Raw genomic sequence first — 238,491 nt, 5'->3', positions numbered from 1 at the left:
GGTGGGGGAGTGGACGGGGCCCCAGAAGATGGCCTTCTTCCTCTTTTTCTCCCCCCTGGGGCTGGGGGGAGGGCTTGGGGAGAGGATAGAGTGGAGCTGGGTGTGCGGGGAAGCCGCGGATGGGGGGGGGGAGGGGGGAGGCTACAACGCTTGGGATTGGGTGAGATTGGAGCCCAGGTCAAGGGGGTGGAGCTAAATGGAGGCCCTCTGGGGCCTAGCGCTTGGAAGAATGGTGGGGGTGGGGGAGGGGAGCGAGGGTGGGATTAGGATTTAGAGGCTGACCCCAGGGGTTGGGGGATAAAGTCTAAATATGATGGGGTGGGCTAGGCCCAAGGGGTAGGGCTAAGGGCAGGATTAGGAATTTAAATAGGTCGTCTTCAGCCAGACCACCCTGAGCGCGCCCTATCTCGTCTGATCGCGGAAGCTAAGCAGGGTCGGGCCTGGTTAGTACTTGGATGGGAGGAATTTAAATAGGTCAAAAGTAAGAATGGAAGGGGGGGGGGGTCTAAGCGAGTAGAGGAAATCAGAATCGAAATGCATTTCCCGTTAGAATGTTGGGCCCAACCACCTCCATCAGTGCGAGCGGGTTGGGAACCATGGTGGACCTCCCCAGGCGTGACATTAGAGTTTGGGGGGCAGAGCGAAGGAAGATCTGGTTAGAACTCAGGTGGGCAAGGGCAAAGGGGGGCAGGGGCAAGAGGGCGGGCACTCTTGGGGCTAGTTTAGGTCCGTGGGGGACTGGGCGGGGGTGGGGGAGGCTGGAGTCTGAGAGGACAGTTTAGGATGGTCGGCGAGGGCAGGGTGTCCAGGCGTTTCTCGTCTTCGTCTTTGGGCCCTTTGCTGGCCAAGTGACTGTGATCTTGCTGTACCAGATAGCTTCCTCGATTGTAAATAGGGTTCTGCTGGGGTGCATGCAGTTTGTGGGGCCCCCTGCGAGGATTAAAGGGAGTCCGAGGCCCATAAACCATTTAGCGCAGGGCGACTGAAGCTAGGCTCAGTTGGGATCAGAGACGGAACCAGACGGGTGGAGGGTGGGGGAAACTGTTCCCTCCGCTGACTGCCCCTTCTCTCCCCCAGAGGCGGGCACTGAGGGTCAGGAGACCGCGGAGATCACCGACTTCCAGAGGGTGCGTTTCTGCAAGGTGGTGGCGGCCGCTCCGCCACCGGGGGCCGCCCGCTGACCGCGCCTGCAGACTGCGGCCTCCGCGTTCTGCACTAACCTCCTGCCGCCTTGCTCCTCTGTCCTCTGCTTCCGTCACGCTCCAGCCAGGAGAGGGTTAAATGTAAGGGGGGCGGAGTCAGGGCCAGTGAACGGGGTGGGACCAGGGCAATAGGCAAGTCTCACGAATGGGGGGCGCCGTGGCACCGGGAGGGTTGAGACGCCCCCGAGTTACCCACCTAATGGCAGCCATGGGGGGCTAGGTGCCGGTCCCCGGATCTAGATTCCCGCCTCCTGGAGTTTCCATCTGAGGCATGGCAAATAGCCGGTGACTCTCCCGCAGGACTTGGAATTACTAGGCCACCGGCCTTCTCTCATTAAACGCAGTGCTTCCGCTAACCTTTGAACTGTGTTTCTGGAGGGCAGGCTGGGTTGCTGTGCTTGGCGGGCTTTTCCATGGCGGAAGAGGCGGGAGGAAGGGGTCTTCCTTCCTCCACTCCCCTGATACGTCTTCCCTCCCCCCCCTCTCGCAGGCCTCCCCGAATTCCTGAAGACGCTGCTGGGAGGGGACTGAAGCTTCCCCGCCTTGATGGGGAGGGGGCGGCAGGAGGGGGTTAGTCTGGATTTCCAGGCTGCGCTCTCTCCTCCCCGGAGACTGCTCTGGATCCCATGACTTTAGGGAGAGGGAGAAACTGAGGGTGGTGGGGAGGCGTTGGGGAAGGGGCGTGACTGGCTTATGGGGCAGAGCTGGAGCTTCGGGGCGTTGAATTTAGATCTCTGGACGCGAAGTAAGGATGAGGTGCCGTGAGGGGCGTGGCTAGGGTGCCTGGGCGGGGCCACAACTTGTGGGTGAGGTGAGGTTGGGACATAGGCGGGCCTTAGATGTGGTGTGGGGCCGCGACAGCAGGTTTAGATGCGAGTTCTTAACGCGGCTGTGGGGGGGGCAGTCCTCGGTGGAGGGCGTGGCCAATGCGGGGCTAGAACCAATGGGCTGAGGCGGCGGAAAGTTGCGGAGCCTGGACTAGAGAGTGTGAATCCAAGGAGAGGAGAGGGTGGCTTCGAGTGCTAGAATCGAGTGTGATTCAGAGAAAGGCAAGTTAGAAGCAGGGAGGACCTGCGGCTAAGGTGGGGCGGGGTTTGTGAGGCTTGAACCTCGTAAGGGCTTGGGGCTCGGAGGCTGGGCTTAGATGCCCGGGAGAAGTCTGTGTCCCGAAAGGGGACGGCGTTGGGGCGCGGGGAGGAGGCCAGAAGGAGGAGGGCGGGGCTAAGTGCTGGGCGGGTTCGCATTTAAGAGGTGTGGGCGTCACACCGAAGCCTGGCAGTAGTTGCCAGCTGCGTTTGCGGGCCTGGGGCGGGGTCAGAGCCAAGTGGGGGTGGGGTCAGGGCGCTAGTTAAGTCTTAGCTTGATAATGGTTGGCTGGAGTCTGGGGAGGGGGTGGGTCCAGGATGCGGAGGAGACCAGCCCGCGCGGGGGCGTGATCATCCTGGCGGGGGCGGGGTTGGATCAAGGAGATGCAGAGCGCGGGGGCGGGCCCGGGGAGGGGGCGGGCCCAGGGCGCGGGGGCGGGGCCTGTGCGGGCCGCTGCGCCGGGCGGAGTGGGCTGCGGGGATGCGGGGCACGAGCTGCGTGGGCGGCGGCGGCGAGAGCCCGGGTGGCGCCGGGCTGAGCGAGGGCCCGCGGGGCCGCTGGCTGCGCCTGGCCCCCGTCTGCGCCTACTTCCTCTGCGTCTCGTTGGCCGCCGTGCTGCTCGCCGTCTACTACGGTCTCATCTGGGTTCCCACGCGGCCCCCCGCGGGCCCCGCCGGCCCGCCGCCCAGCGCGCCGTCTCCTCCGTGCGCCGCCCGCCCGGGCGCGCCGCCTGCCCCGGCGCCTGCCGCTGCCTCGATCTCCTGCCTCCTGGGAGCCCCCGGCGGGCCGCGACCCCAGCTCGAGCTGCCGCGCAGCCGCCGCCGCCGCCACAGCGACCACAGCCGCCGCCCGAACCACCGCCAGACACCCAGAGAGAGGCCGGAGGCCGCGGGGGGGCGAGGACCCGGGTAGCCGTCCCTTCCACCCCCTGCTGGATCTCCGGCCCTCGAGAGGCCGGCGCCCCCGCGGCGGATGCTCCGTACCCGGTCGGGCCCGGGCTCCGTCTTCACGACACCGCCCAGCGTCTCCGGAGTCGTCATCCTGAAGAATGGGGAGCGAAGGGGAGCTGGCTTGGGGCCTCGCTCCTCTGCCGTCAGGCTTCTCCGCCATCAGGCTCCTCTGCCATCAGACCGGGGTCCTCCACCATCTGGCAGACCCTCTCCTGACCTCTGCCTTCTGACCCCCTCCATGGGATTCTGAGCACAGAGCCCACAACCCGCCCTCCTCCTCTCTGAATCTCCGTGTCCGTATGTCCCCCCTGCAATAAACTCCAGCCCCAAGTGCCTGGTGCTGTGTTTGTTGTATTGTTTTCGAGATGTCTCTCTTTTCAAGTTTGTAAGGGGAAGGCCTTCCCGGCGTCTGATCCTCGTGTCTTTTGCCCTGGGTGGCTCGGGTGGGCTCTCCCTTGACCTGGGCGGGCGTGTTTTTCTTTTCTCATCGCCAACACTTAGCCTTTGGGGTGGGGAGAAGAGGCTTATCTGCAACAGAGCAGTTGAAGGTCAGACAGCGTGAAGGACTTCGCAGTTTTGTGTCCGCTTGGGGCAGAAGACAAGTGCCTCTGGAGAGAAGCAGACAGTCCGCCCTCTTGTTCCAGCACAGATGAGGGGAGAGGTGGGATGGTTTCGCACAAGCATTGGGGTCTTCAGGGATTGGGATTAGTGTGATTATAGCGTCAGGCAGAGAGGCTGAGTCCCCCTGAGATGTCAGGATTGCTGCTGGGAGGGAGTGAGGCCTTCTTCCCCGGGTCTGAGAGCTGAGGGTGGACAGGGGTGTGCTGGGGCTGTGCCTCCCTGGAAATCACAGAGGAAGTTGGCCAGTACTGTGCTGCCTTTAAAGATTCGTACAACCTCTCTGGTCTGCAGTGCTGCTGGTGGACCGAGGCAGAGAAACTCCAGGCCTGCCGAAAGAGTCTGAAGTGGTTGAATGTATCCCCTCCCCGCAGAGGACTGAGGCCTGGCTCTGGGCAGGGCATTGGACCCTATACGCAGGTAGCGGTTTTCTCGTCTAGCCTCCTCCTTTGCACTGGAGACTTTCCCAGGGGAGTGAAACTGAACCTCCTCCCTCAGGCTGGGACATCAGTGGATATGGACTGGGCTGAGAATGTCAGTCATTCTGTGTCCCTCGTTCCCTCCCTTCTATCCGTCCAGCACCACTTCCCAGAGGGTGTCTCCAAACCGAAGGGGAACTCAGGGACCCGGCACCCCTTTATGGTTAGCATAGGGCACTGACCGTGGAGCCAAGATGCCCAGATCCAAATTCCAGCTCTTCCTCTCCCTAGCTGTGTGACCTTGGGCAGGTTACTCAACCTTCCTGGTCCTGTGAAACGAAGATGATGATCGTACTTCCAGAGTAAATTAGTGATCCAAAGCCTTTCAAACGGCATCACACGTTCCTTCTCTCCACCCGCCTCTGTCCCTCAGGGATTTAAAAAAAACCACAGCTTGGATCCCGAGGGATGTCAAGTCGGCCCAGAGCTCTGGACACCAGCAAGTGGTGAGTTGGAGGTGGGGACCCTCTGCATCTCTGAACCCTCTCGGCTCTCTAGCTTCCTGCTCTCTTCTCCCAGCTCCGTTGCTCCCCATTCCTCGGTTTCTCTTCCTGTCTCTGTGTCTCCCTCGCCACCCTGCTCTCTCCCCCTTCCGTCCCTGCCTCTCTGTCTCTCCCTGCCATCTTTCAGTGTTGTCTCTGCCTCTGTCCCTCACTCGGTGCTCTCTCTGACTCACTCTCTTGAGTCTCTGTCGCTTTCCGCCCCAGCTCTCTCTCTGTGTCTCCTCCCTCCCTCCCCTTGCTTCCCCCCTCCCCGTCCTGCCCCAACACCCCCCCTCCCTCTTCCCCCCCTTCTCGGTTCTTCCCCAGCTCAGTCCCCCGGTGCCCTATCTCCTCTCCCATCTTTGGCTGTCTTCCTTATCTCTCAGTCTCTCTTTTGGTCACTGCCTCTTAATTTTGCACTTAACAAACACTTACTGAGCATTTACTCTGTGCCAGGCCTTATTCTAGGCACCTGGGTCACAGCGGTGAACAAAACAGGCAAAGCTTCCTGCTTTCGAGGGAGCTGACCTATTGCTGGAGAGACAGACAAGAAGCATGATGAGTGACTTAAATACATGTTATGTCTGTTAACAAGAAGCACAACGGACGAAGATAATCAGGGTGACAGGGAGTAATGGAGTTGCTGGTTCCTGGGCAGATGCCAAAGAGGTAAGGGCCGGGCATACAGATCTCTGGCGGGAAGAGTGTTCCAGGACGTGGGAACAACAAGTGCGATAGCCCTGAGGCTCAGGTGCTTGGCCGGTTCAAGGAACCATGAAGAAGCCAGGGAGTGAGCAGAGTGAGTGAAGGAGAGAGCAGAAAGGGAGGCAAGAGTAAGAGAGAGAGAGAGAGAATAGGGGCAGATTGTACAGAACCTCAAAGACCCACCGTGAGGTCTTTGGCTTTTACTTTGAATGAAGTAGAACCATGGAAAGTTCTTGAGCTGAGGAGGGACAGAGCCCGCTTAGGTGTTAACGGGACCCTCTGATTGCCGCGTGGGAATAAACTGTAGGGAGCGCGAGGGTGGAAGCTGGGGCCCAGGGAGGAGGCCACGGCCATGGTTCAGGTGAGAGACAGTGGCTAGAACAAGGTAGTGGCCTGGAGGACACGTGGGTGGTCAAAATCTTAGTGTGTGTGTGAAATACACATAGCATAAAAGTTACCACTTGAGCCATTTTATTTTAAAATTGTGTTGTTGTTTTTTTAATAGCGTGAGCAGGGGAGGGGCGGAGAGAGAGGGAGACACAGAATCCGAAGCAGGCTCCAGGCTCCGAGCTGTCAGCACAGAGCCCGATGTGAGGCTCGAACTCACAAACCGCGAGATCATGACCTGAGCCGAAGTCGGACGCTTCACCGACTGAGCCACCCAGGCGCCCTTTTGTTCAGCTTCTTAGGCAAATCACTGAAATTTCTCTGGTCTACAAGTTTCCTTCCTTCCTTCCTTCCTTCCTTCCTTCCTTCTTTCTTTCTTTCCTTCTGTTCAAAAAAATTTTAATTTATTTTAGAGAGCACGAGCCAAAGGGAGGGGGGTGGAGAGAGAGAGAGAATCTTACGCTGGTTCCCGAACTGTCGGTGCAGAGCCTCGTATGACGTTCAATCTCACAAACTGTGAGGTCATGACCTGAGCCGAAATCAAGTCGGACACCTAACTGACTGAGCCACCCGGGCCTCCAGAGCATATATTTTGAAGTTTATTTTTGAGAAAGAGAAAGAGCGGGGAAGGGGCAGAGAGAGAGAGAGGGAGCGAGAGAACCCCAGGCAGGTTCCCATACTGTCAGCCCAGAGCCCGACGTGGGGACTCAATCTCAGGAACCGCAAGATCATGACCTGAGCCGGAATCAAGAGCGTTGGTGCTTAACCAGCTGAGCCACCCAGGCGCCTCGAACCGTTTAAAAGTGTAAAGTTCAGGGCATGAAGTTCGGTGTTGTGCGGTCATTACCACCTCCATTGATCTGATCGCTGTGAAAAGGAGGGGAGGAGGGACTGGACTAGAGGGAGAAAGTCTGGGGGCAGGCGGGGGGGGGGGGGTTGAGGAGGTGGGGGAGGTGTGAGCATGCACGCACATGCGTGGGGAGAGGCAGAGAGAGAAGGGGACAGAGGACCCGAAGCAGGCTCTGCACCGACAGCAGAGAGCCGGATGCGAGGCTCGAACTCCCGAACTGCGAGGTCAGGACCTGGGCGGAAGTCGGACACTCAACCGACTGAGCCACCCAGGCGCCCCCGCAGCAGGGTCTCTTAAAGGGAGAGCCGAGCAGCACCCTTGGGTGGCCACCACAGGGCCCTACAGTGTTTCTAGTTCTTTCGGGGCTTAGGGGCAGCCTCACCCCCAAGGCGCTTTGCCGGGTGCCCACGGACGGAGGCACCTGGGAACTCATTCCCATCCCTGGGAGAGAGGGAGGCCTCGCCCCTCCTGGTGGGCTGAAGGGCTTTTTTTCAACTTGGTGGGATCAGTGCAGGTCACATGACAAACCTGGACCCCCGTGCCTGTGCCAGGGGCCGTCAGGTGCGGTTGGTTGAGGCCTGGATTCCATCACGCCCTGGCGCGAGAAGGCGGGATTACTCTAAACGGTTCGGCCAATCGCGACCCACCGCTGGATCAAGCCCAAGGCCGTAGACCTCCCCGCTGCAGCCCAACCGCAAGGGCTGGAACTTCCAGGAGGGGGCGCCAAAGCGTCGCCGTCCTCCCGGAAGCCTACCCTGGCCGGGATCCAAGATTCACAATCACGGCAGAAACATTTGTACGTGCACGTTCCAGGGGCCTGCTAGGAGGGTCCCGTGTCCCGAATTCCCAAAAGCCGTGACAACCAAAACAGGTTCTTTGGGGGGGGGTAGTTTGGGCTCAGTCTCACATGGTGGCAAATCAACTGATAAGAGTTATTTACTTTTTTTTTTTTTTTAAATTCTGGACTGGCGCTAATTCGTAAGTTTGTTGAAGGGAAAGATGATCTTTCCACACCGCTTTGGGGTTAAACTTTCTATTATTTACACCCTTTATTTATCTCCGTTGGTGTGAACTTCCACGGGCGTTGCTGCAAATATACTAACATGTCTGGTGGGGAGGGGGCTGCCTCAGACCCCTGGGAGTGTTACATAAAATGTGGCATTTGCTCAGAATCGCCTTTCTAAAATTGGAACACTTCTGAGTTCCGAAAGGCATCTGTCCCCAAGGACTTCAGCTAAGGGATTGTGGACCTCAAGTCGGGCATGCTGCCCAACCGAGATTCATCTTAATTACTTGTTCAACGTTTATTTAATGGCTTTGGGAAGAAACTCATTTTCCATTACGATTTTTTTAAAAATAGAGAACGGCGCTGGTCTACTAAGTCCCCTTTGTTAATCATACGCTGTTTTCAGTGTCGTGTGTGTAAGCGACTGTCCGTGTGTCCCTGTCTCCTTGTTTTTGTTGTTTGTTTGTTTGTTTTTCTTAGTAGGCTTTATGCCCAGGGCAGGGCTTGAACTCATGGCCCTCAGATCAAGACCTGAGCTGAAATCAAGAGTCGGGAAGTTTAGCTGACTGAGCCACCCAGGCGCCCCTGTGTCCCTCTGTGTGTGTACCTATGTGGGTCTTTGGGAGAGTTTTTCGTATGTGTGATCGTGTCTGTGTGCGTTTGCAAGGGTCTCGTTGTGCCTGTAATTGTGTGTGCGCGCGTGCGTGTGTGTGAGTGAATGTGCACGACAAGAGGCATAGTTCAGGGTTTAAAGTTGATCTGCTGTGGGGCGCCTGGGTGGCTCGGTCGGTTAAGCGTCCGACTTCGGCTCAGGTCACGATCTCTCGGTCCGTGAGTTCGAGCCCCGCGTGGGGCTCTGTGCTGACAGCTCAGAGCCTGGGGCCTGTTTCAGATTCTGTGTCTCCCTCTCTCTCTGCCCCTCCCCTGTTCATGCTCTGTCTCTCTCTGTCTCAAAAATAAATAAACGTTAAAAAAAATAAAAAAAATAAAAATAAAAAAAAATAAAGTTGATCTGCTGAAATAAAGTCCTCATATCAGCTGCCTCATATCTGCCTCCGTCTTCAGAGTTGAAAATTCCGGAGAAATTTTGCGCGGCCAACCGATACCCTGTACTTCCACCAGAGGGCGCCCACCTGCTTTGGCCAGAAGAAATGTAAAAAGTACATTTTGGGGGGCCATTTCTTTATTTTTATTTAAAAAATTTTTTTTAAATTTTTCATTTCTTAAAATTTGCATCCAAGTTCGTTAGCATATGGTGCAAACAATGATTTCAGGACATAAAATGTGCCATGTCCTATATTTTAGGTGTGCAGTTGGTGGCATGAAATACATTCACCTTGTTGTGGGACCGTCACTGCCACGGGGTTTCCAGAATGTTTTCATTTCCCCAAACTGAAACTTTGTATCCCTCAAACAATACTCTCCATCTCCCCACCTCCCCCACTCCAGGCAACCTCTATTTTACTTTCTGTCTCTGTGAATCCCTCTTCTCTGTGCCTCATTTAAGTGCAGTCGAACAATATTTGCCCTTTCGTGCCTGTCTCATTTCACTTAGCATCAAGTTGTCAAGTTTCATCCACGTTGTATTGTGTATCAGAATTTCCATCCTTTTTTTGTTTATTATTATTTTTTATTTTAACGTCTATTTATCTTTGAGACAGAGACAGAGAGAGACAGAGCATGAACGGGGAAGGGGCAGAGAGAGAGGGAGACACAGAATCGGAAACAGGCTCCAGGCTCCGAGCCATCAGCCCAGAGCCCGACGCGGGGCTCGAACTCACGGACCGCGAGATCGCGACCTGAGCTGAAGTCGGACACTTCACCAGCTGAGCCACCCAGGCGCCCCAACATAAATAACATTTCGAATGAAAAATGCTGTATTTTCCAAAAAAAAAAAAAAAATGTAATGAGAAGAGTGACATCACTTTACATTTCTGAGAATATTTAACGTCTGGCTCAATAGAAGACAACTGGGTTCTTATAGTTGCTTCTGCATTTGTTCTGTTGCAATGTTACAAGTCAGCTAGCCTCTGGAAAAAAAAAAAGTTTGGTGAACTCCAGCCAAGTCATGGAAAGTCCCGAGCATGAGCCTTTTATTTATTTATTTATTTTTAAATTTTTTTTTCAACGTTTTTTATTTATTTTTGAGACAGAGAGAGACAGAGCATGAACGGGGGGAGGGGCAGAGAGAGAGGGAGACACAGAATCGGAAACAGGCTCCAGGCTCCGAGCCATCAGCCCAGAGCCCGACGCGGGGCTCGAACTCACGGACCGCGAGATCGTGACCTGGCTGAAGTCGGACGCTTAACCGACTGCGCCACCCAGGAGCCCCCCGAGCATGAGCCTTTTAAACCCACTCCCCCTCCAGCTACATCATCCTGAATATCAAAAAAAAAAAAAAAAAAAAAATATATATATATATATATATATATACACACATATATTTATTTATTTAGAGAGAAAGTGTGAGAGCATGTGAGTGGGGGGGGGAAGGGCAGAGAGAGAGAGAGAGGGAGAGAGAATCCCAAGCAGGCTCCACACTGTCAGTGCAGAGCCCGATGTGAACCTGGAGACGGTGACCTGAAGTCAGATGCTTAACCGACGGGGCCCCGCAGGCGCCCCCCGGGGCATGTACATTTCACATGTGGTTCTGGGTACAATTCTTTATCACTTAGTCACACTGCAACCATGTAGTGATGATGGACTCACGGCTATACTGCTGCTAATGTATCGGTTTACTCTGGTCCGAGAATAACCCAAATCTGCGTGTGATGTACACACACGGATGTTTATGTAGCGGGTGCATCCGGGGGTCAGCTGATCGTGGCCGGAAGGCTCTGCTGATCCTAGCTGACTTCTCCTGTACGACCGACCGGGGTCCCATGGAGCTGGACTGCCTGGGGCTGCGCGTGGTTGGATGGCTTGCTGATCTTGGCTGGGCTCCCTCAGCTGCTTGTGGCTGGGCTGATCCTGGCAGGTGCATCCACCTGGCAGGTGCTTGGGACCAACGGCCTATCCCAGGAATATCCTTCTCGTAGTAATGGCAGAGGTGTGAGCCCAACTGCCATGGTGCATCTCAAGCCTCTGTGGTCTGTGTGCCTTCATCCCACTGGCCAAGCAAGTTGCACAGCCTCTTGCTATAAAGGGATGGGAGACACATTCCTTCCAAGGAGATGAGGCGGACGGAACGAAGGCTTGTGAAGGGTTACCGGATCTGCACGGGTGGTCATGTCCCATGTCCCACGTCGCCATAGGATGAGGGGGTGGACGGGGGGGTGGGTGACCTGGGCGCTGGGCTCAAACCTGAAACTGGGAATCAAAGGATGGCCATGCGGGCAGGGAGGGTATAAAAGGCATAAATGTTCACATTGTGCCCTAGAGGCTGAGGAGTAATTTACAGAGCAACAACTGTGTGTGTTGGGGGGGGGGGTGTGTAGGTGGGAAGCTGAAAGCCATGTGATCTGACTCTAACCTGCGCCCCATGTCACTGCTGGCTTTGCTTCTCAGCCCAAACCATATGGAGAGCCCGCGCGTAGGCTGTCTGGTTGAAAATCCCAGCTATGCCCCCACTCGACGGCCAGAATCGACGGCCAACCATGTGAGCGGGTCACCTGGCACGTCCGGCCCGGTTGGGCCTTCAGATGAGCACGGCTCCAGCCGACCTCAAGAGGCTCCAAGTGAGAAGTGCCCGGAAGTCCATCCACAGGACCATGAGAGAGGATACCGATTGGAGGCCAATTTTTTGTTTGTTTGTTTTACTTGTGACACTAAAGGACAACTGTGAGCCTATTCTTTTATTATGATGATGATTATTAAAAACATTTTTTTTAATGTTTACTTATTTTTGAGAGACAGAGAGATAGAGCATGAGTCGGGGAGGGGCGGAGAGAGAGAGGGAGACCCAGAATCCGAAGCAGGTTCCGGGCTCCGAGCCATCAGCACAGAGCCCGACGCGGGGCTTGAACCCACGAACCGCGAGCTCATGACCTGAGCCGAAGTCGGACGCTCAACCCACTGAGCTCCCTAGGGGTCCCAACCCCTTCTCTTTCAGAGCAATGCTCAGAGCCTGAGAGAGCTCTTTGTTGCCTGTCCCCGCTGCCCCAGGAGGCCTGGGGCTCAGGACTGGGGGGGACTGAAAAGTGTCCTTGCTGGCAGGGGACAGAAGCAGCGTAGAACACTTAGGAAGTGCTTGCCCTGAGCCTGATAAGGACCGAGAGGAGAGTGTTTCATGTTCTCTGTTTTCTGTTTGATTACGTGCTGACGCCCGCACTTCGCTGTGATAAAAATAAACAAATGTGGTGGGTTTTTTTGTTTTTTTTTTTTTAATTTTTTTTTCAACGTTTTTTATTTATTTTTGGGACAGAGAGAGACAGAGCATGAACGGGGGAGGGGCAGAGAGAGAGGGAGACACAGAATCCAAAGCAGGCTCCAGGCTCCGAGCTGTCAGAGCAGAGCCCGACGCGGTGCTCGAACCCACGAACCGCGAGATCGTGACCTGAGCCGACTCTTGATCTCGGCTCAGGTTCTGACGAATCTCATGGTTCATGGGATCGAGCCCCATGTTGGGCTCCACACTGACAGCACGGAGCCTGGTTGGGATTCTCTCTCTCTGTCTCTCTCTCTGCCCCTCCCCCACTCTCTAAAAATAGATAAATAAACATTAAAAAAATAAGGAGGCAGGACCGATGACCCATCTGAAGAGATGAAGTTGAAGGGCTTGAGTTACCTTGAAAGCATCTCAGAGACACCGAGAGAGAGAAGGACAGAGGGGGTGGAGAGTCCCCCAAAGGCTGGGTGATGGGGGGACAGAGAGAGATGGGGAGGAGCCACACTGACAGGCCATGGCACCGAGCGGGGAAGACGGGGACACAGTGGACGCGGGGATGGAGAGAAGGAAACGCTGAAGTTCGGGGTGACTGAAGGAGGAGGAAACGCAACAAGAAGAGAGCGGATAAAGATTCTTTGCTTTGTTTAAATTTTAGAGAGAGAGTGAGTGTGAGCGGGGGAGGGGCAGAGGGCAGAGAGAGGGAGAGAGAGCATTCCAAGCGGGCTCCACGCTCCGCACGGAGCCTGCCATGGGGCTCGATCCCACAACCCCGGGATCACGACCTGAGTCAAAAATCAAGAGTCGGGCGCTCAACCCAGTGAGCCACCCAGGCGCCCCAAGAGGGGACAACGTTTCTGAGAAAGGGACAGGAAGGTGGTGTGCAATTAGATAGGGGGAGAGGCAAACTGAAAACTGGGAAGCGTGGGGTGTGGTCATCAAACGGACAGCTGGAGGCGGGTGGTATCTGGGTTTGGGAAGTGGAAAGAAAGCCAAAGATGGAAACCAATGGACCCTCTGGAAAATTCCGAGAGGCACGGTTGCTGAGAAGCACCCAGACAGGTGCGTCTGTCGCACGTCCCCAAGACGACTTTCATGTTTCGCGACTCACCAGAAGGGCTCACGGAACCCAGAAGAGCTGTTAGAATCACACTTGTGATTTATCGGGGCGAAAGGAGAGAGATTAACGTCAGCCGAGAGGAAAGGTGGGCACGCGGCCTCCGGGAGAGACCAGGCCTGAGCTTCCGGTTGTCTGTCCCCACGGAGTCGTATGGAGAGCGGTCGCTTTTCCTAGCGAGGTCACGCGGCCGCACACCTGGAGCCTTTGCCAACCAGGGAGGCTCCCCTGAGCCTTGGTGTCCAGGGTTTTTGTTGGAGGGGGTCAGTTACAGGGGCATGGAGACCCCGGGGCATTTTTCTGCCTCTCCCACCCAACAGTGGGATACAGCTTTGCAAGAAAAAGGAATTGGATACGGAACATTACACCGCGTGAAAGACACGGGGCAAGGGAAAGCACCTCCTACCTTACCCTTCCACTTATGCGAAATTCTAGGAAATTCAAACCGATCTGTTACGACAGAAGGCAGATCAGTGGTTTCCTGAGGGCAGAGGGTAGAGGGAGGGCTCGGTTACAAAGAACCGCAAAGAACCTTCTGGGCACTATGGAAGTGTTTGCTAACTTGCTTGTGGCGGGGGTGTCACCTTCCTACCTCGTTCTCGATACGTGCTGCGTGTGGCACATCGATTACACTTTAATAAAGTCGTGAAAAATAGCACATAGGAACTCAGTGGTACACGTACTGGATTTAACAGGAGACTCGGTGTCTTCAGTTTTGCATCCTAAGCTTCACTCAGTTGCCACAAGCATTATAGTCATTTCAAAAGCTTTATTATGGGGGCCCCTGGGCGGCTCAGTCGGTTGAGCGTCCGACTTCGGCTCAGGTCCCGGAGCTCATTGCTCGTGAGTTCGAGCCCCGCGTCGGGCTCTCTGCTCACCGCTCGGAGCCTGGAGCCTGCTTCGGGTTCTGTCTCTATCTCTCTGCCCCTCCCCTGCTCGCTGTCTCTCAAATATAAAATAAAACATTTAAGATTTTCTTTGTCTCCCTCTGCCCTTCTCCCCCGCGCACACACTCTCTCTCTAAAAAAAATAAGAATAATAAAAAGCTTTATTCTACTAAGGCGTTTTCCATTCGGTCATGATATTTTGACAACAACCCTGCGCACTAAACATTCTTCCCCTCGTTTTACAGAAGTGGATGGGATGGGGGCGGGGAGGTCAGAAACATGGCCAGTCACATACAAAGGTTTATCTGACTGCAAAGACCTCCATGAATTCTGAATTCTTTAAAAAAAATTTATTATTTTTTATTTGGTTTTGATGTTGCTTTATTTTTGAGAGAGAGAGAGAGACAGAGCAGGACTGGGGGAGGGGCAGAGAAAGAGGGAGACCCAGAATCCGAAGCAGGCTCCAGGCCCCGAGCGGTCAGCCCAGAGCCCGACGCGGGGCTTGAACCCATGAACCATGAGATCATGACCCGAGCCAAAGTCAGATGCTCAACCGACTGAGCCGGCCAGGTGCCCCTCGAACTGTTACTTATATCCATATAGACCTTAGTTTTTTCCTTAGGGTTTCTCTCTCTCTGTCCCACATGGAGGCCTTTGGGGACAGCATTTTCAGCTCGCTCACTCATTCTTTAGCTGTATCCGTTCGGCCATTCAACTCACCTATTAAGTTCTTTATTTCAGTAATTATATCGTTCATGTCCCTTGTCTTCAGTTAGGTTCTACTTCATAACTTCCTCGTCTTGCTTCCGATTTTCAATCTCCTCTCTTGGTTCTCCACGGATATTTAGGATGCATGTTTTACATGCCTTATTAGGTCCACTTCATTGGGTAGAGTTTCTTCCAAGCCTGACCGACAGGTTGGAGCCTCCTGGGGATGCCGACAATTTTGCGCTTCAGAAAAGGTAACAATTCAGCGCTCTTTAAACCTGATGGTTTTACACTAGTTTCCTTTGAGCATTGATTTAGAGCTGAGGCAGAGAAACTGATTTCTGTTCGTCAGAAAAAAAACCAAAAAAAAAAAAAAAAAAAAACAAACAAAACCAAAAAAAACCGCGGACAGAAAGTGAATTACAGCGTCTGGCCAGAGCAGAGACAATTTCCTGGTTAAAAAAGAAATTGTCAAGGGGCATCCGGGGGGGAGGAGACAGCGCAGGTGCCTCTCCCCGCCTGGGTTCACCCACAGGGGCTGACAGTTTCCGGCACCTGGTCAGCCTCTCAGCTTGGCACGGAGGTGTCTCCTTGTGGCTTTTTTCTGGCATCGCTGGACTGATTTGGACCCCAGGTGCAGCCCCCGAGGTGGGAGGGGTTGGGGCGACCCCGCCTCAAAGGGGGCAGCGAGTGATGACATCAATGCGCACCCCGCCCCCCCCTTCGGTGGGAAGATCCCGAGGTCTGTTCTGCCTGGTTCCTCACAGGGTCCCCAGCAGGATCAAGCCCCGATTGCCCCCAACCGGTGGGCGTTAACACACCCTTTAATGGCCTTTCTCCCTTCTCTGGTCTCTGTTCTGTACTTCCTCACTCCTGCTGCCCGTGATCAACCCCCGCGTAAACTACCTGTCAAATCACCGCTTTGGGGGAAACTCAGGCAAAATTGCGATCGTCTCCAGATCTTGTCCTATTTTCATTTTATTCATATATATATTTAATTTTTTTTTAATTTTTAAATGTTTTTTTTTTTTTTTTTTTTTTCTTGAGAGAGAGAGAGAGAGATAAAGAACAAATGGGAGAGGGACAGAGAGGGAGGGAGACAGAGAATCCGAAGCCGGCTTCAGGCTCCGAGGTGTCAGCACGGAGCCCGATGTGGGGCTCGAACCCATGAACCGGGTGATCATGACCTGAGCCGAAGTCGGATGCTTAACCCACCGAGCCACCCAGGCGCCCCTATTTTTTTCCCCTTCTTCAGACTTAGTCTTTTTTTGTGGGTGTGTGTGTGGGGGGGGGCAGGTGCACGGGAAACAGTTTACAATTAGAGAATAATATCAGTTGTTTATTGCCAGGAAAACAGCTCCGCCTTCATATCAGATTTTCAGCTGATTGCAAATGTGTGCCCCCCCCCCCCCCCAGCCCCCACCTTCCCACAAGGGGCACCTGGCTGGCTGGGTTGGAGGAGTGGGCGATTCTTGATCTCAGGGTTGTGAGATCGAGTCTCATGTCGAGTGGAGAGGTTACTTAAAAATAAACAAACTTAAGACAAAGCGCGTGCACCCGTGACGGAACACAGACCCGACAAAGGGCAAGGCTTAAAACACCTCCACAGGGCGACGGCCCGGCCGGACCGACTTCGGCTCAGGTCATGATCTCGGTCGTGCGTTCGAGCCCCGCGTTGGGCTCTGGGCTCTGGGCCGGGAGCCTGCCCGCGATTCTCTCTCTCTGCCCCTCCCCTGCGCACACCCTCTCTCGCTCTCTCTCAAAATAAATAAATAAACATTAACAAAAGACAGGGAGACAAAAGAAGAGAAGAGAGGCCAGGTGAAGACAGAGGCCGAGGCTGGACGCGGCCACAAGAGCCAGGAGTATCTGGAGCCTCCAGAAGCTACAGGAGGCAGGGGTGAATCCTCTCCTGCCCCTACGGGAGGCGAGGCCCTGCCCTGCCCTCACCTCGATTTCAGGCTTCTGACTTCCATGCCAGGGAGACAATAAACTGTTGTCGCTTTAAGCCACCCAGTTGGCGGTCGTTCGTGGCAACAGAAAATGAATGCAGCGGGTTTCTTATAAAATTGAAACACACAGGGGCGCCTGGGTGGCTCAGTTGGTTGGGCAACCGACTTCGGCTCAGGTCATGATCTCACGGTTTGTGGGTTCGAGCCCCACATCGGGCTCTGTGCCGACAGCTCAGAGCCTGGAGCCTGCTTCGGATTCCGTGTCTCCCCCTCTGTCTACCCCTCCCCTGCTCATGCTCTGTGTCTCTCTGTCTCTCAATAATAAATAAACGTTAAAAAATTAAAAATAAAATAAAATAAAATCAAAACACACATTAACCACATCACCCAGCAGTCCGGCTCCTAGCTTCCCGGACACCCTGCAGCAGTGAAACCTTTTAAAGATTTTATTTGTCCTCAGTCTCTCCGCCCCACGCGGGGCTCGAACTCACCACCCTGAGATCAAGAGTCGTGGGAGGATGGAGTGCCACTCAGCAATTAAAGGGGACTTCTGCGACCCACACAGCGACAGGGATGAATTGTAAACGTATGAGGCTGAGGGGGAGAAGTCAGATTCAGAAAGCTGCCTATAGTATGATTCCGTTTATAGGACATTCTGGAAAAGGCCAATCTGGCCACGAGACTAGCGCGGCGGTTGCCAGGGGTTACAGGTGGGGGAGGGGCTGGCTGCAAAGAGGCCCCTGAGGGAATTTTCTGGGGTGGGGGGCGGGGGACGAGACTGTTCCGGGTCTCATTTGCGGTGGTGGTTACCCCACCGGGTGTTTTTTGTCAACACTCGCAGGATGGCACGCCCCCAAAAATGGGTTTTGTCCTATTGGGTTCAAAATAAATTAATGAACAATTTAAAAAATCTTAAAACCGGAATTTTAGGATCAGAGATACCCATTCGCTTTGTATCCGTGCATTTTTATTAAAAAATATTTTCTGGGGCGCCTGGGTGGCGCAGTCGGTTAAGCGTCCGACTTCAGCCAGGTCACCATCTCGCGGTCCGTGAGTTCGAGCCCCGCGTCAGGCTCTGGGCTGATGGCTCGGAGCCTGGAGCCTGTTTCCGATTCTGTGTCTCCCTCTCTCTCTGCCCCTCCCCCGTTCATGCTCTGTCTCTCTCTGTCCCAAAAATAAATAAAAAAAAAAACGTTGAAAAAAAAATTTAAAAAAAAAAAAATAAAAAATATTTTCTAATGTTTATTAATTTTTGAGAGAGAGAGAGAGAGAGTGTGAGTGGGGGAGGGGCAGAGAGAGAAGGAGACGCAGAATCCGAAGCAGGTTCCAGGCTCTGAGCCGTTAGCACAGGGCCCCACGCCGGGCTCGAACTCGCGAACCGCGAGATCATGACCTGAGCCCCCCCCAGGCGCCCCTGTTGTTGTTCTTGCTGGTGTTTTCCACCGAGAAGAGGCCTTCTGCCTGATGTGCCCTCCAGCTGCTTTCTCCCAGCTTCCCCTTGGTACTTCCTGTCACCATCTGGTTTCCAGGTTCAGCCGGGGCTGGAAGTTCCCGAAGTCCGTCTGACCAGGGTTAGAAGGTTGTGTGGGCCCAACCACTGCTGGGGCTGGGCCCCCCACATCCTGCCTCAGAAGATCCTGTGGCCACCGCTGAGGACCCCCAGTACACAAGGCCAGCATCTGTCTGGCTCTGGGCTTCCTGTGACAGCTAGCAGGGTGGTGGCTGGCCACCAGTGGCTGTTGTCCGTGGTGTGGTGGCTGCAGCCCCATGCTCGGCCCGGCCAGCTTCAGATGGGTAGCAGGAAATGCGGATTCAAAGTAACATGGGATTTAAAAATTGTTTTAAAGATTTTATTTTATTTTTTTATTAACAAAAACAATTTTTTTTAAACATTTCTTTATTTTTGAGAGACAGAGAGCAGGCAGGGGAGGGGCAGAGAGAGAGGGAGACACAGAATCCCAAGCAGGCTCCAGGCTCTGAGCCCAGACGCACAGAGCCCGACGCGGGACTCAAACCCACAAACTGTGAGATCGTGACCTGAGCTGAAGTCGGATCCTTAACTGACTAAGCCACCCAGGCACCCTGGCCCATTTTTCTATTGGGTTGTGTTTTTTGTGTTTTTTTTGTTTTTTTATTATTATGTCTGAGGGTGCTCACTGTGGTCTGAACAAAAGCGTCAGAAACCACCTAATCCCAATAGGCAAATGATTAAGTAAACAGATTTCAAGCCAAGAATGGATTTATTAAGCTGTTGAAAGGGGGGGAAATAGGTGCTTTCAATGTAGTCACAGAAACATTATTCAGAAAGCAAAAGTGATGGGGCGCCTCAGGTCATGATCTCACAGTCATGGGATCAAGCCCCGCGCGCTCCGCTCGGCCTGCTTGGGATTTTCTCTCTCCCTCTCTCTCTGCCCCTCTCCTGCTCACTTTCTCTCTCTCAAAATAAATAAAAGAAAAAATTGCGACAAAAGCACTTTATTGGAACAGTTGGTGACATTTGAACATGAACTGCAGATTACATCAGTACTATATTTCCTACTCGCTCTGTGGTAAAGAGGCATGGGGTTTCTAGCTCACTCTCTAGTGACTCAGAGAAAAGTGCTAAGATATATATCTATATATATCTGTATCTACACACACACACAGAACCTTTGTATCAGGTTCCCATGGCTTGCCAGCTCCCACAATTCCAGGAACCAATTTCTTTTTTATTTTATTTTATTTTTTTACATTTTTATTTCTTTTTGAGAGACACAGAGAGACAGAGAGACAGAACACAAGTGGGGGAGGGGCAGAGAGAGAACGAGATACAGAATCCGAAGCAGGCCCCAGGCTCTGAGCTGTCAGCCCGGGGCCTGACGTGGGGCTTGAACCCACAAACCGCGAGCTCGTGACCTGAACGGAAGTCAGATGCTCAACCCACTGGGCCACCAGGCGCTCCTCCAGGAACTAATTTCTTAAGACAAATATCCTTTTCCTCCTCCTTCCTTGCCTCACTCTCTCTCTCCCTCCCCTCCCCCCTGTTTCTTTATCCTGTTTTAAAAAATTTATTCCGAGAGAGAGAGAGAGTGGGGGAGGGGCAGAGACAGAGAGACAGAGAGAGAGAGAGAGAGAGAGAGAGAATCCTAAGCAGGCTCCTCACTGCCGGCGCGGAGCCGGATGCGGGGCTCGAACTCGTGAACCGGTGGGATCACCACCTGAGTCAAAATCAAGAGTCAGACGCTTCACCCACGGAGCCCCCCCAGGCGCTCCTATCCTATTCTTTTGGAAGATTTTATTCTTTTTTTTTTTAAGCCATCTGTACACCCAACATGGGCTCAAGCTTACAACCCCGAGGTCAAGAGTCATATGCTCTAGTGACTGAGCCAGCCAGGCGCCCCCTCTTTGTCCTATTGGTCCTATTTTTCTAGAGAACCCTGATTGATTACCTGCGGCCCCCCCCCCGCCCCAGGCATATAGTGGGCGCATATTAAAGAAAGCACAGCACAGGGGGCAAACGCAACGGTGCGTGAATCTGGGCGAAAGCCACACGGGAGTTACTTGTATTCTCCTTGCCACTTCCACTTAAGTAGGAAATTACATCAAAATCAGCAGTTGCAAAAAAAAAAAAAAAAAAAAAAAATTCTGAGAAGTTCATAACTTCACCAAGGGTCTAGGGCACAGAACCCACGGGTGCGCCTGGGTGGTCCATCCGTTGAGCAGCCGACTTCCGCTCTGACCTGATCTCCCTGGTTGGTTCCTGGGGTCCAGCCCCGCCTCAGGCTCCGTGCTGACTGTGCAGAGCCTGCTTGGGACTGTCTTGCTCTCTGCCCCTCCCCCGCTCCCTCTCGCTCTCAAAAAAAAACAAACATAAAAAAAAAAAAAGAAAAGAAAAAGACAGAAAACGTTAAGAACTCGTGCTTTAAGGCAATACGCAGTTTTGGTCCAAAATTCTAAAAAAAAAAAAAAAAAAAAAGGGGGCGTGGCCTGGCTTTCGGAGTCTCTCCCAGCTCAAGCGCCCCCTTGAGGTCAGGGTCAGTATGACAGCACCTCCTCCCTACCTGCGCCAAATCCTCAGAAAGCGACTGTCCAAGTCCTTGCTGAGCGCCCCTGGACCACACCCGTGGCTTCGTGTAGCGACACTAAAACCCGACATCGTGCACCCTCGTGTGGGTCCCCAAACACAAATACCACACTTGTAACAGCCTGGGGGGACGCACTCCGAACTCTGTAGGGGCTTCGGCAGCATGGCGGTGGAGATGGGTCAAAAAAAATCTTTTTTTTTTTTCCGATTTTTCTTTTGGTAGGGGTGGTGCATTTCTGTTTAACTGTCTTTAATTTTGAGAGAGAGAGAGAGAGCGAGTGGGGGAGGGACAGAGAGAGAGGGAGACAGAAATGGAAGCAGGCTCCAGGCTGTGAGCGGTCAGCACAGAGCCCCACGCGGGGCTCGAACCTACGAGCCTGCGAGATCATGACCTGAGCTGAAGTCCCGGCTGCTTAACCGACTGAGCCACCCAGGCGCCCCTCCTTTCTTTTCTAAGTAACCTCTGTCTAACCTGGGGCTCAAATTCACAACCCTGAGATCTAAACTCATGGGCTCTCCCCACCGAGCCAGCCAGGCGCCCCCATTTCTGTGGTTCTAAGCCGCTCAGTTTCTGGCATTTTGTTACAGCAGCCACAAGAGACCAACTAGGGTCCTTCCTCACCCCAGGCTCCCACGTGTCTCTGGGAGAACCCAGAAAGAAGCCGGAAACGATGGCTGTGCTCAGGGGGTGCCAACTTCAAAAGGCCAGGCAGGAGGGTTTAACAGCCGGGCCACCTCCACGGACCTCTCTGGGCCTCAAAGCAACCTGGCTGGGAGGCTGGGGCTCACTCACGATCCCTGCTCCCCAGGATCCCAGGGGATTTGATCCAGTTGGATCTCTGAGCTTTTCTGCACCTTCCCCGAGGCCCTAGAAGGTCCCACATGGGGAAACCAAGGCCAAGAGAGGGGCTGAGCCTAGATCTGGGTGGAGGGTGGAGGGGTCTCTTCTCTCTGGGTTCCACCCTCGTCAGGCCAGGAATTTCCTCAGTTTTGTGAGCCCAGCCTCCCTCCTCTGGCTGGAAGGAGGTGTTCAGAGCTCTCTGGGTAATGCCCCACGGAAGCTGCCCCAGTTGGGGTGCCCAGTGCGCAGACCAATGAGAACCCCAGAGGGGAAAGACTGGTCATTTCCTTTCTGCTGTTTGCACCCTCCCTTGGGGCTTAAAAACCACAGTCTGTGGGCAGGACGCACCTTCGATCAGCGGGGAACCCCGGGAGACCCGAATATGGTGAGTCCCCCCCAGCAGGATCATGGGGTTCAGGAACCGTCTCCCTTCTCTGTCTCCTTGCTGGGTCTCTCTCTCTCTCCCCACCTCTCCCCTTCTCGCTGCCTCTGCCTCTCTCTGTTCTCAGTCTCCTCCCTTCTCCCCTGACCTGCATCTCAAGACTCTCCAGGGCTGGGAAACAGCTAAAAAGTAAGATCATCAAGGGATTATCCCCGGGTCCTCGGGGCTGGGATCAGAAAGGTCCCTGGGGCAGGAAATCCGAGTGTTGGATCTGGCTAGATGACATCTTCCTCAAGTGGAGAGATCCAGGAGGGGTCTTTCTGGCGGCGGGAATGGCAGGAGCAAACCCTGGGAGGCTGCAAAGAACCAGCTCGGAAGCAAGGTAGTTACTCACCCGGACTTTCAGATGTTCTGAATTGTAGAGGCGGGGAAACTGAGGCCCAGGCAGGAGCAGAGATGGCCCGGGTGCTTCATGGGTGGGTGGCAGACCCAGGCTGTCCCATGGGTTCTGTGAGTGTCAAAGGAAGCCGGTCTCCAGGCTCTGGGAGGGCTCCCGCCTCCCCTGCCCCCCACCCCCCTGTGCCCCCAGGGCTGGGTCTCCAGAGAGGCAGGGCTGTGATTTAGTACCTGCCTTGGTAGAGGTTCTGGTCTTGCTTCATCTGGGTGAAAGAGGAAACGGAAGACACATTCGCTGACCAAGGAGGGGCTTGGCATTGCCTCACCCCACTTTTGAGACCTGGCTGGGGCCAACAGGACTTTGCGAAGCGGACCGACCTTTGGCTTCGGCTTCTTCTTGCCGCAAAAAGGTCCCAAATACCAAAGCGCATTCAGTGAAAAGTCACTCTGCCCGCCCAGCCCAGAGCCTCAGACTCCTTGTCACGCTGTGTTGGATCCTTCCAGAAACAGTCTACAGGTGCTCAAGAACAGAGGTGTAGGGAATAGAGTAGGGGGTAGTTTGACATGGGGGTCGAGTTGAAATAAGCTTCACGTTCTGTCTCTTCTGTGTAATAGACGAGGAGACTCCTCTTTCTTGGGCTTCCTTCTCTTTACCTTGAAGATGGGGAGAACAATCCGACGATCCTACAGAACTAGAACCTACGCCACAGGATCACTGAAAGAACTAAATGATACACGGAAAGCTTTTACGTGCATGGTATACAGTAGGCGCTCACTGCATGTGGCACGTCTGTCGTTCCTTCCCCCTGCAAACAGACGTACGTTCTGCGCATTGGCCTACAGCTTGCTTTTTTCCCCTAGAGTAACGTATAGTATTAGTAACCGGTATTTATTGAGCGCTTACTGTATGCCAGGCCCTGTGCTATGCACTTTACATTTACATCGAGGAGGAAGATACAGTTATCATCCGTGTATATTTCAAGGGGATTCGTCCTTTCCTTTTGTCAGCTGTGTGATAGTCTCCTGGGAGGGTCTCTCCCCTGTCAATAGAGATTTAGGTTGTTTCCCATGTTTTGTCTTTATGTTTTTTTAATTAAGTTTATTTATTTATTTTGAGAGAGAGAGGGAGAGAGAGAGAGAGAGAGAGGCAGGAAAGAGCAGAGAGAAAGGGAGGGAGAGAGAATCCCAAGCAGGCTCCACACTGTCAGCACGGAGCCCGATGTGGGGCTTGAACTCATGAACCGTGAGACAATGACCCGAGCCCAGATCAAGAGTCAGTCGCTTAACTGACTGAGTCACCCAGGCGCCCGTGTCTTTATTTTTTAAATTCAATGTTATTAAAAAAAATTATTTAGGGGCGCCTGGGTGGCTCGGTCGGTTGAGCGTCTGACTTTGGCTCAGGTCATGGTCTCACGGTTCGTGGGTTCGAGCCCCGCGGGGGGCTCTGTGCTGACCGCTCAGAGCCTGGAGCCTGCTTCGGCTTCTGGGGTCCCCCTCTCTCTCTGCCCCTCCCCTGCTCACGCTCTGTGTCTCTCTGTCTCTCAAAAATGAATACACGTTAATAATTTTTAAAAAATAAATGAAATTTTTTTTTTATTGCAATCTCCACCCCCAACGCGGGGCTTGAACTCACGACCCCGTGATCAAGAGTCGCACACCCTACCGACTGAGCCAGCCAGACACCCCCGCTATGTTTTGTCTTTGAAACCAAAGTTACATCTTTGGACCCAAGTCTGGGTGTCCAGAACTGCAGATGCTAAGTCCGTGGGCAATTTCTCTTTTAAGAGACATTGCCAAAAGGCACACCAACCTAGACTTTCCCTCTGCCGTGCATCAGAGCGTCTTTCTTCCTGCCCCAGCGCCCTCTGCCCCCCCATCTGCACGGTTGCATCAGACTTTCTTTTATGTGTGCGTGTGTTCCACATTTAAAAAAAATTTTTTTTAATTTAATTTTTAATTTTTAAAAATGTACATCCAAATTAGTTAGCATAGAGTGCAACATTGATTTCGGGAGTAGGTTCCTTAATGCCCCTCCCCCATTTAGCCCCTCCCCCCTCCCCAACCCCTCCCGGAACCCTCGGTTTGTTCTCCAGATTTATGAGTCTCTTCTGTTTGGTCCCCCTCCCTGTTTTTATATTATTTTTGCTCCCCTTCCCTTATGTTCATCTGTCTTGTCTCTTAAAGTCCTCATAGGAGTGAAGTCATGATATTTGTCTCTCTCTGACTAATTTCACTTAGCATGATACCTTCCAGTTCCATCCACGTAGTTGCCAATGGCAAGATTTCATTCTTTTTGATTGCCGAGTAATACTCCATTGCATATATATCCCGCATCTTCTTTATCCGTTCATCCATCGAGGGACATCTGGGCTCTTTCCAGACTTTGGCTCTTGTCGATAGCGCTGCTATAAACACGGGGGTGCGTGTGTCCCTTGGAAACGGCACCCCTGTATCCCTTGGATAAATGCCTAGTCGTGCAATGGCTGGGTCGTAGGGTCGTTCTATTTTTAGTTTTTTGAGGAGCCTCCGTACTGTTTTCCAGAGTGGCTGCACCAGCTTGCATTCCCAGAGAAGATTTTTGTATTTTTTTTTTAATTTTGTTTTTAATGTTTACTTATTTTTGAGAGAGAGAGAGAGAAAGCCAGAGCACGAGCAGGGAGGGGCAGAGAGAGAGGGAGGCCCAGAATCCGAAGCGGCTTCCAGGCTCTGAGCTGTCAGCACAGGGCCTGACGCGGGGCTCAAACCCACAAACCGCGCAGGATCATGACCTGAGCCGAAGTCGGACGCTTAACCGACTGAGCCACCCAGGCGCCCCCATATTTTTAAGCAATCTCTACACCCAACGTGGGGCTTGAACCCACGACCCCGAGATCAAGAGGTGCAGGCTCCATCAACTGAGCCAGCCAGGCGCCTCCGGTCCCGGGTTTTACACATCACCCTAGCTCTAGGAGCGCCTTCCACATCAGAGCATAAACTCCTCATTCTTTGGGAGAGTGGCCCAGATGTGTTCTGTGGGCCGGGATGCGCCATCATTAACCCAGCCCCTTCCCTCTTGCTGGACCCTCTGGTGACTTCCCATCTTTGTAGGGGTGCTGCAGGGGCAAAGCTTTTCCCAGCCACTGGTCCTGGCAGGGTCCTGGAAGCCACAGGGTGTTCGAATCAGCACTTTCTTTTTTTTTTTTTCCCCTGGCCTTATGAAATCAGCAAAAGGAAAAGGGCCCCCGGTGAGCTCACGTCTGTCATGGCCATCCGGAAGGCACTTTGTCAGCTGAGGAGCAGGGAGTGGGGGCGTGTAGGGACGCTCCCTTTTCGGAGTCTGAGTCACTGTGTAGCCAAGGAGGCCTGGGAGCTGTGGAACCAGAAGCACAAAAGCTACTAGCTTTGAATGCTGCATCCAAAGGGAACACTCACAACGAGTTTAACCACCTGCTAAAGGTGCCCTACAGCCTCCTGCTGGGCCTGGCATTAACCCTTTAGTTAAACTGGAGCTTGGGGATAGGGGTGGGGGAGTGGAGGGAGGAGGGGGCTGGGTGGGTCCCAGAAGGAAATGGGAAGAAGGGGTGTGGGAGGGGGGGATGGTAAGGGGAAGGCTCCCGCAGGGGCTATTTACCAATAGAAATATTGCAACAAGTTGAGCTTTCTATTTTGAAATGTTTTCACGCTTACGGAAAAACGGTAAGAGCGATACAAAGAACTCCCATAATGCTCTTCACCCAGATTCTCCGGATTTGCTTTATCAGTCAATCATCTGTCTATCATCTGTCTATCTATCATCTTTTTCCCCCCTGAACATTTGAGAGTAAGTTGTAGGCATCACACCCTTTGGCTCTTAAATACCTCGGTGTTTATTTCTTCTTCTTCTTTTTATTATTATTATTATTATTTTCTTAATGTTTTTATTTATATTTGAGAGAGAGACAGAGCGCGGCAAGCACGGGAGGGGCAGAGAGAGAGGGAGACACAGAATCCGAAACAGGCTCCAGGCTCCGAGCTGTCAGCACAGAGCCCCACGCGGGGCTCGAGCACACAGACAGTGAGATCATGACCTGAGCCCAAGTCGGATGCTCAACTGACCCAGCCACCCAGGCGCCCCTCCCCCTCGGTTTTTAAAAACATAAACACAATACCACATCAGCCTCAATAAAATTAGCACCGATTCCTTACTATGGTCAAACACTCCATTTTTACATTTCCCACATTATCTCAAAAATGTCTGATTTTCCGCTTGATTATTCCACTTCAAATCCAAACAATGTCTCCATATTACCTTTGCTTGAGATGCCTCTAAATCTCCTTTAATCCATGACATTTCTTCGTCTTCTCTCTCTGTCTTTTTTTTCTTTTTTACAGTGTCATTTATTTGTGGGAGGAAGCAGACCGTACCATTTGTCCTGTAGAGTTTTCTGCGGTCTCCTTGGGCTGATCTTGTCCCTGTGGCGTTATCATGTTCCTCCGTCCCCTGCTTTTCCTGTGGACTGGTCGTTCTTGATCTAGAACCTTGATTGGAGCCCCATTCATTTATTGGGCCAGAATCACTTCACAGGCGGTGCTGTGTCCTTTCTAATGCGTCACATCAGATAGAACAGGATGTCCAATTGTCTGTCTTCTCTGGATGAGCCACCCAGGCGCCCCTCTTAGATTTTTTTTCCTAAAGGAAGACTTTGCTACATCAACTCTTTATTTCCCTGAAATATATATACCCTGTGCAGAAATGGCAGGATAAGTGCTTGATTTGTTTCTTTTCCAGAATAAAAAGGTGACCAATGGGTTTGCTTGGGTTTTGTTTTTTTTAATGTTTATTTATTTATTTTGAGAGAGAGAGAGAGACAGAGAGAGAGTGGGGGAGGGGTAGAGAGAGAAAGGGAGAGAGACCATCCCAAGCAGGCTTTGCGTCATCAGCACAGAGCTCAGTGGGGGGGTTGATCCTTCCAACTACAAGATCATGACCTGAACTAAAACCAAGAGTCGGACACTTAACTGACTGAGCCACCCAGGTGCCCCTGGGTTTGCTTGTTTTTACTGTCATTTCGAGCTCACAGATCTTTACATATGAATGTGTTTCATTCCATAGCAATTATTATTAGATACTCAAATTGGCTCATCTTTGTTTTTAATGTTTAGTCATTTTTGAGAGAGAGAGAGAGGGAGAGAGTGCATGAGCAGGGGAGGGGCAGAGAGAGAGAGGAGGACAGAGGATTTGCCGTGGGCTCTTCGCCGACAGCAGAGAGGCCGATGTGGGGCTTGAACTCACAAACCTTGAGCTCATGACCTGAGTGGAAGTTGGACGCTTAACTGACTGAGCCCCCCGGGCGCCCCAAGCCTGGGCCCTTTGAACGGCAGAGGGTCATTAGAGACCATAATCTGGGTGCTAAGGCGCTCTGTGTTCTTGGACACCTATATCTTTCTCTATATCCTTCTGTCCTTCCTCTTGCAAGGCAAAAATCTGTATCTTATTCCTATTTTTTATGCTTCATCTTGCCACCCCCCCCCCCCAATATTTTCTCTCTGTTCTGACCCTGAGGTTTTGAAACGACTTAAGCTAATGGTGATAGAAGAGTACGGGTCAACCAGGAAAGAAACCGAGGCACGGAGCAGTAAGGGAACTTCCAAGGGCCCAGGCAGGCTTCAAGCAGGACAGTCGGGATCTGGCCCCTAAGTGCCGTGCTGAGCTAGCCGGGAACCCGGAGCGAAAGGACACATGTGTGCCCCTCTACCCTTCGCAAAATACCCTCCGGTAGTTTGAACCGAGTAGGACAAATAAATAAAGCTCTGCCCAAATCCCCCCGCCCCCGCCCCACAACAGAAACCACCTCATAAGCCCCAGCAGCGTGACTGTCCATAAAACCCCGGAATTGCCCGATACGTTTACACACCAGTGTCCATTTGCAGACACCCACCTGTCTGGGAAAGCAAACTGTGGTCTGATTGGACGGTTCCCAAGGCACAATCGTGCAAGGGCAGGAAACAAACAAAGACGGCAGCCTGTCTTTATTTACAGTTTGGATGTTTTGCCCCCCCCACGCCCCATGGATTTGAGGGGGAGGGGCGGGCATTGATTTTGATTCTTTAAAACATCGCATCAACATATTTACCTGGATGACTGAGCGTTGTTTTTTGTTTTGTTTTGTTTTGGGTTTTTTTTTTGTTTTTTTTTTTGATTCCCCCTTTCTCCTTGCTTAAATACCAGGCCAAATCCCTGCCTTCTGGGGGGGGGGGGGGGGGGAGCCACTCGGAGACAGAGCACGGAGCTGTCTTAGTGGGTGAGAGGCAGCAAAAGGGGGTGATGGGCGGCAGTGGGGTAGCCACCTGGGGATATCATCTCAGTTTGTTGACTGCGTTAAAAAAGAGCTAAAGGGGCGCCTGGGTGGCGCAGTCGTTAAGCGTCCGACTTCAGCCAGGTCACGATCTCGCGGTCCGTGAGTTCGAGCCCCGCGTCGGGCTCTGGGCTGATGGCTCGGAGCCTGGAGCCTGTTTCCGATTCTGTGTCTCCCTCTCTCTGACCCTCCCCCGTTCATGCTCTGTCTCTCTCTGTCCCAAAAATAAAAAATAAAAAACGTTGAAAAAAAAAAAAATAAAAAAAATAAAAAAAAAAAAAAAAAGAGCTAAGGAGCCGCGGGGCGCCCGCGGGGGTGGGGCTCGGTGGGTTGAGCTTCCGACTTCGGCTCAGGTCACGATCTCGTGGTCCGTGAGTTCGAGCCCAGCGTGGGCTCTGTGCCGAAGGCTCGGAGCCTGGAGCCCGCTTCGGATTCTGTGCCTCCCTCTCTCTGACCCTCCCCCGTTCATGCTCTGTCTCTCTCTGTCTCAAAAATAAATAAACATTAAAAAAAATCAATAAAAAAAAATTCAAAAAAGAGCGAACCAGCTGTGTGTCATGGGGTACAGTCCCGTCAGAACGGACAGTGAGCACAACGTTGGCAGCAGGACTAGGTTTTGCCCGCTCGGTTGCCGGATCCTGGGGATGTCCAGGGATTTTAGCAGGAGGCGGCAGGGCGGCAGGTGTAACCCTGTCGCTGGGTCTAGGCCCTCCACATCCCCGTTTCCCTGGGGAGAAACCTGGGGCTCCAAGAAGAGGTGTGATGGGCTCCTGGCCGCCTAGCTCTCATGGGCCCTTCTTGCCTCTCTCATCCCACCCAGGACTCCCTGAATTACAGCACCCCTGAGTATCCTGATTATGGCTGGACCGTGGACCCGTACATGCCAGTGGACAAGTCTTCTAGAACCCCCACCCTGTCTGCTCCGAATGTGATTGCCCTGGTAATCTTCGCGGTGGTCTTCCTGGTGGGCGTCCCGGGCAACAGCCTGGTGGTGTGGGTGACAGGCTTCGAGGTCCGGCGAAACATCAACGCCATCTGGTTTCTCAACCTGGCGGTGGCCGACCTCCTCTCCTGCCTGGCGCTGCCCATCTTGTTCACATCCATCGTCCAGCACAGCCACTGGCCCTATGGCGACGTGGCCTGCCGCGTCCTGCCCTCCCTCATCCTGCTCAACATGTACGCCAGCATCTTGCTCCTGGCCACCATCAGCGCCGACCGCTTCCTGCTGGTGTTTAACCCCATCTGGTGCCAGAACTACCGAGGGGCCCACTTGGCCTGGGCGGCCTGCGGCGTGGCCTGGGGCTTGGCCCTGTTGCTGACCATCCCGTCCTTCATGTATCGCGTGGTGCAGGTGGAGGCCTTTCCGTTCAAGATGCAGTGCGGCGTGGACTACGGGAGGGACGGTTTCGTCACCGAGAGGGTCGTGGCCATCCTGCGGCTGGTGGTGGGCTTCCTGTGGCCGCTGGTCACGCTCGGAATCTGTTACACGTTCCTCCTGATTCGGACGTGGAGTCGCAGCGCCACGCGCTCCGCCAAGACGGTCAAGGTGGTGGCGGCGGTGGTGACCAGCTTCTTTGTGTTCTGGCTGCCCTACCAGGTGACGGGGATAATGCTGGCCCTGTTCCACCCGCACTCGAGAACCTTCAAGAACGTGTCGGCTTTGGACGCCCTGTGCATCGCCTTCGCTTACGTCAACTGCTGCATAAATCCCGTCATCTACGTGGCGGCGGCTCGGGGCTTGCACGCCCGCTTCCTCAAGTCCCTCCCCGCCAGGCTCCGGAACGTGTTGACCGAGGAGTCCGTGTCCCGGGACAGCAAGTCCTACACCCTCTCCACGGCGGACACCCCAGCCCAGAAGAGCCAGGCGGTGTGAGGGGCGCGCTCCCGGCCGCCCTCTGCTCGGCGCCCCCCCGCCTTCCCACCCGTGCGGTGTCTCTGGGCTCACGGTAACCGTGACCTTGGTGAAACCGTGTTCCCGGGAGCAACCCTGCCCCCTCCCGCCAAACAGCTCTCTGTCTGCGCGTGCGCGTGGAGCTTGTGACTAGGACACATTCGATACACAGAAGACAGATGGGAACGTCTCAGCCTTTGCAGAAGAGTGAAGGGCGCCTGCGCGGCTCAGTCGCTTGAGCGTCCGACTTCGGCTCAGGGTCACGAGCTCCCGGTTCGTGAGTTCGAGCCCCGCGTCGGGCTCTGGGCGGACAGCTCGGAGCCTGGAGCCTGTTTCGGATTCGGTGTCTCCCTCTCTCCCTGCCCCTCCCCTGCTCACGCTCTTTCCCTCTTTCCCCCCCAAATAAAATAAACATAAAAAAAAAAGCCCAACTAAGTGTGTTTAAAGTACAGTAGGTTAAAATGTTACTCAATTGGGTTTTTTTTTTTTTTTTTTTTTTAAATGCCTTAAGTAAAAAAGAGGTTAGATGGTCCCGGTCAGAAGCAAGTGTGTGGGAAGCTTGCCGTAAGGGGAGGTTAAGAAACATGGGTTGGGCACCTCCAGGGGGGAAGGAGGTCACGCGGGAATTTGACGTTTTACTTTGTAAACTGCTGTTTGGATTGCATTTCTCAAAATAAATAAAAGAAAAAGAAAAAAAGAAAAAAAAACTCAAGAAACTTTAAATTTTGGTTATCACTGCGGACTCACGTGTAGCTGGCTGTGAGTGATAATATAGAGGGATCTTCTGTGCCCTTGACCTATTTCGCTATGGGAACACCTTGCAAAACATTACAAGATCACGACCAGGATGTCGACACCGATATACTCGAGGTGCAGGATATTTTCGTCACCACCGGATCCCCCATGATGCCCTTTTCCAGCCCCCACCCCCCACCGACTGCCCTCCACCCTCCCAGCGGGGTCTCCGGCCCCTGGCCACCACGGTTTTTCACTCTCATCTTCAATTCGGTCCTTTCCAGGAACGTTATATCAATGGACTCATTCAGCGTGTAACCTTTTTTTTTTTTTTTTTTTTTTTTTTTTTTTTTTTAAATTTTTTTTTTTTTTTTTTTTTAACGTTTATTTTTGAGACAGAGAGAGACAGAGCATGAACGGGGGAGGGGCAGAGAGAGAGGGAGACACAGAATCGGAAGCAGGCTCCAGGCTCTGAGCTGTCAGCACAGAGCCCGACGCGGGGCTCGAACTCACGGACCGCGAGATCATGACCTGAGCCGAAGTCGGACACCCAACCGACTGAGCCACCCAGGCGCCCCTCAGCGTGTAACCTTTTGACTTTTGAAAAAACTAGTCTGCTGCGCTTGAATGATGAACATAGGGGCGCCTGGGTGGCTCCGTGGGTTAAGCGTCTGACTTCCGCTCAGGTCATGATCTCCTAGTTTGTGAGTTCAAGCCCCGCGTCGGGCTCTGTGCTGACAGCTGGGAGCCTGGAACCTGCTTCGGATTCTGTGCCTCCCTCTCTCTGTGCCCCTCCCCCGCTCACGCTCTGTCTTTCTCTCTCTAAAAAATAAATAAACATTAAAAAAATTTTTCTTTGAATAATGAAAATAAAAAACAATAAATGTTGAAACGCTGTGCTACTTATAATTGACTGCAAAACAGTTCTGTTTAGTGTTTTGTGTGCGTGCGTGCGTGTGTGCAGATGGGCTAGAAATATCGTATAGACCAGCGCCATTCAACAGAAACATGCTGTGAATCTCACAGGTAGTTTCCAGTTTTCTGGTTGCCACACTAAAAAATTGAGAAGAAACGGGGGCACCTGGCTGGCTCAGCTGGGAGGGTGTGTGGCTCTTGATCTCAGAGTCGTGAATTTGCACCCCATGTTGGGGGTAGAACTTACATAAATAAATACATACACTTAAAAAATAAAAAAGAAATGGATGAAATAATAGTAATATATTTAAATTTTTTTTAACGTTTATTTATTTTTGAGACAGAGAGAGACAGAGCATGAACGGGGGAGGGTCAGAGAGAGGGAGACACAGAATCCGAATCAGGCTCCAGGCCCTGAGCTGTCAGTACAGAGCCCGACGCGGGGCTCGAACTCACGGACCGTGAGCCGAAGCCGGCCGCTCAACCGACTGAGCCACCCAGGCGCCCCTATATTTTATAATTATATTAACAACAATGACATGAGTAGCATAGTAATGTTGAATATAATATATTCATGAACATTATACAATTATGTATTATATGAATATCAATATGTTATATAGTAATTGTGTGTATATATATATTTCAAAGATTTTATTTTAGTTATTTATTTTTTAAAATGTTTATTTATTTATTTTTGAGGGGAGGGGCAGAGAGAAGGAGAGAGAAAGAGAGTTACCCAAGCAGACTCTGTGCTGTCAGCTCAAACTCATGAACCAACGAGATCATGACTGTAGCGGAAATCAAGAGCCCGATGCTAACCGACTGAGCCACCCAGACGCCCCAAAGATTTTATTTATTTTTTATTTAATTTTTTTAACGTTTATTTATTTTTTTGAGACAGAGAGAGACAGAGCATGAACCGGGGAGGAGCAGAGAGAGAGGGAGACACAGAATCTGAAACAGGCTCCAGGCTCTGAGCCGTCAGCCCAGAGCCCGACGCGGGGCTCAAACTCACGGACCGTGAGATCACGACCTGAGCCGAAGTCAGACGCTTAACCCACCGAGCCACCCAGGCGCCCCAGCAAAGATTTTATTTTTAAGCAATCTCTACACCCAGCGTGGGGCTTGAGCTCACAACTCTGAGATCCTGACTGAGACAGCCAGGTGCCCCTATTAATAATTACATTTATAATCAGATAAAATCAAAATGTATAACTATGTTACATAATGTAGAACATATATAACACATATTAACATTATATGAATGTATATAATTGACATCAATGTATTATAGTGATAGTAATACTATCAATATATTTATTACATTGTAATATACAATGATATTTCATATATAAAATATATTCATGCAGCCAATGCTATATTTCGCCTAACAATATATCCAAGATATTTCTTTTATAATTTTCTTCCCCATTTCCCTCCTGTAACTGTGTGTTTAATTTGAGAGACAGAACGAGCAAGAGTAGAGGAGGGGCGGAGAGAGAGAGAGAGAGAGAGAGAGAGAGAGAGAGAGAGAATCTTAAGCAGGTTGCACGCTCAGTGTGGAGCCTCACGTGGGGCTTAATCCCACGACTCTGGGATCACGACCTGAGTCCAAATCAAGAGTCGGACACTCAACTCACCGAGCCACCCAGGCGCTCCCAGCATATTTCTTTTTATTAATTTTTTAAAAATGTTTATTTATCCTTGAGACAATGCGAGAGGCAGAGTGCAAGCCTCGGAGGGGCAGACAGAGGGGAGACACAGAATCTGAAGCAGGTTCCAGGCTCTGAGCTGTCGGCACAGAGCCCGATGTGGGGCTCCAGCCCGTGAACTGTGGCATCATGACCTGAGCCAAAGTCAGATGCTTAACCCGCGGAGCCACCCAGGCGCCCCAACCGGCCTGTTTTTAAAAGATCGTCCCGTTCGGCACCTGGGTGGTTCGGTCGATTAGGCACCGGACTCTGGATTTGAGCTCGGATCATGAGCACGGCCAGCTTTCCCCGGGGGTGGGGAGTGGGCTGCAGACGGCGAGGTCTTTCCCTCACTCCGATCTGGGAGGGAGACGTTGTCCCAAGAGCTGGCGCCCCGCAATGGTCTTCTGGAAACACTCTGAGGTCACCGCGTGGGATCCAGGTGGCTTCTCCGAGGTGGTGAGCCGCCCCGCCCGGGGGAGAGGGAAGTGGGCTGAAGGGCCCGGCCGTTGCCACATCTGGGGTTTGGGGGCATCTGCTGGCTCAACAAGTTCTGAGGAGGAAGTGGGGGAGAAAGAAAGTGGATGATTGGGTTTGGCTGAGCCGGCTGTGTCCGTCCCCCGCCCCCTGCCTACCACCGCCACCAAGTGCCCCGACACCCACCCACCTATTCCTCAGACCTGGCTCCCCCAGGCCCCCGGGGCAAAGCCTCGTCCCTGCACCTGTGCCGTGTGACCTCCCCGAACACCACACCTCTAACCCCCGGGTAGGTACCGTTCTGGATCAGCACGGTCTCATGGGAGGCACAATGCAAGCCACGCATGAGACGGTCCGTTTTCCGGCGGCCGGGTAAGAGGCAAGCAAAGCGAAGCAGAGAGAATCAGACACAATTAATTTGGGTGTTAGTTATACTTTTAAACGTTTGTTTATGTGTTTTGAGAGAGAGAGAGAGAGACAGAGAGAGAGAGAGCGCGCGCGCTTGTGTGTGAGCGGGGGAGGGGCGGAGAGAGAGAGGGAGAGAGAGAATTCCGAGCAGGCCCTGTGCTGACAGCAAACTCGGGGCTCGATCCGGTGAACCGTGGGGTCGTGACCTGAGCCGAAATCAAGAGTCAGACACTTACCCGACTGAGCCACCCAGGCTCTGTACTTCTGGAGCTCTATGTGTCTAACGCGCCCGGGTTCTAGGGTGACATTCTACAATCGTGTGATTCAAATAGTCTGTGACTAACACTGTAAGATCCCTTGGGTCAAATAGCCATTCACCCTTTCAGGCTTCGAGAGTTTTGTTAGGGTGGGGGCAGCTGCCCTGCTCAGTCGGTAGGGCGTGCGACTCTTGACCTCGGGGTTGCGGGTTCGAGCCCCAGGTTGGGGATAGAAATTACTTAAAAAATAGAATCTTTAGGGGCGCCTGGATGGCGCAGTTGGTTAAGCGTCCGACTTCAGCCAGGTCACAATCTCGCACGGTCCGTGAGTTCGAGCCCCGCGTCAGGCTCTGGGCTGATGGCTCGGAGCCTGGAGCCTGTTTCCGATTCTGTGTCTCCCTCTCTCTTTGCCCCTCCCCCGTTCATGCTCTGTCTCTCTCTGTCCCAAAAATAAATAAAAAACGTTGAAAAAAAAATTTAAAAAATAGAATCTTTAAAGAAAATAAGTGAATCTACAAAATTACGTTCGGGTGAACCCTGTGAAATTGCCAAACTTCATCCCATTGTGGGGTGAGGAGGTGTAATGGCTTATTGTTTATTATTTAAAAAAATTGTAAAATACAAGTCACGAAAAAAGTCACCATTAATGGCATTTAGTACATTCCCAGTGGGGTGCAGCTGTCACCACGGTCTGGTTCCGGAACATTCCCGTCACCCCAAAAGACACCCCTCCCTGCCCCCCAGCTCCTGGCAACCACTTACCTGCTTTCTCGTCAGACATTTGTCGGAATACGACCTATTTGCACCCACAACATGGCAATTTCCTATGTCAACTTAACCTTTTTTTTTTTTTTTAAGTTTATTTATTTTGAGAGAGAGAGAGGCAGAAAGAGTGGGAGAGAGAGAGCGAATCCCAAGCAGGGGATGCTCCAGGATCCACGGCAGAGCTCGACGCGGGGCTCGGACTCACAAACCGTGAGATCATGACCTGAGCTGAAATCAAGAGTCTGACGCTTAACCAACGGAGCCACCCAGGCGCCCCTGTCATCTGAACCTTCTAAAGTGTTCTCCTTCGGGGCACCTGGGTGGCTCGGTCGGTTAAGCGTCCGACTTCGGCTCAGGTCATGATCTCGTGGTCCGTGAGTTCGAGCCCTGCATCGGGCTCTGTGCTGATGGCTCGGAGCCTGGAGCCCGCTTCGGATTCTGTGTCTCCCCCCTCCCCCCCCCCCCACTCGTGCTCTGTCTCTCTCTCTGTCAAAAATAAATAAAAACATTAAAAAAACTTTAAAGTGTTCTCCTTCTAGATTCCCTGTGTTGAGGGGCTGGGACTTGGCATCTCGTGGGATGGCTGTAAAGGAATCCCACCCCCTGATTGGCCCCTCACTTTTTATAAATCTGTGATCCCCACCCCCTCATCCCTCGCCCCTGGCCTCTGCAGCCCGTAGAGACACCGTCCTCAACCCACAGCATCCCCCAGGCCCCCAGCGCCAGGGACACCGGAAAACCTCGGCCTCCCAGAATCCGAGAAACGTGCACCCCGAGACTCAGGGGCTGAGTTTTATGAAGATCTAACGATTTGAGCAGTTTTAGCCCAATCTGTAAACTCCGGATGAGACTGAGGACGGACAGTCCCCGGGTCTTTTCGGACCAGGACGGGTTCCCATAGGGTGTGGGAGATGAAGGGGTCTCCCGGAGCAAGGCAGGGACGGAGGGGACAATTGTCTCCTCGGGGAGGTCTGGGGCCATGACAAGGTTCAGCCAAGACGCGGTCACCCAGGGAGGGGGAGACGCCCCAAGTCGCGCAGTGAGTTCCATCCAGTTTGTTGACTCAGAACAACTTCCTCTAACAACATGATTGTACTCTGTACACAACAACAAAAGAAACATTGTAAATACGTCCCCTCAGCCCCTGAAGCACACACAGAGAGAAGTACAAACACAGAAAACTGCTGAATAGGGGCTCTGGGATCAGAGAGTCACTTCCTCTTGCTAAGCCTGCGTTCTTTTTTTTTTTTTTTTTTTTTTTGGTCATGTTTACTTATTTTCGAGAAAGAGAGAGACAGAGCGTGAGAGGGGGAGGAATAGAGAGAGAAGGAGACACAGAATCCGAAGCAGGCTCCAGGCTCCGAGCTGTCAGCCCAGAGCCCGACGCGGGGCTTGAACCCACGAACCGTGAGATCATGAGCTGGGCCCAAGTCAGACGCTTAACTGACGGAGCCCTCCCGGGGCGCCCCAAAGCCTGCGTTCTTAAAATGTAAATTTTAAGAGTTTCTGTTACAGTCTTTCTGCTGTGGATTTAGCACAGGGGAAGCCACCTCCGACGTGCCGGGCACTGTCGTATTCGTATGTGTGTTTTCAATCTCTTTACCGTTTTTTTTTTTTTTTTTTTTCCTGCTGCTGCAGAAAGTCCACCGCACAGGAGAGGAAACTGAGGCTCAGAGAGGCGGAGACTCCCCCCTCCCCCCCACCCAAACTCCTCAGCGGGGGACCTGAAATATGAGTCCTTCTGGTTCTCACGCCCCCGTTCTCAGCCTCTGCGGCTGTGCTGGGAGGGAGGTTAAGGACCTCGAAGGTCAACATCTTCCCATTCTAAAGATGGGAAACTGAGGCTCACAGGAGGGATAGGATTTGTTTGCGTTTTGTCGGCTCTGAGGCCTCAGGCCCTGTGTTTGGTGGCCTTGGGCTTTTTGTGGGGACCGTGACCCTGAGCCGTCTCCCTCAGCGCATGGAAGGCGGGAGGCGTGTTTATCTGCCCTTGGGGCTCTGCGGAGGGAAGAGAGAGAGGGGCTGGGCACGCGGCTGGAGGCTGGGAGGCAGGGAGAGGGCAGCGAGCGCTTGGTGAGGGTGACCTCAGAGGGTCCCATGGGAGAGTGAGTCTAAGCCCAGATTTCCGCCCCCCCAGGTCTTGAAGGTCAAACAGCACGCAGGTGTGGCTTCCAAGAATCGGTGACTGGTGACATTGATCCTGGGGTTGGTGACACAGGGTCAGCCCTCCACCCACCCGAGCCGTCTCTGGCTTCATGTGCTGCCCAGTAATTTTGGGATATGTGAGTCATGGGAAGAGTACAAGACAAACACACCCCGGGGCGTAGGACAAGGCCACTCCTGTTTTTCCTGGCTGTGGAGATCTGCTGGGGCCCGTGAGTCGGCGGTGCCCAGCGGCGTCCCGTGGGAGCCCTCGGCCAAGGGGACGGGCTTCCAGGAATCCCCCCCCGGCTGCCAGACGCCCGGAGAGACCTCAGACCTCCTGGGTCCCGGCTGTGAGCCCGGCTCGTGCTTCAGGTGGCATTGGGTCAAGATGAGGATCCTCTTACAAGACACAGTAAGGATGGAGGGAAGGGCGGGAGGGAGGCGTCGCACCAGCTTGGCCTTTCAGACGAATGATTGTCAGAAGCTGGGACTCAGTCCTGGGACTTGAGAGATGGAACCCTCTCACCATTCCGCTGGGATTCCAGACCCGTGGAATTTACTCGGGCAGCCCGGCAGAAAAGCTTGGGGCAAAGGACCCACGTAGCCCTCCCACCCAGGTGGAGAGGAAACGGTCAGTCTTCAACCTCCAGGATCTCGGGCAGTTTCTGGAGACCCCAGCAAATGGCAACGCGTCCCGTGACCTAGCCCTTCGACTCAGTCATCCCGCTCCTTAAGACTTTGACTTTATTTTCATGTGTAACATACACACAGAAAAGTGGGCTCGTCAGAACCAGGAAACTCCGCATATCTCCACGAGCCGAGCTTGCACAGGCAGTGAGCACCCCGGCCAAGAAATAGCACAATCCGGGGGCGCCTGGGTGGCTCAGTCGGTTGAGCGTCAGACTCTCGATCTCGGCTCAGGCGGTGATCTCCCCGTTTGTGAGATCGGGCCCCGCGTTGGGCTCCTCGCCGAGCGTGAAGCCTGCTTAAGATTCTCTCTCTCCCTCTCTCTCTCTCTGCCTCTCCCCGCTCTCAAAATTTAAAAAAAAATTTTTTTTAAGGTTTATTTATTTATTTGGAGAGAGACAGAGACAACGTGAGCGGGGGGAGCGGCAGAGGGAGAAGGAGACAGAGTATCCCAAGCAGGTTCCGCGCGGTCAGCACAGAGCCCGATACGGGGCTCGAACTCATGAAAATGCAAGATCGTGACCTGAGCCGACACCAAGAGTCGGACGCTTCACCGACTGAGCTACCCAGATGCCCCTCAACATACATAAATATTAAAAATAAAAGGAATAGCACAACCCTGGTCCCAAAGTGCCCTCCCGTTCCCCCAGTTACTAACCCCCCCCCAGATAATTCTTCTCGTTTTTTTTTTCTTTTTAAATTTTTTTAACGTTTATTTACTTTTGAGACAGAGAGAGACAGAGTATGAACGGGGGAGGGTCAGAGAGAGAAAGGGAGAGACAGAATCTGAAACAGGCTCCAGGCTCTGAGCGGTCAGTACAGAGCCCGACGCGGGGCTCGCACTCATGAACTGCGAGACCATGACCTGAGCCGAAGTCGGACGCTTAACTGACTGAGCCACCCAGGCGCCCCTCTTCTGCTCGTTTTTGAACTTGATGAGAATGATACTACTCAGTCAACCCTCCCGCGTGTCTGTCTGGATCTCTCCCCTCAGCAGTGTATATGTGAGATCTATCCACCTTCGCGTGTGTGGTTTGTTTATTCTCATTGTTGTAGAACATTCCACCGCAGGAATATACCCTGCTCTGTTTATTCGTTCCCCTGTGGGTGACTATTTGGGTGGTTTCCCAACATGGGCTGCTGTGAACGTGACTCTTCTGGCAAAGGTCTTTTGATGAGCATATGTATGCTTCTCTGGGAGGTCGCGGTGAGGTATCCCATGTTGGGTTCAAGTCCATTCTGCTCCACGGTTCCCCCGGGCCCCAGGGGCTCCAACACGACAGGCTGATTTACAGACACACGTGTGCCAAGAGCACTCACACGGGTGCTTGGGATCTCAAGGAACCGAAAGAAGCCGAAGTCACCCGTTTGTTTCTCGGTGCCTCAGTTTCCCTCTTCATTCGTTTACTCGCCAAACATCCCCTAAGCACCCGCTGCGGGCCGGGTGCCCTTCTAGATGCCGGGGACACAGTGGAGCCAGAAGTAGCCAACAGTTTGGGAAATGGGGCATAACAATGGCACGTACCTCATAGCGTTGTCATAAGGGTTATGCCTGGTACATAGTAGGTGCTCAATAAATGTCACCTGCTCTCTTCGTTGTTATAAAGTAATAATAATAGTTATTTTGGTAATTATGTTTTACATGTAGATATAGTTATATGAATATAGTTTATTGCATAAAAGGTGATAACATAATTAAGCTGCTCGTGACCATTATTAAAACTGTCCTTTATTGGGGCGCCTGGGTGGCTCCGTCGGTGAAGCGTCCGACTCTTGGTTTCAGCTCAGGTCATGATCTCGGGGCTTTGCTGGTAGCGCAGAGCCCGCTTTTGATTCTCTCTCTTTCTCTCTGCCCCTCCCCTGCTCACGCTGTCTCTCTCTCAAATAAATAACCTTAAAAAAAATTTTTTTTTTCAACGTCCTTTATTTAGTCTAAGGCTGGTTAATGAGCACGACCCGTCCAGCCAGGGGGCCGATTCTGAACCGTAAGAAAAGGGTGGATGTGTGTGCAGATAGGGAAACAGATCGAAAACACATTGCGTGGAAAAGGCTAAGAGATGACCCAGGGGGTGCTGGAATGTTCCATCCCTGTCTGACATCTGAAAAGGGAAATTCCACAGACTGGTTGAGCTGCCAACACGCGGAATGCTTTCCAGACTTTAGCCAGTAAAAGCTGGGCAGGGCGGGGGTCTTAGGGTGGGAGAGAGGGTACGTGTAGCAGCACGTGACACATGTCACGTGCTCACTGTGGACCAGGCACTGGGTTCGGCTTGTCGCCCCGATTCACTTACTGAATGCTCGCGACACCTCTAAGGGAGGAATATCATTATCCTCGTATCACAGACGGGGAAGCTGAGGAACAGAGAGGTTCAGTGACCCGCCCAAGGCCACACGGCTGGTGAGTGTTTGAATTTAAAATTTTTTTTTAATTTTTTTTTTTTTATTTTTGAGACAGAGAGAGACAGAGCATGAACAGGGGAGGGGCAGAGAGAGAGGGAGACACAGAATCGGAAGCAGGCTCCAGGCTCTGAGCCATCAGCACAGAGCCCGACGCGGGGCTCGAATCCACGGACAGCGTGATCTTAACCTGGGCCGAGGTCGGATGCTTCACCGACTGAGCCACCCAGGCGCCCCTGAATTTTTAAAGCCTGCACACACACACACACATACACACACACACACACACACAGTGGCCGGGCCTCTTAGCAGCTGGTTGGCAGCTAGTTGGCAGGGTGGAGGGGGCAGAAGGTGTCCCAACTTCCCCTCTGCTCTTCCTCTTGTGTCAATGCCAGACAGGGCTCTGGGTAGGGCCAGCCAGCCCATGAAGAGTCAGCAGACAGCCACAGGGTCAGGTCACTCTGACATTGTGGGGGATCGTCTACGGTCTACCTGAGCCCTTGGTCTGTGCCACGTGATTTACACACACCAACTCCTCAAGGCCTCCTTCCCCTCCGCCCCAAACCGATGAGGTAGGTCCACCTCCGTGACTCATTTCTCAGATGAGGAAACCGAGAGAGAGCCAACTGAAACTCAGTTACAGAGCCCGGGTCTGCTCCGGGCCACGGGCTGTCCTGCCTTCTGAATCTAAGATTTCGGGGTGAATATATTCCAGGGCCCGGAGGTCCGGGTGGGGCCAACCCAGTTCAAAACTCGGCTCTGTTACTTGCTTAGCTGGATGGTCGTAGGGAGGTTATTTCTCTGTGCCTGTTTTCTCGTCTGCAGAATGGGTGCAATAGCAGTGTTAGAATCAGAGGGTTGTTATAGGGATCGAATGATTCACTGTTCCTTGAACGTGACCGGCCATGTTCTCACCTCAGGACCTTTGCACTGGCTGTTCCCTCTGCCTGGAACTCTCTTCTCTCAGATCCCCACACGGCTCATCCCTCTCACCTCCTTTATGGCTTTGTTCAAATGTCACCTTCTCAGAGAGGCCGTCTTTGACCACTTATTTAAAATTCCCTGTGTGATTTTTTTTTTTTTTTTGCCATAGCATTTATCACCTTCTAAGATACTGTATTTTGCTTCTTTATTCCTTGTGTGACTTATTCCTTCCTCATCTGCCTCCATCCACCTAGAATGTCACCCCGTTGTGAATTCAGTGCCTGGAACAGACAGGGTACTCAGGTGCTAACTTGAATGAATGAATGAATGAATGAATCTCCTAATGGAGAATTCGAGATTTTATTTTTCCTGTTTTCCTGACACTATCACGACTTTACAAAATTGCTCTTAGTAGAGGGCGCCTGGGTGGCTCAGTCGGTTGAGCGTCTGACTTCGGCTCAGGTCACAGTCTCGCTGTTCGTGAGTTCGAGCCCCGCGTCGGGCTCACTGCTATTAGCGCGGAGCCCGCTTCGGATCCTCTGTCCCCCTCTGTCTCTGCCCCTCCCCTGCTTCCTCTCTCCCTCAAAAAATAAATAAGACACATTTTTAAAAATTTTTATTTATTTTTGAGACAGAGAGAGACAGAGCATGAGTGGGGGAAGGGCAGAGAGAGAGAGGGTGACACCGAATCCGAAGCAGGCTCCAGGCTCTGAGCCATCAGCACAGAGCCCCATGCGGGGCTCGAACCCACCAACCGTGAGATCATGACCTGAGCTGATGTGGGACACTCAACCGACTGAGCCCCCCCAGGCGCCCCCATAGAGGACATTTCCATGAACACACAGCGCTGCTCTGGAAATTCCAAATAATAATTGGCTAGGGTCCTAATATAATATTTGGGGATTCCAAAAAATTTTTTATCACGATCATTTTTTTATATAAAAATATTTTTTAAATGTTTATTTATTTTTGAGACACAGAGGCAGAGCACGAGCGGGGGAGGGGCGGAGAGAGAGAGAAAGAGAGGGAGACACAGAATCCCAAGCAGGCTCCAGGCTCCGAGCTGTCGGCACGCAGCCCCACGCTGGGCTCGAACTCACGAACCATGAGATCACGACCTGAGCGGAGACCAAGAGTCTGTCGCTTCACCCCCTAGGCCACCCAGGCGCCCCGATGGTGATCATGTCGTGACGCTGTAGCGTTCCGGAATTCCCAGATGCTAAGAAGCCTGGGTTGTAACACTGGGACATTCTAGAATTCCGGCATGCTCTGGAGCTAGTTCTGGAATTCCAGGATTCCAACGGGGGGGGGAGGGTGGGGGGGAGGCGGGTGTGCTGACGTGGCATCGTCTTCGAAGTCCAAGTCGCTCCCCAGCTAGTCGCAAGACCGGAACGCGCTGCGGTTCGGAGGCTGTCACAGCGTCTAGTCTCCAAGCCGCTAATGGGGCTCCCACCCCCTAGGATTCCGGGGACCCGGTGGGGGGGGGGTTTCCTCCTCACTTTCCACGCCTTTCTCCCCGGTTCAGGTGTCTGGGGCCTGGATGGAGAACACGTCGGTCAGCTACGAGTATGGGGATTACGACGGGATTCCGGACCTCCCCGTGGACTGCATGGACGGCACCTGTGTCTCCAGCGACCCGCTGGGCGCCGCCCCGTTCCTGCTCTACGGGGCGGTCTTCCTGCTGGGCGTGCCGGGCAATGCCGTGGTGGCCTGGGTGTCCAGGAAAGAGGCCCGCCACCGGGTCGGTGCCAGCTGGTTCCTCCACCTGGCCGTGGCGGATCTGCTCTGCTGTTTGTCGCTCCCCATGCTGGCGGTGCCCCTCGCCCTCGGGGGCCACTGGCCGTACGGGGCGGTGGGCTGTCGGGCCCTGTCCTCGGCCATCCTGCTGTCCATGTACGCCAGCGTGCTTCTCCTGGCCGCTCTGAGCGCGGACCTCTGCCTGCTGGCCCTCAGGCCCGGCTGGGGGGCCGCCGCCGGGCGGGCTCGTAGGGTGCAGGCAGCCCGCGCGGTCGCCTGGACGGTGGCCCTGCTGCTCACCGTGCCTTCGGCCATCTATCGCCGGCTGCACCAGGAGCATTTCCCTCGACGCCTGGAATGCGTAGTGGACTATGGTGGGTCCGCGGCCGCCGAGAACACCGTGACCGCCACCCGCTTCGTCTTCGGCTTCCTGGGCCCCCTGGCGGTCGTGGCCGGCTGCCACGGTGCCCTTCTGTGCCGCGCGGCCCGACGCCGCTGGCCACTGGGCGCGGCTGTGGTGGTGGGCTTCTTTGTGTGCTGGGCCCCCTACCACGTGCTGGGGCTGGTGCTCACCGTGGCCGCCCCGCACTCCGCGCTCCTGGCCCGGGCCCTGCGGGCCGAACCCCTGGTCAGCAGCCTGGCTCTGGCTCACAGCTGCCTCAACCCCATGCTCTTCCTGTATTTCGGGAGGACACAACTGCGCAGGTCACTGCCGGCCGCGTGTCACTGGGCCTTGAAGGAGTCGCAGAGCAAGGATGAAAGTGTGGGCAGCAAGAAATCCACCAGCCACGACCTCGTGTCGGAGATGGAGGTGTAGGCTAGAAGGAGGCTGGTCTGTGTTCTTCTGTCTGATTTCGCAAAGCTGGCTTCAGGCACGGCTGGATCCAGGGGCTCAATGATATCATCACTGATTTCTCTATCCGTTCAACATCCACTCGTTATGCACCTGCTATGTGTAAGGCCCTATTATAGGCACCGAGGAAGTGGCAGTGACCAAAACAGACACAAACCCCTGCCCTCGGGGAGCTGGCATTCTAGTGGACGAAGACAGACAATATTCTCGTGGACGAAGACTGACAGAAAGCAAAGGAAAAGTGAATATGGAATACATCAAGTGGTGATAAGTGTTAAGAAATCTAAACGGGACGAAAAGGGCTGAGTGAGGCAGGGATATCGATCAGTCAGGCAAGGCTCATCGGGTAAGGTGATATTTTAGCCAAGACCCGAGGAAGGGAGGGAGAGGTCATGCTTAAAGTATGTTAAACACGGGGCTCAGCAAGTACAAAGGCCCTGAGGCACAATGTGCTTGGCATATTCCAGGAAGAGTGAAAAGGCCAGTGTGGAGGGAGCAAGAGGGAAAGTGGGGTGAGAAAGGGAGATAGATAGTGGGGGACCAGATTCGAAAGCCTCTCAGGCCATAGCAAGTGTCTGGAGATCCATGGGAGTGTTCTGAGCTACTCTTATCAGTTAAAATACACAAGACGCAGTAAATTTGAGTTTCAGGTAAATAGCAAGGAAAAGGTTTAAACATTTTTTTATTTTAATATTTTATTTATTCTTGAGAGAGAAAGAGAGAGAGAGAGAGAGAGAGAGAGAGAGAGAGAATGAGTGAAGGAGGGGCAGAGCAAGAGAGGGACGCAGAATCCAAAGCAGGCTCCAAGCTCTGAGCTGTCAGCACAGAGCCCGACATGGGGCTCGAACTCACAAGCCATGAGATCATGACCTGAGCCGAAACCAAGAGCCAGATCCTCGACCGACTGGGCCACCCAGGCATCCCTGTAATTTTTTTTTTTTTTTCTAATCTACATCAGGCGACCCTTTTCTGAGCAGAAAGAGGTCTTGATCTGACTTAGATTTTAATAGGGTCCTTCTAGTTGCTGGTGGAGACGAGTCTATGGGGGTGGGGGGAAGGGACACGAGGAGCAATTGCAACAGCGAAGAGACTACTGCAATAGTCTGAACAAAAAGTGATGGTGACTCGAGTCAGGGTAAGAGCAGAGGTAGTGAGAAGGTGACAGATTACGAGTGTATTTGGAAGGAAAGCCTACGTCCTAGCTCCTTAGCTTGGTATTTGAGGCTTCTCTCCACTACTGGAAACGTTTATATTCTAGTATATTCTTGTGGCAGGCAGAATAATGGCCCCTAATGAGGTCCACATCCTAATCCCCTGAGCCTGTGACTATGTGACCTACCATGGCAAAGGGAACTTTGCAGATGTGATTAAGGATCTTGGGGGTGGGGAGAGTATCTTAGATGATCTGCATGGGCCCAAGGGAATCACAAGGGTCCTTATCAGTCAGAGTCAGTAGCAGATGTAACAACAGAAGCAGATGTCAGCGACTGGAGACAGAATGCGGCCCCAGAAGGGGCTTACCGACACCTTGCTTTGAGACTTCCGACCCCCAAAACTTACAGAATAAATTTGCATTGTTTTAAGTCACTACATTTGTGGTTACTTCTTAATTGGCAGCCCCAGGAAACTCACACGGACCCTCTGAGCTGGATTAGTTCATGCTTCTGGGCCGTTTCCCCAAGCTGGTGCCGTTGCCCAGAATGCCCTTTGGATCTGTGCTGCCCAATCTTACTCAAATTCAAATGAATTCAAATGCAACATTTAGTTTATCAGTTGCACCAGCTTCGATAGATAGCCACGTGTCGCTGGTGGCTACCATATCGGGTCGTGCAGATATAGAACCTTTCCACCACTGCAGAAAGTTCTATTGGGAAGGGCCCCTGGAGAATCTCACCTGCTCACATCTTTTATTTTTTTATTTTTATTTATTTATTTTTTTTAACGTTTTATTTATTTTTGAGACGGAGAGAGACAGAGCATGAACGGGGGAGGGGCAGAGAGAGAGGGAGACACAGAATCGGAAGCAGGCTCCAGGCTCTGAGCCAACAGCCCAGAGCCCGACGCGGGGCTCGAACTCACGGACCGCGAGATCGTGACCTGAGCTGAAGTCGGACGCCTAACCGACTGAGCCACCCAGGCGCCCCGCAGAGTGTACCTTTAAAAAGTAAAACATAAAGAGGGGTGCCTGGATATAGAGTCTTTACAGGGCAGCATCTTACACATAGTTTCTCCTTTAGGGTAATTCCATCAACAACACAGGGAAGGAACGAGAGATGCTTCATTTTATAAGATGAGGCTCAGGGAGCGGAGGTCGTTTGCCCAACGTCACACGGCAAGGAAATTACAGAGCTGAGATTTGACCCCACGTTCCCTTGACTCCAGTGCCCATGCTCAGAAATTTTCCTTCCAATGACACTCTCTCTGGGGAACCCTCTCTGATCCATTCCCCTCCAACGGAGGGCATAGTGTTCTCTTCTCTGACTTGAGTTTCTAGAACCCAAGTTCTCAGGTAAACCGTCAATTCCCCACGGGCAACCAGTGCGCTATTTTTATTCCTGTCTCTCCTCCCCCCATCCCAGGTCTTAGAAACATCAAAACGATCTTTGTCTACACCCTGTTTTCCAACTAGACCCTGAGCTCCTCAATGCGATGAGGTTCTCTTTCTTGCTATCTTTTTTCTCTATCTGCTACAGGGATACACAGTAGGTCCTCAACAATACATATTTTATTCCTGGCGTTTCATTCAGAATTGACATGCATGAGTTATTAAGACCAATATTCCCTCGTAGAATGAATTATGTCCTGAGACAATTTATAGAGCGTCATGAAAAGTCAGGGGAAACCCTGCTGTCAGTCCACTGGGACCAGGTGCCATTTAGGAGAGCTTTTCTTTGGTATGTTTATCAAAAGACTTTTGTGGCTTTTGAAATTTATTGTCTTTTATTACTGCATCAGCCTTACTTTTTTTTGAAAGAAGAATAAACTTCATGTAAGCCTTCTTACATGTTAAGAAGGCGGGTCGTTAAAAGTAATCTCGCTTTTTGTTTGTTGTAACTTCCCCTTTTCTGTTCTTAATTTTGTTTGTTCTTGGAACGTGTTGATTTCCTTGTTTCTGATGAGCCGGATCCTAACAGAACTCGTTTCAAGTTTTCTACTCATTCCTAATGTTGGTAGTTTGTGACTTACATCTTGACTTTGTATTTTTACTCCCTCCCATTTTTCTTTAAAAATAAATTGTTCTCTTTTGCAAATTTCAAGAAGTGCTTAGTCAGTTTCTTCCCCTTCTTTTGATAATGACAGATGAATGGGCCTCTCTGTGTTCACATTGTTTTCGGAAGGTTTGTATTTGTAATGACATCCAACTTCCCTCTTGACGTACCACCTTGGTGTCCAACCCGTAACTGACTAATTCATTCACAGTGAAACTCTGGGGTTTTCTCTCTGAGCCCTCCCCTCCTATTTTCCTGATCTCAGTTGATGGCAACTCCATATTTGCAGGCACTCAAGCCAAAAACGTTGGAGTCATCCTTGACGCCTTGTTCCACCTTAAGATATCCACAGAATGCGATTACTTCTTGCCATCTTCTCTGCCATCATCCTGGTCCACAATCTCTCCCTTGATTGTATCAGTGGCCTGCCCGGTCCTCTTTCCTCATCTGGGTACCCTGTAGTCTGTTTCTCACACACTGAGCCAGAGGATTCAATTAAAACCTAAGTCAGATCATGCCTCAGGTCCCTCCTCTGCTCAAACTCCTCCCATGGCTCCCATCTCACTCAGATGAGAAGCCAAAATCCTCACCGTAGTGTATCTGATCTATCTGCCTTCTTTCCTCACCTCATTCCCTGCTATTTCCCCCTCCACACAGGCCTGCTTGCTGACCTTGGAACCACCCTTTTCGTTGCCATGGAAGTCTCTGCGGTTTCTATTTCCTTTACCTCCAGGGGGCTCCGTGGCTTGCTGCCTCACGTATTTCGACTCTCTGCTCAAATGCTCCTTCCTTGGAGCTGTCCTCTTTGATCATGCTACTTAAAATGAGAGCACTCCTTGCTCCTTTTCTGCTTTGTTTTTCTCCAAAGAGCGTGACAGTACCTCTTGGCAATTCTTTTTACTTATGTGTCTGTTTCCCCTACTGAAACCAGAGTTCCGGGGGAGGAGGGACTTTATCTGTCTCGTTCGCTGCCGTATGCTCAGTGCCTAGAACTGGGTCTAGAACTGAAGGCCGTAGCTTCTCAATGGCAATATCATCTTAAGGAAAAAGGGGAATGAGGAGAATACAATAAAAATGAAAGCTCTAACATTTATTGAATGCCTACTATGTACAGTAGGAAAAAAACCCAATGTATTACCTTATGTATACACTTTCGCTTACTTTCCCCAACGGTCTTGAAAAGGAGATATTATCCTCATGTTATAAATAGGGAAACTGAGGCTCAGACCCGCAATGACTGGGGCACCTAGGACTAGTCAACAAACATTTACCGACTCTCTGATCCTTGTGGTGGACGCTGGAGGACATGGGACCTCCACGGCTGGAACGGCCCCTGCCTTCAAGAGGCTGGGGAGTGGAGTTGCATTATTAGTGAATTGCTAGGGTGAATTTTACGTTAATAGAATCTTGCATTAATAACTATGAATCGTAGTGACTAAATCACGGGAGCGGTTTCATAGCGTCTGGGCTCCTGCTAGCATTCTCCCCGGGCGTCGGGGCGGCCCGGGCGCAAGTGACAGTCAGGGGGAGGGTAGCGTACGCCGGAGAAAAGGCGCTTCCGAGTTTCCGCCGCAGTGCTGCCCCCCGTCCCTAGAGGGCGCAGCGTCACTCCCGGCTCCGCTTGCAGAGAGGCGGAGCCCGCGCGTGCTGTGCGCAGGCGCAGAGTGGGTTTTCGGACGCCCCCAGTGGCGCGCTGGCTCCTCGGCCCGCGGCGGGGTGGGGCCGGGCCGCGAGGCGTGGCGTGCGCAGGCGCAGAACCGGTTTTGGGCGCGTGCGGGGCGCTGGGGACCGGAAGTTGGAGCGGCTGCGGCGGTTGTGAGGTGAGGGGGGTGGGGCGGCGGCGGTGGCGCGGGTCGGAGCGGGTTGGGGAGCTGGGGAGCGAGCCGAGGGGTCGGGAGGGAAATCCCAAGATGAGGAAGTGTGTTGGAGGAGCCAGAGAGGCCGGGAGAAGCGGACGGAGATGGAGCCTGCGCGCCCCGGCAGTGCCTGGGCCCCGGAGAGGCGCGAGACTGGAAGAAATGGGAGTCGCGAAAAGAAGCTTGGAGAAGCTGAGGGACCGAGAGACGGGGAGGTTGAGAGAGGACGGAAGCCGGAAACTGGAGAAATGGCGGCGGGGGGGGGGGGGCGCGAGGAGCTGACGGGGTCCCCCAGAGCGCCTCGCGGAGACTGCAGAGAAAATGTGGTGGCACCGTGAACTTGGGGTGGGGGGGCGGGAGGTGGGGGAAGAGTAGGAAGATGGGCGTGGAAATTGGCGAACAGAGGCTCGGGAGGCGGGCAGTTCCCACGGAGGAGCAAGACACTTGTTGGCCTTCAAAATAAAAGTTCTCTTAGCAGCCAAGGTGGGTTTTACTTGGGGATAATGGACAGTTGCAATTTGGGACAGGCCGGCTGTAGCAAAAACCATGGAGAAGAGGGGCAAAGTGGGGAGGGGTGGTTTTGAATGAAAGTCCTTTGCTTTGGAGAAAGCAAGAATTCAGGGCGATGATGATTTCTCGCTGAGTTGCTGTGGTGGTGGATTTCTTTTTAAAAACGTTTTAAAGCATTAAGAAAATTCGAGAGAGCGAGAGCGGAAGCGGGGAGGGGACAGAGGGAGAGAGAGAGAGACTCATGGGGCTCTATCCCTTGACCCTGCGATCATGACCTGAGTGGAAATCAAGAGTCGGTGGCTCAACCCTCTGAGCCACCCGGGTGCCGGTGCGGCGGTGGATTTCTTGAAGGAGATGCCACTGACCCTGAACCTCCTCCCCCGTGGCGGCCGGTATTTGATGATTCTTTGCTATCAACAATTCTCTCGGAGCCCATACTTGACAATTCTTCCAAGTGATGGAGCCTATACTTGACAATTCTTCCAAGTGATTGACCTCGCGTGGTACCACCGGAGAGCTCCCCCCTTCTTGGGGCCTCCCAGCTCCATCGTAGTGAGATGTCTCTTCATTAATTCACAAGACTGCGTCATGGGGAGAGACTGATACAGAGATGGAGGCAGTGGAAATAGAAACTGGCAAGAGCTGGCAGAGGGACTGAGAGAGGGGAAGAGGCAGCTGACGGAAAGAGCCGGAGGTGGGAAGTGAGTGAGACGGCCGCCCTAATGAGGGCAGACCCTCAAAGGGAGCCATCTGGGGGGGTGGAGAAATGGGACGCGATGGAGAACTGGTTCCGCTGGAAGACTAGAGTGCGAACAGAACTGGAACGACCGCGTCATGTTTGAAAATGGAGACATAAAGCCAGATGATGGAGAATCACACCGAGGAGACGAAGAGGAGTAAATGGGAGCCTGACTCCCTAGATTGGAATTCCCCGTCGCACCACGTACTTAACCATCTTTGGTTCAGCACAACAGGGAGTGGCGATAGCACCTTCTTAACGTTGTGAGGGAAGTGTAGGTGCGCAGATGCTTGTCGTTGCACGTGTACGTGTACGTAGGTGATTTCGAATGGAACCTGATACGGGAACGAGTGCTAACTTGTCAAAGCGCCAGACAACTGGGAGGCAAAATATTAGGTGGAGAAATGGAGATGAAGAGAGAGTCGTGATGGAGGGAGAGACAGTGGTGGGAAGTGGAGAGAGACAAAAACGGAGCATCAGAGCTGACGACAAGGAGCAAACGAGAAAGGCAGATGGAGGTAAATGGAGAGGCTCAAATGGAGAAAGACGGTTGGGGAGAATGTCAGACCAGAAAATCAGAGAAACGAGAGACGGGACCAGACTTTGAAACAGAGGAAGAGGGTGCCTGGGTGGCTCAGTTGGTTGAGCGTCAGACTTCGGGTCACGTCATGATCTCACAGTTCGCGAGTTCAAGCCCCACATCGGGCTCTGTGCTGACAGCTTGGAGCCTGGAATCTGCTTTGGATTCTGTGTCTCCCTCTCTCTGCCCCTCCCCCACTCGCACTCTGTCTCTCTCAAAAATAAAACTTTAAAAATTTTTTTTAATTATTTTTTTTACGTTTATTTATTTTTGAGACAGAGACAGAGCATGAACGGGGGAGGGTCAGAGAGAGAGAGGGAGACACAGAATCTGAAACAGGCTCCAGGCTCTGAGCTGTCAGCACAGAGCCCGACGCGGGGCTTGAACTCATGAACTGCAAGATCATGACCTGAGCCGAAGTTGGACGCTTAACCGACTGAGCCACCCAGGCGCCCCTAAAAAATTATTAAAAAAAAAAAAGAAACGGAGGAAGAGGGCTGAGCATGGTGAGCTGGAAGAGACAGGCTGAGACATGAGGATGGACAGCCAGAGAGGGGAGAACGAGGGAAGCAGAGAAGGCCCCTGAAAGCCATTGTCAAGAGGCCCAGAGATGGTCAGAGACACAGTTAAGAGCAGCCAGAGGATCCGAGAAATCTACAAGCTAGCCTAAGATTCCTTTGTTTTTTTTAAGATACTATTTTTAAGCAATCTCTCCACCCAATGTGGGGCTTGAACTCACAACCCCGAAATCAAGAGTCACCTGCTCCATCAGCTGAGAAGAGACTGGGGCGGTGGATTTCTTGAGAAGAGACTGCTTGAGAGCCATGGTTTGCGCTCTGTTGGGCCCATGTGCACACAGGCGGTTTGCAGCCTCGGGGGAATGCGCTCCATTTCATTCCCTGTCCTTTTTTGAGGATCATGGGCTCAGTGTCAGCAGCCTTCCAAGGCCTTTTCCTCTGACTACCTCCCCTACAACTTGCATTCCCACTCTAGCACCACCCAGCCCAGGTATTTACCAGAAAACAGGGTGCACAGGCTCCTGTTCCCGCGGGAAACCACTCTGCCAGCTCACAAGTGCTTCCTCAGTGGAAACCCCTTTCTGGCTCTAATAACTCCCATGGATGACCTAAGTGCCCCACGAGACTGCGGAGGTGGAATCTATTCCATGATGGCCCCAAGAGACTGAAGAGTAGGTGAAGGCATTGCTAATTCCATACGAAGGTGGGATGTGGCCTCGAGTGTAGTTTTCCAGGTTATAGGCCCCTGGTTGTTGCCGTTTTACCCTTGTTAGTCATCACGGGGAGAAAGACTGGACTCGAATTCTAGTTACTGTTTTGCTCCTCCGTGCCTGGCTTGGCAATCAGTGCTACGATGTTGGGAAGACGGCATTATCCTCATTTTATAGACGAAGAAAACAGCCTCACAAGTTAATTTACCAGTGGTCACACATCTAATGATGCAGCAGAGATTCAAACCCGGGTCTGCCTGACTCCAAAGCCTGTACCTAGGAGGCTTCAGAGCCTCTGAATCCATTGAAGGTCATAAACGATAAGAATCTGAGGGATGGACTTCAGAATATTGTACATACGAGGATATGCTGTGTATTATTAGGACTTAGGCAGCTGAGAGTCAGAAAACCAACTTGGAGCGAAGACATTTTCTTGTGTAGCTGGGAACTAGGTCTCCAGCACTAAATGATGCTGCCAACCTTCTCCCCTCTCCCTCTTCCACCTCTGTTTTGGTAGCTGCTCAGTGGCCATCCTGGTGCGTGCTTTGCCCACGTGCAGGCTTTTCTCTAGGATGGATTTCTGGGAAAGCAGATAGATAACATGAGGGCTTTTCTCTCCTGGCAGCCTAGTGTAAATTCCAGAGAAAGGCCGTGATTGGCTCTCCCCGGGCGACATGTCCACACCTCGCACCAATCAACGGGCAAAGGATGAGTAGGGGCCCATGATTGGCCAGACCTTTGTTGCTTGCGCAGTCAGTAGGGGTTCTCAGAGCTCTTGCCTAGGGGCGCCTGGGTGGCTCAGTCAGTTGAGCTTCCGACTTCAGCTCAGGTTATGATCTCATGGTTGGTGAGTTCGAGCCCCACATCAGGCTGGCTGCTGTCAGCACAGAGCCTCCTTCAGATCCTCTCTGTCCCCCTCTTTCTCTGCCCCTCCCCCCTCAGGCTCACACTCTCTCCTTCTCGCCCCCCACAAGATAAATACTAAGAAAAGAAGTCTTGTCATGCTGTTTCCATTATACCCCAGCTTTCTTGTGTTACTGCCTCTCGTGACGGTCCCATGGCCTACAGTCCTTCAGATTTCAGGCCAGACGTCTCTGGGGACCCTTCCCTGACTCCCAGGCATGGTCAGGCAGCTCCTTTGGGCTCCCACAGCCCAGTCACTGGATTGTCTGGTGAAATGCCTGCCGTATGTGACCGTGACCACGTGTGAGGGCTCAGGGTGACCTTACTCCTTACCATCCATCCTCCTCGTCCCGTGCTTACAAAACCGCAGCCTTTCAGGAATTACTTCGAAAGACGAACGAGTCTTCTGTTCTCTCCTCCAGGTGCTCAGTGCCTGGAAGACCCAGAATGGACTTGTGTCTGTCGCACAGATCACCGCAGGAGTCGTGAGGTGCCCTGTGTGTCACCAGTTTGACCCGGGGCCCATCGCCTGTCATCGTCCTGTGCCACAGTGAGGAGCAAAATTGGCTTTTTGGAGAGAAGGTGGTTCCTCCTCGCGGGCACTGGGCTCTCACTGCCGCTTCGAGACCGCGTCGCGACTGCCCGCCACATGCCTCCTCCCAGAACGAAGGAGGGCGGGGATGACCGAGGCCGACACTGGGATCCCAGTGAGGAGGACGCCCCTGAGAAATGGGACTGGAATTGTCCGGAGACCCGTCGCCTCTTCGAGGATGCCTTTTTCCGTGATGAGGATTATATACCCCAGGGTTCTGAGGAGCGCGAGAAGTTCTGGACCTTCTTTGAACGCTTACAGAGATTCCAGAACCTCAAGAGCACCAGGAAGGGGGACAAGGACCCTGGGCGTCCCAAGCACAGCATCCCGGCGCTGGCCGACCTGCCTCGCGCTTACGACCCCCGTTACCGCATCAACCTCTCGGTCCGGGGCCCCGACGCCCGGGGCTCTCGGGGGCTGGACGGACAGCCCCCGGAGAGGGTGTCCGAGTTCCGCCGAGCCCTTCTGCACTACCTGGACTTTGGCCAGAAGCAGGCGTTTGGACGACTGGCCAGACTGCAGAGGGAACGGGCGGCCCTCCCCATCGCCCAGTACGGGACCCGCATCCTGCAGACACTGAAGGAACACCAGGTGGTGGTGGTGGCGGGTGACACGGGCTGTGGCAAGTCCACCCAGGTGCCCCAGTACCTGCTGGCCGCCGGCTTCAGTCACGTGGCGTGCACCCAGCCCCGGCGTATCGCCTGCATTTCCCTGGCCAAGCGCGTCAGCTTCGAGAGCCTCAGTCAGTATGGCTCACGGGTGAGTGGGGCTTAAGCAGCTCTCCGGCCTTTCCAGTGTGATCCAGAGGTGCAGGGTGTTGCCCATAGGGCAGTAGTGGTAAAAGTTCCCAGAGCACTTAGCAATGATACCCTCTGACTTAGCGGTGATTCTTCTAGAAATTGATCTACGGATGGACCCGAGCGTGGTTCAAATGAGAAAGTCACCAGCATTCCCCAGTGTCACCCTTTAACAGTAAAAAATTGGAACTATCCTAAAAAAAAAGAATGAGGATACTCCTTTTTTTTTTTTAAACGTTTGTTCATTTTTGAGAGAGAGAGACAGAGACAGAGCAGGAGTGGGGGAAGGGCAGAGAGAGGGAGACACGGAATCCGAAGCAGGTTCCAGGCTCTGAGCTGTCAGCACAGAGCCCAACGCGGGGCTCGAACCTACGAACCGTGAGATCATGACCTGAGCCGAGATCAGGCATCGGACGCTTAACCGACTGAGCCACCCAGGCGCCCTGAAGACACTTCTTTACTAATGATTTCTAGGGTTCCAGTCCAGGCCGTACCACTTAAAAATTGTCATTGCAATTATAATACTCTGAACAGAAGAATGTACGTACTCTAAGTATGTAGCTCAGTGAATTTTCACAGACTGAATTCATTTATGTAACCAGCACCCCGATTAAAAAAAAAAAAAAATCCAGTCCACACTCCGACCAGGGCCATGTTCCACACTGTCACCAACACTCGTTATGGTTAATGTTTCTCCTGTTAGCTTTTCTAGAGTGGGCGGATAGTGATACCACATTTTAATTTGTATTGTTGATTTTATTTTTTTTAATTATTTATTTATTTTTTTAGTTTATTTATTCACTTCGAGAGAGACAGCGAGAGCAAGCAGGGGCGGGGCAGAGAGCTAGGGGGAGAGAGGGAAGCCCAAGCAGGCTCTGCACTGTCAGCACAGAGCCCGCGTTGTTGATTTTAATTTGCGTTTCCCCGACAACTAAGGATTGAACGCCTTTTCACATATTTATTGGCCGTTTGGAGATCCTCTTTTCTGAAGTGTCTGTTCAAGTCTTTTTCCCTATTTGTCTTTTGTGTTGTCTTTTTGTTCTCGGTTTATCAGGTTTTATAGATTCTGGATACAAGTCCTTTGTAGGATTTATGTATTGCAAATCTCGTTGCCTACCCTGCCTGTGAGTTGTCTTTCATTTTCTGAATGTTGTCTTTTGATGACAGTGTCTTTTCATTTAAATATTATCCAGTCTGTAATTTTTTTTTTATGTTTATTTTTTTGAGAGACAGACAGAATACAAGCAGGGAGGGGCAGAGAGAGGGAGACACAGAACCCAAAGCAGGCTCTGTGCGGTCAGTGTAGAGCCCAGTGCGGGGCCTGAACTCATGAACCGCGAGGTCATGACCTGAACGGAAGTCAGATGCTTAACCGACTTAGCCACCCAGGTGCCTTGTCATATTTTTTTAGAAGTGGTTTTTTTAAAAAATGTTTATTGGGGCGCCTGGGTGGCTCGGTCGGTTAAGCGTCTGACTTCGGCTCAGGTCATGATCTCACGGTCTGTGAGTTCGAGCCCCGCGTCAGGCTCTGTGCTGACAGCTCAGAGCCTGGAGCCTGTTTCAGATTCTGTGTCTCCCTCTCTCTCTGCCCCTTCCCCTGTTCATGCTCTGTCTCTCTCTGTCTCAAAAATAAATAAACGTTAAAAAAAAAAAATTAAAAAAAAAAAATGTTTATTTATTTTGAGAGAGAGAGAGAGCACAGGTGTGAGTGTGTGTGAGTGGGGGAGGGGCAGAGAGAGAGCATCCCCAGCAGGCTCTGTGCCACCAGCACAGAGCCTAATGTGGGGTTTGAACCCATAGGCTGCAAGATCATGACCTGATCCGAAACCAAATCAAATGCTCAACTGACTGAGCCACCTAGGCGTCTCTGTCATTTTTATTTTTATTTTTTAAGCAGGCCCCACACACCCAGCCTGGGGCTTGAACTCACAGCCCCAAGATCAAGAGTCACATTCTCTATCAACTGAGGCAGCCAGGCACCCCTGTCCTTTTCTTTTTGTGGTTGGCACTCTTTGGGTTCTGTTTTAGGAACATTACTACTTTAAGGCCAGAAAGACATCCTATATTTGTACTTAAAGATGTTTACATTTAAAACCGTAACTTATCGGAAATTGATTGTGTGTGTGTTATGCGCATGCACGTGGAGGTGTGTGATGTGAGGTAGGGGCTAAGATCATTTCCTCTTAAGGGGCGCCTGGGTGGCTCAGTGGTTAAGTGTCCGACTTTGGCTCAGGTCATGATCTCACGGTTTGTGGGTTCGAGCCCGGAGTCGGGCTCGTTGCTGACGGCTCCGAGCCTGGAGCCCATTTTGGATTCTGTGTCTCCCCCCCTCTCTCTGCCCCTCCCCTGCTCGCACTGTCTCTCAAAAAAAAAAAAATATTAAAACACACACATACACACAAAGATCATTTCCCCTCAGTACCGCTTTTTAACTGTGTTTTGCCTTGGATGCGTGACCTCAGTTTCCCCATCGGTGAGGTGAGAAGAGTGGGTCTTGCTGCTTGTGGTGGCTGTGTGAAACACGTCCGGCGTTTCAAGTAGTTCCGGGCAGAGTAAGGACTCCTTGAAAGGTGAACTGTCACCATTCCAATCGACCAGTGAGTTGTACACCCGGCTGTGTGCCAAATATGTGCATAGCACATACTGTTCTCGCAGCATCTCGGGGACAAAATGTCTCTGAGGGACGGAACTGCGCTCTCAAGGTCGGTGGCGCTAAGTGGCAGAGGTGGGATCCAAACCCCAGCGTGCTGGGCTCCAGGGTCGGATCGGGGGCGGGTGTAAGCCGGCGAGGGGCTGGTCCCCAGGTCTGGGCTCCTCTCCTGACCACCGCTCCCGCCCCCAGGTCGGCTACCAGATCCGCTTTGAGAGCACACGGACGGCAGCCACCAAGATCGTGTTCCTGACGGTGGGGCTGCTCCTGAGGCAGATCCAGCGGGAGCCCCGCCTGCCCCAGTACCAGGTCCTGATCGTGGACGAAGTCCACGAACGCCACCTGCACAACGACTTCCTGCTGGGCGTTCTCCGGCGCCTGCTGCCTGAGCGGCCTGACCTCAAGGTCATCCTCATGTCGGCCACCATCAACATCTCGCTCTTCTCCAGCTACTTCGGCGGGGCCCCCGTGGTGCAGGTGCCCGGGAGGCTGTTCCCCATCACGGTCAGTGCTGCCCCCACACCCCCCGGGCCTCCCACCTGGTCTCTGGCCAAGTCGACACGTCCCTTCTCCCCTGGCCTGCGCAGACTCCCATCTCTCAGATAAGGATGGTCTGGCTCGCCCTCTCCCTTAAAGCTCCTACTTTCTGAGCACTTCCAATGTGCTGTGTAGGTGCTCAGGGCTTTGCTGCAGGAGACCCGGAAGTGTAAAGATCAGTGTTCATTCCTCTCCTGTGACAGTCCTGCTGGTCCAGGCCGGCGGGCAGCTCTGTTCCATGCGGTCATGTGGGGACCGGGGCTCCTCTCTCCTCCTGCCCTGCCATCTCACGGCCGGATTTTCTCCATCTCCCGGTAGCAACTTCCGCCCTGAACTTTGACCCCTTGGCTCAGCCTGTTGGCTGGGGCTCGCGGACGGGTGTCATGGGCAGTCATAGGGAAGATGGTCACAGCTGACGTGGGTTGAGTGTGGGTCGTCCCCACGGCCCCAGGGGCCCCTAATCACAGCCCCGGGAGTCCTGCGCCAGGGGCTTCTGCCCGTGAGGGTAGAACCGAGGCTCAGAGACGGGGAGCGTGCTCACAGACGCAGACAGCCTCTGTTAGCTCTTCCAGATCCCTTTTCCCTTCCCGCCTTTCTGCCCAGAAGGGGACCCGTGTGGGTGGCACTCAGGGAACGCCTCCCTTCTGGCATCCGGCTTCCCGTCGGCCCTTCAAAATGGTCTGCACCCGCTGTCTGTTTCGTGCTTTGGTAGTCACTCCTTCCTCTTGCACCGCTGGCCAAGAATTAGCGAGAGCTCTAGAGTTCTTAGCACAAGGACACTGTGGTTTCGGGTTCTAAATGCCCATCTGTCTGTCTTCCCAGCAGCCATAAAAATAGAGTGAGGATGCTCTCCAGGAAGTGATTTTTCTAGTTTTTTAAAATTTTTTAGTGTTTATTTTTTGAGAGAGAGAGAGAGAGAGAGCACAAGGGGGAGGGGGCAGAGAGAGGGAGACGCACAGAATCGGAAGCAGGCTCCAGGCTCTGAGCTGTCGGCACAGAGACCGACCCGGGGCTCGAACCCGCAGACCATGAGATCATGACCTGAGCTGAAGTTGGACGCTTCACCGACTGAGCCACCCAGGCGCCCCCCCTTTGAAATTCTGATGCTGTCGAAGTTGCTCTCCAGACACAGTACGTACACACCATGCGTAAAGCTCAGTTGATTTTCCCAAACCAGGTAGCGTGGATGTCATGACCAGCACCCAGAAGCTTTCCGGTTACCTTGGTACTTTGTCCTTTTATGGCATCCTCAAACTGACCCGTTTGAGGGTGCGGCCTGCCCCCCGACCGATCCACGCCTTCCCCGGCGGCCCACGGTCGGCCCTTACCGTGCGGGTGACCGGGTGCCCCCCTGCCCGGGGCCGTCTCCCTGCAGGTCGTGTACCAGCCACAGGAGGCCGAGCCGCCGGCGTCCAAGTCGGAGAAGCTGGACCCTCGGCCTTTCCTGAGGGTGCTGGAGGCCATCGACACTAAGTACCCGCCGGAGGAGCGGGGCGACCTCCTGGTCTTCCTGAGCGGCATGGCGGAGATCAGCGCGGTGCTCGAGGCGGCCCAGGCCTATGCCAGCCGCACCCAGCGCTGGGTGGTTCTGCCGCTGCACAGCGCCCTCTCTGTGGCCGACCAGGACAAGGTACCCCGTGTGGCCGGGCCGGGTGGGGTCTGACTCTGGAGGGGGGCGGGGAGGAGGAGGGTGTCGGGGATGTGATTCCACCATTGCAGGGCTGCGGGCCGCAGAGGGCGCTGCTCGCGTCTTTCGTGGGGGCGGGCGGGGAGTATGTGCCAGGGTGAGCTTCCGCGGGAGGCACCGGAGCTGAGCTTTGGAAGACCGGGAGGATTTTGGGTAGAAGAGGGAGGAAGACAGTCTGGGGCGGGGGCGGGGGTGGACCAGGGCGTAGAGTTTCATCTCTGGCACAGACACTCAGTTGCACCCCTAGAGTAGGAAAGCAGCCGTAGACTGACAGGCGAGGCTGTGCTGTGTTAACACTTGACTTACAAAAACAGGCAGGAGGCTGGATCTGGCCCCGAGGCCTACCTAGTTGCTGACCTCTCTTGACTACTGTGCTTGATTGACTGTCCCTTGGGCCCAAGAGAAGGGCTTGTGCAAAGGGCCTGTGGTGGGTGAGGGAAAGGCAGGGCTGCTGCGAGACCACCTGCAGGGTGGCCGGGGTCCAGGCTGTGATGGGGAAGGCAGGCTGGTTGGGACTGAGATGCGGGCAGGCCTAGACCCCAGGGCCCGGAAGACCCAGCGTGGTGCCTGGGCTTTGCCCTGAGTGCACCCGGGAGCCATGGGAGGGTTCTGAGCAAGGTGGGGAGCAACGCCAGTTTGCTTTAGCAGATCCTTCTGTTCTATATGATCAGAGACCGGGGAGGAGGCCGGAGCAGGACCTGGGTGGGAAAGAAGGGCCTGGGCCAGGGCAGTGCTGCGGGTTTGGGGAGAGGGGATTGGAATACAGAAATGTTGGACATGTTCAGGTGTGGCTGGAGGGGGGATAGGAGAAGGGGAGCCAGGACAGCCTCGGTTTCTGACCCACGTGGGCGGTGGGGACTCAGGGAGGAGGGAGGCCTTCCCTGCTTCCGAGGCTACTTTGGATGTTGTAGGTGGGTGTGAAGTGCCCGTGGGCCCAACCAGGAGGTGTCAAGAGGCCCCCGGACACACGGGTCAGGAAGGGCTGAGCCGGTCTGGGATGTCACCTCCTCGCCTTTCCCGCAGGTGTTCGATGTGGCCCCCCCTGGGGTTCGGAAATGCATCCTCTCCACCAACATCGCTGAGACCTCAGTCACCATTGATGGGATCCGCTTCGTAGTAGATTCTGGTAAGGGCTGCTCCCTGCCACCGTCCCTGGGCCCTGGAGAGAAGTGTGGGGTTTGGAGACGTGCAGAGGTGGTGAGGGACCTCCAGACCAAAGCAGGGAGTGGGCTGTGGGGCAGTGGCAACATCGTAATCTTCTCAGACGTTCCAAACTTGTCCCTGCCTCGGGGCCTTTGCACTTACTGTCGTCTCTGCCGAGAGCCATCTTTCTCCACATATCTGCAAGGCTCACTTCCTCCTCATTGCAGGGCCTGCGTGAATGTCTCCCCATCAGAGAGGCTCACCTTGTCCACTTCTGTGATCTCCCTCTCCTCCTGCCGCTGTTGCTTCCCCTACAAGGCCTTGATTTTCTTTACAAGGGCATTTATATTTTATGCCTGTTGATCTATTTATTTTCTGTCTTCCCAACTGCACTGTTCTCTGGGAAGTCAGAGTAGCATAGCAGTGAGGAGACACTGAAGCCAGCCTGGCTGTGTGACCAAGGTCGTGTCACTGACACTAAGTCAGTTTGCTTGTTTGTAAAATATGCAATAATAGCAGAGCCTCCTTCGGGTTGTAAGGATTAGAATTTAAACATTTAAAAACATTTTTCAACGTTTATTTATTCTTGAGAAAGACTGCTCGAGTGCGAGCAGGGGAGGGGCAGAGAGAGAGGCAGAGAGAGAGAATCCCAAGCGGGCTCTGTGCCGTCAGCACAGAGCCCGGTGCTGGGCTCGAACCCACGAACCGTGAGATCATGACCTGAGCCGAAATCAAGAGTCGGACGCTCAACTGGCTGAGCCACCCAGGCGCCCCTAAAAACGTTGTCCGTGAAACATTGACGTGCCGTTGCTTTTAAGGTGCGTCCCACTTTCAGAGACAGAGAAAGTGGGAAAAGTCGGTCTTCGAATTGATGAACTATGTCCTGTTCGGCCCCGTGAGCCCAGGGACTTTGCTCACAGCTGCGCCCAGTACAGTGCCCGGCTCGTAGCAGGAGCTTAATAATAACGGTTGGATGGCCGGGCTCCCGAGCACACAGAGGCTGCGAAAGTTAAGAGATGTGTGAACGAGGACACGAAGGAACAGATCAACAAGACGTCAGGGTCAAGGCCAGAATGAGCTCCTGGTTGGCGTTAATGGAATAAAGGAGGAAGCCGGGGTGTCCGGGAGCGAGCGGCGAGGCGGCGGGCCCGCGTGGCCGCTGCCCACGGTGTCCCGTCTGTCCCCGCCCAGGGAAGGTGAAGGAGATGGGCTATGACCCACAGGCCAAGTTGCAGCGGCTGCAGGAATTCTGGATCAGCCAGGCCAGTGCCGAGCAGCGGAAGGGCCGGGCGGGCCGCACGGGCCCCGGCGTCTGCTTCCGCCTCTACGCTGAGTCGGACTACGATGCCTTCGCCCCCTACCCCGTCCCGGAGATTCGGAGGGTGGCCCTCGACGCGCTGGTGCTGCAGGTGAGGCGTGGTGCCGGGAGGAGCCCGGGAGGACCTGGGACAGGACCAGTCCCAGGAAGGGCAGAGCAGGGCAGGGCCGGCCTGGCCGGGCCACAGAGGGGAGCTCATCCTTCCCAAGTGTCAGATTCCACGTCGGGGGGACGGTTGTTCCCCAGATCCACAGGCTCGTGGGAGAAGCCTCGTGACTCCATCAGAATGCTTTCAGCTGCAACAGAAAACCCATTGAGAGGTGGCTTTTAAAACTGGGGTTTCTCCGGATATCTTGTCCCGACTCTTACCTCATCAGCTAGCTTTGACTGGATTAGGCTGCTGGGCCCAACAGGCCCACTCACGGAGCGGCCAGTGCCGCAGAGCCGGCGAGGGAGCGCGGGAGGGTTTGAGGGCCAGGTCCCTCCACCCGCCTTGCCCTGGTTAGCGCTCTGTCCTGTGGCCACACCTCCCCCCAGCGGAGCCTGGCCAGTGTGGGCTCTGTGGTCCGGCAGAAGAGGAAAAGCCGAGCGAGCTGGGGAGGGCGGATGGCTTCCCCAGCAGGCCCCCCGGGCGGGAGTGGCCAGTGGCACAGACCAGCCCCCTTTCCTATGCATAATGCACTCTGATAGTCTCTTTTTGATTTCATTTTTAAAATTTTATCATTTATTTTTGAGAAAGAGACGGTGTGAGCAGGGCAGGGGCAGAGAGAGAGAGGGAGAATCTCAAACAGGATCCACACTGTCAACACAGAGCCCGACGCGGGGCTCAAACCCATGGAACTGTGAGACCGCGACCTGAGCCGAAGTCGGAAGCTTAACCAACTGAGCCACCTAAGCACACTGTGGGTCTCATTTAAACAAAAAAAAAAAAATTTTTTTTTAACATTTATTCATTTTTGAGAGGGAGAGAGACAGGGCACGAGCAGGGGAGGGGCCGAGAGAGAGGGAGACACAGAATCCAAAGCAGGTTCCAAGCTCCGAGCTGTCAGCACAGAGCCCGACGTGGGGCTCGAACCCACGAGCCGTGAGATCATGACCTGAGCTGAAGTCAGACACTTAGCCAACTGAGCCCCCCAGACGCCCCTGATTTAGGGGATTTTTAAATGAGCATTGGGTGTTCTCCCAGGCATGATCAAGGTTTCAAGAGCAGGGAGGGAGGGGGGCCGGCTGGTTGCCGAGTGGAAGAGGCCCAGGAGAGTAGGTCACCTCTCGGTGAGGCTGGCCAAGCCCCCGGGCCCTCTGAGCTTTCCCCGTGCTCTCTCGCGGCCACGTGAGCCCCCCACGCCAGCCTTTCCTTCATCTGCTCCGGGGAGTAGCTGATTGTTTATACCTCGCCAGACCCGGCGACGGGTGGGTGTTGTGCTTCAGTCTCTGGGTCACTGAATTAGTCAGGGTTCTTTGGTCCCAAGTGAGAGAAACCCAGCTCAAACTACCAGAAGCAGGAAAGGGGATTTCACGAGGTGGTGTGTCCATCGTGGGGGGCGGTCTGGCTTAGGAACGATTAAGGACTCCTCTACCCGCTGTCTCGGGCTCGTCTCCAGGGAAAAATGGTCCAGCAGCTCTGGGCTTCCACACCGGCCCCTCACAACCAGAGAGGATGCCCCGACTTCTGTCTCCCAGCGTCGGATGGCAGAATCCCAGGGCGGATCCTGATAGGGCCTGCTCAGATCACGTCCTCCTTCCTTCGTTGGTTGCCATGTCGAGGGGCTGAGAAACCAAGAGGGGCCTAGCTTAGGTCATGTGGCTTGCTCCGTGGCCGGGGTCTGGGAGAAGAGGTGCTGGGTAGACAGACAGACAGACAGACAGTGGTCCTTCTCCCCTGCTTCTGTGTGATGGGCCTTGACATTAGGAGTTTTAAGGTATTAGGAGCTTGTGATCCGTGAGCCCCCTGCCGGTGCTCCATAGCGGCTCCCGAATTCCCCATTCCTGGTCGACTCGATTGTCATTCCAGATGAAAAGCATGTGCGTGGGGGACCCGCGAACCTTCCCCTTCATCGAGCCTCCGCCACCAGCCAGCCTGGAAACGGCCATCCTCTACCTCCGGGACCAGGGGGCCCTGGACAGCTCAGAGGCCCTCACCCCTATCGGCTCTCTGCTGGCCCAGCTTCCGGTGGACGTGGTGATCGGTGAGGACTTCCTTTAGGGGTGATCACACGGGGCCCCGGGAGTGGCTGCGGGGACCATTCACTCTCTGGGTGACTCATAGGCAAATCCGTTCTTTCACTGGGCCCCGTCCATTCATTCACAAGTCTCCCTGCTGGGGACCGTTCTGGGCGCTGGGGGTACAGCAGTCAAGAGACAGGCACCTCTCCTCCGCACAGCCTGTCCCCAGCTCCACCCTGCCCCCCCCCCCCCCCCCCCCCCCCGGTGTCGTAAGGATGTCAAAATCTTCTGCCTCTTCTTGCTCATTCCTGAGTCATCCCTGCCCTTTCTGAGAAGCTCACTGACCGAGGTGCGTTCTGGTCTGATTCTCCCGACTCAAGACTTTCTAGATGATCTGTGTGGCCCACAGAATATTCCCAGCTGAGCACGACTGTTTGTGGCACCATTTCCAGGCCCGATGCCCAACAGAACTCTCTGCCTGTGTTAATGTCGTTAAAATCCCCACCAGTACCACACCCTGGAGCCGCGGTGGGGATGGCAGGCTGCGTGCCACCGACCCCGAGGACCCCTTGTGGTTGGGAAGGTGGTTCTTTTTATTTGTTGTAGAAGGAGACAGGGCGAGAGCAGGGAGAACCAAATCTGAGAAGAAAAAGAACATTCTGTGAGCATTGGCTGTATGTCAGTGAAAGGCTTTACGGGCCTTCTGTCATTTCATGCTCACCTGGTGAAGGGAGGGCCTCCGGTCACCCCCTCTGTACAGAGGAGGAAGTTGACGCTTGGCCAGGGACAGAGATAGACGCCCCGGGGCCCGGAACAGGCAAACGATAGAGCCTGGATTTGATCACTCGCTCACCCAGGGTCACGCAGTTGGCAGAGCTGGGAGGCGCTCCCCAGCCAAGCTGACACTGTCGGTCCCCAAGCCCTGTGGGGCAGGAGGCGCCGATGACCCGGTGCTGGGCGGTCCCGGCCCCGACGGCTCAGTCACCGTTGTCACTCTGTGCCGGTCGGAGCCCCGCGTGTTTCACAGGAAAAGCACATTACATCCTCCCAGCAGGCAGGGGGGCTAGGCCCATTTCCCAGACAGGGAAACGGAGGCACAGAGAAGTAGAGGGACTCATCTGAGGGACAGAGCTACAGAGTTCTGGGGCAGCCTCGTCCTATTGCCCAACTTCAGTTTACGAGGCTAGACGTACAACAGGAACTTTCCAGAAAGGCAGCCAAGGAGAATGGTGACGATGAGTCAGACGCATGATACGCAGGCCGCTGACTGTGGGGCCAGACCGGGGAAGGGCTCGGTTCCTGCTGAGGAGCGCTGGCCGATAGGAATGGCTTCTCACCTCGTTGGAGTCACGTTCTAGAGAGAGGAGAGGGATACCGTGGCGGGGCACGGGGAGTGCCGGGAAGGAAAATAAAGCCAGGAAGGGGGGTGGGGAGTCCGCTGTAGGGAGGAGAGCCGGGCAGGCGGTGGCACTAACAGCAGCCACCCCTTCGTGCCCGCCTCGTGCCCCGGGAGGCGGGAATTGGGTTACCTCCAACCTACAGATGGGGAAACTGAGGCCTTGCCCAAGCTCATGTGACCGTGGAGTGCAGCGTGTGGACTTGATTCTGTCTGTCTGGCCCCCAAGGCCCTTTGTGGGCAAGGTGGAGGGAAGCTGGGGCAGGGTGTCCCGGGGCCCAGGAGGCTCAGCCTCAGGGTCCCTCCCACCTCCCACCCCCGGCCCCCCAGGGAAGATGCTGATCCTTGGTTCCATGTTCCACCTGGCGGAGCCCGTGCTCACCATCGCGGCTGCCCTCAGTGTCCAGTCGCCCTTCACCCGCAGCGCCCAGAGCAACCCCGAGAGTGCGGCCGCGCGGCGGCCCCTGGACAGTGACCACGGTGACCCCTTCACGCTCTTTAATGTCTTCAACACCTGGGTGCAGGTGCGGCCGGGGGTGGGGTCACCCCTGTCTGTGTCATTCTGCACGGAGTCGGGGGAGGCCCTCCACGCCAGGGAGGGCCACGGAGCCCTCTGCAGACTGGACGGGCCCCCGTGTCCGCCATTCATTCCGTGGGCGTGGGGCCCGGCCTTGAGGGGAGGCTGGGGTTTCTAAAACACTGAACAGACCCACTGCTGACTGGAGAAAGTCCACACCCTTGGGTGGCACCTGTATATCCAGCACGTGCTCCCCAAGCCCCTGTTCTGGGCCTGGCCCTGTGCTGGGCAGTGCTGGGGACCCAGCGGTGGCTAAAACCGCCTGGCCCTGCCCTCCTGGGTCTCACAGGTCAGCGCAGGGAGGCAGACCTGGCCCCAGACAGTGACCACTCAGAATGGGCCGTGATGGGGAGTCCAAAGGGCCGAGAGAGCCCAGAGGGGATGTCTGACCCGGTGTGGTCTGGGAGGGCTTCCTGTAGGAGGGGGCAGGGGGGCTGAGAGTGGAAGAAGGAGAGCAGGTGTCCTTGAGGGAGGCCTGACAGATCTCCACCTGCCTCATACTCTCCCAGGGGGCTGGTGTCTGGGCCCGTGCCGGGGGCGTCTGGGCGGTGGGTCAGCCCCTGCACCCTCCCCCAGCTGGATGGGCCCGGACGCCCTGGTTTCTGATCCGCACCAGGTGAAATCCGAACGGAGCAGGAGCTCACGCAAGTGGTGCCGCCACCGGTGCATAGAGGAGCATCGGCTGTACGAGATGGCCAACGTACGGCGCCAGTTCAAGGTGAGGCTCAGGACCGGGGGAGGGTTGGGTGGGGGCCAGCAACACACCTGGCGGGGCCGGGGGAAGGGTGCAGAGTGAGCGCGTGTGAGCATGCTCCGCGGCACGGCCTCTCTTCTCTGACCGAGCGGAGTCCCGCCCTGCACCCCGCCCCCACCTCCCCCGCCATCGGACACTCAGATGTGGGGTGGCCTGGGCGGGTCTAAGGGGTAGAAATCCTGGAGGGCTTCCTGGAGGAGTGGCCAGGGTCGGCGGTCACACGCTCCCTCCTCGTGAGGAACTTGGCCATCTAGAGCGGGGGGGGGGTGGAGGGGGGGGAGCTGGCCACGCAGGCTGAGCTCTGGGAGTCCGCGTGGGGGGTTGGGCGGGGCACTAGCTCCGGCGTGGACGTCCCGGCGGCAGACCCCGGTGCCACGCGGCTCAGGGCCTCCACTGTCGTGAGGAAAGGGGGACAATGACAGCCGTCCTGTGAGGATTAAGTGGGTTAAGACGCGTAGAGCGTTTAGAACAGGGCCTGGCGCACAGGTGCCATGCGAGCCTTTGCCACGTTTACTCCGTGGTCCCGCGGCCTGCCTGTGTCGCGACTGTTCCACGGGCACCTCGCCGTGCCTTTCGGTGGGCGTGCAGGTGCCGCGGGGGAAAGTCAAGTAAGACTCGCCGGCGTGATGCGCTCCTTGCGGTTGAGCTTGGGCACGTCGAGGCCCGGAGAGAGTAGCAGAGGGCGGGGGTCCTCGTCTCTCTCTGTCACACGTGCACACGACGTCCGCGTCCTCCGAAACAGAGGGGCCGGCGAGTGGCGGGCCCCAGGCCGGAACCCGCGTCTGGGTCCAGCGCCCACCGCCCACCCCGCGTCGCTCACCCGGGCCCCGCCGCCCCCAGGAGCTGCTGGAGGACCACGGGCTGCTGGCCAGGGCCCGGGCCCCGAAGCCGGGGGACAGCTACAGCCGGCTGCGGCAGCGCCGGGAGCGCCGGGCACTGTACCAGCTGAAGCGCCGGCACGAGGAGGGCGGGGGACACAGGCGCAAGGTGCTGCGGCTGCAGGAGGACCCGGGCGGCTGCTCCAGCGAAGAGGACCCGGGGGCCGGCGACAGCGTGGACATCCAGGTGGGGCCTGTTCTGGAGCCTGGGGCGGCAGGCAGGGCGGACTCGAGCAGAGGGGGGCCCTGCCCTCCCCTCCGGAGCCAGGGTCTCGCGGACGGGAGCGGGCCACCGCCATCCGCGGGACCCTCGGGTCCACGTATCCTTGTACGAGCCGCGTGGGTATCGGGATGGGGCCCCCAGGAACCCGCCTTCCCCCGTGTTTCCTCCAGGATGTGAAGTTTAAGCTGCGGCACAGCCTGGATCAGCTGCAGGCGGCCACCACCTCGGCCCAGGACCTGACGCGGGACCAGGTAGCCCTGCTCAAGCTGGTGCTGGGCCGGGGCCTCTACCCCCAGCTTGCGGTCCCGGACCCGTTCAACAGCAGCCGCAAGGACTCGGACCAGGTAGGCCTCCGCTGGCTCGCCGGCCCCGCGTGGGTTTTGTCATTCAGCAGGCCCTCCCTGCCCCGCTCCGTGCCGGGGACTCAGAGGTACGGAAACGGTCCCGGCCCTGCCCTCATGGGCTCCAGGCCAGCGTGTGGGGGCAGATCTGTGCCTGGACGCGTGACCCAGGGTGCTTGTGGTCGGGATCGGGGGACACGGGGGGTGGTATCTGGCCAGCCTGGGCTGCAGTCAGGGAAAGCTGCCTGGAGGAGGGGACTTCGAGGGGAGACACGGATGGGGGAATCTGGCAAAGAGCTGGAGAAAGAAGGGTTCTGGGCGGTGGAGAGTAGGTCCGAGGGCCTCTGTCACCTGGCGTCTGCCTTTGTTCCTCCAGATTTTCCACACCCAGTCCAAGCAGGGCACCGTGCCGCACCCCACTTCTGTCTTTGCCAGCAGCCCGGAGGTTCTGCACGCGCAGGAGCAAGAGGCCGGGGGCGGTGAAGGGAGCCGAGGTACCGGGAGTCTGGGCAGGGAGGGGGAAACCCTTTGGGATGTGAGGAGCGGAGATGGTGACGTCAGGGTGCCCCTCACTATTCGGGGTTACCCCCTTCTCCCCCGACATTCTGCCTTCGCTGGGGCTGTTGTCACAGGACCTGCAGGCATGGAGGTCCCAAGAGCCAGACCTCGCTGGGTGACCTTGGCGAGTCCGCTGCCACACTGAGCCCCGCCCTCCCCACGGAGGGGTGGGGTGGGGGGTGGCCGATGGGGGTCTGAGGCCACTCCCCAGGCCAGAGCTTTTAGCGAGTAGGCGGCACCTGTCCTCTGAGCTCTGTGTTCTCCCGGCTCAGTCCTGCCCAGGGGTTTCCCTCGGGCCCTGTGGGCACAGGGGCAGCATTCTGGCATTCAGCCCCAGGAGCCGCCTCAGCGAGGCTTCAGCCAGGCCGGGCGGGGGCCCTCCAGAATGTTCGGCGTGGAACGTGTGCTCTCCCGATGGCCGCGGTATAGCCGCGCACTCTGTGTGATCTCTGGGGCACAACCCATCTCTCTCCTTGTCTGTGAAGAAAGTACCATACGGTATCCCAACATGCTAACCTGGAAAGGTCAGGGTTAGAACGGGACGCATCTAAGGTAGAATTTGCAACTTGTCTCTTAAGCCTTTAACTGCTTGTAAATCCCTGGTCCCTTAGCCCTCTTCCTGCTCCATTGTTGTTCTCCTTTGATTTTTAATTTTGAAAATCCAGATGTCACACAGGTAGAGGAGGACGAGCCCTCAGTACCTTCATCCAGCCTCTGTAGCCGCCGTCTGGCCACCTGTGTCTACACCACCTCACTTTTTTCTTTTCTTTTTAAAAAAATTTTAAAAATGTTTATTTATTTTTGAGACAGAGAGAGACAGAGCCTGAGCAGGGGAGGGGCAGAGAGAGAGGGAGACACAGAATCCGAAGCAAGCTCCAGGCTCTGAGCTGTCAGCACAGAGCCCGACGCGGGGCTCGAACCCACGGACCGTGAGATCAGGACCTGAGCTGAAGTCGGACACTTAACCGACTGAGCCACCCAGGTGCCCCTCACTTTTTTCTTTTCGCTGGAGCATTGTACAGCAGATCCCAGACATCATATCATTTAGAAATGATTAAAATAATGACTGATTTTTTGCAGTATTACGATGCCACTGTCACTCCTAATGAAATTAACGGTATTTCTTTAAAAAACAAAAACAAAAAAACCCTAGTATTTCTTAACATCGAATAACGCATAGTGAAAGTCGTATTCATTACGACAAAGTATTTGCCGATAAGTCACAGACACTTTATACCATGAGCATATATATTTTTTTAAAGAGTTTATTTTTGGGTCTCCTGGGTGGCTCAGTCAGTTAAGCATCCAACCCTTGGTTTTGGCTCAGGTCATGAGCTCACGGTTCGTGGGTTCAAGTCCCGCACTGGGCTCTGCGCTGACGGCACGGAGCCTGCTTGGGATTCTCTCTCCCCTCTTGTCTCTGCCCCTCCCCGCCCGGGCTCTCTTTCTCTCCTTCTCTAAATAAATAAATAAACTTTTTTTTTTTTTTAAAGTTTGTTTATTTTTGAGAGACAGAGCAGGAGAGGGGAGAGAAACAGGGAGACAGAGAATCCCAAGCGGGCTCCACACTGTCACCACAGGGCCCGACGCGGGGCTCGATCCCACGAACCGTGCGATCATGACTGAGCCAAGGTCCAGAGTCGGACGCTTAACCGGCTGAGCCCCCAGGCGCCCTGCGTGAATGTGTGTTTTATACGGGTGTGTAAATGCCCCGGTGGGACCGGCAGCCCCTGGGGAAAGGGCCAGTGCAGGGGTGGGGGGCTGTGGGTGGGACATCCGGTGGCAGGGGCGCCCTGAGCTGTCGTCCTGACCGTTCCAGACGACAGGGACAAGCTGAGCAGCAGGCACCAGCTCCTCACCTTCGTCTCCCTGCTGGAGACCAACAAGGCCTACCTGGTGAACTGCGTCCGCATCCCCGCGCTCCAGGTGCGTCCCGGCCCCATGCGCCCCAGCTCCCGGGTTCGATGACCGTGTCCCCAGGGCGGGAGGCCGGGATGGGCCTGCAGAGCCGCCTTCCCCCCGCTGGCTCTGCATTCCCGTGCCGGGTAAATACTTGCCGAGCGCCTGCTGTGTGTCGGGAGCCGTCGGAGGCACTGGCATGACGGCGGTGAACAAGACGAGCCCAGTCCTTGCTCTCCCAGAGCGCACACCCGGCAGGGCAGGGTGGCAGTAAGGACTGTAAAGCATTGCATGCTGTTAGCGGGTGAGAAGTACTTGGGGAAAATGAGAAGAATGGGGTAAGGGGATTGGGGAGGGGCGGGGTGAGGGTGGGGGGCAGGCTGTTGTATGAAAAAAGGTGAGCAGGGTGGGCCTCGCTGAGAAGGTGCTATTGCACCAAGACCTGGAAGAAGGGAGGGAAGGCGCCACGGGATGCTTCGGGAGAAGAGTGTCTTACAGGGAACAGCGAGTGCAAAGGCCCTGAGGCCCACACATACCCGCCAGGCCCAGGGAACAGCTGGACCAGCGTTGGTGAAGGGGAGAATGGCTGGAGATGGGATCAGAGAGAGGAGGTCAGAGAAGTAGGAGAGACTGGAGCCCCCACCCCGGGGGAAGGTTCAGACAGAGCTGGATCAGAGTCTGCCGGGCAGAAGCGGGGAGCCCAGCAGGGGGTGACTGCAGTCAGCCAGGCGGGAGAGGGTGGCTGCGGAGGACATGCTTAGGTTGCAGATAGGTTCGTGCGTGTGCGCGTCTGCGGCCAGGAAGCGAGAGTCCTGCCAGCCTTAGCGGCCACGCCTCGTGAGTTCTGCGTGCCACCCTGTGGTTCTAGGCCAGCCGTGCTTCTCACTTTATGGGGGAGATGAGGCTCAGGGGGCGAGGGGGGCATGTCGCTTGCCTGAGCCACGCAGCGAGCAGGCGGCCGAGCCAGAGCTCCAGGGCCGCGCGACGATGCCTCCCGTGCACCCCAGATGGGCGTCCCCGTTTCCAGGACCCCCTCGCTTCGATCCCGGGGAATGTAGAGGGAAGAGAGAAACCCTTCAGGCTCCCCGAGCCTCAGGGGGTTTTGTGGGCACTGCGATTTCCACCCACCCCGTGAGAGCTGACTCTGACCTGCCCAGTTGTGTATTCGCTCAGACGTTTCTTGAGCGAGTGCCTCGCACCAGGCTCCGATTACTGTTCTAGGTGCTGGGGGTTCACTCGTGATCAGAATCCGCAAAACTTTCTGTGTCCATGGGGGGCCTGTGTGAGTGGGGGAGGCAGACAACAAACAGAAACACAAATAAATAGAAACCATAACACCAGATTCTCCTATCCGCGCCAGAAAGAACGAACAAAGCGGTAAGGGGACAGAGTGGTGGCAGTTAGCGGACTTCTGGGAGGAAGCAAACATTCACTGGCTGCGATGCTGCCTGGCCGTTGTCTCTCCTCTGTACGATTGGTTTCTTTCTTTCTTCCTTTTTTTCTTTCTTCCTTCCTTCCTTCCTTCCTTCCTCTTTCTTTCTTTCTTTCTTCTTTCCTTCCTTCCTTCCTTCCTCTTTCTTTCTTCTTTCCTTCCTTCCTTCCTCTTTCTTCTTTCCTTCCTTCCTTCCTTTCTTAATGCTAATTTATTTTTGAGAGAGCGAGCATGAGTGGGGGAGGGCAGAGAGATTGGGGTCAGAGGATCCAAAACAGGCTCTGTGCTGACAGCAGAGAGCCCGACCGCGGGGCTCGAACTCACAGACCGCGAGATCATGACCTGAGCCGAAGTCGAGCGCTTAACCGACTGAGCCACCCAGCCGCCCCTGTTTATACGTTTTGAGGATAAAGCTCATGTAGAATGACACGTGCACACGGCAGGTACGCCGATGAGCGTGGACAGAGGCATCCACGCGTGTAAGCTCAGCCCAGCGGAGACGCGCTTTCCCTCCGCCGTCTGCCTCCGACGCAGGATGGCAGTCCTGACTCCTTAGAACGAATGGCAGTTTCCTCTTTGGTCTTGGTGCGGCGGTTTTTCCAAGCAGACCGGCTGCTCCGTGGGGGCGGGGACTCTTGTCTCACTCGCGGCCGAACCCGGAAGGGGGCCTGGCACAGAGTAGGCGAGCGGTATGTGTTTGCTGCGAGGGTGGACGCCCACTGTCTGTCTTCCGGTCCTCTCGCTTCCAGTCTCTCTTGCTGTTCAGCCGGTCCCTGGACACCAACGGTGACTGCTCGCGCCTGGTGGCTGACGGCTGGCTGGAGCTCCAGCTTGCGGACAGTGAGAGTGCCGTCCGGCTTCTGGCGGCTTCCGTGCGGCTCCGCGCCCGCTGGGAAAGCGCCCTGGACCGGCAGCTGGTGCGTCAGGCCCAGCAGCGGCGGCCGGAGGTGGACCAAGAAGAGGAGGAGGAGGAGGACCCGGTCGCCCGCAAGGAGGTGGCCGACCTGAGCAGGGAGCTGCTGAAGTTCACGGCCTCCAAGGTACCTGCCCCTCCCACCCCCGGGTGGCCACGCCCCACCTTGGCCAGAGGGGTGCCCGCGGCAGGGATCCGGAGTCCAGAAGGCCTGGCTTCTGGCTCGCTAAGGGGTCGCACATTTGCGGGTTTCCAAACCAGACAGGTTGAGGAGGAGCCCAAGGTCACACAGCTGGTAAGGGGTGGGGCCCGGATTTGACCCCAGGAGCCTGGCTCCGCTGTTCACCCCTGCAGGTCCCTCCCTCCCAATTCATCAACACGCTCTGTGTGTTGCCCCTCGTTAGCGGTTAAGGGTGTGCAGGACGTGCCAGGGAAGCTGTCCGTAGCTGTCCGTCCACAGAGGAGCGTGGGAAGAATCGGGCGGAGCGGATTTGAGTTCAGTTCCCCACCCCTTAAGCCGGGAGTTGCGAATCGCTCCTGAGTCTACCCTGAGTGGATGGGGTGGAGACGACGGTGTGAACCAGGGTGACTTCCTGGACGCGCCGCAGGCCCAGTGAGCCAGGGCGAGGGGAACAGACCGACGTGCCGGCGAGGACGGGCAAGGTGGCCGGATGGAAGGTCTGGCTGTGGTCCCACAAGTGACAGGGAGCACAGGAGGGGCCCGGGGCATCGGGGCATGTTTTAGACAAGCCCCTGGTCCAGAGTGTCTGAGACGCTGTTGTGATTGGGCTAAGCAGTTGGCCCCGTAACTGAACCGTCCAGGGTCAGATTTCAGGTACGGCTGGATCCAGGTGCCCTAACAATGTCTCCCTGGGTCTGTCACCCCTCTGTCCTGTCTTTCCTTCCCCAGGTCCCCTACAGCCTCAGGCGGCTCACGGGGCTGGAAGTCCAGAACCTCTATGTGGGACCCCAGACCATCACAGCCATGCCCAGTCTTCCTGGCCTCTTCGGTAGCTCTGCCTTGTCCCCTCACCCCACCAAAGGGGGCTACGCAGTCACTGACTTCCTCACCTACAACTGCCTCACGGTAAGCGTGGACCCCACCTTGGCCCCTCACCGCCCCACCCCCCAGCCCCCGAAGATGGGATTCAAGGGAGTCCCTGCCTCCCCACCAGCCACGCCCCCACTTGGTGCAAGGATGTGCTTTCAGGACGAGGCCTGCCAACCCCGGGGTGGGGGCGAGGGTTCTGGGACGGGTCCCAGGCTGGTGGCGGCCAGCTGGGCAAGGGGCCGAGTCCCGACGCAGCCTTCCTGCCTCAGAGCGACACGGACCTGTACAGCGACTGTCTCCGCACCTTCTGGACCTGCCCCCACTGCGGCCTGCACGTGCCCCTGACGCCCTTGGAGCGCATTGCGCACGAGAACACTTGCCCCGAGGCCCCACAGGACGGTCCCCCAGGTGAGGATGGGGGGGGGCCGGGACACCCATCCACCCGCCCCACGGCCGTTTCCCGTGAGCCCAGGCGTTCGTTCACTGGACATCTGGGGACCGGTGACTGTGGTCCTGGTCGGTGCCACATACAGGCTTTGTCCCAGAGACCCCGAGCCCGGGACGGGGAGGGTCTGGAACGCTCTTCCTCATTTCTTTGTGTCCGTCTCTTTTCAGTCCCTGTGGTGCTGACCCTGGTCTGCCTCTTTCTGTTCCTCTGTCTCTCGCCACTGTGTCCCTTGTCCTTTTCTCTGTCCAGCTGTCTCTGTCTCGGCCACACCCACCCTGTTGTCACCCCAGGGGATGCCACAGCGGGCGGACCCCGACACTGTGTCTGCCGCATGCACCACAACGGGGCTGGTCGGGGAGACGGCGGAGGGGCCCCATGGTCACCACCCCAGGGCTCTGTCTGTCTGTCTGTCTCAGTCACTCACCCCATGGGACACAGAGTTCAGGCTTGCCTGTGTGTGTACTAATTGAGGAAGGCTTCCCGCAGGAGGCAGAGCCAGATTCCCCAGAGGCTGGGATGGTGGGGGGGGGGGGCAGCCTGAGCCCTGCGGGTGCCTGGGATTTGGGTGGGGAGCGCTCGGCAGAGCACCCCCCCCCACAGCCTCCCTCCCCCTCTCTCTCAGGGGCTGAGGAGGCCGCCCCCGAGCCCCTCCAGAAGGCGTCCGTCCTGCAGAAGCCCTACCACTGCGCGGCCTGCCAGAAGGACTTCCTGTTCACACCCACGGAGGTTCTGCGGCACCGGCGGCAGCACGTGTGAGCCTGGGACCCCAGGGACCCTGGGACTCCCGCCCGAACCCGCGGCCTCGGCTCCGAGCCGCAGGGTCTGGCCCAGCCCGGCCAGGAGGGGTGCGCATACGTGAATAAAGTCTCCTGTGCTGACTCTGACCTTGGAGCCTGCTCCTGCCCGTCTGGAAAGTGGCAGCTGCCCCCGGTCGTCCCCTGCGTCGCTCTGGCTCTCCTCCCTCCCGCTGCCTCGGGCCCTCTGAGGCATCCTGGGGCAGGTGCGGGCGGGTCAGACCCAGCAGGGCCTCCGGATCCCAGGTGGAGGACCTTGGCCTCCCCACGGCTGCTGCTCTCCCCTGGCCCCACGGCCTGGCTTTTTCTCAGACCAGGGAGGCCTGCGTGTCCGTCCGCACATCCGTCGCTTTGACAGCTGGGCCGGGGGTGGGGGTGTCGGTGTTGACGTGGGCCCGCGCGTCCCGCACGGTCACTGGGGCCATTCCTGCTGCAGGGTCCATGGCCGTTCTCCCTCGTCCCCTGGGGCCCCCAGCCCCACCCCGCCACACACATGAGAAGGATTGGGAAATGCAGTGAACCACTTGATGCTGGTAAATCCCGTGGCTCCGTTGAAAGGGAGAAACGTCTTGAAGGGCGCAGACTGCCGGGGTGCCTGGGGGCTCAGCCGGTTGAGCGTCGGACTTTGGCTCAGGTCATGATCTTGCGGTCCTTGAGTTCGGGCCCTGCATTAGGCTCTGTGCTGACAGCTCAGAGCCTGGAGCCTGCTTCAGATTCTGTGTCTCCTTCTCTGCCCCCAACTCCTCTCTCTCTCTCTCTCTCTCTCTCAAAAATAAATAGTAAAAAAAATTTATAAAAAGAAAAGCAAACTAGGGTATCCTGTACAAACACAGCCACCAAATCCTCGGTAAAAGTTTAGCGACTCCTACTCAGCGGTTTATAGAAAGCACAGTAAAGCACATCCTGGCCAAATGGGGTTTGTTCTAGGAATGCAGCGTCGATTTAACACTTGAAAAACAATCAGTGTGATTCACCATGGTAGCAAACAAGTGCATGGGACAAATTTCAGCACCCTGTGCCCTCGGCCCACCCCCGAGTGTAAGAGCAATGCACGAGCAATGCACGCTTGTGGGGCGCAGGGGTCAGAGCCTAAACAGAAGCCGCTGCAGGTGTTTTAAGCAGGAAGAGATTTAACACGGTGGTGGGGAGGATCGGGTATTTATAACACCGTGGGAGGCTGGAGCGCGGATCTGGGCCACGTGCTCCGGAGTGACACCCAGGACGACAGCACAGAACCCTCCGAGGCCGCTGCCAGGACCGATGGGTTCGAGGACGCCCAGTCCTGGCCGTGGCCCCGGGGGTCTCCTCTGCCGCCCACGGGTCTGGAGGGAGTCCACCCGCGGGAGCCTGCCCTCTCCAGGAGGCGGCTGCGGGGGCGGCCGGGAGACCAGTCGCTGCCTCCAGCCTCTGCTGCCAGGGGTGCAGAGGTCGGTCGGGCCCACCCGGTGTCCCCTGCAGCGAGGAGCCCGGGAGGACCCGGAGAAGGTACAGAAAAGCGATGCAGGGAAGGAGGTAAGAATCCACCGTGGTTCACCTTCAGGGGCACAATCTCCACGCGCCTTTCTCTGTGCAGGTGTCTCCAGACGTCTTCACGCTGGTCAAGGTGCTACTGTGCCCTTGGCCCATTTAGCAGTTCTGAGACAGATCATCAGTATTTCCCCAGCTCATTAAAAATTTGTCCAAAAGCTGCCTTTTAAAGATGGCGGTGAAACCTCCCAAGCGTAGACACACTACCTGTAAAAACCCGTTTCCTACTGTTCTGTATTTGGATGATTTCTGCGTCTCTTAATCAAGTAGAGCCAACAGCACACAGCTTCCTATGTATGGAGGATTCTTTGTCCGCATCTGAATTCCTTTTTTGCTTTTGCTTTTAAGTAGGCTTCACATCCAGGGCGGAGCCCAGGGCAGAGCCTGAGCTCCCAACCCTAGGATCAAAACCGGAGCCAAGATCCAGAGTGGACGCTTAACCAATCGGGGAAACCGCTCTGGGGCCTCACGAATTCCTATTTTTAAAAAGGCTTTCTCCACGATAGAAGATTCGGGGAGGCTGGAAAAAGGTGGTGGCAAGGAGAGAGCACCCCCCGGAGTCCCCGCGCCCGCGGGACCGGGCGCTGGGGCGGGGACGGCGGCAGATCCCGTTTGCGTCTTTGCACAAAGCGGCTGACGTAAACGCGTCCCGGTCGTTACTCGTGCGCCCGACCCCTCGGGGAGCGGCCGCGGAGGCTTCCTCCCGGAGCGGCCGGGCCTGCCCACGTCCATTACCGCCTTTCCGTCCATTCTGCGCAGCACTCGGGCCAACCTGCCTCGGCGTCGGGCCTCCCCCCAGACTTCCGGCCTTTGCTTAGGGCACGTTCCCAGGAGTGCGATCAGGGGTCAGAAGGGAAAGAGCATCTGCGAGGGGTCCCTGGCACAGACTGCAAGGTTCCACTCCTTTTTAACCATCTACATTTCTGTCCATTTCTGTCATCTTTCCAGAGAAAGTGCATGCATTGTGCCAGAGTAGCAAACGCTCAATGGTCCCTACTATGTGCCAGGCACTGTTCTAGGAGATGGTTTTGTGTTGATACAGAGCCGGCTGACTTGTTTTGCCTGGCTGTCTACTGGCCCGTTACATGGATGTGCCAAACATTTATCTAACCAGGCCTATATGGAGAGACATTTAAGCTGTTCTCAATCTTTTGCTCCTATAAAAAGCTGTCACGAATATTCTTGTATGTGTGTCATTTCCAGATACATGAGCATCTGTAGGATACATTCTTAGAGGTAGAATCACTGGTCCAAGAGAAGGTACAGTTTTTAAATGATTTATTTTTATTTTAGAGTATAAGCGGGAGGGAGGGGCAGAGGGAGAGACAGAGAGAGAGAATCTTAAGCATACTTAGCACAGAGCCCAATGCGGGACTCGATCCCACGACCCTGGGATCATGACCTGAGCTGAAATCAAGAGTCAGGTGTTCAGTTGACTGAGCCACACAGGTTCCCCCAGAAAGTACGTTTTTATAGGTCATTTGATAGATTCTCCTACCTGTCCTTCCATACATGCTGTACTGGCTTACATTATTTTTATTCCCCCGATTGCAAGTGAGCCCAAGCATCTGAGCCATTTGTATTTTCTCTTCTGTGCTGGTTCAAATCCTAAACTCTTTGTCATTTTGTTATTGGTTTGTTGTAGCTCTTTATATATGTTGGGTCTTAAGCATTATTGATGTTACAAACATTTCTCTCAGTCTGCTGCTTGTCTTTTGGCTTTATCTATGGTGGCTTTACTCAACTTTTTTTCAGTTTTTGGTGGTCAAAGCTCTCTTGCTGTTATGGCCCCTGAGAATACCTTCCCTGACACAAGGTGTTAAAAATGGGAAGATAAATGGTTATGGGAGAAACTAACGTCAGAGCTTTTCCCACCCACTGGACAGCCAAATGTCCCCAGAACATTACAGCTTGTCAGGATTGTTTCTGCTTTTCCTCCTTGTTTCATATTAAAACATAAAATTAATGTCCTATTGGCAAGAAACAGAGTTCTTTTTATGTGTGTGTGTGTGTGTGTGTGTGTGTGTAGTGGGGAGGGGGGTGCACTGCTAAAAATGGAAGCCACCCAATGTCTGCCAAAAAGACTTAAGCATCCCCTGGGCTCTGACCCAATAAAACCGTTCTACGGGGTGAGGGAACCTGCTGGAAGAAGGGAAAAGACTCTTAATACCCAGATATGGCCACCAGGGCATTTGTCTGAATTGAAGAGCCAGGGGTCACAGCCCCTTAAGGGTGAATTTGATGACCTTGAACAGAAGTTCTTATCACCCCTTAACCTGGGGAGTTAGGTCTGTTCCAAAATGCGCACAAAAGCTCCAGGTGGGGGGCTGTGGCTTGGACATTCTCAAAACCGCAGGAAATAAAGCTCACGGAGACACCGCTTTGCACCCACCAGATTGGCCCAGATTAAAAAGATTGACGATGCTCACTGCTGGCTAGGATGTGCGCGAACAGGAACTTGCAGCCGCCTTGGGGGGAATTCATACAACCTCCATCTCGCAGCATCTTTCAAAATGCAAGGTGGGTGTGCACTCACTCAACGACCTTTTAAAACTTTCCCTTGAAGCATAACATACAGAAAAGCGCTCAAGTCGTAAGTGAACAGCTTGGTGAAATTCCCCAGGAAGCGAAACATGTCTGTGTCACCATCCAGAGAACCAGACCGTGACCAGCCCCCCCACCCCGGCAGCTGGCTTGCGCTCCCCGCCCCAGCGCAGGCCCCCGGGGTGACCAGCGCTCTGACCTCTAACATCATCACCTAGTGTTGCCCGTTCTAGAACCTCATAACAATGGACCCTCCTGTGTCTGGCTTCTTTGGCTGCCATTATGTTGTATGGGGCTGTGGTGTATTCACTCTGTTGTACGAATTCATCACGCTTTGTTTAATTTATTCTTTTGTTGATGGCCAGTTGGCCGGGGTCCAGTTACAGCTAATGCTGCTACGACCACACGGTCCGTGTGGCTTTTGGTGAACACACGTGTGCAGTTCTGTGCAGGACGCGCCCAGGAGTGGAGTCACTGGGTCCCGCGACGCACATGGGTTCAGTTTTAGTAGGTTCTTTGCAGTTGTCTTCCAAAGCTGTCTTGCCAACGTGTGCGCCTCCCGGCCATGTATGAGAGCTTTCATCAGCCAGGCTAATGGTAATTATTGCGATATTTATTGCGATTGTAATTACAGTTCCATGATGGCTGATGATGTTGAGTATCTTTTCGCAGGCTTAGTAGCCGTTTGTTGGTCTACTTTTTGTAATTTATATTCAGTATTTTGACTCTTTTTAAAAAATGTATATTTATTTATTTTGAGAGAGCGAGAGAGAGCTCAAGCAGGGGAGGGACATAGAGAGAGGGAGACAGAGAATCCCAAGCAGGCTCTCCACTGCCAGTGCAGAGCCCAGTGCGGGGCTCGAACCCATGAACCGTGAGATCATGACCTGAGCCGAAACCGAGAGTCTGATGCTTAACTGACTGAGCCACCCAGGAGCCTCCGGTATTTTGACTCTTAAAAAGGAATCATCGGGGCGCCTGGGTGGCTCAGTTGGTTAAGCGCCGACTTCAGCTCAGGCCACGATCTCGTGGTCTGTGAGTTCGAGCCCCACATCAGGCTCTGGGCTGATGGCTCGGAGCCTGGAGCCTGCTTCCGGTTCTGTGTCTCCCTCTCTCTCTGCCCCTCCCCGTTCATGCTCTGTGTCTCTCTGTCTCAAAAATAAATAAACGTTAAAAAAAAAAAATAAAAAAAAAAAAAAAAAAAGGAATCATCTTCTTGACTTGAAAGAGTTATTTATATTATGTATATAGTTTATAGGGGTGCCTGGCTGCCTCAGTTGGTAGAGCGTGTGGCTTTTGATCTGGGGGTTGTGAGTTCGAGCCCCACATGGGGTGGTTTACTTAATAAAAATTTTTTTAATATATGGTTGATATATTTATGTAATATACATAGTCCTTTATATAATATATGTCACATATATATATTTGTCACAATATTTCCCCCAAGTCAAGCCTTTTCATTTTCTCCCACCCTATGACTTCATCTTAACTGGGTCATATCTGCCAAGACTCTGTTTCCAAATAAGGTCACATTCACAGGTCCTGGAATTAAGACTTCACTGTATCTTTTTCGGGGGACTCGACCCAACTCTTATCGCCCCCCCCCCACCCCCAGCCCAGGCAAAGCACAAACCCGATTCTGTCCTTTCTGTGCTCAAAATCCTTCCAAGACAGGGGCGCCTGGGTGGCTCAGTCAGTTAAGCGCCAGGCTCTTGACTTCAGCTCAGGTCATGATCTCACGGTTTGTGGGCTCGAGTCCCACATCGGCCTCCGTGCTGACAGTGTGGAGCCTGCTTGGGATTCTTTCTCCCTCCCTCTCCCCCTCGGCCCACTCATGTGCTCTGTTTCTCTCTGTCTCTCAAAATAAATAAACTTAAAAAATAGGTTAATAACCGCATTTCAATTAAAAAAAAAAAAAATCCTTCCAAGACAATGGAATAATATTCAGCCATGAAAAGGAACAAAGCACTGAGTCACGCTACAACATAGATGAGCCCGAAAACACGATCTCGAGTGACAGAAGCCAGACACCAAAGACCATATACTGTATGATTTCATTTATCTGAAATGCCCGGAACGGACAAACCCATCAGAGCCAGAGAGTGGATTGGGAGTTAGGGCGGAGGGGTGCGGCTGATAAGGGGTAGAAGGTTTCTTTTGGGGATTAATGCAAATGTTGCCCAGTTGATTACGGTGATGGCTGCACAACTCTGTGAATTTACGAAAGCCATCGAACCCCACGCTTTAAATGGAAGGGTTTTATGGCCCTGAATTTTATTCCAATAAAGCGGTTCCAAACAAACAGCTTTCCGTGGCTCCCCGGCGCCCTCTGGAGGGAGCCCAGCCTCACTGCCTGCCCCACATTCACGGGGACCCGAGCGGGATGACCCAGAGTCCTGCTGTCCTGGACACACAGCTCACAAGAGGCTACAAAGCCACACACACGGAGACACCGCCACGGACTCCTACGAAGCGCCCCCCGGTTATAAAGAAGACCCGCTTTGCCACACAATCCCGCCGAGACTCGGGTAGCGACGCCCCGCGTCTTGTAACCCCGATCGCGCGACGGCCCCCGAGGCCCAGCGTGACAGACACAGCCAGGGACCCAGCCGTTCCTCAGGGACACGCGCGCGCCGCGCGGTGACAGGCTCAGCCGCGGACACGCGCCGTGCCGACCGCCCTCCCCCAGCCGCACGCGCCCGAGCCCCGCCACCCGGCGGCACGCGGGGTCCCCACCTCCCGGGGCCCGTCCCACTCCCGACGCCCGCCCGGCCCCAACCCCCCCAACCCCGGGCGGCGGCCGCTGCCTCCTCGCCCCAGGAAACGAGGGAGGTATTTTTAGTTACAATTAACCTCCCGCCCAGTTTCCCTCGTCCCCGGTGGCACATCCAATTGGTTTAATTAGAGAGGATTCAGCGAGAGGCATTTCCAGCCGCCCAGCAGGTGGAGGAGGGGGAGGGGGGCTGCCCCTCCCCCACCCGCCTGCGTCCCCAGTTCCCCCATCGCCCCCCGAAGGCCTCCCCTTGCAGCCGACCTCAGGCCTTGGCCCGGCCCCGCCTCCTCCCCCCACTGCCCTCAAAGGAGGGCCGGGAAGTCCTTCCTGCTGTCTGTCCCTCACCCGTCCCACTTCAGTCCTGGGGAGTTTGGGGAGGATAAACACTAATCTTAATGGCCCAAATAATATCTAACAAAGAGAATAGTTCATATTAGCCCCTTTAAAAATCATAGACTCTTAGAATTATATATGTATGTGTGTGTGTGTGTGTGTGTGTGTGTATACACACACATATATATTTTAAGTTTATTTATTTTGAGAGAGAGAGAAAGAGCGCAAGCAGGGAAGGAGCAGAGAGAGTGAGGGAGAGAGAGAAAACCCCAAGCGGGCCGTGCGTCGTCAGCGCTTGACGTCATGGGGCTCAAACCCCTGAACCCTGAGACCGTGACCCGAGCGGAAATCAAGAGCGGGACGTTCTACCCACTGAGCCACCCAGGTGCCCCCTGAATTAGATTTTTCAAAATGAGAGGCGGTGGGGGCGTAGGTAGAGCACAGGCTTCAGAGCTTCTAGGCCTCCGGTTGGAACGGAGATCCACAGTCCCCAGCCGTGTGACGGCACCTCTCTGGGCCTCACTTTCCTCATCTGGGAAATGGGGGCAGTGATCGCACTTCCTTCGCGGTGAGGGTCTGCCAGGTTGGCAGGCATGAAGCTTCTAGAACAGAGCCTGGCACCCGGCTCGCAGCAGGTAACTCCCCACCCCCACCCTGCTCTACTGTGTCCAACCTCCTGTCATGTGCTCATTTGCTCAACCCTTTGGGGGTCCCCCACCCCAGGACACCAGCCCCTGAAGACGGCGGTCCCTCTGATGGGCCCGGAGAGCAGGGCCGTGCACCCAGGAGACCCCGGTGGCCTGAGTCAATGAGGGTGGAGGCAGCTGAGTCTCCAAGGCACTGCTGGTTCTCCCCACCTGTTCCCCGGGCACTCGCTGTGAGGTGGCACCGGGTGAACGGGCGAGTGACGGGGAGAATTCCAGGGAGGGGACAGGAGGAGGAAACAAAATGGTTTGGCCTCTCCTGCATCTTTGCCCAGGTGACTCAGCCGGAGAAGGTGGAGAAGGGGATCCGGGGCAAAGGGAGGAGCCAGGACAGAGGCCCGGAAGGGGCACTGAGCTATTTTCCACAAACAAGGGTCTAAACCCAAGCAACTTCCAATTTGCCACTGAGCCCCATGGCGTCTTGGGAACGGATCGGCGGGATCGGCAGATCCTGGACTTGACGGCAGCTGAGATTCCCATGAGGGATATTTGATCCCTTGAGCACCTGGTCGGGGCTCAAGGCCTCTGTGGGTCAAAGCCTAACACGGCCTGAGACAGAACAGGCTTGGGGGCCCTGGGCCTCAGTTTCCCTGCTTGCATCACAAGGGTCCAGAGGCTGCTGCATCGTAGAAGATGAGTATTGATGGGGCGCCTGGGTAGCTCAGTTGGTGAAGCATCTGACTCTTGGTTTCCGCTCAGGTCATGATCTCCCGGTTGGTGAGTTCGAGCCCTGCATGGGGCTCTGCGCTGACAGCGGGGAGCCTGCCTGGGATTCTCTGTCTCCCTCTGTCTCTCTCTGCCCCTCCCCTGCTCACACACGTGAGCGCGCGCGTGCACACACACACACACACACACGCACACTCTGTCTCTCTCAAAATAAATACATAAGGGGGCGCCTGAGTGGCTTAGTCAGTTAAGTGTCCAACTTCTGCTCAGGTCATGATCTCACGGACCATGAGTTCGAGCCCCGCGTCGGGCTCTGTGCTGACAGCTCGGAGCCTGGAGCCTGCTTCCCATCCTGTGTCTCCCTCTCTCTCTCTCTGCCCCTCCCCTGCTCTCACTCTGTCTCTCTGTCTCTCAAAATTCAATAAAAATGTTTTTAAAAATTAAAAAAAAATAAACTTAAGAAAAAAAAAAAAGATGAGTATTGAGTGACTGGTGGTTTGAGATGGCCTCTGAGGGCCTCATGTTTCCAAGCTCAGGTCTGTGTGTTCCAAGTGAGTATCATGGGGCTGGTAAGGGGCAGAGCAGGGATTTGAACCCAGGCACGTTGGGCTGGAGTCTGGTCTGTTGGCCACACATACATGTTTCCAAGGACCACTCTGGGTAACTGCATTTATCTCCCATGGGACAGACGAAGAAAAGTCATCTGTGAGCCACAGTGTGGGAGAGGGATGCAAAAGCGGCCATAATTCTTCATTCCTCCCCATCGCTTGTGCTGTGAGTTCGCAGCCCCCCTTCCCCGCCCTGTAAGGGGTGGAAGCTGCTTCTCCTCCCTTGAATCCGGGCCGGTCTTGAGACCTGTGGCCAAGATAACCAGGTATCAGACACAAGCCAGGGCCTCAGGAGGCCTTGGGCCCTTCTGTTCTCTCTTGGGGTCCAGTTAACCAGACCGCCTTGTCATCAATGTCATCGTGAGGTCCAGTCACTCCTGTGGCCTCGCTGCCAGCCAGCGGAGCCCCCTTGCTGACCTGTCGCCAGCCATGCTACACAGGAGAGCCCTGTTTTGAAATCCCAAGAACCGCCCAGCAGAGTGTAGTATACCGACCTATAGAATAATGAGCTAAAAAAGAAGTTGGTGTTTTAAACCACAAAGCCACGGGTGGGAGCACCGGAGGAGAGCGCGGAGAGAGCGGGAGGGGGCGGGGAGGGAGAGAGAGTATCAATTATTATTATAGTCACTCAGGTGCTTCAAATTGATGAGTATTTGAATCTCAAAAGAGACACAAGAACTCAGATCGGTGGCTTTTTGTTTTTAAGACTTTATCATTAAAAAAAAAAAAAAGTAGAAGACATCAGTGAAGGGAGGTAGGGGAGAGAAGGGGAGGGAGTGGGCTGGAGGGTGAGGGGGCCTCTCCCAAATGTCGGATCCAGCTGACCCTCCTTCCCTGACAGCCCCAGCCCACCTCCAGTCCCTTCTCTAGCCTGGAGGCAGGGGGATCCCCAACCACCACCTTCTGAAGACCCAGGCCCAGGATCTCAGCTTGGGTTCGAGGCAGAGGTGAGGGCAGATGTGGGGCGCGGGGCCTGGAGGCCTTGTCTTTGTCCTTGAGAGCCCCTCGAGTGGGCGCTCAGGCCCCCATGTCCCGGCGGGGCCCCAGGGAGGTAGGCATTGCGTTGGGGGCCTTAGGAGGTGGGGTCCTGAAGTCAGGGGGCCAGGCAGGGACCGGGACCAGGTGTGAGCCTGGCGGTCACAGTCCGGAGGCTGGGGTCTGTGAACAGGGGACAAGAGGCCAAGTCAGGAAGTGGGGAGGGGTCTGGCTCCACATCAGCCCCTCTGTGCAGCCCCCATCAGCCCCATAGCAAGAGAAATGCAGAGGGAGGGAGGGAGGGAGGGAAGCAGAACAGAAATGGAAAAGGGAGACATAGAGACAGAGATGTAAAAAGAGACAAGAAGACAATTAAGACCAAGAAAGAGAAAGGAAGACAGGGAGAGAGACGGACCAAGACCCCTCACCTCCCCGAGGTTCTCCTGACATTCAGACCAGGCCACACCTGTCCTCCGTTGGTCAGGGCAGAGCTGAGACCCCCACTGACCTCCCACTGCCAGTCCCTGAACAAACCTGTCCCTCTTTCCTTCCCGGGCTCCAGTCCCCATGCCCCTCCATGCCTAAGTCCTCCTAGGTCTCCACTCCCATCTCCCAGCCTTCCTGTTGGACCTGAGTTCATTACTCATCCACCCAGCTTGCCAGTGCAAGCCTAGCCCAGTCCTCCCTTCCCCTCATGGCTGTGACTGGGTGGGGGGAGCAGGGTGCTATCTCATAGCTGTGAGCCTTCTAAGTGCCCTGGGCCTTTGCATATGCTGTTCTCTCCTTTCCTGCCTCGCTCCTTCCATTCTCCTGGTCTCAGCTCCAAGTCCCCTCTTCCAGGAAGTCTTCCCTGAACCCCCCAGCCTGGGTTTGATGCCCCCTCTGGGCTCCTTCAGTTCTTGGGTTCCGTCACTCCAGCCCTGCCCACTCTGGGACATCACTGTCTGAAGACAGGTCTGTCTCCCCCACTGGACAGTGAGCCCTATGGGGGCAGGGTACAGAAATGCTCAGAGAATGTGCATTAAATGAATGAGTGAATGAATGAATGAATGAATGAAGCAGTGCTAAAGACTCTGGCTTTCAGAGTCTTAATACAGAGAGAGTCAAGATCTGATTTGTGTTTTAGAAATTCCAGGAAGCCTCTCAACCCTGGGGCTTTGCACATGCTGTTCCCTTTGCTTTTCTGAGCCAAGTGAACCTGCCCAAGTGACCTCTTCTTAGCATCACTTTTCTCCTCTGTAACATGGAAATAAGAATAATTTTTCGCCCCCAAATTTGGGGTTTTTATGAAGACTAAGTGGGAAGATGCTGTAAGGTCTTAAGACCTGGGAGCATAAAAGAATGCACCCTACTACCTTGCCCCCCTTTCCTCCCCATTGGATCCCTATTCATCCTTCAATGCCCTACCCACAAGTCACTTCCTCTATAAAATATTTCCTAATATCTCAGGGATGAGTGATGTCTCCCTCCTCTGAGCAAGCTGTGTTATATTGTTTTCGCTGTTGTTCTGGACTGTCATTCGTTTCTGATGTCCACTTCCTCACAAGCCCAGAATCTTCTCAAGAGCAGGATTCTACCGGAGGCTGGTCAGGATGTGGAACGAGGGTTTAACATATTTTGGAGGCGTATAAATGGATAGGTGGGCAGATGAATGGGGGAGAAGGTAGGTGGGTGAATGCATTCTAGGTGGATATGCGAGTGGGTGGACCAATGGGGAGGTGGGTGGATGAGTGGGTAGATGTATTTTCTGATGAAGACAGGTAGTAGTTGCCTGCGTAGATGGATCACGGGGAGGTAGGTAGCTGAGCGAATGCATGGATAAGTGGGCGCATGTGTGGTTGGATGGATAGGGAGTGGATATATTTTGGATGGATAGTGTGTAGGTGGGTGATTGATGGATGGATAAATACAGAGACGGGTGAATGAGTTGATGGATGGATGGATGGACAGATGAATCATCTTCCCACTAAGCCTTGGGGAACCCTCAGTTCAGGGACCCCTGCTGACCCTGCTCTGGGTTGGAGGAATATTGGAATCTGGAGTTCTTACCAAGGTTTGAGAGCCACACAACCCCCAACCCAGTGCCCCTAGACATTGGACACTTACACTTGTCCTGAATCTATAGATAATGCCACTCTCCTTCTAAGTTCAGACTCATCCCCATCGGCCCTGGAAGACAAAAGAGGAGGGTTAGTGGTTCTTCACCAGACATCTCCATATGCCCCTAAATCCTTCCTGCCTGCTCCTTCCCCAGGGGATCCATCTATCGAGACCGACTGAGTCATCATTTAAGAAAGGACTGGTCCTTTGAGGAAAAGTAGAGCCTTCCAATGGATGGGCAGAGCCTGGAAGAAGCGAATTCGGCTAAGAAAAGGTGGGCATCTGGAAATCTACAATTGTCTCCCCAGCTCCACTGTTATGCGAATGAAGTACTATTCCTGAAGTTAATCCCAAGAGGTGGGGCATCATCATTTAGAGGAGGGGCCTGGTGTGCTGGGGGCGTGGCCTGGTTAAGGGGCGGAGCCTTACCTGGAGGCCTGACTGTCATGTGTGGCTGAGCTTCCGTATAGCTCCCCATGGGCTGGCCCTCTGGGCTGAAGGCTGCACTCTGCCCTGCGAGGGAGGTTGAGGGGTGCAGGCTGAGCCCCAGGGTGTGCGGGTCCCAGCCTTGACACTCCCCGGGGAACACTAGACCCTCTCTCCCCGCCTTCTCCCTGTACCTGTGCGGTTGGATTGATCTATCATCGGCTGCACGATGCGTCTCCGGGCGTTAATGAACCTGGGAGGGGGTCATGGAAACAGAGGGAGGTGTAAAGAGGGAATAGGAGGGAGGCAGCAATGAACACCCGAGACAGAGCTGGAAAAGAGGAAGGGGACAGGCGAGGGGAGACGAGAGGCTCCCAGGGGCTTCGCGGCCTCCGTCAGCACCGCGGACAGCGCCCGGCCTCCCACCCCGGGCGGGCCCACGGACCGCGCAGGCCTCCTAGGTCACTCACCAGTTGTTGACTTGCAGGATGGTGAGCCCCGTGTCCTGCGCCAGCTGTTTCTTCTGCTCCTCCGAGGGGTACGGGTGCTGTGGCCACCAGCAAGAGTCACCCTGCCTGCCCAGCTGCCATCTGACCCCCCAAGGCCTGGCCCCATGGGGATGGGGAGCCCAGGCTGGGGCAGGGCCAGGAGAAAGCTCGTCTGAGCTGGTCCACGCTCCCCCCAAGGCCCAGTGGAAGGAAGCGGAGAAGCCAAGCTTCGGGCAATTATGCCCGTGAGCGCCCCCGCCTCTTCCAGCAATTACAGGCTAATTGGCCAGCTTTCATTAGGGAGACCGAAGCTGGGGGTTCCAGCACCGGAAAGGAGGCAGAGCCCAGCACCAGCCCTCTCGGAGTTTCTGTCACGGGTTCCTGTGTGTGTCCTTCCCTGTCCCAATCCCTCTCCCTCTCTCAGTCCCCCTGTGACTCTCTCCCTGTGTCTACCCTGCTCTGATCCAGTCCACCCCACATCTCTCCATTTCTCTCTTTGTTTCAGCCTCTCCCTGACTCTCTTCCTGTCTCTATTCCCTTCCCCCCCAGCTCTCCCCACGAGACAGTGCGGCGCACCGGTTAAGGCCAAACCACCTGCTTCCGAACCCACTTCTGGCTGGAAGACCTTTGCACAATGGAGCCACCCACAGCCCTATCCTCGCAGGCTTTGTTTTGGCCGGATGGTGATGACCGATGGGGGGAGGGGAGTGGGGGGAACAGACGGGTGGGGGGTTGAGGTCAGGACTGAATGAGTTCGGAGCCCTTAGCAGCAAGCACCTGGCATACAGGGAGCGCTCATGGATGCTTGATCCTGCCAGTCCCCCTCCCCTTGAGGTTCGCCCTCAACATTTCCCCTGGGCCTGGATCTCCCATCTCGGGGTCTCTCTCGGGGCCTCAGTCTCCACACGGCCATCCGCCTTCCCTCTCTACGCCCACGCTGCCCCTGGGCCCGGGGCTCTCACCGAGAGGTGCTGAAACAACCAGGCCCTCATGATGTTGGTGGCCACCTTGGGGAAGATTCCCCTCTTCTTATTGTGCCGCCGCTCCTGGTCCAGCTCCTCGTCCTCTCCCCCAGAACTTGGAGAGGCCATGCTTGTGTCTAGTCCGTCTCCTGGGGAGGACAGGCATGCCGTGCTTGTGGGCAGTGGGGGGGGGGGTACCAGAGAGACCCAGAACCCTCACCCATGAGACTGCTCCACACCCCAGTCGTCCTTGTGCCCGTGGAAGTCCTACTTGCTGTCTAACTCCAATCTTCAGACTGACTCCCACACTTGTCCTCCACCTGCCAGGCTTCTTACCTTGGTCACTGGAGTTGTCCCCACTCTGGGAGGCCAGGCCCCCACTGGAGGGACCCGGGGTCCCCAAATGTACGGACCCGCTGTCCTCATGGTCTCTAATCCAAGTATTATTCTGGAAAACAAGAGTTGGAGGTCAGCGCCAATGTAGCACAGTGGCTGAGACCAGGGGCTCTGGAGCTGGGACCCCTGAGTGTAAATAGAGCCTGTTCCTGCCTTTTTCCTGGCTGTGTGACCTTGGGCAAGTCGCTTCACCTCTCTGTGCCTCTGTGTCTTCAAGGGAAGACAATAAACTCTCCCCACCTCGCAGAGCAGGGTGAGGACTCAAGGAGTTAATTTACATAAAGACACATAGCAATCACCCGGTGAAGAGGCGTTTATACAGATCTAGGGCACCTTATCTGAAATCCTCGGGGGCCAGCAGTGTTTCAGAATTCAGAGTGTTTCACATTTTTATTTATTTTTATAATTTTTTTTTAATGTTTATTTTTGAGAGAGACGGAGACAGAGCGTGAGTGGGGGAGGGGCAGAGAGAGAGGGCAGCACAGAATCCGAAGCGGGCTCCAGGCTCTGAGCCATCAGCACAGACCCCGACGCGGGGCTCGAACCCACGGACAGCGAGATCATAACCTGAGCCGAGGTCGGACGCTCAACCAGTTGAGCCACCCAGGTGCCCCTTATTTATTCATTTTTAAAAGTAATCTCCAACTCACCACCCCGAGATCGAGAGTCGCGTATACTGTACCGACTGAACCAGCCAGGCGCCCCAGAACTCTTCACGTTTTTAGACAGTAAATCCGTGCACACACTGCGTATTTCATAACACCCCTAGGGTCTGGGACTTCACCTCGTCATCAAACTCATTAACATTTCTGCAGCAAAACGGATGAATATTTAACGAAGTGGAATAAATAAAGGCTATAAATAGCCCCTCGTTAGTTCAGGTCAGATTTTGCTGTGAAATGAGTTTGCGCTAAACTTACGGGGGATAAAAAAAAACCAAAAAACCAACTTCCAGTTTTCAGAGATTGAGGGGGGCGGTTCTCTGAGTTGCCCATCAGGGAAATTCTGGGTTGTGCTTCCTCTGTCCTAACTCCGACACATTTGGAGGGACTTGAGAATGCCTTGGATGCACCCTCACCACCCCCACCGCCACTCTGCGTCCCAGGAGGCGGACCCACCCACACAGACCGAATCAAGACCTCTTTGGCATTTGGTTTGAGGGATCAGTTCAATTGTTGGGAGGCAGGTTGGGTGGGTTCAGCTCTTGTTGAACCCCCAGGGTACCCCCACCTGCCCCACCGACTGCCCTTGACCCCGCTCGCTGCTTTGTAAACAGTCCCTCCCCAAACGGCCCAGTGTGGGCGCGTCCTCTGTGTCCTGCGGGGGCTGAGCTGGGGACGCCGCCGCTCAGAGAAGGTTTCTGAGGGTTTGGTATGTCTGCGTTTGGAATTGTGCGTTCGAGCGCACTGCGGGCGGGCATGCAAACTGGAGAATCATCAGTCTGAAGGCTTTTGAGCGCGGCTCCAGGGGTAGCCCCAGATCTGATGGGATGCTGGGGTGAGCACCCACATCGGTGTGCCTGAAGCGGTCCTGAAACTGTGGTGTGGCACGCGTCAGTGTGCTCGCGTCCCTGCCCGAGATGGGACGGTTGACCCCGGAGAGGGGGCGGCTGTGGCGTGGCTGCGAGTTACATGGGCACAGCTGGGACACGCGACAGGATGGGAGCATGGCTGCATTACTCTTTGAGACGGCCAGCTGGCTGTGTGTGACTATCACAGGGCCCCAGTGTTCTAAGTTTGTGGATGTTGTTCGAGCGGCCGGTTGTCCCGTCTGCGAGACAGCGTGTGTGGATTACGACACGGGCGGCTTTGCGACTCTGTGGGGCCGGATGATCGGCCTGGGTGTGCATCGGAGGCTGTGCGAAGACGCGGGACATGGCTGGGTCTCTGAATGGGTTGTAACTGGCCCCGCAGCCGTGGGGCTCTTGCTCAGCAGGTGCAGATTAGGAGTTGTGGGGCAGAGGGTCCTCGGGGCCCGTCTGTGTCTGCTGCGTGCGGCACGCCTGGGTCTGTGTCATTGTGCTGTGGCCGGGTGCCTGTATCCGGGTGCAAGTATCATGTGGTATAACCGTCGCGGGTGTTGGTAGGGTGTGTGGGTGTCGCCGAGTCTATGGGTGGTCTGTTGGCGCGAGTGTGTGCCTGTGCGTGTGTGCGCGCGCATGCACCGTCGTCCGGCCGGGTCCCGGTCTGTGTAGCCGCCGCGCCGGGGGGCACGAGCCCTGTGGTCCCGCGTGTCTGACTGTGGCTGAGTCTGGGTGGTGTGCACGCCCCCACGCTGTAGCCCAGCTGTGCCTGCTCACGGCTTTGGTCGCGGGGTGACGCCTGGTGCCCCATCCCCGGCCCACCTGATCTGGGAGGCTGGGGCAGGAGGCCGGGTAGTCCTCGAGATCTTCCCTGCAGCCGCCATCCCGATCCTCGATGACCAAGTCGATGGGCATCTTTCCCTTGAGGCAGGTGATGTAGCGGTGACAGAAGTTGTCGCACAGGTCGTGGACCTGGGGGGGCACCGGGGTACTGGGGGGGCCACCCGGGGGCCAGGGCTGGGGTGTACAGGGACGGGGGCAGCATTCGCCTCCAACTCCAGTGGGCAGAGAGCCTGAAGGAGGGGTGGAGGGGGCGAGAAGAGCAGGGATGGGGGGGGGGGGGACAAGCGAGGGTGTGAGGGGAGTGGGAAGCACTCACCTTCTCCAGCTCCAGCAGGTGGAACCGGAGCACCTGAATGGCCTGTATCATCTGTAGAAGGAGACAGGAAGGGACGGGGAGGGGGGAGAGGGAGGGAAGGAGCAGGGGAAGAAAGAGAGAGAAGGAGGGAGAAGGACGAGAGGAGGAGGAGGAGGAGAAAGGAGAGAAAAGGAGATAGAGGAACGGGAAGAATGAGATAGAATGACAGAGACAGAGGACAGGGAGACAGAGAGAGACAGAACCACAGGGGCAGAGAGCAACAGAGACAGAGACCCAGAATTACGGGAAGATGGAATGTTAGAGAGTCAGAGACAAAGGAAGAGAAGCAAGAGGAGCAGAGACAGGAAAGGATCCATCAGAAGAGGAGAGAAGGAACGTACGCTATAATGGAAATACCCCATCTTGTCCCCTGCTCTACGTCCCACCCTTTGCCTGCGAACTACATTTCCCAGACTCCTTTGCCAAAGGGTTCGGCCAATAGGAAGCCCCGGCGGGAGCTGGAAACCAAAAGGAAGAGAGAGGCCAGGGTATTTCTCCTTCCCTCTCCCTCTCCTTTCTCTCCTCTCTCCTCTCCCCTTCGCAGCCAAGTCCCTGCCCTCATTTTGGGGTAGGTTCTCATCCTGACTGATAGAACAGCCAATGCCTATTGAGTCTCTGTTCAGTGCCAGGCACTGATCTAAGTGCTTGACTCTTTTTAGCTCATTATACCCTCACAACAGCCCTACAAGATAGAAATTGCTACTAGCTAGGAAACTGAGGCACAAGGAGACGCAGCTACTTGCCCTGGTTCACAGAACTAGTGAGTGGCAGAGCTTGGACTTGAACCCAGGCCATCGGTCCCCATTCTCAAACTCTTGGCTATAGTCATTGTGAACGGGCAACAATGATCACTATTTGGGAAAGGGGGTCAGGTGATCTCCTCTCCGCTCCCACAACGAACCCCAGGGCTGTGGAGGGAGGGACAGGAGACCCCTATGGAGGAGGGAGCGTTGGGGAGGGCCTAGATCTCACCAGATTGTCCAGCTCCGGGTTGGAGGAGAAGAGGGGCCTCTCGGAGCGGACCTGGAAGGAAGAGAGAAGCCAGAGAGGGTGCGTCCTGTCTCCAGCCCTCCTCTCCTCACTGGCTCTCCTGGCCCAGAGCAGACGGGGTGCCTACCTGCTTAGCAAAGGCAGCGATGTCCTCGTTGAAGGAGTCAGAGGAGCAGACGTCACCGCCTGGAGGTGTGCCCAGCCCAGCCCCGGCCCCGTCTCGGGGCGAGCACGTGGCCAATTCACATTTCTCAAAGACCAGGGCCAGCAGCGGGAAGAGCGGGTGTCTAGGGGAAGCAGGAGAGAAGGCTCATGAGGGGAGGCCAGGGGCCTGCGGAGGACAGAGCACCTGGGAGAAGGACAGGAGACCCAGGGGAAGAGATGGAGAGATCAAGACAGCGCGAGAGAGTCAGAGACACGGAAGAGGGGGCCCGCATCTCGAGAGCTGTCCCCACTCACCCATAGATCTCGTCCTTTTCCCTCCTCAGGCCATCACTGTCCAAGCCCGGGGGCTGGGGTTGGGGAGGCCGGTGTGGGCCATAGGGCCCGGGGGCTCTCGGTGCCGCGGCCACTGCCTCTGCGAAGCCAGCCAGGGTTGCAGTGCCGTCCACGATGCCTGGGTAGTGAGGCAGCTCATCGTACTGGGGGGAGGTGAGAGGGAGAGAGCCCCAGGGAGGCATCAGGAAACCTCCCTACCCTGGCACCCAGGAGATGCTCTCCCTGCCCTCAGGAACCAGCCCTTTCTTTCCCTGTGTCTGAGCCCAGCCGCCTTGGGCCCCGGATGTCCCACGGGGCTGTCTCTTTGGGACTGAGAGCCCTGTCCCAGGGTCTTCCCTTATACCCCTGGTCTGTGAGAATGTCCCGTCAGAGATTCTTGGTGTGTGGGCAGGAGGGTCCAGAGGAGAGAGACTGACCCAGGTCTCGGGTCTGAGGGTGAGGGTGGGGGTCAGGGATCAGCTGGCTGGTAACTGTCAGCTCCTCCCAGAGCAGGGACAGGAGGGAGGAGGGGAGAGAGCCGTGGAGAGATCCCGAGAGAGAGTCTGGGGGCAGGATGCAAGACAGAGACAGAGGTGAGGAAAGAGGGATGGAGGGGAGGAGATACAGGAGGGAGAGGGAGAGAGAGAGAGAGAGAGAGAGAGAGAGAGGCTCACTCCGGGACCCTTCGCATAAAAGCAGCACATCATTTATGCATGTATACACAGTTGTCAAATATGCACATCTGAGTGTCCCTTAACAACGTGTCACACCCCACCCCGCCTATGAACCTACCCCCTCCCGCCAAGGCCCAGGACTGAGTGGGTGAGCGAATGAATGAGCGACCGAGACATTCCGCGCATGCGTGCATGGGCGACGGAGGCACGGAGCACAGCGCCAGGCACACGTTCCGTAAACACTTGTTGAACCGAGTGTAACCCCGCGCAACCGCGGCAAACCCACCGGTGCCACCCGCCGCAAGGAGAACGACTGTCATTACAGAAGCGCGCGCGCGCACACACACACACGCGCGCGCGCGCGCGCGCGCGGCGGGGGCCAGAGGGACCTTAAGCCACTCAGGCCAAACCCTCTCCTTGGGCAGGAGGAGACTGAGGCTCAAAGAGGCCAAGAGACTCAGAGGCGCGCGAGCGTTCCTGCCGTGGGGCGCCCTGGCCCCTGCGGGATGCCAGGCTCTGCGTGCGTGGGTCCCTCTCTCCGTCTTTCTCTTCGTCGTCCTCTCCTAACTTCTCCTGAGCCCCAAAGTTGAATCCCGACTGTTCCCCGCGGTTCCTCGCGCATCCTAAGATGTGCAGTAAGGGTCTTCCGTCCTGCGTGTTCCCACCCCCTCCGCCCCCAAAGGTGCGTACTCACCTCCTCGCCCGTCTCCTCTGATCTCCCCATCCCCAGGACCACGGACCATGGAAGCCCGGCCTGGCCAGACCCCCCGCCCCCACCCCTTCTCCCAGCACTGTCCCCACCCCGACCCCTCAGGAGGACTTGGAACAAAAGTAGACCTCGGGGAAGGATTGGGGGGGGGGGGGCAGAAGAGGAAGGAAGGGGTAGGATAAAGGACCTGAGATAGAGCGGGAGACCCGGGGGCGGAGAGAGGGGAGAGCCGGGGCAGACAGGAGACAGGAGGAGACCCGGGGCACAGGCAGGGGAGGCAGAGAAAGAGGTGGAGGAGAGGGCGGGATGGGCCGACGGGGGCCGGAGCGCCGGGGCGGGGGCGGTGCAGGGCTGGGGTGCGCGGCGGGGCTGGGGCGCCGGGCGCCCGCCCTCAGACCTACCCTCCGGGCCATGGGCTGACGCCGGCGGCGGCTCCCGGGTCCCTCCAGGGCCTGGCCGGCGGGGCGGGCGCAGCCCGGGGCAGCGGCCCCCGACGGGCCGCGGTGCCGACGCCAGGGGGTGGGGCAGGAGGCTGGGGGCCCGGCCCCCCCACCCCCACCGTCGTCAGTGGCCGGCGCCGGGCAGCGCGGAGGCTGCGAGCATGGACCCCGGGCGCCCTCCCCACCGCGGGGGTCACGGCGAGGGGCTCATGCCGGCGAGGGAAGGGGTGAGTGGGGCGGGGGGGCGGTCGCCCGAGGCCCCTTCCCCGGGCCCCCAGTTCCCTCCGCCGGGGCCCGGGAGGATCGGCAGGGCTGGCGGAGGGGGGGGGGGGAATGCCGAGGGGGGAGCGGGGGTGGGGGGCGCGCGGGGGTGGGGCGGGGAGGGGGCCCCGGGCGGGGGAGGGGGCGGCGGGCCGGGGGAGGGGAGGGTGATGCTGGCGGCGGGGCCGCTCGGTCTCTCCCCGTCTCCCGGTCTCTCCCGGTCTCTCCCTCTCTCTGCGGTCACATCCGGAAGTTCCACATCGAGATGCTTAACCCGCTGTCCGCCGGTGGCTGGGCCGCGGGCGGGGCGGGCGGGGGCGGCCGGGCCCCTCCCCCCGCGCCGCCGCCGCCGCTCCCGGGGCCGCCTTTGTGTCGGGGTCTCCCCGGGTCGCCGGTCCCCCGGCCCGCCCCACTCCGCGGCGCCCTCTCCCCCCCCACCCACCCCTGCCCGGGCCTCCTCCGCCTCCCGCCCGGCGGCCGCCACAGGTCTCTGTCCGTCGGCCGGTTCCCTGCGCTCCCCGCCCTTCCCCGCTCCGGCCCGGGGGGGGGGGGGCCGGCGCCGCGCTCCCCCCGCGTCCGCCCGCCGCTCTCGCTTTCTCCCCATGTCCTTCCCTCTTTGTCTCTCTGTCTCTTTGTCTCTGCCTCTCTTTGTCTCTGTCCGTCTGCCTGCCTCTCTCTCTCTCTCTCTCTCTCTAGCAGACAGATCAGACCGAGGAGAGGACCCCATATTTTAGTTTCTCTTCTTGCTCTGGGCCCCCTAACTTCCCTCCCCTGGGAGACAGGGATGCTCATGTGCCCGGGTGTGAGGCCATCTGCGTGTGCGTGTGTGTGTGTGTGTGTGTGCGCGCTTGCGCGTGTCCCCGGCTGTGTCTGTGTGTCTGGTTGTGGGCCCATGCCTGGGGATGCGGGTGTGTTTAAGATTTCCAAGTGCTGTTTCTGTCTCTGAATATGGTGAGTCTCGGGGTTGTGGGTCCGCGGGACTTTGTACACACCGAGGCTGGGCCTTGGACCATCAGAGGGTCAGCCCGGGCACCGGGTGTGTGCAGGCCTGGGGGTATCCCTCTGTCCCCCCCCCCCCGCCCATTTTCGACCCCTGCCTTTTACAGGACGGCCCCCCCCACCCCCACCCCCACCCCCGCTCTCAGTTTGTGGATTCTCCAGAGTTAAGGCTAAATCATGTGCTGCTCACATATCTCGGAGAGCAGGCCCGCAGTTTTTATCGGATTCCTGGAGGATCCGGGACCCCGACAGCCTTTGCAACTAGTGTTCTAATGAGATATAGCAGGTTTCTGCGACCGAAATTAATACCGAGCCCCGACTGTGTGCTGGGTGGTTTTCTGGAGACATAACAGGGGGAAAAGACAAACTTCCTGGCTTCCTGGAGCTCCCGTTCTATCGGCGATGGCGAGGGAGAGAGAGAACAGACCAGTAAGTAGATGCCTAAGTGTAGAATAATGCCCGGAGGTGACAAGTGTTCTGAGAGAAAGCAGGACAGAGGAGATTGTGTAAGCTGGACGGGGAGGGCCTCAGAGGGGGTGACATCTGGGCAGAGACCTGAAGAAGGTGACGGCGGGAGGCGTGTGCACCTCGGAGGGAAGATCACCCCAAGCAGAGGAACAGCAGGTGCAAAGGGCCTGGGGCAGGAATGTGCCTGGCGTGGCGGAGGAAGTGAGGAGGCCAGGGAGGGCAGGAGAGAGACACCTGGGATTCATTGTCTCGCTGGCTTGGTTGTCCTCAGATTCCCCGGGGGATGAACGAATGGGTGTCAGGAGGCCCGTGAACTCCCTGAAATTGTCAACGGTGGGGCTCGGGCCTGTGTGCTCCTTTCCCAGGGAAACGGCCCCGTTGTTTTCCTCCTGTTGTCACAAAGGGGGATACTAGACCCCCAAAAGTTACCAACCGTCACTCCCGAGAGACAGCACGAGGGAGAAACGAGATGACATGAGATCCAGGCAGAAGGGGCAGAAACTTGGGGGCAGGGGACAGAGATCCAGGGAGGGGGGGCCTGGGAAAGGGTTGGAGGCAGCACCCCCGCTGGGCTCGCTAAGGATATTTTTATGACCCTCATAAACAGCTCTGCTCTGCCGCAGTCCGCTTCTCCGTCCTCCTGGCTGGTGGAAATGAAACCAAACCACCCAGGCCGCGGGCAGGGGCGAGACAGCTGGAGTTACAGCAGGAGAAATCGGGGCAGAACTTCCCAGCCGGAGGGCTTTGAGGAGGGCGAGGACCATGGCCCGGGCCCCCTCGCCCCTGGGAAGGTCCCCTCCTCTCCCCCCACTGCCCCAGGGCCCAGCTGCAACCCAGAACCCTCCATCACTCTCTCCCGAGCCCTCACTCTCTCTGTCCTACACGGGATCTCTGACCCTGTCTGTCTCTGGGTCCCTGACTTGTCCTTGGACCCCTCTCGGCACGCCACGGCCCTCCCGCCTGGCCACCTCTGGTCTCCTCCAGGAAACCTGGGGTCCAGAGCCACCTCCGACCCTTCTCTCTTGAAGCCTCAGTCTCCCCATCTGCTGGGTGGGCAACGGGCTTGGGGGGGAAAGGATGCAAGCGAAATGGTTAAACCAGGGAGAGCCGAGCCCCCCGGGGCGTTGGCTGAACCTGGGGTCCCCTGTGCCAGGGGTCCCCTGTGCCAGGCTCACTGCCCTTGAAGCTGCCCCTCGCAACTTCCCTTGGGTGACGCTGGCCCTTTAAGGGAGGCGGAAGCCAAGGGGCCCAAAGGCTTTTAATCACTGCCACACACCCCGCCCCCCAGATAGGGTTTTGGAGCAGAAAATTAATTTAAATCACTTTTTAATTAAAGATGCAAAGCTCTTCTGTCTGTCCGCCTCCCTCCCCTGCCTTCAGCTGAGGTTCAGGGGTCGGGGAGCCAGGCAGGGGTCTGGGCTCCCAGCCTCGCCTTGCTCCTGGGGAGGCGGGAGGCCGAGGTCTCCTCCCCAGGCTGATCCTGAAAACAAAAAGAGTGACCTGATGTGACAGCCCCAGTGGGGAGTGCGTCCTAACTGGGGCGGGGTGTCCCTGTGAGGCCAGTGAGGGGTGTGACTTGGCCCGAAACAGCCCCGGAAAGAGACGGGAGCGAGTGGGGGAGGGGGGGTGCCCGGACTGAGCTACAGACAGGGGTGGGGGTCCCAGGCGGGGACAGAGAACGGAGAGGGGACAGAGACAAGAGCCATTTTTTCCATTCCTCTGAGCTCAGGGACGCTCCAGTCCCACAAACGAGGAAGAGGGTCTTTGACTCTTGGGCAAAAATCTTTTTAATTAAAGAGAGGGGGAAGATGTTGGCAGGAGGAGAGAGGAGTGTTTGCCGTCATCTCACTGCCCTGCCCCCGGCCTGTCCGTCTGTCTGTCTGTCTGTCTCTCTCTCTCTCTCTCACACACACACACACACACACACTCCAGTCCCATCGCCCTCTGACCTCAGGCCCCGTGGGCTGCACCTCCGAGGGCGACATCTGGACCCCCCAGGGAGCGTGCAGGTCTGGGTGCTTGCATCTCAGGGTGGGCACGGACCCCCCACGTGAGCCCCGAGCCCTGGGAGGACCCTCCCCCTCGGCTCGGTCCTCTCTGGGGGCTTTGCCCACAGGCGGCTGGGATCCCCAGGGGCCCCCAGCCATCCCCACGATCAGCTCCGAATCGAGGGAGGGCCCCTCTGTCTTCTGTTGTGGTCCTACAAGCTCTCTGCCTCAGTTTCCCCTCCGGCAACAGCTCAGCGTCTGTCTCTCCCGCTCTCTCCCTCCTTCCTCGCTCTCGGACGCTCTGCAAGGATCTGTGTCCTTGCTCAGGGCGGGGTTGAAGGGATCCTACAAGAAGGTTCTCTGGGTCTCCGCTTCTGTCTTGGGCGCGGGTCAGATGTCTCTCCCTCCATCTTTTCGTCTCTGCGGCCCCCTGTCTCTGGATGGTCTCTCTGTCTCCCCCTGTGCCCTCTCTCTCTGTCTCTGGGGACTGCTGTCCTCTCGGCCTTTGTGTCCTCACCTCTCTCTTTTCCTGTCCTCCTGCGCCCCCCGCCCCCCCCCCGCGGCCCTGGGTTTTCTGCCTTCCTCTGTGTCTCCCTCACCCCCGCCCCCCCTTCCTCCCGGGCCCTTCACCGATGCATCGCCCGAATCCCCAGAGCCTCCCCTGCGTGGCTCCGGGAGAGGGAAACATTTATCTTGGCTGCAGGCCCCCCTCCCCGCGCCCACCCCCTCCGCCCGCCTCCCGGGCCCATCCATCACTGGAGCTGGCGACTCGGGCGGCTCATTTGTCACTGACGCCTGCCGCCCCGCCAAGCAATCATACCATTAGCCATGGCTTGGCAGAGGCCACCGGAGGACCAGCCTGACCCAGGCGGGGGAGGGGCGCTGGCCACGACTCCCGCCCCCCCCCCACCCCACTCCTGTCTTTCCGTCCCTTCCCCTTCCCTCCTTTTCCTTCCAATCGGCTTTTCTCTGCCAGCTTCTCTCTGTGTCTAAGTGTCCGCTTTCTGGGTCTCGTCCCTGCCCTTCTCCTCCCCCTCCCCCCCTCCCTCCTCCTCTCCCTCTGCCCCCCCCCCCCCCCCCCCCCCCCCGGCTCCCTCTCTTTCACCACACGCCTCCCTGTCTTGAGTGTGTGTGTGTGTGTCTGTCTGTCCGTTTGGCCGTCTTGGGTGTCTCTCCCTCCAGCCTTTCCTTTCTCTCTCTGTCTCTCTTTGTCCGGACGATCTCTCTGTCTCCCTGTCCCCATCTCTCTCTGTCTCTCATCCTTACTCTCCCTCTCAGTCTCTCCCCCCCGTCTCTGTCTCTGTGGCTCCCTCACCCCGACCTGCCCCCCCCCCCACCTCCCTCAGCGCTGCATTTTAAAGTCTCCGGGATCCCCCCTCTCCCAGCCCACTTTCCCGTCGCCTTCTGTCTTTGTCTCTGCTTTGTCCGTGGCCCCCTCCTCTTTTCTGTTCCCCTTCCCTTCCAGCCCTGTGGTCCCTCTTCTACTGACCTCACCTGGCCCTTTCAATCCATCATCCTTGACATTGCTTTCCCTCTGCCTCCTGGGAGAAAATTGCGGGGAGAAGGCAGCACAGAAGGGGGGCCAGCAGTGGGGGGCGGGGGGAGCAAGGGAGAAGGCGCCTTGGGAGACAGTGAGGCCCAGGAAGGCCACCCCTTCTCTCCCCCCAGCCTCGAGGGCCCGGAAGGTCTCCCCGACTTCAGTCCTCAGGGGGACAGCAGGGGCCGAGGAGGGGCCTGGAGGGATGGTCATGTCTCCCCTCTGGGTGCCCATGCATTTCCCCACTGGACGAGGGAAGGCGGAAGGCCCCGTGGCTGTGCTGTGACCCAACAGCTGTCCCCACGCTGCCACCTGCAGCCCGCAATGAGTGCAGTCTCTGGCCAAGGCAAGAGGAGCCGGGGGCCAAGTCCCGGAAGAAGCCCAGAGTTAGGAGATAAACACCCCCACTTTCCTCACCCTGAGGCTGGGCACCCCAGAGAGCATTCCACACCCTTCCTGAGTGGTCCCAGCAGGATTAAGACCCTGTGTGCCCACAGGGGGAGACGTGCCCATCAACACACCCTTCACGATTTCCTTCCCTCCAGTGTCTCCTGGAATCACCTCCCGGATAAGCCCCTCGCCTCTCCTCCTTGACTTGGGCCGGCTTCTGTGGAGCCCAGCCTCAGACAGCGGCCAGGCAGGGACGTGGGGGGTGGGCCCAGAGGGTGGGCGAGGGAAGAGAGAGATCCCCTGTGAATTACATCTGCCCACTTGGCCAGCTGTGGTGCCTGAGCTGTTTGGTCCAAACACTGGCTGCGAAAGGTGTTTTTTCCGATGAGATTAGCATTTAAGTCAGTTGACTTGAAGTAAAGCAGAGTGTCGGCCATAATGTGGGTGGGCCTCGCCCCATCAGTTGAAGGCCTCACGAGAGAAAGACCGAAGGCCCCCCCGGAGGAGGTGGGAAATCTGCTTCCAGACTGCCCCCCAGCTTGAGCTGCAATGTCACTGCTTCCCTGGGTCTCCAGCCTTCTGACTTGCCCTGCAGACTTTGGACTTGCCACCCCTCCCAATCACATGGGCCAATTCTTTTCTTTTTTATGTTTATTTTTAATTTTTTTTTTTACTTTTCATCTTTTAATTAATTAATTAATTAATTAATTTATTTATTTTTATTTTTTTCAGTTCACATATATACATGTGACTTTAACTTGTTTTATTTTTTTATTTTTTTTAAATTTACATCCAAGTTCGTTAGCGTATAGAGCAACAGTGATTTCGGAAGTAGGTTCCTTCATGCCCCTTCCCCAGTTAGCCCATCCCCCCCCCCCCCCAACCCCGCCAGTTCTTTCAAATAAACCTATCAGGGCGCCCTGGCTGGCTCCCGCTGGTGCAGTGAGCGACTCTTGCTCCCCGGGGTTGTGAGTTCGAGCCCCACGTTGGGTGCAGAGATTCCTTAAAAAGGAAATCTTTAAAACAAGCCTATCTCTGTGTCTGCATATAGATGGTTCCGTTTGGAACCTGTCGGTCCCATTTCTCGGGAGGACCCCCCGCGAGGAGACCTCCCCAGCCTCCAGCGCTGCGAGCGTGGGAGCCATGGCCAAGAAACAAACAGCAACAAAAAAAAAAAAGAGTTCAAGACGTGGCACCCATCAGCTGATGAACGGATAACCACAACGCGGTGTGTTCGTGCCACGGAAGAGTATTTACCCATAAAAACGAATGAAGTTCTACTGGCGCCTGCCACCACGTGGATGGATCCCCCAAAACCCCATGCCTTTTATCCGAAATCTCCAGAAGAGCCAAATCCACAGAGACAGGAAGTGGATTCGAGTCGACGGCGCCTGGGTGGCTCGGTCGGTTGAGCGTCCGACTTCGGCTCAGGCCACGATCTTGCGGTTCACCAGTTCGAGCCCCACATCAAGCGCAGAGCCCGCTTCGGATCCTCTGTCCCCCTCTCTCTGCCCCTCCCCCACCCGCTGGCGCACGCGCGCGCCTCTCTCTCTCTCTCTCTCTCAAAAATAGTTCTGGAAGCAGGTAGTGGTGAATGCACCAAGTGTCGCTGAATTGTGCGCTTGCAAATGGTTCAGACGGTAAACGTTCGTGCGTTTTTATCGCAATCCAAAAGCAATGCGTTCGAGGTGTAGAGATACACAGACCACAAGGACAAGGGGCGCTGGTGAATTAGCTGGAGAGATGGCCCGTCAGCTTCCTGCAGCGGCCGTCACCAAATAGCACCCCCTGGGGGCTTACACCAGCACGGCTTTGTCCTCTCACAGTTCTGGAAGCCGAGAATTCCCAGATGGGTCTCTGAGCCAAAACCAAGGGGGCGGCGGGACCGCGTCCCCGCCGGAGGCTCGAGGGGAGAATCCCGTTCCTTGGCTCTTCCAGCTTCTGGAGGCTTCCGGGGTTCTTTGGCTTGTGGCCCCATCACCCCGATCTTGAAGGCCGGCGTCCGCAAATCTCTCCCGCCCCCCCCCCCCCCCCCCCCCCCCCCCCCCCCCCCCCCGTCTCCGCTTGCCCACCTCCTCCGTGTGTCGTCTAAGCTCCCTCTGCTTGTCTCTTACAAGGAGGTCGTGACTGCGTTTAGGGTTCACTTGGATCATCCAGGGTGATCTCCCCGTCTCAAGACCTTGTATTTGTTTGTTTGTTTGTCTATTTTTGGGAGAGTGCAAACAGGGGAGGGACAGAGAGAGGGGGAGACAGAGAACCCCAAGCAGGCTCTGCCCCGTCAGCGTGGAGCCCGATGCGGGGCTCGACCTCGAGAGCCCACAAGATCATGACCTGAGCCTAAGTCAGATGCTTAACCGGCTGAGCCCCCCCAGGAGCCCTCCCCGCCCCCCCCCCCCATCCTTTTACTGAGTCACACCGGCAAAATCCTTCTCTGTCCTATAAGGTGACATTCATGGAGTCGGGACGCGGCTCTCTTTGGGGGACAGTATTCAGCCTACCACGAGTGGCCACCAACCATCCCTCGACTCTCTTTATGCCCACGCCCCACGGATCAAGAGGCGGCATCCGCTTGCGTTCCCCCCGCGGCAATCTTGTGACCGGCTTTGACCGACAGAATGTAGTCGAAAGTGACGCGAGCCATTGTGGTGGCTTCTACAGTGCCTCTCTTGCAACCTGGCCGCCGCCACGCCGGAGAGAGGTCGGTCTGGGCCACCCCGGGGAGGAGTGGGGGCCGCTGGAAGAGAGACGGAGACCTTTGGAGACAGAGACACGGGGAGAGACAGAAGTGCAGGGACACGAGGCCAAGGAATCGTCGAGAAAGTCACGGGCTCCCGGCCGCAGGCCCGGCGAGGCTTTGAGCCACACGCGTGGGTTACCTCAGACGCCAGCCCCGCGGGGCCTGCAGATAACTGGGACCCCAGCTGACACCCGGCCGCCGTCCGGGGACAGACCCCGAGCCAAGACCACCCAGGTCAAGCCACAGAGCCCACGAGAACTAAGTCGCCCCGGAACTGTGGGAGATGCTACTCACCCGTTGCTTCAAGCCAGTAAGTTTTGGGAGTGGCTTGTTAACGTAGCAAGAGTCGAGCAGGGCAGGGGGCTTGGAGGCTCAGGGAACCGCGGTGAGGAGTAGGACACGGGGCAGTTGGGGTGGGGTTTTAGGCGGAAGGTCTTTTGGGGGGAAACAGGCTAGAATGTTGGGGAGAAACAGGCCAAGCACTCGGGGCGGTGGCGGGGGGCGGGGGGGCGTTTGGAAAGATGGGGGCGAGGACGAGTTCGGGTCCCGCTGGGGGCCTCGATCTCAGAACAGCAGGTGTCACGGGTCCAGGACCCTTGGGCGTTAATTTCGGGGTCGGTTTCATCCCGCACCACCGTTCTGATCGGTCAGAGTTTCCCGGAAACCGCTGGGCAGGCTTCCTCCAAGGTTTCTGCGTTAGACGTTGCTCACGGTGCCTCGACATCCGCTCTCCCACTTTTCCCCGAAACATCCCCTGAGATTTTAAGCGTGACGACTCCGTCCTTCCGGTTGGAACGGTGTCACGGAGGTGAGCCATCCTGAGCCAAGGGGATGAGGGCCATCCTGCGGGCACTATTCACTTCACACGTACTTCCTTCTCTAGGCAATTAGCAGCTCTGTTTTGCAAAGAGACAAGCCCAGAGAGGTTAAGTAACTTGCTCGAGGTGGCCCAGCTTGCGAGTGGGAGAGCCGGGATGTGAACCCATGCCGTCTGACTCCAGGACCGACATCTTTGAGTCTCTCGAGTCCTTAACCGATCCGAAAGTCCGGATTGGTTACAAGCCCCGTCCTGGGAAAACGGTCCCGCGTGTGCCGTTTGTAGGCAAGCGCAGAGAGTTCCCGAAACCTGTCCGCTGGTCTCAGTACCTGCAGACTCCGGCTTGAGAATCCTCATGTAGTCTGTTCCCTGAGCACCTGTCTGTGGTCTTGGGTGCACACGGCCGAGGGTGACTGGTTCCACAGAAGCCGAGTGTACACGTCAGCTTAGACCGTGTGATGCTGCCGTAACAAACATCCCCCAAATCTCTCAGCCGACGGAAATAAACATTTCTTTCTTTCTTTCTTTCTTTCTTTCTTTCTTTCTTTCTTTCTTTTCTTTCTTTCTTTCCTTTTTCTTTTATTTCTTTCCTTTCTTTTTGTCTCTTTCTTTCCTTCCTTTCCTTCCTTTTTCTCTTTCCTTTCTTTTCACTTTTTCTTTCTTTCCTTCCTTCCTTTTTCTTTCTTTTCTTTTCACTTCTTTCTTTCCTTCCTTTTTCTTTTCTCTTTTCTTTCCTCCTTCCTTCCTTCCTTTCCTTCCTTTATCCTCTCATTCTTTTCTCTTTCTTTCTTTCCTTCCTTCCTTTCTCTCCCTTTTCTTTTCACTCTTTTTCTTTCTTTCTCTCATTCCTTTTTCCTTTCTTTTTTTCTTTCCTTCCTTTTTCTTTCTTTCCTTTCTTTTTGTCGCTTTCTTTCCTTCCTTTTTCTTTCCTTTCTTTTCACTTTCTTTCTTTCCTTCCTTCCTTTTTCTTTCTTTTCTTTCTTTCTTTTTGTCTCTTTCTTTCCTTCCTTTCCTTCCTTTTTCTCTTTCCTTTCTTTTCACTTTCTTTCCTTCCTTCCTTTTTCTTTCTTTCCTTTCTTTTTGTCTCTTTCCTTCCTTTTTCTCTTTCCTTTCTTTCTTTCCTTCCTTTCTTTTTCTTTCTTTTCATTCTTTTCTTTCTTTCCTTCCTTTTTCTTCTCTTTTCTTTCCTTCTTTCGTTCTCTTTTCTTCCTTCCTTCCTTCCTTTCTTTCCTTCCTTCCTTTTTCCTCTCATTCTTTTCTTTCTTTCCTTCCTTCCTTTCTCTCCCTTTTCTTTTCACTCTTTTTTTCTTTCTCTCCTTTTTTCTTTTCTTTCTTTCTTTCCTTCCTTTTTCTTTCTTTTCTTTCTTTCCTTTCTTTTTGTCTCTTTCTTTCCTTCCTTTTTCTCTTTCCTTTCTTTTCACTTTCTTTCTTTCCTTCCTTCCTTTTTCTTTCTTTTCTTTTCACTCGTTTCTTTCTTTCCTTCCTTTTTTTTCTCTTTTCTTTCCTTCTTTCGTTCTCTTTTCTTTCTTCCTTCCTTTCTTTCCTTCCTTCCTTCCTTTTTCCTCTCAATCTTTTCTTTCTTTCATTTTCTCTCTTTCTTTCTTTCCTTCCTTCCTTTCTCTCCCTTTTCTTTTCACTTTTTTTCTTTCTTTCTTTTCTTTCTTTCTTTCTTTCTTTCTTCTTTTTCTTTTTGAGAGAGAGAGAGCACGTTTGAGCAGAGAAGAGGGGCAGAGGGAGGGAGAGAGAGAGAGAATCTTAAGCAGACTCCACACTCAGTGCAGAGCCCAACTCAGGGCTCAATCCCATGACTCTGGGATCATGACTTGAGCTGAAATCAAGAGTCAGATGCTTAACCGACTGAGCCACCCAGGCACTCCCCCTTCTTTTTCTTAGTAATCTCTCTGTCCAACGTGCGGCTCAAACTCATGACCCTGAGATCAAGAGTCGCATGCATGCTCTGCTGACTGAGCCAGCCAGGTGCCCCAGATTTATTTCCCGATCAAGCTACAAGCCCACGGCAAGCTGGCTGCACGACACCCTCACTCTGGGACCCTGGGCTGTTAGTGTCTACATTACGCCGTCACCATGGCTGAGGAGAAAGAGGCATGGCTGAGCACGCACTGGCTTTAAAAGCTTCTACCCAGGAGGGTCACACATCACCTCTGCCCTCTTTCTTTAGCTGAGGCAAGTCACTTGGCCACTCCTGAATTCAAAGGGGCAGGAAGGTACAATTTTCCCACCGGGAAAGCAAATCAAATTTACTAATGCTAATACAATTTACCATATGGAATTTATGGGGGAAAAAAAAAGGATACGAGTGGCTCACGGGAGCATGGAGTGGCCTGGAGAACCACGCATGAGGCTGTTTCCAGAAAGAGAGCCCCAAACCACGCCCAGAAGTGACCTGACAAGGAAGCTGCTTCCATGATCCCTGAAAACCTCTGTCTTAGATGCACCCCCCCCCCCACCTTTGCACCTGCTCCTGGGACCATGATGTAACTGCACCTGCCCCTCCCCCTGCCCCGCAGTGCTGATGTTGCCTCTGTGTCTGTGCTCCTTACAGCCAGTGAGCTCCCCCCCCAAAGTCACAGGATGCCTGTGTCACACTGTCCTCACCAGCTACGTGGAACCCATAAGGAGCCCCCTTTGCAAGGTGCTCCTCTGGAATTCAGGACTCCTGCTGGTGAGTCAGTTTGGGGAATCCAACTCACATGTCTGTGCCCTGGATGTAAAGGAGGCTGGGAAAGTGGGTTCCGAGGCTTCTTTCTAGAGGATGCAAACTCTCGAGCCTGGAAACACCGCCAAAACATAGTGAGTGTGTTTAGTAGCCGACTTGGGCCGAGGTCCTGTGTGATCTCGCGGTTCCTGGGTTCGAGCCCCGCGTCGGGCTCCTTGCCGACAGCTCGGAGCCCGGAACCTGCTTCGGGTTCTGTGTCTCCCTCTCTCTCTCTGCCCCTCCCCCGCTCACGCCCTGTCTCTCTCAAAACTAAACAAACATAAAAAGAAAAGAAATTTCCACCACATGCTCATGTGCCTGAGGTCCGGAGAGATGGGAGGTGGCAGCAGAAGGCTTCGGCGGGTCTCTGTGTTCGGTTCCCGTTGCTGCTGTTAACGCATTACCACCAGCCCAGGGGCTTCAAACGACACGCATTTATTCTCTTACAATCCTGGAGGCCAGAGGTCTCAAGTCAAGGCCACCGCAGCTCATTCCGGAGGCTCGAGGGGAGAGGCCAGGGGCGCCCGGGGTCCCTCGGCTGGTGGCACTGCCCGGTGACTCCAACCTCCGCTTCCCTTGTCCCATGTCCTACGGTGATCACCGCCCTCCCCCCCCCCCCCACCTCCCCTCTTCGGAGGACCCTTGCGGTTGCACTGAGACCCCACGCACATCGTCAAGGGGAAGGTCCGCTCGGTAAGATGTCGCCGTTAATCACATCTGTAAAGTCCCTCTTGCGGTTTAAGGGAACATAGTGTCCACGCGGTCTCAGGAGTAGCGTGCGGACGTGTGCGTGCGTGTGAGTGTGCGTTGGGGGGCGTTATTCAGTCTACCCCAGCGTGGCTTAATGGAACGCGTCCAAGGCTTCTCCGTCCTATGACTCCTGTAGAGCCCAGCCAGTGGAGGGGCTGGAGCGAGGTCAGGGCCGTCACCCCACCCCCCACCCCCCCAGTGGCAGCTCCCACCGGCCCCGCCCCACCCCACGGGTGTGGGTCGGTAGCACGCCTATACCGGAGCCACAGCTGGGGAGGGGGGGCATCCCTCTCCAGATGGCCCTCCTCTCTGGCTTCTGGAAGTCACTCAACCCCCTCCTCACCCCCCCACACCCCGCCTTGCCCCTCGGGCTTTCGCCTCGGCTGGCCCCAGAGTCCCGCGCCACCCCTCGGCCATTTCCCTACACCCTGCACGCCTTCAGCCCCCCCAGATCGGTGCCGTCTGCGTCCTGCTCCAAAGCCCTTCCACTCACGGGTCCCCGACCTGACCGCCACCTTTTCCACCCTGCTCGGCCTGTGTCCCCCACTGCTCTGTGAGCCGGCCGAGAGCAGGGTCCAGGGACATTTCTGGTCCCTGCAGTGGCCCCAGCAGAGCACCAGGCGCAGAGCGGGCAGGTGCTGGGTGAAGTGAATTAGAGAATTGGGGGGCTAGAGGGAGAGGAGGGGATATCCCCCCATTCGTCTCCCCTGCGTTTGGGTTTTAGCAACGGAGACTCAAAAGGGCACAGCCGGTTTGCAGGGAGTCTGCGTCGCTCTGTCCTGAGGCTTTTCTGGGATGGGGATTGTGGTCTGCGAGTTGGGGGGGTGGGGAGGAAAAAGGAGGCCCGGGGTGAGGGGAAAGAACATGAACTAAGAAAGTGAGCAAGCTGGAAATACCCAGAAAGTATAACGTTTCCATCTACTGAGTTCTTACTATGTGCTGGGTATTATTCTAAAAAATATAGATAAGTTAATACACCCCTGTATCATCAGCCCCATTATTATTATTATTATCCCCATTTTCCAGATGCGGGGACTGAGGCACCGAGAGAGGAAATCTTTGTGCTCTTGCTGGCTTCCGTGACAGTTCACGTAGATCCCTCACGAGCTGACTCCCGTGGAACTCGCAGCATCATCACGTCCCTCGTCACATCCACGTCCCAAGCCCTGGATGTGCCTCTCTTTGAAGCTGAGACCTTAGCTTCCTGCCGCCAGGCTCGCCCATTTCCTTGCCGGGTAAGATAGGTGTCCTGGTCCCCTGTGGCGCTCTGGGCCTCAGCCACCTCCGTCCCCGCCCTTTCTAGACGTGACACTTCGGGCAAGTTGCTTCCCCTCTCCGAGCCTGTTTCCTGCGCCGGTAGAAGGGGGACGGTCCGCAGGAGGACCCGACACAGTGCCTGGCGTCGTGGACTCTCCATCGCTACCCGTTGCTGTGGGCCTCAGGAACGTGAGATGCTCTTATGCCCCGGCATTCAATGCCCTCCTGCTCCACACCCCTTCCCACCTTGGAGGGGAAAGTCCGCTCACGCCCCTATCTTCCTCCAGCAACCCCCTCTTTCTCTACAAGGTTGTCCAAAGCGTGGTCTACATGCTCTGCCTCAGTTTCCCCGACTTCCACTCCCTCCCCCTCACTCTAGATCGGCCCGCCTGCTGCCCCACACCCTCCACCGAACTGCTCCGGTCCAGTCCTAAATCCCAAGGTCGCTTTCTACTGCTCATCTTTCCCCACCTTTCACTCCGTCAACCACGCCCTCATTCTGGAAACGCTCTCCCCTCGGCTTCAGGTGGAGCCAGTCCGCCGGTTTCCCACCTACCTCTCTGGCGGGTCCTTCCCCCCCACCCCCCGGCGGGTCTCCCGCGTTCCTTGTGCCCCACCCCCTCCGTGGCTTGGTGATGCCTCACTGCCCACAAATCCCAAGCCCCTGTCAAGCACACCCCCCCCCCCTCCCCTGAGCTCCAGGACGCCCCCCCCCCCCCCCCCCGCCTTCCCCGATGTCTCTGGATGTTCCCCTAGGCATCACCCTCAGCATGTACTCACCTGTACCCAGCGAGTTCTCCAGACCTGTTCCCCAGACTTATCCCCACCTTCATTCTCCAAACCCAGGAGAAACCTCACTGCCTCTGTGGCAAATTCTCCACCACGGCCCCCTCCCCCCCCCCCCCAATTCCCGGACCCACTGTCCACCCGCTCTGTGTCCCAAGAGGCTGACGTCTATGCACCACCTGTTGACCTCTGGCTTCTGGTGGAGTTCAGCCAATGGAAGGCACCGGCCGGAGACTGGTGGGTGGGAGGAGGGTCGGGTTGGGGTGCTCACTCTCCAGCCACCCCCCCCCTCCCCCCCCCTCCCCCGTCTCTCGGGTGTGGGCTGTCCCTGCCCATACCCCGGGCCTCCGCTCTAGCCACCCCTTCAAGTTTCAGTAGCTTCAGCTCACAATTCAGCCTTCAAGCTGGGGTGGTGGAACTGCTCCCTCTACTGCTGGCCCCGGGTACTGCACCTTCCCCGAGCTTGTTTTCCTTGACCTTGGCCCCCTCCCCTTAATCCCCTAAAATAGCCCTTTCGTTAAACTCTCCCTGGCTATTCCGTTTGGGTGCACTCTCTCTTTCCTGCCAGGGCCCTGCCTGTGCGCTCTCCCCGAACCCTCCCATCCAGCCTGATCCATTATCTCGAGCCACCACCCCCTTTCACCTCCACCCCCCCCCCCCCCGCCCCCACTCCAGGACCCTTCCTTGGCCGCCCCAGCCTCCTCCCTGATCTCGCAGCCTCGGGGTCTCACACGCAGCCGGAAGGCAAGTGGGAAAATGTAAATCAGACCACATCAACTGCCTGCCCTCCCTCCCCCGTCCCCCTTAAATCCCTTCCAAAGCTCCCCTTTGCTTTTGGGATACATTCGAAGCTCCCGAGAGTGGCTGATAAGGTCTCTTGGGCTCTCTCCACTCCCCACCCTCATGCACCCCATACTCCATTCGTGCAACCCTCTTGCAGGAGTATGAAAAAGCCGGTAACTCACAAGTCCGCACACCTTTACATAGGCTGTGCCCTTCACCTGGACACACACACACCCCTCCTCCTATGTCAGGATTCTGAGAAAATTACTCGCTTTATTCGGGAAACTCCCATCAACCCCAGCTCCTCTGATCAGGCAAATCTGGGTCCTCCTCTTTTGTGTTCCCAAGATGCTCAGTGAAAGGGAATAGTTGGTGGCTCCTGGAATGGGGGCGTGGCTAGGAAAGCTCCCGGGGGCGAGGAGTGGGGGCGTGGCTAGGCAAACTGGGTGGCGAGTGGGGGCGTGGCTACGGGAAGCTGGTGTGAACTTTTGGGCGTGGCTGGTGCCCGTGGGTGTCCTGCATGGAAAGACCCAGAGTACCTGGTCTATTTCACAGTTGCCCAAATCCCAGAGACCTCATGAGCTCCCTCCTCTAGAATCCCAACTCCTCGCGAGAAGGCTGTTTTGTTTTGTTTTGTTTCAGGCAGAATTTCAAAGTTTTATGGCAACTTGTACAGAAATCACAGAGAAGAGACAACGACCGGTGCTGATGAGCTAGGAGTAGAGAAAGGGGAGTGGGTAACAGGTCTGGGATGTTGGGGTGATGCACAACAGGACGATAGGACGCTAAAAACCTGTGGGAAGCAGGGTGTTACGGGGGTTGCAGGGTGATCCTCAGGGTCCCAAGAAGTGGGCAGCACTCCGCACACCCCAAGTGTGTCCTTTGGGCAGGAAACAACGGTAAGAAAATGCAGATGGCCTACCAACAGATGGGTGGCCTCCAAGGTTAAAAATGCCCACCCAGACCCCCTGGCCCCAGTCCCACCCTCCCACCCACCCACCCCTGCTCCCCATCAGGCAGAGATGTGGCAGCATTTGCTGGCTTGTAGCATTGGTCCTCTGGGACCCTCGGTCTCCTCTTCGAGGGTCCTGCCCGGATTGGCTGGCACTGAGGGCAAAATGAGCCTTCTAGATTGTCAGGGGAGATCGCTGGACTCCCTTCGATTCCCGGCCTCCTCCCCAAAGCCAGTTCTCACGGCTGGGGGAGTCTGCTGCCCTCGCAAAAGGAAAGTCTGTCACCCCCTTTCCCCAAGACATGCACCCTCCCGTGCCCCCCCTCCCCCAAACACACTATATATACACACAGGGCCCCCCCCCTCCAAGGTGTGGCTGGGCTCTAGGAGGTAGTGGAGGCGAGTGGGGGCGCTGGAATGTGAGAAGTTGCAGGTTCAAATGCGCCTCCTCCAGCTCCGAAACCCCACACTTCTCCCCTCCCTTCTCCAAGCCTCGAGAATTAGTGTCCTCCCAAGGGCCTGAGTGGAGAAATCAGGGAAGGCGTGGCCCCCTTTTGCACGCACCTACCTGTGCCTCCGCCCCACCCTCGGGGGCTGAACAGAGCTCCCTGAGGGTTGGGGAGAAGGGCCGAGATCAGGGACATCCTGGGATGGATCAGCCTCCTTCAAAGGTCCCCCAGGGAGGGCTGGGTTCGGAGGCTCTGGGGCACAGGTCCCTGGCGGTGGTGGCGGTGGTGGGGGGGGCGTCCTCTAGAGGAAGGGGGCCTTAAGGGATAGGGCAAGGCTGGGTGTGGAGGGAGACAGATGTTACAGATTCTCTAGAAGGTCGAGGGGTAGGGGGCGGTTCTCTGGGGAGGGGCCTCGAGGTGGCAATGTCCCCGGGGGTGCAGACAGTGGCTACCAGGGCTGGGCGGCAGTTGTGGGTATCTCGGGGAGACCCCCGAGGGGAAGGGACGAGGATGTTAGTGGGGACGGAGGGCAGGGATATTAATTCCCAGGAGGCAGGGAGGCTGAGTCCCAGGAGAGAGGAGGCCGAATCTCTCTGGAGGACAAAAGGAGACGCGGGTCCGAAGCAGGGGCAGCCGAGTCTCTGGGGGAGGGCGAGGGGGGCCTAGAAGCCCCGGATGTGGCAGTAAGCCTCGAGGCTGGCGAAGAGGATGTACAGGAACCAGAGGCCCAGGAAGAGCGCCGTGGTGGCGAGCTTGGGGCCCCGCGGGCCGCCCAGCTCGCCGCCGATGTGCGGCCGGCGCCGGTACAGCAGCACGGCGATGCCCACGAAGGCGAAGACGGTGAAGAGAGTGACGGAGAAGGCCAGCGTGCCGGTGCGCACCTCGAACGGGCGGCCCTGCACCGCCCAGTACACGGCGGCCACCGACCAGGCCACGCCCAGGCCCAGGAACACGTTCACCGCGTTGGAGCCCGTCACGTTGCCGATGGACGCGTCCGCGCACTGGTCCTGCAGCGCCGCCACCTTGCTGGCGAACGTGTCTGCGTGGGCAGAGACACGGCGGTCACAGGGGCCCAGCCTGTCCCCCAGGCCAGCTTTCCAGGAGACCCCGACACCATCCCCGGTGCCCCTCCCCCACCTCCCCCCGGGCAGACCCCGCCTCCCGCGGCCGCAGCTCCCCGCCTGAGGCCCTTGACCCCAAGCAAGCCACGAAGTGGGTCATCGTGCCCGTGCCGGGCGCTCTGCAAGACCCGCCGCCTGCTTTCTCTGGAACTCGCTGCCTGCTTTCTATGGGACTTGTCTGCATCCAGTGGTAACCACTGCCTACTTTCTATGGCACCCCCTGCCTGCTTCCGGTGGAACCACCGTCCGATCGCAGTCTCTGCATTCAGTGGGGTCTGCTGCCTGCTTTCTATGGGACTCGCCGCCCGCTTTCCATAGGAATCGCTGTCTGCATTGCCTGAACCCACTGCCTACTTTTCTACTGGCCCCATCACCCCATCGCCAGCTGGTGGGACAACAAGTGTTCGGTTCCACCCACATGCAACCCCCTTCCTGTCAATTCCCCACCTGGTCTCTGTCCAGCACGCAGCCCCGTTTCTGTGGCCTCCACCCACGTCTCAACATCTCGCTAAAAACTCAAATCTCCGGTATAGAGCGCAGGCATCGGAGAGCCAGTCACAATAGCTGCTTTCTGGGGCACCTGGGTGGCTCAGCGGGTTTAGGCGGCCTACTTTTGCTTTCGGCTCAGGTCGTCGTCTCACGGTGGTGAGACGGGGGGCCCCCCCGAGTCAGGCTCCACACTCAGGGCGGGCTTGGAGCCTGCTTGGGATTCTCTCTCTCCCTCTCTCTCTCTCTCTCTGCCCCTCCCCCGCTGTTCTCTCTCTCTCTCTCTCTCTCTCTCCAAAAATAAACATGAAAAAAAAAAGTTGCTTTCTACAGGCCCCGCCCCCTGCTTCCTATGGAGCCCACTGTCTGGGTTCTACGTTTCCCAATACCTTAGTTCCACGGGACATCCCAACGGTTGCTTTTGGGGAGGATTCCGTTTACCTACTGAATCACAGGACCTCCCTGCCTGGTTTCTCTCCTGCTCCCTCACTGCGTTTCTGTGGGACCCACCATCCGGGTTCTGTGGGATTCCACCACCTTATTTCTGCACAACCTTCCTCCCGGGCTCTGCTGCTGGGCTTCTCTGAGACTCTCCCCGGACAAGCGGTTTCCCAGGGGGGTTACCAGGAATGGACGTGCCCAGGGCCACGAAGACTACGGCGTTGACAGAGTCCTTGAGGCCGACGGTGCAGCCAAAGTGCGAGGCAAGGTCCCCGATGAGGGCGGTGAGCAGGCCGATGACCAGGATGCAGACGCCGAAGCAGGCCCAGCCGTGGCAGTACTCCGTGGGGGGCACGCAGGCAAAGAGCACCTTCCAGAACACCGTCAGGAAGTGCATGACGTAGTCAAAGCAGGAAGGCAGCCGTTCCTCCCGGGACCCGTCCTCCTCCTCCTCCTCGTCCCCTGTGGGCACACGACCCAGCTGGGGCACACACCCAGGCCACCTTCTTCCTGGCCTACAGAGGCCCCCCCCCCCGTTTTGTTCAGGAAAATTCTGCTCTATAAAATGCATTGCCTTCCCAGAATTCCTTGCGGCCAGGAGCCCAGATACCGATATTCGCTTTTCTAGAATCCCTCGGTGCTGGAGGCTGTGTGCTCGGCTTGCCAGGATCCCTTGCCGCTAGCCAAAAAAAACTAGGCCACATCCCTAGCCAAAAAAACCCAGTCCTTTTCCCAGACGCCTTGATAGCTACCATTTACAGAAAGCCATTTCTACAGCTGGAAATACTGACTTCCTCTGACTCATTGTAGCTAACGGTAGCCACATGCTCAGCTAAAGGTGCTTGCTTTCCCAGAACCCCTTGCAACAGCAGCCATGTGACCCAGCCCGGCCAGGAGACCTAAGCGGAGGGCTTCTGGAAAGCTCTGGCTTTCCTGACACGGGCACTGTGTCACACAGGTGTTTTCTGAACGCTGTAAAGGACGCCTCACCGGCCCTTCGTGGTGTTTGTATCACCTGCTGTGACTGAATTCGACCTGTCCTTGACCTGCCACTTGGGACTTGTGTCAGGGGAAAGCCCACATGAAATCGTTTGTCTACCTTGCCCTAAACTGAGAAGCACAAAGCAATGAATGAGAAGCGGGAAACGAATTGAATGGGCGCTACTCCCGGAAGGACGCCGATAAGGAAGAGGGTAGTTCTGGATCAGTCACGCAGAGCAAGCCAGGTAGCAAAAGGCAGGGAGCCACGGCGACGAGGGGAGGGCCACCCAAGCTCCTCTGAATTGTCAGCCAGCAGGGGACACACTGACGGATTCGGGAATTCGGGTCATCTATCCCTCTCCCCCTTTTCCAGCTCACTTAGTCTCTTGTCTTTTTTTTTTTTTTTTTTTAAAGTTTGCAAATGCTTAACTAAGTGGTTTCTTCATGCTTCGCGCCATCTTTCAAAGAAGGGGACTTTTGCGGCGACCCCAGGAAAAGTGGAATTGGACGCTCCAAAGCAGCAGGCACGCTGCCCCTTCTTGCTACCCTACTTCCTCTTTCTCCCCGCCTGGAATGCGAGCTTGACGCCTGGAGATGCGGCAGCGATTTTGCCACCATGTGGGCAAAGGTTGAGAGTGGGAAAGAGAAATAAAGAGGGAGCCTGGGCATTTAATGATGTTACTGAGCTGCTGACTCTTTATTGCCTCCTACGGATTCCTTTGTTCTGTGACAAAAGTAACCTCTAGGGTGCTTCAGCTGCTTGTGGTTGCGTTTTCTGTTGTTTGCCGCTGAATGCGTTCCTCACTGGCCACGGTGATGAGACGTGGCCAAAGTCAGAGTGGGGAGAACGCACCCTTGGCAGGGAAGGGCTGCTATCACTGCATCTCCCGGGGGCTTTTCCCTGCCCTGCTTCAAATCCTGCCTTGGTTTCCCACTGCCCTTAGACCGAGGCCCACATTCCTGTGCCTGGCACTCAAGGCTCTGGTCTCTGCAGACTCCTCCAGCCTTTCCCATCAGGGGAGGCTCTTCTCCAGCCCTTCCCATAGAGGGAGCCTCACGGTTACGCCTGTGGCTCTGGAGCCACGTCTCTGGTTCCAAACTCTGGATCTGCTGCGTGATCCTGAATCCGTGTCCTAACCTCTCTGAGCCTCCGCATGCCTATCTGAGAAATGGGAGTAAAAACTGGACCCGCCTCAAGAGAGGGCTGTAATGACTGCACGAGGCGGGCCACGTAAAGTACCCTCTGCGCAGCCCGGGGCATCTCCAGCCTGACGGCTGTTATCGAAAGGCCCCTTCTAGTGCCTGGGGAGATTCACAGATGCTCCAAACCAAGGCCGCCCTGCAAAGAGCATCCGGTTGAGGCCCGGAGGTAAAGGAAATACAGAAGCACCTTTGAAGGTGCAAGACAGGACACAAGGTGTCATCCAAGGGGGTGAGACCCGCCCCTCTCCGTCAGCGCCTCAAGCAGTCTCATGCTCGCGGCAAGGAGGCAGGGGCACGGGTTGAACAAAGTGCTCAGAATGATCAAGGACCGAGCTGGAAACTTGGGGAGCATTAGCTGACTGAGGCCAGACAGGAGATGGACTTCAAAGGCTGCCTGGCGCTCCACGGTCCCCATCATGATGTCGTCATCAGGATTATTACCACTGGTAGGGTTTTACCCTCCCCCACCCCACTACTTCCTCTGATCTAATGGGTTGCTTCCTACCGACCCACCAGCTGAGTCACCTCCACGACCACCAACGTCTCGCACCCCGCAGCCTCAGTTTTGTGCTACCCTCTCTTCTCCGCTGAGCCCGGAGGGAGTGCTGTCTCCCCACGGTCCTTGGCTCCCATCCCTCATCACCTCCTCCTGGCCCACCTCCTGCCAGCTGGACAGCCTCAACTCCCCCCCCTCCCACCCCCCATCCCAGCCTCTCCTTCCTTCCACAAGCTCCCTCCGGCTTGGGGAAGCCTGGAGCTTCCCCCATTCAAAATGCCCCGTGGTCCCCCCGCCCTTGCACCGAAATGACACCCCAGCTCCCTGCAGTGGCCTACGCGGACCTGCGTGGTCTGGGCTCTGCCCACCTCCAGCTCCTGAGGCTGTTTCTTCACGCCCGAACCTAGTCACCTTCCCCAAACGCGCCACGACCTAGGGTACTTGCAAACTCTGTACTTGGTTTCCCCCTCTGCCCGCAACACTTCCCCGTCTTCTTCCTCCTCCTGGCTTATTCCAATGTGAAGACGCAGCTCAGAAGCCTCCTCCTCCAGGGAGCCCTCCCGGACCTTCAGGCTGGGTCAACCTCCTGTCTGGATTCCCGCAGCAACCTGAGGTCCCCTGGCCCAGCCCTGCCTGCTCTGGGTTGTCACTGTCTTGTGGCATGTGTGTCTCCCCCCACTGGACTATCAGCACTGTGAGAATAGGCTTCATGCCGTCATAATCATCTCTTTGTCCCCAGCAATGTCGTGAACAGGGCTGAGTCCAGAGGATCCCCCAGAAATAGATACTGGAGGGTGCCTGGGTGGCTCAGGCAGTTGAGCCTCTGACTTTGGCTCGGGTCATGATCTCACAGTTCATGGGTTTGAGCCCTGCGTCGGGCTCTGTGCTGACAGCTCGGAGCCTGGAGCCTGTTTCGGATTCTGTGTCTCCCTCTCTCTCTCTCTGCCCCTTCCCTGCTCCCTCCCTCTCTCAAAAATAAACATGAAAAGAATAATAATAATAAAGAAATAGATATTGAAAGAATGTGGCTTCAGAGAGAGACATCACTTCGCTTCCTGGTATATTTCCATTCCCAAAGCCTGGTTTGTTTCGATCTCCCTGTTCAACCACAATTCCTAGTGTATTTTCAGTTCCTACAGTTAGGCCTCCCTGAAGGAGGCCTGATGTTGTATAAGGGACAGAGAAGCCTTGAGCTCCAGCTCATTCCCTGTGGGACTTCAGGCCAGTCCCTCCTCTGCTGCTGGGCCTCAGTTTCCCCAATCTGTATCACAAAGGGCCAATGTTGGTCTCCCAAGACTGAACCCGTGAATCCAAGCGCCACGGTGTCTCTGGCCACAGGGGGGCAGTGTGGGCCCATCTGAGACCCAAGGAGGGCGAAACCCGCACAGGTGGGAGAGAGCTGGGATGCACCCCCCCGACCCTGACTGTCTCCGTGGCAACAGAGGCGCCCAGGCTGTCTGAGGAGGCCATGACGTTTAACCTGTTCCCACCCTCCAGCCATCTGACGCCAGGAGAAAGCCCAGCTGGGACTCTCCTCCCCTCAGCTCTCTGCCTCCACCCCTCCGGCTGCCTTTCTCTCTGTGTATCCCTCTCTCGCTCTCTCTCTGGCCCTCTGCAGTTTACTGACTTCATTCTCTACACCCCTCATGTTCTCTCCGTGTCTCTGTCTCTCTCCGTGATTCTCTGCACCTCTCTCCTTGTGTGTGTCCATCTCTCCTGTTTGTATCTGTTCCTTATCTTTCCCTGTTTCTTTCTTTTTCTTTGTGTCCTTGTTCTCTTTCTCTTCTCTATCGTTCTCTGTCCTCTTCTTCTTGTCCCTCTTTCTCTCTTTCTATTCATTTCTCTCTTTTCCTCCCCAGCACTCTGTCTCCCCATCCCTCCCTCTCTCTCCTCTCTCCTCCCTCCCCACTTACCTGCGCTCACTGTAACTGCCTCTAAAAACTGTTCCCTCCATGAATGGGTCCCAATCACCAAGGCCAAGTTGGTTTTCTTGATGAGCTTATCCACCGTGTTCTGAGGATGAAAGGGAGGGGAAGAGACCATTGCCTGTGACCACCTCAGCGCATCCCTGAGGCTCCCTGAGGAACACTGGGGTTGGGGCTCACAGCCCATGCTCAGGGGTCCTCAACCTCCCCACACCCCAGTTCACGGCAAGAAGGGAAAAGGTGGTGTTGCTGTCCATGGTGCTGGCGGAGGGATCGGCTCGGACCCTAGATCACCCTCCTACTTGATTCTTACCAGACTTTCCCCAAGACTCCAGGAAGCTGGGGTCCCCAGAAAGTCACCTTAAAATCATATGACTCCTCGATGATGACCTCCAGTCGGCGGTTTTCCCCAAGAACTGGTTTGCCCATCTCTGCTATCCTCCGAGCCTCCTCCTCCTCGGCTGTCAGCTTCCTGTCCCCATCCCCTGCAGCATGAAGGATGGGAGTTAGGCCCACTGGGCCTGTGATGCCCTCACTATCTGTTCCCACTGAGAAAGAAAACTCTGTCAGCTGTCCCTTAGGAAGCCTCCGCGGTGGCACGCCCCCAGCCTGCCCCAGTGTCCCCATATGACCACCATCTTCCTCAACCTAAGACCCAGCTGGTCCATGAAGTTCAGCTGGTAGGCTCTGGGCTTCAAATGGAGGGAGCTGTGTGACCCCGGGCAATGCCTTAGCCTCTCTGTGCCTCCGTGCTCATATCTGTGAAACAGGTACAACAGTAGCCACCTATGGGTGGTTGTGAGGGGTTAAAGGAGTTACTTCACGTGTGGTGCTTAGGGTTTAGTGCCCGGCACACAAAAATAGTCTAAAATGTTATTTCCTTTGTTAAAATCACCAACACCGTCATCATCATCACCACCCTCGTGGGAGGAGGCCTTGTCTCTATATCTAAGCTCTGAAAAACATCCTTGAGTGTGTTTGAGGTGGTGAGGAAAGAGGGGAGAGCCAATGTTGGTACAGATCTTGGACCCAGACCCACCTATAGCTGGCCCTCAGCTCACCTGTCTCCCCAAAGCATGTTGGTCCTTTGTTCCAAGCCCAGCACCAACTTAACCCTAACTCTTAGAGGAATGCCACCCCAACCAGGAACACTCTCAGAAAACTCTGCCAGCAATGACTTTTATTGTGGTTAAGCTTCTGGGATTTGGGGGCCTATTTGTTACAGCAGCTCCTATCACTTACCCTGACTAATGCGACTTTAGTCTGACCCTAATCCTAACTCCAAATCCAGATTCTGATCTCAACTCCCAAACTACTCTGTCCCTTATGTTCAAGCAGCTGCCCCCATCCTCACCCCAATCTCTCACCCTGGCCTCAATTCTAACCATAACCGCCCCTCCCCCCAACTCACCTCAAACCCCAGCTTAGGCTTTGACTTACATCTGACCCCAATTCTAATCTGATCCCACCACAAACCCAGATAGGATCCTGACCTACCATTCCCCCAACGTGCACTACAAACAAAACATGATCTTGGCCTCCGAACCCCCAGCTGTAGCCCCAAACTCAATGGACCCCACCAACTCTGAGATCAACTCCAACCCTCACCAGCTCTGAGTCTGCCTTTATCTCACCTCCAACCTGCCTCAAACGTGACCTCAAAGGGTAGCTTGAGGCCATGACCCTCCTCCCGAGACCCCCCCTGCAGTCAACCTGCACTCAAAGCCCGGCGGTGACTCCACTCACCTTGATTGAGCAGCAGAGCTGGGGAGAGACAGAGACAGAGAGAAGGTGAGATTGCTTCCCTGGGAAGCTCAGATCTACGAGCCTGAAGGAGCAGCCACTAATGGAGCCTCTGAGGGTCCCCCCCCACACACACCCTGGACCCCTTCCCTCTCCCACAGCATCCCTGTCACCCCTCACCTGAAATCCCTCGCTTAAGCCACTGTGGCTGGCCCAGCTCGATGAAGAAATTATCCTTTTTCTCATATTCCTCGTCATCAACTATCTTTACCTGAAGAGTTTTCCTGAGCGGGGAGGAAAAGCACCCAGCATGAGGCCCCAGCCCGAATCGCCAGGTAACTCTCCACTTGCCCAATTTCTGGAGCGCCCCTCCATCCCAGGCCCCACAATTTCCCCCAGGCTCATTCCCTCAGTGCCTCTGGATCTCTGTTCAAACCTCTTTCTTAATGAAGCTCACTTCCCCCACCTTCTTTAATATTGAAATCCCATCCCCGTCCCGACCTCAGCACGCCTGGCCCCCTTCCCCTGCTGTACACGCTCTTTGTTCCATATCACCTTCTAACAAACCATCGAATATGTTTATTGTGTTTACGGTTTGCCATTTGTCTCTTCACATTAAAATGTAAGTTCTAAAAAAAAAAAAAAAAAAAAAAAGTAAGTTCTGGGCGCCTGGGTGGCTCAGTCGGTTACGCGTCAGACTGACTTCAGCTCAGGTCATGATCTCGTGGTCCGTGAGTTCGAGCCCCGCATCAGGCTCTGTGCTGACAGCTCAGACCCTGGATTCTGCTTCAGATTCTGTGTCTCCCTCTCTCTCTGCCCTTCTCCTGCTCACGCTTTGTCTCTCTCTCTCTCAAAAATAAATATTTTAAAAATGTAAAAAAAAAAAAAAAAAGTAAGTTCCACCAGGGCAGCGATCTTTGTTCATTTATGTACTTTGCTGCACCCCCCCCAATGCCTAGAGCGGTGCCTGTTCCACAAACATTTGTGAACTCTAATCCTTCAGTTCAGGAGGCCCTCTCCTTGCTGCCCTCTGTCCTGACCACATTCTGAGGATTAACTGAGCGCTGATTGATTTTCTCAGCATCCGCGCTGCTATGGTAACCAGGGGGTGCGGGGGGGGGGGGGGGGGAAGAGCCAGGAGTTGTCCGTGCCCTCCAGGCACACAGCCCACCCCCCCTCACTCACAAAGACCCACAATCCCAGAAAACCCACGGCCCTGCCGCTAGCAGCCCTTTCAGCTGTAGGAACCTTGAGGCCCGGCCCCAGAACCCAGAAACACAAACAGCCAGCCCACACAGTCACCCAGCAGAAGCCAATCAACACCGCCCACACCCACACACCATCACACCCCGCAGCCATTCCCTATGCAGTGGCAAAATCACACAGACCAGATGCCTGTTAGCACAACACCCCCACCGCAGCCTCGGCGACTTCGCCAACCTGCAGAGCCCCACTGTGGTTCCGTGTAGACTCTTCCTTTCTTACATCTCGCCCATTATGGCTCTCGGGTGTCTGTTTATTTTTATCCCCTTCAGTCTCTCTCTCTCTGTCTCCATCTCTGACCCTGTCTGTCTCAGTCTCTTCCCAGCTCTCTGCCTTCCTTTATCTGTGTTCCCCTCTCCCTGTCTCAGCGTCTGCAGAATGGAACCGCCAAAGTCACCACAATTCAAGCAAAACGCTCTCGATCAGACAGTCACTCAATGGACCCATCTCAACACACAAACGCACAGGATACAGCGACACCCATGTAGAGACAGATGCACACAAGATGGCCATGTGGGGACATATGCCCACCTCCACCCTCACCCCCTTCTGGTCTCAGGATATTTTAATTTTCTGTGGGCAGAAAGAAATGGCCACCCCCAGCCTCAGAAGTGGACTGGGAGCTGTCCAAGGTTCTGGAACACCGTGGCGGGAAGCAGGGTCTCCTGAGACATGCTACTCACACACCCTGACATGTGCAGACAGCTGTCGACCCCGCGACACGCTGACAGGGTGATACACACACACCTCCGACGCTCACTCTCTCGCAGACACGCCGGGATCCACTGACGCCCGGTGACTGACACCCATGCCAACAACTGGCATCCTGACGGGCGCGCCCTCATGGAACCCAGGGAGGAGAAACCCAACTGGCAGGGGACAGCAAGAGGGACTCGGGCTAGACTAAGGCAGGGCTTCCCGAGATCAAAGGAAGCAGCCGTTCTCCCCAGGCCGATCTTCTGTCACCCTCACGTATGCCCTCCTTGCGTCCTGCAAACCCCACTCTCCAGCCCTTCCCAGCCTCTGAACTCGGACCGGTCTCCTTCGCAACCCTGTCTTTTGTCCCTCTCTCTGACCCAAACTCTCTGAAGCATCAAGAAGACCTCTCCTCCCCGAGTTCCCCTGAGTTTCTCTCAGTAAGAAGGTCTCTGTCTCTTCCTTTCAGGCTTCCCGGATCATAGCCTCTCAATCCCTCTCCTCTCTCTCCACGTACTTCTGTGTCAATTTCCTTCCCCCTTTGTATCAACGTTCCTGTCTTTCCGTCTCTTTCTTTCTCTGCTTCTGTTGCTCTCTCTCTGTGTCTCCATCTCTCTCTAGGTCTTCTCTGTCTCTGAGCGCCTCTCTCTCTCTCTTTCTCTCTGCATTCTCTCCCCACCACCCCATCTCTGGGCGTCTCTCCTCCACTTCCGGGTTGATCCTCCCTGGGGCCACCCCTCTGGCCCCGGGCTGCTTCCAAGCACCTCTAATTAGCGCCTGCCCGGGAAAGGAAGGATGTGTTTCCCTAAACGCTAATTAGCCTCCTGTTCTCTGTCTTCTGAAGCCACAGCTGGAAGACTGGGTGGGGGCAGGGGTAGGGGCGGGGGCAGAGGGTGTCCCAGCCTGGGGAAGCCGTGTGGGGGAGGAGAGGGCCTGTGGGGTCGCAGCAGCAAGAGGGAAGCCGGTTAGACTACAGGGAGGACCAGGATAAGCAGAAAGACAACTCTCTCCATTCCCCCTGCCTCTAGAATGTGACAAGTGGGGTCCGGGATGGTGCCCTCAGCCCTCAACCCGAGTTCTCAGCCCAACGCAGGCAGAGAGGCAGATGGAAAGGTACGGAGAGGCCGTCACTGAAATATAACCCGGGTCAGCGAGATACTGGGGACCGAGATCCGGAGATTAACAGAGCCCCAGAGAGGGCCTGCCAACAGCGAGAGACGCGGAGACACGAAGGGAGGGATGGAGAGGCGGGGAGAGCAGCGAGAAGCTGAGCGGAGGCCAAGGCCCAGAGGCTGGGAGGGGGAGGGGGCAGGGAGCGCGGCGGGGGCTCTGCTCGGTGGGAGGAGCGTGGGCGGCAGAAGGAGGGAGACAGACGGGCGTGCGGGGGCGGAAGAGAGCAGGCAAAGCGGGGGGGGGGGGGGGGGGGGGGGGGGGGGGGGGGAGGCGCCGTCTGCACGCCAGGCATGCGGCGGGGGATGTGAGGCTGCAGGCACACAGAGGGGACTCGGGCATCTGTGCAAGGGGGTGGCCGCGTGTCTGAGCGTGAGACCACCCCTGACTGTGCTCCAGCGCGCGTGTCTGTAGCTTTGTGATTCTGTGTGTGCCGGTGTGTGCGTTATTGTGTCTGTTAACCAGGGCACTTGCCCCGACCCCACCCGCCTTCCCCAAATCCCAGTCTTCCAGTTTCTTCAGGGTCTCTTCAGGCCCTGCCCCCACCTTCCCAGGCCCTACCATTCCTACTCGGTCTTTTTTTTCCCAAAGCCTCGCTCACATTTCCCTTGAGTCTCCAGCTATTTCCCCAGAGCCTTCCTCCTACCCACAAGCCCCACCCTCCCCTAGGCCCGCCCCAAGACCCGCCCCTTCACCTTGGCCCCGCCCCGGCACTCCTGTCTCCTCCCTCCCCGCCTCTGTCCCGCCCCCTCCCTAGGCCTTGCCCCGCCTCCCACCAGCCCCCGCCCACTATATGGACACGCCCCACCCACTTCTCAAGGCCCGGCCCCAATTCCGTGGCCCCGCCCCGCCAGCGCCCCGCCCACTTCGTCCGCCGTGCCCGCGCCCTCGGCCCCGCCCCATCTTCCCGCCGCGGTGCCCCGGGGCTGCCGGCCGACGCGCTCACATGGTCTCGTCGTCGCCGAACTCGAGCTCGCCGCACGCGTCCTCGTAGTGCACGCCGCCGCCGCGCGCCGTGCCGTCCACGGTGCGGTACGGAAGGCGCACGGTGCCCCGCGCGCCCGAGCTGCGCACGACGCGCACGTCCACGGTGCCCATGCACTCGCTCACGTGCAGCAGGCGGTCCTGGAAGGAGAAGATGCCGGCGTGGTCGTCGTCCAGGATGGTGACGGTGGCCAGCAGTGGCGCCACCAGCCGTCCCTTCGGCCGCCCGCCGCCGTCGGGCTCGAACATGCCCTGCGCGTCGCCCACGCGCAGGTTCAGCAGCCGCACGAAGAAGTGTTCGTCCTCCTCGAAGATGTCGTCGTCGATGATGCCGATGCGCAGCTCCTTCTGTGTCTCGCCCGGCTTGAACACCAGCGTGCCCTCGCTGCGGCGGGAGGGGAGGGGAGGGGACAAAACAGGGGTGAAGGTTGGTCAAAGGCTCTTTGGGAGGGAGGGGAGTCAGGGTGGGCTTCCTGGAGGAGGGAAAGGCGCCACCGAAAACTCACAAGTATGAGACTGGCCGGGTGTTAGACACATAGTCAGGGGTGCAGAAGGGGAACAAGATAAGGGTTGGTCCCTCCCACCATGGAATCCGTGAGGATTAGGAGCGCCAGCATTACATAGAGAACGATGAAAATGAAATCAGCGCCGGCTTCCTGTGGGAGTTTCCAGCGGGCAGGAGTGCTCCAGGCAGAGGGAACAGCACATGCAAAATCCCAGAGTGGAGAGAGCCTGGAGTGTTCCACAGCCACACTTCTCAGCCCTTAAGGCGCCCCCGAGCCCCCTGGGAGATCTTGCTAAAATGCAGATTTCTGGCTCAGCAGCTTTGAGTTTCCAGACTGCATGCCTAAGTCGCTCCCACAGGATGTGGATGCTCCCATGGGCTACAGGGACCACACTTGGGAGTGGCAGGGATCCAGGGTCCAGAGCTGCCATGTTCACACTTCTGATGAAAACCTTTGTGTGCTCCTGGATGCCCACGACAGCGAGTCCACTGTTTAACTTGGCTCATTCATTCAACAAGTACTCCCTGAGCACCTGCTCTGGGCCCTGTGCTGGGCAGTGCTGGGAACACAGCGGGGAAGAGGCCCTTCCTTCCCGGGGCTCGGAGGCCTGTGGGAGAGTCACATCACAGTGACCGTTGCACATGTAATAAGTTATTTCCAGTTCATTCATTCAACAGGTATTTGTTAAGCACCCGCTGTGTGCCAGGCACTGTTCTTAGTGTTTCTTGGGGGAAACCACAGCAAAACCAGATCAGAGCAACATCCCTGCCCTGGTGGAACTTCTATTCTAGTATAGGAGGCAAATAAACAGCAAACATTATATAAACTGGCAGGTGGTGATGGTGCAATGGAGAAAAATAGAGGAAAACAGACGAGAGGGTAGGGCGCGGGAAGGCGTTGTGTTAGGATGTCAGGGAAAGCGTTTCTGAATGGTGACATTTGAGTAGAGACTTGAGGGAGGTGAGGGTGGGAGCCGTGTGGAGGAGATCTGGGGAAAAGTATCCCTGGCAAAGGGAACAGCCAGTGCAAATGTCCTGAGGCAGGAGTCGCTTGGAGTATCTGAGGGATGTATCTGAGTATCTGAGAGGCGGCCAGTGTGGCTCCAGTGGAGGGAGTAAGGGGAAGAGGGAGATGAGATCACAAAGGGAACAACAGGGCAGATGTCACGGGGCTTTGGTGGGCTACGCTAAGGACTTTGGTGCTTATGCCGAGTGGGATGGGAAACATGGCAGGCCTCTGAGGAGGGGAAGGATGTGAGCTGGCTTAGATCTACAAGGGCATCGGTTGTGTCTCTGAAGCACATTCGAGATACCCTATAATGGGGCAGGGGAGGGAATGAGCGACCTCGGAGTAGTCCGAGTGAAACGTTGAGGGGACAGGACATGATTGGGCTCCTGGCAGGGCTGTAGGCATCAAAATGACTCTGGGCTGTAAATGCACCTTGACCACCTATAATTTCCCCTCCCGGTCCTCCCCACCACGCACCACAGGCACCGGTGCCAGGGCTATGTGATCCAGAAGCGTCCTCTATCATTACTGTGGTCACTTTCGTGAGAAAGAGGCCCCGGGCTCTAATTCTCCAGAAGAAGTCGGCTCTGTGGGAGGCGCAGAGGGACCCCAAGGTTCTGGCAAAGAGGGAGAACCAGATGATAAGCCTGGAGTGGACAGAGAAGGGACTCCCTGTCGTGGCCGCCTTCAGCTCGGGAGACGCTGTCCATGGTGGCCAAGGCATCCAGCCCCGTGAGCTAACCTGCTCCAAGCCGGGTTCCGCTGCTGTGCCAGCTGTGGGATCTCGGGCAGTTAGGATGTGCAGCCCCTCTGAGACTCAGTTTCCCGATCTGTAAAGTGGAGCTAATAACCGTGCCTACCTCCTGGGGGTGTGATAAGGACTGAGCTATTATGCAAGGGAAGCACTCAACCAAAGTTAGCTAGTGATATGCGTATATGAAGATTAGAATCTTAGAGGGGCGCCTGGGCGGCTCCGTTGGTTAAGCGTCCGACTTCGGCTCGGGTCATGATCTCGGGGTTTGTGGGTCTGAGCCCTGCTGATGGTGCAGAGCCAGCGTGGGATCCCCTTTCTCTCCCTCTCTCTGTGTCCCTCTCGCTTCTCTCTGTCTCTCTGCCCCTATCCTGCTCCTGTGTGTGCTTTCTCTCTCTCTCTCTCTCTCTCTCTCTCTCTCTCAAAATAAACAAACTTTAAAAAGATCTTAGAATTCTAACGTTATGGGATGTCAGAAACATGAACTGAAGGGATAGTAGAAGGTGGGGATGTTAGGGCCATCTTCGCCAAATGGTTAAAGTGGCATCAGAAGCAGTGGGGCAGGCGGGTGTCGTGGGCCTCCTGATATCATGCACTGAGGAGGACACAGCATCACTTACGTGAATTCCTGCCAATAAGTGCGCCCCCTGAACTGAGTCATGAGGAAACATCGGACAAAGCCCAACTGTGGGCTGTTCTAACTGGCCTGTCTTCAAAAGTGTCAGGGTCATGAAAGGCAGAGAAAAGCCAAGGGATCGATATCCCGACTGAAGAACTCTAAAGAGACCCGACAGGGACGCCTGGGTAGCTCCATCAGTTAAGCGTGCAACTTCAGCTCAGGTCACGACCTTGCGATTCACGAGTTCGAGCCCCGCATCGGGCTCTGTGCTGATAGCTCGGAGCCCGGAGCCTGCTTCGGATTCTGTGTCTCCCTCTTTCTCTGCCCCTCCTCCGCTCACGCTCCGTCTGTCTGTCTCTCTCTCAAAAATAAACATTAAAAATTTGTTTTTTTTTTTTAAAGAGACATGACAACCAAATGCAACGTTGGGTTCTGGATTGGACGGGCAAGGAGGGAGCGTGTGCAAATAGGGTCACAAAGGATGTTACAGGGACAGCAGGAAGATGCAAACAGGGACCGTAGATTGGGTAGTAATATGGATTCGGTGTTTACGTGTCCTGAGCGGGACGACCGGACTGTGACTGTGGTGGTGGTGGTGGGGGGGGGGGGGTTGTCCTACATCTTAGCAGATGCACGTGCGAGTATTCATGGGCGAATGGCCCTGCTGTCTGCAACTCATTCCCATATAGTGGCACAACTATTAATACTCTTACATATTAACTGGAAGGGGTGCGTGAATGAGCACAGGATGAAATCTGCACAACTGGCGAATCTGGGCGAGGGCTATAAGAGGGTTCCTGGAACCATTTTTGCAGCCCTTGTGTAGGTGTGAATTCTTTTTTTTTTTTTTCCAAAACAGAAGGTTGGGAAGAAAAAGGACACGGGGATTTTAGAAACCAGGCGTGATGGAAATATAGAAGATGGGCTTCCGTTTCAACACTGGATGCGCAAAACCTGAGAAGACGAAAGGTTTTGGACCATCGCATCCGAGACTGGTTGGGGGTACGGATTAGACTATCCAAATGTGGGGGCGCCTGGGGGGCTCAGGTGGTTGAGTGTCCGACTTCTGGTTTCGGCCCAGATCATGATCTCATGGTTTGTGAGTCTGAGCCCCGCACCGGGCTCCGCATTGAGCATGGAGCCCGCTTGGGATTCTCTCTCCCTCTCTCTCTGCCCCTCCCCTGCTCATGCTCTCTCCCTCTGTCTCAATATAAATAAATAAACTTAAAAAATATATATCCAAATGTGAGAGTCTTGGAATCTGAGAACTTTAGATCCTTGGCATGTGAGGATTACGGGGGCTTCAATCTCAGAGTCTTGGGACAGCTGTGCCATTTTGGTGCCTCGGAGATCATCTTTAATTTGGAGAAACTGGGGCGCCTGGCTGGCTCACTCAGTAGAGCATGGGACTCTTGATCTCGGGGTTGTGAGTTTGAGTCCCACATTGGGTTTAGAGATAAATAAGTAAACTTTTTAAAAGCTGGGAGAAACTGAGGCCCTTCGACCACCCTAATCTCTATGATACCTGTGGGCAAATCAGACAAAGGCATCCCTTCTTTAGGACACTTGATTTCCATGAATCAGGACATTAGCACAATAGACATACAAGTCTGCAATGTCCGCTCTGTGAACAGAGCTTTCTTAGATGGGGTGCTCTTATGCAGTGCACAACCTCAATAACTGTGCGTGACAGCCCTGATTGCCCACACTGAGGCAGGAACTTGCCTGACGAACAGGGTCCAGGGCTAATCTTGGAACCCAGGTGCCCTCCCTCCCGGTCCCGGACCTCAGCAGCCTTTGAATGGTGATGCCAGGTCTGTGAATGTCACCTGGGATGGGAGAGCAGGGGCCGAAGGAAGATGTCACCCTTTCCTCGCTCTTCGGTTCCACCACCGAGCAGCATTTACTGCTGCACTTCAAACATCTCAGGACTGAGGTCATTTGCAGATGAGAAAGCGGGCTCTGATTACAGCAGGTGATACCCGCACTCGCTTCCTTCTGCAAAACCTTTGGCAGGGGAGGGGGGGGGCGGGCAGTGCAGACCAGGGGTGTGGGTACGAGTGCAAGAGTGAAGAGGCCGGGCTAAGGGCAGACACCTCAATCTGGCGAATGCCTTTTCTTCCCTCGAAGGAGGCTGGGAGGCGGGGGATGGTAGGGGGAGGTTGGAGGGAGCAGGTGGCGGGTGGCCAAAGGGATCCCGTGCTCCAGGATGACAGAAGGAGATCCTGAGCCCCACTCGGGAGAAGGCAGGGGGTGGGCGGAAGGGCAGGAGAAGTGAATGGGGACGGGCCCGATACGAGGGTCCTGGACTGCCCTAGGTGGGGGGAAGTGACCCACAAATACCCGAAGCGGTGGAAAGACGCGAAGGCGTGACAGCGGCACGCAGGGGAGACTGGGCTATCCGAGGTGGCGGAGGGAAAGATTGGCGAAACACAGCACTCAGCCCTAGGACGAGAAGCGCTAAAGGGAGGCGTGGCCGACTACGTGGCCGAGGGGACCCTGTCAACAGCGCGGCCACCAGCACTGCCTCCCAGTCTCCGCTCTGCTTTCCTCACAGCCCTCGCCACTGACATTGTACGTGTTCGGTGTCTGCTTCCCAATGGTCTGTCTCTCCCGCGAGAGTGTCAGCTGCCTTTGGGCAGGGCCGGGACGTGTTGCATTCACGGCCGGTCCCCACTGCCCAGGTCCGTTCCTGGCAGGTGGGAGACCCGTGAGAAGTGTCGTCATTACCGTAGGAAACTATGAGACACCTACGCGTCGGCCAGCAGAATATACCTTAAAGCTATCATTCTACAACCCAGGGTCTGTGGGTTCGAGCCCCGCGTCGGGCTCTGCGCTGACAGCTCGGAGCCCGGCGCCTGCTTCAGATCCTGTGTCTCCCTCTCTCTCCGCCCCTCCCCGCTCACGCTCTGTCTCTCTCAAAAATAAACCAACGTTAAAAAATATAGGGGGCGCCTGGGTGGCTCAGTCGGTTAAGGGTCCGACTTCGGCTCAGGTCACGATCTCGCGGTCCATGAGTTCGAGCCCCGCGTCGGGCTCTGGGCTGATGGCTCAGAGCCTGGAGCCTGCTTCCAATTCTGTGTGTCCCTCTCTCTCTGCCCCTCCCCCGTTCATGCTCTGTCTCTCTCTGTCTCAAAAATAAATAAACATTAAGAAAATTTTAAAAAAATGTAGTCCCTGACACATAGTAGGTGTTCAGCAGGAAGTGCCGAACGGGGCAAGATCACAGGTCTGCTCAAAAACAGGGGCGAAGGCAGGGAGCCGGGCAGCGAGACTCAGGAGGGTGCAAAGGGTGCGTTTCTCCGCGGCAGAAACCAAGGGCCTGGGGCTCATTTGGGCACTGCCTCTCTCCTCTTATCTCATTTAGTTCTCCCACATGGCGCTTACCAGCCCCTGATGTTTTTATGTATTTAATGGCTTATAACCTTATTGCAACTTGAGGGTAGGGACCTTAGCTGTCTTGTTCTCCATGGTGTATACCCCGCAGGCATATGGTAGGTGCTCAGTAAACCTTTTTACTTTAGTAATGGTGTGTGTGCGTGTGTGTGCGTGTGCGTGTGTGTGTGTGTGGGGGGGAGGGGAACCTGTTCCAGCAGGTGACGGTACATGTCAGGGAGCTATAATAATTAACACAGGGTGATGTCAACCCCCAAAACCCACAGGTAGATAATAAACATGGGAAGGCAGCCTGTGGGCGGGGCGCGGCCACGCCATGTGGCTTGTCCAGCAGCGTGTGGCAAATGCCCACAAGAGTGTCCCGGACTCGGCCACCTGGCAGGGGGAGGGGGTGGGGAGGGCGAGAGGCTCTCCATGTCGGCTCGGGCCATGATCTCGCGGTTCGTGGGTTCGAGCCCCCGCGTCGGGCTCTGGGCTGACAGCTCGGAGCCTGGAGCCCGCTTCAGATCCTGTGTCTCCCTCTCTCTCTGCCCCTCCCCCGCTCTCTCTCTCTCTCTCTCTCAAATAAAAAGCATTAAAAAAAAAAAAAAGCAAGAGCAAGAGCGAACGGATGAGCGAGCGAACGGTGCAGGCCTGCGCGCACAGCAAGGGAAGCGTGGGCGCCGGAGGTCGCCGGGGAGACCGCCGGGCCCGCGGCCGCGAACAGCCGACCCACCTGTACTCGTAGTCGGAGCCGGCCTTGGCGGAGCCGTCCTCGGTGCGGTAGTCCACGTAGAAGGTGCTGTTGCCCTCCCGCCCTGGCAGGTGACGGACAGCAGCACGGAGCCGCAGTTCTCCAGGCAGTGGTAGAGGCTGGGCTCGAAGAAGATGCGGCTGGCGCCGTCGTCCTCGTCCTCGCCGGGGCCGTCGGCCGGGGAGGCGCGGCGCGAGGCGTCCGCCGCGTGTCGCCGCAGCACGTTGCCGGCGCCCGTCATCAGCCGCGTGGCCTGGATGCGGTTAGAAGGCGCGGCTCTTCTGCTGGTGCAGCAGCGCGTAGTAGTTGGCGATGCCCACCAGCTGCTCCAGGTCCTTGTCCGGGTGCTTCTGCTTCAGGTCCTTGAGGATCTGGATGACCTCGCGGCGGCTGGCGTCCAGCTCGCGGGCCTCGGCGGGGCCGGGGCCCAGGCCGCCCGGCTCGCCCGGCACCTCGGCGCCCACGAACGTGCCGTCCAGCTCGATGCTCTTGGGGGGGTCGCCCTCGGCGCCGATGATGATGCCGCTGCGCGGGTCGGTGCGGTAGCGCTTGTACACGTACTTGTAGAAGAGCAGCCGCTTGTCGGCCATCCAGGCGAACACCACGCACACCGGGAAGAAGACGAGGGTCAGCAGCGCCTCCCACACCTGCGGGCGGCCGCGCGGGTCAGGACCGCCGCGCCGCCAGGGGGCGCGCTCGCCGCCCGCCGTCGGGCCGCCCCCGCGGCTCTCTCCGCCCGGCGCCGGCGGGGGAGGGCGGGGGGCGTGGTCGCCGGGCGCCCCCTCTCCGCCCCCCCCCCCCCCCCCCCCCCCCGTCCCGCGTCCGTCCCCATCTCGGTCCCCGCCCCGCCTCGTCCCTCTCTGCTGCGCTCTCGGTCTGCTCGTCTCCGCCTCGCCCCGTCTCCCTCTGTCTCTCTGTCCAGGCCGTCGTCTCCTTCTCTCCCTGCCTCCGTCTCGTTCGGTGTCGGCTGGTGTTTGCCTCTTCCCGGGGGGCGGAGCCTGTGTCCCTTCCTGCCGGTCTCTCCCTCCGGCCTTTTCGCCCCGCTCCGTTTCCCCCGCACCCCTCCTCACCTGGGACGCCCGGACTCGTCCAAACCCCACCCGCCACCCGGGGCCGCTCACCTCTTCCCCAAGCTCCCCGATTCCGCCCCCCCTCCCCCCCGCCCGCCCGCCAATGCAGCCTTTGCCGGACTCTCCTTCCTTAGAATCCGTTTGGCCCTTAGGGACGGGACTCTGACTCTCAAAAGAGGCACAAGTCTGGCTCCTATTACAGCCCCATAAAACAAGCTCCTCCTGTGTTTACATGCTGTATCTCCCCAGAGAGACAAGGCAACGCAGAGTTCAGATCCTGCTTCTAGAAGCGGCAAGTGTGGCTCAGCCTCTTGCCTGTAAAAATGGGAACGGCCCCGAGACTGGATGAGCTTATGTACCCCTAGCGCTTAGCACTGTCGGTTCCGGACACATGGACAAGAGCTCAAAATTAACATGACCATCATTCTACCTGTGCAGGTCCAGGACTCCTCCGCCCACGGTCACCCTCCTCATTAAAGATCAGGAGGAAGAGGTGGAAGATTATTTACCGTCAGCTGGCCCCCGGAGGTATCTTTAACCTGGGCCCAGAAGGGAAACTATCTTTGAAGATCCAACCAATCCCCACACCCCTCCCCCTGGTCGCTGGGTTTCCTGATGGCTCAGAGAGAAGGCGGGAGCCTCACAAAGCCAGCAGGCAGGTTTGTGAAAGGCAGCTGAATTTTCTACGCAAGGTGTAGCGTTAACTCTGGCCTCGGAACTGGCCACTATGTGTAGGGCAGGGGAATGCTCCCGTAATCAGAAGACCATCCCAAACCTCGAAGATGTGCTTTCCTCCCTGCAGGTAAAGAAAAGGGGGATTCTAGGAGGCTCACCTCCTTTTTCCAGGGCACCCACTGCGGATGGGCCCACGGACCTGCCTACCCTGCGGGAGAAGTGGGACAGGTTCAGTGCACAAGGACACCCCCGAGAGGGGGGGGGCTCTCACCAATCTAGGGGTGTTTGTGGGTTGCCCCCGTGACTGGAGAAGGGGGATACGGTCCCAGATGGCGACATCCAGCGACTCATGGGGTGGTCCCACACAATACAGAATTGTCCCACGTCCTGCCTCACCTTCCGAACCTCCTGCTGGAGGGGCGCCTGGGTGGCTTGGTCGGTTAAGCGGCTGACTCTGGATCTCGGCTCAGGTCATGATCTCACGTTTCGTGAGTTCGAGCCTGGGCATCGGGCTCTGCACCGACAGCACAGAACCTTGCTTGGGATTCTCTCTCTCCCTCTCTCCCTCTCTCTGCCCCTCCCCCACCGGTGCGCATGAACTCGCTCTCTCTCTCAGGTGAAAAATCTTCTAATCGTCGGAGTCTAGAACTCAACTCTGTTATATATATACAAAGTATTTTCCTGTATGGTTTAATATATGCTGAATACACTTATTTTTAATCTTGTAGCTACCCACTCCTGCTCAACTCCTTGCATGGCTTGTTTCCTGATCTTTTTCTTCCTCCTGAGCCCAAACTTGTTCAGTATAAGTAGGTGCCAGCAGCTGGCTCCCACATCACGACTTTTAAAGTGGCCGTGCCGAAGCGCTTCCATGTGGAAACGCGCATTGTTCTACGAGAGATTCCTCTGGCCAACGGCACAGGCAAGTTTAGTGATGGGAGGGATAGCTCGCATTTACTCTGTGCTAGGCCTGCCGTCCCGAGTTCTTCCACGTGTGTAGTTTATTCGATCCCCACACAGCCCTCTGACGTCAGTACTGTGGCGACACCCAGGTGACCGGTGGGGAAACTGAGGCACAAAGCAGCTGAGGAACTTGCCCAAGGGACAGCTGGGAAGCAGCAGAAGCGGGGTTTGACTCGAGCGTGTCTGCCTCCGGGCTCCACGCACCGAACTGCGAGACTCTCGAAGACCTCTCTCTTATTACGTAAGTATTTCACATCAGCAAAGGGATATTCCTATCCCTCCTCCGGCTCGTGGTGTCTAAAATCCTTGTCCTAGTTCTGCTCTAGATCCTCATCAGAGACCACTTTGAAAGCCCGAGTCAGGACGCCGTCCTCTTTAACCGTGCTTGAGGACTGTGTGATGCCCCCTTCTGTACTTTTCACCCTGGCAGCCAGGAAACTCACCGTCACAGTCGTGAGTCGACGGCAGCCAACTGTCTCTCTCCCTCTCTCATCCCTGTCTTCTGGTGCTACTATCTCTCCCTCAGCTCTCTGCGGTTACTGGTCCCTCAGTTCTGTTTCTATAACACCTGCAAGGAATTTTTATGCTTCTAACACTCAGCTCCTTCCTGGACACGCAACTATAATTGGCAAAACCTGACAGATCTGGGTGACTAGATTGTGCACATGTGTGAAGGAATTCTGGGTAGCCTCACATAAATTATGCATGTGTGTGAACGAACTGGGCCAGACCCATAAATAAATTATGCAGATGTAGGTGGCAGTCTTGGGGTTGTGGGAAATGACTTAGGCAAACGTCTTCCAGGGAGACTTAGCGGAGCGCGGTTAAGACGCTGGACAGACGAGAGGCGAATGGTTATGTGAATGGGGGGCGGGGGTGTGAGTTATGGAGCGGTGGGGCCAGCTTGTGTCTCACTGTCGGAACGAATCGTGCAAAGTGGTCTTTGCAGCGGACTGGGTTCATACCTGCGTTGGACCGGAGGGAGTGTAAATTTCAGCGATGCGGCATAAATTATCCTAACATCAGAGATCGGTTATGAACGATGAGTGAATTTTGTGAGCCACGACTCTGTACCTGGCAAATACCTAGCTAGGCTGTGACCTGTGGTAGCCATTGCACAGGTCACAAGGACTCTGTCAACACGTATGGCACTGCTAGAAGAGCTCAAGCCATTCCTTCTGGACGGGTATATTGCAAAATGCCGCCCCCTCTGGGCAGATGAGCCCTTTCCAGGTGCTGCGGGAGCCCTCCAGACGTGGCGGGGGCCCACTCGATGGACTCGGGCCCCAAACTGCCTTCCCGGCCCACCGCCCTTGTGCAGTGCGTGACCTGCACGACCATACCTGGTGGCCCTCCCCGATGTGAGCATGCATTTCTGCGAACGCATGAACCAAGTCTCCGGGCCCAGGGAGCCACCCCTCTGGATTCTGCCGACGTACGTGCCCCGAGCAGGTGCCGATGGGTCCTTGCTCACCTGGACCACGCCGGGGGAAAAGACGGCAAGGATAAGATAAAGCCAGACGTAGGCGAAGATACTCCAAGAGGCAGTGACGAAGAAGACTCTCAAGTGCTTGATCTTGCGGCTCTCGCCGGCTGGGATGACGTAGATGCACACGGCAATGACCACAAACATGTTGAAGGCGGCGCTGCCCACGATGGTGCCTGGGCCCAGCTCGCCCGCCTGGAAGTTGTGGCCACAGACCTCGATGACCGACAGCAGGATCTCGGGGGCTGAGGAGCCCAGGGCCATGAGCGTGAGGTTGGACACGGTCTCGTTCCAGATGCGGACGGTGCCCACGCTGGTCTCGCCGTTGGCCTTGGTGATGGTGATCTCCTTCTCCTTGGACGTGATGACCTCGATGGACGCCATGAAGCGGTCGGCGATGATGGACACGCCCAGGAACATGTAAACCATGGCCACGAAGTAGACCACGGCCCGCGCCGCTTTGTCACCCAGCGACGGGTCATCAGGCTCCCAAACGGGCAGCAGCACCCCGGCTGGCAACGGTTGGAGCCCTGGCAGCCCCCTGTGCTGGCATCGCTGTCATTGGCCGGGGGAGGTGGCAGGGAGGGGGTGGGGGTGGCCGCCCCCGAGCACGGGGCCGTCCCAGGAGGAGTGCAAACCCCACTAAGGCCAGGGGAGCCATGGAGGGTGTCGGGTCCTGTGGGGGAGGAGGAAGAAGTGTGGGGGAGGGGCACACACCCTGCCCATTCACACGGGACCCCCCCCCCCCAGGCTTGCTGGGGGCCGGGAGGGGGAGGGTGGGGACAGAGGGAGCCACAGAGGGACAGGGACGCAACGAGACAGAGAGCGCCAGACAGAGACCGGGAGAGGAGGATAAAGACAGACGGGCGTCACAGGCTGCTGGCGGAGTGGATGTTGCTCTCGCCACTTCGGGGACTTGCGGCTGGACGTCCTGCACCCTGTTGGCCGGCAGTTTCCACCCCCAGGTACCTGGGCACCCAGGAGCCCTAGGACGCGTGTCTGCCAGAAAGCCACACACACGACAATGTCCGCGGCTGCCGCTTTGTTTCTAACAGCGTCCCTCCGGAACCCGCCCGGATGGGATGCCTGTCAGCAGCAGATGGAGAAGTACAGCTCGGGGTGGGGGGGGGGGGGCGCAGCGGAACGTTATGTGGCCCTGAAAAGAGAACGGGCTGCGGACCCGCCCGGCCACACAGACGAATCCCACAGACGGACGATGGATGGATGAAGCCAGGCCCCAAGTGACACAGACCGGATGATTTAGAGGGTGAGGCCAGGGGCTGGAGGCCCTAAGTTCATGAGCTAAGTCTGGTGGCCTCAGAGGGCTCCTGTGCAGGGCCTGGGCTTTGGCGGGTGCTGGGATGTCCGTCTGCCTGTCTGTCTGCCTGTGTGTCTGTCTGAGGTGGGGCTGCAGAGAGACCGCTGGAGGGTCTCTGGCTCACATCTTTCCCTGCGATGCTGGCAGGTGTCTCTCCCAACTGAGTCTCAGAATACTGTGACCCTCGCCCTGGACAAGGTGTCGTGTGGTCTGGCCTCCTCATTCCCTCTCTGGCTTCATCTCTCTCCCTGTCCCCCTTACTCGTTGGCCCCGGCCACCTCCGGGTTCCTCACATGCTAGACAAGTTCTTGCCTCAGGGCCTTTGCACCTGCTGTTTCCCCCTTCCTGAGACCCTGTTCCCTACAATATTCACCCTCTCTTCTCCAATTCTCTGCTCAGACATCACCCTCCCTGAGCTCTCTATTCAAAATGACACCACCCCACTTTGGCGAGGCCCTAGCGGTCTCATAGATGAGAGGGTCAAGGCTCAGAGAGGTTAAAAACTCATTCAAAGCCCCCAGCACCAACGCTGGCTTCATTTCTCTCTCTGGGAGTCGCCCCAACTCCCAGCTCCTGGGCCCCACTCTTACGTTGCCATGGTAACCCAGTAGCCTGTTTTGAAAAAAGGTGGGGGGGGGGACTGAGACTAGAAGGAGAGGTCTGACCCCTGCCTTGGCCACCAACCTCAGTTCTCCCAGTAACTTCCATTTCTGTCTGGAAGTTCTTCTCCGAGTCTAACCCACAGCCTGCCCCCAAAACACGCCCACGTACTCAAGGGCTGGGAGCCCGCTCCTCTGGGGGAGGGAGGCAGAATGTTGGCAGAACATCCGAGGAGTGTGTGTGTGTGTGTGTGTGGGCGGGGAGAGGGGGATTCTTAAAGGGCCACCGCACAATTAGCCCCCTCAGCAAGGCCCCTAATGATACATCTAATTAGCAGCCCCCTAATTAGCAACAACTTAGGCATAATTACAAACCCACCAGGATCCAAAGCAAAGACTCACGCTCTCTTCTCCCTCCCTTCTCCTTGGCTTCCAGGAGAAACGAGGGCCACCTGGGAGTCAGGAATTCATCTCAAGCATCCAACTCCCTCTCTCATGGGAGGGCCAAGGCCTGGAAAGTGCCCCCTCACATCTAACCACCTGTCCCTCCTGCTGCGGTCTTCAAGGGAGGCCAGAGTCAGCCAACGGGGGGTGGGGGTGGGGGTTCTCAGGCCTGCCCTCCTTCCCAGGGGATGGGCAAAGCATCCTGGCTCAATCCCTTTTCCTGCAAAACCTGAGGCCTTAGGGGAGTGGGGCGGTGGGGGGGCGGTCAGGAAGAGAAAGCATGAGATAAATATTTGTGAAATGAATGACCAAGACGTCTGAGCCCTGTCGCTGCGGACAGCTGGACTTTCTCTGCTAAAGGCGCCTGTCTCTGCCTCTCTTCGTCCACCAGCAGCCCTGAAACCTAATCTGGGTTTAGAATCCGGGGGCAAAAGGATCAGGTTGAGGCCAGGGTAGGAGTCCGCAGGGCAGATGGTAGTATCTCCCGATGTCCCCCCACCCTCGTGGGCAGGTGTCCAGCTGGGCCAGTGGCGAGCGCCCCGGTTCTGCCTCACATGCCTCTCAGGGTCTCAGACACCTCCTGTCTAGGGCGGGATTGCAAGCGTAAGGGAAGGGGGTCCAGTCTGGCCTTGCCGGGTGGGACTCCCTCCCTCCCTCCCTCCCTCCCTCCCTCACGTTGGCGAGTGAGGTCGTGGTTCCTGGTTGTGCTTGGTGGGGCCAGGGCTTGCCCGCCGCGCTCCTCGGAGAGACTTCAGAGGTGGGGACCCGAGCTTCTAAACACACCCACTTCCTGCTCCTGGGTGAACCGTGTCCCAGCCTGGGGGTCACACATAGTCTCAGTGCTCAGGGCTACCACGCACGGATGGGTAAACCGAGGTCCGGAGGGAGAAGAGAGCTTGGCCAGGTCGCGCAGCTTCCACTCCGGGGCAGGGGAGGACGGAAAGTCAAGGCATGGGACTCCGAACGAGGTGCTCCTTTGAACCCATCGGGCCCCACGTGGGTACTCGAGGACCTCACCCCGTCACAGTGGGGGCTGCTGCGGCTGGGCTCACACCTCTCCCTGTCACTCACTCTCGCCCACCTTTCTGGGTCCCCTTCCCCCCCAGGAAAGAGGAGGATGTATTGGCCAGGGACTTCCAGACTCAGAGGGGCCCTCCGGGAGCCCCCGGGGGATGGGGATCCACCCCCACGAGGGATGTGTCTGAGGCTGGTCTGCCCTGAGAGCGATGGAGGTAAGGCTGCAGAAAGGACCGGCCTGATCCGCCCCCTGGACGTAGTGCTGTGCCTGGCGGAGGAAGAGCGCTCAGCAACTGTCAAAAGGATGGATGAGGCAAGCGATGAACTGGACAACCGGCAGACAAGGTACAGAAGTCAGACTGCAGGAAGGACCGTCCAGTCTACCAGAAGAGGGAGGAGAGGAGCTCTGTCCTCAGGGGAGGGATGGGCACAAGCCTGCCGAGAGGATGGGCGGGAGCTGGGCAGAAGGAAGAGGAGTTTGGGGGACTCCTTGGCTTCTAGGGGAGCCCACTCTGCAGGGGGTGGGGATCTTCTTCCTCCAGGTCTCCCCCTTGCCAGGGGCGGGGACAGAGGTGTGTAGGAGGAGAGTTAACCCGCTACCAGGGAAGAGAGAGAGACAGAGAAACAGAGACCGCATACCTACAGACAGAGATGGAGAGAAGGAGAGGGGCAGGGGAGAGAGAGAGAGAAAATGAGAGAGAGTGTATGTGTGTGTGTGTGTGTGTGTGTGTGTGTGTGTGTGAGAGAGAGAGAGACCCGCAGAGACAGGAGAGTCGGAGACACCGGGGAGCAGAGACAGAAGGGAGAGACAGACACAGACACAGACGGCGAAAGAGGAAGGCAGAGAGAAAGAAACCAAGGACTTAGAGACAGAGCCCCGAAAGACACAGAACAGACCCAGGCACAGAGGGACACAGAGGGACAGAGGCGGGAGTGAGGGACTGACAGACAGAGACACAGGGGAAGGGACTCAGAGAGGCAGCCAGACTCTGCAGGACAGGACCCCCGAGAGATGTGGAGAGACAGACGAGACCCAGACGCAGGAAGGCGGGGGCGGAGGGAGAGAACACGAAGGGGGGCTGCCCCAGACGGGCTGGGGTGTTCTCGCTCCCTCAGTACCCAGGAGGCACCCCCTCCCCAGCCGGCCAGGCTTCCTGGGACCCAGGAGGGGCTGAGGATGTTGGCTGCTGGCGGTGCCTCCACCCCACAGAGGGGACCCGGTATCCCCGCCCGGAATATGCAGCCCCCCACCCCTCATAAATGAGCTCAGGGAAGAGCGGCTCCTGGCTCCTCACATGTCCCCCTCCACCCGCCTGGGGCAATACCGTCCTTCCTCCACGCTCCCCCCCTCCCAGAACTGGGGGTCTCTTACCTGCAGCTACAGCCTGGACTGGGTCCCCCTAGCACTGGGCTGGCGGTGGTGGGCGCCTCCGCCCGACAGAGAGGGAAAGAGAGAGACAGACAGAGAGAGAGAGAGAGAAGCTGGAGACTGAGAGGGAGAGCTGGGGAGGAGGGGAGGGAGAGGGGATAGAAGGAGGAGAGGAAGAGGGGGGAGGGACACGGGGGAGGGGGAGTCAGGAGAGAGGGAGGAGGAGGGACGGGGGAGAGTGCTGGGAGGGAGGAGGAGCCGGAGAGGGAGGGGAGGAGGAGGAGGCGGGGAGAAGGGAGGCAGGCGACAGGCGGGGGAGGCTTGGGGAGGGGCCTGGAGAGAGGAGGTTGGGGGCAGCCCAAGCCTCCCACCCACCCTGCAGGTTCAGCACTACAGGCAGGGGACAGCGGCAGACGCCTGCGTGTGTGTGTGTGTGTGTGTGTGTGTGTGTGTGTGTGTGTGTGTGAGTGTGCGCGGTAGGTGGGGTGCCGAGGGTCATTCACAAGCATCCTTGCCCTCCCCAACACACACTGATCCCTACAAGGGCCGAAGAGGCAAAAAAACAGCTACAAATAGTTACAGGCTCACAGAACCGGGGAGGGGGGGGGAGGGCAAGAATGTTTAGCCAGAGTTAGATCCAAAATCACATGACGCGCCTGCTGACCTATAACCTCGCAAAGCAAGCCGGCAACAACCACAAAGGCACACCCATCAATAATAGTAACAGCAGCTGCCATTCAAAGTGCCCCTTCCACGTGCCGCGCGGTGTTGCAAATTTTCTCCTTAAGTGATTGCCCTGCCTTGACACCGCTAGTCCTCCTAACGGCCCTGCGAAGTCGCTGCGGCCGGCCTCGGTTTGCAGATGAGGAAACTGAGGCACAGAGCGGCCAAGCATGGCTCCAGGCTCCAACACCCTTAAGCCACCACACCGCGCGCTGCCCCGCGCTGAGAAGCAAGTAAGAAGTCAGAAAGGAAACCGCAAAGGACCAGGCGAGCGTCCCAGGCTCCTGCAGGCACAAAATCGCGAGTGCTGAAGCGGGCACACAGGGGCGCACACGCCTCACAGACCCCTGCCATCACGAACTACGCTCACTTCAATTCCATACCGCGGTCCACTCCTGCCTAGGACGGGAGGGGATGGCAGCTCTCCGCCTCGGCAGGTGGGCAGCAGGAGGGAGGAGACCTCGCTCCTGCCAACGACCGGTGCCCACCGCCAGTCCAGGCTGGACACCCCTTGGGCAGGCTGCCAGGGGACGAGGGAGCCAACGCAGCTCCCGGCCGTTTCCCACGCTTGGGCCTGGGTTCCGGGAGACGGCGAGAGCGGCCAGGAGCCGGTGGGGCTCCTGCCTCCTAAAAACCCACCCGGTGGCTTGGGTCTTCACGGCCGGCGTGGGTGGTCAGACTGTTGGGTGGGCTTCCGTGGTAGGAGGTGGTACGGATGGCCGGGACTGTGGTGCCTGCCCCTGGGGCCCCAGGAAGCGGGAGTCCCACCCAAACCCTGCCACGGGGAGGAAAGGGCCCACCCTCCCCACCAGCCCGGATCCCCCTCAGGAATCATTCCCCAACTGTCCTGCCCCAGAGTCTATTCCTGGCCTGCGGCGGGGGAGGGCAAGAGCTCTTCCGGTCCGGCCCTCTGCTGGTCCCCGAGATCCAGGTCCCTGATTCCCCCACCTTGCTGTAGAAGGGGACACAGGAGAGGCAATTCATACAGCCGGCAGAGCGGTGGCCGGGGAAGTCAGCACCCCTCCGCCTCAAACTCCCTGGTCCCTGGATCTCCGGGGCTTTTCAATCATGTCTAACCTTTGTCCTTTCCAACATGGCAAGCCCCAGGTCTTTGCCTCCTGGGTCTCATCTCAGGGGATCTAAACTCACTTGCTTTCTGCTGGGGAGGTCTAACCACAGTAATCTGTGAGGGTCCAACCTCAGCGTTATTCATCCGGGGGCGGGGGGCGTCTAGCCTCAAACCCTCTGCTGCAATTTGACCATAGCTTCCCCACAACAGTCCTTCCCCCCCCATATCCTTTCCTCTGAGGCTGAAGCTCTGTATTTTCCCACCGGGGTCTAACCTGACCCAGAGCTCTCCACTTGGGTCTAACCTCAGACCCGGGGCTCTCCCCTGGGGTCCAACCTCAGTCCTTTCTGTTGGATTCTACAGTCTTTTCCACATTGGTTTCACTCCAGCCTTTATGACAGGGCCTCGTTTCTAACCTCCTACTCCGTTCTCTGAGGTCTACAGCGTGATCTCACTTCGGTCCCACTTCTGGGTCTAACCTTGGCCTTTTCTCTGCCCATATTCCCCTCCCTCCATTCCTCCAGCACCCAACGCGGAGCCTGGCACACAGCAGGCACTCACCAACCGCTTGCCAGAACAAAAGAAAGAGAATGAAGGCAACTCAAAAGTCTGGTTCTTCCGGACATATAAATAATCATTGGCTGACCAACTCTCATTGGGGGCAGAAGAGGGGCAGGAGTTGGGGGGGGGGGGGTCATCCCGTTTCCAAATGGGGACACTGAGGCACAGAGAAGGAGTGTGTCAGCCGGGCTCACAGGGCACCACGGGGCACAGCCAGAGCAGGAACCCACAGCTCTACCACTGGGGGATGTGGGGAGACCATCCTCTCTTTCAGGATGCTTCCCCACCACGAATGGCTGGAGGTGACGGCCCCAGTGAACTACACCAGCGTCTGGGGCGGGCAGTGGGTAGGAGCTCAGGAGCCTGGGGTCTCAGCAGGCTCTGCACCCACCCCGTCCCCAGGCCTCTGTGACTGACGTCGTCTCCTCTGCTGCACTTGATGCCGAAGCCGGGTCAGGACCAGCTCCGAGGCCTGGACCAGGCTGTGCTGTGGGGGACAAGAGGAGGGCAGGGCTGAGACCGGGCAGCCAGAGTGCAGGTTAGATCACTCGGGATGGTCTGGAGGGGACGATCCCACAGGCCCGGAGCTCGGCTGTGGCGGGAGGCCGGAGCGCAGACCAGCCGGTGGGGTGGGGGGGGGACAGGTCCCTGTGAAGGGGTGAAGGTCAGACCCAGGGGGACGGCCTTCAGTGAATTCCCAGTGGGAAGAACAAAGACGGTACCCAATCGTACGGGTCTGAGGTTAGGACTCGGAAAGGACAGGGGAGGACCAAAACATGGGAGACAGACCGCACTGTGTGGGAGGTGAGGCTGAGGTTAGACCACAGTGGGGGAGACTGAGGCGAGACCCTGCCAACAAAGAGTAGGCCAACGGGACAGAGTGCGACCCTGGCTGGAGCGTCTGAGGCTAGACCCTGGCAGAAAGGGCAGAAGAGATTACAGTGAGATGGCCTGAATGAGGGATGAGGCCTTGGTGAAGGGATGGTCAGACCACAGTGAAGGAAGTCCTTTCTCCCACAGTCGGACCACAGCCTCTTCCACTGGGATCAAACCTACGCCCTTTCCATTAGGGTCTAACCTGCGACCTCTCCGCCGGGGTCCAACGGTTCCCCTTTCTTCTGAGGTCAAACCTAGACCATTCCATTGAGGCACAGACGGTAGGAAAAGACCCAAGCAAAGACTGTAGGGGAGCTGGTATGGTTAGCTTCCGGGAGAAAGAACCCAGGCTAGACCATACAGAGACAGTCTTGGAGGCAGACCGGAGATACGGCCAAGGCAAACACCACACTGGGAGCCAAAGGCGGACCGCAGCCTGAGGGGGGGGGGGGGGGGGGAGGCAACAGGGAAAAGGCTGGAGGGGAGACTGCATTAGTTGGAGGTGAAACGGAATGGGGGGGTTCCGGGTTGGACCTCGGACCATTGAACGGTTGGCGACTAGACCCCAACAGGGGTTACAGCAGTTAGGCCGCCATGGCGGGGGTCAAAGTACAGCCCAAGGCCGGACAACAGACCAAAGCTCAAGGGCCTGACCACAACAGAAAGTTCCGAGGTTAGGCCAAAGTGGAAAGGTCCAAGGTTAGATGTTGGTAGAAAGCCAGAGGCTGGCTGCGGGAGGCCCGGAGGGGAGGCTACGGGACGAGGGTAGGAAACGTCCTTCGGGAGTCAGAACGCGACAGCAAGGGGGAGGTCAGACCACAGCCGGAGTGCAGCCAGCTGCACACAGAGGAGAGGGCGAGGCAGTGAGGAGAGCGGGCCCTGCGGGGGGGCAGAGGTTAGATCACTGGGCGGGGGGTGGGGGAAGATCTGGGTGAGGCCACAGTGAAGGGACAGAGTCAGACAAAGCACGAGGAACCGAGGGCTGAAGTCAGGAGGCTGAGGGCGGGCTGGGGCTGACAGATGCCATGTCGGAACCCCCTTTGCCATGATGGTGCCCCCCCCTCCCCAACCAGCGGCCTCTGCTCCTGGACTGTCCTTGGCCAGCGAGAACCTCCTCCCAGAAACAGGTCACTCCCTCCTCCAAGAGGGGGCCTGCAGCCAACGATCCCTTTGTGCGAACGATGGGCTCAGGCTGCAGGGCTCCCGTGGGGTCGGGCCTTTGAGGCCACCTCCTCGCGTGGCTACTCCCCGTGGCCTCTGACGTGTTTCCCGCGGGAGCGCGCCCTCGAGAAGGCGGCTGAGCAAACACCCCCACCCCAGGTGCCGCTGCAAGGGGGGCCCCCCGAACCTGAGGAGCCCAGCTACCTGCAGGATGTGCACGCCCTTCAGGGAGACCACGGCGAGCTCCCGCATTCCGTCCCCGGTCAGGTCCACGTGTGCCAGCGCCAGCAGTGGGCTGGAGAAGTCTCGCTGCCACAGCAAGCGGAATCCCCACTCGGCCTCGGGGAGCCCGGACTCCGGGCCGCAGTACTTGTAACAGAGGAGCTCCTGTGCAGGGGGGCGAGGGGTTAGGACCACGCGGGGCGGTGGGCGGGGGCAGGGGGCGGGGCGGGGGCAGCCCCACCCCTCCGGTCCCACCTGTCCGTAGGTGGCCACCAGGACTTCGGGCCGCCCGTCCAGATCTACATCGGTGACCAGGCCACAGAGGACGCTGTCAAACTGGTCACTGCCGGGCAGGAGAAGCTGGTCCTCAAGGCCCCGGCTCAGCAGGTCCCTGAGGGTCACGGAGGCGGTGGGGGGACCGCGGTCGCACCACGGCGCCCGCCGCCCTTGGCCCACGCCGCTCCCCTGCTCAGGTCTGGACACACCGCTCCTCCTCGGCACCCTCGTCTCCGACCCGGACGTCTTCACGTCCGTCAGACTGCTCACGCAGACTGTCAACCGATATGGACGCCCATCTGTCCCCTGGAGGCGGGGCCATCTCCCTCCCGAACGGAAACCCACTTTATCCCTCCTGGTGACACCCTGGCCTCTGGTCCGGACACCCACATCGCCTCCCTGGAGCCTGGGAGCTGGGTTCCAGCTCGGACATCAGGTGAGCCACCGCTGGCTAGCAGTGCGTCGGCGGCTCAAAATCCGCCAGAGCGGGAGTAAGTTACACCCCAGAAGCTGGCAAACACTACAAGTCAGGGCTTCCTCACCCAACGAGCCCGCGGTTAAACGTCTGCCAACACGCTCGTCCAGGGGGAGCAGACATCTGTGTTCCTGTCCCAAGGCTTCGATGGATCCGCTACGAGTTCTAGACCCAAACACTCGCACTCCCCCTCCCTGGGGCACGATCACCTTTACCTGCCCAGCCCTGGACAACCTCACCCGAGGGGGCTTCCTCCTGAGAATGACCGGGTGCGGGAGCAGGAGGTCAGGCCGCCCCTGTGAGTCCGCCGTGCGGGCCGCTCACCGATACACCACGGCTGGTTCCAACATGCTGGCCACGAGCACGCTGTACTCTTCCCGCTGCGGCCGGTCCTGGGTCTCTGGAGACGGGGACACGCGTGGGGCGGGGCCTGAGGGGACAGGCTCCAGGCTCCTCCTCGCCATCCCTCCTCCCCTGCCCCACCGCTCTGAAAGAGGAGGGAGACCCTGCCTTCGCCGTGCTATGAAGGGAAGCTTCGCGGTTAGACAAGATGATGGGGGGAACAGGTGTGAGACCAGAGAGGGAGGGAGACGAGTAAGGAACGACCCGAGGGGCGGAAGGCAGCCGGCAGGGGCCAGGCGAACGGAGCCGTCAGAGAAGAGCGGGCCACAAGCAAGAGGAACAGGCAGGAGAGGGGAGCCTGGGTTGGAGGGGGGGGGGGGCAGCGCTGAGTCCCCAGGAAAAGCTTGGGGGCAGACAGCAGCAAGAGACAGAGTGAGGAGGCCAGAGAGGGGGATCAGAGGAAGTCACAATGTGAGGGCTGACGGTTAGACGAAAGGAAAAGCAGAAGGTCAACCCCAGGGTAAAGGACGAAGATCAGAATCCAGGGGCAAGTGGCTGAAATGAATGTGAGGGCACAGAGGGGAGGGAGGGAGCATGGGAGGGACGGGCAGGGGCTGGACGCTCCGGGAGAGGGGTGTGAATCTGGGAGTGGGGAGCTGAGTCTGCACCCCAGAGCTCACCCTCGGGGGCTGAGAGGCTGAACACGATCACTCGGGAGATGGGGCCGTCCTGCAGGATCGCCCATGTCTGCAGAACCTCTGTGTGGGGGGTGAGGAGTCAGGGCCCTGCCCCGCCCACCCACCCCGCCCCCTGCCCGGCCCCCATCCCGCCCATCACCTTGACTTCGCTGGTCCACGTGGGCAACTCGGACATAACCGCTCTGACAACCCAGAGCGGAGAGTCGCCGGGATGTGCCGGGCAGATTGTGGACATCAAGCCAGAGGACGCTGGTGGGTGGGCAGGTGGACGGAGGGGCCGGAGGGCGTCATCAGATACCGGCCCCACATTCTGCCTCCCCACCAGCCTCCACCCCCTTCCTGTCGCCCTGGGGCCCCCGCTGGGCCTGATTTCTCTCTGGGATCACCACTCGCCATCGACTTCATGTGTATGGCCGGAGTTTTCTGAACTCACCTCCCCTGCCCAGTTTCTCTGAGGTCATCTCTGTCTCTACCGTCCCTGAGGGCTTTACCACCACTTGATTTCTCGGAGGCCGCCCTCCCGGGGCCCTGCTGGCCTCTTTCGGGGGCTCTCTTACCTACTGGTCAGATTCGTGAGCTCTGGGAAGAGGTTTTCCACGGGATGCTCTTCAAACTGATGCAGCCCCTCGTTCTGGGGGAACCAAGACCGACCCCCCTGACTTGAAACGTGCTGGTGGCCAGTCTCACGCACAGACCCCGGCACCAGCCCATGGCAGCCCGAGAGAGCAGGGCTCTGCCCGCCACACCTCCCTCTGCCTCACCTCCTTGTAGAGATGAATGGCCGGGTCATTCCCACTCAGGAGAAACACTGTGTCCAGCTGGTTCCCGACCTGGACCCTGAAAGCAAAGAAGTCTAGAACCCCTGTGAGGCAGAGTCCACGTACAGAATTTTCCAACCTGAGAATCATAGAAACGTTCTGTTTCTAGAGCCCTTCCTTGCCTGCTGGAGTCCTCATTCTGGATGTGGGTTCAGGAATAGAACGTGGAGAGCTCTAGAAAGGGTCGCAGAAACCCAGAACGCTAGAAACTCTTTAATCTAGAACTCCAGTGTTCCCCAAGTTCTGTTTCCTGTCTCCTTTGAAATACCAGAACTTTTAGGAATCGCCACGGTGGATATTCCGACTCGTAAAATGGCGCAACATCCAAATCCTAGAATCCAGAACATCAGTGTCTAGAATTCTCACCTGTTAAGACCAGAAGTTGGCAAACTATGACCTTCTGACCAAATCCAACTTGCCGATTTTTGTAAATAAAGTTGTACTGGAGCACAGCCACACCGTTCATTGACATAGTGTCGATGGCTGCCTTCTTGCTACAATGGCGGACTTGAGTTGTTATGATAAAGACTGGCCCTTAGCAGAAAAACTTTGCCAAGGGCTGTGCTAGACCACTGATGTCCTAGAATGGAGTCTGGAGCTCTAGACTGGAATTCTCATATTTTGGGGTTCTAGAACCTCATATCCTAGATGGTCTGTATTCCACCTCCTTGAAATACGAGACCATGAAACAGAAGAACGACTTTATCATCACGAAATCTCTGAATTACCAAACAGCAGAGCTTTCAAATCTTGGAATCTCAGAGCTTATGACTCCAGAAAACTTCGCCCCTCTGGGTCCTTGAGTGTCCAAGTCGAGAACCCCAGAACCTGAGCGTTCTAGATGTCTAGGACACAGGTGCTCAGTTAGCGCTCAGAGGATCTAAACAGCGACCTTAAAAGCACCGTGCTCTAAAGAACAAAACGAGAGGGGCGCCTGGGTGGCTCAGTCAGTTGAGCGGCCGACTTGGGCTCAGGTCAGGATCTCACAGTTTGTGAGTTCGAGCCCCGTGTCGGGCTCTGTGCTGACAGCTCAGAGCCTGGAGCCTGTTTCAGATTCTGTGTCTCTCTCTCTGCCCCTTCCCCGCTCATGCTGTGTCTCTCAAAAATGAATAAACATTAAAAAAATTGTAAAAAAAAAAAAAAAAAAGAACAAAACGAGAGTCTGACACTCTTCTGGCAGGTTTGCTGCCTCGTTTGCTGCAGCCTCCCCCCCTACACACACACACACACACACACACACACACACACACTCTATCGTATTACACCTGTGGCTTACATACTCTGCATGGCACAGCTGGAAAGGAGTGAACTGGAGTTCCAGGTTCAGGCAGCTCTCTGTAAGGGGAGGACACGCAAATAGACACCGGGGACCTGACAGGTCCCCCCTCCCATCTTCCCCATCCCTCCTTCCCCGGAGCCCACACTTACGGGCAATGGAGTCAAGATTGTACTCAGAGCCAGGCTCATAGTCGCAGTAAATGTTAAGGAACGGGCTGCCCTTGTCCCCTGAATCCTGGGATGGGAAACTGGCCTCAGGAAAGAGGAGCGGCACCAAGGGGCATCTGGGTGAGACTCAGGGGGATCCGCCGTGCGTGTAAGGAGAAGGGAATGGGTAGGCGGAGGGAGGCTGGATACCTTGATGAACGTGATCCCCACAACCAGGCCCCGCTTTGGGGGCGACTTGTTGAAGGTGTCGATGGAGACAATCTCCGCGTCCACTGGGAGGGGACAGTTCAAAGTTCGCGTTTCAGGCAGACTTCTGACCCCTCTATCCCCCATCATGGCGACCCCTGACCTCTAGTAATCGCTAATCTCCGACCATCTCTGCAATTATCATTACTTCTGGCTCCATGTGAGTCCTGATCATCATAACCACGGTACGAGGGCTCCTGAACCCTAACCACTGACACCAACGCCTCCTGATCATCAGCCTTCACCCCTTTCAATCACCCCGATCCCATTCTCCCATCATGGGGACCCAGCTCAGGGCCTCAGAAGCCTTCTCAACACCACGTTCCAGGCCCCCCCGACCCCATGGCGCCACGCACCGGGAATATAGTTGAACTGCAGCTCCTTGGCCACGGGCCGGATTTTCTGTCGGAGGTCCTGGTAGCGGAAGCCCAGCACCTTGCCTTTAAGGGTGGCGGCCAGCAGCTCCCCGCGCCCGCCCGCGCCGCCCGCCAGCCCGTACACGTTGCTCTGCGACGAGAAGCGCGTGAAGCTATCCTCGCGCAGCGGGCAAGGCCCTGCGGCCACGGCCGCCTCCCCCATCACGCCCCTCCACCACTCACCCCGGCGGCGCCCGCCGCCGCCCGCCCTACCCCACCCCACCCACCGCTCCCGAAGCGACCCGGACGGCCGGGTGCTCGCCCGTCGCGCAGACTGATGACGTAGAGAAGCTGGCGTCGTTGCCCTTTACCAAGATGGCCACCCGTCGGGCGGCCAGGGCTTCCCAGAAGACCCCACCCCCACCCCCCCATCGCGCCTGCGCGCTCCTCCCCGCTCTTTTTCGGAGTCCCGGAGAGGGGCCTGCTGGCTGATTGTGGCCTGAAGCTGGGAGGTGGTGGCCCTCGCTGTGGGTTGTGTGGCAGGTAGAACAATAAGAATCATACAACTCAATATAGTCCGTACGTGCCAGGAACTGTTCTAAGCGTTTTGGCTCTGTCGATTGATTTAAAACCCACGAACAGGCTGGAATCCAGACGCAGGAGGTCATTTTGTCTAAGATCACGCAGCTTAGTCATGCTGACAACCACCCAGCTATGGTTAACCCGCGTTCATCGACTCAGCGTTTATGTGCTGGGACCCAGTAAGTGCGCGATAACCCTTAAGTGAGCATAGTAAGTGCTCATTTATCTCAATGAATCCTTGTAACCCCGCCAAGAAGTTGCTTCTCCCAGTGTGTAGAGGATGAAATTGTGGCCCTGAGATGCTAGAAAATGGTGGAAGACTGGACCTTAACCAGGTGTTTCTGACTGTGGGGTCTTCAAGGGGTTCCTATGTGGGGTTTTTTTGGTCCCTAGAAGGGCATCAGGGGTTTGGGCACTCTGTATACACCTGAAAATCACTTCCAGTAGACACGAGTTGTCCAACTGTTGTGGCCACATGGAGTAAACTTGTCACCACCACCCCACCCCCCCCCCTGCAGAAACGTGCCTGCGTGTGCGTGGATGCACGCGGACTGCAAGGTCCGTGAAGGCGGTGACTGGATCTCCCTTGGTCACAGTTAGATCCCCAGCACCTGGACCACAAGTCTGGACATAAAGTAAGCATTCAGTAAATATGTGTTAAAAATCCATAAACTCTGTGCCAGGCCCTTTGCCAAGCACAGAGGACAACTTTTTTTGTTTTGTTTTGTTTTGAGAGAGGAAGAGAGCAGGAGTAGGAGAGGGGCAGAGAGAGAGGGAGAGAGGGAGAATCCCAAGCAGGCTCCACACTCAGCGAGGAGCCCGATGCAGAGCTTGATCCCACGACCCTGAGATCATGACCTGAGCCAAAATCAAGAGTTGGATGCTCAACCGAGCCACCCAGGCGCCCCAACGAGGACTTGTTACAAAGGAAATGTAAGAGGAAAGTGCTCAAAGGCACATAGGACCTGGAGGGTGGTGAAGAGGGGCTTCATGTCAGCTCCAGACTTTGGGATGTGGGGAGTTGGGGAGTAAAACCTCCAGGAGGGCAGGGTCTGGATATGTGGCTAATGCTGTATTCCCAGGGTTTAGACCAGGCATGGCATACGGTAGGTGCTTAGTAAATACTTGCTGAGTAGAATGTGGGGTCTAATTCTGCTTCTGAACAATGTTTTCTTCAGGCTTCTGTCTCACGTGGTAACCTCTAAACTACATTCACTTAATATCTGTTGAGTGAATAATGGAAGTTACAGGTTTGAAAGGAAAGAATTGTCCTGTTTAATGGTTTCCACCTCTAGGGGCAAATTTGAATCAGCTGTGGAATTTTCAGGAAAAAACAAAAACCCCCAGAAGAGTGGAGAACTTCAACCAAATCCCAGTCTATTGTGCTGTGACCCAAGCCTGTGTACTGTTAGTGATTTTCAGCACAGCCAGGGTTGAGACTCTCTGTTTAGGTCACTGACGGCAGAAACAGATTCAGGCACCACTTTCCTTCAGCCTGTGCCCACAGCAGACATCAGCAATCAATCTCAGCTCTCAGGAATCTTAGAACTGAGTTCTAGGCAGCCATCACCAGTCCACTGGAGCTGTGGGAGGAGCTGAAGGGGACAGGAGCAGGGCAGGGTGTCATCGTCCACACTCTCTTGACACCATGAACCTGAACCTTTCTTGAACTTCTTCCAGGCTGTCGTCTGGAGCACCTCTTTGAGGGTGGGTCTCCGCCTGGGTCTCCCGGGCAGGCCCACCTCTGCATCCTGTCCCCTGACCCCCCACTCACTCCCTGACATCCCATGGTATGGTGACTCTGTGTGTCATGAGCCTCCTCCAGCTTTGTGTCCCCCTCCCCCCTCACCGCCCCCCAGCCAGGAGGGCCCAGCCCCGTGCCTGGGGCAGTGCAAGCACATCAGACCGCTCACCAACACACATGCCTACATCGTGGGGTGTGGACGAGGCAGGTGGTTCTGACCAAGCTTTCCGAGGCCACTCCTGTGGTTCCTTCCGATACCCACTTGGTCGTCCTCGTGCCCTGCCCACCTAAGTCGTCTCCTCCCTTTTCTTGTGAGCTCAGTGGGCCCCAACACATGCCACCGGGGCTTTCAACCCTCCTTTCAGGGCAACATGGACACGAGGGGAGGCCGAGAGGTTCGGTGGGCCTCTCCCACCCTTACTGCTGCTCTCGTTGCCTTCCATCCCTCCAGCCAGATGAGGCTGACGCGGCCACCCACTGTCCCAGGGGAGGACACCGAGGCCCACAGAACCCGGAGAACGTTGGATCGAGGCAGGTGCGCCCAGAATGCCAAGCCCGCGGCTCCTCCCTGAGCCCAGGATCCCGGTCACACTCACCCTCTTCTTCCCCACAGAGCGTGCCCAGAGCCCAGGGTGGGGACCAGGCGGGAAGGGAGACAGGACACCAGCCCCGGAGACACAACGGGGCAGCAGAGGTGCGGAGGAAGAGAGACTCATGCGAAGTGTTCTTTTTTATTTTTCTTTCTCAGGCCAGCTGCAGCTTCCGACCACAAAACCTCAAAGCACTAGGGAAGGAGCAGATGTCAGGGTGGGCGCGGGGACGGCCCTCTGAGCTCCAGGGCCTGCGGTCTATCCTGAGAGGTCAGGGCTGCAGGACGTCGTGGGGGTTCCCGGCACCGGAGGGGAAGGAGCCCGCCCCCACGGGGAGAGCAAATCTCAGCGGCTACGTGTGCTCAGGGCTCGGCTGGAGGACAGGTGGGAGAGACTGAAGCCAGTCTTGCGACTCAGCTGGTCAGGAGGCGGGGGACCAGATGCTGACCCCCCCACCCCTGGCGGCACCCACAGCAAACAGGTCTGTGTCAGAGATTCTGTGTTTGGGGTAGAGAAGGGCACCTCGGGGGGGGGGGATTAAATAAACGGGCAGGAGGCGAGGGGGTGCAGTGAGAACAGAGGGGGACTGTCCGGCCGGCAGGCCCAGCCTCGGGGGCCCCGCGGCAGTGCTGAGCCCGCACCGCGGCTTGGGGAGACTCCTCTGCGGGAAGGGAGGGGAGGTCTCGCAGCCAAGGTCTCGGCCCCACGTCTCTGGGCTCACGCGCTGGAGGGGCGCGGGGGTAGAGAAGACGGGGCAGGAGGACGGGTGCCAGGGGGCTGGGGGTGCTTAGCGCAGGTCTTCCTCGTCACCCTGGATCGTCTTCTTGATGCGAAGCAGCATGGTGGTGAGCCACTGGTCCAGCCGGGAGATGGAGTCGTACTCCTTCACCTGCGACACAGCGGGGGAGGTGGCAGAGGGCGCAGCCGGCCCTGACGCCCTCCTTGTCCCCAGTCCCAGATTCTCTGGGTGTGTCCCGGCCAGCCTCTCTGAGGAGGAGCGAGGGGAGGGGGGTTCCCTCTAAGGCTGCCTTCGGGAAAAGAAAAGATTTTTGCGGCATAGAACGGTCCAGCTTCCTTGTTTTCTGGGTGGGAAATAGGCCTGGCTGCGTGAGGGCGGCCTGTTCCGAACGCCACGGGGATGGGGGCCTGTCGCCCTGCCGTGGCCCTGCTTCTCCCTTCTCCGTGGCTGATCCTCCTCGTGTCCCACCCACCGCCCGGGGCAGGATGGACCGGAGGGACTCTGGTCTCTGTCATCGGTAGCAGTGTAGGATTCCTGAAGGGCCCCCAGGAAACGTGATTGACAGATGGGAGTCCAGACGACTGGATCAGGACCCGACCTGGGCCCAACAGAGTTCCAGAATGTTCAGAACAGAGTATGGAAAGGAAGAAACACCTCTGTGGGGTGGTTCTGTCACGGAGGTTGGTGCTGGAAGAGGGAGCCCTTCCACGACTCGTCCCCCTCCCTCCCTGCTCCTCCCAGCTGCTCACCTGGGGCACCGAGTGCTGCAAAGACCTTGGCCTTCAGGGGCAGACACACACGGGGCTGCATCCCAGCTCTGCCCCCAAGGGGCCGAGGATGAGTCCCCGCACCTCACTGCCATCATCTCTAACGTGGGGAGAACACCTCCCTGTACCTCTGGGGCTCCTTGGGAGAATTCTGGGGTGACTGGACAAAGGAATTCACAGCCGGGGACAGGGCCGGGGCCAGAGAAAGGGTGGGTGGGATTCCCAGGAGAGAGTGTCTGAGGAGGGCGGGCCCCGCCACGGCCACTCACCGCTTCGGTGTAGCTGTCAATGTTCTGCTCCTCGTGGGCATCTAACAATTTCTGCAAGAAAATGGCAGGCAGACGGGTCAGGGGCCAAGGCCGGCCGCGCGCCTGACCTGGATTAGATCCACCCGTTAGATCCACGCCTGACCCGGCGGTGCAGGTCAGGGGGCTCCCGTGCCGGGAGGAAGGGGTAGTTTCCGGTCCTGCCCTGTGCGTGTGCATGCAGGCATGTGCGTGCGTGCGTGCGATCACGCGGCCTCCCAGCTCTGCCGTCTCCGCCACCACCCGAGCCTTACTTTTCCCAGCTAGAAAACGGAGGCCCACACGGCACAGGAGGGAAAACAAAACAAAGACGGACACCCTTAGGAACCACCGCACAGATCTCGGCAGTTACGGTGGCTGGAGCCCGCGGCTGCCCCCCCCCCTCCCCCCCCCCCCCCCCGCCGCCCCCAGCCCACCCGGCACTCACTTTCATTAGCGTGCACTCCCGGGAGCCAGAGAACGCAGGGAACAGCTCCTCATACTTCTGGACGGCGAGCTAAACGTCACAAGGGTGGCAAGAGGGGACAAGCTCATGAAGAGGGGCCATCGGAGCCACCGGCCTGGCAGCCAAGGGGACCTGGAGACACCTGGCCCCCGAGTCCTTCTCTGTGCCCCTCCCCCAGCGTCACCTGGCTCCGTGCCTGGCGGCACCTCCGTGGGGCTGTGCCGGGCCAAGCGTGGCCGCAGTGACAGCTTGTGGGGAGGAAGCGGGAAGGGTTTCCCAGGCCGGTGCCCAGGGCAGGGGGCAAACACCAACTGCCTCGCAGGAGTACCTCCTATGTGCCAGGGTTGGTGCTGGGCACTTCTCAGTTAACCACCATGAGGCCCCGGGGAGGGTCACGTGATGGGGACCCCCGTTTTGAAAGCGGGGAAACGCCATGACCTGCTCGGGGCACAGGGGACGTGGGGGCGGGGACGTGGACTGGCCCGACAGCAAAGCCCGAGCTCTCACCCACAGCGGGAGCGGGGGCTGGCGGCCATGCTCAGACACACCCCGAGGCTGAGGGCGGGGTGGCCGGAGACCCCAGGAAATGCCGAACTCGGACCCCGAGGACTCCAGCTCCTCCTCCGGCTAGGCCATCCCCCGCCCCCTCAGCCAGCACTGGCTCCGCTCTTGCCGAGAAGCCCTGAAAACGGGTGGTGTGGGCACGCGAGCTACAGTATAAATCATGACTCTGGGAGTCAGAAAGATCTGGAATCCAGCCCTGTGGCCTTGAATAAGGGGCTCCGGCCTCACCATCCTCAGCTGTAGAACGGGGTAACAGTGGTGCCGACCTCAAGGGACGCAGTAAGGACCCAAAACGTGCTCTCACGGAAGAAAAAGCCTGGCACCAAGTGAGCCAGGAGCCGGGCGCGTGACAACAGGAACAGAAACACGTCAGTGAGAACGAGCGTGTCCTGCCCACAGCTGACTGCAGGCACCGGACGTGAGGGAGGGGCTCACCCCTTGCCGAGAGGGGCCTTGGCCTAATGACAGACCCAGGGCTCCGGGGTGGCCACTGGGAGGAGGGGGAGGCCCTGGGTGGGCCCACGGGGCCACGCTCACCTTGGCATTGAGCATGTCGATGCAGAAGTGGCAGAGGGCCGCCTTGAAGAAGTAGTCCTTGGCGCTGTACTTGAGGAGGGGGCTGTCCATGGCATTGGTTCCCACCTGTGCGCATGTGCAGGTGGCACCATAAGCTCGGGGCTGGCAGCCGTGGGGGGGGGGGGGGGGGGGGGGGGGACTGGGGTCAGTGCGTCTGTGTCCAGGCTGAAGCCCGGTTAACCTGAGACACTAAGGGCAGGGAGGCCGAGGACCAGCCCAGAGAAGTCAGCCAATGGTGTGCGGGCGGCCACAGAGCAGTGTGTCACAGGGGGGTGGGCTGCCACAGGGCTGAAGCCAGGTGTCCGTGGCCCCCCCCCCCCCCGCCGAGGCAGCCGAGATGACGGGGAGGCGGTGGCCCCACTGTCAGGCCTGAGGGAGGCAGACACACTGGTGGGCAGAGGGGTGGCAGGAGGCGGGAACTTGAGAGCCGGCGCCCGCCCCCCTCCCCTCCGAGGCCAGCTGCCTGCCTTTCTCTTGGCCGCGCTGAACCTACCGGGACAGCCTAGCCGCCCTGCCCGCCCCGCCCAGCCCAGGGGAGCCTGCACACCCGTGGGTCGCTCCCTTCCCGTCCCCCCCCCCCGCACGCCTCCTGGGGGCTGCTCAGCCACCTCCGGCCACCCCAGGCCTCCGCGATTCTTCCCTTTCCCTGGGCCTCCCAGGAAGCCCTCCGTGAGACGCGCACAGGGGAGAGGGCAGAGAGGAGAGGGCGGCGACGCCGCGAGGAGTGGTGGGTGGAGAGTTTTGCCAGGGAGGACAGGAGGAGCGCCGGGGAGGGGGGAGGTAACGGAGGGAGCACCGTGCAGGGGTGCAGGGACGACGGGCCACACCTGTCCCCACCTGCTCATAGATGTCAATGGCCTTCTGATACTGCTCCAGCTGAGCCGCGTAACCAGCCACCTTCAGCAGACACTTGTTGGCTGAGCTGTGCGGGGCGGGGACAGAGGCAGAAGTCGGTGGCGGTGGCGGTGGCGGTGGGGGGGGAGGAGCTTCCAGGGGGCTGGGGAGGGCGGGGGGAGCCCGCTGCCTGGTACCTGTTGGACTCCTCCCCTTTGTAGTAGTCTGCAGACTGCTCGTAGTGGGCGATGGCCTGAGGAGACACAGGGAAGCGATGCAACCTTTGTCCGCCACGGGCCCGGCCCTGCCTGGGGCACAGCAGGAGCCCCTGCCTGACCCGTGCTCGGCCAACGCCCCATGCCCCCTTCCGGGCACCCAGGCACCGGAGGCCTCCCCCAGCGGACACGAGCCCCGGCCCAAGGGGCCCGGCTGCCGCAGTGCTCCCCCGGCAGCCAGGCAGGGCCTCCCGACTCCCCCTCACCTTCTCGATGTCCACCAGCTCCGTCTCGTAGATCTCAGCGATGGAGATGTGGTGCTTGGCCGCGATCGTGAATCGGCCCTGGGTGGGATGTGGGCAGGGGCCATCTGTGACGAGTGACGTCCCCAGCACCCCAGCCCAGCCCTTCCTCGCCCCTCTAGGCCCCCGGAGCCGGGGATTTCCTGGCCCTCAGCCACCGGTGAGGTGTGCACGAGAAGGCACCGAGGGGCCCTAAACAGGAGGCTCCAGGGAGAGGCCTGGTCTCTGTGCTGGCCCGATGCGGTGACCCTGGGCAAGCCCCCCACACGCAGCCTCCGTGTCCATCCCGTCCACAGGGGCACAGGTGGGCGGGGCAACGCCAGAGATAATGTGGGTGCACAGGTACCTGGCAGAGGCCCCGGCCTGAGGAAGCGCTGGACAGGGGGCCCAGATTAGGGGAACGACCAGCCCACAGTTCACCCAGTAAAAGCCCTGCAGAAAGTGGGTCCGAGCATCCACACTGCACGGGAATTTCTTGGCCTCCCATTCCCCCCGTGTGGCCGTGGAGACGGCCCCCTCACAGGCCAACAACCCCCAGCTTCCCCCGCAGACAGGCACGGCTCTCCCCAGGGACGGCCCTAGCTTCCAGAGGAGCTAAGCACAGGCTACCAGCTTCTACCTGGGGCGGGGGGCAGAGGGGCCCGCAGAACTGGGCTCCCGGCCGGCCGCTTGGCACACGGGGCTGGTCTACGGACACCCGCTTGCCAAGGGACATCGGGAAAGGGCAGAGCCCCGGGCTCGGCGAGGCCTAGTTTTGGGTCTCAGCAACTGCTGTTCGCAGGCACGTGTCCCTGGGCAAGTCACGTTGCCTGTCTGGGCCCCCCATCCCCGTCAAATGGGGTAACACTTTCCACCTCACGGGGCCGTTGCAGGGGAGGATTGACCCACTCAGCGGAGGGAATCTGGCAGCCGCTGTCGCCGCTCTCACTACAACACTCCAGTATGGTACTGGACCCGGTAGGAGGTAGGACCCGGTTCCGGCCTGGGGAAGGGGTCCGGCGAGACAGAGGCAGAGTGTGGAGCGGCAAAACGCAGAGCGGATGGGAGCCGGAGCCTGGTTTTGGTCTCTGGTCCTGGCTCCCTGGTGGAGCTGCCTCTGGGCCTCATCCGTCGTGGGGATGCTCCCCGGGGACAGGGCAGGGGCTGAGCCAGCTCTGGGCCCCGCCTCCCCTCTGGCCTGCTAATCAAATGGGGTGCAGGAGGGGAAGGACCAGCAAGGGGAAAGGCCCCCGATAGCTGTAACTCCTGCAGATGTAACTTCCCCTGTGCTGTGGCGGGAGCCAGGCTGGGGCAGGTGACCCCCCCCCCCACAACCTGCTCCTAGTGCTGGCGCCAGGGAGGGCAGGCTGGAGCAAGGTGGTAGAGCAGGGGGGACGGGACAGGCAGTGGCCCTTACCATGTCCGTGTAGATCTCGATCGCTCTCATCAAACAGTTGATGGCCTCTGCGGAGAGAAAAAGGGAAGCAGGGAGAAACGAGAAAGAGAAGTTATTTCAGCAGAAGCCAGAAGGAGGAGGAGAAAGCAGGGCAGGTGCTCCGCTGTGCCCTCGTGGCCGTGGCCGTGGCAGGAGGGGAGGTGAAGGGACACCTGAGCCCCAAGTAAGGCTCTCAGACTAACGTACCGCGCCGCGGACTGCTACCTGCTGAGGGCTGTCCTCTCCCTCAGGCCGCCACACTGCCACCACCTTCCCAGAGCCCCAGGGACCGGACACGGTCAGGCTGACAGCCAGGCTCCCATGGGTGTTTTGAGCCAGGCCCGCTGAGGCCCTGCCCTCCAGGACAAGGGGTCCTGGCCAGGGACGGCCAAGCCTGACACCCGAGGGACGCCCAGGTTCCACCCGGACTCTGGTACCCCGTCACGCGGGACCCCGAGGCCCCTCTGGCTGGAATCCCCGTCATTTTCTCAGCATTCAGCACAGCCCTCTGTTCTCCCCGCCCGCCTTCACCCGCCGCGTGCCAGCTCCCCACACCACAGGTGTCCCCCACGAAGCAAACACCAGGGTGGCCCGTGAGAGAGAGAATTCGGCTACCTTTGTTGCACCACCTGTTCCAAGACCTTAAATTCGGCTATTGCTTTTTTTTTTTTTCCCTCTTTTGACACGTTATTTGGAGGAGAGAGAGCGGCATGAGTGGGAGGCACTTTCTAGCAGACAGAGATGAGCTCTCGGGCTGGATCTCTTTTAATGCACTCAGAAGAAAGGGTGCTGGGGGAGGTGCGGGGGGAAGGAAGAGAGCCCGGACAGACACGGGATGTGGGCTCCGTGCTGGGGTGGGCCTGGAAGGGCCCCTGCCATCCAGGGTACCCACAAGGCTCCTGGTCCACCCCCAAGGTCCCCCACGGTGAGCCGGGCCCGCTGGGCTGAGGGGCCACAGAGGAGCCAAGCCTGGCCTGCTCTCAGGGCCCTAAAGGTCTCATGACCCAGGGAGACAGGTGAGCAGAGGCTCTTAGCCTCAGACTGTGGCTGGGCCTTCAGGGAGTCCACAAGCTCCCCGTCCCCTAAGTTTACAGGCAAAAAGTGGGTGTCTGTCAGCCCTACTCTGGGGGAAGGAGTGTCTGCAGGTTTGATCCAATTCTGAAAGGCCTCTGGGGACGCCGGAAGGATTCAGAGAACCATTCTGGTCAAGGATGGGAAGCAGCTGAAAGCTCAAGGCGCGAGAGAAGAAGAAAAGGAACCAAAAAGGAAGCAGAGGAAGAGAAAAGGGAGAGAACGCAGAGGGAAAGGGAGAAAAAATACAGCCGGAAATAGTCTCACTTTAACACAGGTGCATATTTCGAAACAGAGCGTTTCTGGATCTGACGAGCCAGCACCGGGCCGCGGCACAATGACGAAAATAAGGACGACAAGGAGCCGGCTCCGCACCTCCCACCCCTGCTTCATCCTCCACCCCAGGGGGTGCCGGTGGCTCCCCCTTCTGGAACACCAGGGAGCCCAGCCTGGCACCTGGCCCAGGGGGCAAAGGTTGCTCCCGGTGAGAGACGAGCAGCCCAGGAGGGGGACCGGAGGCCCCCAGCTGTCCCCACGGGCCTGCTGGCACCAGGCCCGAGTGCTGTCGCCAAGGCTCGGTCCCTGCAGTGGCAGCGGGGGCAGAAGGCTCACCCCCCCAGGCGGCAACACGGACTCACGGGGTTAAGTCCCCTTCACGCCTGCTCCGGCTCAGGAGCAGCTGTCCCTGAAAGCAGCGGGCTGCCCGCTGACGCCCCGGGGAGAGCGCCGGCAGGCAGGACACCGACAAACTAGATACAACCAGCTTATCTCCGGTCACCAGGACCCCACCGATGAGCGGCCGGCGCACCCCTGGACGGGAGCCAGCCCGGGACGGGGGTGGGAGGTGCCGTGGCCCAGAGGGGAAGGCCGGGCTGAGGCATACTGGGAGTCATGCGGCCCGGGGCCCCGGGCCCACCTCGTGTGCTCCAGCGGCCCCGCCGTCCGGCTGCACTTGCCCGTATCAGGCCTGGGACTCAGCCCGTCCCAGTGAAACAGGGGCAGACCGCAGAATCCCACGGGGAAGTGGAATGGGTTAAAAAGAGACGCTACCACGTCTAACCACGCAGTAGGCACCCCCGGGCCTGGCCATCAGGTGGCTATAGGAAATCGGGGAGCCGCTGACAGCTATGGGCATCACTTCCCCGCACCCCCAGCCACCAAGGGGGTGGGCAGGCTGCCCCCGGCCCGCACTCTGGGCAGACTCGCAGAGGGAGAGGGCGGTGACAGGCACCGAATCCTTTTCTTCCCCCCTGGCTGGCTCTGGCAGGCCTCCTGAGCGGCCCCAGCCGCCTCTCCGGGGGAGGGCCCTCCGGGACTCCCGTAGGAGGTGCTGACACAGGACACAGGCCTTCGAGGCAGGCGCGGTGGCCAGCAAGGCCCCAGGGAGCTGGCCACCTGCTCGGGGAAACCTGGCAGGGTTCCAAGTGGGCCCTCCAGCTCTGTTTCACGAGGCGCAGTGCCAAGAGGAGGCGGCTGGGGGAGGCCGGGCCTCTGTCTGATGGGAGCCAAGGGCCACCCCTTCCTAGATACTTATCACACACCAGGTACCGCACCGGGCAGGTCCGTGCGTTCTTTCACACTCGGTCTCTGCTTCACCAGGCCAGGAAACAGACGCCTAGAGGATTAAGTGAGTGCCCAAAGCCACAGGGGCACAGGCTCCGTTCAGACTAGGGAGACCACACTCAGCCACGCACTCTGTGAGCCACTGCGGGGGCGGACGACAGCGAGGCAGCGGTGCTGGGACTCGGCCCCAACGCCCCTCCCTGATTAGCACCAAGAACCTGGCACTCCAGCCGAGGAACTCAGTCCTGGCTCTGCCCAAATCAGGGTCCCCTCCTCACCGTTGCCCCTCTTGTTCCCTCTTGTTGAAAGGTCCTTCCCACCCCATATCCACCCCCTCCCCGCCTCAGCTCCCAGGGCAGCAAACCATGTCTGCTGATCCCTGGAGAAACCAAAGTGGCCTCTGGGCTCCACGACGGCCATGTCGGCTGCTTTCCCACTGGGGCAGGGACGCCTCGGCCACCCTCTGCACTTACTAAGGCCAGGCATGGGGGCCACAGCCCCCGGCCCAGAACCTAGCACCCAACGCACCCCCTGCCGTGCTGAGCCTCAGCTGAAAAAGCTCAGATCGAAAGCCAGGTGACGAAGGACGCGGCGTCCGGTGGGGGCCCGTCCAAGGGAAGGGCCGAGGTTTGTTTAAAGAGCAAACGGCGCTGTGCACGTGTCACAGAGCCTGGCGCTCAACTCCTGCCCAAGAAACGAGTCCTTCCAGTCACCCAGGGGCAGCAGGTGAAGGCCCCAGAAGCTAAGGCAGCTTCTCCAGGTAGACCGGTTTCCCAGGGGGCAGAGGGAAGGCTGAGGTGGGGAGTTCCCGGGGGGATGCGGGCGGGGAACGGACACAGACGTCCCTGGGTCGTCGTCACACTGTCCACGCGGCCTGCGGTGGCCCACCCCATCACAAGGCCTCTGCTCTGGTTCTGGCCAGGCCTGAGCCCACCACATGACCCCCCAGGCCAACACCTGTGACATGCCCAGCTACGGAGCAGTGACCGGTCAAGCCTGGGGACACAGAAAAGCCACTTGGTCTACGCTGATCAAATCCCCGACCGGGAACTAAATATCCCCGGGTACAGGTAACGGATCCGCCAACAATTCCCCAGCGCTCGGGTGTGGCCCGCGCTCACCTATCCGTGCAAACACCTCTCTGACTCTCTTGGGAAGGACAGGTCTTTACTCCAAGGTGCGGCATCTCCTTTTCTTTCTTTCCTTTTCCTTGAAACATTCACACGTTCCCTATTCTCTTCTGAGAGCATAGCGACAACGAGGGGTCACTTGAAGAAAACGTCTTCACGCTTGCTAAAATGAAAAAGTTAGCCACCTGTGTCTGGCACCAGGATGAAAAAAATGAACTAAAATTCCAGCTCCACAAAACCCCAGAGCCTGGTCCCCGCTGGGCTGTGGGACAAACGGTCTTCTCACCATGAGTCAGTCCCAAACCGGGCTCCTATCCCCAAACACTCCCGCATTTTAAGTAACTTGTTCTCTGGCAACCGCATCTCGGGCTCCGTTCTGATTCCCCCCCAGCGTGTTGGGAAGCCAGGTCGGGATAATTTCCGCTCCTTTTTCGGCATCAACTCCTACCTGGCCGGTCTTAGAACCCCTCCCACCCCCTTCTGCATGTTAATTCTGACAACAGAACAGATTTTCCTCTCTCCTTGGCACGCGGCGGGTCTGCAATGTAACTCCCACTCCCAAATGCTCCCGGCTTCGGGAGGGAAGCGATCGGCTGCGCACACCGAGCAGCAGGGGGAGGCGGAGGCTTGGAGCGGGAGGCAAATGCCAACCGGAAGGGAGCCAATTCTGAGGTTCAAGCCCAAGCGTCTGCCTGCCAGCCTCCTGCCAGCCTCCGGCGTGTGTTGGCCCCTGGAAAAAACCGGAGCCTCGCGGACACCGGAGGGCTTCTCCCGGGAGCGCTCGGCTGGTGTGCGGGCGGCCGGGCCCAGCGTCGCACAGAGGCTCACCTTGGGGGTCAGCTTTCTTGAACGCGTTGCCGGCGTCCACGAAGCAGGTGGCCGCGTCGTGTTTGCTCTGGAGCTGCAGGTGCAGCTGGGCGGCCTGGCAGAAAGCGTTTCCGGCAGCTGGAACAGGAAAGAGTGAGCTCAGCCTTAGCGGGGCTCCACTTACCAGACGCCGCTCAGACACTGCCCTGGGGAGGCGGCTCTCTCTCGAGAATGCAGAGGCGCCCCCGGGGGGGGGAGACAGACCTGGGTTGAGCTGAGGTGGAGGCCTCGACTTCGGGCCTCCTGACCCCGGGGCCAAGGCTCCGGAAAGTCCGTGAGGTGGACTTGGAGGAAGAGGGAGGCTCCTGAGCCCTGGGCGTGCGAAGAGAGGGCCAGGCCGAGGCCAGCTAAAATCCCACAGCCCTGATCCCAGCCTTTGCCGAAATTTCCAGGGCCACCATTTCTAAAAATCCAAGGAGAAGGCAGGCAGGGCCGAGAGCCACGAAGGATATACAAACCATCGCCAACTAAGCCCAGCAGTGGCCCCATGGGATAGCAGGAACTCGGGGACAAGTGCCCATGGGCAGAGGGTAGCAGTGACCACACGGGAAGCCCAGTCTGTCCCGTCCTTAGTTGCACCAGTTGGAAGCCATTCTGGTCACACGTCTGTCTCCTAAATCGCCTTGTGGCGTGCAGGAGACCACGGGATCTGTCCTCCTCCAGGGCTGGAGAATGGGGGTGCGGCTGTGCTAACCAGGGAGCTCCAACCCCCACCTTCAGCTCAGCCAGCCTCCGCCTGACCCCATGCTTCCCTTCATCCTCCTCCAGCAGGATCCGAATCACAGAATTCCTGAGCCGGAAGGGGACCAGAGGGCCTGACTCCATCCCGCAACTTCAGAGCAGCAGGAAAGACAAAGCAGCCCAGGTTCTCAGCAGGCAGGATTTATCATTTTGCAGGGCTTGAGTGCAAAATGTCCAGGAGAGTAGCATCATTGGAGAAAAATGAAAAACAGCCCAAGGCTTTTATTTGAACGGCTAGAGGAATAGGGCGGGAGTAACACATTTGAGGGGCAAAGTAACATCTATGTGACTGAAAAATAAATATCCTGGGGTGCCTGGGTGGTTCAGTCGGTTCAATGTCCAACTTCGGCTCAGGTCACGATCTCACAGGTTCATGGGATCGAGCCCTGGGTCAGGCTCTGTGCTGGCAGTGCGGAACCTACTTGGGAATCTCTCTCTCCCTCTCCCTCTCTCTCCCTGCCCCTCCCTGATTCCGGCTTTCTCTCTTTCTCAAAATAAACAAACTCTAAGACAAATATTTCCTTCTCTGATGGCACCTGATCAGTTCGGGAGCATAAAATTATCCCTGGCACGTGGCTTTACGCACGACGTATTTTGTGAAAGTTCAGGAAGAACGCTTGCCATTTCCAGGAAACCAAAAGCATCCTCAGAAAGCGAGGAGGATCCGTCCCGCCCAGGGCCCTCCCCACTGCTTCCAGGGGTCCGTTTCAGGTTTCGTCTCCTTCTGGTCAGCAAGTTCCTCCTTGGGTCCCAAACCTGAACCTGTCTTCACTCAATTTCCTTCACCCCGTCTTGCTGACGCTCCAAGCTGGAGCCCTCTGGCAGCTCCCAACCAGACTTTCCGCCTTTCTGGCCTCTAGGGGCCCCTCCCTGCCTGCCAGCCTCTCTTCGGGGGAGCCAGCCACGCTCCAGCCTCGCCAGGAGTCTGACCACAACCTCATGGCCGAAGCCAGAGCGGCCACGACTCCGATCACCCTCCACCCACCAAGCGGAGGCGCACGACCTGGGACGCTCTCTTCTGGGCGGATGCCCTCCTCCAGCATTAAGCGACCTGACATCGTCAAGCTGCGTCCTCCCCTAGTCAGAGCGAGAACACAGAGAGGGCCGTGGGGGGCACCTCCTCGCTGCTCCTGAAGTTTGCTAATCTGCTGCCCAGAGTCCTCTGTGAGCTTTCCCTCCACTCCGAGGTGGGAGGCAGTGCAGCTAGCAGGAAGGACACACGCGGCACTCCCGGCCACCATGTCTCCGGGAGTCCACACGATGGCCCCGTGGGGGTCGGGACCACCGTCCCTGTGGTCCTACTGAGGAGGAATCACATTCGGAGACATCGAGTAAATTCCCCAGGGGCGCACGGCCAGTCTGCAACCCAGACCTAGGTCACACTGGCTTCAAAGGTCACAGAGCCAGTGTGGGGGCAGGTGAAGTGCTCCGCTCCGGAGTCGGAGCTCTGCCTTCCGAATTCTCACTCCGTCACTAACTTAGGCGTGGGTCTGGGCGAAGCCTCCGTTTCCAGCCACGGGAACACGGACGGTACTGACCCTCACGGGGCTGCTGTGCCGATTCATTCGATCACAGAACGCACGCCTGGCGCTTAGGAGCGCTCTCCATAAACGGTTAACAATTACTGTTAACTGAACCCCTGGGATGGACCCCTGAGCCTAGAATTCAGGCACTGAAGAAAGCACTAGGGAACAGCTTCCGGGGAAAGCTGACCTGTCCTGAGGTTAAGGAGAAACCCCTCAAAGAGCAATTTGGATCCGCTAATCTGTCTACCCTTAGCCTTAGAGACCTCTCTCCAAGGTCTGGTGACCCAAGTAAAATAACCCAGTGGGCTCAAAAGGAGCCAATGGCAGGCCGATGGGCTTCTGAGGCCAAAGATGGCTTAGAAAGGTGGCGGGGTTGGGGCGGGGGGTGGTGCTGCGAGGCTAACCCCTGGGTCAGGCCTTTGGGACTGGAAGCGGAGGGAAAACCGGAGACTCGACCACGAAGGAGTTGTAGCAAAGATCACATACCGCTCCAGTTTTTGGCCATTTTGAACATGTTTGCTGCTCGGGTGTAGATCTCACAGGCTTCCTCTATTTTGGATGAGCCTCTGGGGAAAGAAGGGGCAAGATGAGACAAACCCGTCTGGTGTTGAAGAGCAAGCAAGCATCCCGCCCTGGGGCCAGTGCAGACACGCCCCCACCCCCATCACTTCCCCGAGAAGCCCGCTGCAGCCCAGGCCTCCTCTGGGGGCTCAGGGGAGACCGCGTCTGTGGCCTCCACTCCCTGGAACAGAGACACGCTCACTGCCGGGGCCCTCCCGGGGGAGGCGTGGGCCACCCTCACTCGGGGAGGGGGGCCTTCCAACCTCCCCGTGAGCCCTGCCTCTGACAGTCTCTTCCACTTCCGCTCAGTGACCACAGGTTCCCAGGCTCTCTGCAAATCCTTACCCCCACCCCACCTCTGCCAAGAGGCTGCAAAGCATTCTGGGGGAGGAGCCCAGCTCTGGATGCCTTGGCCATTTCCCAATGCCTTAATCCCAAGGCTCGCACGCTGCGGTTCTTCAGTGTAGACCTCTTGACCCTGCACGTGTGTCATTACTACTGCAGGACTGAGCAGATGTACACAAAAAACTAGCCACAGCATTCTTCTCGAAGGTGGGGTCTACGGGAACCCTACAGAAGGTGGGGGGCCAGGCGTGGCAGACAGGTTTAATCACCACGCGTGCACGCCTCCCTGGTACTGTCTGAATTCTTTATCATCTGCATACTTTACCTATTAAAACGTACAGGGAAGAATGCAAACAAACAAAGTACTTCTCTTTTTAAATGCCAAGATTTACATTTGGTTCTGTGGCCCAGCAATGAATTACATTTCTGCCAATTTATCCCAAGAAACTAAATCAGAAAAGTTGTAAGGATGTTCAGTACAGAATTATTTAAAATGGCAAAACCACCTTCAAAGAACTTATTGTGTAAGAGTAGGGGCCTGAGGGGCACCTGGATGGCTCAGTAGATTGAGAATCCGCCTTCAGCTCAGGTCACGATCTCATGGTTCACGAGTTCGAGCCCTGCGTCGGGCTCTTTGCTGACAGCTCGGAGGCTGGAGCCTGCTTCAGATTCTATGTCTCCCTCTCTCTCTGCCCCTCCCCTCCTCGTGCTCTGTCTCTCTCTCTCCCTCAAAAATAAATAAAAACATTAAAAAAAAAAAAAAAAGAGTAGAGGCCAGAGACATACAAAGGAGTACATTGAGGGGGAAAAAAAGAGCGCTCTATTTGGGCAGTTTCACCCTGACTTCCTGATCTCCCACGCAGGCGGTGCATATGAAGCTCTTCCTGAACTGGGGGGACCCTTCATTAGAACCTCGTCTGAGTCCCCACCACGTTTCTGTCCTTCCACCTCCAATACTGCAACCAGGCTCAGCCCACGAGGTCAAGCTCCCACCGCCCACATCAGCAGTAGAAAAAAATCCCACACGCTCAGTTCTACCAAATGGATTTCAGATTCTCTCTTCACTGACATCAACCGGTATTTTGTCTTGAAGAACAGAAGACGGGTATTTTCCAGCAACAAAGCCACACAGATCATTTTCCCTGTTGCCCCTCTCCCGCGTCCGCTGGCCCTGGAAACTCGCCGGCCCCAGCTGTGGCTGCTGGGGGGGCCCCCCGTGGAATTTGGGGGCACGCCTTCATTCTGCGCCGCTAAGGCAGTAAGTCCTTTCCTTCCGGGTCACGGGAGCTGAGCTGGTCACGGTAATGAAACCGGAGCCTCCCAGCCACCCTCCCCTGAAGATTTCCCTCAGGGCTGGGTGCGGCCTGGAATCGGGCTTTTCAAACAATGGTCCCAGGTGATTCAGAAAGATCAGGTGAATTCGGGAGGGGAAAAAGCTGACCTGGACCCATCGCTTTAGGTGACCTAGGTGACCTGTTCCGAGTCAGGCTGTGTCAGCTGGTAGACACCCCTGGTCAGGCTAGCCAGGGCTGGAATCCAGGGCCCGGGATTCCACATCACACAGGTAAGGTTCTTCTTTAGATGAAAAGTCTCTGCCCGCCGGGGCTGTGCCGATGCCGGTCCCCTACCCTCCGCTGCTCCACAGGAAGCGCCCCGAGGACTGCCCTCCCACACTCACTCTGCACGGTTCCGCGGTCTTCCCTGGCCAACCTCACCCCAGCTGGCCCAACACACCTTGGGCTTGGGGCCCCTGTTCGGAGTGACTTCTTTAGAACCCACTCTGGGCCTTGGAGAGGCGAAGAACCTTCCCGGGCATAGGGTCCTTTGAGGCCTAGCTACAAAATCCTCTGGGGGACCTTCTCGGGAATATTCTCTTACTGAAAGGGGACGGACGTGTTCACCGACCGAAACCCTAGGTCTCCCCGTCCCATGGATCCCCTGGCTCATCCTTCCCTTCTTTGTGGCAACAATTAGTTTCTATCCAGATTCAGACGTGCTCTGAAAAAAAACCTCGGGCTCCCGGATAAGCAGAAATGGCCCGACCCACCGAGAGGCCCAGAGCCGGGTGATCAACAATGAACGGTCGGCCCCAGCTGGTTTGTTTCAGCTCAGCGGGACAGAGTGAACACAGAACACAAAGCCTGTCAGCTGCCGGCCTGAAATTCTGTGATTCCACGCCAGGCCTGCTCCGGGTCAACCATTCTAGCCGGACTGGGAAAGCCAGAGGGATTAAGGTCTGCTCAGGCCTGCCTCCTCCCGGTAACCTGGGGCCTGCGATGACAGGGGGAACCCCTGGAGTCCCATCCCCTCCGTTCAGAAATGGAAATGGAGCTCTCAGAGGGGGCAAGTGACTTGCCCAGGGTCACCGGCAGGCCCTGAAGGAGGAGCCATTCGCATAGCTGCTTATTCACCTGGGGAACAAACACGAGCCATTTGTTCCACTCACTCCGTGCCAGACGCTGCAGATGACAGCAGTAAACAAAGGAGGAGGACCTGGCCCTCAGCAAACAGGAAGTCAGCGAGGCAACGTGAGGAGTAAGCAAGCGCGAGAGGGACTGGGGGAGGAGGGGGTTCCCTGGCCAGGCACATCAGGGCAAGCCACTGGGAGGACGTGAGATTTCAGCTCGGTCCTCGAAGGTGACTAAGGAGCCACCCACGGAAAGAGGGAAGAGCATTCCGGACAGCGATCACACAGCACGTGCAAAGGCCCCAGGACAGGAACAAGCTCGGCCAGGTCAAGGAACAGCAGTGGGCCAGGATGGCTGCGGCGCAGGGAGCGGTAGGAAATGAGGCCGAACAGGCAGGTAGGGGACCCCCGTGCTGGAGGCCGGGAGAAAGGTCTGGGCCCTGTTCTAACGCAACAGGGAGGTTTGTGGCAGAGAGAGTGACCAGGAGGAAGCAGCCCCCAGCTCCAGCGCTCTAGCAAGCTGTCTCCCGGCAGGGAAACCTGCGGTTTACTCCAGGGCCTCTCGCTGAGGTCAGGTGGGCTCAGATCCGTCATGGGAGCCTGGCAAACTCTCGGCCGGAAGAGCCCAGGCCTTCTCCCGTGCCTCCTGCAGGACATCCAGAAAAGCTAGTTGGGCAGGCCTCTCCTGAAGAGCCCAGCGGCAGCACAGGCGACAGCTGACTGTCCCTCCCCCACCGACCTCCCCCAAGCTGCCTCTGCTTCGCTCTCCCCATCGGGCGGCTCGGCTCCCAGCCACGAGCCACGCCACGAGCCACGCCGGGAATAGAGGGAACTGGTTTGGACCGGCCTGGTGGAGGGCTGTCTATAATTACCCACTCGGCTCTGCTCTCTGCCCCCTCCCCAGGCAGAGGAAGCAGTCTCCGGGCTCCCAGGCGCAGCCACCAACCTCCAGCGACTGCCATATGGAGAGGGGAGCACCGTGCCAGCAACGCACAGAAGGCCCGGTGGGCCGCGGGCCAGGGGGGGTCCGCGGGGCAGAGCCTCCCGGCTCCTTCCTCTGTCCCCTGGGCACTTCCTGCCTCCCAGCATCGGGCCACCCGCCCCACCTGCGCTTTGCTCCGAGCCTCACGAGGCAGGGCAGGTGGATCCCCTTCTAGGTCCTCCTCACTCCCCGCAGTGCCACAGCCACTGGCCCTCCGTCGGCGCCGCAGTTTCCCAGATCCTCCGTTGTCCCGAGTGGGGACGAATGGACCCCAAAGGCCCGTCCCCACCCTGACCTTCTCTGCCGTTCTATGTATCTTCTCTACGTTACTATGATGACCCAAAGCACCCTGCCTGAAGCAGCGCCGAGTTCCTCACAGTAAGGCTTTGGGTATTTTACTCCTGCTTCACTGAGGAGGGAGCTGAGGCTCGGACAGGTCAAGGGGCTTGCCCAAGCTCTCGCTGCCAGATGGTGGCAGGGACCAGAAACAGGACTCGGGTCCTGGAGATCCGGTCCTGCCTTGCTTCTCACTCACTCAGGAGATCTGGGAGGCTTCCTTCCCCGTATCTTCTGGAAAATAAGGAAGGGGGGGGGCGCCTGGGTGGCGCAGTCGGTTAAGCGTCCGACTTCAGCCAGGTCACGATCTCTCGGTCCGTGAGTTCGAGCCCCGCGTCAGGCTCTGGGCTGATGGCTCGGAGCCTGGAGCCTGCTTCCGATTCTGTGTCTCCCTCTCTCTCTGCCCCTCTCCCGTTCATGCTCTGTCTCTCTCTGTCCCAAAAATAAAAAACGTTGAAAAAAAAAAAAAAAAAAAAAAAAAAAAAAAAAAAAGAAAATAAGGAAGGGGGGTGGGAGGGGGCAGCTGGGTGAGTCGGCGGGTTGAGCGTCCAACTGAGGCTCGGGTCATGATCTCGCGGTTCGTGAGTTCGAGCCCCACGTCGGGCTCGCCGCTGTCAGCACGGAGCTGGCTTCGGCTCCTCTGTCCCCTGCTCTCTGCCCCTCCCCCTCTCGCTCTCTCAAAAATAAACATAAAAAAAAAAGAGAGAGAGAGAAGATGGACAAGGTCCCTGCCTGCTCTTGCTTCTCCGCCAGATTGAACAGCCAACGCCGCCGTGCGGATTTCCCTCACCCACAAGCAGACTCTGCTCTCTGCTGCAGCCACGCCGAGCTGCCGCTGGGCAAGGGAGGGAGTCGTTAAACCAGCCCCCCACGAAGCCCCCCGTCAGTGCCGCAGGCAGAAGGAACACTGGAAAACAGGGCCAGAGCTGCGGGATCCCTGGGCAGCTCCTCCCATGCCACCTGCAAAGCTGAGCCGCTCACTGCTTCCCCCGCTCTGCGGGCACCACCTCCTCCGGGCCGAGTGCGTCTGAGCTCCTGGGGGCAGAGCCCCCCCCCCCGCCCGGCCAACACAGGCCCCAGGAACGACAAAAGAATAAAGTGTCACACACACTAACTGCCCGGTTCTGACACCATCGCAGGACACTCTTGTGACATGCCCGTAACAGACGGAGAGCAGAAACAGAATGGACCCGGGGGTCAAGAGACCCAGGCTGAAATCAGTTTCGGGCACTTTTCATAACTGTGGGACCTTGGGCTAGCGATCCCAGAGCCTCAGTCTGTTGACCTGTAAAATGGAGGCAACGAAACCGAACCGGGAAGAGCCTCTGCGGGGAGGAGGGACGACGCGTGCTCAGGACCTGGCACCGAGGCCAGAACAGAGCAGGTGCTCAAACGGCTGCTATTACAAGGAGGAGGAGAAATCCAGTCCGAGGGCTGCCGGCCACCTGGCAACGGGAATTCTAGAGTCACCTGGGGTGCTGGAAAAGCCGGGGGCCGTGATGAGGCCTGGACTCAGAAGCGGACTCCCGGCTCGAGAGCCCCGGTTCCCTCTGTGTCTGGGGGGAAGACTCCGGACCTGGCGGGGCTGCTGGAAGCGCACGGGCACCTGGGAGAGCGCCCACCACACAGCAGGTGCTCAGCTGGGCGCTTATCAGGCTGGCAGGGAGAGCACGTTCTAGAAACGCTTACCTAGCTCCAATCTCGGTGTGGGTTTCACCTCCCCCGCGACCCCCAGGTTAGCCGGGGGGCACCACCTTCTGGTTTCCACAGAGCCCAGGGCCTCTGACCCGCCCCACTCCTTCCTACGTCCTGCTGAAGGTGCGTATTTACGGCCACTGCTTTCCTGTGAGCTCACAGGCAGGGGCCGACGTGGCCTGGCAGGTCCCCCTCTGGTTCTCGGACCGACGCCCCTCTGCGCCCCAACATGACTTCGCTGTAGCCCCAGAACCAAACGTGTTTCCTTTTCTTAAAAAATGTTTCTCAAAGGGCTTTGTCTCTCAGCCGTCCCGTCCCACCCAGGAACACTGGAAGTTCTGCACGAAAGCAGCAGTCCCCTCCGTCAATAAAGGCAGAACCCCGGGGGTGCAGCCGAACAATGGCCGGGTAGCCCTGAAACCTCGCATCCCCTTGGGAAAGACTTGTGCTCTGGGTCTGGGCAAGGGACACCGAGTTTTCAGCTGTGGATCCTGACAGCTGGCAGGGCTCCTGGGGGTGGCTGATGCCTACAGGCGGTTTTAAACGGGAACTGATAACATTTAATCCGTAGAAATGCGCTCTTTGTATACCAAACCCCCTGACATCTGTATGTTTCCAGCGCTTCTAGCTCAACTTCCAATAAGATACTTAATAATAGTAAGTACTCAAAACACTTACAGAGATCAGGCTCATTGCTTCACATGCAACCCTATGAGGTAGGTATCGCTGTGGTTTTCATTTCACAGACGCTAAAACTTCCTACCAATGGTAGTATCCAAGTGGAAAGAAGTTTTTCTCTTGGATTTTGGTCAGCAGGGGATGGGGGGCAAGGGAGGAGGCGTCAGGGCCAAGGAAAAGCCCCAGGGAACGGAGCCACCATTTGGAAGTTGCACAGTTCCAAACAGGGCACAGCAGGGAAGTTTCTGGATCCATCTGAAGCCCTGGGGCAGGAAGAGGGAAAAAGTGTATCTACCCCTTCCCCGATCCTTTTCCGCAATTTGTGCTTTGCTCAGGAAATCTCCATCTTTTTGCTTCCAGAGAAGAAGTTTGGGCTGCCCCCCCATTCCCTACAGCTCCCCTCCCCAGGTCTGTGTGCACTGGCTGGGCTGAGTGGGGGAGGAAAGAGCCAGAGGAAGATATACAAGGAGTTCTGATCTACTAACTGGCTGGTACTGCCTTCCTCTCGGGCTGCTGGTGCACAGAAGCCCTCTAGCGTCTGGGAGCCCAGAAACAGTGAAGAACAAAGAGAGCCCTCACGTCTAAGGATGTGAGGTTGTCTCAGATCCCAGGTGGGGGCTATCCTACTTGGCCCGTTGACACGAGCAGAGACCTCTCAATTTGGAATGCCGTCACTCCTGATGGTTCTAAAAGGGGAGGGAAACGCATGAGGGATGGGCTGAGCCCCAACACTCCCTTCTCCGGTCCCTGAAGCCACTGGGGGGCCTTGAGAAAAGGCAGCTGTGAAATGCTGAACACACGGAAGCCTGGCTCCAGAGGGGCGGGGGGGCCAGGAGAGAGGGCTGACCTCTTGCCATGCTCCCAGCTCCTAGGCCCCGTCCGTGCCTCTGCCTTCGCCTTGCCCACTCCTCTCTCAGCACCGTCTCAACTGCTCTTGGCGCTCGAAGGGTCCGGGATGCATTCATTAAACAGCGGGAGAAAACTGCCATGTGGGGCAGGGAGGAAGGAGGAGTTCTGGGCTGGGAGTTCCCTAACTTAGAAATTCCTCTTAAGTTGGCCCCCATCTTTCTTAAGGGTAGCGTCCAGAAACGGGCACCAGCCTCGGGGAGAAACCAGCGTGGCAGCAAGATAGTTTTGGGATCAAACAGACCAGGTCTCCTACTTACCGGGGAACCGGACAAAGTAATCTGTCCAGCCCCCCAGGGATGTTGTGAGCGTTCAACGCAAGGACGCAGGTGAAGTGCCCGGCCCAGGTCTGACTCAGAATCCGAGTACTTAATTATAAATATTACCTGGTGTCCTTACCGTCCCTGCCTGCACTCCCCGACCCAACTTCTCCCCCACACCAGCTGCGGCGGTCCTTTCTAAAAGGCAAATGGGAACCGTCCAAGATCGGCCCCGTTATGGACTGCGTCCCCCCGCAAATTTCACGGGCCGAGATCCTAACCTCCAAGATGATGACATGAGGAGATGGGAGCTTTTGGGGGGTGATTTGGTCACCTCCCAAAGGGGGAAGTGCCTTTAGGAAAGAGACTCCAACACGCTAGGTCACCCCCTTCCACAACGTGAGGACGTGGTGACGGGGTGGCTGTCTACAAGGCAGCAGGCCTCCACCGGACATCGTATCTGCCAACATCCTGATCTTGGACTTCAAAACTCTTAAGAGTTTAATTTCTGTTCGCAAGCCACCCGTTCTAGGCTATTTTGTTATAGCGGCTCACATGGACTAAGACAGGCCCCCGGAAAGTCCTCGATGCTCTCCAGCACCTCAAGTCCAGGTTCTTTCTCTGGTTCATGCAGCTTTCTCTCAAGCGCCCTCAGACGTCCCAGACTTGGGCGCCCCATCACTCCCAGGATCACCTTGGGCCTGACCCTCTCACCATCACCCGGAGCTCCTGCAAATCCGCTGCTGCGCGCCTTGGAGAAAGGTCAAGCCCTCGGGCAGGTGTCCTCAGTCCCGGGCCCACTATGCCCGTCAGGTATCCTCCGAATACGTTCTCTAGAGCTCCAAAAGACTTCTTGACCCGGCTGCTCTCCCAAACCGATCCCCTTCAAGGCCTCAGGCCATGTTCCCTCGGCCCAGGTTCGCTCCGGCCTCTTGGCCCATCTTCAGCCTGGGTCCTCTTACCGCCTCAAGACGGTGTTGCCCGTTTGGCTGTCCTCAGCCTACGGCCCTCCCACCATCTCAGGAGGTCTCTCCTCAAACCGAGCTCCCACAGCCCGGGCCCCCTGGCCCTTGGCCGGTGTCCCCTCTACTACTTTAGACCGTGGCTCCTCCTCCCGGAATCCCCTCCGTTCTCTAGGCTCGGGCCCTGCGACTCTACTCCGCCGCTTCGGGCCATGACTCCTTCGTCCTCTCAGCGTAGGTCCCCGCCGACCCCCCGGCGCGGTTCTTACCCAAACAGGCCCGAGAAGAAGGACTGCGAGTTCTTCACTTTGCGCTCCGCCTCGGCCAGCAGCGCCATCGCCTCCGCTTCTTTCCCGGAGTTGTCCATGGTGGCCGCAACCGTACTCAGCAAACGGCCGGACCCGGGCCCACGGGGTACTCAGCCGAGGCCCGGCCGCGGTAGTCAGGTCGGGGGGAAGCTTAGCGGGCGGCGTTGACGTCGCACCGGCGCGCGCCGCCTGCTGCCCGGCACCATGTGATCTGCGCCGGCCAACCAGCGGTCTGGTAGCGAGGTGCGCCCCTGCCGGCCACGCCCCCGCCGGCCGCCGCACACCGCCCCGTGACTCACCGTCTCCAATCGGCGAGCCGCCGCTTCAACGCTTGCGCAAACAGCCGCGTAGGACACCCCACTCTTCCTGGTGCGCCCTACGATATCCCACGTGCCTCGCATAAGCCAATCGTGGTCCCCGCCGTCAAAGACCCGCCCCGAAGTGCCCCCCCTCTGGCTCCTGCTCCACCAATCAGCAGCATCCTCCGTCTCGGCCGGTACCTCCCCGCGGAACTTGCGCCCCAGTCAGCTGACCACCGACCCTCACGTGACAGCTCCGGATCCAGGCCGCAAGATACGCCCCGCCCCTGTACGGGTTTGACAGGTCTCTTGCGCACCTCCTAGGCCCCGCCTCCGCGCCTTATCTCGCGTGGTGCTTCACTGGGAGACGCGTAAGCGGTGATGCATCCGCACTAGCTTTTTTTTTTGCGCCCTCTGCCGACGGATACTGAAACTGGTTTGGGAAGGCAGTAAAGTACTTAGACGGGGAAACAAAACTAAGCAAGGGCTGTCTCTGGTTTAAAAAAAAAAAAAAAAAAAGCTGTAGCAAGCGTATCACAAATTCAGACACCCAGAGCCCAGATCGTTGTTTTTAATCCCATTGTCCAGTAAAAGGAACCAGGGCTCCTTGATAAATGGCTGCTGTGAGGCTTGGGCAGGAAATTACACAGGATGAGCCTGGAGCATCTCGTAGTGCCAAAAGGGAAATTTCGTGTGTCATACACACACACAAATGGTAGGGTATGTCAAAGAGACAAAGGAGCCAGCTGGAAGAGCTGCCCGTGGCCAAAGCTGGAACAATTCCAGCGATACAACGAACTAGGAAGAGATTATAATCCAATGTATAAAATATCCTCGAGCCCACGTTGGTTTAAGTGAACGGTCGAACAAATAAAATGGGGAGAACAAATATTTCATGCAGAAGAGCTCCAAATAATTTATGTAGATACTCCTTCCTTGAGAAGGTGAAGCGAAACTCCTCACTCTTTAGGGGACTGTTCGCAGTGATTTCCCTCCAGAGTGCAGTGTGGGAAAGGAATGGGGAGACCAAGTTTCCAGTGGAGAAACCTGCGTTGTCAGCCAGGTGCTTGAGGTGAACACCTACGGTGGTGAGTCACGGTGACATAGTGTACTTTCAGTAATGAGAAGCCGGTGGCACTTCACCTCTGTGGTCTCTCTCCCCATCTCTCCCCATCAGACAAATCCCAGTTGAGGCACATTCTTGGAAATACTTGACCAGGGTTTTCAACACTGTCAAGTCACTAAGAACAAGGAAAGTCGAGAAACTGTCTCAGCCAGAGGAGCCTACGGAGACATGACTATTAAATGTAATGTGGTATCCTGGGTGGGATCCTGAAGCAGAAGATGAATATTAGGTAAGAACTAAGGAAAGGTGAATGAAAGTATGGACCTTAGTTCATAACAATGTGTCAATATTGGTTCGGTAATTGTAACAAATGTGCCACAGTCATCTAGGGCATCTAGTAATAGGGGAACTGCCTATGAGGTATATGGGAATTTTCTGTATCATTTTCAGTCTTTCTGAAAATCTAAAATCCACTCTACTAAGATTCTTTTTAAAAAAAATCTAAGTTCTTGGGGGAGCCTGGGGGGCTCAGTTGGCTAAGCATCTGACTTTAAATTTAAAGTTTTTTATTTACTTATTTTTGAGACAGAGACAGCATGAGTGGGGGAGGGGCAGCTAGAGAATCCCAAGCAGGCTCCGCGCTGCCAGCACAGAGCCCGATTCAGGGCTCGAACCCACGAGACTGTGAGATCATGACCTGAGCTGAAACCGAGAGCCGGACGCTCAACGGACCGAGCCACCCAGGCGCCCCTAAGCGTCCGACTCTTGATTTCGGCTCAGGTCATGATCTCATGGTTGTGAGATTGAGCCCCGAGTCGGGCTCTGTGCTGACAGTGTGGAGGCTGCTTGTGATTCTCTCTCCCCCTCTCTGCCTCTCCCCTGCTCCTGTGTGCGCACGTATACGCTCTCTCTCTCTCAAATAAACTTAAAAAAAAAAATCAAGTTCCAGGGCCCTGAATGACTCCAATTATGAATGTCTGTGTCAGAATACAGGAACATGCATTTTCTTACAGGACTCCCAGCTGATTAGGATATGCAGACGATTCAAGGCCCGCCTGGTGAGCAAACGCTGTTACCTGGAGGTAGGGCTGGGGTTTAGCGGGGGGGAGGGTGGCAATTCACAAGAAACATTTGCTCTCTTCTTACGTTCGGAGGCTCTCTTGGGCCACCCACTTGTGGTTGCTGCTGTATTCTGACCACATGGCAGGTGGAGGTGAGTCTGGATTACCACAAGCCGTTTCGGTTCCGTGTCTGGCCAAGCAGCCCTATCATAAACGCTTCTGTTTGTTTCAAGCTGTTGAATTTCAGGGTGATCTGTTATGCAGCAATAGATAGCTAATGCACCACGCCACTGTTAGGCCAGCGTTTTTCACTTCCGGAAGGTTAGCTGGGTATTTAGGGTGGGACCCAAACCATGATAGCGATGGCGGGAGGACACGTTAAATAAATAGCAGCTGCTCCGTTCCCATGGTGCACCCTGCCAGATGCTTCATTTCCATTTTCTCACTTAACAGATACGTGGCGGGAGGAGGCGCTTTGCATCCCATTTCACAGAATGAGAAAACCAAGGCTGAAACAGGGAAAGTGGCTTTCCGAAGGTCACAAAGAAAGGAGTCAGGGGGGCGCCCGGGTGGCTCAGCCGGTTAAGCGTCAGACTCTTGATTTGGGCTCAGGTCGCGATCTCACGGTTCATGAGTTCTGTGCACCGGCCCCCCCCCCCCCCGTGTAGGTCTCTGCACTGACATTGCAGAACCTTGCTTGGGATTCTCTCTCTCTCCCTCTCTCTGCCCCTCTCCTGTTCTCTCCCGTTCTCTCCAACTAAATAAACTTAAAAAAAAAAGTCAGTATGTAAATTCCGGCTGGTAGGATGCCTGAGCCCCTTCCCTTCGTCACAATGCCGAAAGGGCTTCACACTCATCTTGCTCCTTGGCTCCCCCTCCCGGCCCATCTTTAATGTTGATTTATTTTTGAGACAGAGAGAGACAGAGCATGAACGGGGGAGGGGCAGAGAGAGAGGGAGACACAGACTCTGAAACAGGCTCCAGGCTCCGAGCGGTCAGCACAGAGCCCGACGCGGGGCTCGAACTCACGGACCGCGAGATCGTGACCTGAGCCGAAGTCGGCCGCTCAACCGACTGAGCCACCCGGGCGCCCCTCCCGGCCCATCTTTAAGACTTACTTGGCGCAAGCTGGCCCCTCTGCGAAGGGTCCTGACACCACCCTCTACACAGCTCCCCGCAGCCCCTCAGAACACAGCACACGGTGTAACAGGCACGAACACACCTCTGACGTGTCCCTCTCGTCCCCATCTGACTTCATGGCATCGAAGCAGGTGCCACGCCCCGGAGCCACCATGGCAGCCTTGACCGGTCCTTTCCCTCGCCGCCTCTCCCTGTGACGGGAGCCCATCACCAAGCCGGAGTCTCCCCCCTCCCCGAGACGCTTGCCGTCCCGCTGCAGCCCCGACCACCACCTTCCCTCACCACCACGTCTGCTGCTCAGACTCGCCACCCGGCCTCCTGCCAGCTCCGCAGAGTCGCCGGAGGGCCTTTGGAACACTCGCCACCAGCTCCCGCGGCAGGGTGCGCTCCTCCGTGCCGCCCGCCGCCTGGAATCCAGATCTTGGCCCCAGCGGCCGTCCGTGTGGCCTTCCCTGGCCACCCGCCTGCCACAACACCGTGGTCGCTCCCTAGGACCCGGCCCCCTGCTTCATTTTCTTCAGGTCACTCTGTGGACACAAGGTCTAAGTGCCCGGTAGCCATCTCTGCTTCCTCTTCCCTTCCTGGCAGACAGAATCCCCGTTCTGATCCGGTGGCAACAAGCTCAAGGGATCCCCTGGTCCTGGTGACAAACCCTGAGGGTCCAGGAAAACTGGGGACATTTTCCTTCCAACCGCCAGGGCTCAGCTGAGGAAGAGCTTGGGCTACACCTCTGCCGGTGACACAGGAGGGGCATTCTGTCTGGGGGCTGCTATGAGCTTTCCTGGCTCTTCAAACGGGACACAAGGTGGGGGTGCCTGGGGGGGCTCAGTTAAACGTCTGACTTCGGCTCGGGTCATGATCTCGCGGTTCGTGAGTTCGAGCCCCGCGTCGGGCTCTGTGCTGACAGCTCAGAGCCTGGAGCCTGTTTCAGATTCTGTGTCTCCCTCTCCCTCTGCGCTGCCCCACTTGCGCGAGTGTGCACACACTCTCTCAAAATCAATAAACATTGAAGAAAAAAATTTTTAAAAAAAGGGACACAAGGGCGGGCCGTGCTCTCTTCCCCACCCCCTCCGAAGGCCTGCCACGCCGAGGCTGGCTGCCGCTGGCGGTCCTGGATCTCCCGGCTGAGCCACCCCACCACTGTATGCCCCGACTGCTGAACCCTATGGTGACCTTCCTGCTCCTGTGGCCGCGAGCATAGCCACGGCCAGGGTCTGCAATCGCCTTTTCATTTGTTTATCACCGCTGCCTTCCCACTCCTAGAACGCAAGCTCCACAGGGAGAGGGACCTTGTTGCTTGCATCACGGTGGCCCCGTTGCACGGACCGGGCGCTGTCTGGCTCATTAGGTGCCTAATAGGTGCTGGCTGAACGCGTGTATGGGGCCCCCAGCTCCTCCTGGGCAGGAACTCCGCTTACGCATCTCCGTGGCTCCAGTGAGAAGCCGGGGCTCGAAACTCTGTTGGATCAGCAGGCCAGGGAAGCCAGAAGACAGCCGCTCAAGAACCCAATTTAATAAGACTTACGAGTCGACACGTACAAAAAAAACCTAACCATGTACAAGTCCTTGCCAGACTAGGGACTGAATCTGGAAAGCAGAGAGACTCCCCTGGGGAGGGGCCCCAACAGGCCGGAGATCTGAAGGTATCTTCCCACTGATTCTCTACATCTCGGCCTTATCTAACAAATGTAACCAAACCCCAAAACTGAGGCTAAGATTTAAGAGCTACCCAGGTCTGCCTCGTTCCCTCCCCACGCCTCCCTGCTCCGGGACAGAGCAGAACCGAAAGAAGGGGAGACACTACCAACCTAAAGAGCGTGGAGCCTCTGGCACCGGCCGACAGGGACGTCGCCGCGGTCTGGGGCGACTGGGTGCTTCTCCTGCCTATTTATGGCCAAACGCCCACCGTGTTTCCAAGCCGGGCTGGCCACTGCGGGACGGTGAGGGTGGGGAGGAGGCAGAGGGGGGCCCCAGACACCCCGGAGAGGCCGAGGGGAAGGGCCGCGGGGCTGCCTCGCCGCCTCACCCCAGCTCTCCACCCAGGCGTCACCACTGCAGGGGCCCGATGTCGGCCCCCATCTCCTCCTCCTCGTCCTCCTTCAGCTGGAAAGGCTTCACAGGCCACTTCACCCGGACGACGGGCTCCACGTGGTCCTGAAGCCGGTGTCGCTTCATGTGGGCGTTTCGACTCTTGATTTTGTCGAACACCCTGAGGAGCCACCAGAGGGCGTGGGTCAGAGCAGGCGGCAGGGGGGTCACCCGAGGGCAGGGGGTGCGGGCACGGGCACAGGGCACATCCGGGGGAAGGGAAGGGCTGGTACCTCTCACACTCCCTGCAGGGGAAAACGCCCCGGCCCTCCGCACTCCCCGGCGGCTCGGGGGTCCGCTTGGGGCCGGCGTTTGGGCTAGAGTTGAGAATGGACTCCCTCCTGTAACTCTTGGTCTTTATCTTGAACTCGGGAGTGGGGCGGTGGCTGGGTCTCTCCCGAGGGCTGCAAGTGACCTGCGAGAACAGAGACACGGCCGCTGTAAGGGTGCCGGCCCTCCAACCTTCTAAGGGAGGCGCTTTCCTCCGCAGCCCTTCCCTGTTCCTTAAGCTGGATGGGCCGGGGCCTCCGGATCAGGGCTGACCTCCAGCCCCCACCTTCCCCCAGACCTTCTACCTTTGCTTCTGTCCTGTCTGCCTCCTCTGGCTCTCTCTTGACCCTCTTCTCCAGGCCTGGGGCTCGGCCACAGTCAAACTTGATCATTTTTTTCCAGATGTAATAGTACTCAACACACTGGGCCACAGTCTTTGTCTGAATCTAGTGAAAGAAAACAGAAGCCGGCTACGGGAGACACCTCACAAGCGAGCAAGGGGCGTCCCGTGTCTCCGCGAAGCCCCAAGTCCCCTCCCCCCGGGGCCAGTCACTGTCTGAAAGCCCTCCTGAAATGCCTCTGCTTCAGCCTGGGGCCCCCTTCGCTGCAAGGGGCGGAGAATCACAAAGCCCTCGCGGCTGAGCGGGGGTTCGGAGCGAAGCCCCCATAGCCAACACCGGCTAAGCTCTGCGCCCTGAGTGGCAAATCCATCCCGGGGATGCTTCCCTGCGGGAAGGCGCCCTAGAAGGCGTGCCACGAGCATGCTCACTGTGGCATCTCGCCCGGTAGCCGCCTGCTTCCCCACCGGGACCAATGCGAGCAGAAGGCCCTCAGGGGGTGCCTCCCGGCCTTTGTGACCCGTCGCAGGGCCCCCGAGGGACAGGGAAGAGTGGCCCACGAGAGGAAGAAGAGGTTCTGAGGGCACGGTTTGATCCTGGGCAATCAGACCCCACTTTGCTCCTCCCTCCACTGAGAAGTGATGCCGTGAACGGTACCTTCTGTAAAAACAAAACACAAGGGAAAAGTTTAACGGCTCTGGAAAGAAAATGGCTCAGGTAAGTCAAATTGGCCATTTAATATCTGGAGCTCACTTCAGAAGATATCTCCTCCTCCGTGTGAATTGTTCTCAGCTTTGTGTGTCTTCACAAACTAAGAGTCAAAATAGTACCTCTCTGCCCGTCTAGGAACCATCACTAAGTTAAAAAACAAAAACAAAAACAAAACACATTGAGCTTCTGCCTCCAAACAAGACAGAGCAACAGGGGCTAGAGCTCTCTCCCATCCAGAACAGTGAAAAGACAACAGGTAGAATATATGAAAGGACGGTCGGTAAGACATCAGGCGCCAATCAAAGAAGTCTTGCTGAGAGGAAGAAAATAAACTACCACCTTGGGGGAGTTTCCAGGCCACAGCTGGGGGAGGGGGGCGACCCAGGCAGAGCCCGGCAGACTCCCTGAGTTGGAAGGGAGCCAAGTGCCTGGGACCAAGGTGGCAAGAGCCCACAGGACAAAGTACAGCAGAGGAGACGGCGGCACGGAGGAAAACGCCAGAGATCCGGACGGCGTTGCCCTCGAGGATTCAGCGAAGTGCGTGTGAAGAGACCACACGAAGCTCGGTAAAGGCGCATCCAAAACGATCAGAGGGAAAGGTGCCCGTGGCTCTCATGGGGACAGGAATGGTGTGTGTCCCCACCAGCTGGGGTGGAAAACCTCCTAATTCACAGGCCACTGGGAGAGTAAGGAGGGGGGTTTTGCCTCAGAAATGAGGAATAATTAATTAGCCTTAGATGAAAGCTGTTCTGGTTCCAGGTTTAAAAACCTAAAGGCAATACTCCAAAGGAACGAGCTGTGGGGCGCCTGGTGGCTCGGTTGGTTAAACTCTTGATTTGGCTCAGGTCATCATCCCGGGGTCATGGGATTGAGCCCCGTGTCGGGCTCCAACAGCCCGGGGCGGGGGGGCCTGCTTGAGATCCTCATTCTCCCTCTCTCTGCCCCTCCCCAACTCGCACACATATGCTCGCTCGCTCTCTTTCTGTCTCCAAACAAATAAAACTTCAAAAAAAGGGAAAAAGTCGTTTTCAAGTAACTGTGCCAGAACAAAGTTCAAGGATATTTATAAGAATGCAAAAATATCCAGCACCCAATAAGCCGAAATTCACAACGCCTGGAATCTAATGAAAAATTACCAGGCAAGCAAAGAGCCAGGAAAATATAAAATGCGGAGAAAAGTCAATCTGTCAAAATCAACCCAGAACACACACAGATGTTAGAATTGGCACCAAAGTGGGGCGCCTGGGTGGCTCAGTCGGTTAAGCGTCCGACTTCGGCTCAAGTCATGACCTTGTGGTCCATGAGTTGGAGCCCCCCATCGGGCTCTCTGCTGGCAGCCCCGAGCCTGGACCCTGCTTCGGATTCTGTCCTCTCTCTGCCCCCACCCCGCCCCCCGCTCGCACTCTCTCTCTCTCAAAAATAAGTAAGCATTCAAAAAAAATAATAATAAAAATTAAAAAAGAGACCCAAAGAGAACTTTTAAGGACAGAAAAAAAATCTAAGATGAACACTACACCGCATGGGATTAATGACAGATTCGGGGCCGCAGGAGGAAAGATGAGTGAACTTGAAGATGCAGCGACAGAAACCATCCAAACTGAACCACACAGACGGAAAACAGTCAGACAGATGAAAAAGAGCGTCAGTGGGCTGTGGGGCAAGTGCAGGAAGCCACACACACACACACACACACACACACACACACACACACACGTCAGTGGGGTCCTTGAAGGTAAAGGGAGGGACACGAGACATATTTGAAGAAGGAAGGCTGAATATCCCCGAATTTAATAAAAACTCCAAACCCACAGATCTAAGAAGCTCAACAAACCCCAACCACAAGGGAAAAAAAAAAAGAAGAAGAAAACGATGCCAACGCACACCGTAATAAAACTGCTCAAAATCAGGAGTAAAGAGAAATTCATACAAACAGCCAGCTACAAAACAAACAGAAGACATGTTTTATACATAGGAGCAAAGACGAGGAAACCAGGAGATTTCGTGCTGGAAACAGTAAAAGCAAGAAGAAAATAGAGCAACATCTTTAAATTACTTCAAGACTTCAAAAAAAACTCAAACTAGAATGCCACACTTAGCAAAGATAGCTTTCGGAAATGAAGGCAAAATAGAGACTTTTTTTAAAAAGTTTATTTATTTATTTATCTGGAGAGAGAGAGAGAAAGAGAGAACGAGCACAAGTGGGGAAGGGGCAGAGAAAGACAGAGAGGGAGAGAGAGAATCCCAAGCAGGCTCCATACCACCAGTGCATAGCCTGATGTGGGGCTCGATCTCATGAACCGTGAGACCATGACCTGAGCCAAAGTCCAACGATTAACCCACTGAGCCACCCAGGTGCCCCCTGAATAAAGACTTTTTTAGATACACAAAAGCTGGAAAAATCCATTACTAGCAACCCTACACCACAAGAAACGTGAAAGGATTTACATTGATCTAGTTCTTTCTGGAAAATGATACCTGATGGAAACATGGATCTACACAAAGGGATGCACAGCCATGAAACGAGGAACTATGTGGGTAAAAATATAAGACTTTGTATTATTGAAATCTCTCTAAAAATAACTGGCTGTTCGAACAAAAATAATAACAAGGCATTTGGGGGTTTATAACATATAGAAAATAAGATGCATAACGATAATACTGTAAGGGCCAGGAGGAGGGACAGAGGTACACTAATTCTGCACGCAAAGTGTTATCCAATTACTTGAAGGTTCGACTGTGGTGAGTTAAAGATGCGTAGTTAAAAACCCATGGGGCGCCTGGGTGGCTCAGTCGGTTAAGCGGCTGACTTCGGCTCAGGTCACGATCTCGCGGTCCGTGAGTTCGAGCCCCGCGTCGGGCTCTGGGCTGACGGCTCGGAGCCTGGAACCTGCTTCCGATTCTGTGTCTCCCTCTCTCTCTGCCCCTCCCCCGTTCATGCTCTGTCTCTCTCTGTCCCAAAAATAAATAAACGTTAAAAAAAAAAAAAACAAACCCTAAAGCCACCACCAATGTAATAACAAGTTATAGCCAATAAGCCAACAAAGGGGATAAAACAGAATCCTAAAATGTACTACTCCAATAATCTAAAAGAAGGCAGAAAAAGCAGAAAGGGGAAACAGAGATCAGGTGAGACATTCAGGAAACAAACAGCGAGATAATGGACTTGAAGCTAACCGTCTCAACAATCACGTTCAATGTGAATGGTCTAAACACCCTAACTAAAATACCGAATGTTAAAAAAAAAAAAAAAAAAGCATACAATGGAATATTACTCAACCAGAAAGAAGAATGAAGTCTTGCCATTCGCAACATGGGTGGAGCTAGAGAGTATAATGCTAAGGGAAATAAGTCGGAGAAAGACGAATACCACGTGATGTCACTCACATGTGGAATTTATTTTTTTTTTAATTTTTTTTAACGTTTATTTATTTTTGAGACAGGGAGAGACAGAGCATGAACGGGGGAGGGTCAGAGAAAGAGGGAGACACAGAATCTGAAACAGGCTCCAGGCCCTGAGCCGTCAGCACAGAGCCCGACGCGGGGCTCAAACTCACGGACCGCGAGATCGTGACCTGAGCCGAAGTCGGACGCTCAACCGACTGAGCCACCCAGGCGCCCCTCTCACATGTGGAATTTAAAAACAGTTGAAAAACAAACAAAAAAAGAGCGAAAGAGACAAGTAAAAAAACAGATTCTTTTTTTAAATGTGTATTTATTTATTTTGGGAGGGGGGGGAGGGGCAGAGAGAAAAGAGAGAGAGAATCCCGAGCAGGCTCCGCACCGTCAGTGCAGAGCCCAAGACAGGGCTCGGACTCAAACTGTGAGATCATGACCCGAGCTGAAACCAGGAGGTGGACACCTAACCGACTGAGCCAACCAGGCGCCCCAAGGGAACAGATTCTTAACTACAGAGGACAAACTGGTGATTACCAGGGGGGAATATGGGGGCGGGGGGAGGGATGAAACAGGTGAAAGGGATTAAGAGTATACTTATCTTTTTTTATTTTAATTTTTAAATTTGTTTTAGTGTTTATTTATTTTTGAGAGAGAGAGAGAGAGAGAGCGAGCAGGGAGGCACAGAGAGAGGAGACACAGAATCCGAAACAGGCTCCAGGCTCTGAGCTGTCCGCACAGAGCCTAACGTGGGGCTCGAACCCACGAACCACGAGATCGTGACCTGAGCCAGAGTCGGATGTCAGATCCAATATGCCACCCAGGCGACCCAAGAGTACGCTTATCTTGATGAGCGCTGAGCAAAGTACGGAATTGCTGAATCATTATATTGTACACCCGAAACTAATGTAACACTTCGTTAATTATACTTCAGTTAAAACAAATGTAAAAAAAAGCAACATCCAACGCATGCTACTTATAAGGACACACTGTAAATGTGAAAACACAAATATGTTAAAAGTAAGAGGTTGAAAGAAGATATACTACGCAAACACCCATCACCTTCTGAGAAAGCTGGAATGGTTGACTATACTGGTATCAGAAAAACAGATTTCGGAGCAAAAAAATAGTAGCAGGGATAAAGGAAATCATTTCATGGTGATAAAAAGGTCCATTTAATGAAGGAAACATAGGAATCCTCGGTGTTTATGCAGCTAAATCAGAGCTTCAAAATACATGAAGCAAAACCTGAGAGAACTACAGGGAAAAACAGATCCACAGTTATAGGCAAGTATCTTACTATCCCATTCTCAATAACTGCTAGAGCACATAGACAATAAAGGTATGGAAACCCCAAACCATACGATCAACCGTCTTGAACCGGTATTTATTTATGTATAATTTTTGTTAATGCTTATTTTTGAGAGCAAGAGACAGAATGTGAGCGGGGGAGGGGCAGAGACAGAAGGAGACACAGGATCGGAAGCAGGTTCCAGGCTCTGAGCGGTCAGCACAGAGCCCGACCCGGGACTCGAACCCACGGCCCGTGAGGTCATGGCCTGGGCTGAAGTCAGACACGCTTAACCGACTGAGCCACCCAGGCGCCCCTGTGTGCTTTTTTTTTTTAAGTTTTTTTTTTTTTTTTTTTTTTTTTTTGAGAGAGAGATAGAGAACAAGAACGATAGCAAGCAGGGGAGGGGCAGAGAAAGGAGGAGACAGAATCTGAAGCAGGCTCCACATTGTCAGCACAGAGACCAACACGGGGCTCGAAGTCACAAACCATGAGATCATCCCCTGAGCCGAAGTCGGGATGCTTAACCGACTGAGCCACCCAGACGCCCCACGAGCGTGGCTTTTTAAATTAGAAACTGTTTATGATACAAGCACAGTGTCACCCCCGAGGGGCCCTTCAGCTCTAGCCCGGCTCAGCTACACGAGGCGGGGCCTTGTCTACACCGGCGTGCCCACATTCACCTTACCGTCTTGTGGATCAAGTAAAAGTCCTTCTTGTGCGTGCAGAACGCCTTCTTGAACAGCCTCTTCTCCATGGGGGTCCAGATGTCTGAACCTATTCGAGAAATAGCCAAGACGGGGAAGGACATGGCTGAAGGGCAGACCCCCCTCCTTTTTACAGCCGCCATTACCAAGCACAATTATGCGTCGAGCCTTCTGCTAAGCCCCTTCCTTGCTTAATCTCATACAACTCTCACAAAAGCCTTAGCAGGTAGGGACCATTACGATCTCCTCCTTACAGATGCAGCAACTGAGGCTTCCGTTGGTTGGGAGACTCGCCGAGGCCAGGGCCCCGGCCTGCCTGACTCCAGGGCTGGCGTGCTCACCGCTGCGCCCCAGCCTGCCTCCACCTCTCCCTGGTGGCCGAGCAGAGCGTGGGAGGGGACCCTGGGAAAGGGGGAGGGTGGGGTGCAACCAGCAGAAAACCGGCCCACGGAGTCACTCCCCGAGAGGACAGGCCCTTCTGGAAAGGCAGGTGAAGGCCCCAAGAGAACTTGCTGTTGGGAGCTGACCGTTCACAAGGTCCCGGCCAGGCAAAAACCACACCCGCCGCCTTGTTCCAGTCACCTGTATAGCGGTAGTCGGCCAGTGGGTGAGTCTGCGGCTTCTGGGGTCCTCTGAGTAAGAGGGTCTCCAGGGCAACCTGAAACGAGGAGCGTGGCAGGCGATTTTTTTCTTTCATGCGTTCGAAAAACACTTAGGGGCCACCTGGGTGGCTCAGTCGGTTAAGCGTCCAACTTCGGCTGCGGTCACCATCTCGCGGTTCAGGAGTTCGAGCCCCGCGTCGGGCTCTGTGCCGACAGCTCGGGGCCTGGAGCCTGCTTCCGATTCTGTGTCTCCTTCTCTCTCTGCCCCTCCCCTTGCTCATGCTCTGTCTGTCTCTCTCTCAAAAATAAACAAACGGTAAAAAATTAAAAAAAGCAAACACTTCGTGCCCTCCCTCAGACCTTCTCCGGCCCTACTGCTCGGAGCGTGAGTGCTCCCCGGACTGGCCACCACCCGTGAACCATTTGCGGATGCGGGGACCGCATTGCTAAGCATACTGGTGAGTGCGGCTGACAGATTTCTTGTGGCAAGATTTTCCTGATGTGGGAAACGGTGTGGGGATTTATTCTGGCGTGAGCGCCTTCCTTCATCGAGGACCCGCATTTGGAATCGCACTGCCCTCGACCACTACCCCCCTTCATGTTTTTTTTTTTTTTTTTTAATTTTTTTTTCAACGTTTTTTATTTATTTTTGGGACAGAGCGAGACAGAGCATGAACGGGGGAGGGGCAGAGAGAGAGGGAGACACAGAATCGGAAACAGGCTCCAGGCTCCGAGCCATCAGCCCAGAGCCCGACGCGGGGCTCGAACTCACGGACCGCGAGATCGTGACCTGGCTGAAGTCGGACGCTTAACCGACTGCGCCACCCAGGCGCCCCCCCCTTCATGTTCTTCATAGCGCTAACCACCAACAATTTTTTAAAAACTTATTTCCTATTTTGGGGGCGCCTGGGTGGCTCAGTCGGTTGAGTGTCCGACTCGCGCTCAGGTCCTAAATCTCAGTTCGTGAGTGCAAGCCCCGCGTCGGGCTCTCTGCTGTCAGCACGGAGCCTGCTTCGGATCCCCTGTCTCCCTCTCTCTCTGCCCCTTCCCTGCTCAGGTTCTCTCATAGGTAAATAAAACATTTAAAAAAATTAAAAATATATTTCCTGTTTCGGCTCTTCTAAAACGTAAGCCTGCAAATAGAGGGATTTTGTCCTGCTCACCAGAGTAACCCCCAACGGGTCCAGCCATGTAATGTGGGGAACCCAGTGCAAAATAAAAACACCGGCCCCCTGTTCAAAAATTATCTTAATTCTCATTAAGAATTTCAAGATGGTGGCAGCAGCATGAAACCGAGACTGGGGCCCCCGAGCCGGCCCTGGACCCCGTGCCACGACATTACCAAGCGCTTGAGACAACTCTTATCAATATGTGTTGACTCTGCCGAGCACCTCCTACGCGCCAGCCGCTGCCTCTGAGCTTGAGAAAAAGCCATGACTGTGGCACCAGACTCTTGAGGACCTAGCTCGAGTGATGACACTTTTCCTCTCATTACTCAGAGTTGGTTTCTTTTCTAAATGTCAAGAATGTGAGGAGGGTCCTTGGAGTAGGCAGAGGCATGGCTGTTGCATCAGGGGTTTTCACATGTGGGTTTTTAATCGAGGAGATAGAGCTCGGTAAATAAACCCAATCAGGGGCGCTTGGCTAGCTCAGTCGGTTGAGCAGCCAACTTCGGCTCAGGTCGTGATGTCGCGGTCTGTGGGTTCGAGCCCCGCATCGGGCTCTGTGCCGACAGCTTGGAGCCTGGAGCCTGCTTCGGATTCTGCATTTCCCTCTCTCTCTGCCCCTCCCCTGTTTGCACTCGGTCTCTCAAAAAATAAAATAAGAAATGTAAAAATAAATACAGAAACCCCATCAGTGCAGGACCCGAGATGGGCGCACTGGGCTGTGGCTCCCCAGTGCCCCTGAGCCGTCTCCAAGGGACACCGGCACTGCTGTTGCTCCCGAGAGACAACTGGTTCACTGAGCCCGTGTCTGCGGCTCACAAGCACCACACCGATCCCAAAGCCACGGGAGAAGGACGCTTGGCCTTCCTTCGCTCTCCACGGGCCGCACGCCTCGGAGCAGACAGCACGATGCGCGCACCTGCAGCCTCCGGCCCCGGGAGAGCAGGGAGCTCCCCCAGACTCCCCCTCGCCCTGCCCCTGCCTCCACCTCACCTGAACGCTGCCCTGGGCTTCGTGCAGGCAGTGCAGGGCGAGCTCCAGATTGGTGCCCCCTCCCGGCATCACGCTGGAGCAGGCCACGTTGCAGAGCTCGGTCACTGTTTCCAGCCAGCGGTCCCAGCGGAGGGTGAGAGAGAAGAGACACGCGGAGTCAGCAAGTGCCAGGGCGGAGACTTCCCTGATGGCACAGAGAGGGGCTCCTTGAAAGTGGGATGAGGGAAGGGAGGCACGAGCACTCGCTCTGAACGGCCTGGCCCGAATCGTGTGAGAAGGGAGGTGGGTGCAGGAGACGACAGCCCAGGAGAAGCAAGAGTGCACCAAGCATGATCGCGTGCTTCTTGGCCAAGGTGAGAACTGGGGGGTGAGAAATCCTCAGATGGCGGGGGGGTGGGGGGGGGGAAGGGCCCTTGGGAATTCGGCCGCAGAGTCTCAGCCACCTCTGTCCTGCGTTTCCGGGTTGGTCATCACATCTCCCCACGGCTTCCAGACCAGAGAAGCTACGTGCTCATCCACTCCGGCCAGCGACCTCTCCTGGAGCTCCGGGATCTCAGCCTGAAACCGGCTTCCTATGTTGATGTGTCTGAAATGAGGCCACGCACACAGACGCGCGAGGCGTACACGCGTGAGCAAGACGGGAAACGCAACAGAGACGCGCGGCGCGCCCTGCTCTCGGGCCACAGCCCTGCCCTGGGGAAGCCCTCTGCCATCTGTCGCGTGTGTTGAGTGTCCCGACATCCCCGACAGACACGTGCGGGCATCCCAGAAACCTCTCCAGGGACACTTCCTTCCTTTCTCTGACTTGTCTTATTGCCACATCTCTGGCTTCCGGTGTCTCTTCGGGTCTAGGATAGGGGAGGTATATGCTGATACCTGGCATGCGTCTACATCCATGGCCATATTGATCTAGCCATGTGCCACGGACACTCAAGGGTCTTGCGCTGGACCATCACCAATTCCACCCAGAACCCCAGGGTCCTGGACATTCTGTCCCCCTGACCCGGCTATGGTACATCTGGACAGAAGGAATATTGGGGGGAGCTTCCCACATCCACCCACAGAAACGCACCCCTTCTCTTTTAGGGAGACTCTGGAGCTAGACACGATCCCCTATGATGCTTTTCCTTGGGAAAAACAGACACTGGCTCACAAGGAGGGTAAAAGTACCCCCACTTTGGAAGGACCCACCCTCCGGTGCCAGGTCTGTTCCAACTCACGGTTCAATGCTGATCTTGGCGTCATCCTTTACCATGCAGATGCCAAAAGAGCCATCCACTTGATCTAGAAAACACACAACAAAAAGCCTCAAGAAGATGGACCATGAGGGATCTGGGGGGGGGGGGGCGCAGGCTCTTTAAGATCGCGTGATAAGGAGGCTCCTCACGAAATTAAAAATAGAACTACCACATGATCCGGCAATCCCACTTCTGGGTATTTATCCAAAAGAGCTGAGATCAGCATCTCAAAAGGAATATCTACACTCCCACGTTTACTCAACACTACTCACGGAGTGGAGTAATGTCCACTGACAGAGGAGCGGTTAAGGAAAATGTGGTATTTACATACAACGGAATACCGTGCAACCTGTTTTTGTTTTTTAATTTTTTTTTAACGTTTATTTATTTTTGAGACAGAGAGAGACACAGCATGAACGGGGGAGGGGCAGAGAGAGAGGGAGACACAGAATCGGAAGCAGGCTCCAGGCTCTGAGCCATCAGCCCAGAGCCCGATGCGGGGCTCGAACTCGCGGACCGTGAGATCGTGACCTGAGCTGAAGTCGGACGCTTAACCGACTGAGCCACCCAGGCGCCCCGGTTTTGGTTTGTTTTTAAGGAACTTTTCAGATGCAACAACACGGATGAGACTTGCGGACATTATGCCAAGTGAAACAAGTCACAGAGAAGGAAATACTGCATGATTTCGCTTCTAGAAGTACCTAAGATCGTCACTTGCACATAATCGGAGCGGCATGGTAGTTGTCAGGGGCTGGGGATGCTGGGGAAGTGGGTACTGAGAACTCAGTGAGCATTAGGTCTCCGTGAAGCCAGATGAATAAGCTCCAGGTCTCTCACGCTACTCTCCTGTTAACTGTTTTTATCACAATAAAACACAGTTGTTTTTTTTAAAGTAGGCTTCACATCCAGCGTGGAGTCCAACGTGGGACCCAAACTCATGACCCCAAGTTCAAGCCCGGAGTTGAGATCAAGAGTCAGACGCTTAGCTGACTGAGCCACCCAGGTGCCCCCACAATCAAACACAATTTTAAAAAAGATCGCACGAAGGGGCATTGGACTTCCAAAACGCAGAGTAAGGGACTCAGCAGAACAACAAATTCACTGATAAAAATTATTTTAAAGAACACTAAGTGAGGGGCGCCTGGGTGGCTTGGTCGGTTAAGCGTCCGACTTCGGCTCAGGTCACGATCTCGCGGTCCGTGAGTTCGAGCCCCGCATCCGGCTCTGTGCCGACAGCTCAGAGCCTGGAGCCTGTTTCAGATTCTGTGTCTCCCTCTCTCTGTTACCCTCCCCCATTCGTGCTCTGTCTCTCTCTGTCTCAAAAATAAATAAACGTTAAAAAAAAATTAAAAAAAAAATAACAGTAAGTGAAAGTCTCTGGAAGCGGTCCTAAAGGCATACAGCATTTTACAAAATACCCACTCAAGAAAGCAACTAAATATTGGTAAGAACAGCGAGAGTCTGTGGCATCCGCCCATCACTTACCCACCCACCCCCGCCAGCTCTGTGTAACAGGAGCTCTGCCCGGAGTGCCCTACTCCAGGCAGGTGCAGCCAAGGAGACAGGTTCCCTCTGCCCACAGTTCCCATGCTTAAATAACTAAAGGAAGGTATGATAAAGATTTCTAACAAGGACAGGATACCATTAAGAGACAGAATATATAAAAAAGGACCAAATGGAAATCCTGGGGTTAAAAAAGTACAATAGGGGCACCTGGGTGGCTCAGTCGGTTGAGGGTCCGACTTGTGCTCAGGTCATGATCTCGCAGTTCACGAATTCGAGCCCCACATCCGGCTCACTGCTGTTAGCCTGTCAGCACAGAGCCCACTTCAGATCCTCTGTCCCCTCTCTCTGCCCCTCCCCCACTCGCACTCTCTCAAAAAAATATTTAAAAAATAAAAAAATACAATAACCAAAATGAGGTCAACGGTAGATTTGCGCTGGCAGAAGAAATGATCAGCAAACTCCAAGATCAATGGAAATTATGTAATCTGAAGAACAGAGAGAAAAAAAAGAATGGACGAAAATAAGAGTGAGCCTCAGAGAAATGTGGGACATCATTAAATGCAGCAAAATACTCGTAATGAGAGTACCAGAAAAAGAGGAGGAGGGGCAGAAAAACACGAATCATGGCTTTGATGCAACAGCTGAAAACTTCCCACATTTGGTAGTAAGGAAAGGAAAAGAAAGGAAAGGAAAGGAAAGGAAAGGAAAGGAAAGGAAAGGAAAGGAAAGGAAAAAGATCTAGAAATCCAAGAAACTACAAACTCTAAATAGAATAAACACAAAGAGATGTACATCCAGACACATCTTTGGCAAAATGTTGAAAGCCAAAGATAAAGATCTTGAAAGTACAAAGAGGAAACCAACTTATTCCGTGCAAGAACACCCCAGTCAGATTAACGGCAGACTTCTCGTCAGAAACAATGGCAGTCAGGAGGCAGTGGGGTAACATATCCAACCTGCTGAAAGTAAAAAACTATCAACCAAGAATCACATCCAGCAAGCTCCTTTTCAAAAATAAAGGTGAAAAAAAGTGATTCTCAGATAAATAAAAATTTCGAAGATTTGTCGCGAGACCTGTCTTACGAGAAACAGTAAAGGTGGAATATCACTCAGTCATAAAAAGGAACAGGATACTGACATAAACTGCAACCGAGGGGAAGCCTGAAAATATCACGCTAAGGGAAAGGAGATGGTCACAAAAGACCACATATTATAGGATTCCACATATGTGTAATGTCCAGATCATACTAGCAGTTACCTGGGGTTGGGGGGCAGGGACAGGAGTGGCTGCTAATGAGTGTGGGGCTTCTTTTGTGGGTGATGACAATGCCTGAAAGTTGATGGTAGTAATGGATGCAGTTCTGTGAACAGAACTAAAACCACCGCTGGGAAGGCAAATTGGTGCAGCCACTCTGGAAAACGGTACGGAGGTTCCTCAAAAAATTAAAAATAGATCTACCTTACGACCCAGAAATTGCACTACTAGGCATTTATCCATGGGATACAGGGGTGCTGTTTCGAAGGGACACACGCAGTCCCATGTTTATAGCAGCACTATCCACAATAGCCAAAGTGTGGAAAGAGCCCAAACGTCCGTCGATGGATGAACGGATAAAGAAGATGTGGTCTATATATACAGTGGAGTATTACTTGGCAATCAGAAAGAATGAAATCTTGCCATTTGCAACTATGTGGATGGAAGTGGAGGGTATTACGCTATGTGAGATTAGTCAGTCAGAGAAAGACAAATATCATATGACCTCACTCATACGAGGACTTTAAGATGCAAAACAGATGAACATAAGGGAAGGGAAGCAAAAATAATCTAAAAACAGGGAGGGGGACCAAACAGAAGAGACTCATAAATATGGAGAACAAACAGAGGGTTACTGGAGGGGGTGTGGGAGGGGGGATGGGCTAAATGGGGAAGGGGCACTAAGGAATCTACTCCTGAAATCATTGTTGCCCTATATGCTAACTAATTTCGATGTAAATTAAAAAAAATAAAATTAAATAAAAAAACCTCACTGCATTACATGCTTTAAAGGGATAAACCGTATGTAAATTATATCTCCATAACGATAATAAACACCAAAGAAAGTTCTTTAGACTGAAAGCAAATGACACCAGATAGTAATGTCAATCACAACAAAAAAACAAAGGGTGCTGATAAAGGTAATAATATGGTAATTATATAAGTATAATCACATATTTCTTCTCTTAATTGACTTAAAAAGCAATGACATAAGTCAATATGTATTGTGGGCCTATAGTATAGAAAAATGCACTATATGTGACAATAATAGGACAAAGGAGTTGCATTGGAAAAAAGAAATAATACCCAGATGGTAACCTGAATCCACAGGAATAAATGAAGTTATTTGTAATGGTAAATAAGAAGGTTGATATAACTCTATAAATAATGCCTGTTTCCCTCTATTATCTTTTTTCACATAACAAAATTATATAAAGTGATAATGATGAAAACATATTTCTGGGTTTCTTTTTTCCTAATGTTTATTTTGAGAGAGCATGTGAGCATGAGTGAGGGAGGGACAGAGAGAGAGAGAGAGAGAGAGAGAGAGAGAGAATCCCCAGCAGGCTCCATGCCACCAGTGCAGAACCCAATGTGGGGCTTGAATTCATGAACCATGAGATCATGACCTGAGATGAAACCAAGTCGGACACTTAACCGACTGAGCCACCCAGGCGCCCCTATTTCCGGGTTTCTAATATATAGATAGATAGATATAATACATACATACAAAATATATACATATATATACATATATATATACATATATATATATATACATATATATATATATATGTGTGTGTGTGTGTATATGTATACACAAAACAATAATAGCAAAAGGGTTAAAAGGAACGGAACTAGATAGCAATGTTTCCATATTTTATTAATATATTAATAATTACACAACTAAACACACTCTGACAAATTAAGATGTATGTTTTAAATCCTAGAGCAACTCCTAAAAAATGACTAAGAAAAAGTGAAAAATTAATTAAAGGAATTGACAGGTTATACAAGAAAATATTCATTTAGTACAAAAGAAAGCAGATAAGGAACAGAAGCAGAAAATGACATGAGACAAATAGAAAATAAAAAGTAAAATGGCATATGCAAATCCAACCGTATCAATATAACATTAAATGAGAATGCTTAAACAAACCAAACAAAAGCTAGTTTGTCAGACTGGATTAAAAAAAATACATCATCCAACCAATGCTGTCTGTAGGAGACATGCTTTATTTTCAAAGACACAAACAGGCTGAAAGTAAAAGAACAGGAAGGAATATACCAAGCAAACAACAACCATAAAAGAGATGGAATGGCTACACTAATGTCAGGCAAATGAGACTTTAAAACAAAAAATATTACTAGAGATAATGATAACATTATCACAACGATGGTAAATGATATCATAATAAAAGTTCAAGCCATCAGGAAAATATGGCAATTATATAAACATAAATGCACCTAAAAACAGAGTCCATAAATACAGAAAGCAACAATTGACAGAATTGAAGGATAAAATAGACAATTAAAAAATAATACTTGGAGATTTCAATGCTTTCAATAATGGATAGGACAACTGGGCACAAGATAACAGGAAGTAGAATACTTAGAGTAACTAGACATTGCAGACATCTACAATGCATTCCACCCACCATCCAGAGAATATACTCTTCTTAAGTACACATGGAACATTCTCCAGGGGAGAACACATTCTAGCCCATAAAAACGCTTCAAGAAACTTAAAAGCACTGAACTAATACAAAATATGTTGTCTGATCACAACAGAATTAAATTCAAAATCAGTTTAAAACAGGCAATTTGGAAAACTCACAAATATGTGGAAATTAACCAATGCACGCCTTAATCAGTGTTATCAAAAAAAATTAATAAAAAAAAACTAGAAAACACTTTTGAGATACATGAAAATCAGAATAAAACATACTAAAACTTATGAAATGTACCTAAAACAGTGCTCTGAGAGAAGTTTATAGCTATAAATGTCTGTATTAAAAAAGAAGAAAAATCTCAAAACGTTTATGGTCAATTGGTTTTCCACAGGGTGCCATGCTAATTCAACAGGAAAAGAATAGTCTTTTCAACAAATGGTGTTAGAACAACTGATATCCAACTGCAAAAGAATGAATCTGGACTTCCACCTTATACAATATATAAAAGTGAACTTAAAATGGGTCACAAACAAATTTAAGACTTAAAATAATAAAACTCACAAGAAAACACAGAAGTAAATCTTTGTGACCTTTGGTTAGGCAAAACCTTAGCTACAACATCAAAAGCACAAGGGACAAAGAACAAATTGGACTTCATCAAAATTTAAAACTTTAGTACTGCGGGGCGCCTGGGTGGCTCAGTCGGTTGAGCGTCCGACTTCGGCTCAGGTCATGATCTCACGGTCCGTGAGTTTGAGCCCCGCGTCGGGGTCTGGGCTGATGATGGCCCAGAGCCTGGAACCTGCTTCCGATTCTGTGTCTCCCTCTCTCTCTGACCCTCCCCCATTCATGCTCTGTCTCTCTCTGTCTCAAAAATAAATAAACGTTATAAAAAAAAAATTAAAACTTTAGTACTGCAAACAAGACCACAAATAAAAAGACGGCACACAATAGGAGAGAATTTGCAAACTGTAGATCTGATAAAGGGGTTAATTCCAGAATACAGAAGAAACTTTTACGAGTCAGTCATAAAAAGAGAACAACGCAATTCAAAAACTGGGCAAAGGATCTGAAAAGATTACAAATGGACAGTAAGCACATGGAAAGATGCTCCGTCTCATTGGCCATCAGGGAAATGCAGATCAAAACCACTTTACACACACACCAGGATGGTCACGTAAGAAAAAAAAGGTTGCAAGTGTTGACAAGGATGTGGAGAAACCGGAACCTTCATACAATGCTGGCGGAAATTTAAAATGGTTCTGTCATTTTGGAAAACAGTCCAGTAGCTCCTTAAATGGTCACACGTAGAGCTGACTCTATGACCCACAACTGCACCCCTAGGCATACACCCAAGAGAGATGAAAACACACGTCCCACAATAACCTGTACGTGAATGCTCATGAGCAACGTTATTCACAGAGGCCAAAGGACAGAAACAACCCAAGTGCCCGTCAACTGACGAATGGATAAATAAAATGGAGTGTGTCCAGACAATGGGATTATTTGGCCACAAAAAGGGATGAAGCACTGATACGTATGATAACGTGGGTGCACACGGATGCCAAGTGAATGAACTAGACACAGAATGTCACCTACCGTATGATTCCAATTACACAAAATATCCGGACCGGGCAGATCCGTGGAGAGAAAAAGTAGGTTGGCGGTTGCTCAGGGCCGGGGAGGTGGGGCCTATCGGGGGCGGGGGGTGACTGCACGGATACGGTGCTTCTGGGGTGTTCAAAAACGCTCTAAAATTAGATCGTGTGATGGGCACACAACCCTGTGAATAAACTAAAAAATACCGTATACTCTCAATGGGTGATTCATATGGTACGTGAATTAGATCTTAGTAAGACTGTCAAAAACCACTCAAAGGGCAGGCAGAATGGTGGTCAGGCTAAACGGACTCTCTATTTTCTTTCTGGCTGTAAACTTCTCAGCACCTAGAAGGCTGCTGGTCCCAGATGGTCCCGGGACGCTTCCGGACAGCAACGGACTCGCAGACCAGACACGGCCACAGGCCGGAGAGAATCTCTGGGCGAAATGCGACAAGAGAAGACGGTCTGGCCCGCAGCAGGCCCGCCGCGCGCTGAGCAGAGATCACGGCGCCCAGCCTCACTCACCAAGCATGCTGCTGATGAGTCTGTCGGGCCCGGCGTGAGCAGAGGTGGAGCAGAGGGTGTTGAAATAGAGCCCAGAGCCCTCCCGGATGGGGCTGAGCATCGGGGGCGGCGTATACGGAGAGCACTGGAATAGCCCCTTCAGGAGGCGGTCCACCAGGAACACGGGAGACCGCAGGCAGCTCTGGTGCCATCCTCCCAGGCCCGGCTCTGCGGGCGACGGCGACGAGGGCGGAGGAGGCACGAACAAGGCCTTGGGCTGGGGGCGCTTCTTCCGCTTCCTGTGTTGGCTGCTCTCCTTGCTGTCTCTGTCTTCCCCGTCCTTCTCTTGTCCCTGGGGAAGAGGAGAGCTCACAATCACAGGGGCTCACGCGAGGCCACCTGCTGCACAGCTCCGTCTTCGGGAGGGCGGGAGATGGGACGAGAATACGGACCCCGGAGCCAGAGGGGAGTGTGACCCGTGACCCCGAGCCCCCAGAAAAGGGAGGCGGGCAGGGCCACCACGCCCGAGCCAGGGCCCAGATCCTAACCGAGCCCGATGCCATTCGAGCCTGGAGCCCTCAAGGAGAGGCCCCGACTCAGGGGAATCTGGAACCAGGTGAGGCCAGCTCCAGTTGATCCCATGTCTGGCTCTTACAGTGGGGGTCTGGGGGGGGCGGGGCGGAGACAGTGCAACGGCACGACAAAGTGACAAAATGGCAGTGGCAACGGCTCCCGGGGGATGAGCGATGGCATCCACGCACCTCGTCCCTGAGCCCGGCAGGGACTTCTCCAGCGGGTCCTCCAGGTCAGGCTGAAGAGACGGGTCACCCGGACTTGCGATGCTCTCTCCCACCTTCCCCACTCTCCTCTCCCCTCTGCCAGTCTTCTGCCCCCTCCCCGCCGGAGCTCAGCTCCAACACCCCCTGACCTCCTCAGCAGGAGTCTCTGGTGCCCCCTCAGGACGCCCTCGGCTCCCTTTGCTCCCCCGCCCAGCCCAGCCCACTGCGGGTCGTCACTGTCCGGGGACAGCCCTGCTCCTTCACCAGGCTGGGAGCCTGTCCCGGTCACCACAGTCTGCAGCCGGGCCGGCGCGGGCTGGCACAGAGGAGGCTCGGGGGATGTGCACGGCCGAACGACCGACCGTGCAAAGCGAGCTCTCCTCGACTCAGGTTTCTCTTGACGTTTGGTCCGGGCTTTCCCCGCGGCCCCCGCCGGCAAGGGGGGAAGCAGCGGGAAGGAAGCGGACTGACCGGCACCCACCTTGGCGGTGCTCCCGGCGGGTCGGTTCACTGGAGCTGCGGGCAGCGACGCAGGGACCGCCAAAGGGGCCGCGGCGGGGCTGTCCGGGGACTTCTTGGCTCCCGGGGGACTCTGCCCGTCGCCCTCCGGCCTCGGCAGCTGTCTCGGTGGTTGGCAAAACCCCACGCCAGACTCCTGGATGCGGACAAGAGATGGCTCTTTAAGACGAACGGTCGGCAGGAGTGAACGAGCGGCTCGGCCCGGCTCCTGCCCTCCCCCTGCGCCCAGACTCCACTCAGGGGTGCATCTCCATCCCGGAGTAGATGCCATCCAGGCGCCCGCCCGAAACCCCGAAGGCACGGTGCGCGCCCTTCACCTGCCGCTCCTGCTGCCCTCGAGGTGACGGCCACTGGTCGCTGTGGAAACACATGTGGCTGCTCAGCCCCTTCTCTGTGTAAAACATCTGGCTGCAGTTGTTGCAGACGTAAGTGCTCCTCGGCTCTGCCCAGTCTGCAGGGCCCCCGTTTCGCTGGCTACTGTGGGGAAACATGGCAGGACGGAAGAACGCGAGGATGGGGCTCCGTCCCCATCGTTAATGTTTTTCTTTTTTTTTTTTTGGTTTTAAATCTGATCCACTGGTACAACTCTCGATGAACCCTAAGAACTGGAGAGAGGACACCACACCGCAGCGCCTCACGGCCGGGTGCGTACCTCTTCGGGACTGACGCTTCCAGAACTGGGTGACCCGGGGCCAGCACACAAAGGCCACCAGAGGAATCTGAGGGGCTGAGCGCCCCCCAGGCACGGCGGAGGAGTGGCTTCTGAACTTACCATCCGTCTGCCACGTTCTCCTCCTTCATCGGATGGGGGAGCCGGTAGATATTTCCACCCTGAAGGGGAAAACACATCTGAGCCACCATAGCAGGAAGGAGGCATGGAGACGGGACAGCGGTAAGACTCTTAGAAGAAAGCACGGGTGGGGGGGCGGTGGGGCGCCTGGCTGGCTCGGTCAGTGGCGCGTGTGGCTCCTGATCTTGGGGTTGTGGCTTCGAGCCCCACACGGGGTGTAGAGATTACTTAACGCTAAAATCTTTTCTTTTTTTTAAAGGAAAGCATAGGTGTGATTCTTTGAGACAGCGGAGGAGGCACACGTCTTGGGGGACACCAAAACGAAAGCCAGCCATCGACACGTCAGACTTCATCAAAACTTAGAACGCCCGTGCTTCACGGGACCATCAAGACAGAGAAAAAACCACCCAGAGGATGGGAGAAGTATGACTGCGGGTCACGAACCTGACAAGAGACCCGTACTCATAATGCACGAGGAACTCTTGTACAGCCCGACGACGAAAAGGCGAACGACCCAATTTAAAAACGGATAAAGGGGCTGAAAGACCCTTGACCAAAGGGGATTTACAAATGGCCAATAAGCACGTGAAAAGGCGCGCAGCGTCGTCGGCCACAGGGAGGTGCGCACCAAAGCGTGATGAGAGACCACTTCACGCCCGCCAGCACGGCCACGATTAAAAACAACAAACGACAGCAAAGCGTCGGTGAGGACGTGGGGACGTCGTGGGCAGGGAGGCTGAATGGCGCGGCTGCTTGGGAAAAGTCTGGCAGCTCCTCGGACGGTTAGACACAGAGTTACCGCTTGACCCAGAAATTCCAAGCGGACCGACGTATCTCCCGAGGGCAGCGAAAACCTACGTTCACCCAGAAACTTGCACACAAATGCTCACGGCAGCACTATTCACAGTGGCCAGGAAGCGGAGACAACCCGAAGGCCCCTCAGCTGCCGAACGGATAAACACAACGTGACACGTCCGTTCAGTGGAGCATTATTCGGCCATAAAAAGGCATACGGATGCGCCGTAACACCCCAGAACCTTGAAACCTCGTACTGAGCGTAAGAAGTCAGACACGGAAGGCCACGTAGCGTACGAGACGTCCAGAACGGGCAAATCCAGAGAGACACAAGGTAGATTCATACCTGCCAGGGGCCGTGAGGGATGGAGACTGGGGGTGACAACTCAGAGTGTGGGGGACTTGGGGGTGATGAAAGGGTTCTGGCAAAGAGTGGTAACGGACGCACGACCTGGGAGAATATACTGAAAACTACTGGAAGGTGTACTTTAAAATGGTGAATTGGGGGCGCCCGGGTGGCTCAGTCTGTTGAGCATCTGTCCCTTGATTTCGGCCCAGGTCATGACCTCACGGGTTCCTGAGTTCGAGCCCCGCGTCGGGCTCTGTGCTGATGGTGCGGAGCCTGCGTGGGATTCTCTCTCTCCCTCTCTCTCTGCCTTCTCCTGCTTTCCCGGCCTCTCCACGCCCAGACCTGGTGGGTGCCACCTGCAAGGACTGACTGTCCGCTCTGCAGGTGCTGGTCGGCGTGGGGACCGTGACTCCCAGCAGGGAAGACCCGGCATTAGGCGCAGAAATACTGACAGGGGTGGGAACTCTACCTTTACATCCTCTGAACAACTTAAGGAGGCAAATCCAGAAGGAAGTGAAAGGCAGAAAGGGAGCCAGTAGAGAAAGCCTAGGAAAGAAAGCATCTCTGACAACCCTGAAGACTGAACGGGGGTGGGGGTTGACAGGAGGACCCACAGTCTCTCCGAACCTTCATTTCCGCCTCTGCGCGACTGCGGCTGAGGGCTCCCTGAGACTAAACACAATGGCTGGCCAACCAGTAGACGCAGAAACGAGGAACCAACGAGACTCTCGTCTCAAGCGTGGTCACGCCCCGTGAGGGAGGGCCCAGGTACCTGGATTCTGTTGAAAATCGTCAGCTTGGACTTCGAGTCCTGGGGGGGGTCTGCCAGAGGCCCGGCTGACGAGAAGGAGGCCATGGCTACCTGGCTCGGGGAAGCCGCACAGCACATATCCATCTTCAGCTTCTCCTTCCGGAAGCCGGAGAAGCGCTGGGACCTGGGGTTGCCCGAGAAGAGCCTGTAGCCCCCGCCCCGGGCGCAGGCCTGGCTCTTTTCACCTTTCGCGGCCCCCAGAGCCGCACCATTCTCCGCCTGGGCCTGCTTCCCTGGGAGCGGGGCTCCGAGGGGCTCATCCCCACCTGACTGGGTCTGCCGTGGGCCCCCCGGGGAGATGATGTCCCCCAGGTCCAAGGTCCCTTTCGTGGATCTCAGCTGCTTGGCCAGAGAGGAGATGTCTGGGTTCCTGGGAGGGTCCAGTGACGACGCCGAGAGGGACGGCGGAGCGGGGGCGGTTTTCAGACCTCCCTTCGCGTCCCGCCTGGTGCCGCCTGGGGAGGCCTCTCTGGGGAACGCAGGCGTGGCTTTCCTCCTGCGGGCTGGGGACCCCTCTGGCTCCGGGTTTCCGGGGCCAGCGTGCAGAGAGTCAACAGGGGCTGCCGGCGGCGGGGGCTGCTGCGGCCAGGGCCCCGGCAGCGGCTTCAGGGCGGCCTGCTTGCCCTCGGGCCCGGGGAGCTGTGAGAAGATCCGCTGGGACTTGGCAATCATCTGGAACACCTGCATCTGCTCGTGGCTCACCAGGGACTCCTGGGACTTGAGGAAGAGCTGCCGGAAGAGCGGCGTGGCGTCCGACGGGAGGCCGCTGGGCTTTTGGGCCTCCTGGAGGCCGGGCTCCCCGGGGTTCTGCCACAGGAAGGAGTCACAGTCAAACTTGCTTTTCTTGGAACCCCAGGAGTCGTCTTCCCCGCCAGCATATCTGGGGTCGCCCGAGGCCTCCCCGGGAGCCTTCAGGAGCGTGGCAGGGTAGGGCGACGCGTCCTCCCGACCGGGGCCCACGCCAGGCGAGGGCTCCCCCACGGGGGAGGTGCTGCTGGGCCCAGGGCCAGACTCGCAGCCCTCCCGCGACGGCACGGAAGGGGGCTTGTGGACGACAAACACGTTGTTCCCTTTGCTCTTGGGGCAGCAGGGCAGGTTCCGCAGCCACTGGAAGTTGTGGCTCGACGGCTGGGAGCCGGCGGGGACCGTCTGGCCTCGGAACACAGGCAGGCGGGCCGGCCGCGGGCCGCTCTCGGGCCAGCCCTCCAGGGAGGGCGGGCGCTGGAGCAGAGGCGGCTCTGGCCCGGCCGGGTCGGTGCCCCCGTTCTCCACCGCTCTCGGGTGGATGGCCGTGAACATGGCGGCGGCAGGCTCCTTCCGTGGGGGACGAGGCTCCTCGGGAACCTCGGTGCCCAGGTTTCCGGGGGCCCCCGGCATGCTGGCGGGGGTGCAGGAGGAGGGCCCGGATGAGGGCGCGCGGGGACAGGCCGCGGTCCTCTCCTCCCCGCCGTCTGGAGGCCCCGCCGGGCCGGGAGAGGGGACCTTCCGGTGGACGATGCTGCTCACGATGCAACGCAGGAGGTCCCGGTTGGGCAGGAGGGAGCCGGGGGACCGGGCTTCGGGGGGCCCGGGGGCTCGCGAGCCACCGGGGGCCGGCCGGCCGGCGGCCTCGCGGGCGTGAGGGGAGTCCCCGCAGGCTTCCTCCTCCGGGGGGGCCTCCTTCAGGATGCACAGGCCGTGCTGGACCTCGTAGTGGCGCCGCAGCGAGCGGTAGTCACAGTAGCTCTTGCTGCAGCCCTGCTCGATGCACACGAACGGCTTGGTCTTCTGGTGGGTGAGCATGTGCCCGGTCCTGGAGTCACACGGAGACGCGGGTCAGCGGGCGCCCTGGCTGCCCTTCACCACGGGACCCCGAGTGTGTCCCCGGGGTGGGGGTGGGGGGACAAGGGTGCACGGGAACCCGCGCTCGGCGCCCGGGAGGGAAGCCCCAGGCGGCCACCCCTCCGGGCGAAGCGACGGAAGGGGTGCTCCCCTCCCTCACCTGTGAGCAAACCCCTTCTCTGGGGGAAAAAAAAAAATCAATGAAAGTCAGACTGGAGTTCCCCAAAGTGAGTTCCCAAGGGACAGCGGTCCTCCAGGGCGGCTCCCGGAGGACACGGGCTCAGCTGGCAAGGAAGTTTTGAAAAAACACGATTTGCTCCTTGGAGGTTCGGAGCAGCAAATTTAAAAGCCACGCAGCACGCAGACCGCTTCTTACCCTCCCGTGTCCCTCCAAGCTATCTGCCCACAGAGTCACTTACTCACTTGGCCCCTCTGAGCATCCCTGAGGACCGAAGGTCTAGCAGGATACGCTCGAGGAGATGGTAAGCTGGGGGTGACCCTTCCCCTGGAAGTCCAGCCAGAGTCTTTGCCTGACCGTAACAGTCCTCTAGGGAGCCAGCTACCTGGAACCCACCCCCAGCGAACAAACGAACGAACAAAATGACAGACGTCCCATCAGTAAAAAGTTGCTAGAAAGCAGCCAAATGTGTCTCCTGTACTTTCCACAATTTTAAATAAATAGAAGCATGTGTTCCATTTATAGCACGCTTCTAACCACACTGATGTATCGTAAGCATAAACCGGGGGGCGGGGGGCGGTCCTGCTCCAGGCTCCCAACAGCCCGACCCTGGACAGTCTGATCCACGTGGTACATGGGGTGTGTGTCTCCGGTCGATGATACCGCCCTTCGCCAAGTGCTGACCCTTGGCCTCCCGCCCAGGGAAGCTGCATAGGGGGAGTCAGGAGACCCAATTTCTAGCCCCAACTGTAGGTAAGGAGCATCGATACAAATGCAAGGGCTTGTCATCACCCACTGGCAAGTCTCTCTGTTTGAAAAAAAAAAAAAAAGTCTGTCAGGGGCACCTGGGGGGCTCAGTCAGTTGAGCGTCCGACTGTGGCTCAGGTCACGATCTCACGGTTCTGGGTTCAAGCCCCGCATCGGGCTCTGTGCTGTCAGCTCGGAGCCTGGAGCCTGCTTCGGATTCTGTGTCTCCCTCTCTCTCTCTGCCCCTCCCCCCCTTGTGCTCCGTCTCACTCTCTCTCAAAAATAAATAAAAATTAAAAAAAAAAAAAAAAGAAAAAAAGTCTCTCTTTCCTGCCTCACTAGCAAGAAGAGCTCATCACTTCCAAGATATTAAGAACAAAGGGAATTCTGGCTAAGTCTTACAATGGGCTTTATTATTTTTTTTAATCAGGAGTTTGTTTGTTTTTTTAAAAAGCATTAATGCTCCCCTGCCATATTCTGGAAACAGGCATTTCAGAATCTCTCATTCCCCCGTCATTCTAATGCACACTCCTCATGAGACACGGATCTGTTCTCCTTGGATGCCTACGAGGGACTCCCAACATTTCTCTATAAAAGTGAGCCCAATTTCCTACATGACAAAACTGCCTTGGGAGCGAGCCGTTACAGGTCTGGAAACCACGAGGGTCCCGTCTGCAAACTGTGGCAGCGATTTCCTCACTGGTGTGACCCTGGGGGCTGGGAAGAGCCACCCGTCCTGGGCGGAGCTGGCCCCGTGTGAGAAGGGGAGGCGCGTCCCTGTGTCCCTGGGCAGGTCGCAGACATCTATCCGGGCAGCAGGAGGGGAAGCCGGCCCAGGGCAGGTGTGAAGGCCACCCAGGAGCCCGCCCGCTGCCCCCGCCCCCAGCCCCATCGACCACACTCCTACATACAGGTGGTCCTGGCGCTTAAAGGCCTTGCCGCAGATTTTGCAGACGTGTTTCCTCTCCTGGCTGTGCGTCAGGTAGTGCTTGCTAAGGGAGCTGGCGCTACTGAACACCTTCCCGCAGAGGCTGCAGTCCAGAAGCGGGTTCTGAGGGGAAGTGTGCTGCCGCTTTCCTTTCCTCGCGCTCCCCGAGGCGGCCCTGCCTCCTTCGTCAGCCTCTTTAGGCACCCTAAGAGCGCCTGGCCCCAGGTCTAAACAGAGGGAGAGAGCACAGGTTAGACATCTGGGGAAATCAAAGAGCAGGGCGAAATCAGCTCTCAGTGAGTGTCAGGGCCACGGCGGACTTGGACAGAGGCTCCAGGACCGCGCCCTCCAACTTCAGCGGCTTTGCGCGCCGAGAAAACGATGAGAGAGAGAAAAGGGGCCCTGGCAGGGCCACCCCTGCAGGATGGCACTCGGTCCCGGCACCACACTCAGAGGGGCGGTGGTGGTCGGAAGCGCTTCTAGGACAAGGTGACCAACACGGGTTGGGCTTCGTGTCTAGACCATCCACGGCACCCTCGGAAGGACAAGCAGAAAGACATAATCCGAAACCTCAGAGAAGTATAAATGCTTTCTGCCAGTCAATTCCGCTTTGGGGATTTTAAAAGTCATTTTTTTAATTTTTTTTAACGTTTATTTATTTTTGAGACAGAGAAAGACAGAGCATGAACAAGGGAGGGGCAGAGAGAGAGGGAGACACAGAATCCAAAACAGGCTCCAGGCTCTGAGCTGTCAGCACAGAGCCCGACGCGGGGCTCGAACTCACGGACTGCGAGATCACGACCTGAGCCGAAGTCGGACGCTCAACTGACCAAGCCACCCAGGCGCCCCCGCTTTGGGGATTTTAAGGAAAGAAATACAGGAACGCCTGGGTGACTCGGGGGTTAAGCATCTGACTTCGGCTCAGGTCATGCCTGCTTTGGGTTAAGCCCCCCTTCTCTCTCTCTCTCCCCGCCCCCCCCCCCCCCCGCCTCTCCTGGGATGCTTTCTCTCTGCCCCTCACTCACTCGTGCCCTCTCTTTCTCTCTCTCTCTCAAAAAGAAAGAAAGAAAGAAATCTAGATTTGTACAAAGAGGCAGCCACAAAGCAGTTAATGGCAGCACTGTCTTTCCTGTTAGAAACAACCTACTACCTGATAAAAGCGCGTGCAAGTGATCGCGTTATGGTGTAAAGGATCTAAGACACAGCATTTAAGGTAAAACTTCTACAGTTTTATAAGTAAATAAATATCCGATGAAGTGACTACTCAGTGTGAAAACAGCAGCCCGTTACAAAACAGAGAAAGACCAATACATCTGAACAGAAAACCGACAGAGAGAACAGGCCAGACTGTAGGTTACGGGCTTTTACTCTCCTCTTCTTGGGCCTCTGAGTATGCCTCCGTGTTTTCTGCATTCCTTGGGTACAATGATGACAGGTACGTTTGCAACTCATTCGCGTGAGGAGCCGGAGGAGGGACTGGAAATGTTCACGCGGGAGAGGGGCAAGCCGTCAAGTATCCCAAGGGCCAGCGTGTGGGGAGGGAACTCGCTGCTTCTGTCTCGCTCCGACAGACAGAGATAGGTTTGGCTGACTAAAGAGAAGCTGGTTTCAAGTCACTGGAAACGCAGGGGCCGTGGCCGCAAGGACCCCGCGGGCTCCTGCCGCGTCCCGGCTCCCGGAACCCCCTGGCTGGCACTCGTGGACGCTCCACCATCGTCTGACTGTGGAAGATTTTCCTGCTGTTCACGCTGGTCTTCAAGATGGCCCAGACCACCTCGGGAGACGGTAGCTTCGAAATCGCCACTTCTCTAGTGTGCTGCAGAGCCGGGACCCCGGGCACCCAACAGCCCAGGGCAGCGGGCCCGCCTGGAGGACCCAGACGGCTGACCGCGGCCGGCCGAGGCTCAGCGTGACAGACACGGCAGGAGGGAGCCTGGACTGGCGTCTCCCACCTCTGTCCTGCCATAGACCGTTTGTCCCTCAACATGCCTGGTCTACTTCTCCTCGCGTAAGAAGTTACCGTGACAGGTGTTTGAATGAGCCCAACAGTTTAAATGTGGAGTAAGAGGACTCCCGTCAGAAAAGTCCTCCACCTTGCTAAGTTACCTTAAAAATGCTCAGTACGGGGCGCCTGCGTGGCTCAGTCGGTTGAGCATCCGACTCTTGGTTTCGGCTCGGGTCACGGTCTCGTGGTTTGTGGTTCGAGCTCTGCGTCAGGCTCTGGGCTGGCAGTGCGGAGCCTGCTTGGGTTCCGTCTCCCTCTGTCTCTGCCCCACCCCGCTCACTCTCTCTCTCTCAAAATAAATAAATAAGCTGAAAAAAATTTTTCAGTAAAATAAAATAAAAATGCTCATTAAAGCCAACTATTAAACTAGCACTGATTCAAAAACAATCACCAATGACACTGAAAATCGGGCAGAGTCACCGGCCCCGGGAAGCTGCCCGATCTTCTCAGAAGGTGGTGTAGCCAAGTGGGTTATCAAACGCTGTGTATTCTCTGATGGGCAAACCTACTTGGAGGGGTATGTCCAAAGAACTCACCTAAAAGGAAGCGCCCCATGTAAAAAGCTGTTCCCAGAAACACGAACAGCCTAACAAGCGAGACTGTGGTCCAACATCACGGTGGACTAAGTCAGGACAAGGGACTACCTTCTCGTGAAAAAGCAAATACGCTCAGTTTGAAAAACCTCAAATAGCCTCGTACACTTCACACACCTGCGCCAAACCATGTTTTTCTGAATGACTTCACTCGGGTTTTTAAAACCCGACGTGTGAGAGCCAGGCTGGGGATTCTTCCTGCTGTCAATTTTCTCTATTTCCCGTTGAAGAACCGTGTACTAGTTTTCTAGCTGAGAAGACAAACACCAGCGTATGTGTTTAGAGCGGCCTGAATTTCAGTCACAGAAGCATAAGGAGTTAGAATTTAATGCTCAGGGGACTCCTTTTTTTCACAAGTAAAAAGAAAAAACTCAAGCTTAAGGAAAATTAGGAAGAGTTGAACTGGAGTAATGACTTGTGACGTATTTTGCAGAGAGGGACACAGCCCCCCTCCCGCTCCCCCCGTGAAAATCTGGTGACAGTTCCAGCTCCTCTGCCCAGTGAAATGCACACATATTCGTGCTACCAGCGTTGTTCTGGTAGTTTCTGTGGCCGGGTTGAGAACCCTCATTACCGGGCCCCCACCCCCACCCCAGGCGTGGCCCAATGCCCGCAACGAGGTACACGTCTCAGGATTCTGGGATTTGCCCTCTAGCCTTCCAACGTGGTGACGAGGCGGGCCCCTTGTCTGCTGCATCCTGTGCGGAAAGGAGGGGGGGGGCTTCACAAGTTTTTCATTTTACCAAGTCTTCGGGATATTTCTTGCAATGCTTAGCCCGACTGACATGAACCCCTGTTCTGCAGGGCCATCTCAGAGGGGCCTTCTATGCATGAGGTGTGATGATAAATATCAAAGGCCGCCGGGGCGCCTGGATGCCTCAGTCGGTCGAGCGTCCGACTTCCGCTCAGGTCATGATCTCGTGGTCCATGGGTTCAAGCCCCGCGTCGGGCTCTGTGCTGACAGCTCCGAGCCTGGAGCCTGCTTCCGATTCTGTGTCTCCCTCTCTCTCTCTGCCCCTCCCCCCCCCCCGTCAAAAATAAATAAACATTAAAAAAATTTTTTTTTCTAAATATCAAAGACTGCTAGCTCAGACAGCTAGCTCATCTAAGCGAGTTACCCAAGAACCCTTGAAAAGAATTAACAAACACCAAATTTATCTTGTAGTGGAAGCCTCAAGGCAAGTCAAAAAGCCAAAAGAAAATTGCACCAAAGCTTCTAACTGTTCCATCAGTTACCCTTTCGCTCCCCCCCCCCCCCCCCGCAGAAGAGAGAGACTTGGAACCCGCATCAATGGGCTGCCTGAGATGAATTCTACCGATATTGATAAAAATAACAACGATCTGTCCCACGCTCTGCAGCCTATGCGATGCTTTTGCATTCATTTCCTCCCTTGCGTCTTAGTGCTGTTAGTCTGGCGGGGGGCGGGGGGGGAGGGGAGCAGAGCGGGCCTTCTGATGCCCTCCCGCTTCACGGATGAAGACATTGAGGCTGGGGAAGGTTAGACAACCAAGTGGTGGACGGACAGGATCCCAGGTCATCCTGGGAACATGAAAAGAGCCCCCGGGGATGTAATGGGTGGGAAAGTGTCCCGTAAACTCAGATGTCTACCCACACCACACACAAGATTAGGACATCCACGAACAGCCAAGTTTCTCGACATTATTCCTCAGGATCAGCGTTCGGTTTCCTTGACTAGGAAGTTGGGAACAATTCCCAAGTTAAAAAAAAAAAAAAAAGTGACTGTCCCCTGTTCACTATTCACCCGTGGAAGATAAAAGTTTTCTTATCCAATCCGTGCAGAATCAACCCTTAGCTGGCCACAGGAACGTTCCAACAGTCTTCTAGGCCCTCGGGCCCAGAGGGACAGCCTTACCTTGTAGGGACGCCTGAGATTCCGGGTCTGCATACTCTTCCAGCAGCTTCACAGAGTCACTGTCCTTCCCCGAGTACAGGGACAGGGTGTCTAAGTTGTCCTCCAGTGCCTCGCTGGGCATGTCAGGGGCTGGGAGGCTGGGGTCCAGGTCCAAACCACTCAGGCCGGCATAGAGCAGGTCTCGTGCACTGGGACCCAGATCCCGGTCGAGGGTGTCGCTGCAGTTGAGTCCCTGGCTCTCGGAAAACGAAGGGAGGTGCACCTCCGGAGGAAGGGCGTCCTCGTCCCCAAGGCTATACCGGTCCATGGCTCGTGACTGCCAGGTCTTGGCCAGGAGCTACTCTCCAGACAAGCAAGGCCGCGTAAGGAGTCACGGAGAGCTCTTGGTGATGTCTAATTCCTGAAAACGAACGAGGAGGAATCAAAATTATGAGGTGGCAATACAGCATGGCAGATAGAGCAATGACCCGGAATTCAAACAGACCTGCCTTTGGGTCTGTTCTCTGCCACTTAACAGCCATGTGAACTTGGGCGAGTCATTTAAGCTCCACGAGCCCCAGTTCCCTCATCTGTAAACTGGGCGTAAGAGTACCTCCGTCCTAAGGTTGTCGTAAGGAATAAACGAAGGGATGTCCGGCAACATGGTGGACTGAACTGACCTCTTTCTCCAGCCATAAGCATGAGACATATGACAAAAGATCATTTTTAATACACAGCCAGGCGCAAGAGACAGGTAAAACGCCATGTGCCAGCAACAATGAGAAAACGCAAAGAAAACTCGCGTAAGTTCAGGTTGGCCTGAGGGGAAAAGCAGACTCAGGTACCGAATCGGTTGTCCAGCGTGGTGGCAACTAGTCACACATGGCTGCGAAGACTTGAAATGCGACTGGCCCAGACTAAGACACGCTGTGAGTCTCACACCCACACTGGATTTGGATGACTTGGTACAAAAAAAAAAAAAAAAAAATGTAAGTTTAGTATGTTTCTAAATTACTACACGTTGAAATGATAATATTTTGGATACAGTGGGTCAAGCATGTTATTAAAATTACTGTCACCTTCGTCTTCTTAGTTCCTCAGTGTGGCTACCAGAAAACTTGAAATTCTATATATGGCTCATATTTATATTCCTATTAAAGTGCATTACCCTGGAGGCTGGGACCTGGGGTCGTAACAGACACATGAGAAAAGAAAACAGGGCCCTGAGCTTACGGGCAGTGGAGACCTGGGCCCCTGGAAGAGCCAGGCCATCCACGGGAAAACTAAACAAAGAAAAAGAAAAAACTCTTGCCCCCAAGCCTTAGAGATGAACCCCAAGAATTGGGAAGAAAACGGAGCCGTGAGAGACAACAGAACCCAGCCTGAGAAAAGGGTAAGTCAGCGCGGGACAGAACAACCAGTTTTAAAAAGAAACAAATGAAACGTCCATGAAAGACATTGAAGTTAAAAGCGCACTGGAGGGGCGCCTGGGTGGCGCAGCCGGTTAAGCGTCCGACTTCAGCCAGGTCACGATCTCGCGGTCTGTGAGTTCGAGCCCCCGCGTCGGGCTCTGGGCTGATGGCTCGGAGCCTGGAGCCTGTTTCCGATTCTGTGTCTCCCTCTCTCTCTGCCCCTCCCCCGTTCATGCTCTGTCTCTCTCTGTCCCAAAAATAAATAAAAAACGTTGGAAAAAAAAAAAAAGCGCACTGGAAAGGCTACAGAGAGCAATCTGGGGAAATCCCCCCAGGATTCAGCACAGAGAGATACAGAAATGGAAGCTATGAACAGGGAACTGACAGAGCACAGATGGAGAAGCAAATGCAAAAACCTAGCGATGTCCAATAGGAATCCCAAAAGGGAAGAGGAGAGAATACGGGAAACGAGTATCTTTTTTTTTTTTTTTTTTTTTTTTAAGGATTTTACTTTTAAATAATCTCTACACCCAATGGGGGACTCGAACTCATAACCCCAAGATCAAGAGTCCCACATTCTTCCAACTGAGCCAGCCAGCCAGGCTCCCTGCGAGACACGGCATCTTGAAGAGATAATGGTAGAGGAGCTTCCAGAATCACAGGGACACAGGATCCCAGACTTCAAGATCCTAATTCTTTTTTTTTTTAATTTTTTAATGTTTTATTTATTTTTGAGAGACAGAGCTTGAGCGGCGGAGAGGCAGAAAGAGAGAGGGAGACACAGAATCCGAAGCAGGCTCCAGCCTCTGAGCTGTCAGCACAGAGCCCGACGCGGGGCTTGAACTCACGGACCGCGAGATCATGACCTGAGCCGAAGGTGGACACTCAACCGACCGAGCCACCCAGGCACCCCTAAAGATCACAGTTCTTGAAGATACGTGGTTAATGGCCAAGCACTGCCAGGCGGAGCAGGAAGAGTAAAAATGAATTTACTCCCCAACACACAGCAGCCGAACCGCAGACCACTGAAGACAGAGAGAAAATGCTAAAAACTACCAGAAGGAAGAGGCAGACAGTCTACAAAGGGGGATGATGACTAGCCTGATGGAAGACTTCTCAGAGGAGGCTAGGAGACAAGGAATGACACCGCCAGCAGACGAAGGAAGGGTGAGAGCCGGCACAGAACTCAACACCCAGGAAAACTAGTTTTCAAGCGGGAGCAACACAGACTTTTCCCGGCAAGGCACTGCTCATAGACCTTGGCTCAACGACGAATACAGGCTTTGAAACGTTTGCAAAAGACAACGATTTACTTTGTACTTTAAGTATGTACACTAAGAAAAAAAAAATCTAAGCATAACTACCAAAAGAAAAAGAATAAACTATGTAACATCTCAACAACTGGAATTTACCCCACTCAAAAAGAGACAAAAAAATAAAAAAGACTCAAGTTACTAAAATAGAATTCAGAACAAAAATAGAAAGGATTATAAAAGATTACTATGTCAACAAATTAGGTAAGTTAGAGAAAAATGGACAAATTCCTAAAAGACACAAATTACCAAACTGAGTCAAGAGGAAACAGACTATCTGCATAGCCCTATGACAAATAAAAAGATTGAGTTAGTCATTTAATAACTTCCCACCCATACTACCACAGAAACAATGAAAAAGTCAACTTTACTGGAACACTGGAAAGTAGTCAAAAGTTTACAGCAACCAAAGGAACCCTTAGCAAGTCAAAGGTGAATGAAACCTGGTAGGAGGGCCCTGTGGCATTTGAACCGACTCCTGTCCTATCCCCCATTCCCCGGCTCAGCAGTGATTTTGAAGGCACGTTCTGGTGTGGGCTCCTGGTGCAGAAGGGGGCAGAGATGACGTTGTTGTCAAACAGCTGAGGTTGTCTGTCTTGACCTGTCAGATGGCTCCTGAAGGGCTAACACAAAGGTCTTGCCTTGATTTTGCCTAACTTGGAACTTTCTGAGAGCAGAGAACAGCCACGGGGATGGCATTTGTTAAAAACATCAAAGGCAATATGGTATGGAAACTGATATAACAGTGTGTGTTAATTATACTTCAATAAAAAGATACCCAACAATAGAAAAATTAGGGGCGCCTGGGTGGCTCAGTCAGTTAAGCGTCTAATCTCAGCTCCGGTCATGATGTCACGGGTCGTGGGTTGAAGCCCACGTCGGGCTCTGTGCTGACAGCTCGGAGCCTGGAGCCTGGAGCCTGGAGCCTGCTTCGGAGTCTCTGTCTGCCTCTCGCTCTCTCTGCCCCTCCCCCGCTCGTGCCCACACACTCTCTCTCTCAAAAAAAACTAAACCTTAAAAAAATAAAAATAGAAATAGAAAACAAAGGCAATGAACCAGGTGCTACAACCCCAGAGCAAAGGATATTAATTGGGGCCAACAGACATGTCACTGAAAGCCGGGGAGGAAGAGCTGGACAGTGAGAGCGAGAGGCTTTGGAGAGAGTAAGGCCTTTGACAAGCTTCCATGCTGGCAGTTCCTTACAAAGCTACACATCAGCTCACCATCCAATCCGGCCATCATGCTCCTTGGTATCTATCCCCAGTGAGCTGGAAATTTATGTCCACACAAATGTTTATAGCAGTTTTATTCATAACTGCCAACAACTGGAAGCAACCACAACGTCCCTCAATGGGAGAATGGATAACCCAACTACGGTACCTGCGTACAATGGAAGGTTATCGGCGATAAAAAGCGAGGAGCTATCAAGCCCCAAGAGGACGTGGAGGAAACTTACATGTGTGTTGCTAAGTGAAAAAAGTTGGCCTGAAAACACTACAGATTTTGATCCAACCCTACGTCATTCTGGAAAAGGAAAAACTATAGAGACGCTAAAAGGTTGGAGGCTGCCAGGGCTCCAGGGGAGGGAGGAGGGATGAATAGGTAACGCACAGGAGGGACTTGGAGGGGACTGAAACTATTCTGCATGATGCTGTCATGGTAGGCACGTGACATTTTGCATTAGCCAAAACCCACGAAACTACACAGCACAAAGAATGAATCCTAACGTAAACTGTGGACTCTAGGAAACCAACACTAAAATAAGATTTTAAAAATGAAAACCTTCCACATATTTGAAGGGATCTAGAAGACCACGTGCCCAGGGCAGGCACCTGCTCAGAAAACACTCGTGAAGGCTCTAAGCTCTCACCTCTGGCTGACCTTCGGTCTGTGAAAGCAGGAAGAAGGGGAAGGCAGAGGTGTAAACTCGTGCTGAGAACCAACAGGGTGTCCCAACACCCACCCAGAGCCCAACTGCGAAGACGAGGAGATATGTTTGGGTTCCAGGCATTTAAGGAACTCCCTGCCGAATCACTAGCTGACCGCAAACTTAACAGAACAGAGATTTCCCCTGACCGCACACGACAAAGAATACAGTCTACAAACAGAGTCTGCAAAAGTCACTATCCAAACATGACAACCCACAAGCAGAAACCACAAACTCTGGGGAAGGGGAAGGAGAACCGGATTCCGAGAGTCACTGCATTATAATACGCAAAAATGTCCATTTTCTCAACGAAAAATGACAAGGCAGGCAAACAAAGTACGGCTCAACGAGAGGGCCGACCGTTTCGTACAAACGATGGAATCAAACCACATGAGGCCTTTTGTGGCCGCTGCTTTCACTAAGAACCGTGTTTTCAAGGTTAATCCACGCTGCAGCACGCACCATTACTTCATTACTTTTTATGGACAAATAACATGTTGCCGTCTGCATATCGCACGTCTTCGTCATCCATTCATCTGTTGGTGATGCGCATTTGGCTTCTGTCCGGTTTGGGCTATTATGAGTAATTCTGCCCTCACCTAGACATTTAATAAACGCTTGATGACTCACTAATAATGTACCTAGATCCTAGAGTAACCGGAGTTTGGGCCTAGATTCCTAGGCTACTGGTTGCTACGGTTTTTAACCTTTCCACGTTGAAAGGGAACAGACCAGCTGTGCCCACAACATCTGCATTTCCCATTATGCATCTACCTGTGTGTCTGTGTGTCTGTAGCCAGCCTACTGGGGGGGGACTCAGACGTCGAACACAGGCCCACAATCCTGTACTACAACTCTGAGACCCAAGTGAGTCCTAGGGTTCAGAATTCGGGGTGAATCAACGCAAATGCCGTATTTTAAGTAACCTTCAGTGGGTCTGGGGCAGCAGCTGGTAAAAAAAATCATTGTTTCTGCACTGACACCTCTGACTATTCAGAGTAAACGGAATAAATACCGTGAGTTCAGGCTCGCCCATTAAGTGAGGTCTGCGACACCGTGGCACCGTTAGAGCTTTCTGGGTTTCTAAACCGCAAAGCAGGCAGTGTGGACCACAGAGACTTATGTTCTGAGGCACAATGAATTTCTCTGCCAGTTCTAAAGTTTCTCGTATGGTGCTGCGATAAACTGTCTGTGGTACTCCAAGGGGGAAAGAAGCCGTCGCTTTTTTTCATACTCTGATAATAAAAACCAGCTAATTCAATAGAAAGCGTTGTTTGAAAGGAATACGAAACAGTATTTTTTTTTAATTTTTTTAATGTTTATTTATTTTTGAGACAGAGTGAGACAGAGCATGAACGGGGGGGGGGGGGGGGACAGAGAGAGAGGGAGACACAGAATCGGAAGCAGGCTCCAGGCTCTGAGCCATCAGCCCAGAGCCCGACGCGGGGCTCGAACTCACGGACCGCGAGATCGTGACCTGAGCCGGAGTCGGACGCTTAACCGACTGAGCCACCCAGGCGCCCCATGGAATATGAAACAATATTTAATGAAATAAGATATTAAGCCCTTTCTCCTTCTCACGTATCACACCGAGAGCTTCCTGTGCGTCCATTCGCTCACTTCTCTCTACAATCCAGGGGTTGGTGCTCTATCATTTCCATTTTACGAAGAAGGAAATGGACTCTGAGATACTAAGTGATTTGTCACAAGTCACATGCCTAACAAGGAGTTGGGCCGGACTTTAAGCCCAGGTATTCGGACTTTAGAGCTCGTGTTTTTACCCGGTACACAATACTAACTTGCCATCAATGAAACCGTAGACTGCGCTGAACCAATCAATCTAGAAAGCACAGAAGGTGCTGGATGGGGGCAGAATTCCCCACATGCCAAATCACCTGCTTTCCAACACACGCCCGTGGTCCACAGAAAAAATTGGTCTCACTACCACTTCGGCCAGGCAAGCCCTGAGTCCAAAAGCCACGTTTTCACATGTACATCCTTTTCCAGTCAGTAAAGCAAACCCCCCTCCCCTCAGCCAATATTGAACTTGTTCTTGTTCTGCCAACAGATAAATTTGATTCGACAAGTTTTAGCACCTTCTATGTACAGAGCTGCCTGCTAATCCCCGTGGGGAGGGCTTGTGGTCCCCTGGAACCTTGCAGACATTCCCCATTCTTTCCAAGAATTTTATAATTTTGTGTTTTCATTTGGGGAATGACCCAAAAGAAGAAAACCAGTCTACGCGGATTACTGGTTTACTACCTTATAATACAGTACTAGCGTTTGGTTTCAATGCCCGGGGTATGATTATAATTGCACTAACGCCAAAAAGGACGATTTTAATTGCCACGGGCTAACGAGAAGAGGATAGACGTGGATTCCGCTCGTGTTTATGCCTTTGGGGTCACCTCAAAGCCAACAGACATCGTGGTACAGACGGAGGCCTTGCTGCAGTTCAAACCGAGGAAAAGGGACGGGAGAGCTGAGCCGTCTCAGGGTCTGCTAAACCCACAGGGGCCCAGGGCAACCGTTGGTTTCAAGGAAGCTATTAGGTTTCAGCAAAATGGCACCTCTCCCATTAAACTAACATTTGTAATTGGAATCACATCGGTTTGGTTGCATTTGTTTACATTTAATTTGCAAATTGATTTTGGCTTTACGGCGGCGGCACAAAAACCGTAAGCTTGAGAAATATACGCCTTGCTTATTTGATCGTCATCGGTGCCTTGTTCAATGGTTTGAAAAACAATTTAAGCCAGCAGCAGGGATCCAAAGCAATTTTCAAGTTTTTCTTTTCCTAAAAAGGCGTGTCATTCCATGATGGGTAGGAGCAGGAGGAGACAGGGAGTCTCCTGTGAAATGCTACAGCCTCTCGGGAAATTAATCTGCCACAGGTTCTCGCCTGCAGCAACACGGACACCATCGGGTAAATGACATCTACTGCGGCACTGTTTGCATGGCAAGGAGGGAACAATCTAAACACTTATTGGTTCCCCGAAAGGTTTATTTAGCCGGTAGTTAATCTGAGTATTTTCTACTGGTTATCAAGTCGAAAAATCTGTCCGACTTCTTTTGGATAGGGCGTCGCCGTCCAAAAGAATTTTCTGTGCTGAGGGAAATGTTCTAAGTCTGCACTGTCCAACGACAGCCCCTAGCCACGAAGCGGCTAATGAGCGCCTAGAGAATGCAGGATGAGCAACTGAGGCACGAAATTATTTATTTTGCTTCCATTTCGTTAAATTGAAATGAGCATAGTTACAAGTGCCTAGCAGCTACCAACCCCACTGGAACTCGCTGCAGATCTCGAGGTTTCTCATTGAAGTAAGGCTTTCTTTCAACTTCTATTGAAAAATCTCAAGGGGCGCCTGGGTGGCTCAGCAGGTTAAGCGCCGACATGGGCTCAGGTCACGATGTCACGGTTTGTGCGTTCAAGCCCTGGGTCGGGCTCTGCTCTGATGGCACAGCCTGCTTGAGATGCTCCCTCTCTCTCTGCCCCTCCCCTGCTCGCACTCTCTTTGTCTCTCTCTCAAGAAACAAAATCGCTCACATCCTCCCACCTCAGTCATTTACATCCCCTGGTCTATATGCCCTGGAGACCTCTTTCTTTATGACCCTGATTTATGCAACTTCTCTTTGCTCCGCTTTACCAAATGAAACCGTTCAAAAGCCTAAACGGCTCCTTCCAGCATGACGAGTGTGAGATGATTTCTCCCTCCTTCCGAACTCCATGAGCGCTTGTCTGGCATTCCACTTAATACTTACCCCACATGGCCCCGGAATTTAATTATCTTTCAAGTTCTTCTATTTTCCCCAGACTGCAAGCTCTGGGATGGCTGTGCCTCTGCCTTCTGTGTGAACACTTCTCACAGCATCTTGCCTGGCACAGAACTAACTCTGATCAAAGAAAGCTCTCAGCATCCCTTTCACTGGTGAGTGACAAGATTCCACTGTGGGCCTTTTTTTCTTTTCTCCCCCCCCCCCCCCCCCCCAAGCACCACATTCTCCTTTCCCTCTCTGCATGAATGTTAGCGGGGAGAGAGGGATCACGTCTGAGTTAAGATCAGACCGTTGGAAGCCGGGAAATAAGAGAGACTGAGACCCAGCTATGCAAATTCTTTCCTCGTTTTCCCACTCCAGACATTATCTGAACTGTAGGCCTGTTCTGTTTGGCCTGCACGGTGTTGTTCAAAATTGGGTCAGTCACCGGGGCGCCTGGGTGGCTCAGTCGGTTGAACGACCGACCTCCGCTCAGGTCACGATCTCGCAGTTTTTGGGTTCAAGTCCCACGTTTAGCTCTGTGCTGACAGCTCAGAGCCTGGAGCCTGCTTCGGATTCTGTGTCTCTCTCTGTCCCTCCCTGGCTCCTGCTCTCTGTCTCTCTCTCAAAAATAAATAAATAAACATTTAAAAAAAATTGGGTCACCAACATTTTTCTTAATGGGGAGATTTCAACCAAGTATATTAATTTCTGGCTTCTCTTGAAAATTATTAAGATTTTGCATTTCCTGATGGCTATCAAAAGAGAGAGGTGAGGGACGACTGCCGTCTCTGGAGAGAGCCATGGCCCTCCAGCTCCTCGGCCTCACTTTCTTCCTGCCTCACCCCTGTAATAATTATCATTATAGTAACAACAGCAGCAAACACTTATGGAGGCTCTAGCATATGCCAGGCACAACTGAAATCACTTACGGATCATACAATTCCCACAACAACAACTTGCCCAAAATCAAGGTTAGAATTCAACCCTGGGGGTAGTCTGACCTCAAAGCCCTCACCTACGACCACACTTGAGACCGGGATTCCTGGTCTCTCGCTCATTAAAAGAGTAGATTTAAAGCTTACGTACGATACGTAAGAGAACGAAACGTGGAAGAATCAAGACGGCTAGGACTATGCTTTCCAGGAAATTTTCTTACATAGAATTAACTGAGGGAGGAAAAGAGACATTAAAGTTTCTCATTCCAAAAGCTGATCCCAGCGTAAAATGCAAATAAGCCTTAACATCTACAACAGCGGGGGCGCCTGGGTGGCTCAGTCGGTTAAGTGTCTGACTTTGGTTCGGGTCATGATCTCACGGGGTTCATGGTTCTGTGCTGACAGGTCAGAGCCTAGAACCTGCTTCGGATTCTGTGTCTCTCTCTCTCTCTCTCTCTCTCTCTCTGCCCCTCCCCCACGCACCCTCTGTCTCTCTCCCTCCCTCTCAAAAATAAACATTAAAAAAAAAACGTAAAAAAACCACATCTACAACAGCCTTTTTCAAAGTGAGGTGGATGGGGGTGGGGAACCCTGGGGTCCTCAGGAATCTTTCAGGGAGTCTTCGAGGTCCAAACTATCTTCATAATAATATTCAGACATTATCTGCCTTTTTAATTCTCGGTGAAACCCTCCGGAGGCTACAGGATATATTTGCAGAGGCTGAATGCAGAAGCAGATACATGAGATTCCAGATGACTCGAAAAAGGTAAAACAATGCCTACTATCCTCACTAAATCTTGTTTTCTGAAATGCAGTCTTTAAAAAGTCAATTTTGTTAATATGTAAGGAGTTTACTACTGTTACTTTTAAACGAGTATTTTTAAAGTTTGACTTCTTTTTTTTAACTTTTTAATGTTTATTTACTTTGGGGAGAGAGAGAGACAGAGCACAAGTGGGGGAAGGGCAGAGAGAGAGGGAGACACAGAACCCGAAGCGGGCTCCAGGCTCTGAGCCGGCAGCCCAGAGCCCGACGCGGGGCTCGAACTCACAAACCGTGAGATCATGACCTGAGCCGAAGTCGGCCGCTTAACCGACCGAGCCACCCAGGCGCCACTGAGGCTTATTTGACTTACAATACAGCAAAATGTCAGCATATATAGTTCACGTGCACCAACTCTTGAGTCTTCAATGATTTTACAAGATCAAAAAGTCTGAGAACTGTGGCTCTCAGGAGGAAGAAAAGTCTTGCAGGTACACACATACCCACGCGGGTGTGCATCTGTGCGTGTGTGTCTAACACAGGAAGGAACCCTGAATCAAACAGTCCAAACTGGTGGCCAGCCACCATGTTTTAGAAGCCCTCCGTGCTGTCTTTGAATACCGATTAAATTCACTGTCGCCATTTAAAGATCAGAAAGTTTCACACAGGTCAGTGTTCTGGTCTCATCTCAAAAAACAAACAAACAAACAAACAAACAAACAAACAAACTTCCACTTGGTCATTTCCACCGACAGGGATCCCTCACTCAGAGGGGGCCCACGATCTTTGGTTCACCTGCAGGCCTTTACCTGCCTGTTCCCTGGAGGTATCTGAGTTGCTACCCTGAACCAGGAGGAGGGAAAAAGCATTTTTGCAATAAACAATGAAACCTAGATCAATCTAATAAATGTCTGCCTTCCTCCAGAGACGTCAACAGGCACAACAAGTAACCTTTTCCTCATCTGACTTCCCAAAGCAGCAACTTGTAATGGTTTCCCTGTGGGTGCAGAGACTCTTGGATCAATTCGAAACCCTTCTGAGAAAGAAGGGAATCCATCTGACAAAGTAGGTCTCTTTGGAACAAGGGCAAAAGGGAAAAGACTCACCAGAAGAGCAAAGGAGTGACTCTACAGGGAACAGGAAGGCCCGGTCCAGGCCCCGCAGGGAGGGGATTCAGATGACCGTCAGAGCACTGGATATTTCCTCCTGGAACTCTGAGTAGTAAATTCAGGACACTCATCCAACTTCTTTTGCCCTGGAAGCAGGGGGTGGAAAGGAAGGGGCATTCAGATGTTGGGTCCCCAAAGAAGCAAGCACACAGGCGTAAAGTTGGGCAAGATGGGCAATTTTTGGAAGGAGGAAGAAAGCAATACTAAACCGGGGAGATCTAGATGGGAAAGGGGCTTTTGTTTTAAGGGAAAGTTAATTTTTCTTCCTTGCCTTATTTTCTGTCCTCGGGAAGGGACCTGGAGGGTTTTGCTGGGAAAAGCCTAACTGGGGTAGAACTGGGGATGAAAAGGGATTTTTGCCGGAGAGTTGGGAAAGAGGGTTGGAAAAACAAATTATCAGGTGAAAGAGAAACTGGCAGAACTGAGTTGGTTTGTTATCAGTGGAAAGATACTACAAAAGGGGGGGGGGCTCTTGGTGGGAAGAAACAATTTTTGCTGGAAAGTTACCCTGGATGGAGGAAAAACTGGGGGAAAAATATACAATACATGTATTTTATAATACATATATAGAGAGAGATTTTCTTGCTAGAGGAAGTTCCTAAAAGGACGGCGAGGGGTATAAATCAAAGAAGAGAGGAAAGATTTTTGGGTTTTGCTGGGAGATCCTAAAAAAAAAAAACGTCAATCTGGGTCCCCTCCTCCAGAGGCAAGGGGATTTTTAGCAGGAGGCCTGGAAGCGAGGGCGAATGCAAGGCCGCGGTGCAGAAAGCGCGGAGAGACCGGGTAGGGCCCGAGGCACGAGCTGGGGAGCTGCCAGGGGGCAGTTGGGGCCTGGGGGGCGGGGGAGGAAAAAACGAGGGGATGCAGCGGGCCGGGGGCCCCTGAGGAGAGTATTCTCCAAGGGGGAAGCGGTGGCGGGGGTGCAGCGGGGCCGGGAGCTGTTGGGATGCAGAAGGTGCGTGCGTGATGCGGGGTGAGGGGCGCCCGCCGCGCCTGCTGCGGGCCCTCGAAAGGGAGAGGGGCCCCCTAAAAAACAAACATATACACAAATTAGATTTTAAAAGGGGGTAGGGGTTGAAAAGTGAGGAGGGGCAGGGAGGGGGGGGTAGGGAGGAAAGGGAGGGGGCAGGGGCAGCAGCAACCGGGTTTTACCCGCCCCCGGGGGCTCGCGCGCCGGCCTCGCGCCTCGCGGGCCTCCCAGCGGCCCCCTGCCTCCCTCGCGCCGCCCGCCGGCCCGGCGCGCACGCGCAGCCGGGACCGCCCCCGGTGCGGCCCGCTGACCCGCGGGCGCGGGCGCGCGGGCGTGGCTGCGGGTCGCTTCGCGACGCCCAGGGCCGCCTCGCGCGCGCCTCGCGCCGCCCGGGCTCCCGGCGCGTGCCGCCCGGCGGCGAAGTCGCGGCGGCTATTCGGCCTCCGCTGAGGGGCGGGGCCACGCACGGGGGGGCGGGGCCTGGCGCGGTCAAGGGACCCGCGGCGGGCGGGAGAGGAGGCGGTTGGTCGCCATTTTGCGAGGCGGGCCGTTGAGGGCGGGAGGGCGTGAAGGCGGAGCCCGGGAAGGGGCCGCGGGGGGAGGGGCCGGCCCCCCAGTAGCCGCTTACAGAGGCCGAGAGCCCCGCGGCCCCGGCCATTGTCCCCGGAGGGCGGCGTTAGAACGCGGCGGCGGGGGACTCCCGGCTCCCTGGGGCCCCTCCGAGCTTCGGTGTCCCGCGATGGGTGCTGCGAGAGCGGGGCCCGCCCTGGCAGGGTCGTGGGGCCCAGCGAGGCAGCCCCGCGAGTCCCCGAGGCCGCCGAGGTGCGCGCGGAAGCCACGGGGAGCTGCCCCTCCGGGGCTTCGGAAGGTGCGGGGCTGCCCTTCCTTGTGTTGGCGCCGAGCCGTCTGTGGGTCTGGCTCCGTGCCGAGCCGCGTGGATGGAGGAACGGAGACGGGAGGAGAGCGGTGGCCCAGGGTGCTGACTGTTCAAGGCGTTTGGACCCCGGAACGACGGAGCCGGGGAGGTCTTATCTTAGAAAGTGAGCGCTGAACGTCTGTGGAGACAGAGAGTAGCTGCGCGGTGCCTGGGGGTGGGGAGGGGGCACGACTGTGCATGAGCACGAGCGGGGTGTGATTGGGGTGATGGAAAGATTCAGCAAGTCGAGTTACAGCGATGGTTGCGCAAGGTGGCGAATTCACTAAAAATCTTTGGCTTGAACGCTTACGGCGAGTGACTTCCGTGTAAATTACCTCAGTAAAGCTTTGTTGATTTTAGAAATTGGTCCCTGGGGTAGACAGAACAGAGAGGAGGAGAAAAAGACTGGCATTCTATTTCTGGATTCCTTCACGCAGCCAGTATTTATTGAGCCTCTGGTGTGTTCTGAGATAACCGCGGTGTCTGAGTCAAACATCCCCGCTGTAACTTACCTCCTGCAGGAGCGCTGTCCAAATGACCCAGAATACAAAAATGCGAAATGAACTTTAACAATACAAGTTAGCCCCAAATGTTGTTTCAACGTGGAATGAATACCAAAATACAAAGATTTTAGTGGTGAGATAAGTTACTTTTTTGGGGTGGAGGGGGGGGGGAAACTCTTGAAAGAAGTCTGGACCCCTCAATCCACATCAGCCATGTTTCAAGGGCAGCCACAGGCAGCTAGGGGGTCCGGTACTGAACAGCATACCTCCCGTGGGGGACAGGCAAATCCGTTTAGAATGCGACGTGGTTATACTTGAAGGAAAAAAATTAAGGAAAGAGGATAGGAAGGGTCAGAGGATACTGGGCAATACGGGCCGGTGAAGGTGTCGCTGGTGAACTTACCCTGAGCAAAGACCAGAAGGAAATGAGGAAGGGATCTATAAGAATATCTGGGGGAAGAGCCAAGTGCAAGGGCCCTGAGACAGGAAGGATGTAGATCCATTTGAAGAAAAGCAGAGACTGGTGTGGACGGATCTGGGCGAATAAAGGGAACTGTAAACTAGGGCCAGATCATGTAGAACCGTGTAAGTTATGCGAAGACAGGAATTAAACACCTGCTTTCAAATTAGGAGAGATTTTTTTTCCATCTATTTAGCAAACATTAAAAAATACTGAGTTTCAGCAGTGTGATCTCTCCCCTTGATGGGGGAGATAAGAACCCCGGCCACAGGGTGCGTGAGAGTTTAAACAACAGCATTTAAACTCCAGAATACGTTGGTATCTTCCCGTCCTTTGACAAACACCGAACGCTTCACGGACAAAGAAGAGACTTGTAACGTATAACACAAAGAATTAGCATTCACAAATTATTTTCAAGGACTGCAAATTAAAGCAGCGGCCCGATTAAAAAATGAATAAAAGATATGAAGAGACGCTTCACCCCAGAGGAAACCTATGTAAACAGGCCTAACCACAATAACAAGGGAATGCAAATTACAACCACAGATGTCGTGTCATGTCACCCAGCAGGGCAAAGTTTTTAATTTTTCTATCCGGTGGAGCAAGGGGAACCCCTACAATCCCGGTGAGTGGTGCACTCACATTGGAGAACGCATTTGACTTCTTGAATACAATTGAAGATGTAATGTATCCCCTGTCCCGGCAAAGCCAAGGATTCACCGTAGAGAAACTTACTCGTTTACACAACAAGATGTGTACGGGAATAGTCCTGAGCAGCGATGCCTTCACAGCCCCCCATAAGCCTGGATTAGATGATCCTAGAAGAGAAAAAGGACGCCAGTGGAAAAACTACGGAAATGCCAACAAAGACTGGGATTTAGTTAGTAGTAGCGTATCAATGTTGATGTCACGGTTTTGACAAAGGTGCTGTGATGATGTAAGATGCTGACGTCAGAGAAAACTGGGTGGGGGGTATATGGAGGTTGTATATCCTTCCAACTCTCCCGTAAATCTAGGATCATTATCTACAGGATACTGGATAAATTACGATCTATTTGCTCGGTGGAATATTCTACAGCTGTAAAAATCAGTCAATTTCAGTTGCAATAGTACAGATGTGTTTTCATTTACTTCAAAACAGGCAGAACAAAACAATATACAGTTGGGGGACACAAACATATTGTAGATTTTTTTTTTAATGAGGGCAAGGTAAACACAAAGTTTAGCCAAGTAGGAGGGGAGGGAACGAGAAGGAGAAGGGTCCGCAAGGAAACCGTAGAGGAAATGGAATTTTTTCTTTCTTAAGTTGGGTGGTGGGACCACAGCTGCTCATTTTGTTCCTATTCTATGTATGTATATTTAAAAAAAATTTTTTTAACATTTATTTATTATTGAGAGACGGGGAGACATGGAATCTGAAGCAGGCCCCAGGCTCTGAGCTGTCAGCGCAGGGCTCGAACTCACAAACCGTGAGATCATGACCTGAGCCGAAGTCGGACGCTCAACCGACAGAGCCACCCAGGCGCCCCTGTATATGTTTATAGAGACATATGTTATAAATGTGTGTATTTGATTTTTAAGCATCTACTCCATATTAAAAACAAAAATTTTAAGAAAAATAAGAGTATAATTGGAGAAGCAAGCCCATAGGACTCTGAAACAATTCAGGTACTTCCGTCCCATCTCAAACCTTGAAAGCCTTCTGAGTGCTGTTCTCTGAGGGAGATACAAAAAAAGAAGAAGGAGGAGGAGGAAGAGGAGGAGGAGAAGGAGAAGGACAAGAGGGAGGGGGAGGAGGAAGAAGAAGAAAAAAGAAAGAAGAAGAAGAAAGAAGAAGAAGAAGAAAGAAGAAGAAGAAGAAGAAGAAAGAAGAAGGAAAAAGAGAAGAAAGAGAAGAAGCAGAAGAAGAAAGAAGAAGAAGAAAAGAAGAAGAAGAAGAAGAAGAAGAAGAAACAGAAGAAGAAGGAGAAGAAGAAGAAAGAAGAAGAAAGAAAAAGAAAGAGAAGAAGGAGAAAAAGAAGAAGAAAGATTAGAAGGAGAAGAAGAAAGAAGAAGAAGAAGAAGAAAGAGAAGAAGGAGAAGAAGAAGGAGAAGAAGAGGAAGAAGAAGAAGAAGAAGAAGAAGAAGAAGAAGAAGAAGAAGAAGAAGAAAGAAGGAGAAGAAGAAGAAGAGGAAGAAGAAGGAAGAAGGAGAAGAAGAAGAAAGAGAAGAAGGAGAAGAAGAAGAAAGATTAGAAGGAGAAGAAGAAAGAAGAAGAAGAAGAAAGAAGAAGAAGAAGAAGAAGAAGAAGAAGAAGAAGAAAGAAGAAGGAAAAAGAGAAGAAAGAGAAGAAGCAGAAGAAGAAAGAAGAAGAAGAAAAGAAGAGGAAGAAGAAACAGAAGAAGGAGAAGAAGAAGAAAGAAGAAGAAAGAAAAAGAAGGAGAAGAAAGAGAAGAAGGAGAAAAAGAAGAAGAAAGATTAGAAGAAGAAAGAAGAAGAAGAAAGAGAAGAAGGAGAAGAAGAAGGAGAAGAAGAGGAAGAAGAAGAAGAAGAAGAAGAAGAAGAAGAAGAAGAAGAAGAAGAAGAAGAAGAAGAAAGAAGGAGAAGAGGAAGAAGAAGGAAGAAGGAGAAGAAGAAGAAAGAGAAGAAGGAGAAGAAGAAGAAAGATTAGAAGGAGAAGAAGAAGAAGAAGAAGAAGAAGAAGAAGAGGAGGAAGAAGAAGAAAGAGAAGGAGAAGAAGAAGAAGAAAGAAGGAGAAGAAGAAGAAAGAGAAGAAGGAGAAGAAGAAGAAAGAAGAAGAAGGAGAAGAAGAAGAAGAGGAAGAAGAAGAAGAAGAAGAAGAAGAAGAAGAAGAAGAAGAAGAAAGAGAAGAAGAAGCAGAAGAAGGAGGAGAAGAAGAAGAAGAGGCGGGGTGCCTGGGTGGCTCGGTTGGTTGACATTCCGACTTCAGCATAGGTCAGGATCTCATGGTTCGGGAGTTCGAGCCCTGCATCAGGCTTGCTGCTGTCATCGTGGAGCCTACTTGGGGTCCTCTGTCCCCATCACTCTCTGCCCCTCCCCCACTTGTGCTATCTCAAAAAAACAAACATTAAAAAAAAAAAGGAAAATGAGACCCTGGTCTCAGGAAATGGTGGTCCAGTCAAAGAGGGGGATTTAAACCCTATAGGAACAGGGGTGCCTGTGTAGCTCAGTCAGTTAAGTGTCCAACGTCAGCTCCGGTCATGATCTCACGGTCAGAGCCTGGAGCCTGTGTCTCCCTCTCTCTCTGCCCCTCTCCTGCTAACTCTACTCTCTCTCTCCCTCTCTCTCGCTCTCAAAAATAAAATAAGCATTAAAAAAAAATTAAACCCTAGGAACAGTTTTAAAAGCATCCGTTCTTTTCATTAGTTGGCAAATATTAAGAAACACTGAGGCCGTCACTGTGCCCCACGCCTGAGCCAGGCAGACAAGTAGATCAGGAGACAGGGCCCTGGCCGTTGGGAATCTACTTACAGGAAGTAGGACTTAATTGCTAAATGATTCGAGAACAAGCCATTCCTACTTCCCTTAAGCACTGAGTATCTGCTTTATGCTCAACCCAGTGATAAGCTTTTCTGTGAATGGGCCAAGAGATTCAGGAAGGAGGGGGCGCTGGACAAGGGAGACGACAGTCCACTTAGCCGACTGAGCCCCCCAAGGCACCCTGAGAATTTGCATTGTTAAAAATGTGTATTCATTTTTGAGAGACAGAAAGAGCGCGCGAGCAGGGGAGGGGCAGAGAGAGAGGGAGATACAGAATCTGAAATAGGCTCCAGGCTCTGAGCTGTCAGCACAGAACCCGACGAGGGGCTCGAACCCACGAACCGCGAGATCATGACCTGAGCCGAAGTTGGACTGTTAACCGACTGAGTCGCCCAGGCGCCTCCCTGTATCATGTGTTATTAAATATCTTTTGTTATCTTTGTAATTCTTTTGTGTCTGTTCCCAGACTATCTGCTCCTTGAAAGCATGATCTGGCCTCAGCAACCTATTCCCCATAGTACTTTGTAAGACATTATCATCTGTGATAATAAATACTATTATTGATCATATATTGCTCACATATAATTATATCAGGATGACCAACTCATCCCAATGTGCCCAGAACTTTCCCGATTTTAGCACTGAAAAACCCCACGTTCCTGGAAACTCCTTAATGCCAAGCAAATTGGGACAGCTGGTCACCCTAGTTATAATGTATAATATAAATAGAAAAGATTTACCCAGCTGGACTTGTATTAACTCACTTCTCACAGCATTCTGATGAGATGGGAACTTATTATTGTCCCTATTTTCCAGATGAGGAAACCGGCTCAGAGAGGTTAAGGAATTTCCTCAAGTCTACACAGCTAGGAAGAGACGACGTGGGAATAAACCCATCCTTTTTACCACCAAGGGTGTTCAGTAAATATTTGTGGACTGGGGCGCCTGGGGGGCTCAGTCATAAGCGCCTGACTTCGGCTCAGTTTCGTTGAGTTTGAGCCCCACATCAGGCTCTGTGCTGACAGCTCAGAGCCTGGAGTCTGCTTGGGATCCTCTCTCCCTCTCCCTCTGCCCCTCCCCTGCTTGCACGCGTGCTTGGGCTCTCTCTCAAAATAAAGTTTAAAAACTTTTAATATTAAAATATTTTATAATATTAAAAATATTTTAAAATATTAAAACAATATTGAGAAAATATTTTAAGAATTAAAAAATATTTTTGGGGCATCTGGGCAGCTCGGTTGTGTCCGACTTCAGCTCAGGTCATGATCTCATGGTTCGTGGGTTCGAGCCCCGCATCGGGCTCTGGGCTGACAGTGCGGAGCCCGGAGCCTGCTTCGGATTCTGTGTCTCCCTCTCTCTCTGCCCCTCTCCCACTCCTTCTCTGTCTGTCATAAGTAAATGTTAAAAAAGTAATAAAATAAGAATCAGGGTTGAATCCTGAATATAAATGCATTTGTGTACCTTTGTCCTCCTCCCTTGGGGTAGGGGAAATGAGAGATGCCAGAAGGTACTGGGCTTTCTCATACGGCACGGAGATTGGGGGGGGGGGCAGGCAGGCATGCCTGGGGAGGGATGCCACGGCATGTTAAGCACCGGACTGATCTTCGGGGGTCCCCAGTTAAAGCAACCAGGTTTAATGATTTGCTGGAAGGATGCCCAGAACTCAGCAAGACTCTCGTACCCATGGTTGCCATCTGTTCAGAGAAATGAGAGAGTTAACATCAGCCAAGGTAAAAGGTGCACAGAGAGACGCCAGGCGTGAGCTTCTAATCGTCTCTCCCAGCGGAGGAGCCAGTGCGTATGTCCACGAGCGAGTGCCGACCAGGGAAGTTCATCTGAGCCTTAGCGCCCAGGGTTTTTATTTTGTGCCTGACCTTCGTCTCCAGCCCCTCCGGAGGTCACGCTGCTACTGAGTGGGCCGAGGCCCCAGGTAAACAAAAACAGTCTTGTTCAGGCCAGATAGACCGAGGGCTTAAAGTTTTACTTCCTAGGGACCAAGGACGGGGGCGAAACCTTCCTTTGCAATGCGCAGGGTAGACACCCCAGGCCTACTGAGTTAAGCCTGAGCTGCCCAAGAACAGAGCTAGGTTTAGAAGCCAGTTTTCGGGGACGCCTGGGTGGCTCAGTCAGCTAAGCGTCCAACTTTGGCTCAGGTCCTGATCTCCCGGTTCGTGGGTTCGAGCCCCGCGGCGGGCTCTGTGCTGACAGCTCGGGGCCTGGAGCCTGCTTCAGATTCTGGGTCTCTCTCTCTCTCCCCCCCCCCCCCCCCCCGCTCAAGTTCTGTCCCTCTCTCTCTCTCTCAAAAATAATAAACATTAAAAAAAAATAGGAAAAAAAAAAGCACCCAGTTTTCTGCTCTTCTCACTCAGGCCCACTCCTCTCCAGCCCCCTGCCTGTGCGAACAGAAGTGATTTCCGAAGTCGAATTCGAACCCACGCCAACACCTCAAACATCCTTTTCCTTGTCCACCATCCTCGACAGCTGTGGTGGCCCCGGATTCACTCGGCACTCCCCGGGGCAGCCTGTGAGATGCTCGGCTCCCACAAGGGGTTCCGATGCGTGAATATTCCGAGGTTAAGTCATTTATAGGCTCATGCACCCCTCTGTGGACCTCAGCGCCCTCAGCCGTCATATCCTGAGTACCTCCAGTCACCGCTGTGCCGGGCCCTGGAATTTCAAAGACGACTACGTAGGGTGCCCGCCAGCGAACATTCTATCAAGGTCTATCGTCTTCTCTCATCCAAGAACAGGGCCTGCTGTTGTCACTCTCGTCTGTTTAAACCCCCCCCCCCCCCCCCGGTGAAGTTCTGATACCAGGCTCCAACACCGATGAATCTTCAAACCCGTGGGTTGTTTCTACCCTTCCCGCCGGGATGAATAACCTGCGACCATTCCCGCGCAAGTTTTTGTTCCCATACCTGTGCTCGTCCTTTTGGGCGTGTGCCCAGGAGTGGAATCGCTGGGTCCTGTGGTAGTTCCGTGTGTAACTTCTTGGGGGAGGATGGGCTTTGAAGGCAGAGGCTTTGCCGAGAAGAGAAAATGTGATGCATCAAAGCCGATTCCAGAACTTTCGAGCCAAGCCATTGGGTGAACGCGCGACAGCGCCCGCCGCAGAGATGGGCACACTGCTGGCAGGAGGTGGGGAACAGATAGCAGACTTTGGGACACGTTTGGAACCAATGAGCCAGGTCCCGGAGTTGCATATAACTGAGTCTGTCAGCCTCTGCCCACGCGGTCCACGGGGGAGACAGACGTTAAACAAATCATTACGCAGCGGATCAGGACGGTGACAAGTGCTACGAAGGGGAAACTGAGCGCCCATGACAGGGTGTTCCTGGAGAATCTGGTCGGGCCTGAGGGTTCAGAAAGCTTTTCTTGGGGCGCCCGGGGGGCTCAGTCGGTTGAGCGTCCAACTGCGGCTCAGAGCGTGGTCTCACAGTCCATGAGTTCGAGCCCCGCGTCGGGCTCTGTGCTCACAGCTCGGAGCCTGGGACCTGCTTCGGATTCTGTGTCTCCCGCTTGCTCTCTGGGCCCCACCCCCACCCCCACTGCTCATGCTCTGTCTCTCAAAAAATAAGATGTCAAAAAAAGAAACAAAGAAAGGTTTGCTCAGCGAGGGGTATTTGAGTTGAGGTGTAAAAGGCGAAGGGAGTTCACTCGTGTTCGGATTATTTATTGCTGCTAAACAAAACTGCCCTCCAACAGGGGCCTGAAGGTTGACAGTCATTCCCTTTGTTCACAAGGCTGGGGGGGGGGCGGGGTTGAGTGGATTCAGGCTCAGGACCTCTCAGTGCCGTCAAGGTCAGATGGGGGGTGGCCTGGAGTCGGGTCAAAGGCGTGGTCACTTGCTCTCTGGTGGCTGATGGGGGGCTGGCCAGGACCTCGCACCTCCTCTCCAGGCCGTCTGGCTTCTTCCCAAGCTGGCGGCCTCAGGGCACCGGGGTCCCTTACATGGCGGCTCAGAGCTCCAAAGACCAAGTCCCCAGAGAGCTAAACAAATATCGTATTGCCTCCTCTGTGACCGTTCCTCGAAAGTCACACGGAGCCACGCATTAGTTTGCTGGGCTTAAGCTCACAAAGTGTGGCCTAAACCGCAAACATAGATTTATTGTGTCCCCTTATAAATTCTGGAGGGCGGAAGCCCAAGATCAAGGTTTTGCTAGGGTAGGTCGAGGTGTTGGTAGGGGAACCCTCAGGAGGAAGGGATAATCGGTCCCTGTTTCTCTCCCAGCTTCTGCTGGTTTCCTGGACATTTCCGGTGTTCTTTGCTTCGGTTCCGTCACCCTGAGCTCTGCCCTAATCGTCACAGAATATTCTCCCTTTGTGCGTGTTTGTGTCCAAATACCTGCCTTTCGTAAGGACACCCATCATGTTGGATTAAAGGCCCACCCTGCTCCAAAATAACCTCATCTTAACTCACTTAACCACAACGACTTGATTTCCAAGTGAGGTTATGTTCTGAGGGGTTGAGGGTTGAGGTGTCAACATAGACATGTGGGTGGGGAGACGTGATTCAACGAATAACAAATCGCTTCTGCTATAGTCCCCAACCTTCCCAGATTCACAGGGAAAGAACATGGAAACCCAACTCTTTTTTTGTTTTTGTGTTTGAAGTTTATTTATTTATCTTAAGAGAGACAGAGACGGCGCGAGTCGGGGGAGGGGCAGACAGAGAGAATCCCGATGAGGGGCTCGACCTCGTGAAACTGTGAGATCACGACCTGAGCCGAAACCAAGAGTCAGACACTTAACCTACTCAGCCACTCAGGTGCCCCATAAGCCCAACTCCTTCTTTTAAAAAAATTTTTTTTAAGTTTATTTATTTTTGAGAGAGAGAGAACAAGCAGGGAAGGGCAGAGAGAGGGAGACGCAGAATCGGAAGCAGGCTCCAGGCTCTGAGCCGTCAGCCCAGAGCCCGACGCGGGGCTCGAACTCACGGACCGCGAGATCGTGACCTGAGCTGAAGCCGACCGAGCCACCCAGGCACCCCCCAAGTTTTCAGATTTTAAGTAAAATGGGGGCACCTGGGTGGCTCGGTCGGTTAAGCGTCCGACTTCAGCTCAGGTCACGATCTCACGGTTTGTGAGTTCGAGCCCCGCGTCGGGCTCTGTGCTGACCGCTCGGAGCCTGGAGCCTGTTTCGGATCCTGTGTCTCCCTCTGTCTCTGCCTCTCCCCGGCTCGCACTCTGTCTGTCTCTCAGGAATAAATAAAACATTAAAAAATTTTCTTAAATAAATTTCAATACAGTGTACTAATTAAATGAAAATGTATTAATTAAAGTGTATTACTTATGATTCAAACTTATTAACTACAATTACACGAAAACTGTATTAAGTGAAAACCTATTAACAGATGAAACTTATTAATGAAAATGACATTAGGTTGTACTCTCAAAATTAAATTCACCTGTATTAATTTACGTGCATTGATTACATTTCAATTGAAATTATTGATTGAAATGAAATGAAAACGTGCCAGTTAAATTGAACCTAACATTTAGCAGTTGGATTAAGCTTTGTTGCTATTGAAATTAAAATTCAGTAAATAAAAATAAAATCTAAGTTAAAATTAACTCTTTTTTTAAGTTTATTTATTTTGAGAGAGACAGAGACAGCGTGAGTAGGGGAGGGGCAGAGAGAGAGGGAGACTGAGAATTTGCAGTCAGTGCAGAACCCGATGAAGCTTCGAACTCATGAAACCATGAGATCATGACCTGAGCTGAAACCAAGAGTCGGACGCTTAACCAACCGAGCCACCCAGGCGCCCCACTTTTTTCTTTTTTAAGATTTTATTTTGTAAGTAATCGCTACATCCGAGGTAGGGCTTGAACTCACAACCCTGAGCTCAAGAATTGCCTGTTCTACTGACTGAGTCAGCTAGGCACGCCAGCTTTTAAAGTATTACATGAAATAACATTTTCCATAGATCGTATCACACAATTGCAATTCTACAATTCGAGGAATTAGGGGCGCCTGGGTGGCTCCGTCAGTTAAGCGTCTGACTTGGCCCCAGGTCATGATCTCCCAGTGTGTGGGTTCGAGCCCCACGTCGGGCTCTGGGCTGTCCGTGTGGAGCCTGGAGCCCGCTTCGAGTTCTGTATCTCCCTCTCTCTCTGCCCCTCCCCTGCTCACACTCTGTCTCTCTCCCTTTCTCAAAAAATAAATGAACGTTAAAAAAAAAAATTTTTTTTTTAATAAATAAACATTACAAAAATTAAAAAAAAGAGAAAAGGATTCACGCAACGTGTATGTGAAGATACCACACGCAGTGCCTGGTGCACGGGACTTGCTCAGATGGGTGAGCTAGGAGGTCGGACTGAGCTCAGGCTCAGAGGGTAGGTCGGGACCAACCCCCTCCCCGGAGACCGCACGCCCTGGAGGGAAGAGCATGAGATCTCCGGTCACCCCTGCTCTGTGCCAGGCACTGTTTGAAGCGCTTTACATGGATTAACTCCTGGGATCCTTTTAAAGACCCTCTGAGGCCGTTACCGCGATCGTTCCCATTTCCCGGAGGAGTAAACCGAGGCCCAGAAAGACGAACCTAGTAAAACGGAGGAGTCGAGATCCGAAGCTCTGGATGTGAACCCAGGCCCTGACCCCCAAGCTACAGGGCCTCGGGCAAGTGTCAGTTTCTGCACCAGAGGGAGGACAGCGACGCATCTGAGTGGGTGGTCTCGGGGATAACGGGAAGGCGGTGCAGAAAGCCCTCCCTGAATCGTGAGCGGCGAAACGTTATGTCAATGACGAAACCGGGTGGGGAGTGGAAGCCCCACATTGGGCTTTGGGATTTTCTCTCTCCCTCTCTCTCTGCCCCCGCCCTGCAGGCTCAATCTCTCTCTCTTGCTCTCAAAATAAATAAATAAAAACAAGTAAATAAAAAAAATAACCCATTTCGGGACGCCTGGCTGGCTCAGCAATAGAACATGGGAACTCTTGCTCTCGGGGGCGTGAGTTTGAGACCCACGTTGGATGGAGAGATTACTTACCAAAAAAAAAAAAAACTTTTTTTTTTTTTTAATTTCACTATCCTCTGGCGGGGGACCCTCTCTCTTTCTCTCTGAGTCTCCCCCCGCCAGGCACTTCACGAGCACTGAGCGCCTGCTCTGTGCCCAGATGCTGCGCCCAACAAGCAGACCCTGTCCCTGGCCTCACGCGTTTAAGTCCTTGTGTCCTGGGCGCAGACCAACCAGAAAAGGAGTAAGTTAACCAAACGCAGACGCTCAGGTCCCACCCAGGCCTCCTGAATTCGGAGGCCTTGCATTTTGTTTCAGCGGGGTCCCCGTGGGATTCGTATGCCCCCTGAAGGTGCAGAAACGCTACCTGGGACCGCGTGACCCGCGAAGGCTTCTCGGAGGAGGAGGCGTGTGATTGAGACTTAAAGTTTGAGACGGTCGCGCAGTCGCGCAGGGCGCGAGTTCCAGGCACAGAGAGGTTCAAGCCCAAAGGTCATGACCCCAAGTAGAGGTCTGAGCTCAGGGAGGATTGGGGTGATTCCGGCAGCCTGTCGGTGACGGGAATACTGGCTGAGGTTAGGGAGACAGGTGACGGCCCCTGGTGGCCCTGGGAAGGGGTTTGGATAGCTTATGGGAACCATGGAAAGGCCACATGGGGGAGGGGGGACACGAGCTGATTGATATTTACAAATATGTCCCTCTGAGGGGTGTGAGGGGCGCCTGGGTGGCTCAGTCGGTTGAGCGTCCAACTTTGGCTCAGGTCATGATGTCACAGCTCGTGAGTTCGAGTCCCGCGTCCGGCTCTGGGCTGATGGCTCCGAGCCTGGAACCTGCTTCGGATTCTGTGTCTCCCTCTCTCTCTGCCCCTCCCCCGCTCACACTCTGTCTCTGTCTCTCTCTCTCTCTCTCAAAAACAAATAAACATTAAAGAAATAATAATAATAATAATAATAATATGCTGGGTGATGACGGGAGCTATCCCAAGGTTGATTATATGTAATTGCAGAGAAGGAGACTCTGGAGCGGGGGCTCAAAATCACCACCTTCCAACAGCTTCTCCCCTGGTATGACCAAACTTTGCACGAACAACCCCACACGGAATGGCACAGTGGCAAGGTGCCACGGTCCGAGTCTCGTGCCCGGAGACGGTGAATTAACTGAGCAGGCACTGACCTGGGCGTTGGTTTGTTTTAAAGCTCCCCCCAGGGGCGCCTGGGTGGCTCAGTCGGTTGGGCGGCCGACTTCGGCTCAGGTCATGATCTCGCAGTCCGTGAGTTTGAGCCCCGCGTCGGGCTCTGTGCTGACAGCTCAGAGCCTGGAGCCTGTTTCAGATTCTGTGTCTCCCTCTCTCTGACCCTCCCCTGTTCATGCTCTGTCTCTCTCTGTCTCAAAAACAAATAAACGTTAAAAAAAAAAAAAAAAAATAAATAAATAAATAAATAAAATAAAGCTCCCCCCAGGTGACCCGAGCGAGCGTGCAGCTCAGGGGTCAAACCTGCAACGAGCAGAGTCTCTCTCTCTGGGGGATGGGTAGCCGGAGCCGCCGTCCCGCTGCTCGGCCTCCTACCTGCCACCGCTTGCTACCCGCCTGCTGACCACCTGCTCTTTCGACAGGCTGGGCCCGTGCTCCTCACGCTGGGATCAAGGTTATCTGTGGTCACCGAACCCTCGGAGAAGGCACCGTACAAGGGGAGGCCGACCCGCCCTTGGGAGAGCAGGTCAGAT

General features: G+C 55.4%; 9 protein-coding genes and 2 long non-coding RNA genes across 30 annotated transcripts; 5 read left to right on the top strand and 6 right to left on the bottom strand.

Annotated features, from left to right (window-relative positions):
• The first annotated feature begins 2,732 nt into the window (after positions 1–2,732).
• Positions 2,733–3,573, top strand: INAFM1 (InaF motif containing 1). Its single transcript, XM_042919236.1, has one exon. The coding sequence runs from the start codon at positions 2,769–2,771 to the stop codon at positions 3,198–3,200; it is 432 nt and encodes a 143-aa protein (XP_042775170.1). The 5' UTR covers positions 2,733–2,768; the 3' UTR covers positions 3,201–3,573.
• Positions 3,574–21,750: 18,177 nt separating this feature from the next.
• On the top strand, positions 21,751–30,941 carry C5AR1 (complement C5a receptor 1). Of its 2 annotated transcripts, XM_042919593.1 has the most exons (3): positions 22,028–22,042; positions 22,319–22,421; positions 29,570–30,941. In XM_042919593.1, the coding sequence occupies exon 3, from the start codon at positions 29,630–29,632 to the stop codon at positions 30,620–30,622; it is 993 nt and encodes a 330-aa protein (XP_042775527.1). In that variant the 5' UTR covers positions 22,028–22,042; positions 22,319–22,421; positions 29,570–29,629; the 3' UTR covers positions 30,623–30,941. The 2 variants fall into 2 exon arrangements, with proteins under 2 accessions (XP_042775526.1, XP_042775527.1); XM_042919592.1 differs by lacking the exon at positions 22,319–22,421 and having other exon boundaries at positions 21,751–22,042.
• A 256-nt stretch (positions 30,942–31,197) lies between these two features.
• On the bottom strand, positions 31,198–32,081 carry LOC122208476. The gene is made up of 2 exons (XR_006197245.1): positions 31,966–32,081; positions 31,198–31,694 (listed from the first exon to the last, which is right to left on the bottom strand). It is a non-coding gene; the product is annotated as an uncharacterized LOC122208476 (long non-coding RNA).
• Positions 32,082–34,131: 2,050 nt separating this feature from the next.
• On the top strand, positions 34,132–45,366 carry C5AR2 (complement C5a receptor 2). 7 transcript variants are annotated; one of them, XM_042919892.1, is made up of 3 exons: positions 37,271–37,380; positions 38,029–38,448; positions 43,570–45,366. In XM_042919892.1, exons 2-3 carry the CDS (start codon positions 38,425–38,427, stop codon positions 44,596–44,598), a joined length of 1,053 nt encoding a protein of 350 aa, XP_042775826.1. In that variant the 5' UTR covers positions 37,271–37,380; positions 38,029–38,424; the 3' UTR covers positions 44,599–45,366. The 7 variants fall into 7 exon arrangements, with proteins under 7 accessions (XP_042775830.1, XP_042775826.1, XP_042775825.1 ...); XM_042919891.1 differs by having other exon boundaries at positions 37,271–37,469; XM_042919896.1 differs by lacking the exons at positions 37,271–37,380; positions 38,029–38,448 and adding an exon at positions 34,132–34,750.
• A 4,232-nt stretch (positions 45,367–49,598) lies between these two features.
• Positions 49,599–88,334, top strand: DHX34 (DExH-box helicase 34). Of its 6 annotated transcripts, none has more exons than XR_006197047.1 (19): positions 50,478–51,466; positions 54,082–55,010; positions 57,891–58,202; positions 59,611–59,865; positions 60,946–61,048; positions 62,257–62,474; positions 64,395–64,569; positions 66,273–66,466; positions 67,136–67,237; positions 68,114–68,338; positions 68,545–68,718; positions 69,092–69,209; positions 71,093–71,199; positions 73,354–73,644; positions 74,428–74,604; positions 74,838–74,976; positions 75,639–75,768; positions 79,733–80,478; positions 88,195–88,284. XR_006197047.1 is itself a non-coding variant. In XM_042918136.1 (19 exons), the coding sequence occupies exons 2-19, from the start codon at positions 54,309–54,311 to the stop codon at positions 88,218–88,220; spliced, it is 3,573 nt and encodes a 1,190-aa protein (XP_042774070.1). In that variant the 5' UTR covers positions 50,478–51,466; positions 54,082–54,308; the 3' UTR covers positions 88,221–88,334. The 6 variants fall into 6 exon arrangements, 5 of the variants coding, with proteins under 5 accessions (XP_042774069.1, XP_042774070.1, XP_042774068.1 ...); XM_042918136.1 differs by having other exon boundaries at positions 79,733–79,857; positions 88,195–88,334; XM_042918135.1 differs by lacking the exons at positions 50,478–51,466; positions 88,195–88,284 and adding an exon at positions 49,599–49,663 and having other exon boundaries at positions 79,733–80,639.
• On the bottom strand, positions 85,716–96,430 carry MEIS3 (Meis homeobox 3). Of its 4 annotated transcripts, none has more exons than XM_042918141.1 (13): positions 96,284–96,430; positions 94,482–94,663; positions 94,150–94,309; positions 94,005–94,055; positions 92,994–93,044; positions 92,657–92,806; positions 90,253–90,364; positions 89,917–90,065; positions 88,937–89,013; positions 88,661–88,719; positions 88,470–88,553; positions 88,047–88,109; positions 85,716–86,123 (listed from the first exon to the last, which is right to left on the bottom strand). In XM_042918141.1, exons 1-12 carry the CDS (start codon positions 96,293–96,295, stop codon positions 88,060–88,062), a joined length of 1,137 nt encoding a protein of 378 aa, XP_042774075.1. In that variant the 5' UTR covers positions 96,296–96,430; the 3' UTR covers positions 85,716–86,123; positions 88,047–88,059. The 4 variants fall into 4 exon arrangements, with proteins under 4 accessions (XP_042774075.1, XP_042774077.1, XP_042774074.1 ...); XM_042918143.1 differs by having other exon boundaries at positions 92,657–92,755; XM_042918140.1 differs by lacking the exon at positions 96,284–96,430 and having other exon boundaries at positions 94,482–94,722.
• An 11,698-nt stretch (positions 96,431–108,128) lies between these two features.
• LOC122208449 lies at positions 108,129–112,669 on the top strand. Its single transcript, XR_006197234.1, has 3 exons — positions 108,129–108,202; positions 110,012–110,220; positions 112,454–112,669. It is a non-coding gene; the product is annotated as an uncharacterized LOC122208449 (long non-coding RNA).
• Positions 112,670–112,824: 155 nt separating this feature from the next.
• SLC8A2 (solute carrier family 8 member A2) lies at positions 112,825–137,589 on the bottom strand. The gene is given in 13 exon segments (XM_042919628.1): positions 112,825–114,251; positions 115,444–115,722; positions 119,854–119,953; positions 120,226–120,350; positions 121,612–121,629; positions 121,789–121,892; positions 125,684–126,106; positions 132,717–132,792; positions 132,795–132,999; positions 133,001–133,381; positions 136,917–137,434; positions 137,437–137,550; positions 137,553–137,589. Coding segments are annotated over 13 exon segments (2,757 nt in total). The 3' UTR covers positions 112,825–113,874.
• Positions 137,590–144,056: 6,467 nt separating this feature from the next.
• On the bottom strand, positions 144,057–151,187 carry KPTN (kaptin, actin binding protein). 2 transcript variants are annotated; one of them, XM_042919919.1, is made up of 12 exons: positions 150,945–151,187; positions 150,532–150,614; positions 150,325–150,409; positions 150,162–150,231; positions 148,840–148,915; positions 148,636–148,709; positions 148,218–148,327; positions 148,061–148,138; positions 147,363–147,438; positions 146,543–146,678; positions 146,270–146,452; positions 144,057–144,515 (listed from the first exon to the last, which is right to left on the bottom strand). In XM_042919919.1, exons 1-12 carry the CDS (start codon positions 151,165–151,167, stop codon positions 144,384–144,386), a joined length of 1,326 nt encoding a protein of 441 aa, XP_042775853.1. In that variant the 5' UTR covers positions 151,168–151,187; the 3' UTR covers positions 144,057–144,383. The 2 variants fall into 2 exon arrangements, with proteins under 2 accessions (XP_042775853.1, XP_042775854.1); XM_042919920.1 differs by having other exon boundaries at positions 150,177–150,231.
• Positions 151,188–153,968: 2,781 nt separating this feature from the next.
• On the bottom strand, positions 153,969–176,567 carry NAPA (NSF attachment protein alpha). The gene is made up of 11 exons (XM_042918665.1): positions 176,321–176,567; positions 167,406–167,485; positions 164,614–164,730; positions 160,004–160,050; positions 158,572–158,649; positions 158,288–158,343; positions 158,094–158,178; positions 157,218–157,322; positions 156,099–156,167; positions 155,636–155,686; positions 153,969–154,749 (listed from the first exon to the last, which is right to left on the bottom strand). The coding sequence occupies exons 1-11, from the start codon at positions 176,416–176,418 to the stop codon at positions 154,648–154,650; spliced, it is 888 nt and encodes a 295-aa protein (XP_042774599.1). The 5' UTR covers positions 176,419–176,567; the 3' UTR covers positions 153,969–154,647.
• Positions 176,568–181,423: 4,856 nt separating this feature from the next.
• On the bottom strand, positions 181,424–225,309 carry ZNF541 (zinc finger protein 541). Of its 4 annotated transcripts, none has more exons than XM_042919577.1 (17): positions 225,083–225,309; positions 223,422–223,570; positions 212,231–212,630; positions 207,742–207,985; positions 204,046–205,876; positions 202,112–202,170; positions 201,657–201,816; positions 201,302–201,475; positions 200,063–200,393; positions 192,705–192,768; positions 191,928–192,070; positions 191,485–191,588; positions 189,306–189,381; positions 188,705–188,793; positions 182,589–182,729; positions 182,247–182,428; positions 181,424–182,134 (listed from the first exon to the last, which is right to left on the bottom strand). In XM_042919577.1, the coding sequence occupies exons 3-17, from the start codon at positions 212,535–212,537 to the stop codon at positions 181,972–181,974; spliced, it is 4,068 nt and encodes a 1,355-aa protein (XP_042775511.1). In that variant the 5' UTR covers positions 212,538–212,630; positions 223,422–223,570; positions 225,083–225,309; the 3' UTR covers positions 181,424–181,971. The 4 variants fall into 4 exon arrangements, with proteins under 4 accessions (XP_042775511.1, XP_042775513.1, XP_042775514.1 ...); XM_042919579.1 differs by having other exon boundaries at positions 201,657–201,813; XM_042919580.1 differs by having other exon boundaries at positions 201,657–201,696.
• Positions 225,310–238,491: the final 13,182 nt, after the last annotated feature.

The sequence above is a fragment of the Panthera leo genome, chromosome E2, assembly GCF_018350215.1.
Source record: "Panthera leo isolate Ple1 chromosome E2, P.leo_Ple1_pat1.1, whole genome shotgun sequence".
Taxonomy (NCBI): Eukaryota; Metazoa; Chordata; class Mammalia; order Carnivora; family Felidae; genus Panthera; species Panthera leo.
This window is presented reverse-complemented; position numbering and strand designations above follow the sequence as displayed.

What these genes read in the sequence shown, in the direction of transcription:
- INAFM1 (XM_042919236.1), top strand. Translation starts at nt 2,769, where the DNA reads ATGCGGGGCACGAGCTGCGTGGGCGGCGGCGGCGAGAGCCCGGGTGGC.
- C5AR1 (XM_042919592.1), top strand. Translation starts at nt 21,911, where the DNA reads ATGAGAACCCCAGAGGGGAAAGACTGGTCATTTCCTTTCTGCTGTTTG. An exon ending in CCCCGGGAGACCCGAATATG is followed by an intron (nt 22,043 to 29,569) that starts GTGAGTCCCCCC and finishes CATCCCACCCAG; the next exon opens with GACTCCCTGAATTACAGCAC.
- C5AR2 (XM_042919892.1), top strand. Translation starts at nt 38,425, where the DNA reads ATGAGGATCCTCTTACAAGACACA. An exon ending in GGATCCTCTTACAAGACACA is followed by an intron (nt 38,449 to 43,569) that starts GTAAGGATGGAG and finishes TCCCCGGTTCAG; the next exon opens with GTGTCTGGGGCCTGGATGGA.
- DHX34 (XM_042918135.1), top strand. Translation starts at nt 54,309, where the DNA reads ATGCCTCCTCCCAGAACGAAGGAGGGCGGGGATGACCGAGGCCGACAC. An exon ending in GGAGGCTGTTCCCCATCACG is followed by an intron (nt 58,203 to 59,610) that starts GTCAGTGCTGCC and finishes GTCTCCCTGCAG; the next exon opens with GTCGTGTACCAGCCACAGGA. An exon ending in CGGCACCGGCGGCAGCACGT is followed by an intron (nt 75,769 to 79,732) that starts GTGAGCCTGGGA and finishes TGCACCCACCAG; the next exon opens with ATTGGCCCAGATTAAAAAGA.
- MEIS3 (XM_042918140.1), bottom strand. Translation starts at nt 94,702, where the DNA reads ATGCCTCCCTGGGGCTCTCTCCCTCTCACCTCCCCCCAGTACGATGAG. An exon ending in TCGCTGCCTTTGCTAAGCAG is followed by an intron (nt 94,056 to 94,149) that starts GTAGGCACCCCG and finishes TCTTCCTTCCAG; the next exon opens with GTCCGCTCCGAGAGGCCCCT. An exon ending in GCCCCAGCCTCCCAGATCAG is followed by an intron (nt 90,365 to 92,656) that starts GTGGGCCGGGGA and finishes CTTGTTTTCCAG; the next exon opens with AATAATACTTGGATTAGAGA.
- KPTN (XM_042919919.1), bottom strand. Translation starts at nt 151,167, where the DNA reads ATGGGGGAGGCGGCCGTGGCCGCAGGGCCTTGCCCGCTGCGCGAGGAT. An exon ending in GCAGTTCAACTATATTCCCG is followed by an intron (nt 150,615 to 150,944) that starts GTGCGTGGCGCC and finishes GTCCCCTCCCAG; the next exon opens with TGGACGCGGAGATTGTCTCC. An exon ending in TGGGGATCACGTTCATCAAG is followed by an intron (nt 150,410 to 150,531) that starts GTATCCAGCCTC and finishes TTCCCATCCCAG; the next exon opens with GATTCAGGGGACAAGGGCAG.
- NAPA (XM_042918665.1), bottom strand. Translation starts at nt 176,418, where the DNA reads ATGGACAACTCCGGGAAAGAAGCGGAGGCGATGGCGCTGCTGGCCGAG. An exon ending in AATGGCCAAAAACTGGAGCG is followed by an intron (nt 164,731 to 167,405) that starts GTATGTGATCTT and finishes TTCCTGTTCCAG; the next exon opens with CTGCCGGAAACGCTTTCTGC. An exon ending in TTGACAGCTACACCGAAGCG is followed by an intron (nt 154,750 to 155,635) that starts GTGAGTGGCCGT and finishes GCTGTGTCGCAG; the next exon opens with GTGAAGGAGTACGACTCCAT.
- ZNF541 (XM_042919577.1), bottom strand. Translation starts at nt 212,537, where the DNA reads ATGGACCGGTATAGCCTTGGGGACGAGGACGCCCTTCCTCCGGAGGTG. An exon ending in TTTAAGCGCCAGGACCACCT is followed by an intron (nt 205,877 to 207,741) that starts GTATGTAGGAGT and finishes GTGTGACTCCAG; the next exon opens with GACCGGGCACATGCTCACCC. An exon ending in CCCGGAAACGCAGGACAGAG is followed by an intron (nt 191,589 to 191,927) that starts GTGGCTGAGACT and finishes GGCTGGAAACAG; the next exon opens with TGACCGAGCTCTGCAACGTG.